This window comes from Macaca nemestrina, chromosome X, assembly GCF_043159975.1.
Source record: "Macaca nemestrina isolate mMacNem1 chromosome X, mMacNem.hap1, whole genome shotgun sequence".
Lineage (NCBI taxonomy): Eukaryota > Metazoa > Chordata > Mammalia > Primates > Cercopithecidae > Macaca > Macaca nemestrina.
The window spans coordinates 135,952,718-136,241,075 of NC_092145.1; the positions used below are offsets into that span (position 1 = coordinate 135,952,718).

The following is a 288,358-nucleotide window of genomic DNA, read 5'->3' on the forward strand; positions in this document are numbered from 1 at the left end:
GTTGTTGGCTTATTTCACTTAGCATAATATTCTCAAGGTTCATCTATGTTGTAGCATGTGTCAGAATTTCTTTTCAAGGCCGAATAATATTCTATCATATGTATATACCACATTTTGTTTGTCTATTCATCCATCAATGGGTACTTGGGTTGTTTCTACTTCTTGGTTTTTATGAATAATGCTGCTATAAATGGCGCACTTTTTTTTTTTTTTTTTTTTTTTTTTTTTTTTTTTTTTTGAGACGGAGTCTCGCTCTGCCGCCCAGGCTGGAGTGCAGTGGCCGGATCTCAGCTCACTGCAAGCTCCGCCTCCCGGGTTCACGCCATTCTCCTGCCTCAGCCTCCCAAGTAGCTGGGACTATAGGCGCCCACCACCTCGCCCGGCTAGTTTTTTGTATTTTTTAGTAGAGACGGGGTTTCACCGGGTTAGCCAGGATGGTCTCGATCTCCTGACCTCGTGATCCGCCGGTCTCTGGAGTCTTGCTCTGTTGCCCAGGCTGGAGTGCAGTGGCACGATCTTGGCTCACTGCAACCTCCGCCTCCCGGGTTCACGCAATTCTCCTGCTTCAGCCTACTTAGTAGCTGGAATTACAGGCACCTGCCACCACGCCCAGCTAATTTTTGTATTTTTAGTAGAGACGGGGTTTCATCATGTTGGTCAGGCTGGTCTCGAACCCCTGACCTCATGATCAACCCACCTCAGCCTCCCAAAGTGTTGGGATTACAGGCATGAGCCACCGCGCCCAGGCTAAATGGCGTACTTTTTTAAAAGGCAATTGTTTTTATCATGGAAGTACCTTGGCATTTTATTGCAAATCAATCCACCACACACGTGGATCTATTTTCTGGATTTTCTATTCTGTTCCATTTACCTGTCTATACTCATGGCAATATCACATTGTTTCAACTACTGTAGCCTTATAGAAGTCTTAAAAACAGGGAGTCTGAGTTCTCCAACACTGTTCTTCTTTTCAAAATTATTTTGGCCAATCTAAGTCTTTGCGTTTTCATATAATTTTTATGATCAGTTAGTCAATTTCTACCAAAACTCTTGCAGGAATTTTGATTGGGATTACACTGAATCTATAGATGAATTTGAGGGATGTCTCAGTCTGGGCTGCTACAACAAGCTATCTTAGACTGGGTAATTTATAAACAACAGAAATTTATTGCTCACAATTTGGGAGGCCAGGAAGTTCGAGATCAAGATGTTAGCAGATTTAGTGTCTGGTGGGGCCTGTTTCTTATAGATGGCACTGGATGTCTAAGTGTGTTTCTCTTTTAATCATGAATTGATGCAGTTGCATTGTCCACAGTCATGAACATTTGGAGGTAAGGTTCTTAGAAATTCTTGAACTTGTGGCCCCTCCAATACAATAATTTCTTCAGGATTCACATTTGAAGGTAAAGACTCTTTTTTGCCTTGGTAGATGGGGGAATGGAGAAGAGGAAAGGGAAAGGTGGGAAGATACAGTGGGTTAGGCTCTCAGGTCAAGCAGAAAAGTCTTGCATCATGCAAGGGTTGCTGGCAAATGGCAAAAAGTCATGAGAAAGATGTAAAAGCAACTACAAAATATATGATGCTCAGTTTTCTTCTAACTCCGTTTCACACCAAGCAGAAAGTGAGTTTTTCTATTAGTAAGAAAAATGTCTGCAAAGTGCCAGTGATCCATTAAAATAATTGTTGTGAGGTAGGGGAAGGAAAATAATTTCTGAGTCACTTGGCTTATCACTCCAACAGCTTAGAGAAGTTCTGTTAATGGCCTAATGGATCAACAAACTTTAAAGACATTTATTTGCTTGGAGCTGGGTCGTTTCACCAAGTTACTGCAAATAAAACTACTGTGTGTCTAAAAAGAAAACTAATAAATTACAAAGGTTATTGTTCCCTACAATTTTTCAACGCATATATTTTTCTTTGACACTAGTTGTTCTCCAGATCCTAACTCCATCTTCAGCATTATTTGTCTGCCAATAGTTCTTTCAGGAGTATCTCTCATTGTGAAATCAGATTGTTTTTCTTTGCTTTATTCTCCCATCCACTCAAAGCCATGTTGAACAAGAAGAAAATAGTGCAATTTCAATGCCAAAATCATTTGTTCATTCACAAAATGTTTATTGAGCACTTAATATGTGCCAGGCACTGTTCTAGGCACTGGGAATATCAGCAGCGAGGCAAAGTCCCTGCCCTTACATTCTGTTGGGAGAGACAGACAATAAACCAATAAACATAATATATTAATATTCCTTGGTAGTTGGTATTCTAAAACAAAGCAAAGCAGGGTAAGGGGGAATAGAGAGTGATGCTTTGGAGTTGGGGCATAAAATTGATCATTTAAGTCAGGGAGATATTCAATTTAACAGAACTTTATATGGTTTGGCTGTGTTCCCACCCAAATCTCATCCTGAATTTTAGCTCCTATAATTCCCAGGTGTTATGAGCGGGACCTGGTGGGAGGTAATTGAATCATGCGGGCTATTTCCCTCATACTATTCTCATGGTAGTGAATAAGTCTCATGGGATTTGATGGTTTTATAAGGCATTTCCTTTTTAGCTTGGTTCTCACCCTCTCTTGTCTGCTGCCATGTAAGACGTGCCTTTCACCTTCCACCATGATTGTGAGGCCTCCTCAGTCACATGGAACTGTGAGTCCATTAAACCTCTTTTTCTTTATAAATTACCCAGTCTCAGGTGTGTTTTTATCAGCAGTGTGAGAACAGACTAATACAGAACTCATATACTGATTTATAATTCCATGAAGGCTGATACTGTGGTAATTGTCTTCATTTTTCACCTGGTTTCAGGTTTGAGACACAGTAGATGTTCGATAAATCCAATAGAAACAGTAATATGTAAAAATACCTACATTCTGCTTTGAACTTGTGTATGTCTTGATATCCCGTGGATGGACTATGATTCTAGTCCATACTTTGGAAATACAAAATCCATACTTTGCATTCTTTCTTCAGAACTGTTGATAGTTAATTTTAGGAGATCCGAAGAAGCAAAAAGGTAGGGAGTCATCAGTAGTCACTTTCCTCCAGACCCATGGAGCCTGCCATCTTCTCATCTGTTCCTTTATTTCATCTCAGGGCTAATATCCCCAAAGCAGCCTTGGATAACGTCATCAGTCAAAGAGGAGTTTCTGCAGCCCAGTTAATCAGCAAGCACACCACAAATGATGAGAAGCAGTTACAAAATGCTTCCAGGATTCATTTATTCACTTAACAATAATTTCCATTTTTATTTATTTTGTTTTATTTTTTGAGACACAGTCTTGCTCTGTCGCCCAGGCTGGAATATAGTGCCATGATCTCGGCTCACTGTAAACTCCGCCTCCTGGGTTCAAGCGATTCTCCTGCCTCAGCCTCCTGAGTAGCTGAGATTATAGGTGCCTGCCACCACACCTGGCTAATTTTTGTATTTTTAGTAGAGACGGGGTTTCAACATGTAGGCCAGGCTGGTCTCGCCTGAGCTCAGGTGATATGCCCACCTTGACCTCCCAAAGTGCTGGGATTACAGGTGTGAGCCACCACGCCCGGCCGACAATAATTTTTAAAGCAACTACTCTATACCAAGAAGTATTCTAGGGGTAGAGCAGATTATTTCACCTTAGTCCAGAATCTAGCCCTCAGCTACTTCGATGCAGAAAATCTTATTGTTCATATATTCAGAGATCATCAGATTTTTAATGACAAACTACCTATAATTAACTGTATAATTAAAATCACTGGAAAATGCTAAGTCATTCATTTCCAGAGTGATTTCAAATACCCCTAGCTGGGTTTGCCTCTAAAAGTTGTGGGGTCAGAGCAAGAGTATAAATGGAGGCCCATGTATTATAGGTTTAAATATTTAAAAGTTTGAAATCTTGCTAACAGACTGTACATATATATGTGTGTGTGTGTATATATATCTATCTATATATATATATACACACACACACACAAACACATATCCTATCTTCCTAACTTGACAAATATATCTTGTTAATTACCTAGGAGGTCAAGTGGTTTGGAGTTCTTTGCAGGAAAGGTGGTGGTGAGCAGAGCCCCTTCTCTGTTCCCCACCGCAGGGTGGAACCAGCCTAGACATCCAGGTTCTGCTCACATCCTCCTGCTGCAATCCCTTGCTTTACCACTCTGCAGTGAGGTTACTCCTGAGAAAGTGGTCATGAGGAAGAGGCCAAACAGACCCTGGAAGCAGACTCAGGAATTTGGGCAGAGAACTTGAGTGTTCTAGAAGGAGGATGGGGGTCTCCATACATGCACCCTGTCTCCTTGGCCCATGGACTCCTCAGAGGAGGAGAGCCAAAGCAGGACCCTTAAAATGGGGCCCAAGGCCATGATTCAGGGCACCCCCTACCAACAGGTGAGGTACTAGAAAGGCAAACAAAATGCTGTTGGGGAATTAGTGGAAAAGGAGGACGGTTCACCAGCTCTAGAGCTGAGGCCTAGTTGACCATCCCTCCTGGCATAGAATACCCCCTGGCCAGAGAAGATACTTGTCCCCCAAATTCAGGTGTGTACCTCCTGTGATGGGGCTGACACAGTTTGCTTCCTCAACAACTCCCTTTTCTCTGAGGCTCAGGGGCTGCAAAGGTTCCCTGCAGACTGGGAGATTACACAGGGCTCACCACATAGCTGCTTTAGCTCAGAGCTCAGAGGAGTGCCCCCCCCTTTTTTTTTTTTAATTCACATAAAGTGCTATACAAGGTAGCTGAGACCTGCTGCCAACCCATTTCCAACTATATGGACCTGGGCGATTCTCAGAGCTCTGGAGCACCCCTTGTGGTAGGAGAGAGTAAAATACAATTTTTTTTCTTTTTTCCCTTTTAATATTATTATTATTTTTTTATTTGTAGAAATTTATGGGGTACATGTGAAATTTTGTCACATGTGTATAATGCATATTGATCAAGTCAGGGTATTTAGTGTGCCCATCACCTCAGGACAATACACTTTTGTTAACTATAGTCACCCCATTCTGTTATCAAACATTGAATTTACTCCTTCGATCTAACTGTATGTTTGTGCCCTTTAACCTACTTCTCTTCATCCTCCCTCTCCCACCACTCACCCTTTCCAGTCTCTGTTATCTGTCTTTCCACTCTCCACCTCTATGTGATCAAACTTTTTAGCTCCCACATATAAGTGAGAACGTACAACATTTGTCTTTTTTTGCCTGGCTTGTTTCACTTAAGATAATGACCTCCAGTTCCATCCATGTTGCTATAAATGATATTTTATTATTATTATTTATAGTTGACACATAATAAATGTACGTATTTGTGTGCTACAGTGGGATATTTTATTACGTGTGCCATGTGTTATGATTAAATCAGGGTAATTAGCAAATTCATCACTTAAACATTTATCATTTCTTTGTGTTGGTAACATGCAAAAGTTTTTCTTCTAGCTATTTGTAAAGATTCAGTAAAATTCTCTTAACTGTAGTCACTGTATGGTACTACAGAACTTTCAATATGAATCCCTGATACCATTTTAGTTCATGAGACTCTCAAAAGTAGAGAAGACCCCAGAAAGCCACCAATAAGTGTTTGGATAATAGACACCTCCATAATCCAAGGGTAAATGGCTTAATTTACTGACCCAACTAGGTCTGTGATGAGAATAGAGTATGTAGGGGTATTGGTGACTCTGTCCTCATTATCTTTGTTTTACAGTCATAATTAATCAAAACCTACCCTCTCACCTTTCTTGTGCTCATGACAAAGAATTACCTGCTCTAAGCAGGAATTAACTGAGGGAGTAGATTGGTAGCGATCCTTCTTTGGAATGTGAGACAAGAAGCTTGGAAATATAGTCAAATGCACTGTTATTCTAAGATATGACAGCAAGAAGCAATTTCAAAATATGCCTCTCTTGTAAACGATTGGGCCTTAATGACACAAGAGTAATTTTTCCATTACTGACAAGAGCAAACGAGTGTAAACAGAGGTGGATGATTTTTCCTGACAGCTGAACCAGGCTTCAGTTAGTATCAGGGAAACTTTCTATTTGAGTTGACCTGTCCGTGCTGCATCAAGTTGGGCCATCATTTCAACGGATCCAGTGAATAAATCTGGAGGAAATAATGTGCCCAGGACTTGGGTATGGTTTCGTTTTGTTTCTGTTTTAGTTCACTACCTGGTACTTACCTCTGCAGCGTGGCTTACCTTTGATGGCCAATCCCAGCCTCTTTTGGGGAATCATCTGTGCAAGACAAGAATAAGGATAAGGGCCCAGTGCAGTGGCTCATGCCTGTAATCCCAGCACTTTGGGAGGCTGAGGAGGGTGAATCACCTAAGGTTGGGGGTTTGAGACCATCCTGACCAACATGGTGAAACCCTGTCTCCACTAAAAGTACAAAATTAACCGGGAATGGTGGCGCATGCCTGTAATCCCAGCTACTCAGGAGGCTGAGGCAGGAGAATCACTTGAACCTGGGAGGTGGAGGTTGTAGTGAGCCGAGATCGCACCATTGCACTCCAGCCTGGGCAACAAGAGTGAAACTCTGTCTCAAACAAACAAACAAAAAAAGAATGAGGATGAGGATGAGGATGAGGACAGCCAGGCTTGGTGGCTCATGCCTGTAATCCCAGCACTTTGGGAGGCCAAGGCAGGTGGATCACCTGAGGTCAGTAGTTCTAAACCAGCCTGGCCAACATGGTGAAACTCCATCTCTACTAAAAATACAAAAATTAGCTGGGCATGGTGGTGCACGCCTGTAATCCCAGCTACTCGGGAGGCTGAGGCAGGAGAATCACTTGAATTTCGGAGGTGGAGGTTGCAATGAACCAGATCATGACACTGCACTCCAGCCTGGGTGACAGAGTGAAACTCCATCTCCAAACAAACAAACAAACAAACAAACAAACAAATAAACAGAATGAGGATGAGGGGAAGCCACAAGAGGGAAGAAGAGGGAAGAGCTAACTGTTTGGATCTAAAGAGAGGCTTTGCAGGGTGAGGGCTACCAGCAACTGTAGGGAGATATCTGATACAAATATAACGTCTATTTCCTTAGGCTCCCCAGATACTTTTCGACTCAAGTTCCACGCAGTTTTCTCCCTATGGCCCTCTAACCTCTCTCCATGCTGAGGATGCTCTCCTAACGGTACTTGTATTGTTTGGAAAAAATAAGTATTGTTAATCTGAGTTCAGTCAGGGAAGCAAAACCATGATGAGCTGTAGAGGAAGCGATTTATCATAGGAATTAGTCCCGGCCCCATTGTGAGAGGGATGGGTGATTGGAGGTCCAGGAGGAAATTGGAAGATGGGAGGAGCCACCCACCATCAGTCTGAGAAGCCCAGCACATCCAGCTGTGCAAGTGGAAGGGGAAGCCGGTTGGGGAGACCTATGGGAAGCTGTTCCCACCTCTATGGGTCTGCAGCCAAGTGTCTGGTGGTGGCCCTGGGGCTCCTGTTTGTCAACAGGGTCAGCACTCAGAAAAAAAAATCTGGACCCAGAGTGAGGGGGAGTGAGGACAAGCGGGATCCGCTTTCACCTCTACCTGTTTGTAACCATGCCTAACCACAACAACCTTTGGAAAGTAACGGCTCCTGCTTCACTCCCACCTCCTATATCTTGTGCAAATTCTTCTTTTGGTCATCTCTAACCCAACGCCTTCAGGGACGGGGATCCTGGGAAATGTGATTCCAGCTTAACAAGTCAGAACACTATGCACTACCACACTAGGAAACACAGTGTGGCCACCGGCAGAGCTCCCCCAGCCACTGGCAGGGTACCCAGATGGAGAAGATATAGGATGAATGAATGGTGGGGAGGGATTGGGGAGTCTGAAAAGCATCCTTCGACCAATCAGAGCACGTTTTACTGTCCTGGAGATTGAAACTGAGGAGAAAGCTACTAAGAGTTTTCCTGCTAGGATGGGACAAAGGATATCTTTACTTGGCAAAGGTGAGTTTAGGTGGAGCAGCTGCCTTCCCTCTGAACTGAGGTAATAGTCTGCAGCCAAAGTTTCCATAGCCCTTTGGTGCAGCTAGATTTAAAAAGAATCTTGTTCTCAGAAAGACTGAAGCACATGCATATTTAAAGAGTTCTTTTAACAGAGTTATCTGAGAGAAAATTACCTTAACACAAATTCCGAAGACTCCACATAGTTAAGATGCACAAATTCATTATCAATGGTGCTGAGAATAGCTCCTTGGAAGGGATAAAATGTTTATTAGAATCAATTAAAGTATGTTTGAGAGATTTATTTTCTCCATCTTTATTCTCCTATTTAAAGAAAGTGCTGAGTTGTATATTAACACTTCAAGGTCTCAGTCACTGTTTGTCTTGAAAAAAAGGGAGAGAAAATGTTTGTCATTCCAGGAGCATAATCAGTTGAGCCAGTGCACAATGACATAGTTAATTCACCAACGGAATTTGTTGCCATAGCTTCAGCGAGGGACGGGGTAGATTAAACAATAGCCTTTTTCACGACTGCAGCTTTCACCACAACCTGCCTGTCCCCACACAACAGGCCATCATAGCACTAGTTCAGAGCACAGCAATTGTCAGTGAACAACAGCCCAGAGGGGACAAGAGGAGGCTTGTGGTAAATAAAGCAAGAGTCCCCCGCAACTCAAATCTCTCCTTATTCAATAACTGGGACACTCTGAGCTCCTCCGAGCTTATCTTTGAGCACTGGGCACAGAGAGCCTGCTTGACCTTTGGTCAAGTAAGCAACAAAAATTTCATCCTGTGACTCAAAAGAACTCCAAAGGGAGGAGGCCTCCACAGAAGATAAAAAGATCAGGAGCAGGCATGGTAGGCCATCAGGAGTGCATCATGGAAGAGGACAATCGCGCTCCGCAATTGTGGCGCAAGGTAATGTGAATACTTTCTTACTGATTTTTGCCTTATTGAATATCAAAGTCAGTTCAAAAAGTAAAGTCCTATGTATCTGCGAGTGTAATGAATCTGTGCTAATTAGTAGTCGCACTAAAAATGGAAATATTATCTTCTCCATCTTAAGGTGATTAAAAAAAAAACAAAGAAAAACAAATTGTGACTAATATTTATTTATCCCCTTGCAGAGTATGTCAGCTCCCTGGATAGACTTAGATGACAAGAACAAATTTGCTTACTAAAAAAAAGGTCAGATCAATATGCTATGGGAGCCTGAGGGTATTGCAGAAATGTTTTAACAAAATGTTCTTTATCCTATCAAATGAGAAATTCTTCTAGTAGAAACGTCACAAAATCCTGATTAGAATATCCATTCCTTTTATTCTGAGATGGAGTTACGCTCTTGCTGCCCAGGCTGGAGTGCAATGGTGCGATCTCGGCTCACTCCAACCTCCGCCTCCCGGATTCAAGTGATTCTCCTGCCTCAGCCTCCCAAGTAGCTGGGACTACAGGCGTGCACCACCATGCCCAGCTAATTTTTGTACTTTTAGTAGAGACGGGATTTCACCATGTTGGCCAGGCTTGTCTCAAACTCCTGACCTCAAGTGAAGACTATCCATTTCTGAATTCAATGTTATGCAACTGTCATGTAAGTGAGACCTCTTTATATGGTCTTTTCTCTTGGGGAGGGGGTGCCCGGGGAACATGTTTCTAGGGGAGCCTTGTTAAACTGAATGAGTTCTAGATAGAGAAAGTTTAGGCAGTGGGACAAAGTGTTAAGAAGGACCCCAGATGATGTGAGGAAGAGATCGAGGGCCAGAGGCAACTTCCCAACAACGAGGCAGAGGGAATTTCTTTGCTTAACTGTGAAGCTGGTTTCACTCCACTACCCTGAGAATGAACACTGGCCCTGCTCTCTCCTGTCCTGGCATCCCGTCAAAAGCTTCTCATGCCCCTTGGAATGGATATGGGTGGCTGGTTTAAGCACCATATTCCTCAGAAAGTAGTCTAGGTTCATATCCAGCAGACACTTGAGCTACATGACTGATTGATCATTTTGCCCAATTGGTCCCTTCCCCAGTTGCCTCCATGTTATCTTAAATTTGGAGAAATTTGTATTGTATATTGAAGACTCATGAGTTTTACTAGCTGATTGTATTGAGTTAATGGGGGAATCAGGAGGCATTGATTGATTGATTGATTCATTCATTCATTCATTCATGCCTCATTTCAAAATTAGATTTGAAGTGGTGTCAAAACAACTAGAGTCGGGCCGGCCATGGTAGCTGACACCTGTAATCTCAGCACTTTGGGAGGCCGAGGCAGGCGAATCACTTGAGGTAAGGAGTTTGAAACCAGCCTGACCAACATGGTGAAACCCCCTCTCGACTAAAAATACAAAAAACATTAACCAGGCATGGTGGCAGGTGCCTGTAATCCCAGCTACTTGGGAGGCTGAGGCAGGAGAATTGCTTGAACCCAGGAGGTGAAGGTTACAGTGAGCCAAGATCACGCCACTGTACTCCAGCCTGGGTGACAGAGTGAGACTCTGTTTCAAAAAAAACAACTAGATTCAGTTCTGGACTGGTGCAGATATGGAAAGTTGAGATGATTCTTCTATGTTCCAGTCATGTAAATTAAATCTGTGCAAATATCATTCCGTATTCCAATACCTCTTGCAAATTGAAAATAGACAAAGGCCTCTAATTTCATGGTCTCCCAAATGTATCACTTATCATCATTATAATAGTTGACATTTTAGGGTGACATGCCCTGGACTAAGTACTTTCCATGCCTTATTTTATGTAATTATATTCAACAAAAGGACTCAAGCTCCTGACCACTTGCCTATGCTGCTAATTTATGCCTTGATTTCTCTATTAAATTGAATAGGCTTATTTAACCTCCTTGGGCAATTAAAATGGATTACATTATTAATGGTAACAATAATAAAGAAGTGATTTCATTAACATTTTTCTCATGCTTTTCGGTTCTCAGTGTACTTTTCTCACACAGGCAGGCTCAACTTCTGTAAATTAAACTTTCTGACTACCAGCCCTTTGTGTACTATACATTGATACCCCCAAGCTGTCACACAACCATTTCTGGTTACTGCTGGTGGTGCTACTTAACAGCCAATAGTTATAAGCATTGCTGTTGAATATTGAATCTGAAAGGTGAAAATAATCATGAACTTAATAATCTTTTATAGCTCTCTGGGGATGGAAACTACCTTTAAATAAGAGAGTTGAGTATTTATTTTCCACATATTTAATTTTGGTACTTGGTTGGTACTTATTTGGAAATAAAAGAATGCCCAAACATTACCTCAATTCCTCTTACCCCAAATACTGTGATGTAGATATTATTTATAATCCTCCCCCCTGCTTTTTTTTTTTTTTTTTTTTTTTTTTGAGACAAGGTCTTACTCTGTTGCCCAGGCTGGAGTGCAGTGGTGCAATCATAGCTCACTGTAACTTCAAACTACTGGGCTCAAGTGGTCCTCTTGCCTCAGCCCCCCAAGGAGCTAAGACTGCAGGCATGCACCACCACACCTGGATGATTTTTAAATATTTTGTAGAGATGGGGGTTTTGCTGTGTTTCTCAGGCTGGTCTTGAACTCTGGCCTCAAGCGATCCTTCCACCTGAACCTCCCAACACACTGGGATTATAGGTGTGCGCTACTGAGCCCTAGCCTATATTCCCATTTTAAGTGAGAAAATTAAAGCTCACAGAGCTTAATTGTCCAAGATAGCAAGGATAGAGCTGGAATTTGGGTTCCCAGCATCCAATTTCACTTTTTCTTTAAACCTACACTGTTGAATAAGGTAGCCGCTAACCATACACAGCTGTTTAAAATTAATTAATTGGCTGGGTGGGGTGGCTCACGCCTGTAATCCTGGCACTTTGGGAGGTCGAGGCACATGGATCACAAGATCAGGAGATCGAGACCATCCTGGCTAACACGGTGAAACCCCATCTCTACTAAAAATACAAAAAAATTAGCCAGGCATGGTGGCAGACGCCTGTAGTCCCAGCTACTCGGGAGGCTGAGGCAGGAGAATGGCATGAACCCAGGAGGTGGAGCTTGCAGTGAGCCGAGATTGCACCACTGCACTCCAGACTGGGCAACAGAGCCAGACTCTGTCTCAATTTAAAACAAAAAATTAATTAATTAATTAAAATTTAAAACTCAGTTCCTCAGTCACACTAGCCACTCTTTTTTTTGAGATGGAGTCTCACTGTGTCACCCAGGCTGGAGAGCAATGGCATGATCTCGGCTCCTGGGTTCAAGTGATTCTCCTGCCTCAGCCTCCCGAGTAGCTGGGATTACAGGTACCCACCACCATGTCCAGCTAATTTTTGTAGTTTTAGTAGAGATGGGGTTTCGCCATGTTGGCCAGGCTGGTCTCGAACTCCTGACCTCACGTGATCTGCCCACCTTGGCCTCCCAAAGTGCTGGGATTACAGGCATGAGCCACTGACACCAGCCACATTTTAAGTGCTCAGTAGTTATATGTGGCTCGTGACTATTGTATTTGGACAACGCAGATATGGAAAATTCCATCATTGCAGAAAATTATATTGAATAACACTGCTTTAAACCATAATGTCTCTTTTAGATATGTTGAGGCATGTCCTCAAAATATATTGCAGTTCTGTTACAAGTAATATGGATTTTAAATTTTACGGTAAAATCTCATTCATTTGAAGTCCCTTCATTTGCATAGCACCAAGTTAACTTTGATCTGCAAATTAATAATATAGATAAGAGTTAAGAAGATGGTTAAATGCACTTCAGAGACCAAAGATTTTTAAGCACCATCAAATAACTCCAGAAGCACTCACTTAGATGCAAGCAATTGATATGATAATTACACATCATTTTTATTTATTCATTAAAACAGGGATCCCCTAAGGTGCCCTTGTAGGAAATAATGTGGTTAGCCTTGTTATTTCTAGCAACCCTTCTGCTGTTTCGAAATTCTATGTGAAATCATTTTATACTACTGGTTTACCTTCCTCCTTGCCTTTGGATCACAAAGTAAAATGGTAGCATAAAACACTTTCACACTGAAATTTTGACTGGTTCAAGATCTAATTCCAAAGCCCTCACTTCTTCCACTATACTACGTGATTCCCTGGGAAAGGTACTCCTGTGGGCCCTGCATGGTGCCTGGTATGCATTAAGGGTTCAATAAATACCTGTTGATTGACTGACAGAGACAGTTCTTTCAAGAGACCAGTCATTGAAGTGGACTCCGATTTTCTACAGTGAATACATGTATCAAATGGAAAACTGCCTCCCAGTTTGTTCTTTCCTCTTTACCAGTCTTTGCTGCCAAGACTTCATGGTGACATAAGGGCTTCCTGTCTGTGAGAAAGAGATGATTCCCAGGCATTCAGCTTGGGGGAGGGGGAGTGTGATCTGGCCAGAGGCTTTGGAAATGAAATCTTCCAGCTCCTTCAGAAGTGAGAACAGGGTGGCAAACATGCTGCCTTCCCAGGCACCAGTCATCAGTTAGCTCCATCAGTCTTCAAATATGTGGGGCACATGTTCCAGGTCCCATGCTGGTTCTAGGTAATAAATAGGTGAGAAGAGAGAATGTTGAGTTGTTAGAGGAGAACGGTACTTGCATTTCCATAATATCCTTAGTGGAGGTGGTTTCTTACAGCTTGCTGGGACTGGTCATAGCAAACATTAATGCCATGTCTTTTTAGCAAAAATAAAACCCAATTCCTCAATTTAGCAGTGAGCATCAAAGGATATGGTTTGTCCCTTCCTTGTCTTCTTTAAGGAAAATTTTTAGCCATAGTAAGGAAAGAAAAATTAATAGAAACAATGTAAATGTTCATTAAATATTTAGTCCTTATTTGGAAGGAATTGAACAACTTAAAACTCTCCAAATTTATGAAGCTTAGATATCTGAACATTTTTAAAAAACCACTTAAAGGGAAAGGAGATATTATATTTTTACCTTTTTTTCTTTTGAAATAGAGTCTCACCATGTTGCTCAGGCTGGAGTGCAGTGGTGCGATCTCAGCTCACCGCAACCTCCATCTCCCAGATTCAAGCAATTCGCTGCCTCAGCCTCCTGAGTAGCTGGGATTACAGGCACCCACCACCATGCCTGGCTAATTTTTGTACTTTTAGTAGAGATGGAGTTTTACCATGTTGGCAAGGCTGGTCTTGAACTCCTGACCTCAAGTGATCTGCCCGCCTCGGCCTCCCAAAGTGTTGGGATTACAGGCGTAAGCCACTGCGTCTGGCCTTATTTTTACCTTTTGTTCCAAACATCAGTAGGCCTTCTTTCCTCTTATCTATCTCCCTGTAATTCCTCTACATGAGCCCTAATATTACAGGTATGTATGTGCACAGCCTTCAAGCTAACTCAACGCAGTTTCGTGTCCTTCAGAAACTATGGGGTAGGCTGATTTGAGTCCTCTTAACTCACTTAGTGGATGTATAATCACTGCCATAGGCTGCTCTGCTGACAGTTCTCACTCTGAACATTGACAGGTAGAGCAGAGGCTAATTCTGAATCTGGTTCTCCACTTGATCTTAGCCAAAAGGCTGAGAAGCGACGTGAATCTGGCTCTCTAGAGTGCACTAACCTCTTCCTGGCAGACCCTAGATCCCTACCCAATGTGGTCCTGTAATGCAAGTCTTGGTGACCATGCCTTCCCTAACTCCTCCTTGGCTCCCTGAAACAGCCCAATTACCATGCAAGCACATGTGGAATGAGAGGCTAGACTTGTGAGTGTCTCTTGTGAAACCTGGGGTTTCCCCAGTCTTCCCAGTGCTGGGAACTATGGGGGAGAAAATAAGTCTCGTTAGTCTCTCTTATTTTTGTCCTTTATTCTCAATGACTTGGAGCCAGCTCTCAAATACTATGGGGTAAAGAATAATGGTGCAATTGGCATAAAATTAATTTTGCCCCATTCTCACAACGAGGCCTCAAAAAGTGAAATATACTTTTTATTTCAGTCCTGCCCCAGGTATTAGAACATTTTAAAGTTTTATTTGTCTTTCCATGAACTACAAATTCTTTCTCTCTCTGTCTCTGTCTCTGTCTCTCTCTCTCTCTCTCTCTCTCTCTCTCTCTCTCTCTCTCTCTCACACACACACACACACACACACACACAGACGTGGAAAGAGAAAAGAAAATTTAAAAATTGGTAAATAAGGCCCAGGAGAAAGAGAAAAATAATACCTGTTTCAAATCTTTTTTCTTAGCTCCATTGATTTAAGTCATAAATAAAAGTACAGAATAACTTAATGATAATTTCTTTTGAAAGACTAACATGATAATTTTTAATAGTACCATTATATTTACCAAAAAATCAATCTTTAAGAGTTTGTCCTACGTATATCTTTACATATATCTTCTTGTTCTATATATCCTTTGAGAGTGGAGATGATCACATTTATCTTGGATGCATGACTTCCAACATGCTTAGTAAATGTTTGTTGAATGAGTGAAAGGAATTTAAATCACTGTTTATTCTGTATCCTCCTTGCCCAGAGGGACTCCTGAGTTTGTCCATTTAAGGTCATCTCTAGGCTGTTCAGGAGAATGAGTGGGTTTCAACCCAGATTTTGAGTGAGACATGGATCAATGTTGGATGGACCAACTCCAACTTGACTCCAGCCTCTAAACTGATCAACATTATCATTAACATCAACAACACAGATGTTGTGATCACTGTTTACAAGGCTCTCCACCTCAACCCTGCCAGACTTCTAGGGTTGTTAGAGGTTTCTGATGTCTGAAGGCCAGGTGATACCCACCTAGAGATACCACAGATGGCCGACTCAACCTTCTACAACTCCTCAGCTTTCTCAGAGGTGGGCAGGAGCTGGGCCAGCCTCGAAGAGAGATAGGTAAGACTTGTGCACCTACCTGCCTCATAAATTTTCTTCCATGTGGTTATTACATCTTTCTTTAGGGTGGCAAATGAAGGACTTTCTTAAGTCTCACACAAAGAATTCAAGACAAAAAATGGAGAATTAATAAAAAAGCTCTGTAGGGCTTTCTCCATTATACAAGGTAGGAGAGAGTTATAATCACCAGGAAGTACACTAGAAGTTTTCTTACCCTCTACAGTGGGGACCAGTTGGTCAGTTAATTGAAAAATAAAATGGGGCTGGTCGCAGTGACTCACGACTGTAATCCCAGCACTTTGGAAGGCCGAGGCGGGCGGATCACCTACAGTCAGGAGTTCGAGACCAGCCTGGCCAACATGATGAAACCCTGTCTCTACTAAAAATACAAAAATTAGCCGGGCGTGGTGGCCTGCGCCTGTAATCCCAGCTACTCTGGAGGCTGAGGCAAGAGAATCACTTAAACCCAGGAGGTGGAGGTTGCAGTGAGCCGAGATCACGCCACTGCACTCCAGCCTGGGTGACAGAGTAAGACCTGTCTCAAAAAAGAAAAGAAAAGAAAAATAAAATGGGTATAATGGGGACTCACTTAAAAATGATAAATGCATACATCAAACATTTTATTTAAATTTAAAATAAATATATTATTAATTTGCCAAACCTTTGATTGGGCCACTGATTAGAGCTCTGTGTTATATTTTTTCATTAGGCAGACACATATGCACTGCCTATTACTTCCATTTTTAGTTTATTCTAAATTGTGTGAAAACTTAAGATATCTTCAAAACACTTTGAACATGGAATCCTAGGTGTTTTGCAATTTTGTCCCCTAGCTTTTATAGTTGTCTTGCCCTCACCTAATTCAACAGTAATTTTTAATTTTAATTTTTTTTTTTTTTTTTTTTTTGGAGACAGAGTCTTGCTCTGTCGCCCAGGCTGGGGTGCAGTGGTGCGATCTCGGCTCTCTGAAACCTCTGCCTCCCAGGTTCAAGCGATTGTCCTGCTTCAGGTTCCCGAGTAGCTGGGACCACAGGCGTGCGCCAGCATGCCCAGGTAATTTTTGTATGTTTAGCGGAGATGGGGTTTCACCATATTGGCCAGGCTGGTCTCAAACTCCTGACCTCAAGTGATCTGTCCGCCTCGACCTCCCAACGTGCTGGAATTACAGGCGTGAGCCACTGCACCTGACCAGAGATGGGCTATTTTAACAAGAGAAATATAATCTGTTTGTGGAGCAGTGTCTGAATCCCCTTCATCTCAATCCTCCCCCATTGGTAATAGTTGGAAACAAAGACTAAAGAGCTGTCAGGAGATGGTACATCCTTTCCACGAGTTTATAAAGTGATGCCCCGCTTTCACAGTCTATTAATTAAGAAGGTAATCAGTGCATGCTTTGAGTTTGGTAAGTGAAACTTGAAGGCAATAAAATCAGAACACTACTTGGATTTTTTTTTCTCGTAAAGAAATGAATAACAAATTAGGGCCACAGAGCTAGAGTAATCACATTTTGAATTTCTCCTGAGCATGTCTTTAATAACCTGTATGTGTTGGGTAAGAAGAACAAAGAAAGGCAAAGTTAATTACCCAGGAAAAGCTTCACCAAGAAATTTTGGTTACATTAGCTCAGGGTTTCTCAACCTTGGTATGACTGATATTTTGGGCTAGATAATTCTTTGTTGTAGGGGCTGTCCTGTGCATAGGACATAGGATGTTTAATAGCATCCCTGGTCTCTAATCACTAGATACCGGTAGTACTCCCCTTCCCCAAGTCATGACAACCAAAAATGTCTCCAGACATTGTTAAATGTCTCCTGTGGGACAAAATCACCCCCATTCAGTAGCTGAGAACTACTGAATTCACCATATACATTCCTTCTCATTCCCCATCCCCTGGAGCCCTCCAGGGTTTGCTGTGTGTGGTTTGTTTGTTTGTTTGTTTGTTTGTTTGAGACAGAATCTTGCTCTGTCACCCAGGCTGGAGTGCAGTGAAGTGATCTTGGCTTAGTACAACCTCCGCCTCCTGGGTTCAAGTGATTCTTCTGTTTCAGCTTCCTGAGTAGCTGGGATCACAAGTGCCCATCACCACGTGGCGGCTAGTTTTTGCATTTTTAGTACAGATGGGGTGTCACCATGTTGGCCAGGCTGGTCTCAAACTCCTGACCTCAAGTCATCCCCCCAAGCCTCGGCCTCCCAAAGTGCTGGGATTACAGGCGTGAGCCACTGTGCCCAGTCAGTTTACTGTTTTAAACACTTAGAATAAAACTTTTCAGATCAAGGCCATCTATCTACATTTTCCAGGGAATTATTTGGAAAGAAATCGACTAGATCAAAATTACTTGTACAGATAACAAGAAGGGCTCTTTGCATTTCTGTATTGAAAAGTAGCAGGCAAAAAAACAAAGGAAGATGGTCTAATAAAGGTATTTATTTAAGGCATTCAGCCAAACACTTGACTTATATTTAATCCCCACAAACCCCCCAGGGGGCATTAATAGCTTTATTTTATTGTGGAAGAAACTGAGGCTTAAAGAGGTCATGTACTCGCTCAAGAACACACAGTTTGTAACTTACTGGTGGAGCTAGAAATCTGACAGCAAAGTTTGTGCATTTGTGCATATTGTCTCAGTGTATGTACTTAGAATGTCATACATCTAAAAAAGCAAGGTGACCAGTTTTTATCCTTCTTAAAATATAATTTTTTATTAGGGAGAGCTTCAAGCATACACAAAATTAGACAAGATATTAACAGTACATTACCATTTGTACTGTTCATGTACTTGCCACCTACTTCAACAGTAATCAACTCATGACCAATCTTGCTTCATTTAGAGCTTCTCAACCTCAGCATAATGACATTTTGGGCTAGAAAATTGTTTGTCACGGATGTCAAGCACACACAAGACAAGGCAAGGTCTGAATGACTTGACTGGTAAAAGTATAATCACTTTAAGATGAAGACAGTTTATTACTTACATAGCAAAGAAAAGAGTAGCCAATGGTGCCAGCTTCGTACTGTGCTTATCCCACATACCAAAAAGGACACTACAACAAAAGGGGCCAGATAACCTCGACTCCCATTGCTGAGGAGCCCACTGTAGATTGCAACTGTTTTTCTGTTCTGTAACTTTGTACTAGGAGGGGCAGGGCAGGAAGCCTCATATCCCAACCCAAACAAAGAGACTATTAGAAACTGCTTCATGACAGTTTCTCAGGGGAGATAAGGAGGTGAGTGGCAAATGGCCCTGGAGCAACTCCTCACAGGCCTCTCTGTTCCAGGAGAGCTTGCTCCAGGAGGCTCACAAGGCGTTCTCCAACACTCAGATGAGCTGCACGTCAAGCCTTTGCTTCTATGGACACATTCAAGGTCGTTAGGGTGCCATTATCTTACAGTGGACGATTGTCCTGTGCATTGTAAGATGTTTAGCAACATTTATGGCCTTCACCCACTAGATGTCTAAAGCACCCCAAGCCCCAAGATGTGACAAACAAAACTGTCTCCAGACATTGCTAAATGTACCTTGCAGCAAAATTGTACCCAGTTGAGAACCACTGATCTTGAGCTGTATTCACTCCTCACATCCAAACAACATACTTCATCTGCAAATATTTCAGTATGTATTTCTAAAATAAAGTTTTGAAAACATAAACACAATACCTGGTGGGGGTTTTTTTTTGTTTGTTTTTGTTCTTTTTTGTTTGTTTGTTTGTTTTTGTTCGTTTGTTTTTGAGACAGTCTCACTCTGTTGCCCAGGTTGGGGTGCAGTGGTGCAATCACAGCTTACTGCAGCCTCAACCTCTTGGGCTCAAACAATCCTCCCATTTCAGCCTACCAAGTAGCTGGGACTACAGGTGCATGCCACCACACCCAACTAGTTTTGCTTTTTTATTTTTAGTAGAGATGAAGTCTCACAATTTGCCCAGGCTGTTCTCAAACTCCTGGGCTCAAGAGATTCTCTGGTCCTGCCCTCCTTAAGTGCTAGTATTACAGGTGTGAGCGACCTCAGGCAGCTACAGTATCATTATTATACCTAAATAAATTAACAATAATTCCTTCATAGAATCCAGAAATTGTTGAAATTTCTAATTGTTTTATAAACATTGCCATTTTTACAGTGTTTTGAATTAGGATTCAAATAATACAGTGTACATATTGCAATTGATTGATATGTCTTTCAGATCTCATTTAATCCATAGGCTTCTTGCAATTTTTTGGTTGAAGAAACAAGGTTTGTTCTACAGAGTTTTCCACAATCTAGATTTCGCTGATTGCATCCCTGTGGTGTTAACATACTCCTTTATCCCTTCTGTATTTCCTGTAAATTGGCCTCAGATCAAGAGGTGTGATCAAAGCCAGGTTCTATTTACTTGGCAGACTATTTCATAGGTAGCACATGTACTTCTATCAGGAGTACATAATGTTTGGTATTGCCTGTCTTTCTGTCATGTTAGCAGTAGTTGATGCTGAGTGCCTAAACCCAATCTTTCCTTAGGGGTTATAAAGTGGAGATAATTCATTACCATCTTACCTTCTTCATTACTCATTCTAAGACAAGATACTTCTCTTGTTTGGTGACCTAGAGGGACAGTTTGTATAGGAAAGTTTAAATAAAGGCTTATTTCCCAGTTTTCAAAATGCTTTTCTCTAGCATCTTTCAATGCAGACAAATGAGGCTTGGGGGTTTCTTTCGATAGTATTATGAACTCATGCATTGAAAAACATTAGATAGGTTTCAATCAATTGCAATTCTTATCCTTATTGATACTTAAACTTTTCATCTTTGGCTGTCAGGAGTCTCCTAAGTCCTTTTGACGATTTTTATCTTTTTTAAAAAAGGATAATAGAACTTTTATATTCATATGAGTATTGTTATCTTCACACTTTCAAATGATGACCAAAGACTTATTCCAAAAATGTTTTGAGCAATGGTAATACCATATGTGCTAGAGACTGCCATGGTTCACTGCTAATGGTTTTGTTCCTGTTGAGTTCCTGCAATTGAATGGTGGAGTGAGGTTATCCAGACCATTTTGTAGAAATAAAGGATTATTTTTCTTTGAAGATATGCTTATACCATACTTGCTTACTCAAGAGAATATCTTCTCAAAGCAAGGGTGGACTTCTGTGAAAGACCATTGACCGCATATAGCTACTCTCAGACACCCTTAGTGTCCTTTTTTTTTTTTTTCGAGACGGAGTTTTGCTCCTGTTGACCAGGATGGAGTGCAATGGTGAGATCTCGGCTCACTGAAACCTCAACCTCCTGGGTTCAAGCGATTCTCCTGCCTCAGCCTCCCAAGTAGCTGGAATTACAGGCGCATGCCACCACATCCAGCTAATTTTTGTATTTTTAGTAGAGACAAGGTTTCACCATGTTTGCCAGGCTGGTTTCGAACTCCTGACCTCAGGTGATCTGCCCGCCTCAGTCTCCCAAAGTGCTGGGATTACAGGCCTGAGCCACCACACCTGGCCTCCTTAGTGTCATTTGACATGGCCTCTCATCGGGCATTTTAGTAGACTAGGTGTTTAAAATGATTGCTTTTGGAGATATTGAAAGTTTTTACATAGCCAGCTTCCTGGGACACATACACAAATAGGATTTCTTACTCTTGATGCAAACAAAATAGAGATTCTTTTTTTCTTTTTGAGAGCCAAATAGTTTCTTTTTGAGAGCCAAATCCATGTATGAATAAAGTCTCTCATCATCTCTCCTTCATCACAGTGGTTCTGAACTTTTTTTTGTTCTAAACTTTTAAAAGCCCTGATGCTAAACCCAAGGACAATTATTAGATCAGTATCTTTAGGGAGCAGGAATCAGCCCTCAGTATTTTTGAAAGCCCCTAAGGTGATTCTAATGCACAACCAAGGTTGAGAACATTCCGGAGTAGAGCAAAGAGGATAAGAGTCTTTGTTAAGAGATTAACTTAGACTTCCTGCTATGGTTTGAATGTGCCCCCCAAAGTTTATGTGTTAGAAACTTAATCCCCAGTGCAACAGTATCTAATAACAGGTGATTAGGTCATGAGGGCTCTGACCTCATGAGTGGATTAAAGTCATTAACACAAGAGAGGTTTGGTTACCACAAGGGTGGATTTGTTATAAAAGCAAGTTCAATTCCCTCTTGCTTGCTTACTCTTGCCTTCTCTTGCCCTTCTGCTTTCTGCCATGGGATGATGGAACACAAAGGCCCTCACCAGATGCTGGCACCATGCTCTTGGACTTCCCAGCTTCCAGAACTATAAGCCAAATACATTTCTATTCATTATAAATTACCCACTCTGTGGTAGTCTGTTATAGCAGCATAAAACAGACTAAGACACCCCTAAAGTGTTAGACACTCTTTTGTCAAGAATAGGATATTTGTATACTTGTGGGCTTTTGGAAAGATCATTTCTCACCAGCACCACCTGTTATTCACAGATTTACACATCGCCCACAGAGAAGAAAACCTGGTGAGGCCACTTCTGCTTGTATTGCAGAGGAAGAACCCATCTGATGCCACTTTTAGGAAGATTTATTAGAGGATGTGGAGACATTATCTTCAATGTGTGTTTTGTGATGACATCCTGCACTGGCACTTACTGAATGAGTCAAATATGATATTTATAGGGCCTTAATAAAAGCTTTTATCTAGCTAGGTTGTATTATTAAATGTCAAACGAACTAAATGAAAAGCTTTCAACATGAAGGCATCCAAAGAGAGCAGAATGAGAAAAGCATAAAAAATGTTGAGATACCGAGGCGGCATGCATTGAGTGGGGGCTTTGAGGTCCCACAGTCCTAAATGTGAAACTCAGTTCTGACACTGACCAGCTCTGTGACCTTGGGCAAATTATTTAATGTCTCTACGCCCCAGTTGTTATCTGCAAACTGGACATAATGCCTGTTTCTGATACAGAGAAGGATGTCATAAATTACTAAGTATTAAAATTGCAGACAATGTTAGCAATTTTCTGCAATTGAATGACATTTTGTTAGCCTAATTTCCAGAATATCTGGAGATGAGATACCAGGCCTAGCTCATGCTAAGGAGGATGTGATAGGAAGAATAAGGGCCTCCCAAAGATGTCTACATTGTAATTTCCAGAACCTGTGAATATGTTACCTTGTAAGGGAAAAGAGACTTTATAGACGTGATTAAGTTAAGGGTCTTGAGATGGGAGAGATTATCCTGGATTATCCAAAGGAACTCAATGGAATTACAAGAGTCTTTTGAAGTGAAAGAGGAAGGCAGGAGACTCAGAGAATATGTGACCAGTGAAGCAGAGGCTGGAGTGATGCAATTGCTGTCTTTGAAGATAGAAGAAAGCAGGCCAGGAGCCAAGGAATGCATGCAGCTTCTAGAAGCTAAAAAAAAAAAAAAAAAAAAGAAAGGCAAAGAAACAATTTCCCCTAGAGCCTCCAGAAGAAATGCAGTCCTGCAGGTATATTGATTTTAGCCCACTGAGACCCATTTCAGACTTCTGACCCTGGTCCAGAACTTTAAGATAATATATTTGTGTTGTTTTAAGCCACCAAATTTCTGGTACATTGTTACAGCAGCCATAGAAAACACACAGAAGCACAGAAGATTAAACTGAATCTCTCTTTGAGCATTCAAAGACTCTGAGTGCAGATTTTGCAAGAATCTGCACTTTGGAGTGCAGGTTCACTTTGGAGACCATGTCATTCAAAATCTAATAGTATAAAGTCCAAGGATTGTAATCATAGTTTACTTGCAAATGAATGTATCCCTCCTGGCATCAGACGGTCCTGATGACTCACTTGTCAATCAAGCTCATATGTATCATATGCAGAAGGCCCCCCGGCACAATGCTCAGGACCCTGCAGTACTCGCTGTAGTACTGGGAAACTGCCTGGTAGGACAGCAAGGAGGAAATCTGGTTATGGTACACCAATAATCAAGAAAGACCACTCTTTAGGGGTATACAAAGAAGTGTACGTATGGTCAACCATGCTGGAGAATAATTTGATAACTGTGTCAAAAAACCATGTATCAAAAACTTTAAAAACATAAATACTCTGATTCAGCAATTCTACTTTAAGAAAATTCATCCTAGAAGGAAAAAAATTGGATTAATACGCACATCATTCACCTGCTTAAAAAAATCCATTCCTGGTTCCTATAATTGCTTATAGAATAACACTTGGGGAGACTGAAGGGAGACAGCAGTACATCCACTTATGTTGGCTAATTAAGACTGGCAGATGTTCATACTGGGCGTAGCTTGGTGTAGACTTGAACCTGGCTAGATTATTAACCTTGAAGGTCTCTGAGCCACCTTTGCTACATTTGCTCTTTTTCACTAAAATGACTGAAACAGTGATTGTGACTAAGAGTTTCAATGTTAAGTCAGTGCCTGGCCTTATACATTTATCGTAAACTATCATCCAATTTTGTGGGTTAAATAAATTACAACTTTATATATGTGTGCAACTGAGCCCTTAAGTGTTGAAAATTACCTATGGTCTTACTCATCCACTGACATTCAGATAATATATTTGGCATGCAAAAGTTGTGAATCCAAATTATGCTCAAATACAAGTGGGGAATATTTATCCATCTTTTTTTCTGATGTATTATCTGTTTCAATTGCATGTCTGGACTCAAACCCCATAAAGAAGGGACCAAAATTTACATGGCACTCTTGAGTATGATGGCGGCTGTATTTGGAGTTTTGATTAAACTGCGCTACATGTGTGATTATTACTTGTAAACAGATGATTAGATATTAATTAGACAATAAGTGATTGTAAAGCACTTAGAAAATAAAAGTGTTTATAAATACCACCAAGTAATAGCAACAATCATTCTTTACTGACTACACAGCTGCTAATGTCAATAAGAATGATTTATTCCAGCTAAGGGCAACTTTAATTTATGCAAAAAACTCACCATCATATTTGTTTTGCTACAGCAAAACAAAATATATCATATATACAACTGATTTTATCATCATTTAAATAAATACATCTTGTTTTGATTTTAAAAATCTCTCTTTTAAGACCTTCTTACACACAGGTGCAATGACTGGTGTCCTTGAGTGCTAAGAATATTGGAGCTGGGTCTGGCGCAGTGGCTCACACCTGTAATACCAGAGTTTTGGAAGGCTGAGGTGGGGGGGGATCACTTGAGGTCAGGAGTTCGAGACCCGTCTCTACTAAAAATACAAAAATTAGCTGGGTGCGGTGCCACACGCCTGTAATCCCAGCTACGTGGGAGGCTGAGGCAGGAGAACTGCTTAAACCGGAAGGCAGAGGTTGCAGTGAGCCGAGATCATGCCACTGCACTCCAGCCTGGGAGACAGAGCAAGACTCCGTCTCAAAAAAAAAAAAAAAAAAAAAAAAAGGAAAAAGAAAAAAAAGAATATTGGAGCTCCTTACTGTTCATCTCTCCAACCAGTTACAAATATATATGCAAGACGTAAAATGACATTTTGTTAGCCGTATTTTCATGTATGCAATAGGTTTGTCATGTTGGGTCTGTGCAGTTTCTCCCTAGCTCCTTAAAACTGCGCTTACATTCAAATTTTGGTCACATTGATGAGTGAAGGTCAATTCTTTTTTGGTTATTATAGAAGTTAGAAAAAGAAGAAAATAAATTTTAATAATAAAACACAACACTTTCTTTCTATCTTCTTGATTACTTCGTACCCTCCCCAAAAATAGATTTTGAAGCCCTGACTATTTTCATGTCTCACCACTTTTTTTTTTTTCCCCAATGGGCTTTTTTGTTTTGGAGATGGAGTTTCACTCTTGTTGCCCAGGCTGGAGGGCAATGACGCGATCTTGGCTTACTGTAGCCTCCGCCTCCCGGGTTCAAGCAATTCTCCTGCCTCAGCGTCCCGAGTAGCTGGGATTACAGGCACCCGCCACCATGTCCGGCTACTTTTTTTTTTGTATTTTTAGTAGAGACAGGATTTCGCCATGTTGGGCAGGCTTGTCTGGAACTCCTGGCCTCAGGTGATCCACCTGCCTTGGCCTCCCCCTAATGGCCTTTATAGGTCATAAGCCTGTATCAGCTATGCTCTTGACCCACTGGTAAGCCTGGCAATGCAACTGTGTTTTGTTTTGTTTTGTTTTTGACACAGGGTCTCACTCCGTCACCCAGGCTGGAGTGCAATGGCACAATCTTGGCTCACTGCAACCTCTGCCTCCCAGGTTCAAGTGATTCTCCTGCCTCAGCCTCCTGAGTAGCCACCTGGGATTACAGGTATCCGCCACCACACCCGGCTAATTTTTGTATTTTTAGTGGAGACAGGATTTCACCATGTTGACGAGGCTGGTTTTGAACTCCTGACCTCAGGTGATCCGCCCACCTCGACCTCCCAAATTGTTGGGATTACAGGCGTGAGCCACTGCACTTGGCCGCAACTGTGTTTATTTTTCTTGTCGTTAGTAAATTCAAGCATCTAAAATGAGTCCAGATCCACAGTTGCACAAATATGAAATGAACTGAATGAATAAAAGTGAAGAATGCTTCATGTTCATGAATTCAATAGAAAAGGGGTTAAGGGGTTATATTAGATGATGAGAGCTGCATCAGTTAGCTCAGCAGGCTTGTTAATAAAGCAAATCTAACTACTGTGTATCACACAATGAGGCAGTGTAGTTTGGTGGAAAAGAGTGTTGAACTTTGATTCAAGAGACCTGGATTCAAGTGATACTTCTACCACTTCCGCTTACTATGTGACCGTGGTCAAATCACTTAACTGCTCTGAATTTGTTCATTCATTTGAAATTTTTCAGTATTAAAGCATGTCAGTCTCAGAGTGCTATTATAAGTCAATGTGTAAAAGCACCAAGGGAGGGGTGAAACACTTTCTTCTGAAAAATGTTTTCACTACTATAATTTTCCTGGAATGGGTGGAAAGGATTTATGTATGGATTTCATTACTTAGTATGGTACAGTCTTTTCCTAGACTATTAGGCCCAGACCTTAAGCCATATGTGGATTAAGGTGGGGAAGTGGCTCAAAACAGAGACATAAAGGTAGTAAAATTCCATAGGAGGTAATACCGCTTTCTGGGAAATCTGAAATTCTTCTGTCATCTCTACCCTGTGTTTTCCATCTCTCTTCCTCCCTTCCTTCTTCATGATACATTTCTTTCTTTCTCTCTCTCTCTCTTTTTTTTTTTTTTTTTTTGAGACAGGGTCTTACTCTGTTGCCCAGGTTAGAGTGCACTGGTGCAATCTCAGCTCACTGCAACCTCTGCCTACCAGATTCAAGCAAACCTGCCTCAGCCCCCAGAGCAGCTGGGACTACAGGTACATGCCGCCATGCCTGGCTCATGTTTCTGTATTTTTAATAGAGACCAGGTTTTGCCATGTTACCCAGTCTAGTCTCGAACTCCTGGATAGCTGAACAGCTGGATAGCTCCAGCTATCCACCTGCCTCGGCCTCCCGAAGCGCTAGGATTACAGGTGTGAGTCACGCCACCCGACCATAAATTTCTTGTTTGGTAAATCTGAGGCAGTGAGAAGAAAATGAATAAAAAAGGAAACGTGGGCTGCACGTGGTGGCTCATGCCTGTAATCTCAGCACTTTGGGAGGCCGAGGCAGGAGGATCACAAGTTCAGGAGTTTGAGACCAGCCTGGCCTATATGGTGAAACCCCCGTCTCTACTAATAATACAAAAAAATTAGCTGGGCGTGGTGGCGCATGCCTGTAATCCCAGCTACTTGGGAGGCTGCGGCAGGAGAATTGCTTGAACCCGGGAGGCAGAGGTTTTAGTGAGCCGAGATTGCACCACACTGCACTCCAGCCTGGGCGACAGAGTGAGACTTTGTCTAAAAAAAAAAAAAAAAAAAGAAAGAAAGAAAAAGACAGAAAGAAACATGGAAGAAATAGTAGAGTCAGGCCTGGCCATGGTGGCTCATTCCTATAATCCCAGCACTTTGGGAGGCTGAGGCGGGCAGATCATTTGAGGTCAAGAGTTTGAGACCAGCCTGGCCAATATGGTAACATGGTGAAACCCCGTTTCTACTAAAAATACAAAAAAACTGTCCGGGCGTGGTGGCATGTGCCTGCAATCCCAGCTACTCGGGAGGCTGAGGCAGGAGAATCGCTTGAACCCGGGAGACAGAAGTTGCAGTAAGCCAACATGATCACACTCTACACTCCAGCCTGGGTGACAGAGTGAGGCTCTGTCTCAAAAGCAAACAAACAAAACAAAACAAAAAACAACTTTATGGTGGGCACCCCTTAATGGTATCTTGAGACCTTTTGAGATGCCCCAGAAGCCGGCTCTGCAAGAAAGATTCAAGTTCAAGTAGTTTATTTGGGAGACAATCTATCCCAGGAAATACTCACAGGAGCATGGGTAAGTGAAACAAGGAAAGGAAGGCAGTTGATAAAGGGTGCCCTGTGGCAAGTGGAACTTAATCCCACTGGAGGACTCTGGGAGTTAGTATAGAACATGCAATTCAGAGTTATTTCACTTGAGGGCTGAGGGAACTATACTTTGACTTCTATCAGTCATTGGTTGAAAGCTCTTAGGGATATGGGCTGTTAATTTTCTGGCCCTTTAGTTCTGACTCAGTGGTGGTGTTGGGAGGGCAGGGCTTTCTAAAGGCCAGATAAAGCCCCCAGGCAGAGAGATGCAGGTGCTGGCAGTTGACAGTGGGTCAGGTGTTGACCATGGTAACATCATAGTCATTATGGTAAGGCCTGAGGGGATTTCGGCAGGGTTCAGACAGTCTGCTCGAAAGAGATTATTTTATTAGGTTGGTGCCAAAGTAATTGTGGTTTTGTCATTATTTTCAGTGGCAAGAAGTGCATTTACTTTTGCACCAACCTGATAGTTCTTCTTTGCATATCTTTGAAAATAATGTGTTTTTTTCTTTTTTCTTTTTTTTCTTTTTTTGAGATGGAGTCTCCTCTGTCGTTCAGGCTGGAGTGCAGTGGTGCAATGTCAGCTTACTGACACCTCTGCCTCCTGGGTTCAAGCGATTCTCCTGCCTCAGTCTCCCTAGTAGCTGGGATTACAGGCATGTGCCACCACGCCCGGCTAATTTTCTGTATTTTTAATAGAGATGGGGTTTCATCATGTTGGCCAGGCTGGTCTTGAACTCCTGACCTCAAGTGATCTGCCCGCCTCAGCCTCCCAAAGTGCTGGGATTACAGGCATGAGCCACTGTGCCCGGCCAAAAATAATGTTTTCAACAATTTGATGATGTTTATGTGAGGACTGCTTATAGGAAGGTAGATGTCATTTGTAGGTGTCTTCCAAGCTGAAGTTAAGGTCTCTATGGCTTGGCTTCCTCATCTGCAAAGTGGGGTAACTATACCTATCTGATTGGATGTTGTCGGGGCTACAGGTAGGCTATGATAAGCATTAGGTTGGTGCAAAAATAATTGCGGTTTTTGTCATTTTATTTATTTATTTATTTATTTTTTTGAGACGGAGTTTTGCTCTTGTCACCCAGGCTGGAGTGCAACGGTGTGGTCTCTGCTCACTGCAAACTCCGCCTCCTGGGTTCAAGTGATTCTCCCGCCTCAGCCTCCCTGGTAGCTGGGATTACAGGCGCCCACCAACACGCCTGGCTAATTTTTGTATTTTTACTAGAGAAGGGGTTTCGTTATGTTGGCCAAGCTGGTCTTGAACTCCTGACCTCAGGTGATCCGCCCGCCTCGGCCTCCCAAAATATTGAGATTATAGGCATGAGCCACCATGCGTGGCCTGTCATTACTTTTAATGGTAAAAACTGCAATTACTTTTGCACCAACCTAATACCTAGCATAGTGCTAAAGACATAAGAGGTACTCAATAAACAGTAGAAATAATCATGATAGTTCTTGTTAGGGACAGCACTGATCTGACAAGTTCTCACAGAAGGCATACCCTTCTTGTTGAGGTCACGGGACTCAGAAGCCCTGTCCCTAAACATTCTCTGGGACTTTTCTGAACAGCCAGCCTGCAACACATTTCCTCTACCTCTGCCATCTGGAGATAGGACTTTAGGACTTTGCTCCAGCTTTGTTCCTCAGTTTCAGCTTTCTTGTTTCCTCTCACTGAGGTCTGTGCATCTTTCTATTTGCTCATGACCTAACCACGACTGTCTCACCTCAACCCTAATACCCAGCTCTTGATGTCTTTGGGGAGGAGAGTAATGTTCATTGTTTTTTTCTAATTATAAGACTAATATAGGGTTGGTGCAGTGCCTCATGCCTGTAATCTCAGCACTTTGGGAGGCCAAGGCAGGCAGATCGCTTGAGCTCAGGAGTTCAAGACTAGCCTGGGCAACATGGCGAAACACCGTCTCTACAAAAAATTAGCCAGGCGTGGTTGCATATCCTGTAGTCCCAGCTACCAGGAAGACTGAGGTGGGAGGATCACCTGAGCCTGTGAGGTCGAGGCTGCTGTGATCATGCCACTGCACTTCAGCCTGAGCGACAGAGTGAGACCCTGTCTCAAAAAAATACATATATATATGTTCACTTTTGAACATATATATATGTTTTGAGATGGTGTCTCGCTCTGTCGCCCAGGCTGGAGTGCAATGGCGTGATCTCCGCTCACTGCAACCTCTGCCTTCCAGGTTCAAGCAATTCTCCTGCCTCAGCCTCCTGAGTAGCTGGGACTACAGGCGCCCGCCACCACGCCCAGCTAATTTTTATATTTTTAATAGAGACAGGGTTTCACCATGTTGGCCAGGATGGTCTTGATCTCTTGACCTCATGATCCACCCACCTCGCCCTCCCAAAGTGCTGGGATTACAGGCGTGAGCCACCACACCCGGCCTTGAATATTTGTTATAGGCAGAAATTTTTTTTAAAAGTAAAACAAAAATCTTCCATAACCCCACAGTTTAAAAATTTCACTTTTAGCATCTTGATATATTTCCTTGCAATGCTTTTTTCTGTGCATGTACATATCACATAATTGGGCTCATGTTTTTGGAATCACATTTTGCAGCCTGCTTTTCTAACATATAATGCTAACATGTGCCCATAACATTAGAATTTCTTCAAAAACATGACTCTTAGTGAGTGTACAATACTATATTATATGGACTTATTTTAACAATTCCAACTATTGCTGTAAGTTGTATCTTTTTTGCCTTTTATAAATAATTCTGCATTAAGCATCTTTGTACATAATTATTTGTGTGCTTCTCTATTTCTTTTGGGATAAATTACCAAGTGGAATCCCTAGGTCAAAGGGTATGAATATTCTAAATGCTGTTAGCATATACTGACAAATATCCTCTATGGAATTTCTAATGAAGTTAACACATGCATAGATTTTGTGCAATCATTACCATAATCAAGATACATAACGATTCTTGGCCGACCACGGTGGCTCACGTCTGTAATCCTAGCACTTTGGGAGGCCGAGGCAGGTGAATCACTTGAGGCCAGAAGTTCCAGATCAGCCTGGGTGACACAGTGAAACCCTGTCTCTACCAAAAATACAGAAAGATTAGACAGGAGTGGTGGCACACACCTGTGGTCCCAGATACTTGGGAGGCTCAGTGAGAGGATCGCTTGAGCCTGGGAGGCAGAGGTTGCAGTGAGCTGAGATTGCACCACTGCATTCCAGCCTGGGCAACAGAGTAAGATCCTGTCTCAAAAAAAAAAAAAAAAAAAAAAGCTACATAATAATTCCATTACCCCAATAAACTCTCTCCTGCTATCCCTTCATAGTCATCCCCTTCATAACCCTTATGGAATATTTAGCTCTGTAGTGTGGAATTAACTGATCATTCTTAGCTAATTGTCTTGATAGCATTACAATGCCCCCAAGTTAAAATAACCCATTCAAGTATTACGAAGAAGTATTTCTGAGTCAGGTTGCAGCAGCTACCAGGACTGGTCTCCGAAGTGGGTGGATCTGATAAGGACTCCTCTCAGAATGGTGCCTGACAGAGTCTATTTCTGCCGTTAAGACTGCAAGACATGCTGAGATTCAATCACAGGACTGTGGAGAGAGGAGCAGGAAGAAGCCAGGACTAGGCTGGAGTAGGACTAGTGGGAATGGAATTAGTTATAGAGCTTACCCTCAGGGCAGTTAGAAGTCTAAATTGCAAAGTTCAAGGACTTGGGATGAGTAAGTTGTCAGGTGTGACTTGGACTTAGCACAAAGTGGCACTGAAAGCTAAGGATTTGATGTGGGTAACACAATGAAGATATCCTAGGCAGAGGCAGTATCTTGGTTCAATGGGACAGAGGAAGATTAGGAGGAGAGGAAGGTGAGGAAGGGAGACAGAAAATATTGGGAGTCTAAAGGAATGGTCTAGGCTCTTGGACAAGAGTTCACAAGGACCCAGCTAGACATCAGAACTCTGTGAAATGGGCAGGTGAACAGGTGAACCTCTCATTCTGGAGAGAGAATTAGGTGACTAATTAGGAACCAAGGGGTAGCTCAGTGGCCCAGAATACAGTGGTGGTTAGGTGCTTTCCAATGTGAACAGTGACTCTAAGGTAGTGGTTTATAAACTTTAGCATAGGTCAGAATGCCTCCCAAACCAGGAGGTTTTGATTCAGTAGGTCTGGGGTGGGGATCCAGAATTTCTGACAAGTAACCAGGGCTGCTGCCACTACTTCTCAGAGAAGCACACTTTGAGAGCCACTGCTCAAAGGCAAAAATACATATATTGAGTTTAGAATAAACATGTCATTTGCACGTCACCCAGTACATGTAGGAAAAGGTCTCCTAAATGTAATACAGGGCTTGAATCTTCCAGGTGATGAGCTGGTAGAGCTAAACCTGCTGCTGGAAGTGTTTTGTGCTTCCAGGAGGACAAATAGGGTAGGAAGCAACTGGCCCCTTTTAGATAACCCAAGCGTCAGTGGAATTCTCACATCACTGGAGTTCTGTCCTGTATAGGTCATAATACTCTTAAGTGATGTTATTCTGACTTAAAGGGCCAGCATCTAAAACTGTCAAATTGTAATTCTCTGCTACAGAATCCATTTTCTTCTTCTTTTAGGGCTAGCCCTCTTTGCTTATTGAGGAGTAATAAAAATAATGTCCCCTTATATTAGCATAGCACGTTCCAATTCAAAAAGTGCAATGACATAATATCTCTTTTGATCTCCTTTCTGTGATGGAGGCAAGCCGGGTATTTGTATCCCAACCTTTGGGCTACTGATTCTCAAAGTATAGTTCCCAGACCTGCAGCATTAAGAACACCCAGAAACTCTCTAGAAAAGCAAATACTGACCCCACCCCAGACTTACTGAATCAGGTCTGGGGTCTGACAGGGGGCCAATAATTCGCATTTCTAACAAGTTCCCTGGTGATGCTGATGTTTGTGCTGCTGGTCCCAGACCACACTTGGATGAAAACCACTGCTATAGATAAAAATGAAAGATGTAGAAGCCCAGGGACTTGTCCTAAGAGGACTCCTGCCTAGATCCTTTTCTTACTACACCTGCTGCATCCCTGGTCCCTACGCACCCGCCCCCACCTCCAGCCCCTGCCCTTCGAAAAAAAAAATCCTTCAAATCCCAGCTGCATTATTTTAGAATTTTGTGAATGTGAATACCTGTAAAATGAGGAAAACAATAGGATCTACCTCTTTGGGTTCTTACAAAGATTAAACAAGAAGTAGGTAAAGTACTTAGCACCGTGCTTGTGCTTAATAAATGCCAGCGATCATCATGATTTTTTATTAATATTGAAAGTGACAATTCACAATGAATACCTTGGTAAGTTCTTTGGGTGTGTGTCTTCAGAATGCTCCTCTTAAAATGTGAATGTCCCTAGATAATGTAGACATTAAAGCATCTGATCGTTAACATTCCATCTCTGATTGCCATGAGCATTTGGCTGAGGGCAGGATACTTAGGAAATGGGATCCACGACAAGTACGTAGGGGCCAAGAGATAATAGAGCAGTGCATGGAACAGTGTATTGAAAGGCATACAACAGCAAGACTTCTTGAGGAAACTTTGAATAGCTGGGGACGGGGAAGAGTGGCTGACAGAGGAAGCAACTGGGAAGGGCAGCCAGGAGTAGGAGGCAGACTGTTAAAGACAATCTACCTCCTTCAAAGTTCCCCTTAGGGCAGCCCCAGGGGAGGGCTCCAGGGCTACACCAGGCCACAAGGGGATCTGCCAGGGTTCGCGTTGCATGAAGTCCAGGGGGTGAACACTCAGGTGCCCATAGTGAATGCCCGGAGGGGCCCCCCACTGGCAATTGGCACAATGAATTTGGGCCCAAAAGTGGCTTTGTCTTCAGAGTGACTCCTGTTTGGCAAATATCCTGACTATGGCACATCATGCACTAGCTCATCCCAGGGACACGGTCCTTTATTAGTGGAGGTCTGCTATGTTGTTTCTCAAGGCGCCCTAGGCCCCTCAGGAAGCGGTTTTATGTTATCTGGGTGGCGCAGCCCGGGTCCTGTGCCCAGAGAGGACGGAGACCTTTGCAACTGAATTAAACAGAAGAAACAAAAGCAGTAAGTTCGGGCCCGTGGGTACGGCGGGCCAGCCAATGGGGCCCGGCCGCTCCCCGGCGGAGTGGTACTATGATGACAGTAGCCAACCAGCGCGCTCTATGCAAATGAGCTACTGTATCCCGCACCAGCCGCTTCAGTGTCGTCTGGTTGTTATAGTGATAAACTGAGGCCTTGCCTCTTGGCTTCTGACAGAGAGAGAGAGAAAGGGGCGGGGTGGGGGGGTAACCTCTTTACTTCCCCCAGGGAAGACAGAAAGAAGGGGAGAAGAAGCGGGGGATGGGTGGAGGGTGGCGGGGAGAAAAATACGTGACAAAGAAAACATTCTCTGCCTGGGAGGAGACTCTCTGAGGGTGTAGAGCTAGAGGGAGCATTCACTGGCCATGCCAGTAGTTACCACTGATGCTGAGTCAGAAACAGGTATCCCAAAATCCCTTTCCAATGAGCCTCCCTCAGAAACCATGGAGGAAATAGAGCACACATGCCCACAGCCTCGACTGGTAAGTAAAGACAAAGGATGGAAATGTATGCGTGGCTATGGCATAAAAGAGTTCCTTATGCGCCCGCAGCCAGCGAGGAAAACGATGCCTAGAGGATTTTCATGTAAATGAGAAGAGCGCTACCGCCTAATCCTTCTCAGCTGTTTATACTTAGCTTCTATACCGGGCGCTGCTCTCAGTTTACAAAGCGTTATTGTATTGGCTGGGTAGGAAACGGGCTGCTTGGGATATGCTGTGTTTTTGTGCTTCGGGAGGAGGGGAGGGCCTTTTTCCTTTTAGGTGTGTTCTTGTCTGAAGGTAAAAAAATCCTACAGTGCAATTTTAAAATGGTATTCTCTTCACCAAGCTCGGGACGAGTCCCTTGTTAAGTTTTAAATTCTAGCTAAGGAATGATTCGTTCCTCAACTGATTTTGGTGCCTAATGCCAATTTGGGGGAAAAAAATGGAAACGACATGGAAGCAAAACTTCCCCATCCGTTTGAAAATGTTCAAAATAAATAAATAAATACATAGGAGTCCCTCAATGATTTACTTAGAAATAATACGCATTTAAAATGAATTGTAAAACATTTCCAGAGTGTGCTGTGAGGGTTTCTCTTCAGGTAGTGGAAACCTGGGGACACTACATTTATTTAGAAAGGGGCTGCATGCCTTTAAGAATGAAAGTGTGGAAACGGGGTACTGAGAGCGTCCTTCCGCCTCCGTAACTGCACCGTAACTGCTCTCCCAAATTTGGTCGTTTCTCTACCACTGGTCATGATCTTTTAGGTAGATGTGAAACTTCGTTCCCAACCACCGCAGCATGTGTCCTCAAGGAATCAAACACACGCATGGGTGGTGGGTTTTCTGTGGTCCGAAGTCTTGTGGAACTTGGGGAGACCTCTCTTTGAGCCCCCCAATCCAAAAGACACACTAAAGCTATCCTTACCTTTAGCGATTTCCCTCAAGTTAAAAGGTGGAATATTTTGATTGGCTGTGGAGTTTGACCCTGGGAAGAGTTTTTTAAAAAAGGATTTTGTGATGTAGAATTTTCTCTGAACCTGCAAAATTAGGGCTCACAGTTGAGAAGGCCAACCCATCATAAAACTGTTATTTCTTAATACGAGTTAATAAGGGTTCAAAGGAGGCTTAGAACAACTTCCTAAAAAGCACAAATACAGAGGAAGTTATATTAGAGCCCTGTGGGCTTTTTTTCCCCTATGCTTCTATTTTAAAAAATATTTTCTCTTAGGACAGTTTAATAGTAACTGTGCCCTAACACTTTAGCCACTTACTGAATGACATACACAATGTAGTGTCTATGTTCTCATGAGACACAAACCATCCCAATAAGTTTGTTACTAAGGGATTCCTTTGAGTCACTAAACAACTCATGGGTTTAGCATAAAGAAAAATGACCACTGAAAGCATATTACAAGATCATCATATGCACATATACATATATACACATAAATACAGAGAGAGAGAGAGAGAGAGACTCACTCTGTTGTCCAGGCTGGCCTCAAACTTGAACTCCTGGACTCAAGTGATCCTCCTGCCTCAGCCTCCCAAGTACCTGGGATTACAGGCTTGTGCCACAGCACTATATATATATATGTGTGTGTGTGTGTGTGTGTGTGTGTGTGTGTGCCCATGCTCACCCAAAAATGTATTTTTTAAAGTAACCGCAATCTTCAAATTTGCATCACATACTTTCCTGACAGAGGTAAAGGATAGAGGAGAGAAAGGCAGCATCCAGCTCCAGTTTGTGCATCATTTCAGTCTCTTTTGTCTACTATTTTTCCTTCCATTTTTACCTCTTAGCTATGCTGCTTCTTGGTTGCTTCTGCCTGAGGGAGATGGGCAGAGAAAATTAAGGGAAAGAAGAAAGTTCAAGTTACTTTTTTTTTTTTTAAGATGGAGTCTCACTCTGTCCTCCAGGCTAGAGTACAGTGGCCCGATCTTGGCTCACCACAACCTCCACCTCCCAGGTTCAAGCGATTCTCCTGCCTCAGCCTCCTGAGTAGCTGGGATTACAGGTGGGCACCATCATGCCTGGCTAATTTTTTTGTATTTTTGGTATAGACGAGGTTTTGCCATGTTGGCCAGGCTGGTCTCGAACTCCTGCCCTCAGGTGATCCACCCACCTTGGCCTCCCAAAGTATTAGGATTACAGGTGTGAGCCACTGCGCCTGGCCAAGTTACTTTCCACTTTCACTTGTGACAGCTTATTCCAGGTGGTAACTCACAAGAACCACGCTAAGCTGGCAATGTGCTCTACAGCCTCACCTCCCACCCATTGTAGAAATAAGGAAACTGAGGTTCAGAGAGAGTAAGTTACTTGCCCAAGGGTCACAGTGCTTTGAAGGGGGGAGAGCTAGGATTTGAACCCAGAGCTCTACACCTGAAAAGTGGAAGATCTTTCTTCTATAACATACTCGTGAGATACATTCCCTTCCCATCTTTTTGGCAGTTCTGGTTGTGTGTGTGTGCGCGTGTGTGCGTGTGTGTGTATCACACACATGCATAGGTATGATAGGGATGTACAGAAGTTGAACTGTTGAAGCACCTGCTTTGATTTACTTATGATACAAAATTTTCCATGTTGTTCATCATTATCACGGGCTACTGAAATTTGACTGTTTAAATAGGGGCTTGCAACCAATTTATAAAACACTACTAAAATTTTTAAAGTCCCTTCTCTTATAAGCTAACTTTGATCACTGTAGGGTTATATTCTAAATTTAGATTTATACTTCATAGCCTAACTTTACTTTGCTAATGATCTTACTTTAATAATGAAGACACACGCTAACTACTTAATAAAGAAGTTTGTTGATGAAGAGAGTGAGCAGCAAGTGAAAACGAAATTAACATTTCTTTCTGGTTTTTAGTAGTTTCTGTTTATCTTGTAGCTTTGCTAGTGTCTTCATATTTCAAATTGTATAAATTCTGCATTTCTCCCAGCACCCAGGCATATAGCTCCAAATTGCATGTGGGTCACTGACACCACAGCCATCATCAGAGTGTGGCTACTGAGTTGCTTAACTATGGAAAGTGTATGAAATGTTTGCAGGGGGCCTGTTTAGGATTGAAGCTCCACACTTGGATTCTCCTTCAGAGGTCAGGCTCCTTCTCCCAGTTGCTGAAATGAAGTGGGGAGCTGGCATACGTGAGTGAATAAACAGGACTTTAAAGCAGTCTATATTTTAGATCCCTGTAAGTAACAAATTGATAATAATATTGTGGATATGATTGAATTATATTTCAGGGGGAAGTTTTTCTGACAGGAATACTTGTAGTTTCTCTACCTGCCTTATTCTTCATTAGAGGAACATATAAGAAAGGAGACGATTAAATAGAATGCAATAACTCTGATAAAGAAATTAGAAAAGAAATAATAAAAACATTACCTAGGTTTTATGATAGAGCCTGTATTTTAGGAATATAATCTTACTACCCTTACCATTTTACCATGGTGCTCTGATTTGAGATGCTTCTGAGAACTCTTTACATCGTTACAATGTTTACTCTTGATTCCTGACTTGTTTTCAGTTCTTTACTATTTTCCTGATTAAACACGATGCAAGGTGACTCATAAGCTTGACTGTCAAGATGAGAAACTGAGTGACCTTGGGTGATATGATGTAATAGCCCTTCTTGGAAACTAACTCCTGAGATACAAGGACTCCTCTGAGCAAGGACTGTGTCCTCATATCTTCCCAGCCCTCAGATTATGCCTAGAAAGATCCTCTGGGCTCAGCAGGTGTCCCAGAAGCCCTTTCTAACAAGGCCCAGGCACCCTGAAAGTTGTCTGCTTGAGGATTTGGTTAATGACCTTGGTCAAGTTCTTCTAGAGGTGCATTCTGTTGTCAGAAGGAATTGTAATTCTAGCCTGCAATAGTCACTTCCATGAAGATGGATATACTATGGATCAACTGAGAAGGCCTTGGAAATAAAAAAGGGCTGGTTCAATATGCCACGTTAGCAGGAGGAGTTCATTTCGGGTTTTACTTCAAAGTGGAGCAGTGCCAAGAGACTGCTGTCTTGCAGAAGGTTCATTATGTCAGTTTGGAGGTAGCATGCTCATCTGCTAGTGTTCAGAAAGATGATCAGATTTCCAGAGACATCAATGGCTTCCTTTGCTAATATTGCCATCTATTTAGCCACCCAGAACAGCATACATTTTAAAGTGAAACACTCTTAATGCGCAATATTGGCGAAAATAAATAAACATGAGCTTCCTTGGGCATTTACTGTGGTCAACTGGAATTCTGCCTAAGGTTATTATTAGATATTTTCCTGCTGGTCTCTATCCAAATGCAACATCCATGTCTTGCAAATTGATACTAGTCAGGTGTATTTAGCATGGAATCAATCAATTAGTTTCTTTGATTGTTTTAGGTTTGTTCTCTCACTACCCCTCCAACCCCCATTTGCCTAATGCTAAACCCTTATGGAAGAAATAAATCTAAATCAAATATGATAGGTAGTTTCTGTGTTTTATTTTGGTGATTTAGCATATAGAAATCAAAAGAGTGCATGTATATCTCCTCAATCAGGCAGTGAGGAAGATTTAAAGTATTTAGCAATGCAGAGCTTTGGAAGACAACTGAGAGAAAACTGAGTCTCCTACCAATCCTTACCAACCCCTACCATCTCCCTTACCCATGGGATCCACAGTCAGCCAGGTAGTTAACCACTTCCAGACACAGCAATGTACCAGGTGCTGTGGAGAGAAATAAAAGAAGTGAATCCAAAGCCCTTGCCCCTAAAGGGGCATTTCCATCTAATAGAAGGTAGTAGTTTGGTTTGTGGATGCATGCCAGGATGCTGAAATCCCTTAAGAGAGCTTTTTTGTAAGTTTGACTTTAACATATTAGACTTTCTTAAAAGCTGTATTTTATCCATTGAGCAAAAGTACTTTCCGGCAGGGAGGACTCTGTTAACCCAATCCCAAAGTTAAGACAAGTCCCTGCATTTGAATAAAAGGTTTCGCTTGCTGACCCCAAAACATATTTTGGGACATGGAAAGGATCAATCTATTTTTAAGTGGATCTTAAGCCCCCATTGTGGGTGGCACATACTGGCCTAGAACACTAAAACAGCTCTGCCCAGTAGAAATACAGCACGAGCCACATGTGTAATTGAAAATTTTCAAGTGGCCACAGTTTTAAAAGTTAAAAAAAGGTGAAATTAATTTTGTATCCAAAATATTATTACGTCAGCATGCAATATAAAAATTATTAGTGAGATCTTACATTATTTTCTTCATACTAAGTCTGAAATCCAATGTGTATATTGTATTTGCAACACATCTCAATTTGGACTAGCTAATTTCAAGTGCTCAATGGCTACATGTGGCTTTACAGGGAGCTTAGACACTTACCCAGCCCTGTTAGGATCAGTTCTGAGGACCTACAGTGATAAATAGTTTTCACATTGCACAGTTCACATATACATATATGTAGTCATAACTAAAACCGAATATCACTTTTCCTTACTTCATGTTTTACACTCTTATACTTTCTATGCTATCCTTTCTTATTCTATTTCAGTTAAGAGACCATTGCAGTAATCTAGATGAGAGTTAATAAGTTTGAAGTTATAGGACAGTGGGAAAGGAGAGAACTAGATACATATGGGAAACACTAAGGAGGCAAATGCCCCAGGATTTGATAACTAAGTCTGAGCATGGGGCAGGTTCAATGAAAGATCAAGGGACCAGGCGCAGTGGCTCATGCCTGTAATCCCAACACTTTGGGAGGTGAGGCAGGCGGATCACTTGAGGTCAGGAGTTCGAGACCAGCTTGGCCAACATGGCAAAAACCTGTCTCTACTAAAAATACAAAAATTAGCTGGGCGTGGTAGTGTGCTCCTGTAATCCCAGCTACTCGGGAGGCTGAGGCAGGAGAATCGCTTGAACCCGGGAGGCGGAGGTTGCAGTGAGCTGAGATCGTGCCACCGCACTTCAGCCTGGGCGACAGAGCGAGACTCCATCTCAAAAAAAAAAAAAAAAAAAAAAAAAAAAAAAAAAAAAAAAAAAAAAGATCAAGGAAGGCACAGTTGGTTTTCTGGCTCCAGCTAGTGAGTGTCATCACTGAGATGGGTGTGCCAGGGAAGTAGAGTTTGTGAGAATTATGTCTGAGGTTCCATGGGGACTTCCACTTGGAGATGTCTAGTTCATGTTTGGTTGGGGAATTCAGGAGAGAGTTCTGAGCTGGAGATATAGATCTGGGAAATAGCATGGAGGAGATGTGAAATTGAGGCAGTGAAATGGATGAGAGTGAAATTGAGTTAGTTTCTGGACTGAGAAGGAAGTGAATGGAAATGGTTACCTAGGAAGAGTGCCTCAGGATAATCCCACTACAGGGCTAATTCTAGAAAGTAACTGACCCTGAGCCATCGTATCAGGCTCTTAGAGGGGGAAAATAGAGGAGCTGTAATTAAAGCTATTAGACTCTTCCTTCCATTCATCTGTCTCTACATGAAATCTGGTTAAGCTAATCTACTTCATCCCAGAATCTTCCCAGGTTGGAACCCTGAGGAAGACTACTTAAAGGGCCAATAGAAGAAGGATCATGAAAAGAAGACAGAGAGAGTATTTCTCAAATAGCTGGGAGATCAAGGGACCAAGGGCAGTGTAAGTTTCATGGAAGGAATGTCCAATAGAACCAAATGCAGTAGAGAGATCAAATGAGATAAGAAGGAAAAATTTCCTTTGGATTTAGAAAGAAGAGGTCAATGATGATGTTTCAGTGAAGTGGTGGGAGCGGAGGCTGGATGGCATTAGATTGAGGAGCCTCTAGGTGGTAGGGAAGTGGAAGCTTGACTGAGCGAGGAAGCAGATAGAATGTGTAGTACCCAGAGGTGGACAAATCAGGGCTTAGGGTTACTAGAGACTAGGTTTTCCCCTTCCTTCTTTTGTAACTTTCATCTTCCCTCCCTTCATCTTTTTTTCCTTTTATTTTTCATTCCTTTCATCCACCCAAGATGTCGAATCTTTTGGTTGGCTCATTCTTTTAAGATGATAGCAACTTGTGCCTAAATATAAATGGGAAAGAGCCAGTGGGAGAGGGAAAGGGTGACAGTGATGGGGACAACTGATGAAGGGAATGTCTCTTAGGCTGGACAGGTTGGACTCCAGTGCACAAGTGGAAGGATTGGCTTCAGGGAGAAAAAAAGACACCTCTCCCACTGTGGTGGTGAGGAAGCTGGCAAGGATGGTTTGGGTAAGAATAAGTTATAAGAGGAAGGGTACTGAAAGTTGAAGGCCTCTCCATCTGATAGCCTTTGTTTTTCATCTGTGAAGATGGAAGCAAAATCATTGTGGCTTATTTCTGGCTAGTGCAGAAGTATAATTCTGGGATATCCTGGGTAGTTGAGTCCAGCCCCAGGATATGTCCTCTCCTGAGGCCTCCAGGCTGTGGGTAGGGAGAAGTGGAAAGGCTGGGATGGTTCCTGATGAGGGCAAATGGATCTGCTTCCTTGTGGCCTCTGGGGCTCCACACCAATGCCCATCAAGCCAAATCTAGATCTGGCCAGGGAGAGCTAAACTAGCCCACAGTGAAAGGACAGAGGACTGGCAAGACAAATATGCTGAAGCTTGGTCTCGACTTGCTGGAGCCCATAGTCTTGTTCCAGTGTCAGTTTTGCCATTGAATAATTGTGTGCACTTAAGCAAATCACTTTCCTCTCTGGATTCCATTCTGTCCCCCACAATGGATTGGATAGATCCTTAGACTGTGATTCTAGCTTTCATTGCCTTGGGACTTGGTCTACTGCAGTATGTTCTGTTTGAGCTCATGCTCCTATCAAAAGTCTGGGCTACCCCATTCCTTACCCCCTGTTGCTTTCATCCATTTGGGGTAAAAACAGGTTGCATGATCTTATGGTAAGACACACTGGCTAAATATGAATAACAAATGTTCATAAGCACTTTGAAATTTTACATTGATATTGTACAAACCACTTCAGCTGTCTTCTGTTTTATTCTTCAGATGCTTCCTCAGAAAGGTTGAATGTATTCCAAATAATATATGGAATGTTCTATTCATTGTTTAGAGAAACCTGTGTTGAATATCTTCTTAATGTGAACAGTAGCCTCCTAATTTATCTATTTCATACTACAGAAGTTTGAAACATTGGACCTTCTTTGAGGCATGGCAGTATGGGCTTGAACTATAGGGGCTTTTTTTTTTTTTTTCTTTTGAGATGGAGTCTCGCTCTGTCGCCCAGGCTGGAGTGCAGTGGCCAGATCTCGGCTCACTGCAAGCGCCACCTCCCAGGTTTACGCCATTCTCCTGCCTCAGCATCCCGAGTAGCTAGGACTACAGGCACCCGCCACCTTGCCCAGCTAGTTTTTTTGTATTTTTTTAGTAGAGGCGGGGTTTCACCGTGTTAGCCAGGATGGTCTCGATCTCCAGACCTCGTGATCCGCCCATCTCGGCCTCCCAAACTGCTGGGATTACAGGCTTGATATAGGGGGCTTTCTTAACCAATGCTATCCATCTAAGCTTGCTACTTAGGGTTCAAGTCCAGCAATGGGTTAGGCCGTAGTACCAAAACTCTTGCATCTTTAGCTGGTGCCCCACACAAAGCATCTTAGTGACCCTAAGGGAAATAAATGCAGGAAAAGAGTTACTCCATCAGATCACTAGGGGTAAGAATGAAAAGGAAAAAAGCAAGGAAGGTAGAAACAAACTAAGTCATTGCAAGCTAGGCCTATTTTCTTCCAATAATCTCCCAGGTAACAGCCTCTACCTTGCTAGGATCTGATTACCCGTTGCTGGCCTCAGACCATAGCATTATTGTTTTAACATTATCCCAGCATGAACCAGGTTGTATGGGAGGCTGGGAAGCTGACCTTGCTTGGGGATAAAGAGACAGTTTAGCACTCAACGATCTTGAAGTCAAACTTGAAAACACAGTGATTAGAAAATAAAGCAGTGAGCCCTGGTAGTGTGCGCCTGTGTAATAATGTGCAGGGCCACACAGGGCTAGCCTTTTGAGCAGAATTCATTTTCATATAATCTCCTCCCTCCCGCCAAAGTCTTTGACTTGGTGTTTTTGTTTTCTACTCGATAATTCATGCATGCTGAACCTGACATCAGTGTAAAAGGACGCTGAGGGTTATTTAAACTGTCATTTAAGAAAAATAACAACAATGATAATAGGTTAATAGAAACATCATGAATGATGTGTACAGCCTATTGCCAACCAAATGATGTTGAAAGCCTATTCCTGGTACATGCAGGCTTCTGTGTTTCATCTCTAGTGTGCCTAATATTGACTGTAGGCACAGTCACATAATAATAAATTCTATTGTACCTCCAAATTGTTTAGTTATAAGGTAATTGTTCTATATGGGATTTGAGGCTAGTGGTCTCACTCCTTTTTCTCCATGGGCAAGTCAGGGAATTGAACAACCATTCACAGTGCACACTGTATTATTGGGCACTGTGTTGAATGCTCTATATGTATTATCTCATTTAATCAGGCTGCAGAACCATGAAATGAGCATTACTATTCCTCATGTTATAAGTAAGGAAATAAAGAATCAAGTAATTTCCCAAAGATCCAAATACATATGTGTGTGTGTGTGTGTGTGTGTGTGTATAATATTTTTTTTATTTTTTAAATTTTTAGATGGAGTCTTGCTCTGTCACCCAGGCTGGGTGCAGTGGCATGATCTCAGCTCACTGCAACCTCTGCCTCCCAGGTTCAAGCGATTCTTCTGCCTCAGCCTCCCCAGTAGCTGGGATTATAGGTGCACACCACCACGCCTGGCTGATTTTTGTATTTTTTTTTTTTTAGTAGAGACGAGGTTTTACCATGTTGGCCAGGATGGTCTAGAACTCCTGACCTCAAGTGACCCTCCCGCTTCGGCCTCCCAAAGTGCTGTGATTACGGTTGTGAGCCACTGTGCCCAGCCCCAAAGATCAAATATTAACTGATTAAGCTGGGAGTTAAAATTAGGTTTGTCTGACTTCTAAAGCCTCTATTTCCATGACACATAGTTCTCAAACTTCAGTGAGCAGAGAATTGCCTGCTCAAGCTTCCAGGTGATTCGGAAGCAAGATGTGCCTAGATGCACTTTGAGAGATGCTTTATTTAGCCCTCCCAGTCATATCTTCTGTATTTGGGAACAGGAGTAGAAATAAATCAGATATCTATGTTCTTTGTAGTAAAACTAGAAATTCCATGTGAATATTTTGACCCAGCAGTTCCATTCCTAAGAAATTTGTACATATGGCCACCAAAAAAGCTAGTATTAGGATGTTCTTAGCAGTGTTATTAGTAATAACCCCAAACTGGAAATGACCCAAATGCCCAGCAGAAGCAGAATGAATAAAAAAATTGTGGTACACTCACATAATTTAATGCTGGATAGCAGTGAGATTGAAGAATCTACAACCACCTGCAGGAATATGGATGAATCTCACAAATGTCACATTGAATGAAAGAAGCCAGATACAAAATAATATGTACCACATGATTTCATTTCTGTAAAATATAAAATAAAAAAGGCAAAGCAAATCTTTGATGTTAGAAATCGGTGTAGTGGCAGGAGCATGGATGGACACTGGAAGTGTTAGCTTACTTGATGTGTGACTGTGTATACTTAGCTTGTGAAAGTCCATTGAGCTGCACTTAGGATATGTGTACTTTTCTTTTCTTTTTCTTTTTCTTTTTTTTTTTTTTTTGAGACAGAGTCTCGCTCTGTCACCCAGGCTGGAGTGCAGTGGTGCGATCTCGGCTGACTGCAACCTCCGCCTCCCAGTTTCAAGCGATTCTCCTGCCTCAGCCTCCTGAGTAGCTGAGATTACAGGCGTGTGCCACCACACCCAGCTAATTTTCATATTTTTAGTAGAGACTAGGTTTCACCATGTTGGCCAGGCTGGTCTTGAACTCCTGACCTCAGGTGATCCACCTGCCTCGGCCTCCCAAAGTGCTGGAATTACAGGCATGAGCCACCATACCCAGCCGATATGTGTACTTTTCCGTATGTCTATTATTCTTTAGTACAAAGTTTAAAAATATTATTATTCACAATAATGAAGAAAGGGAAACTCTACAATGTATTTCCCATTTCCAAATAATTCTGGTGATCTAATAAACTCTAAGGAATGGCACTAGATCCTTCTTACAATTATAGCTCTTGGCTACTTTAACAGAGCTTCAAAGTGCTCAGGCCTTCCAGGGGCCAGTATATCCAGCCCCACAGAGAGCCTAGGTGAGCCCTTGAACAAAACACCTTATGCCTAGGACCACTCCAGCCCTAGTCAGGTAATCCGTGAATTAAAATCCATGGCCCCCAATTGTATACTATGCCTGGCCTCACAGTCAGACAGGCTGTGGGCTGAGGAAATGGATGGCATTGGTTAGGTAGCAAGAGTACCTCAGAATAATTCTGCTACAGGGTGAATTCTAGAAAATAGCTGACCCAGAGCCTTTGCATCAGGGTTTGGGAGGGTGAAAAATAGAAGAGGTGTAATTAAAGCTTTTAGAATCCTCCCTTTATCTGCCTATTGCTATAGGAAATCTGGATAAATTAATCTACTTTACCCCACAATCTTCCAGGATGGAACCCTGAGGGTCAACATTTAGAGATCCAATAGACAAAGAGTCAGGAAAAGAAGACAGAGAGTACTTCTCAAATAGGTGGGAGATCAGAGGTCCAAGGGTAAAGCAATCACCTTACTGGTAGTTACACAGTTTTCTTGTAAAATATTGTTTTTGTTAAAGAAATCATCCACTTTGCAGAAAATATCATCTTTGGAACATCTTTCCTTTAGTGACTCAGAAAAAAAGAGGTTTTATTATTGAAATAGAATCTAGCAAATACCTCAAGCTGAGACATGTTAGAAATATCTGTACTTCTATCCAAGTGTATTACAAACCTCCCACACTGCATAATTTGTTCTAATGCTTGTTTCTTTCAATCTTCAACAATGTTTTCTATATGTCTTCTAAATATATTTGCTGACAAAGGAATGCATTTTAGTTTGACATCAGTTTTTTTTCCTACACATTAGAGCAGCTAGTTTTACTGTAGCATGAAGAACAGATGATTTTGCAATGGTATGAGACTTTTGTTTTTTTCTCTGTCGAATTATGGAAACTCAAAAAGGCTTCTAAACATTTATCATTACATGTAACAGTATTTTGTGACATACTGGATTGAGTATCACATGACTCGCAACATTGAAACATTAAACATGAAAAAATCATAGAGGTTTGTCTTCATGTTCTGGCTGCTTCATTTTAAAATATGTTAATTACAATAACTTCATACCATCATTAGCTAATATCTCAAGGTGATATTTAATGTTATGGTAGCAGATATTTCTAATGGTCTTCTGTGAGATAATTTTCAATTCAACTATCTTCTTGTCAGATCAGATTGGGTTGTCGTTGTTCGTATCTGATAATATGGTGGCTGCTGAACTTATGCAGGGAGTAGAAGGGTCAGCTCTGCCATTTTCTTGTTGTTCACTTGTGCTTGCATTATCTTTGCTTTCCTATTTCATTGCAGGAAATGTTTTTCTTGTTGTTGTTGTTTGTTTGTTTTTGAGATGGAGTCTCACTCTGTCGCCAGCCTGGAGTGCAGTGGCGTGATCCTGGCTCAGTGCAACCTCTGCCTCCCGGGTTCAAGTGATTCTCTTGCCTCAGCCTCCCAAGTAGCTGGGACTACAGGCGTGCACCACCATGCCCGGCTAATTTTTGTATTTTTAGTAGAGATGGGGTTTCACCATGTTGGTCAGGCTGGTCTCGAACTCCTGACCTCGTGATCCACCTGCCTCAGCCTCTCAAAGTGCTGGGATTACAGGCGTGAGCCACCGCGCACGGCCTGCAGGAAATATTTTAAGCCACCTGCTGATTTATGTGCATTGGTTTAGTTAAAACTAGATAATATAATCCACAAATACCTTTATCTAGGCTCAGGTGAACTGCGGTATATTGCAATAAGCTGAAAGCAAATGAAAAAATGTCAGGTGACGCAGGCTACCCAACTTTCACGTTCCCTTTAGGATACCTCATGTATTTGATGTTGACAGAGATGGGGCACCAGTGTAAGCCCATATATTAGAATTAGAAGGCCAGGCATCATGGCTCATGCCTGTAATTCCAACACTCTGGGACGCTGAGGTGGAAGGATCACTTGAGCCTAGGAGTTCCAGACCATCCTGGGCAACATAGTAAGACATTATCTCTACAAATGGTTTTTTAAATTAGATGAGCATGGTGATATGTGCCTGTAGTCATAGGAGGCTGACGCAAGAGGATCCCTTGTGCTTAGGAGTTGGAGGGCATGGTGAGTGGTGATTGTGCCACCACGCTCCAACTTGGGTGACAGAGTGAGATCCTGTCTCAAAACAAGCAAACAAAAATAGATATTTTTCTTGGTTTTTGTAAAACTTTTTTTCTAATTTTTTGACATGAAAAATAAATACAGTAAGTCCTCACATAACATTATCAAGTGGTTCTTGGGAACTGTGACTTTAAGCAGAATGATATAGAATGAAACCAGTTTTATCACAGGCTAATTTATGTAAACAAGAGTTAAGTTCCTATGGCATATCTCTGGCCACAAAAACATCACCAAACTTCTTTTTAAAATTTTTAATTGATATATATATTGAGACGGAGCCTCGCTCCGTTGTCCAGGCTGGAGTGCAATGGTGTGATCTCGGCTCACTGCAACTTTCATCTCCTGGGTTCACGCGATTCTCTCACCTCAGTCTCCGGAGTAGCTGGGACTACAGGTGCATGCAACCATGCCCAGCTAATTTTTGCATTCTTTAGTAGACACGGGGTTCACCATATTGGCCGGGCTGGTCTCGAACTCCTGACCTCAGGTGGCCTGCCCACCTTGGCCTCCCAAAGTGCTGGGATTACAGGCGTGAGCCACTGCACCCGGCCTGATTACATTATATTTCTACATACTTATGGGGTACATGTGAAATTTTGTTACATGCATAGAATGTGTAATGATCAAGCCACGGTATTTAGGGTGTCCATCACCTTGAGTATTTATCATTTCTATGTATTGAGAACACTTCAAATCTTCTAGCTTTTTTTTTTTTTTTTGAGACAATCTTGCCCTGTTGCCCAGACTGGAGTGCAGTGGTGCGATCTTGGCTCAGTGCAACCTCTGCCTCCCAGGTTCAAGCGATTCTCTTGCCTCAGCCTCCTGAGTAGCTGGGATTATAGGCATGCACCACCATGCCCAGTTAATTTTTGTATTTTTAGTAGAGACAGGGTTTCACCATGTTGATCAGGCTCGTCTCGAACTCCTGACCTCAGGTGATCCACCCACCTTGGCCTCCCAAAGTGCTGGGATTACAGGCGTGAGCCACCATGCCCGGTCACTTTTCAAGCTATTTTGAAATATGTAATACATTGTTGTTAACTATAATCATCCTACTCAGCTATCAAATGTTAGAACTTATTCCTTCTATCTAACTGTATGTTTGTACCCAGTAACCAACCTCTCTTCATCCCAACCCCGGTCACCCACACACCCTTCCCAGCCACTATCTCAATGATAGTGGTATCTATCATTCCACTCTCTACCTCCATATGATCAACGTGTTTAGCTCCCACTTATGAGTGAGAACATGCAATATTTGTCTTTCTGTACCTGGCTTAAGTGGCTCTGAAAAGAGCCTTTGGTTTTTGAAAGTAGAAGTTGTTCATTTGGAGCTGGTGTACTTGGTGAGGGCCTTGGTGTTGTCAGACACCGTGTGCTTGGCCATCTCCCTAGGCAGCAGGCACAAGCTGTATGGATCTCCCTGGAGGTGATTGTCGAGTACTTGTAATGCATCAAGAATGATGCACTTGAAGATATTGACAAATGAGTTAATGATGCCCATGGCATTCGATGAGATACCAGAATTGAGATGGACCTGCTTCAGTACCTTGTAAATGTAAATAGAGTAGCTTTCCTTGTGGCTATGCTTGTGATTCTTGCCATCCTTCTTCTGGCTCTTGGTCACACCGCCTTCTTGGCACCCTTCTTTGGAGCAGGAACAGACTTGGCTGATTCAGGCATGTCACCACAAATCAATAACTGTACTGAGAAAGAAGCCACTTCAACACCACCACACTTCTAAATAAAGACCAAAACACTCCTAGTATCATTCAACATTGAAATACATGTGAGCTGTGTATACATTTAAGAAAGACTAATAAAAACAAGATAATTATTTACCAACTTATTCCAGTTCAGGGTAGTGGGTGACTGGGACCTATCCTGGCACCTCAGGGCACCTGGTGGGAACCAGACCTGGACAGGACACCATCCCATCGCAGGGCACACTCACACACACACCACACTCATAACACTGTGACAATTTTTTTTTTTTTTTTGAGACAGAGTATTGCTCTGTCACCGAGGCTGGAGTGCAGTGGTGCAATCCTGGCTCACTGCAACCTCCTCCTCCCGGGTTCAGGCAATTCTCCTGCCTCAGCCTCCTGAGTAGCTGGGATTACAGGCATGTGCCACTGTGCCCAGCTAATTTTTGTATTTTTAGTAGAGACGGGGTTTCACCATGTTGGCCAAGCTGGCCTCAAACTCCTGACCTCAGGTGATCCGCCCGCCTCGGCCTCCCGTAGTGCTGGAGTTACAGGCGTGAGCCACTGCGCCCAGCCCACACTGGGACAATTTAAAGACATTAATTAACCTGATGTGTACATCTTTGGGATGTGGGAGGAAACCAGAGTACCCCGAGAAAACCTACACACATATGGGGAGAATGTGAAAATGCTTCACAGACAGTGGCCCTGACCCGGAACCAAATTTTTTTTTTTTCTCATCCACGTTATAACGAGAGGACATTGAACAAGATAGTGTTATTCAAGGATCTGAAGTATAAACACAAGTGTTGCTGTCTAATGGATTGTCTTGCCCATCCCACATTAGAAAACATTGGTCTAGGCATTCTAAATCTTACCCTCGGATCCAACCATCAGGGAGAAAAAAATGTATTTTCAGGGTGCACGTTCGTTTGGCCCCTTGAAGAAAATGCTTTTCTGAACTACTTTTTGGTGCTGGGGTTCTGCCTTGCTTGGAAAGTACTATGGAGACAAATATAAAAAAAACCAGGACTTTCTGGCCAGGCGCGGTGGCTCACGCCTGTAATCCCAGCACTTTGGGAGGCCGAGGCGGGTGGATCACGAGGTCAGGAGATCAAGACCATCCTGACTAACATGGTGAAACCCCATCTCTACTAAAAGTACAAAAAATTAGCCGGGTGTGGTGGTGGGCGCTGTAGTCCCAGCTACTCGGGAGGCTGAGGCAGGAGAATAGCGTGAACCCAGGATGCGGAGCTTGCAGTGAGCCGAGATCGTGCCACTGCACTCCAGCCTGGGCAACAGTGCAAGACTCCATCTCAAATACAAACAAAAAAACCAGGACTTTCTCTACTAGGGGGCTGTTGTTGAATGTGTCAGTATCGATGTCACTACAGCACCACGTAGCATGCCCTTTAAGGTGGCACCACGGGAGGAATTTCTCTCAGAACTCAGCATCAGGAGAATGCTATGCTTTTTCCTCAATAGCTATTTTGCTTTGTGCTTAAGGACAATATTAACGTTGTTTTCCTCTTTGCTGTGACTGCTGGGAGCTTAAAGCCATTTTTGTAGTCTTACCTTTTTGAAATATAGAGGACTATGATATGCATTTCTTTGGGCTCATTTCACCCCTGACCTTTAAAAAACAAACATATTTTGACTGGGCACTGTGGTTCACGCCTGTAATCCCAGCACTTTGGGAGGCCGAGGCAGGCAGATCACGAGGTCAGGAGATCGAGACCATCCCGGCTGACACAGTGAAACCCCATCTCTAGCAAAAATACAAAAAATTAGCCGGGCGTGGTGGTGGGCGCCTGGGGTCCCAGCTACTCGGGAGGCTGAGGCAGGAGAATGGCGTGAACCCAGGAGGTGGAGGTTGCAGTGAGCTGAGATCCGGCCACTGCACTCCAGCCTGGGTGACAGAGTGAGACTCTGTCTCAAAAAAAAAAAAAAAAAGAAAGAAAGAAAAACAAAAATAAACAAACAAAAAAACGTATTTCTCCTCCTCACCCCAGATCTTACAACTATTATTTTAAACTTTCAAATTTTATTTTTTAAGTCACCTCAAGTCCTTCGGGGAAGGAGTTGGGATATGAATATGATATAACATTGTTACTGATGTTCACTATAAATTCCTTAAGTTCAATTGCCTAAGAAAAAAATTATTTAGAATGTGGAATTTTTATCTCTCCGTAAAGATTGTTTTCTATTGTTAATAGCATCTATGTATTTCATGAGTCTAAGAGGTTATTCATGGTAAGTTGCACTTCCATTTCAAAGGTGTTACAATGTGGAAAAAATGGCCGACACTGATTTTAAGATAATATCTATTGTAAGATCCCTCCTACTCTCAGAGATGTTAAAATGTGAGGAGAAATGTGCATTTTAGAATCAATGAAATGTGGTTTTACTTATAGTACTATGAGTCTTCTAGCTATTTGATGTTCACTCACTGCTGTGAGGTTGGAAAGTGGCCGCATGAGATGGAGTTATGGTTTATGAGTGGTCAGTGTTTTAAGGAAGCCTGTATCTCCAGGGCATAATAAAAATTCTGATCTCTGATCACCAGAAAGGCAGTATGTACTAGGCTGACCAAGATGTGAGCATTCAGGCACTGGTTTACTGGTTTACAAAATGAAGTTATTATGTGGGAACTCCAAATAAAGTTGGAAAATGCGTGTTGTTGTTTTTTTTTTTGAGACAAGATCTCACTCTGTCACCTAGGCTGGAGTGCAGTGGCATGCAATCACAGCTTATTGCAGCCTTGACCTCCTGGGACCAAGCAGTCCTCCCACATCAGTCTCCAGAGTAGCTGGGACTACAGGCGTGCACCACCATGCCCGGCTAATTTTTTGTAGAGAGAGTGTTTCGCCATGGTCCCCAGGCTGCTCTCGAACTCCTGAACTCAGGCGATCTGCCTGCCTCTGCCTCCCAACGAGCTAGGATTACAAGCGTGAGCTACTGAGCCCAGCCTGGAAAATGTGTCTTTAAAAGATATTTAAGATAATTTTTAAACTGTGCTATTGTTTTGCTTTTAACCAACTTCAAAGTACGTATTCTCAACAATAGAAAAATGGGCAAAGGACGGATTATTCTCTGAAGAAAATACAAATGGCTAATAAACATTTGAAAAATGTTCAATCTTTTTGTAATCAAAATAATGCAAATTGAAACAGCATGCTACCATTTTTTGGTCTATAAAACTGACAAAGGTAATACTCAATGCCAGTGAGATGGCAGCAAGATAGGTGCTTTCATACATTGTAATGTGAGTATAAATGATACAGCTTTTGTAGGAGGTAATTTACCAATACATGTTGAAATGTTCTTCAAATATTTATCTTTAAAATGTTCATACCCGTGATCTAAGTAATTCAGTTTCTAGGCATCTATCATAAGGAAATAATCAGAGGTTCAGAATTATGTTTAGAATGTTATTTATATTAGTGAAATATAAATAATTTAATATTCAATGATAGAGAAGTATTTAAATTAGGGTTCTTTTTCAGTGAAATGTTTTACAGCTATCAAAATTAGTGAGGTTAAAAACTATTTAAATGACATGATAAGATAATCATGATATATTGAGTGAAAAAAACTGTCTATCCAGCAAGATTCCAAACTTGTTAATATGTATATATGCCATACCAGAAAGCCTGAAATGAAATATAGAAAGCTAACTATGGTTGTCTCTGGGAAGTTGAAAGAATTATTGGTAACTTTTATTTTCCTCTCTTAACTTTCCCAAATTTTCTATGATATATATTATGATGATGATAAGAAAAAACTATGAAAGATTGACAATATATTTATTTTATTATTGAGTTCAAAGTCTGTATTTGTCTTTATCAATTATCATTCTCTCTCCTGTGACTTTAAATTCCCCCATTCAACAAATATTCTTAAGGACCTTCTATATGCCAGGTACTGCCTAGTGAATAGGGATACAGCAATGAGTAGACAGACCAAGTCCTTGCTTTCTTAGAGCTTCCCTAATAGCAGGGAGAGACTGAGCTTAAATATACAATGTTTCCTCATCTGATGACCTGGACCACTCTTCTACCTGCCTCCATGCTCTTAGCTGAATGAGTGAATCTAGTCTAATGGCTTTATATATCACATACTCTGTCAGTTTCTAAACCTGCATCTCTAGTTAGTCCTTTCTCCCAAACACCAGACTTATACATCCAACTGTCTACCTGACATCTGCACTTGGAGATCTAATAGGTATGTCAAACCAAATCTGTGAGAATGAAATTGTTAATTCCTTGTTGTCCCTCCCACCCCTAGATCTACTCTTCCAGTGTTTTACCCCTCCTAGGGAATGGCAATGCCATCTTTCCAGTTCTTCAGGCCAGCAGCTTTGGAATTATCCTGACTCGTCTCATTCTTTCACACCCTACATCCAATCTATTTCAAGTTTTATATATCCAAAATCTACCCAGAATCTGGCCACTTCTTACCACCTCCACTGCGATCACCCTGACCCCTGCCTCTGTTTTCTTTTGCCTGATTATTACACCAGACACCTCAGTGGTTTTCTTGTTTCTACCTTTGACCTCTTACAGTTTATTCTCAACACATTAGCCAGATGGTCTTATTAAAGCTAAGCCAGATCATTATCATGCCTTGTTCAAAACGCTCTGATGCCCAGCAATTTGGGAGGCTGAAGCAGGTGGATCACCTGAGGTTAGGAGTTCAAGACCAGCATGGTGAAACCCTGTCTCTACTAAAAATACAAAAATTAGCCGGGTGGGGTGGCGCATGCCTGTAGTCCCAGCTAGTTGGGAGACTGAGGCAGGAGAACCGCTTGAACCCAGGAGGCAGAGGTCGTAGTGAGCTGAGATCGCACCACTGCACTCCACCCTGGGCGACAGAGTGAGACTCCATCTCAAAAACGAAACAAAACAAAACGCTCTGATGGCTCCCATCTCCCTAGAGTGAAAGCCAGTCTTTACAGTGTCCTAAAAGGCTCACACGACTGGGTGCCTCTCATCTCCTTTCTTCCTGCCTCACCTCCGGCTACATCTTTTCTTTTTTGCTCGCTTCCTCCAAGCATACTGGCCTTCTAGTTATTCCTGGAAGAAGCCAGGCATGTTCCTGCCTCATGGCCTTTGCCCTTGCTGTTTTCTCTGCCAGGAATGCTCTTTCTCCGCATGGCTCACTTGATCCTTTATATATTTACACATACATCAACTTCTCTGACTATCCTATTTACAGTGATACCCCCAACACTCCCTATTCCCTTTCCTTGCCTTATTTTTTTCTATAACACGTAATCACCCTTTAACTAAAATACTACATGTTTTATGTTCTTTTTTGTTGCTTGTTTATTATCTTTAAGTATTATGGGGGCAAAATTTTTTGTTTTGTTTTGTTCCCTGATATATCCTCAGAAGCTAGAACAGTGCCTGACACACCGCAAGGACTCAAAAAGTGTTTGTCTGATGTTAGAAAAATGAATGATGGGTAGATACCACGAAAGTAATTTAAACATTTTTAAAAGCTCAGATGAGTTTTAAATATTCCATATACCTGCAAATCATATCATTTAACAGTTAATTTTTGGGTAATAGTTTTTATTTTTCAAAATACTCCTCTTTTCTTAATATAGGCCTCTCTCCCCTACCTCTGCCCCATTTGGGACACCTGAACCTTGATTAAATTTTCTGCCTCTCTGAATTTAAAGAAGAGGAGATATTTCTTTAAATTCATTTTTGCATTATGAACATTGCATGAATGCATTCTCATTTTAAAAATAAAACAGAATGACAGACATATATGGAATAAACAATGAAATCCCTTCATCTCTTCTCCCAAAATATTATCTTCTTCCGAAGAGGTAACCCCAATTAACAATTCAATGTGTATCATTCAAGTCCAGTGCTGTCCAGTAGAACTTTCTGTGATGATAGAAATGTTCTATATCTGCACTGCCCAATATTGTACCCAGTACCCAGTAGTCATATGGGTTGTTGAGCACCTGAAATGTGGCTAATGTGAATGACAAACTGCTTTTAATTTTATTTAATTTTAATTAATTATAATTTGAATTTAAATAGCCACATGTGACTAATGGCTACCATATTAGCACAGTTCTAAACTATTTCTTTTTCTTTTTTCTTTTTTTTTTTTTTTGAGACAGTTTCACTCTTGTCGCCCAGGCTGGAGTGCAGTGGCATGATCTCAGCTCACTGCAACCTCCGCCTCCCAGGTTCAAGCAATTATCCTGCCTCAGCCTTCCGAGTAGCTGGGATTACAGGCATGTACCATCAGACTCAGCTAATTTTTGTATTTTTAGTAGAAATGGGGTTTCACCATGTTGGCCAGGCTGGTCTTGAACTCCTGACCTCAGGAGATCCACCCACCTCAGCCTCCCAAAGTGCTGGGATTACAGACGTGAGCCACTGCGCCCAGCCCTAAGCTATTTCTACACAATTACCTCTCTCTTCTTTTTCTCTCTCTTCCCCCTTCTCTCTCTTTTTACTATAAATGACATCATACTAGATAGCATGTATACATACATATTATACATATTGCTTTGTGACTTGCTTTTTGCGTTCAACAAAATGTCTTAGATATCATTCTCTGTCAGTACATACGTATCTGTCTTGCTGTTTTCAATAGTGCCTGTTACTTATAACATGTGCATACCATACATAACTAAATGAAAAAAATGGATATTTCTTGGTGCTGAACCACATACTGGGCCTCTTTTTTCTTCTCTCCAGTGACATTTATTGGTGACGACTTTGCACCAGCTGCCTGATTTAAGAGTCTATATAATCAATGACACAGTCTAAGAATCCAGTGATTCGTGTGTGTTGGGCCCATGGTCAACTATATTATCTATTTTTTTCTGTCCTCTCCATCTTCAAAAGACAAAATATTCTGATTCCATAATAAATAAGGCTTTAAAAATATGTTCAGAAACAAGTAAATATAAACCTAACAGTATGAGGCTGCTGGATGAGATTTTGTGACGTCTTTTTGTAATTCTGAATTTGTGGTTCTAAAGCTGATGAGTTTCATAGCAAAAGGCCTACCTGGAAGAAGTAGATTCTTTCTGAAGTCCTGTTCTTATCTTTTGTAAAATTCTTTTCTACTAGAGACATTCTTGAGATGGTTATAACTTTAGTTACTCTGGGTAATTCACTTTTCAATTGATTTCTGTGCTTCTAACATACCTCATCAGCATTTTCTAGCTAATGTTGGAGCCTGACAAACTGTTATAGACACTGTATTAACCAAGGCTCTGTCAAGACACAGATGGCTCACTCTAAAGGTGAAATTTAAAGAGAGTTTAATAAAGGTAGTAGTTATAAAGGTATGGGCAGGGTTTAAGGAAACCTCAAGGAATAGTATAGTATCCTTGGCCTAGAAACAATGGGGAGTTGCCATCCCCCAGACTGGTAGGGGTAAGGGGTGAGTGTGGTTACCAGAACCTCACACAGACAGCTCTATAAAGAGGGCCCCCTCACAGAAGCTACGAATTTTGGTAAAAGGACAGAACCAACACACTGCTTCCTAGCAGAGAGGAAGCCAGGGAGACAAATACCCTGAACTCACTCTTGTCCTGCCCTCCACTGTTTCGCACACTTCCCAATCCAACTGGAAGCAGGAGGCAGAGATCCCATTGGTGCAGTCATTGGGGAAGCCATACAGAAAAGAGTAGAGGAAAAGCATAGAGAAGGGTAGAAAGAGAGTGGATTCTGGAGAGGCAAAAGGGAAGATATTTATTATCCACATATTCTTTTAGTTAATCCTCACAACAGCTTATCCTCCTTTCATAGACAAGGATACTAAGGCTTGAGAGGTTAAGAACCAGCAATTTGCTAAAAATCAAATGTAAAAATAGGGAAAGGGATATTAAATAATGGAGGTAGGATATGAACTCAGGCCGTCTGACAGGATTGCCCCACTGGAGTTAAGAATAGCTTCACTTAAACAAGCAACTCTGCGGTTGGCCTATCACCATCAGTAGTACTGTGCTAAGTTCTGATTGGTTGATTAGCTTGTTGTCTGATTGGTCCAGTTGTCAGTCAGTGATGTACATTGCATAAATGCAGATTCTAGCAACCATTTTTTTTCACTTAAGTAATATTTGCATTGTCCATTGTCCAGTACCTTATAGCTTTTGTTTTAAGTAAATATTTGACAATATCCAACTGAAGGGATTCTATACATGAAATGCCCAACATATAATGTCTTCTTTAAAAGCCTGATGAAATGTGGCTTTGGTATGATTCTGTGGCATAGTTTATATAACCAGAACTTGTGTGACAAATAGGTAACATATTCACCTTGTAATGACTGAGTATTCTGAAATCTTCAATTAGGTAGAAAGAAGTTTTATTGCAATCTAGCTCCAAGTCTGTGGTCTGGCAAGGCCCTTGCATATGTGAGGTTCAGGGCACTGGGCCAGGACTTCTTAACCCTTTATGATCCTTGCTGTCTTCTGCTAAACATAAAAATCTCATGTGCCAACCGAACCCCAAATTTGGAATATGGCTCTCTAGAGGGGCATAGTCTTGTCTTCTGATGATCTTCACCAGTTCAGAAGCTTAGTTTCTATTATTTTCATGCTCAAAAGAGTAGTGGTTTCCCCAAATATGAAATTATTGAAAACTGAACATGCCTTTTCAAACTAATACCTTCTCCCATTCTAAAAGGGTCATTCTTCATTTTAGAAGATTGCTGCTGCAAAGCCAATTCTGTTCCTTTCTTATCTCTCTCCTCCATTTCTCTACCCTCCAAACAGCTAGCATCATATTAAACATATATCATGTGCTAATACACACTACAAAATGTGATCTGGCTGATTTATAATCTAACCTGAGGCTTGCAAATAACTACAAGTAAGTCATTTGACCCGCTTCACTAAGTCTGGGCAAAAATATGGTTACATGTTTTTATTTCTTCAGTTAATTATTTGAGTACCCCCTTCTCTATCAGGAAATCATGTATCTCCTTTTTGAGGTTTCTCCATCCTTATAGTCTAAAAATCCTGAGGGTTTCCTCAGCTCACAGGGAGCCAAAAAGGTAACTGAGTTTGAGGGATCTACCACTGCTGTTGCTTCTTGCTGTCACTTGGCGTCACCTTGAAAACTGGTTCGGTGACGATAATATCTACCTCACAGAGGTGTTGTACAAATTAAATGAGCAAATACATTTAAAGTGCTTAGTATATCGATGGATACATGGCACTAAGTAGGTACGCAAAGATTTAGCTATTACTTTATGTTATCAGGCCTCAGTTTTATGTAGGGTCTACACCAGAGGATCCCTGGAAGCATTTCAGCTTTGGTAAATGGTGAAGTTAGCTCAGTCCCTGCCCCTCCCAGAAGCCTCTATCTTACTCACATTGTCCTGAAGTTGATGTGGCTCTAGTATATGGAAGAGGCAGAACCTAAGGAGCATAGAATTTTTTATAAAGCAAATGATTTGTTCTGGCTCAGAGAAAGAGTTTTTTTTTTTTTTTTTTTTTTTTTAATTGTAATCTGGGGTGTTTGGACTGACAAAATTTTGTCTCAGGTCACAGGGCTGCTTGGTAGTAGCTGGGCCTTAACCAAAGTCTTCCTGAATGCAGAGCTTGATCAACTCTAGAAGTATCCTGCTGTGCTTTAGAAAGCAATGTTCTGGAGAGCAAGGCTGTGGCTCATTTTTTTTTTTTTGCATTCTCCCCATTCTGAGCACATTGCTTTATACATAACAAGAAATAGCTCTTCTTCATATCAACTGCTGTTAAAGATAGTCACCTCTGCACACATGCAAACACAAACACATTCACACGCTTAGGCATTCTCTCTGCCTTCCATCTCTTTGTTTCTCCTTCTTTCCTACTTCTAGGCCATAATAATTAAGAACGAAATGCACAGTGCATATAAACCTTTTCTTCCCCTTTGAGTAACTATTGTTGCTTTACAACTTTCCCTATCCCTGTTTTTATTAACAGATTTCATACCCTCAAGAACACACCGTTCTTGGAAAATGGCAACACTATCTCCTCTTTAATAAACTTTGTGACTAGCGCATACAAGATCTCCAAATAGTAATTTATTTTAGGTCATGTGAAAAAGGTTCATTGTGCACATATATTAACAGGTAATGAATCATTAATATGAGCTAATCCCACTTGCCAGTCCATTTACCCAGTTGGGTTGTGTGCTAAAAGTCCATTCATAAGTCAGTTTGCGGCCGGGTGTGGTAGTGCATACCTGTAGTCCCAGCTACTTGGGAGGCTGAGGCAGGAGAATCACTTGAACCCAGGAGAGGGATGTGGCAGTGAGGTGACATCACACCACTGCACTCCAACCTGGGAGACAGAGTGAGACTCCGTCTCAAAAAAATAAATAAAGTAAATAAAAACAAGTCAATTTGCTTGTTTCTATGGGTAACTATATTATCTATTATTATATCATATTATATTTAATAGTGAATAATAATAGCAGTTAAAATAGCTACAGTTTATTAAGTACCAGGTATGTTACACATATTATCTCTGCTTTTCACAACAGCCTTGCAAGATGAATAGCCCATTTTACAGGTGAAACTGAGGTTCAAATAAGTTAAGGAACTTGCTTTTAAGCACACAAAGTCAAAAATATTTCCTGCCTCAAGTATAGCTCCTTCTGAAGTGGTAGCGGTGGGCCACCCATGACTTTCCTCACCACATCTGTTGGGCCCCAGGGTGGGCACCTGACCCAATGCCAGCTAATCCTGGTTAAGACCTGATTTGAAAAGATGAATTTGGCCAATCAGATTCTCCCTTAGGAATTTGAATTAGGAAACATGGAAAGAGGCAATAAGTTGGTAGGAGGCTAGGGCTGAAAGGCACAATGGAAAGTTGTTAAATGAGTGTTGTGAAGAGAGGCTGAGGAGGCCATGATGGGCCGGCCTATTAGAGCTGAAGCTGTGAGGCAGTGGAAAGCAAGCAGTGGCTTTAATGTAGTGGAAGGAAATGGAGTCAATGGGGGTGGGACAGAAAGGATCATGTGCAGAGAGCAGCCAGGCTGGTGCAGAGCACTCTCTCCGGGGCCACATTCTGCCCTTTCCTCCTTTTCTAGTTTTAGTTCCAGGGTAGTCTTAAAAGAAATCCTCCATCCTTTGAGCTAATGTTAGTGAGTGTCAGTTCCCTTCAACCAGAAGAGCCAAATTAAAATACATGGCCAGTAAGTGCTGGAGAGGGGATCTGAACCCTGGGTTTGTGGCTACAGAGTTTTTGTTCTTTTCACTGCACCCCTTTGCCACATTACAAATGCCACTGTGGTCTACCATAGCCTATGAGGTCACCATAATGTATCTGAAAAAGAACCAATAGTGAACCCAAGTTTCCTGAATCCTTGTCCCAAGTCTTGGTTTGCTTCCAGAGCCCTGAAGGAGAAAGTGAGAGCCAAGAAAATCTCAGATAACTGGCAGGCCTCCAGACAACATTGAGCTTCTAGGGTGGAAGGGACTGCAATGGGGAGAGGGGATGGGGATGGGGAGGGATCAGTTCTCGTCAGTGCAGAGAATGGGGGCTCCCCAAGGGCAGGGATTATTGGTCTTATCCCTACTTCTATCCCCAGATTCCAAGATAGTGCCTGTCACATATTTGAATGAGTGAGCAAATGCATAAATAAATGGCAGAAGTGAGTCACAGCCCCTGTCCAAATGTATAGATCATTCTTCAGTCTAGTGTCCCCAGGTTAAGGAACACATCTTAACCTGTCTCCATCTCTAAGAAACAATTCATACAGCGCTGTGAATAATGTTTACTGTGACTAATCCACTTTAGCTTTAAAAATTACAAAGATGATGTAGTGGTGACTGCGATCACAGCACAGTTCAGACTACGAATGGACAACTCTGGATTGCATTTGCCTTGTTTACAAAAACACCGCTTGCTTTGTCTGGAGAGAGTGAGGTTTTCATTTTAAGAGGCTGGCTAAAAAATGCAGGGCCACTTTCTGGGCAGGCTTCCAAGTGACTACATCTTTCTCACAGCGTTCCCCAGAGCCCCAGTCCGAGCTGCCTGGGGCGGGGCCTCTAGCCGCTGGTCGCTGTTGAAGCTACCACAGTAGCAGTCATCTGCAGCCTGCCCGAATTACTGAGCTTTTAAGCCTTCCCAAGGCTCAGATAACAGCTTTGGCCTTTGCATTGAAAGAGACATCAGAGTTTGTCATTGGCCAAGCTGGTGTGTGTGAAATATAGGAGATATCGCACCACGCTTCTGAGTATGGCATTCTTTCCAGCCGAGTCTCTTGGGTGTGGGTGAGTCTAAATGTTTGAAGACTACCCTCGTTGGTTGTGAAATGTTCGAAGCTGGGCATTGTGACTTTCCAAGGGCATGACTTGGCATATTTCTTAACCCTAATGAGCCTCAGTTTCCTTTTTGTGAAATAGGGATAGTATTATCCTATGCTCTAGAAGGATAGAAGTATCTATTCATCACAGGGGGCTGTGAAACCTAAAAGAGATAACAGCAGAGTATCTCATCTAGTACCTGGCATACTATAGACACTGAAGAGCTTTTGTTATTTCTGAAGCGTCCGTAAAAAACATACAAAAAGGTTTCAGTGATGATGCCCTATTTTTATGTCTAACAGTACAGTATTGCTCTGAAAGACTCAGCGGATATATTTGACTTCTTAATCACACCTGTGTAGCCAACAGGAATAAAACTTCAGAGCAAGTTAGTGCCAAAGGAAAGTTCGTCAGACTGTATTCCCTTTCTTTTTCTCCCTTCTAGACCCTGACCGCACCTGCCCCATTTGCTGATGAAACCAACTGCCAGTGTCGAGCACCCCATGAAAAACTGACCATTGCTCAGGCCCGCTTAGGAACACCAGGTGAGGCTGTACCTTTTTTTTCTCAAATGGGTCCTGTCTTGACATTTAAAGTATCAGAAAGGGGCCGAGAGCGTCATGCCTGTGATCCCAGCACTTTGGGTGACTGAGGTGGGTGGATCACCTTGAGGTCAGGAGTTCGAGACCAGCCTGGCCAACATGGTGAAACCCCATCTCTACTAAAAATACAAAAATTAGCCAGGTGTGGTGGCACACGCCTGTAGTACCAGCTACTCACTTTGGGAGGCTGAGGTGGGAGGACCGCTTGAAGCCGGGAGGTGGCGATTGCAGTGAGCCAAGATTGTGCCACTGCACTCCAGCCTGGGCGACAGAGCAAGACTCCATCTCAAAAAAAAAAAAAAAAAAAAAGTATCAGAAAGGCCCATCATTAAGGAGCAGCACTTGCTTTCAAGCAGAGAGTTGAACTTAGAGATTATAACACAGTGCAAGGGTAAAGAAGGGTAAACACTAGCAGTGATAAACCAGACCAACCAAAGGAGCCAAGAAAAAGATGCATCAGAATACGGGGAGTTTGAGCCCCGGCTTTGTCACTTGTTAGTTCTACAGCCTTGGGCAAATCACTAGAAAGATCTCAATCTGTTTCCTCAAAACAGGGACAACAATACCTATCTCACAAGGTTTCTGTGATAACTAGATTCATTGAAAGTTCCAAAGCATTTTTAAAACCATGAAGGCATATACAAACCTAAGCTACTATAATTATTACCATTCTTTAAAGTATGCATTTTTTAAAAAAAATTTCAAGTGTGCCTTAAAAAGAGTGGGGTGTGCTATAGAAGTTTGTTCATTCATTCATCCCTTTAGCATTGTGCCAGAGGATGGATAGGGAAGAGATTTGGAAAGAATTATAAGGTACCATCTGTTTTTCAGGAGACAAGACAACTAGATGTGAAATAAAAAACATTAATAGCATGTATGCAGGTGCTTAGGCGTTAAAACCTGCAACACAGATGATAATTGATTCTTAGAGAATGGCAGATTCATTTGGCCTAAGTGATCAGGCAAGACTTCCAGGAGGAAGCAGAACAGACCTTTTAAGAGAAGTAAGATTTGGACTCTGTAGGCAGAAGATGCAAAGGTATTGCAGGCAGGTAGAAGGGGAATAGTGAAGACCCAGAAATAGAGAGCTGTGTAGGAGTAAGTGAGTGTTGTTTTAGTTGATTGGGATGGGGTGACAAACAAGACTAGTTGAACAGGTAAACTTTAAGCCATTTAACATGGCATAACTTGGCCGGGTGCGGTGGCTCACGCCTGTAATCCCAGCACTTTGGGAGGCTGAGGCAGGCAGATCACTTGAGGTCAGGAGTTCGAGACCAGCCTGGCCAACATGGTGAAACCCCATCTCTACTAAAAATACAAAAATTAGCCAGGCATGATGGCAGGCACCTGTAATCCCAGCTGCTTGGGAGGCAGAGGTGAGAGAATCACTTGAACCAAGAAGGTGGAGGTTGCAGTGAGCTGAGATCGCACCATTGCGCTCCAGCCTGGGTGACAGAGTGAGGCTCTGTCTCAAAAAATAATAATAAAATAAAATAAAAAGAACATGGCATAACTCAATGGTTTATAGTTGCCACTGCAAACAAACAAACAAACAAACAAACAAACAAACAAAAAAACCAAAAAAACCCCCCAAACTTGAAAGAATCCATGGAATGAAGAACAGTTTGCCTAATAATAATAATGGATATTTATTAAGTACTTACTATGTACTAAGGTCTTTATATGTATCATGTCATTTCACTATCACAACTCTGTGTGATTAGTAGTTTTAGTATTTCACAGAGGAGGAAATGAAAGCTTAGAGAAGTTGTGAATCTGCACAAGGTCATTCACTAGTAAATGGCAGTGGTTCACACTGGAGCCTGCATTAGAATCTGCTGGAGGGCTTCTTAAAACCCAAATGGGTGGGCTCCACTCCTAGAGTTTCTGATTCGGTCCAACTAGGGTGGGGCCCAAGAAGTTACATCTCTAACAAGTTTCCAGGTGATGCTACTGCTCCAGGGATCACACTGGGAGAACCATTGGTAAGTGGTAAAGTTGGGATTTGGTCTCAAACCTATTTGTCTTAGAGCTTGACCTCTCAACCATGACACTGTGCTTCCTATAAGAATAGCCTTCAATAGAGTGAAGTGAGAAGCAGAGTAGGCAGAGTTAGGAAGCTTTTGTGTGAGTTGCTTTTGAAAAAGGCAAAACAAGGTTGGGGAGGTAGTACAGAGCAGCCAAAGCTGTTGTTCCCAGGCTTCAGTGTACAAAGAATCACCTGGTAAGCTTGTTAAACAAGTAGATTTCCTGTTTCATTCCCTTCTTCCCAAATCTGGGATGGGCCCAGGCAAGGCATCTGCATTTTAAACAGACAGTCAGGGTGATTCTAAAGTTAGTGGTCTGGAGACCACACACAGAAATACCAACCAAGCAATATATCCAAGGGATGCCAAAGAAAAGTCCAGGTGGCCAGCCGGGCATGGTGGCTCATGCCTGTAACTCTAGTACTTTGGGAGGCCGAGGTGGGCAGATCGCCTGAGGTCAGGAGTTAGAGACCAGCCTGGCCAACATGGTGAAACCTCGTCTCTACTAAAAATACAAAAAATTAGCCAGGCATGGTGGCACATGCCTGTAATCCCAGCTACTCAGGAGTCTGAGGCAGGAGAAGCGCTTGAACCCGGGAGGCAGAGGTTGCAGTGAGCCGAGATCGTACCACTGCACTCCAGCCTAGGCAACAGTGCAAGACTCCGTTTCAAAAAAAAAAAAAAAAAAAAAAAGTCCAGGTGGTCATGAAGAAAACAGACTTGACCTAAAGTTAAAGGATGAGCATCAGGCCCAAACTGAAAGGGCCTCTACCTTTCTAGGGAAAGGAAAGGGAAGTAGAACTTACTATATATCTGTATATATCTGCTCAATGTGATGCTGTGTATTCTTTGCAAAGACCATATGAGATAACTATTATTGTATCCTTTCTGAAGAGGAGGCAAAGGAGACTTACAGAACTGAAAAGTAACTTGTCAGATGTCCTAGCTGACTGGGTAGAGCTGGGATTTGACCCCCAAGTCCATTTCGCCTCAAACCCCTGCTTTGCCTACCGCAACAAACTCTCTTATGAATCATGGTCCACAGCAGGCCATGGAGCTAAGTGAAAACATGCTCAGACAGACAGTAGCTGTGATCTTCTGTAGTGGCAGGACTATGCCATGCTCACTACTGTTTTATCAGTATCTAGAGAAACACTTGTTGCATACTGTGTGCTCAATAAATATTTTGTGAGTGAATGAATGAAAATTTGGAGGCAAGCGAATCACCTGAAGTCAGGAGTTTGAGACCACCTTGGCCAACATGATGAATCCCTGTTTCTACTAAAAATATAAAATTAGCCAGGTGTGGTGGTGCATGTCTGTAGTCCCAGCTACTTGGGAGGCTGAGGCAGGAGAATTGCTTGTATCTGGGAGGCAGAGGTTGCAGTGAGCTGAGATCGAGCTGCTGTACTCTAGCCTGGGCAACAAGAATGAAACTCCATATCAAAAAAAAAAAAAAAAAAAAAAAAGAAAGACAGTTTGGGACAAGAGAAGTAGTTCTTCCTCTGGAAATAGAAGCAGAAAGAGTTTGTTCTGGTATTTTGAGCTGGTATCAAGCTAACTGGGTGAAATTGGGCACATGTGCGTTGCCTACTGCCAAGCAGTTTAAGCAGTAATAAGATGGTGGTGTATTTTGAAATAACCGTGTGGTGGATTCTGTGGAATACAGGTCATTAGAGGGGGAGTGAGATGGAACAAAGATGAACTCCTGATCTTTAGAAGAGAAATTCTGCCCCCTAACCTTAGGTGATAACTCTGGGAAATTATATAAGAAAATCCGTGATGTTGATGAGTACCTAGCCAGGGTACTTCTGTTGGAAATTTCTTTATTTAGAACTTCAAATATCAGGCCGGGTGCGGTGGCTCATGCCTGTAATCCCAGCACTTTGGGAGGCCGACGCGAGTAGATCACTTGAGGTCAGGAGTTCAAGACCAGCCTGGCCAACATGGTGAAACCCTATGTCTACTAAAAATACAAAAATTAGCCTGGCGTGGTGGTGTGTTCCCAGGTGATGCTGCTGCTGCTACTAGTCCTGGGACCACACTTTGAGTACCACTGCATAAGAGCAACTGTTGGCAGTGGTTAGAAGGAGTGGCAGGGAGATTATCCAATATCGTAATTGTTGGAGCATTGTACTGTTAGCAGAAAAGTTCAGAGAATTTTTAAGAATCTTGCTGTTTGATTACCATTTAAGAAAAGAAGAAAAACGTTACTTTTTTGAAGGGTTTGGTCAAGAATTTCAAGAAGGGTTTGGTCAAGAAGGGTTTGCTTTCAAGAGTTTCAAGAAGGGTTTGGTTTCAAGAGTCGTAAGCAATTTACCTGTTTGTGGCACTGTCTTGAGCGTGCCCTCAAAAAAGACAAAACATAGCAGAATTTGGTATTTGATAATGCTCTTCAAGATTATAGTTTTTTTTTTTTTTTCTTTTGTATTTTCAGTGGAGCTGCTTTCGCCACGTTGACCAGGCTGGTCTTGAACTCCTGGCCTCAAGTGATCTGCCCATCTCAGCCTCCCAAAGTACTGGGATTACAGGCAGGAGCCACTGTGCCTGGCCTAGATTATAGCTATAACTGGACTCTCTTACCATCTCCTACACTAGCCATATTTTTTGACATAATATAATCGCCTAAAATGTGTTTTACAAATTTAGAACTGCCCAAACAGGGGCTGGGGTAATGACAAACTCTGCCCATACCTCTTAGCTTTTTGACCTTGTTTGTGAGGTCACAAGGGTGATGAAACTTCAAGAGAAAGAGCAGAATAAAGTGAAAAAGCAATCAGAATTGGCACCTTTGGTCTTAGCTAGTCCAGCTGTGGAGCTATGCGCATACACGGTGCTGTATGTATTCTGATGCATGGAGAATCAATCCTCTGTCTTGACATAAAGGAAAAGTCTGGGAGATTGTTTCATAGGCTCCTTTTCATTAAAACTGCCTTTTCCTTTCTTTTCTTTTTCTTTTTCTTTCTTTTCTTTTCTTTGCTTTGCTTTTTTTTTTTTTTTTTTTTTTTGAGACAGGGTCTCGCTCTGTCACCCAGGCTGGAATGCAGTGGTGTGATCACAGCTCACTGCAGTCTTAACCTTCCAGGCTCAAGTGATTGATCCTCCCACTTCAACCTCCCAAGTAGCTTGGACCACAGGCATGTGCCACCATGCCTGGCTATTTTTTGTATGTTTTGTAGAGATGGGGTTTCGCTATGTTGCCCAGGCTGGTCTCAAACTCCTGGGCTTGAGCCATCTACCCACCTTAGCTTCCCAAAGTGCTGGGATTACAGGCATGAGCCACTGTACCCGGTCTTAAACTGACTTTTTTAAAAGGGAATCTTGGTTCTGATTTTCTATTTTCCTTTTCAAAAAGGAAGTTTGTATTATCTGTTTCCACAGTGTGTAGAATTTCCCTGACTACATTTTTCAAGAGCCGCCTTAATGAATCTGCCTTATTCATGTACCATCTGTGATGTAATTTACTGAATACGTTTTCTTTATATATACTCTCTGTTCTAAAACTTTAACGTATTTTAAAAAGCAAACATCAATCACAATCATTTACAGAAAATGGCATCATTAGCTAGTATCACTGGCTAGTGATAAGCAGAAGGTAATTGCAAAGTTTATATAAAACTAAATAGTATATACAATAAGTATGTAACTGTAAGATTTTAAAAGCTTAACTTGTGCCACCTTTTTCGCACATCAGTTGTACAAAAAACAGTACTAGTTGCAATAATTACTGGGTGTTTAATAATAGTTTCTGTTTTGTTTTAAAGACAATAATTCATATCAGCATGTAGTTTTCTAGCAGGTGTCAACAAGGTAGAAGAAAGAGTGGTGAGTTTGATTTGCACTCAAATATCATGGTAAATTGGTTGTATGACATTCGGTAAGCTGCTTAACTTCGCTGAGCCTCCATTTGCCCCTCCATGAAATGATAAGTCTACTTTCACCTGACTACCTCATAGGGTTGATGCAAAGATTAAATGAAATACATATGTTTTGTGAATTGTATGTATTTCTAAGGTACAGTTTAAATGCCTTAAAATAGCCACAATCCAAGCCTTGTTAATAGCCATAATCAAAGATGATCAATCACCCTTTTATTGTTGCTTGAATCTGAAGCAAATACCAAGAAACGCCTAACATACCCCACAATAGTGTGAATTTAAACGTAACGTGGTTGGTGATTGCCTCCTGTTTGGCTGTACGGCAGATGTGTGTTTAACTTTTTAACCAACTGCCAAACTGCTTTCCAAAGCGATTGTACCACTTTAAATTCCTATCTGCAGTTTATTAGCGTTCCAGTTGCTCTGCATTCTCACCATCACTTGGTATGGTCAATTAAAAAACATTTTTTAGCCATTCTAGTGTGTATGAAATGTTATCTCATTGTGGTTTTCATTTGTATTTCCCTAATGACTAATGTTATTGAGGATCTTCTCTTGTGTTTATTTGCCATCCTTGTATTTATTTTCTTTGGTGAAATGTCTGTTCAATATTTTTGCTTTATTTAACTGAGTGGTGGGTTGTTCATCTTACTGAGTTTTGAGAGTTCTTCATATATTCTAGATACAAGTCCTATATTTCACAAATATTTTCTCCCAGTCCATGACTCACCTTTTCATTTTTGTAAAAATGTCTTTTGAAGAGCAAACGTCATGAGTCTCACAGACTGCATTTAAGGTGTCACCCCAGGCTCAGTTCTCATCTGGAGGTTGACTGGTGTTAGATCTGCTTCCAGGCTCACTCAGGTTGTTACCAGAATTTATTTCCTTGTGACTGTAAGATCAAGGGCTCAGCTTCTTACCAGTTGTCGACCAGAGGCCACCCTCAGCTCCTAGAGGCCACCTGCAGGTCCTTGCCATGTGGCCCTCTCCATAGGCCCTTTCACAACATGGCAGCTTGCTTCTTCAAAGCCACCAGTGCAGAAAGAGAGTGAGTCTGTTAGCAAGATGGACTCTTTTTCTTTTCTTTTCTTTTCTCTCTCTCTCTTTTTTTTTTTTTTTTTTTTTTTGAGATAAAGTTTCATTCTTGTTGCCCAGGCTGGAATGCAGTGGTGTGATCTCGGCTCACTGCAACCTCCGCCTCCCAGGTTCGAGAGATTCTCCTGCCTCAGCTTCCCAAGTAGCTAGAATTACAAGTGTCTGTCACCACGCCAGGCTAATTTTTTTTGTATTTTTAGTAGATACGGGGTTTCACCATGTTCGCCAGGCTGGTCTCAAACTTCTGACCTCAGGTGATCCACCCGCCTCTGCCTCCCAAAGTGCTGGGATTACAAGTGTGAGCCACCACGCCCAGCCAAGATGGAGTCTTATAATGTAACATAATCATGGAATAACGTCTACCACCTTTCCCATATTCTACTGGTTAGAAGCAAGGCACAGGTCCCACATACACTTCAAGGGGAGGGAATTACACAAAGGCATGAGCACCAGGAGGCAGAGATCATTCGGAGCCACCTTAATGTCTCTCCACCATGCCACGGAATAGTTGTACTCTGACATCTTTTTTTGTTTTCAATTGACTTCTGGTCATTGCCAAACCTCCAGCTTCACAGGTCAGTGGTATCTCACATAGATGCTCTGGAGAGTCACCAGATGCCTAAAAGCATATCCAGAATCTCAAACAAAAGATTAAAACAGATCAATATACAAACTAAAAAGCCATACTCTGTTTTTTTTAAAGCTTTATTATAGAGTATTTCAAACACACACAGTAGAAAAACAGTATAATGAACCTTCCTGTGCCTGTCACTCATACCTAACAACTACTAACCCATGTCCAGTCTTGCACCATGCACACCTCCGTCTACTCTGTCCTCTTGGACGATTTGAAACAAAATCCCAGACTTCCTAGCATTCTGTATATATGTCTGAAAAAAAAGAACTCTGGTTTTATTAAACATAATCACTGTATCATCATCTTACCTGAAAAAATTAACAATAATTCTTTGATATCACCAAATATCCAGTGTTCCAATTTCTAATTATCTTATGTCATCATTTATATATAGCTTGTTTGAACCCAATCCAAATAATGTCCATACTTTACAGTAGGATGATGTGTTTTTTAAATCTCTTTCAATCTGCAGATCCCCCTTTCGTTTCTCTTTTTCTTTCTCTCTCTCTCTTTTTTGCCTTGAGGTTTATTTGTTGAAGAGATGAAAGATCAGGGTCCTTTTTTGGCAGGGGAGGGGAGTCCTGGAGAGTTTCCCACAGTCTGGAAATTGCTGACACACCACAATTTTTCAAAGTGAGCTTATTGCAAAATCAACTTTGTAAATACTCTTCAGATTTACTAAATGGCCTTTTTTCTCAGTAATTGCATCTTCTTTCTTTACTTTTCTTTCCTCCCTGCTTCCTGAATTCATTTCTCTTGATCACCTCTGAATCAATAACAAAAAGTTTTACAAAACTGCCATCTGCTTTTCCCTGGGGTTTATATCTTAAAACAAATTTTCCTCAATTGAATTCAAATTGAATAAGAACATTCAAAGCAAGGCTCCCTCATTAGACAGTTTGTTATTTCAAAGCATTTTCTATTTACTGTGCCTTATTTAGAATACAGTATAATCCTATGAAGGCAATTCTGTTTGTTCAAAATTGTGTATAATTGGAAATAATTGCAATTCCCTATCTGACATAAAGTCTCTCAACTTTTTTTATTAGAGAAATTTAATTTATTAGAAACATTGTACCATCTGAATCTATTAATGTAACATTTCTTTATGTTCCAAATTAATGAGGTTGCATTGCCTCAAGAGATAATCACAATTTTAAATCTAAGTCTTAAAGATCATTCAACAGAAGTTGGCATTGATTTCTGTCTTTTTAGAAAATTTATTTTTATAACATCAATGTAATGCATGCATATATATATATATTATATATATATATTATTTGAGACAAGGTCTATCTCTGCCACCCAGGCTGGAGTACAGTGGCGCAATCTCAGCTCATTGCAACCTCTGCCTCCCAAGTTCAAGTGATTCTACTGCCTCAGCCTCCCAAGTAGCAAGGATTGCAGGCGCCTACCACCACATCTGGCTAATTTTTGTATTTTTAGTAGAAACAGGGTTTCACCATGTTGGTCAGGCTGGTCTGGAACTCCTGACCTCAGGTGATCCGCTCGCCTCAGCCTCCCAAAGTGCGAGGATTACAGGCTTGAGCCACCACGCCCGACTATTTTCAAAAATCAGTAGTACTCTTAGCTTATAAAGAAAACTAGTGGTCCCTTTCTCTACCTTCTTCACCCCTGATTCTTATTCCCTGTAGGCACTCAACACTTGACAATCAACTTTCCATAATGTTGTTGAAGTCTCTCATCCATTGACATTGCCTTTCTTGTTTTCTCTGTCCTCGGGGGGATTCTATCTTTTTAACTTAACTTTTAACTTTAACTTTTAACTCTTTAACTTTTAACTCTTAGTAATTGTTGTGGTGTTTCTGGGAGAAAGTAGAGATAATCTATGTGTTCAGTTCACCATATTTAACTGATAGTCCTTGTATTTCTTTTTAAAGAACATTATTAGCTCACACCTGTAATCCCAGCACTTTGGGAGGCTAAGGTGGGTGGATCACAAGGTCAGGAGTTTAAGACCAGCCTGGCCACCATGGTGAAACCCCGTCTCTACTAAAAATACAAAAATTAGCCAGGTGTGGTGCTGAGTGCCTGTAATCCCAGCTACTCAGGAGGCTGAGGCAAGAGAATTGCTTGAACCCGGGAGGTGGAGGTTGCAGTGAGCCAAGATCGCGCCATTGCACTCCAGCCTGGGTGACAGAGCAAGACTCTGTCTCAAAAAAAAAAAAAAAAAAAAAGAAAAGAAAAGAAAGAAAAACAACAACAACAACAACAACAACAAAAAACACTATTGTGGCCACATATGTCTCTTTCCTTCTCACTGCAAGAATAAAATATCTCTATGTTGTTTGTAGCCATAGAGAAGAGGTGACAAGGGTGCTTAAAATGCACTTTGATATGAGAAACTACTTCTTTCTCCTGTCATCCATTTTTGAATCCCCTTCTTGGATTTTCACATTCTAGTTCCTTTGTTGAGAGTCTAGAAAGGTGTCAAGGTTGGCAAAAGATACAGAATTTTCTATATAAATGTAGCAGGCATCTTCCAGACTATCAGGATGGGGATATAATAGAGCTGCAACGTCCTTCCTCCAACCAGCTAAAAAGAATAATTTTGTGACTTGCTTTGTCTACCAAATTGATGGAAGTATATACTCAATTTCTCTCTCTGACTTGAAGGGGATGGGTCTTTGGCCTGGCTGAGCAATAGTGTTATCCCAGTCTCCTGGTTCGCAGGGGTGCTGTACTGAAGTGTGTCCCTCTTCCTCTTGGAACAGCACTTTTTAAAGCACTGTATGCCACTGTCTGTGAGACCTCTTCACTTTTGGCCTTTCTCCCTAGGAGGGACTATAGTGTTTGTTGCTCATCTTCAGCCCTAAGCACCACTTCTACATGCAACACTACATGCTGACTTTCCTCCCTTTGAGGCGTATGTCCCTCATCTCTTATTATACCAAAGAGGTTAGGGAGTGGCCTTGCAGTGGTATGCTGGTAAAGGTTTAACAGCTGGTCCTCCAGCAGGAAATAAGCCCTGATTTGTAGCATTTGCCAATTTCTGTGGTGGAAGCATTCTACCGTGGCTGATTTCAGGCTACCAACGTGACTTGGAGTTGGGAAGAAAGGTGTAAGGTGAGCCATGTGAGCAGATTGCAGTACATCATTGCCTTTGGGAACAGGGACTTGGGGTCTTCATTCAGGATTGCCAGACTCAAGGATGAAGCCATTTGCTGTTTCCATTGAGCTCCTCAGTTACTCCTGCCTATGTGTCTCAGCTGGGCTGACTCTGCTGGCTCAGTCACCTAGACTCCAGTCCGGGTCAAGACAACTCCCCAGTGCTCTGTGCTTGTCTCTTCTGTTGGCTAAAAATGTGTGTTCCCTGGTTTGATCTTAATTTTGTTATGTTTTTGCTCTGCTTTGATGTCTTCAGAAGAACCTCTTTAAAATTAGTTTCATGCACTGATGTGAAACTGATGGTATGTAGAGATTGTGTCTTATCCAGAAAGTTTCTTATGACTGATGGAAGGTAGCTGAGATTCCTCATTCTGCAGTTCTGTTAACAGTGTTTTCTTTCTCCCACAGCTGACAGGCCTGTCAGAGTATACGCCGATGGAATATTTGACCTCTTCCACTCGGGTCACGCAAGGGCCCTTATGCAAGCAAAAACACTGTTTCCCAACAGCTACTTGTTGGTAGGAGGTAAGAAGTGCATTTTCTTTTTGTCTAGAAAACTCTTTTATAATATGCTTTCTGAAAAGAGCCCCTTTCAGTTCCATCAGTAAAATCTCACATTGTTAATGCTTCCAATTCAGCCCATACTGGCTCTCTTGTTCAATGCCTGAAATTTAAAATGATGTTTGAAAAACCATAGGGGAAGTTACATCATGGGATTGTATAACCCTGATCCTCAGAGAGAGATGGGCTGATAGTACTACTAAGGGTAAATGCTTCATGTTTTCCATTAGTGCCTTTCTCCTAGTGTTTAAGGCTTGATCCAAATTATGTTTCTAAAATTTTCTAGAGGGATAAGAGAAGCAATATTATTCTGATTTCAAATCTCAAAGAACTGAAGGGAGTTAGGATGATGAAGAACAAACAAGGTCATTATCTATTTCTTTCGTGTGACCCACAGCACTTAGGACAATGTTGTGCTAACACTAGTGGCTTGTAACAGCCCCACTTAGTTGAATTTGTGGCAGTGTGTTAAAGACATGGAGATTTATATACTGAGGTAATCTTGGTTCACAACGAAGGGACCAATTTACTCACTGAGTCCATGGAAAGAGAAGGATCGTTAGATGTGGATTGAAATTTTCCTCCTCCAGGAGGCCTAACTATTTCAATTTGGCTAAAACGGACAGTACCTGACTCGGAAGACCTGTATCTCACTTGTGTAGCTTCTGGAAGGAGCATATTCATTCAGAGTAATCAGTTTTTGTGGCATATAAACTAGGCACCATCACATCTTACACCTCTACTGGGAGAAAAAAAAAGTACTGGTAAGAGACTACATAACTGTTTTTTAAAGCATTTTGTTACCTTCTGCAATTAAAAACCACTTGTTGTTTGTTTGTTTGTTTGTTTGAGGCAGAATCTCACTCTGTCACCCAGACTGGAGTGCAGTGGTGCAATCTTGACTCACCACAACCTCCACCTCCTGGGTTCAAGCAATTCTCCCACCTCAGCTTCCTGAGTAGCTGGGATTACAGGCACGTGCCACCAAACCCAGCTAATTTTTTTTTTTTAATATTTTTAGTAGAGATGGGGTTTCACCATGTTGTCCAGGCTGGTCTTGAACTCCTGACCTCAGGTGATCCACCTGCCTCAGCCTCCCAAAGTGCTGGCATTACAGGCGTGAGCCACCATGCCCTGCCAAAAACCACTTGTTGGACATTTAAGAGGAACTCTTCTGCAGATTTTGCCAAGGATGGTGACCACAGGACCATTGAATGGAGTTCTTTCCAGAAGGAAGAAATTGTGAAAGGCAACGGTTACTGGGCAAGTCATGCAGAGGGAACCCAAAACAGGCAGAGAACCCAACCCTTGCTTACCTCCCTTTAGCCTGAAAACCATTTCTTGAGAGAGCACTACCACCTGGAGTCTGGTCCTAGGCTACTGGGGCCCTGGAGAGACCTCTGCAGTGTTTGGGCTTTGGTCATTTGGGTGGCCTAAGTTTGGAGGTGGTTAGGTATGGGTCACAGTTAACAGGAACACTAGCTGTGGCCCTGTGTTATCACAACCAAGGTAAGATCAAAGGAAATGTATAGCTTTCAGTATGTTCTTGTAAATTGGAGAAGGCAGTCAGTCAATATCAGTAGCTCTCTAGGTCGTTAGGCAACAGTGATTTAACTGATTCACTGAATGATTTCTTCATTCAACAACTTTTTTTTTTTTTTTTTTTTTTTTTTTTTGAGATGGAGTCTTGCTCTGTCACCCAGGCTGGAGTGCAATGGCACGATCTCGGCTCACTGCAACCTCTGCCTTCCAGGTTCGAGTGATTCTCCTGCCTCAGCTTCCCAAGTAGCTGGGATTATAGGCACGTGCCACCGTGACTGGCTAATTTTTGTATTTTTAGTAGAGACGGGGTTTCACCATGTTGGTCAGGCTGGTCTTGAAATCCTGACCTCATGATCCACCTGCCTCGGCCTCCCAAAGTGCTGGATTACAGGCACACGCCACCATGCCTGGCTAATTTTTTGTATTTTTAGTAGAGATGGTGTTTCATCATGTTGGCCAGGCTGGTCTCAAACTCCTGGCCTTAGGTAATCCACCTGCCTTAGCCTCCCAAAATGCTAGGATTACAGGCATGAGCCACCACTCCCGGCCCCTTCATCTAACAACTCTTTATTGAACTCTTACTATGTGCCAGGCATTTTTCTATATACTGGGGTTGTGGCCATGAACAAAATAGACTGTCTATGTCCTCAGAGAACTTGGAGTCTGAGGGAAAGGCAGTCATTGCCCACTAAACAGGTAAATATGTAGTAGTGGTACTATGAAGAAATATAGGATAAGAGAAAAGAGTGACTGGGTGGAGGAAGGAGGGATGTTTTAGGTATAAAGGTCAGGGAAGACCTCTCTGAGGAGGTGACATTTGTGCAGAGACCTGAATGAAATAAAAGCACTCAAAAGCCAGAACATCCGGTCTTCCTTGTGCAGCGTTCTCACCAGGCAAGACGACAGTGTGGGGCAAGCAGAGAAGACATGGTGACGTGTTAGTTTTTTGATTTGTGTATCTTAAGGAGGCTTTCCCTAAAAGCACAGATGATTCAATACTCAGAGAAATTAATATGGGCAGAAGCCAGGAAATAAAGCAGAATAAAAGGAGAAAAATTTCAGTAAGAAATCCTGGACTTTTTAGCAGCTATAGCAAAGGGAGCTACACAGTCATTCTATCACTCTCAAAATCTAGAAGCTGAATTGTGCCATCAGGAAGAACTAGTTTTTCCTGCCTGAGTTCTGAGATAACTGTTTCAGAGGGTCACTGTGTAAGGGGCATTGAGTAATCCAAAGAACAATGTCCTCTATAGCAGGTATACAAAGAAATTCAGATATTCCCTCAATGGCTATTACATGGGTTGTAGAAGCCAAGGGCATATTGAACTACTAGGATGACCACAAGACTGTATCCTTTGGTAAGTGACAGGGACTGGAGTACAGAAAGAAAATAAAACAATACAACATGAAGCTATAAAGAAATAGTACGTAGACTTCTGGGAACAGTGACAGAGTAAGAGTGAAAGCTGGGCATGGTGGTGCATGTCTGTAGAGCCGGCTACCCGGGAGACTGAGGCAAGAGGATCACCTGGGCCCAGGAGTTCAAGGGTATAGTGAGCTATGATCGTACCTGTACATAGCTATTGCACTCCAGCCTGCACAACACAGTGAGACTTCATCTCTAAAACAAACAAACAAGAAAAACACCAACCATGGGCAACACAAACAATAATAAATAATTTCAGTGTGTTCTTTTCTTTGTAGATTTCTTACTCTTATTATCTCACATAAAATAATCGAATGGTAATACTATGAAATATCTTCTAACCACTCTGTTAATAAAATTCAGTGACATCCTGGCTGGGCGCAGTGGCTCGCACCTGTAATCCCAGCACTTTGGGAGGCTGGGGTGGGTGAATTATCTGAGGTCAGGAGTTTGAGACCAGCCTGGCCAATGTGGTGAAACCCCGTCTCTACTAAAAATCCAACAAAAAATTAGCCTGGCATGGTGGTGCACGCCTGTAGCCCCAGCTACTCAGGAGGCTGAGGCAGGAGGATCGCTTGAAACCGGGAGGTGGAGGTTGCAGTGAACCGAGATCGTGCCACTGCACTCCAGCCTGGACCACAGAGTGAGATTCTGTCTCAAAAAAAAAAAAAAATTCAGTGACATCCTGTATTTCATATGTCTCCATTAATTTAATATTTGATCCCAAGTCTGTTAAATGGAATCTCTAACCTCCTGTGTATAGGCAGACTGCTATGGGGGCATGGTATAAGAGCTCAAATCCTAAGAGTGGCATTGCTGTCAGGGTGTGATTTCCCAAATGGTGAATGCCTTTTGGTAAAATTGTAAACAAAACAAAGTGCAATCTTCCTTGATGTACATAGTAATTGCCTTCCTCTAAAATTCTGTGTCTATCATAACTGTTGCAGAAATACTTTGTGATTGTATGCAAAACAAAGGCAGATTCTAGACTCAAATAATTCTATTTTTCTAAGTTTTTTATTTAATCATTTTTTTTTTTTTTAGAGATAGCGTCTTGCTCTGTCTCCCAGGCTGAAGTGCAGTGGAGCGATGACAGCTCACTGCAGCCTCAAACTCTTGGGCTCAAGTGATCCTCTGGCCTAGGCCTCCCAAAATGCTGGGACTACAGGCATGAGCTAGCACACTCAAGCTCAAATAATTTTAAATATTATGCAGGGACTTTCAGAAATCTTGCAGGATGTGGGAAAATTCTCATATGGAGCTGCCACATGCATTGCAAGATGTCTAGCTTCATTGGCCCCTGCCCACTAAATGCTGGTAGCTGCCTCCAACCATTATGACAACTGAAGATGGCCCACAGATTTCCAAAATGCTTCCTAGAGGATGATGAAATCCTTGTTGAGGACCACTGTCTTAGACTAGGAGTCGTGAAATTTTGTTCCCCACAATCTCTAAAGGAATTTTGAAAAAACTGTACACCTTCTTATACAGCTTAAAGTAGACGTCTAAAATTTAGATATCAGGCTGGGTGTGGTGGCTCCCGCCTGTAATCCCGGCACTTTTTGAGGCCGAGGCAGGCAGATCACAAGAGGTCAGGAGTTCTAAACCAGCCTGGTCAACATGACGAAACCCCGTCTCTACTAAAAATACAAAAACTAGCTGGGTATGGTGGCAGGCACCTGTAATCCCAGCTACTCAGGAGGCTGAGGCAGGAGAATCGCTGAACCTGGGAGGTGGAGGTTTCAGGGAGCCGAGATCGCACCACTGCACTCCAGCCTGAGTGACAGAGCGCGACGCCATCTCAAATAAATAAATACATAAAATAAGTAAATAAAATTTAGGTATCTGCTTCTTAATTTAAGTAGTTATAAAAGATGTAGTTTCTGGAATATTGTAAGTATTAACCTTTTTACAAATTCATAAACTTTATTTTTTAGAGAAATTTTAGGTTCACGGCAAAATTGAATGGAAAGTACATAGAATTCCTGTATACTCCTTTCCTGCACAGGCACAACCTCCCCTGCTATGAATATCCTGCCCCAGCCTGATGCATTTGTTACAATCCATTAACCTACATTGACACATTGTTATCACCTAAAGTCCATAGTTTACATTAGGGTTCACTCTTAACGTTATACCTTCTATGGGTTTGGATAAAATTTTACATTGTCCAAACTCATAGCTATACATTGTATAATGACAGGTATCCACAATGATAGTACCATACAGATAATATTTTTACTGCCCTAAAATTCCTCTATGCTCTACCTATTCATCTCTTCCTCCCTGTAACCCCTGGCAACCACTGTTCTTTTTAGTACAGTTTACTTTTTGTAGAACATCATATAATTCGCATTATACAGCATGTAGCTTTTTCAGATAGGCTTATTTTACTTCATAATATTCAATTAATGTTCCTCAATGTCTTTTCATGGCTTGCTAGCTCATTTCTTTTTGGTGCTGAATAATGTTCCATTGTCTGGAGGTACCACAGTGTATCCATTCATCTGCCAAAGGACATCTTAGTGGCTTCCACATTTTGGAAAATATAAATAAAGTTGCTATAAGCATCCGTGTGCAGGTTTTTGTATGGACATACATTTTCAGTTCATTCGGATAAATACCAAGGAGTGTGATTGCTAGATTGCAATCTAGCAATCTAGGTAGGAATATGTTTAGTTTTGTAAGAAACTGCCAAACTGTTTTCCAAAATGGCTGTACCAGGAGCGGGTATAGCCCAGAGGTAGAGCATTCGACTGCAGATTGAAGTGGCTGTACCATTTTACATTCCTACTAGCAATAAATGAGAGCTCCTATTGCTTCATGTCCTTGCCAGCATTTGGTGATATCAATGTTTTCAATTTTTGCCATTCCAATAGGTGTGTAGTAGGTTGTTTTAATTTTCAATTTCCTAGTGACATATGATATTGAACATTTTTCATGTGCTTCCTGGCCATCTGTAGATCTTCTTTGGAGAGGTACCTGTTAAGGTCTTTAGCACATTTTTTAAAATCCAGTTGTTTGTTTTCTTATTGTTGAGTTTTAGAGTTCTTTGTATATTTTGGGTAACAGTCCTTTATCAGTTGTATCATTTTAAAATAATTTCTCCCAGTCTATGTCTTTTTTTTTTTTTCAAGACAGAGTTTCACTCTGTTGCCTGGGCTGAAGTGCAGTGGCACGACCTTGGCTTACTGCAACCTCTGCCTCCCCTGGTTCAAGCGATTCTTGTGCCTCAGCCTCCCAAGTAGCTGGGATTACAGACATGTGCCACCACACCTGGCTAATTTTTGTATTTTTAATAGAGACGGAGTTTCACCATGTTGGCCAGGCCAGTCTTGAACTCCTGATCTCAGGTGATCCGCCCACCTCGGCCTCCCAAAGTGCTGGGACTACAGGCGTGAGCCACCGCGCCCAGCCCCCAGTCTATGCCTTGTTTCCTCATTCTCCTAACATAGTCTCTTGCAGAACAGGAGTTTTTAATTTTAATGAAGTCCACCTTATCAATTGTTTCTGTCATGGTTCATGCCTTTGGTGTTGTATCTAAAAAGTCATTACCATACCCAGAAGAAACCAATCTGGGTTTTCTTCTGTAGAGTTTTATAGTTTGATATTTTACATTTACATATAGTTTGGCATTTACATTTGATTTTTGTGAAGGATGTAAACTTATGTCTAGGTTAATTTTTTCTTTCTTTTTTTTTTTTTTTTTTTTTTTGCATGTGAATGTCCATTTGTTCCAGCACCATTTGTTGAAAGGTCTATGTTTGCTTGCCTTTGCTCCTTTGTCAAAGATTGGTTCTCTATATATTTGTCTGGGTCTATTTCTGTTCCATTGACGTATTTGTCTGTTCTTTTTGCCAGTACCACACTGTCTTGATTATTGTAGCTTTATAGTAAGTTTTGAAGTCAGATAGTGTCAGTTTTCTGACATTTTCTTCTCCTTCAATATCAAGTTGGTTTTTCTAGATCTTTTTCCTTTCCGTATACACTTTTATTTTTATTTTTATGTATTTTTTAAGAGAGAGGGTCTTGCTCTGTCACTCTGAGGCCCTGCTTGAGCTCCTGGAGGTAAAAGTCACAAAAGTATTTGTCCCCATGGCTTCTTGAACTCTTAGACTTTGTCCACACTGAGGTGCCAGCGATTTGTCAGTTTAAATTTTCCTATCCCAGCACTGGTTCCTGGGGAGGTAGCTCTGCTTGTGGGTTTCTGCTTTAGTAAGCTAATATTCTCTCTATCTGCCTGTTACTCTCTCCAATTTTGGGAGTAGTGGTTTGCCCTGTGACCTCAGTTCTCTGACGGATCTAAGAAGAGTTGTAGATTTGTCAGTTCGTTTGGTTTTTACTTGTTGTCAGGACCGAGTGGCCACTTTTAAGCTCCTTACATACCAGACTGGAAACCAGAAATTCAATATCGACATTTTAAAACAAAATTGTGGGCCGGGCACAATGGCTCATGCCTGTCATCCCAGCACTTTGGGAGGCCGAGATGGGTGGATCACTTGAGGTCAAGAGTTCGAGACCAGACCAGCCTGGCCAACATGATGAAACCCCATCTCTACTAAAAATACAAAAATACTAGCCGGGCGTGGTGGCGTGCACCTGTAGTTCCAGCTACTCGGGAGGCTGAGGCAGGAGAATTGCTTGAACCCAGGAAGCAGAGGTTGCCATGAGCTGAGATTGCACCACTGGACTCCAGCCTGGGTGACACAGCAAGACTCTGTCTCCAATAAATAAATAAATACATAAATAAAAAACAAAATTGTTACCCAATCACTTTAATGCATCTATTGGCATCTAAATACTGTAATGCTTTGAAACATCATCATAAATTTACAAAACATATAACAAGTTATTTTTTAACTTTTAAATATTTATACATTTCATTTTTTCTCCTCAAACTTATATTTTTATTCTGCTTCTTTCCCATAATTTTTCCTAATGGGATATGTTTTAATGTTTGCAAATCTTTTAGAGATCACTGTATCATACTTCTCTGAAACAAAAATATGTATATAAATTAGAGCATAACTAACCAAAGCACCACATTATATATACTTTGATAAATAATTAATAACCTAAACATAAATTTGGACAGCAATGTATCTCTTAATGAGATGAATAGTATGTACCTGTAGATGTACTTATGGATGAATATAACTTACTGCTAAAATTAACATCAATTTTTTCCCAATTTTACTTGTTATAGTTATAAGTGCTGAAATATGTTGTCCATGCAAATGTGTAGATAGAATGGAAGGAGTTTGTTACAGTGATGCCACTCAATTATTTGAACTTCTGAGTTATTTACCAAAAATAACAACATAATTTATTACTATTATTGCCATCAAAAGTAATTTTAATGGTCTATCGAGTGACAATTTGTTAAGATCCTCCTTCAAATTTGTTGCAAGCAATGGATTAGAAATGACCTGACCTGCAAAAGGATTTGTTGCCAAGCTATTAGAATCATTTGCTTTTTCTCTGTCTGGGAATTCTAACAAAAGGCTATATCAAGACTTATTAAATGACTCTTAATTATATCCCTTATTGTTTTACTTGAAAGCAACTTATTCAACTAGATATAGCCAGAAAGGGTTGGGGAAATGGTAATATTAGTAATTTAATTATGCCATTGCCAATCAAGTAATTTTTGATAAAATGTTTTTATCGTTTGCTTACAACCTTTTTTAAAAAACAAAATCTCAGGGCTACAGTTTTAGATTACTAACTTTGCAGAAAACACCATCCAACAGAATGGGCAAAACCAGTCCTCATTGTCAAACCTACTAAAAACCTACAAACCAAGAAAATGTCTTTTCAATTCAAATGCATTAATGTATTTTCAGTTCAAATATATTAATGTATTTTCAGTTCAAATGTATTAATGTATTTCAAGAAGCTTTATAAAAACACTGGGAAATAAATGATAGAATGGATTGTGTAAAATAAAATCAGTCAAGATTAAAATAATGTAGATCTAATATAGTAAGTTATAAACAAGACAAGACAGTAAATCAATTCACTTAATTTGTAGTAATGCAATGTAATTTACAGATAAAATTATGTGATATTTATAGGAAGAAGCATATGATTTTTAAAAGGCATGTTATTCCTTCTCTAAATATTGGCACGTGTGTGTGTGTGTGTGTGTGTGTGTGTGTGTGTGTGTGTGTGTGTGTGTATCAAATTGTAGTGTTTGCCTTTTGGAAATCATCAAATAAATACGAAAAACAGAAATAGTTATCTTTAGTAGATACTATGACTAAACTTTTCCTATATATTTAAAGATAGAAAGGGAGCATATATTATTTAAAAGTAATTGATCTGGAGGCAGATAATAATTTGATTTTTTGTTATAAAGAGGTAGAAAATAAACATAGAGAATGAGATGAATTAGGATGACTTGTAAATAGAATAAATATTTTATGATGTAAGTTGATAACGCAGGTTTTTAACTTCCTTTTTAAATAATGCATATGAAGTCTATAAAAAATTATGTGAATGTTTTACCCATGTATCTATTCCAATGTATCTCAAAAAATTTGATAATTCTAGAAAATATTCTAGTCACATTTCTAAGAAGCAGCAGTACCAGCCTATATAGCTTTGGTTTATTGAAGTGTTTTTAAAGTAAATAGCTGGAAAAAAAATGCTTACTCTTAACTACAAGAGAAAAGCCATTTTTAGGATTCAATACAAGTGTTAAGAATAGCTGAAAAAATGCTTACCCTTAACTACATGAAAAAGCCATTTTTTTAAGCATTCAATATTTCTTTCCAATGCTCCTTTTGCTTTGAGTTCTTGGGCCTTATCCCTAAAGATCCATGTGTTCTTTGACAATAGCTGGGAGAAGAAGAGGCAAAGTTGTTAGGCAAAAATTTGCATTATTCTCCACTCTACCATATTGAGTTTCTAACACTAGGCTTCACCTGTGACAGAAATGTGTGTAAGACAGGGAAAGACAGGAAGCTTTCATAGGTTCATGGTGCTTTGAATGGTCACTAACTGAGATTTCCATTTGGTTTGCCCTGAAGGCTAAATCGCCCTCCACCCCTTCCAATGCAACACATTAAGGTTTGGGTGGTGCCTTTCTTTTGTAAAGTGGAGTAAGCATGGCTTTGGACCCAGAGACTTTCTTGACCTAGTTAATATTAGGAAAGTGAACCATTGGAAGTTGAATCTGGACATTGATTGATTTAAAACTACCTGTTCATGGGTACCTTTTGAAAAGTCTTTGTGGCTGGGTGAGGTGGCTCACACCTGTAATCCAGCATTTTGGGAGGCCGAATGGGTGGATCATGAGGTCAGGAGTTCGAGACCAGCCTGACCAACGTGGTGAAACCCCATCTCTACTAGAAATACAAAAATTAGCCAGGTGTGGTGGCACACGCCTGTAATCCCAGTTACTTGGGAGGCTGAGGCAGGAGAATTGCTTGAACCTGGGAGGTGGAGGTTGCAGTGAGCTGAAATCGCACCACTGCACTCCAGCCTGGGCAACAGAGTGAGACTCCATCTCAAAAAAAGAAAAGAAAAGAAAAGTCTTTGTGTGTCCATGAGGGTATATGTATCCTAGTTTAAGGAGACTTTTATCTTAGACTATCTTTCTGGAGTATGACAAACCAACCAACTTAATGGCAGACAATTCTATACTGAGGAAAGTTAGGGAGCTCTTCAAGAATAGATGTCCTGTGTTGTTGGTTGAAAGGCTGGTTCTTGATAACTGTATGTGTGGTCAACATGTAAAATGCTTACAGTGAGTTAAATGGATCTGCCATATTAACTAGGGTCCCCTTTACATATGCAGGTAGGTTAGGTATAGGAGTTCCCCTGGGTGGAGTGAAGACTTCACTCATGAAACCACTTTGGTCAGGGCAAGTATAGGGACAGGTATTTGGTAGAAATACTAGGTATTTGTCAGAAATCATTTATTAAAGGACCAGAAACTGTGATAACTGGAGGTACTATAGTCTATTTCTCAACCTTAGGCAGTAGAAGACACCACAATTGTCATGGTTTTGCACTATGATTATAACACCTGCACTTTTTTTTTTTTTTTTTTTTTTTTGAGATGGAGTCTCACTCTGTTGCCCAGGCTGGAGTGCAGTAACATGATCTTGGTTCACTGCAACCTCTACCTCCTGGGTTCAAGCAATCCTCCCACCTCAGCCACCCCAGTAACTAGGATTACAAGCATGCACCACCACACCTGGTTAATTTTTCTGTTTTTAGTAGAGACAGGGTTTCACCATGTTGGCCAGGATGGTCTCGAACTACTTACTTCAAGTGATCTGCCCACCTCAGCCTCCCAAAGTGCTGGGATTACAGGCATGAGCCACCGCACCCAGCCCAATACCTGCACTTCTAATTTTTTAAGCATGTAGCCAGTAACAATTTGAAAATTCTTCTATGCAAGCTTATCTTGTTGGCATTATTTTAGTGAATTGAGACTCTCCACTTGTAAAGCTCTTTTTTCCTCCACTTTAATTTGCAAGTTTGTGTCATTTAAAAACAGGCCAAAGAATTAAAATTTATACTAGAGTGTTTTTTTCTCTAAAAAAATTTTTATAGAGTCACCAAATAGCCACCTCTGCTTCGCAGGAGGGCAATAAAAATAACAACAGTAAACATACTACTACTACTATAGAAGACATAAAGATTACTCCACAAACTTGGATTTATTTTATTATATTTTAATTGAAACTAAATATTCTTTATGAGTCCATTTTGCCTGACTGGTAGGAAATTCAGTCTCGGTCTTTTTTTTTTTTGAGACAGAGTCTCACTCTCTCGCCCAGACTGAAGTGCAGTGATGTGATCTCGGTTCACTGCAACCTCCGCCTCCCAGGCTCAAGCAATTCTCCTGCCTCAGCCTCCTGAGTAGCTGGAATTAAAGGCATGCACCACTACCACCCGGCTAATTTTTGTGTTTTTAGTAGAGATGGGGTTTCACCATGTTGGCCTGGCTGGTCTCGAATTCCTGACCTCAAATGATCCACCCACCTCGGTCTCCCAAAGTGCTGGGATTACAGACGTGAGCCACTGTGCCTGGCCTAGTCTCATACTTTGCTGGGCTCTCTTCACCTCCGCAGAGTCAAACAAGTGTCCACCATGTTTACAGAAACAGGAGAGGGGCCTCCAGTCTTCAACCCAGGGCCATTTTTGCACTGCCCTCACTGTCTGAGCCCACATAATTACTAGAAGGGAGCAGATTCATTGCACCTATCACGGGTCAGATTCCTGCAGTCTGTTCCCAGGTGGAACTCCCATGCCTAGGGCCTCACATTCTCATATCTCCTGAGGTCCTGCCACTGGCACCTGCTGCTTGTGGGATCCATAGACATTTGGCCCTTTCCCTGCAATTTGGAGAGATCTTGTCTCTCATTGTCTTCTTCTTTCCAGAATACCCCCCAAATTGCTCTGGCTTCAGGAAAACAGCAGCCAGGAAGTCAGGCTATCTACCAGCAACTTGAGTTCACAGCACCTACAAAGGAGTCTGTGCCACGGGGCCCTCATACCTTCTTGGAGTAGGGGGCAGGGAAAAGACAGAACACAAAATCTGAAGTAATAGATCCATGAATGATCCTATTTTCCTACTGCTATTCATAAATGGCTAACATTATTCAGCATTACTCTCTGCTCATAAAGATGATCAAATTTAATTCTCAAAACTTCACCATGTTTTAAAGATCAGACAACCGAGGCTGAGAGAGTTTGAGTAACTTTCTCGGTAATAGCAGAGCTGGGATTAGAACCTGAGTCTGTTGGGCTCCCAAGTTCAACCCCTATGTTGTATTTTCTCTCCTGTGGGAGCACAGTGAGGTGCCAGCATAGGTTAGCTGCAGCATGAGTTCCCAGATAGCTCAATGAATTCATCCATGGAATACCGCTGCCCAGAGCTCTCCATCTGGTTGTCAGAGTGCATTTGCCAAGACTCAAGAACAACAGTGCTGCTTTGGGCGTAATTAATGTTTAGACAATAACTGGTCAGCATGTTCAGCTGCTTCTTGAGGTCACTCCTGGGATAGGAAAATAGGACCCCGTATTGGCATAAACAGGATGTTTGTTTTCTTTGTGCTCTATCAGTAGGCCATTATCTCGGTCATGTAGAAGTTATACCAAATTGCTCAGGTGCAGAGATTCAGAAAGGGGGAGGATGTGGCGTGGCCTAGTTTTGTGCTGTTTAAAATAGAAAATGGAGTCTGAAATCCATTTCTGCTCAATATGATTCTTGGGGTAGTATTTTAATAAAGTCCTAAAAGAACATTCAAAAAGTCTTAGATTAGTTTTAAAATCATATTGCATGGCCCATAAAGAATTCCTGTTTATGGGGTCAAGAGCTAATATAGTCAGTAAATCAATACGTAGCTATTATGGCCCTACTACCTGCCACCTCCTGCCCATCTTTCCCCCCACCCCCACCTCTGGGCATGATGGGTGATTCGAAGACAGGTAGAGCTCTTGACTTAAGTTATTTATAATATGCTTCAGGGTTTTCAAATGTTGTATTCATCAGAATCATCTCTGAAGCTTGTCAAAGACAGAGCTATCTGGGCCCCACTACAGACGCACTGAATCAAAATCTCAGGGAGTGGGCTGGGTTTCTTTATATGTATTTAACAAGTTCCTAGGGTGATTCTGATACTCAGCAGTTTTCAAGCCAGACTTGTGGTTGATGTTGTTTTGGTAATATAAACTGCTACAATAGAAAACATCTCGGGAAGTATGTATAGGAGATATAGAGGCATATGTGTGTGTGTGTGTATATATATATATATATATATCTAGAAACTCATTAGTCTCTCATTTGCATGTATGTTGTTGAAATGTTCCTGTAGGCCAGACGTGGTGGCTCACGCCTGTAATCCAAGCATTTTGGGAGGTTGAGGCAGGTGGATCACTGGAAGTCAGGACTTCGAGACCAACCTGGCGAAACCCTGTCTCTACTAAAAATACAAAAATTAGCCAAGTGTGGTGGCAGGCACCTGTAATCCCAGCTACTCGGGAGGCTGAGGCAGGAGAATTGCTTGAACCCAGAAGGTAAAGGTTGTAGTGAGCTGAGATCGCACCATTGCACTCCAGCCTGGGCAACAGAGGGAGACTCTGTGTCAAAAAAAAAAAAAAAAAAAAAAAAAAAGAAGGAGAGAGAGAGAGAGAAACCTGTAGATAAATATACATCTATTATTATAAATAATAATAAATATTTGTTGATTTGTTGAGTATCTATATGTATCAGGCTTTGTTAATTCATTCAAGAAATATCGTTAAAAGCCTACTAGGGGCCAGGTATGGTACATCAGAAAACGAAACAAAAGTCCCTGCCCTCGGGGAATTTAGAGGGGAACACCAACAATAAAACTAAATAACAGAGCTACATGAGACAAGTGTCATGGGGAGAAGTAACGCAGCAGAGGATCACAATTCAGAAGAGGGTGGGGCTACTTGGGAGACTGAGGCAGGAGAATTGCTTGAACCCGGGAGGCGGAGGTTGCAGTGAGCCGAGATCGTGCCGTTGCACTCCAGCCTGGGCAGCAAAAGCAAAGCTCTGTCAAAAAAAAAAAAAAAAGAAGATGGGGGAAAGACTTGAGGGAGAGGAGGAGGTGAGCTCTATGAGTATTTGGAGCACAATTATTCCAGTTTTGGGGAATAGTGTAAGGCCCTGACCTGAGGAGAAGTATTCAAGAAACTGCAAGGCCAGGGAGCTGGGAGACACTAGGAGGCTGGTCAGGGAGGCAAGGAGTGGGCAGAGGCATGGGTCTTGTCGGCCACTGGAGGACTTCGGTTTTACTCTGAGTGAGATGGGAAGGGTTCTGAGTTTGGGAATGACACAGACTGACAAGCTTCAACAGGCTCATTCTGGCCAATGAGAATAAGTTGTTGGGAGTGGGCAATGCCAGAATCAGGAGATCAGTTAAGAGGCTACTGCAGTCATCCCTGGGAGAGATGATGAAGGGGCGGGGATGGGAGCAGTGGAGGTGCTGAGAAAAACATGGCTTCCGGGAGTGCTTTGAAGGCAGAGCCTGCAGTTTTCTTGATGGCTTGGGTGTGGATTATGTGAAGGGACTACAACAGAAGGCTTTCCAAGGATGCTGAGTGTGGCTGTTGGCTATGCTTACTCTGTGGCCAGATTTTATTCTGGCTGTGGGCCATCATTCTGTTCCAAGAAAATGATCATATTTTTGTTTTTAAAACACATCTTGTGAGATTAGGCAGTATCTGTCTTCCTGTGTCTGGCTTATTTCACTTAATGAAATATCCTCCAGATCCATCCATGTTGCCATAAATGACAGGATTTCATTCTTTTTCATAGCTAAATAGTATTCCATTGTGTTTATATACCAATACCACTTATATATGGAATCTAAAGAAGTTGATCTCATGGAAATAGAGAGTAGAACAGTGGTTACCAGAGGCTGGGGAAGGTAGGTGACAGGGGACAGGGAGAAGTTCATCAATGAGTACCAAGTTACAGTTAGGCGGAATAAGTTCCGGTGTTCTATTGCACATTAGGGTGACTATGGTTAACAATATTGTATATTTCAAAACACCTATAAGACAGAATTTCGAATGTTCTTACCACAAAGAAATGATAAAGGTATGAGGTGATGGATATGCTAAATATCCTGATTAGATTATTATACAATGTATACATGCATGGAAACATCACAGTCTACCCCATAAATATGTTAATTATTATGCATCAATTAATTTTTTTTAATTAAACACATATTGTGCACTTAATGTTAGTGAATTTATTGGCTGGGGACAGTGCCTCATGCCTGTAATCCCAACACTTTGGGAGGCTGAGGCCGGTGGATCACTTGCAGTCAGGAGTTCGAGACCAGCCTGGCCAACATGGTGAAAACCCATCTCTACTAAAATACAAAAATTAGCTGGGTGTTGTGGCACACACCTGTAATCACAGCTGCTCAGGGGGCTGAAGCAGGAGAATCACTTGAACCTGGTAGGTGGAGGTTGCAGTGAGCCAAGATCATGCCACTGCACTCCAGCCTGGGTGATAGAACAAGACTCTGTCTCAAAAAAAAAAAAAAAAAAAAAAAAAAAAAAAAAATTAGTGAATTTATTGCAAGTACATAATACTTTAAAGAAAAAAAAATTCATTGCAAAGATCAGTCAAGGTAGTTTTGACTGGCCACTGCAAGGCTCTCACTGGGATCTTGGTAAACAGGGACTGTACCCACAGTGGTATTTCTTCCTGACACATAGGAGATCTTAGGAAAGCTGCCTTGGCCAGCCAAAAGATAGGACAGTGAATAGTATTTATTGTTCAGTTTGTTTAAAAGCACTTTTTTTGTAAGTTCTCAAAAAATGTTTTCTAAGGCTGATAGTGGAAGATATCCCCATTTGAGGGTTCAGGAACCTGAGATCTAGAAAGGATAAGAGATGTGGAAAGGATGAACTCTACTAGATCAAACCTTTGATTTTATGACTTTCTCCTCTTGATTGAGTGGCCTGATGTGTAGTGACTGGCCCTCAATCCAGAAACAGAAGTACATGTATTTGTGTGTGTGTGTGTGTGTGTGTGTGTGTGTGTGTGTGTGTGTGTGTCTGTCTGTCTGTCTGTCTGTCTGTCTCATACTTGGGTTGCAAAATACAATAATCTAGTAAAATAATTGGAACCGATTGTTCAAACCATTCAAACCTCCTATAAATCAGGCCTCTTGGTTCCTCTCCTTCTCTCACTTCTGTCTGTTCATTTGGTCATTTTATTTCTGAATGGTAATTTTCACTGAGGAGTGGGATAGGAAAATAAAAAGACATGAAAGTCACATTAGGTAGTGTAGAGAATAATTTTAATAGAAGCCTCCATGGAGAATGCAGATGTAATTAGCACTAAAATGAAATTCTGAATTGTCAGTGGATTTCAGCTTACTTTGCTCTCCAAATCCTTTGTTCCCTTAAAAAACTGAGTTCAATTATGACAAGCACCTAGCAAAGCTGTGCTTCTTTTGTCCTGCTGAAGAAGCCTTGTCTGAACCAGGGTGGCTGTGAGCAGGTCCTGGGCTGAGTAATGGCATTTAATGCATTTGCCTGTTTCAGTTTGCAGTGATGATCTCACCCACAAATTCAAAGGTTTCACTGTGATGAATGAAGCCGAGAGATACGAAGCTCTCAGACACTGTCGCTACGTAGACGAAGTAATCAGAGATGCTCCCTGGACACTCACGCCAGAGTTTCTGGAAAAACACAAGGTACTTGTCATTCTCCCACATTCTCTAAGTAGCAAGATTAGGGAGTCTGGTTCTGCAGCTAAGACTCCAGAAAGCCCAAAGTCTCTCTCAATTTCTAAAAGAGGTAATTTCAGGAACTGTCATGTGGAACTGCTTGATGTGGCACCTTTCTTTTCTGCCCAAGCCCTAGGGCTGGTATCCTTTCACTTCTTTGAGTATGGGCCCTGGAGCTAAACCACCCAGGTCCAAATCCTGCCTCTATCTCTTCCTAGTTGTGAGACCTTAAACAAGATATCTAACCACACTGTACTCGCTTACCTCAACTGTAAAATGGGATGATGTTGGTATCTTCCTTGTGGGCGTGTTTTGAAGATCTAAGAGACAATCTTAGTTAAGCAGTTAGAACACTGGCTGGCCCATAACAAGAGCTCCAAAAATGTCATTGTCACCACCATCACCACCGTCATTATTGATGCTTATTGATTCATAGGCATTCTTTTTCATGGAACAAATGAACACACATCTTATCCAGAAGGTCACAGGTCAGCCTTTAAAGAAAGAACTTTATATCTATGATTTTGTGACCCTGAGAATCCTACTGACATAAGATTTTTATTAGTTGGAAACATGAGAGATTCTTTTGATCTGCATCAAATTATGTGCTTTGTATCTCCCTACCAGCCCCACATTAGGAGCTATTCTTTCCTTTTATAAGCAGTACAAAAAAAAAAATAAGATTAAGCTGTTCTAAGAATTTTCTTTTCTATTTTTAAAGCCACGATGCAGAAGAGAATAGAGAACACTGATAAATGTGCATGAGTAATAGCTGAAGAGACAATTTCCCAGTGAGAATAAAAAGAAAAAGGAAAAACTACAATATGATTTACTTCCAGTAATCACTACCACATTTTTACTAAGCATCTATTGTATATTCAACATGTGCTAGGCATTATGGGGGATACTTATAATGATAATGATGGCTGTAATTTATTGAGTATTTACCATGTGCCCGGCACTGTGCTAAGGGCTTTGTCATTATATGAATTGAATTCAATCTCACAGCTACCCTGAGAAGTTGTTATTATACACTGGAGAGGAAAAGGAACTAAGTTTGAGTGCTAAGAATAGAATTAATAATAATAATAAACATTTATTGAGGATATACTCCGTACTAATTATTTTTCAGCATTTTAACATAATTATATCATTTAATCCAGTGATTCTCAACTGGGGCGAGTTTGCCCTGAGGAACATTTGGCAATGTCTTGAGACATTTGGGGTTGTCACAGCTAGAGGGGTGCTACCGGCATCTAGTGGGTAAAAGTTAGGGATGCTGCTAAGCATGTGCCAATGCACAGGACAACTCCTGACACCAAAGAATTCTCCAGTCCCGAATGTCACTAGTAGTGAGCTTGAGAAATCCTGATTGAATCCTTTCCCCCAACTTATGAGTTATATAGCTAACAAGTAGTGGGGCAGGGAATCATACTACTCTAAACTACCTCTCAAGTATTTAACTACTACTACTCTAAATTACCTCTCAAGGTAGAGTGAAACCCCATTTTAAAGGACTTGTTATAAAGGGTTTTAAAATCTAGGCAAGGAGTGTTTACTTGATGTTGCAGGAAACAGGAATAAAGATAAGCAGGCATGAGGATGACCAGAAAATAAATAAATAAATAAATAAAAACAAAAAACCTGTTTAAGGAGGATACCCCATGTGACAGCAGGATGGCTTGGAGAGGAGGAGGCCTACAGTGAGGAAGGCCAGATACAAGTTGGTGTCAGTAATCTGGGTGACCAGGTCCTGGATTTGGTGTAGTCTCAATGGAGAGAAAATGATGGGTACACACTTACATATGCATGTGCGCGCACACACACACACACACACACAGACACACACATCCCAGTGGAACCTAGGGTGAGTGAAATAAGTAGAGAAAAGAGGCTTATTCCAAGGCTTGGGTCTCCCAAAGACCCAAAATGAATAAAATAAAAGTGCCTTTGGAAGGGGTCACTCATTTTCAGAAAGGTGAAGTAAATTCAGGACAGGATGATTTAAAGTGACAACAAGAGGTGGTAAAAGAGAGGGCTGCAGTGGGAGTTAAGACCACCCGGCCTGGTGTGCCGGCAGCCCACTAAACCTGGCCTGGTGCGCCGGCAGCCCACTCTAGTCTTTAAGCCTCGGATAAATCTAACAAATTTTCTAGTTTCAGCACCTTATGTCCCAACTGAAGTAGTAACATGTGGCCTGCCCACCTCACAAGGTGGTTATGAGGATCGAATGAGGAAAGAGACAAATTCCTTTTCACAGTATAAAATGTGACCTAAGTGTGAGTGCCCATTGCCATCAATGGGACAGGAAATGAAGATTTGGGTTCCTCATCATAGGAGGGATGATAAAAATTCAAAGAATGAATGGGTTCTCTCAAGGATAAACTTTAGATGCAGAAGGACAGAAGGCCAAGAAAACCTACTCTCTGGGGTAGGACAAGAAAGAGGGACCAGCAAAGGAGAGAAACCAAAACATTTATTCTTCTAGTTCCCATTATCTCATAGAAATGAAAATAGTTGGAAATACATTTCAGCCAAGGATTCAGGTCTCCACTATAAATATAACATACAACTGCCTTATTTTGAAAAGGCATTCTGAAGTCACCATTCCCCCCTTCAAATCTGCAGACATGCACATCCATCCCAGTGGTGACATCACTCTTCTCTCTCTTCAACAGATTGATTTTGTGGCTCATGATGACATTCCGTATTCCTCTGCTGGCTCTGATGATGTTTACAAGCACATAAAGGAAGCAGGTGAGGCATTCCCCTCTGCTCACCTGTCAAACACATCACAATAATCAGGTGTAATAAGAGACATCTGCCCTGGGACATCTGCAGTGTATACAAACAGGGAGTTACAACTTTAGATGTCCCCCAAACAGCTTCTACAAGCCACTGTTAACATGTGCTAAGGCTCAGTTATGGCACAGATACCATTTAGGTATTTATATAGGAATGAACCTGAGCACCAAAGTGCTCAACTTTAGGTCTGAGGCTTAATTTCCAGGCTCATCAGACGAAAAATGCAGGACCCCATTACTTAAAGGGCAGCCATTTTCCCCATTCATAATTAAGTCTTCACAATGAAATTACTGGATACTCCCAAGAAATTTCCTTCCAGAAGAAGATAGATAACTGGCTAGTTAATAACCTGGACTCCTTGTGTCCAAAGTTAGTCCTGCCATATTTCTAGTGTCATCCTGTCACATGTTAGTAATATTATCAGGTACCACATGTAGAGGCAAAGAAAATGGGTAAATGTTTTAATGGCTTGGCTTATTTTCTGCTGTTTTACTATCTACCATGCATCTCATCTATAGGCACTGTAGGTACACCCATGCATACCTTCCTACATACATTAAACCATTATCTGGCAGGTGCAGATACTATAGTGAGTTACCATATGCATAGGGATTTCAAGAAGTCTAATGCTCCCTGCATTATACTAGAGCCATTGTTGACATGTGCCATCAGAGCCATCTTCCCCACTCCTGGGGACCAATGGGACTCCACTCAGCTTGCTCCCACCATTTCCCACTCAGCCCGCTGCCACTATAGCTTTCTCCTGGTACTCATGGACCTTCAGATTCTTGAGGTAGGGTGGGCTCCTAAGGGTCACTGACCCAGGCTCCTATCTCCTTCTTGGCATCATTGCCAGCTCCCGGCAGAACTGATGCTTTTACATTTCCCATGATGGGGAGCTCCCTGCCTTCTGAGACAGCCTGTTCCATCTTTGGGTGGTTTTGGCTGTCATTGTTTAATATATGAATCCCCTGAGTGCATCTGTAAGCCAGGAATTGTATGAGAGAAAATGAATAAGACATAGACCTCACCCTTGAGAGAGAGCAGAGAAAGACATAAATAATTACCCAAAATATAACCAGCCTGTGGCAGAGTATGTGCAGCAGGCCAGGGCAGCGTGTTCGAAGGTGGAACTGTATGAAGCACAGCGTATCTGGAGAAAATAAACATGTTAATGTAGTGTAGGGTGTGTGGAGGTGAGAGGCAGAGATGGAGACTGGCAGGACAAGCTGGTTGAGGCTTGCTTCCATATGATGTTACATGGAACCAAATACTGTTCTGAGGCAGGGGAATCTGTGATCAGGTCTTTTGTGTGGGAAGGAGCAACTGGGGGGCCATAAGTGGTTTCCATAACTAAACTTAACTAGGAAACCCCATTTCCACAGCTGACAGGGAAAAAAAACACTTGACATGTGAAATCATTCAGACTCTTCTAGGTTTGTACTTAGACTGTGTAGAGTAAACTTTTTGCCTTTTTCTCCTGAGGTGATCTAAGTTTCTGGAACACTCTGGCCTGGCATGGGTTGGGGATCTTTAGTTGTGAGGTCTCAAGACCTGCTCAGCCATCAGCCCCACCTACCAGACCCCTGTGGCAACCTCTGAGACTCTGTCACCTCCCCGCTTTGGCCTGTCCTGACCACAGCCTCTGTCGCAGGATTCCCTTCCCTGGGCTATAGGTGTGCTGCCCAGCAGTCATGCTGATCTTAAATCTTGGACTTCCTTCCATGTTCCTCTGGAGAGTCCCCAGGAAACTTAAAAAACGTCCTCCATAATCTACTAGAGGGCAAGGGAAACCAGGCAATGTGAGTAAGCCATGTCACGCCCTGTCTGACCTGCCCGCCATGCTGGCCTCTGTAAAAGTATTTCCTTCCAAAATTCCTGACAAGGTGCCAGTGGCCCTGCACTGAGCCTTCTAAAGGGGTCTCTTCCCTGCCCCTGCCCCTGCCCCTGGGATTTGAACCTGAGTCAGAGCAAGGGACAGACCGCACTTCTGTTCCCTCACTTCTGCTGTCTGCCTCCCCATCCCTCTCTGCACTCCTCCCCTCAACTCCCAGAGGTCCTTTTCTTCTTCCTGGAGAGCAGAAAACTGCCCCTTAATTAATTTAATGCCTTCCCAGGGTTAACATACACTCCAGGGCTTATAGTCAAACATTCTGTACCCTGAGTCTACTCAGCCTCTGGTTCTTAATAGCTCAAAAGACACTTCTGGGATTTAGAATACCCTTTTTATACTCCTCAAAGCCTGGCTCTTCCTAGTGAAATTCTTGCCTTTCTTAACTCTTCTTTTTAAATGAGCCTTAAAAAGAGACTGTTTTAGAAGTTGAAGGCTGAACATGGTCTCCTGTACTCTCAGCTTCATCTGCCTCCCCCTGAAGTCATCAAGGTCTCAGTGTCCATGAGAACAGGGCCTTAGGACAGACATGATCCCTAGAAATGAAAACAACATTGGATACTAGTTTGAAAAATGATTGTTATATAGAATGTATGTATTCTCCCTGCTGGCATTTTTGTTGGTTCACACTCCTTGGGGGCCAGCCTGGAAAGCTCCATGCCATCCCCTGCAGGGCTGGTGGTGGGGACTGTACCATCCTCTTAGGAAGGACTTCTTCAGAAGTCAAGAACATTGGATAATGGGAGGTCTGACATTCTCAAGTCTCAATCTTGTTTGTGAGGAGTTCCAAGGAAGGAAACCTCATACACTTCGGACTTGGAAGTCTGCTCTGGAACTGGAGAAGAAACTGGCAGATGCCTCAGTTACATCAAGATGGGTTATAGCATGGCGTGATTAATATTTATTTATTTACTTACTTTACTTAATTTATGAGACAAGGTCTCACTCTGTCACCCAGGCTGGAGTACAGTGGTGTGATCATAGCTTACTGCAACCTCAACCTCCTGGACTCAGGCGATCCTCCCACCTCAGCCTCTCAAGTAGCTGGGACTACAGTCACACACCACCATGCCCAGATAATTTTAAATTTTTTTGTAGAGTCTCCCTATGTTGCCCAGACTGGTCTCAAACTCCTGGGCTCAAGTGATCCTCCCACCTCGGCCTCCCAAAGTGCTGGGATTATAGGTGTGAGCCACCATGCCTGGCCTGATTAATACTCTTTAAAGTTGTATGATCTGAGCTGTGAGCCAGCTGCTTCTTTCCTAAAATTGCCATAAGGATTTGTTTTAGACCAGTGCTTATGAAACTTAGATATGCCTCAGATCATCTGTGGAATTTTGTGAAAATTCAGATTCAGATTCAGTAGGTCTGGTGGGGCCAGAGATTCCCATTTCTAGTGAGCTCTCAGGTTGTTAGATGCTGTAGGTCCATAGGCCTCACTTAGAGTAGCAAAGATCTGGACCAGGCATTCTCATCCAGCTGAGTTATCCCCAGTGTTTCTTGAATCAGTGTTTCCTGGGGGCAGTAGTTCCTTGGCTACCTTATAGAGTATAAGAATAAGCATTTGGTGGCGGTTTTCTTTCTGGGTGAGTGGCCGTCAGTGAGCCAAGAATATGTTGCTTTCCTGATTTGGGGAATAAAATGTCAAGTTCCAGTTGTTTAGGTGTAGGAACAGGTCCAACATTTTTCTAACTCTAGCAATCCAGCATCCTTATTGTTGCATAAGAAAGTGACTCCCAAAGTTAGTGACTTAAAAGAGCCTCTTGATTTCACTCATGATTTTGTGGGGCAGGATTTTAGCAGAGGCTTAACTGGGTAGTTCTTGCTCGGGGTCTCTCAAACAGTTGTCAGATGTTGGTGGGGGCTGTGGTCATCCGAAGGCTTGACTGGGCTGGGGCTCCCAGGTGGTACATTTATGTCGCTGGCCTTAGATGCTGGCTATGATCACAGAACTCAGTTGCAGTTGTCACTGGGGCGTACAGGTGGCCTCTTAATGTTGCTTGGGCTTCTCACAGCATGGCAGCTGAGAGGCAATATCCAGAGAGAAAGCAATCTTGACAGAAGCCACAAGGCTTCTTCTGACTTAGTCTTGGAAGTCACACAGAGTTACTTTTGCCACATTCATTTGGTATAAGCAAGTCACTGAGGCCAGCCCAGATTCCAGGGGAAGGGAATTGGGCCACCTTTAATCCACCACAATGCCCTTTCCAAATTGAATAGTCAGGTAGTATTTTACTTGCCCTAGTAGCACAGGCTAAGACTCAGTGTGACTTTTCCTATGTGCAAGGACCCTTCCTTGTGCTCCATCAAATCTGCCTGCTGATTCCTTAGCAGGAGGGAGAATCACAGTAACGATCTATTTGGGACCCAGGTAGAGAAGGCCAGAATTCATCATGGGAGAAAGATGCTCAGAAAGGGCCTCAGCATCCATATTTGGCTTTCATACTCAAAATCATGGCTTATTTTGAAAGTCAAAAGTCTCTTTAAATGAAACCAGAGATACCAAGGACATGACTTAAGCTTTACAACACTCTGCTCTGCTTATCAGAACTATGTGTCAAAATCCTCTAGCAAAGCTGGATAAAAAGATGGAGCTTAAATTAAATAGACTGTAAGGTCCACATTACTCATCACCATTCTAATATTGCCTACTACTGTTGAAAGTTTCCTTCATTAACATGTGCTTTGCTGCTTCTTAAAATAGCTCCATAACCAAATGCTGCAATTCTGAAAAGCATGATAAAAAAGGTTCTCTGATCGTGCTCATTACTGAATATTTTTAGCAGAGCAATAATTAGGATTTGAAGGAAGCCGGGTATCTCATTATGTCAACAGAGGGCTTGGCTTCTTTCAGAGACCTACCTCCCAACCAGCCAAAGCAAGTCTCTCCCTAAGCCAAATCTACTTTCGGTTACTCAAACACAGAGACTTCACCTTCTGGCTTCAAAGAAAGGGTAAGCTCATGGCATCAATGTCTTACATGACTTGCTAAAATCCATTGGTCACTAGAGAATTGTCTTATTATTTCAGCAGGAGGGGTGTGGGTAAAATATCTGCCTGCTGAAAGATGGGGACATCCCACAAAGGTGGGGACATCCCACAAAGGTGGGGATGTCGTCTCAGGGTTCCCCCACCCACCAGAGCCTCCTGCACAGCTGGGTCAATTTGGGTGCTATTTATGTTCATGTGTGTAGATGTTTACATCTTCTGCCTTCCATTTGGTTTTCCGTGTTAGATTCTTCCCTCCTAGAAGGTGATAAAAGAAGTGTTTAGCCTAGTGGCAAACCCCAACTGTCCTCTGACCATGGAACATAAGAAACTGGCTGTTTTGTGTCTAACATCAGCAGAGCCACTCTGCTAGTGATACTATAAACGTGCAAATGACATCAAAAGAAAGCTCCAAAGAGACACCGTCACTGGGGCTGCAAGATGGAAACATTCAGAGAGAACTGGATTTGGAAGGGCACTTAGAGATCAATATTCATCTGGTCATTCATTCAACAAATATTCCTATGGTGCCTGTTTGTCACCCAGTGCTGAGAATGTAGAAGAGGATGAGAAAGGCGTGATCCCTTCCCTAGTGTAGTTTATAGTCAACAAGACAGTTGTTGAACAAGTTATTTTATAAAGATCTTGCTGTATTTGGAGGGAAGGGGAGTGGTCCATGGGAAGGAACAACACACCAGAAGACCTAGTCTGAGGGTTGAGATATTTGCTTGAGGAAGTGACACTAAAGCTGAAGCCCAGTGGATGCCCAAGAGTTAACCAGGTAGAGATTGTGTCTGTGGCAGAGTGAGGGGAGGGGAGCCAACCCTTTCAGGACACTGAAGAAATCCAGCATGGCTGGGCTGAGGCAGGGTCAGCCTACTGCCCAACTCCACAGAATACAACAGCAGTGCCCCTGCTGCAGTTGTATAGCACTGGGGCCTTGGTTTAGGGAGTGAAGGGGAGAGGGTCTGAGATAAAATTGGAGAGAAGCACAGGGAATAGACCATGCAAGCTGCTGCACAGCCAAGTTAAGGATTTGACTCTGAATCCAGAGAACAGCACAAAGCCAGTGGAGGGTTTCGAGCAGACCTCTGACTTGCATTTAGTAAGAACGCTCTGTAGAACTTGCTTTATGGGTTGAGACAGACAAAAATGGCATCGCTGGAGACTGGTTTTGAGGTTCTTGCTGTGATCTTTGGCCAAGATGGTGTTGAATTGGTTTAGGATGGAGGAAAGTGGGTGAATTCGGGAAACATTTAAGAAGTAGATTGGGAACTCGGTTGGATATGGGGAGTGAGAGAGAAAGAAATGGCACAGATGCGTTCCAGGTCATCATGTCCAATCACCTTTTTCTCAGCTGAGGAGGCTACAGTTAAGTAACTTGCCTTCAGAGGGTTTGAGTGACTCGCCCACGTCTACAAACCAAGAACCCAGTACCGTTGTCCCCAGGCTTTGTCCATCATACTGTCCCATGCCTGATGCCTCTGACTGAGTGGCTGTAATGATATGGGGTAGAAAGATCTCAGTTGCCAACAACATGTCATTTCAGTTCACAACAGAAGTGTGAGCATAAACCTGATTCTTGTCTTTGTTAATATTTGTGACCTCTTTATAGCCCTATATTTGTTGATGTACCCACATTTATCTTTGAAGACTTTAAGGAAGTTCTATTAGAACTTGGCATCCTCTGTGCTTGTTTATTTTCACTGAGCCCCACATATTCTAGATGAAAGGGCCTTTGAGTGGTGAAACTACCATGTATAGTAGACTGTTCTTAGGAAGATAAATCATCTAACCATCCCTACAGGCATGCCTTCAGATCAGAGACGACACAAATAGTACAATTTTTCTTCTTTTCCTTCAGTATAACATGAGCAGACTTCCTTGGGGATGAAGCAGAGTTGCTGTGATCTAATTCATTGACTCAGTTTTTAGTCTTCATTTACTTTCTCACTCAATTTGCATTTATTGAACACCTTCCATGTGCTAGACACAGGGGCTGAGCTGGGTGCTGGGGGTGCAAAGACAATTAAGGCACTATCAGTGCTTTCAAAATGTGCATTTTCTACGTGGAGACAAATATTTAAATTATGTTTTGAGATGGAGTCAGGCTAGAGTGCAGTGGCGCAGTCACTGCTCACAGCAGCCATGACCTTGGACTCAAGTGATCCTCTCACTTCAGTCTCCCAAGTAGCTGGGACCACAGGCATGCACCACCACACCCAGCTAACTTTTGTATTTTTTGTAAAGACAGGGTTTTGCCATGTTGCCCAGGCTAGTCTTGAACTCCTGGACTCAAATGGTCTGCCTGCCTTGGCCTTCCAAGGTACTGGGATTATAGGCATGAGCCACTATGCCTGGCCCAATATTTTTTGTTAATGAAAGATAAGTTAGGTTCTGAATGTTGTGGATTCTGCCTGGTGATGTCAGAAAAGACTTCCCAGAGGCATAATCTTGAAGCTGGACTTTGCAGGATGAGGAAGAGTTTTGCAGTTAATATGAGCAGGGAAGGGGTGTCCAGGGCAGAAATGAAAGGCTCAGCATGGCTAAACAGCAGGGGCCAGACAAGTAGATGGTACATCCTGGAAACAGGTCTGGGATGATGAACATGTAGCATTTAAGGTAGGGAGGAATTCCACGGAACTGAGGCTGGAAGAGTCACTTGGGGCCAGAGATAAAGTCTTCATTGGCATACCCAGGAGCTCCAACTTTGTCCTGTAAAGGCGGACCATTAAAGGAGATGGGTCAACTGAGGTGATCTTAATTTTTCCTCTATCCGCTCTTTTATGCTTGAACAGGGATGTTCGTTCCAACACAGAGAACAGAAGGCATCTCAACATCGGACATCATTACCAGAATTGTTCGTGACTATGATGTTTATGCCCGACGTAACCTCCAGAGAGGGTATACAGCCAAGGAACTGAATGTCAGCTTTATAAATGTAAGCATGCCACCTCAAACCGTCTGAAGAAAACCATGCCACACCACCACCACCACTGCTGCTGTTTGTTGAGCACTTACTAAGTGCTTTGCAGTGTTCTGTGTTCTCTCTCTCTCTCTCTCTGTTTTTTTTTTTTTTTGGTAGAGATGCGGTCTCACTATGTATAATATTTTAAGTTTGATTTAACTTGGTTTTTTTTTTTGAGACAGGGTCTCACTACATTGTCCAGACTGGTCTTGAACTCCTGGGCTCAAGTGATCCTTCTGCCTCAGCCTCCTGAGTAGCTAGGATTACAGGCATTTATTTGCCACCATGCCTGTGCAGTGTCCTTAATGCTTTGTATTTATTTTCTCATTTAACCCACACAATAACCCATGATGTATTATTATTCCCATTTTACAGGTGACAAAACCAGTGTCCACAGGGGTAACATAAATTAACCAAAGGACACGGGTAGTGAGCTTCACATTTTATAAAGGTGCTTCCTTGCTTCCCTCTCCTTACCCCAAACTCTCTCTTTAGAGCTTTTAGACTTGATTGAAGGATTTCTGGGAGATCTGCCCCTTGTAAAAGTAAGAGTTATCTTCTGCTGAAAGGAAAGGGAGGAGGGCAGAGGCAATGAAAAGCTAAACCCAGAGAAACTTTTTTATTCTAACGTTTTAAAATTTTCATTTGATTAAGGCCTTACAGATGCTCATTAGAAACCTTAATGGCCATTTTTCATTGTCCAAAGAAATTACAGCTGCTTAAATAAAGCTTAAAGTCTTTGGCTTCCTTTTGTAGTTCTACCATATTGTTCCCACAGGGCTGCTGTGAGTTTAATAATAGAGCAACTGTTAAAACAATATTTAAGTTCTGGCGTATATGTGCAGAACATGCAGGTTTGTTACATAGGTATACATGTGCCATGGTAGTTTGCTGCACCCATCAACCCGTCATCTGCATTAGGTATTTCTCCTAATGCTATCCCTCCCCTAGCCCCCCACCCCCTGACAGGCCCCGCTGTGTGATGTTCCCCTCCCTGTGTCCATGTGTTCTCATTGTTCAGCTCCCACTTGTGAGTGAGAACATGTGGTGTTTGGTTTTCTGTTCCTGTGTTAGTTTGCTGAGAATGATGGTTTCCAGCTTCATCCATGTCCCTGCAAAGGACATGAACTCATCCTTTTTTATGGATGCATAGTATTCCATGGTGTATATGTGCCACATTTTCTTTATGCAGTCTATCATTGATGATGGGCATTTGGGTTGGTTCCAAGTCTTTGCTATTGTGAATAGTGCCGCAACAAGCATACATGTGCATGTGTCTTTATAGTAGACAAAGAACATTAACAGTGACTTAGATTACCTCAGGATGTCATTTTTTATATAATGATAATAATAATAATAAATAATCTTTAAAACAAGCAAAACAAGCTGTTAAAAAGCAAAGAGCGCAGCCCAGTTGCTGGAGATGATGTTAGTGATTCTGAACAACTGTATTCGCCTGGGCTCTGAGGTGCCGATATCTTTGATTAAAATAAGAACCCTCCATACATACAGAATTCTAACCCCCCAAAATAGACGCTGCATTTTCAAAGGATGATTCATCTTCAAAGCAAGATACTTAAAATTACATGCAGCTATAATTATCCCATGGCTCACACGATTGATCATTGGTACCTTCAAAATAGGAGGGGCTCATTAATTGTGAATTGGTGATCATGAATTGTCCTCACAAGGCAGGGAGCGTTGAGAGTCTAGGCTCTGTGACTTCATATAAGCTGGGCAACAAAACGTCAGGAAATGTTGGAAAATGTCGGGTTTGAGTGGCACCAGAACAAGTGGCTGAACATAATTCAGTCAAAGTGATTATTTAGTATCTGATAGAGAATAAAGCCCTGGTTATTTCAATAAATTAAACTGTCTGTTCTTTCAAATTGAATTCAGTCAACCATCCAAGCATGTCAAGCCGTTTCCAAAAGTTATTGCTCACTCTCTTTAAACGGCGTTTAGATAAGCCACTTAGCTCAAGGAACCGTGCAGGCAGTTCGGATGCACTCGCTGTCTTCCTGTGACGACAAACCTGGCTGCAGTTCAGAAATGAAATCTAATGTGTTGCATGGGCGTGTAGACAAATCACGGAACCTCAGAGGTGACAGGGACCTGATGCCAGTCAGTCACCCAGTCCAAGTCCCTCAATTTAGAGATGAGGAATGCTGAGCCCAAAAAGGGAGCCTGTCCAAGGTCCTTCAGGTCAGGGAGAGGTAGAGGCAGCAGCAACTTCCCAGTCTCATGACTCCCAGCCCAGTGCTCATTCAGCTATTCTGTGCTGCCCTGAGAGCCATATATAGTAACTATTTCCAGTGCAGAATGAACTGTGGAGAAGAGTGATATAAAGCCAACAGCTAACACTTGCCAAGAGCTCATCATATGCTCATCTAAGTGTTTTACTTGGGTTATATCATTTAATCCTCATGATGAGACTACAAGGGTGGGTAGGATGACTATGCCCAATGCAGAGATGAGGAAACAGAGGCTCAGAGAGATCGAACAACTCACCTAAGGTCACATGGTAAGTAATGGAAGACAGAGTCACCTCCCATAGCATGTATATGTGTACATATATCTCTCAGTGGCAACACACATAGCTCACATCCTACCCTGAGGCTGCAGGAAGGTTTGGAAGGTCGAAATCAAGGACTCTTGATCCAGTTTTGCAATATTCCAGGTGTTTCAAAAAATTCTGAAACACAGGCCAGGCACAGTGGCTCATGCCTGTAATCCCAGCACTTTGGGAGGCTGAGGCGAGTGGATCACTTCAGGTCAGGAGTTCAAGACCAACCTGGCCAACATGGTGAAACCCCGTCCCTACTAAAAATACAAAAAATTAGCCGGGTGTGGTGGTGCGTACCTGTTATTCCAGCTACTCAGGAGGCTGAGGCACGAGAATTGCTTGAACCCGGGAGGCAGTGGTTGCAGTGAGCTGAGATTATGACATTGCACTCCAGCCTGGGCAACAGAGTGAGACTCCATCTCAAAAAAATAAATAAATAAATAAAAAATTCTGAAACACAAAATGAACTTCAGTCCCACAAAGTAAAGAAAAACGATAAGCCTTACCCCTTTAGGAGAAACATCATGATTTCATGGGGGAAGAGCCTCATGTGATTTTCATGGTTTTAATACTGCTCTCATCAGGTGACACAGACAAATGCCTCTGCCACTTAGTACTAATGAAACAGCCAACACACACTGAGCATTTACTAAATGCTGGCCTTTGTACCAAGTACTTTGCATGCATTGTCACAGCAACCCTAAGGTAGGGATGATTATTATCCCCAATTTACAGATGAGGAAACTGAGGTTTAGAGGTGACATGTGACTTGCCCAGCATACGATGGTTTCCAAGCACATAAGTAGACACTGCTGCAGAAAGACTATAAGAAGAACAAAATCTGAGTCTAGAGAAACTATCAGTACAAAAGCTTTCATCACCACCAAGGAAATCAATACAGTTAAATTAGCGTAGTGGAAAATATCATTACAGTGGAAATTTTAGTATAACACATAGGTTCTAAGGCCCAGTCAATGGCCCACTTATTTCAAGCAATATTGTTTTAACCATATCCCAGTAAAACAGAGAACTCAGGCAGCTTCTGAATAGTCATTGTGTACACAATTCATACTTCTGTCTAAGTCCCAGCAAATTGAATGGGGTTATTTGCCCAATATCTACCCACAACAAAAGACAGCTGTGTGTTTTTTATTCTCTTATATAAGTGAATCCAACTCAGAGACGTTTAAAAGAAAGACGATATTAAAACCAGTTGTACTTCCCTTTACATATCCAAATGGATTAATGGCAGATGACTTTTCTTACAAGAGATGTGCCTTTCCATCAACATAGCCCTTGGGAAATGGCAACATCGTGACTCTTCAGGTTAGGAAAAAATACAAATTGAAATAAAATGTGACCTTTAATGTGAATGATTGATCTCTCTCATGTCCTCTTGGATAAATCTGTTTTTTTTTTTTTCCTGTAAACTTTCACCAGGAGAAGAGGTACCGTTTCCAGAACCAGGTGGACAAAATGAAGGAAAAAGTCAAGAATGTGGAGGAAAGATCAAAGGAATTTGTGAACAGAGTGGAAGAAAAGAGCCATGATCTAATTCAAAAGTGGGAAGAGAAGTCAAGAGAATTCATTGGCAACTTCCTAGAACTGTTTGGACCTGATGGAGCATGGGTATGTAATTATTTCACTTTACCCCACAATGATGAGTGTTTTGAGTTTATCCTCCTTTTTATGGAGCCACTCAAGGGTGCCCCTTATCTCAGATCCACTGCGTGCCCTCTACTTTAGGCATCAGCCTGAACGACTTCAAGTCCATGTCACTTCCTTCCTGAGTTTCTGCTTTACTCGTCAATATGGCACCCAGTAGCACACAAAGCCAGGTCTGGTCTCAGTTTCTAGTTCTTATCCAGAGCTTGGAAGCCATTTGGTGATCTCTGAGTGTCTATTACTTCAGGGGTTGATGCTGTCACTCATCTCAGTCTCCCCATTGGAGATGATGAAAGTTTGGGAGTACAGATGAAGTGGGCTAGTGGCAGCATGGAGCTTGTGTTACAAGACATGAATGATGGGCTCTTGGATCAACTACTGGCAATTACATTTTGGGGAGGAGAATCCAAAGAAATGTACTATGTCAGTCAGTTTTTGTTGTCAGGAGCCCTCCTCTTTTACTGGTTGGAAGAGAGAGAGAAGAAGTAGGAGTTAGCCCTGCATCTGTGTCCATCGTGCCCTGATTTTCCCCTGGTTTATCATGACATGCAAGTGTTGGGATAAGGCACAGCAGTCTTTCGTGACTGGGGCCATGATCTGAATCTTAAAACTGAGAGGAAATGTAGAGGGTCTCCTTGCCTAAAATCTGAACGACTCTGAATGACAACTATGGAAAGGGAAAAGAAAATTCTGGAAACCTCCACTGGTACTTTATTGGTATTTCTATTGTGCATGCCCTTCCCAAGTAAATACCAGTATCATCAGGAGGGTTGATGAGGGGTCTGTAAAAGAGATACCAAAAGTTTACCTTAGAGACACTAAAGGGTTGATGAGGGTTGTATGAAAGAGATACTAAAAATGAAATTTCCTCCTACAACAAAAAGACATAATTCCATTTGATTTCTCTGATTTTAAGTAGCCTGGGTTTCCTATTATAACATGAGAAGTCTCTACCAAAATCCACTTTGACTTAATTATTTTATTGGCAGGTTGTCAGTGCTACTTCTGCTTGTTTGAGCTCATTCATTATAGGATTATCTAAAAGTAAAACACTCAATTAGTAATAGAAAAAGAACAATGTTTGGGAAGTTGGGAGAGATGCTTTGCTTAATACCTGGCGGCCTCTAAGTGATTATAGAGGTGGGTGTTATAGGCCAACCGTGTCCTATCGGCTGAGTCTGAGAGGGGTGAAAGGTTTACAAGGATTGCATGAGCCTTCGAAGACTCCTAGAAAGAGCTGGCAAAGGTGGAAGAGCCAAGGGCTGGGCTCCTTTTCATTTTCCGGAGGCCTGTTAAAAATTTCAGCTCAGATAATTTAATTCCTGGTACATTTCTTAATGTTCTTGTCTGTACACGGCACTATGCATAAAGAAGAACATAAAAACAGACAAAGTACAGACCCTGTTCTCTGGTGTCTATGACATATGGTCTGAAATTTCCTATTTAATCTAGTGCGTATTTTAATAGTTCACATTTTCACAACTAATTTCCAGGCTCTGAAGCAGCAGCTAGAAGTTTTTAATGAAACCATGTAGGTGTTCATTCGTCTACAGGGATTCAGAAACCTGTCTCTGCTGATAAGAGCTGGTATAATAACTCAAGGGGGTGGATGTTTTCTCCACTTAGAGTGAGTAAAGTCAAGGAAAAAATATAATTTCCCACTTTGGGAGGCCGAGGCGGACGGATCACCTGAGGCCAGGAGTTTGAGGCCAGCCTGGCCAACATGGTGAAACCTGGTCTCTACTAAAAATACCAAAAAATTAGCCAGGTGTGGTGGCGCATACTTGTAGTCCCAGCTACTCAGGAGGCTGAGGCAGGAGAGTTGCTTGAGCCCAGGAGGCAGAGGTTGCCGTGAGCCCAGATCATGCCACTGCACTCCAGCCTGGGTGACAGAGCGAGATTCTGTCTCAAAAAATATATATATGTGTGTGTGTGTGTGTATGTGTGTGTATATATGTGTGGTACATGTATGTAAATGTATGTGTATATATGTATGTGTGTGTATGTATATGTGTATGTGTGTATATATGTGTGTATATCTGTGTGTGTATATCTATGTGTGTATATCTGTGTATGAATATATGTGTACATGTATGTGTGTATATATGTGTTTGTATATATGTGTGTATATGTGTATATGTATGTATATATGTGTGTATATCTGTGTGTATATCTGTGTGTGTATATCTATGTGTGTGTATATCTGTGTGTGAATATATGTGTACATGTATGTGTGTATATATGTGTTTGTATATATGTGTATATATGTGTATATGTGTGTATATATGTGTGTTTTTGTATATATGTGTATATGTGTGTGTATGTGTGTGTATATATATGTGTGTGTGTGTATATATATATATAAAATTTCATAATAACTATAGACCTTAGTCATTTCAGGCTCCCAGTGAAGGTGAAATAGTAGCTGGAATTGTTCTTGGGAGTCTGATGACAGCAAGCCAAGGTGATTTTTAAGAAATGAAACCCAGTTTAGAGACTGGAGGTTTTTCTTTTTAAAACTTGCTATTAGTGTCAAAACTGTTATTACCATTAATTTACCATATCAGCCAGACTAAGACATTGCTTTTTTTCTGTTGACATTAAAAATACAGGAATAGTTACAAGGATGTTAAATGCCAAGATAAGTAATTTGCTTTTCATGAATATGCTATTATTATAATTCTTTATTTGTGAATTTGGGACTGGAACTCATTTCTTAAAATAGAGGATCTGTATTACCGGCAAATACAGTACTGTTACAAACAACCCAAACTTGGAAAGGCACAAAATAGAAGGATTTAAGATACAAATTCTGGTGCAATGAGACTGGTATGCAGCATAGTATGTAACTTATAGTGGATATTCCATAAATGTTTCTGGGTTAAATGAATGTATGAATGAATGGATGTATGAGGAAGACCTATTCACGGAACCTTCCAGCATCTGCAAAGGATTTGTATGGTAAGACCTAAATCCCCAACCCCATATACGTGTGTGTGTGTGTGTGTGCGTGTGTGTGTGTGTGTGTGTGTAGACAGATAGATAGATGATAAATAGATAGATAGCCTTAGCCTTTTCTTGCTCATGGTGCTAGGTACAGGACTTTATTACAACTTGGTGTTTGGTGGATCAAATTCAGTACGCAGACGTAGTGTGCTTTGCCCTTAACAATGTTTTAAAATTTATTTTAGGGAAGGCATGAGCTCTTGTTTGCCATAGTCACACCTTGCACCACTGCTCCTTCCCCCTTCCCTAACCTGACTCACACATTTATGCAGCCCATCTGGCCCCAGGGAATATTTTAATTTGCTCCTTGTAGTATAGTCTTTTTTTAAGCTGGGTCTCACTCTGTTGCCCAGGCTGGAGTGCAGTGGCATGATCATGGCTCACTGTAACCTCAAACTCCTGGGCTCAAGCAATCCTCCCACCTTAGCCTCCCAGATAGCTGGGACTATAGGTGTGTGCCACCATGCCCAGCTAATTTTTAAATTTTTTGTAGAGATGCAGTCTTACTCTGTTGCCCAGACTGGAGTGCAGTGGTGTGATCATGACTCACTGTAACCTCGAACTCCTGGGCTCAAGAGACCCTCTTGCCTTGGCCTACCAAGGCGCTGGGGTTACAGGCATGAGCTACCATGCCTGGCCATAGTCTTTAAGTCTCCCCAAGTGACCTCATATTTGACATTAAGGATGGCAATCTAAAATTGAAACCCTTACATGCTATCTCTGAGTAGGAAGTGGTGATGATGATGATGATCATAGTAAACAAGAAGAAGATGATGATGATGCTATTGTCTGAAAGTTGTATAGCAGGTTGAATTCTTTTTTCAATGTCCTTGCACATTTATTCTACCCATTTTATTTATTCATTTGTTTTTATTTATTTATTTTTGGGATGGAGTCTCACTCAACTCTGTCACCCCAGGTGGAGTGCAATGGCGTGATCTCGGTTCACTGCAACCTCTGTCTCCTAGGCTCAAGCGATTCTCCTGCCTCAGCCTCCCAAGTAGCTGGGACTACAGGCATGTGCTACCATGCCCGGCTAATTTTTGTATTTTTAGTAGAAACGGGGTTTCACCATGTTGGCCAGGCTGGTCTCAAACTCCTGACCTCAAGTGATTCACCCACCTTGGCCTCCCCTCACCCATTTTAACCACACAAGAAGGTAGTATTATAGCCATTTTATAGATAAATATATAGATATAGACAAAGGCCTGAAAAATTATACTATGAAACATTCCCATGGTCTCACAGGAGTTGGAGGGCACTAGGGTGGAGCCTGGGGCTAGCCTCTTTCTCCTGGTCATGTCTGTATCCTTCACCACAGGAATGTCCACATGATGCAGTCCTTTTGCTTCACTTTCCTGTAGAGAAACTGTAGAGAAACTGAGGTCTACCAACATCCCCCTAAGGCCCGTGACAATGCCGGGTGCCAGAATTGTACTTGAGACCAGGCCATATAGATTTATGATAGGCACTCTCAGCCCTCTGCTGCTACCTCTAGGCTTTCTCAGCAAGCAGAAAGTGTGCTGTCTATGGCTACATTAGTTCCCTTTTGGTGGCAACAAATTACCTCAAAACTTGGTGGCTTAAAACGACAAACATTTATTATCTCACAGTCTCTGAGGGTCAGGAATCAGGAAGCAGCCCAGATGGATGGTTCTGACTCAGTCTTTCATGAAGTTTCAGTCAAGGTGTCAGCTGGCGGCCGGGCACAGTAGTTCACGCCTGTAATCCCAGTACTTTGGGAGGCTGAAGCAGGTGGATCACCTGAGGTCAGGAGTTCAAGACCAGTCTGGCCAACATGGTGAAACCCCATCTTTACTAAAAATACAAAAATTAGCCAGGCATTGTGCTACACGGTTGTAGTCCCAGCTACTTGGGAGGCTGAGGCAGGAGAATCGCTTGAACCCGGGAGGCGGAGGTTGCAATGAGTCGAGATTGCACCATTGCACTCCAGCCTGGGGGACAAGAGTGAAACTCTGTCTCAAAGAACAAATTTGTGACAAATATATTCATAAACATAAAATGTACCATTTTAACCTTTTTTTTTTTCCTTTTTCTTTTTTTTTTTTTTTTTTCTGAGACTGAGCCTCGCTCTTGTCTACCAGGCTAGAGCGCAATGGCGTGATCTCGGCTCACTGCAATGTCCACCTCCTAGGTTCAACTGATTCTCCTGTCTCAGCCTCCCAAGTAGCTGGAATTACAGGCATGTGCCACCACCATGCCTGGCTACTATTTTTATTTTTAGTAGAGACGGGGTTTTGCCATGTTGGCCAGGCTAGTTTTGAACTCCTGACCTTAGGTGATCCGCCTGCCTCAACCTCCCAAAGAGCTGGGATTACAAGGGTGAGCCACTGTGCCTGGCCCATTTTAACCATTTTAAGTGCACAGTTTAGTGGGATTAAATGGTTGCGTTCACATTGTCCTGCAACCATCACCACCATCCATCTCCAGAACTTCTTCATCATCCCAAACAAAAATTGTAACCATTAAACAAGAACTCCCTATCCCCTTCTGCCCCCAGCCCCTGGCAGCCAGCCTTCTACTTTCTGCCTCTATAAATTTGACCACTCTATGTACCTCATATGAGTGGAATCATACAGTATTTGTCCTTCTGTGGCTGGCGTAATTCACTTAACATGATGTCTTCAGGGTTCATCCATGTTGTAGCATGTATCAGAATTTTCTTTCTTTTGAAGGCTGAATGATATTCCATTTTATGTGTACATCACATCTTTGTTATCCATTATTCCATTGATGGACGTTTGGGTTGTTGTGAACACTGGTGTTCAAGTTCTGCTTTCAATTCTTTTGGGTATATACTGAGAAATAGAATTGCTGGACCGCATGGTAATTCTATGTTTAATTTTTTTGAGGAGCCGCCTTACTGTTTTCCATAGTGGCCGCACAGTTTTACATTTCCACTAGCAACGCACAGGGTTCTAATTTCTCCACATCCTCACCAACATTTATTTTCTGTTTGTTTGTTTTTTTAAATAATCATCCTAATTTTAGGCATTGCTAATTTTTAAGATGTTTGATTTTGAGAAAAGAGCTACAAAATACAGTTTGTGGATCTGAATTAGATTTCCCACCTGAGACTTTGACAGTTTTAAAATTTGTGTCTTTTTTTTTTTTTTTAAAAAAGATTATTGTTGTTGTTTTTAAGACAGAGTCTTGCTCTGTCGCCCAGGCTGGACTGCAATGGTGCAATCTTGGCTCACTGCAACTTTCGCCTCCTGGGTTCAAGTGATTCTTCTGCCTCAGCCTCCCGAGTAGCTGGGACTACAGGCATACGCCACATGCCTGATTAATTTTTGTATTTTTAGTAGAGATAGGGTTTCACCATGTTGGCCAGGCTGGTCTCAAACTCCTGACCTGACCTCAAGTGATCCACCCACCTCGGCCTCCCGAAGGGCTGGGATTACAGGCATGAGCCACTGAGCCCGGCCTAAAATTTTTATCCTTAAACAAAGGTACAAGTAAAATTTAAATAAACATGAAAAGTTTCTTACTACGCAACTGGCTAATTACAAGAGAGGTGGTCATGAGCAAGGGGTCACTTTCTGAGTAGGTGGCTTAAGGCAAGTTCATTTGCCTCTCTGGGACTTAATCATAGCATCATCGAATGGGGAAAGTAAACACAGCTGCCACATAGGGCTGTTGCGAGGATTACATAGGTTCATACTTCATTTTTAAAAATGCTATTTTTTGAGACAGGGTCTTGCTTTGTTGCCCAGGCTAGAGTGTAGTGGTACAATCATGGGTCACTGCAACCTTGAACTCCCAGGCTCAAGCGATCTTCCCACCTAAACCCTCTCCCCGCTCAACCTGAGTACCTGGGACTACAGGTGCATACCACCATGCCCAGCTAAGTTTTTCAAAATTGTTTGTAGAGATGGGGGTCTCACTATGTTGCCCAGGCTGATCTCAAACTTCTGGACTCAAGCGGTCCTCCCACCTCAGCCTCCCAAAGTGTTGGGATTATAGGCATGAGCCACCACAGCCAGCCTGGCTCACACTTCAACGCCCTTAGAGCAGTGCCTGCCACCCATGTCGGGCACCGTGTAAGGGTTAGTTGTTGTTATTGATTTGGCCAGAACTGAAGCATGGACCCTTTTCTCTCCTTGAGTTTCATCTTGCTTACCCAAGGCCCAAACCAAACCAGATCGTACTAGGAACTTTTTCATTTCTTTATGGCAGATATACCAGAATATATCTGAAATACTGAAACCTTTAAAGGCATTTGTCAAGACATTTATTGCCCCACTAGATGTTAAGTACTTCTGGTTTTTTGTTTGTTTGTTTTTGTTTTTTGAGACGGAGTCTCGCTCTGTCGCCCAGGCTGGAATGCAATGGCATGATCTCGCCTCACTGAAACCTCCATCTCCTGGGTTTAAGCGATCCTCCTGCCTCAGCCTCCCAAGTAGCTAGGATTACAGACACCCGCCACCACGCCCAAGTAATTTTTGTATTTTTAGTAGAGACGGGGTTTCACCATGTTGGCCAGGTTGCTCTCGAACTCTTGAACTCATGATCCGCCGGCCTCGGCCTCCTAAAGTGCTGGGATTACAGGCATGAGGCACCACACCTGACTGATGTTAAGTACTTCTTAAAAGGGAAAACTTTGTAGGAGAGAAATAGCAAATTACTTTCATATGGACAGGACTATAAATGGGATTATTTTCTTGGGGGAAAACTTTATAAATGGAAACCTCTTAATACAGCGAGAGACTGAATTTAAATACCTTTACTCTTGGAAAATGTCACGCATGCTCTTCCTTATTTGTTATATTTGTAAAGTGCTTTTCTTCCCAGGAAGCTCATTACAAACTGTCTCCTGACTGTATTGAATTCAGCTCCTTTGCAGGGGAACCACCCTTCAAAATGCACCAGAAACAGATCAGAGAGCTGGCAAATTGAGGCTGGGAGTTATTTTGCATGGATATTGCATTTTATGAAGTGCGCCACCGTTGTTTATCATTGAAGATTCAAGTTCTTTCATCCCCTCAGGCAGAATATTCTCAGCTATGAGCTTGATTCAAACTATAGTAGACAAGTCGTAGATTTCTTAGAAAGTGAACTTCTAATGGAAATGCTGACAATCCATTAACAGCAGGAGGCCTAATGGCTGCCACAGAAAATATACTTAAAGATTACAGTAATAAAAACACATATTTTAAAGTGCCTGCTACAAGTTCAAAAATGTTTTTAAATGTTGCTGTTAATAATAGGCCACCCAATCCTTATGGCATTTGATTTTGTCTCATAAATGGGTTTAATCTAAGGGAGTGCTGTTGTACTGCACCTTTTTTTTCTGTTTGACTTTGAGGGGGGTTTGATGTCTTTTGGCAGAATTATCAATGCCTTAATGGAAGGTAAATAATTGGTATATTAGCAGACGTGTGGAATTTTAAATCTGGAAAAGACCTGAGCAATCAGCCGTCATATGTTATTATATCTGCTAGAGGAAACTTGGGACTCTAAAAAGTAAGGGGCTAGTGTTTAGAAAGGAAAAATGAGTGTTGGGGGCAGGCAGTGCTATTGGTGATGTGCCTGTGGCGTTAATAGTTCCTTACCAATGTCATTAGTGTAACACCTGCCCTTCTGCCTAATCTCCTTGCTTGGGTTACCTGAGTTCTTTCTTCCTACTGTGATGCTTTTTTATGATGATAAAAGTAATATATATTCATTATATAACTATTAGAAAGTAAAGAAGGGGCTGAAAATCACTCGCAGTCTCATCATCCAGAGCAGTCTCTGTTAACATTTCGGGTTATCACTCCCATCTGTTTCCCATCTCCATATACGTACATTCCTTCTACAAACTTGAGATCATGCAGAACATAGTGTTCTAAAATCATTTTGGCTTTGCAGTTGCTCATGAGCATTTTCTCACATGATGAAATATTATTTAAGAATCTGATTCTCCTCATCTGCTTATTATATCATCTTGGAGTTGTACAGGTTTCTCTAACCTAGTTAGAGAATTTGCAGTGCTGTGTGTTATACGTTGCATTGAATATCCATTATACACAATAAAGATTTACTTACATCTCTGATTATCTCCTCAGAAAATAGAAATTTTTGCATCTATTGCCAAATTACCCCTCAGAAAGGCATTGCTATTTTATCCTCTTACCAGCAGTAACATGAGGGTAGCCCTTTTCCTGAGCCCTCACTAGCTGTAACAAATTTTTAAAACTTTAGCAATCTGATATATAAAATGTATCTCATTTCAGCCATTTGCATTTGTTCGACTACTAGTGATGATGAACAGTTTTTCTAGCTCATTTACAAATTTCTCTTGTGACTTGCCTATACAGGCCATATGCTCATTTTTCTACTAAGCTTTTCACCTTCTTTTTGATTTATAAGCTCTGTTTATATACCGAGACCTATCATTTGTAGGTAAACGTTGCAAAAAATTCCACGATTTTTTCATTTGCCTTTTATCTTATTTCATGGTGGGTTTTTTTTTTTTTTGGGAGAGTACAGAAATTAAAAAATTTTGTGTAGTTAAATGTCAATGTTTTTCCTTTATGGTTTCCTTCTTTGCTTTTATGCTGACACCTAAAGGTATTTCCAAAACACAGATCTAATCAGACTCCGCCCTTGATTAAAATCTTTCTGGGGGTTCTTGAGTAGGAAATCCAGTCTCCTTGTGGTGCTCTAGGTCCAGACCATTACCACCACATGGGCATTTGGGATTCTGACCACACCAAGCAACTTAGACTTAGTACTCCTTAGTTAGTGTGCTCTGCTTGGAAAGGCCATCCTCTACCAGCTCCCATGGACCCACTCTCCATCTCCACCCACCTCTTCCTGGTCATTATCAAAGACCCAGCTGAGACATGACTACGTCTTCCACCCTCTTCTTCCTCCCCTTCCTCCTGTGTAGCACCTGGTCCCCAGAAGATCTCTGTAATGGTACGTAAAATGAATAATCCAAGGGACAAGTCTAAGATGGTAAATAGGAGAATTGGCTTTCAGGGCCAGTTTCGTATCAAAAGATTGAACTGAGTGGCTGGGGGCTAAGGCTCAAATGTGAGCAATTGAAAGACCCCAGGCAGCACAGGCAGGATGCTCAGGAGTTGGTGGGATGCAACGTCTGGGGGGCTGAGCAGCAGGCAGCAGGCACGGTAGGCTGGCAGCACTGGGGGCCCGGTGGGAGCATCAGGGAAGGGCTCAATTCTGAAAGCACCCAGCAACCATTACATGAGGTCCCAAACTGGTAAACTGATCTTAACCACCAAAATCTCCTCCCACCCCACAGTCTTCCCCAAACTGGGAAATGGCATCACTGCTTTCCAATTTCTCGGGCCCGAGACTGGAGTCACTTGATTCCCGTTCCTCCCACACCCCATGTCCCATCTGTCAGTGAGTCCCGTTGGCTCTACCGTGAAAACATAGCCAGACCACATACTGTAGGATTCCATTTTGATGACATTCTAGAAAAGGCACAACTGTAGGGACAAAAAACAGATCTGTTGCCAGTGGCTGGGGGAGGGGAGACTCCAAAGGCTCACAAGGGAATTTGGGAACTGATGGGACCCTCCTATGCCTTGATTGCAGTGGTGGTCACTCAACTGTATGCATTTGTCAAAACTCACAGAACTGGCCGGGCACGGTGGCTCATGCCTGTAATCCCAGCACTTTGGGAGGCTGAAGCGGGGGGATCACGAGGTCAGGAGATTGAGACCATCCTGGCTAATACGGTGAAACCCCGTCTCTACTAAAAATACAAAAAATTAGCCGGGCGAGGTGGCGGGCGCCTGTAGTCCCAGCTACTCGGGAGGCTGAGGCAGGAGAAGGGCGTGAACCCGGGAGGCAGAGGTTGCAGTGAGCTGAGATCCGGCCACTGCACTCCAGCCTGGGCGACAGAGTGAGACTCCGTCTCAAAAAACAAACAAACAAACAAAACCTCACAGAACTGTACACTAAAAAGGGTGAGTTTATTATACCCCAGTAAAAATATGGGGGAAAATATACTAGGAATCCTGCCATTTTTCACCACACTGCCGTCATCCTGGGCCAGGCCAGGCTCCATCACCATCTTGGAATTTTTTTTTTTTTTCCTCTTGAGACAGAGTCTCACTCTGTTGCCCAGGCTGGAATGCAGTGCTGCCATCTCGGCTCACTGCAACCTCCGCCTTCTGTGTTCAAGTGATTCTCCTGCCTCAGCCTCCCGAGTAGCTGAGATTACAGGTGCCCACCACCATACCCAGCTAATTTTTTTGTATTTCTAGTAGAGACAGGGTTTCACCATGTTGGCCAGGCTAGTCTCAAACTCCTGACCTCAAATCATCTGCCCGACTTGACCTTCAAAACTGCTGGGATTACAGGCATAAGCCACCATGCCTAGCCTTGGATTCTTATTGCAATGGGCTCATAACTGGGCTCCCTGCTCCTGCCCCCGCCTCATTGCCATCTGTTCCTAACACAGCAGTCGGAATGGTCCTTTGAAAACAAGCAGCAGATTGTTAATCCTTTGCTCAGAACTCTCCAGAGGTTTCTCTTCTCAGAGACTGTACGTGAAACTGCCGCCTGATATGTCTCTGGCCTGATCTCCCGCAGTGCCTCCCACTCTCCCTTCCCCACCAGCTGGCTCCACACTGCCACGATGGCCTCCTCCTTTCCTGGGACCTGTTGCGTGGGTCCCTTCAGACTGAAAGGCAGAGTTCTCACAATGGCTGCCAAGGCCCTCCGTGGCATAGCCCTCTGTGCCTTCTCTGGCAACCTCTTCCTAACCCCCTCCCTCAGCTCCTCCCCTCCCTCAGCTCCTCCCCACCCATCAGTCCTCGAGGCAACTGCAGTGCCCTGCCTGCGCTCCTGGGTGTGCGTTCCATGCTCCTTTCTTGGGGTGCTCTGTCTGGAGTGCGCTGCCCTCTGATTTCCATTCACCTGGTCCCTCCCCTCATCTCTTCCAGGTTCTTCGCTCAAGAAGCGTTTTCTCAGTGGGGCCTTTCCTGAGCACCCTTTTTGCAATCGCAGCCGCCCTGCCCCCAGCCCCACTTGCTATCCTCTCACCCTCTTTTTCTCACAGACCACAGATCCGTCTGACATACCGTATTTTGTTTATTGTGTGATTCCTCCTCATATCTGTGAAGGTATGAGGTCAGGGGTTTTGTTTTCTGTCACCCTCCAGTCCGCAGATCATGGCTGCTTGCCTGGCTAATCAGAGACACTCAGTTAAATTTTGTGGATGGAAGAAAAGAAGGGAAGAAGGAAAGAGTGTTAAGAACCAGCAGTAGCCGGGCACGGTGGCTCATGCCTGTAATCCCAGCACTTTAGGAGGCCGAGGTGGGTGGATTACCTGAGGTCAGGAGTTCAAGACCAGCCTGACCAACATGGTGAAACCCCATTTCTACTAAAAATACAAAATTAGCCGGGTATGGTGGCAAGCGCCTGTAATCCCAGCTACTTGGGAGGCTGAGGCAGGAGAATTGCTTGAACCTGGAAGGCTGAGGTTGCAGTGAGTCAAGATCAGGCCACTGCACTCCGGCCTGGGTGACAGAGCGAGACTCTGTCTCAATTAAAAAAGAACCAGCGATCACTGTACTCTTCTGTCACTGCCCCTGAATATCACTCAGTTCCTTACTATACATAGTCTTGGACAACATGGGATGTGGTACGAGTGTAGGTTTGTGGGCTCAGGAGTTTTAGGGTAGTGGCTCTCCTGCCTGCCTTACCTTTCTGTTTTGCTGCTGTCTCAGATGGCGAAGTTAACAGATGCCTTCTCTCCAATTTCTCTTTAGAAGCAGATGTTCCAAGAGAGGAGCAGCCGGATGCTGCAGGCCTTGTCCCCGAAGCAGAGCCCTGTGAGCAGCCCAACCCGGAGCCGGTCCCCTTCCCGCTCCCCATCGCCCACCTTCTCATGGCTTCCACTCAAAACCTCACCCCCTTCCTCACCCAAAGCAGCCTCGGCCTCCATCAGCAGCATGAGTGAGGGGGATGAGGATGAGAAGTAGAGGCTGCTGGCAGGCAAGAGCCGCACCACGCAGGATGGGGAGGAGGGCGAGGGTCACAGGGTTGCCTGGGTGATGTCTGAAGGGTAATAGTCACAGGAGCTGCAGCTCAGCAGAGAGACCCTGAACTCTGCTAAGGGAAGGTCTTGGGACCAGTTCTCTCTCACTCTCCATACAGCTCAAGAGTTGGGCGAGGTGCAGAGATTTCCAGCCGGACAACCTACACAAACCTTAGCGTCATCTAGAATCACTCTAACCTTGCTAAGGAAGGATGCAGAGTTCCCTAGAGAGACTTGCACTGATGGGGTGACTTCTGCTTTTGTCCTTCCACCACCCCCACCAAGTAAACCACCTGTGGAAGCGGCTGTTCCCTCAACCTGCTACTTCTGCGTCCATAAGGGTCCTGCACGTTGCCTCCCACCACCCCAGCTCTGCCAGAATAAAATTGTTTCCAATAGAGGTGGCAAAGTGCTTCTGAAATAGTCGAGTTAAAGACAAATTCCAACCTTCTCAGTCCAGCCACTGAGACCTGATGTTGGAACGCATCAACTCCTTCCAGTTCCATGAACGTGGCTCATAGACAAAGCCTTGCTTTAGGCCGGTTATAAAAGGTCATCTAGTGTGAACCTTAACTTTTTATTCAAAGGACAGTTTTGTCAAGAACTCCACGTAAGGCCTGATGTGCTCCTGGTTGTACTTTCTCATCACTGGTTTGACTTCATTGTTTTGCAGAAATTACCTTAATCTGTGGGAACTGCAACAAAGAAAAACTTCCTAATATATAAACAAGAGGAGCTGCTTTGCTTTGGCTCCAGGTTTAGCAGACAAGAAATGTCTCCTGAAGCTTCTCCTTAAAGGATGCTATTATGGAACGGCTTTTCCCATTTCTGACCAGTTAACGGTTTCATAGACCTCAAGTAACAGTTTGAGGTATCAAACATAGTATACCGATAGGGGGTGCTACCTGCACGTATCTGTTCTATATATGCTCCAATATGCCATCCCCGGGTGTATCCCATGTGCAATATGAGTATATAGTGGTGGCATTTTATAATAGACCCCACTCCTGCGCTCCACCGTAATACTCCTCTGAAATCCTTGGTCTCAAGAACCATCTGTTCTCTTGTGACTTGGGCACTTTGTCAAGCTCATTCCAGATTCCTGTGGAAACGTTTTATCCCAACCAGGAAATTAGTATGTTGTTCTTGTGACCTCCTATAACATTTTTGGGTGAAGAAGAACTCGGAAGACTTTTTACAGAGAACTGTGGGCTCAGTTATGATCTCAGCATCTGAGTGGTCTAGGTAGTATCACCATTATCTCTGGCCCTAGGTTTGCCAAGTGGGATGAGGACTCTAAGTGTTCCTGCTGAGTTGTCTGAAATTCCTGCTCCTTAGTCACCTGTGTGAAATGAGCAGGGAGAGTTAAGGTCTAGAACCAAACTCTTTGGGTTGTTGTATGGGTATGCCAGTAAAGTCAGAGACACAGCTGGGGTCTGACTGAATAGAGGCCCAAACCAGCAACTTGTAGGCAGAGCCCGGAATCTCTTGTGGTAGAAATACCCCTTTTCAGAGGCCTTGGGAACCAGCCTTCTAGGTGACAAGGGGGCAACCAATGAAGGAAGGCGGCATGTGTTTCCCCTTTGTGTTGGGGTTGAACTACCTCCCTATTCACCTGGAGATGAGTGCTGTCCACTGGGAAGCAAAACTATGAGGCTGAGCTGGCTTGGAACCTCTTTGTTCTTGGCACTTTCCTTCTCCAGGACCCTGGGAATCACTCATGTGAGACAGAGAGCTGGCAGGAACACGGCATGTGAAGAAGAAAACTTCTTTTTGCAGTCAAGGGCCACCCAGAATATTGCTCTTCTGAGAGGGACAAGGGCCCCGTTCTTCCATTGTGTCCATTTGGTCTCCATCTTCCATCACGCACTCAGGTCAAACCATGCAAGTCTGACTACCATTTGAGTTAGTTGGCACTTGTACCAGTCAAGGATGAGGCCAACCAGGCAAGGGAAGGTGGTGGGAACAAGAGAAAAGGAGGAAAGAAGTTCCTGGAGGGAGGAAAGGAGGATAAAGAAAATCTGCTCTCATAAAACCATTTCAGGACCTCACTTTATAAGTGAGCCTCTCTTGGGAAGGCCTTTTGTGCCCCTACTCCATGGCCCAGGGCAGATAGATCCACTTTTACCTGAATCCTACACTCTGGAGCAAATAGTGTATCAGGCTGACTATACATTTGCAGGCCTTACACGCCATACTGACAGGTGCCACTTACGTGACTCATCAGATAATGTCACCATTGCTGCCAATTATGGGAAACAACCATTGCTCGTTCCAGGGATGAGCCTAAACCACACATAAATGGGTTCTAAATCTCACCCTCCTAACCTGCGGTGAGCCCCCCCCCCCACCCTCTTGAGGCTGCAAATCTACTGAGAAGGAATGGGGAGGATTCTGCAACCCAACTTTTGATACTTTTTGGCCATCTCTCAGTCTCTCCCAGCCCCTACCCCCACACCACCTCCCTGCTCCCAGGCGGAGACCGGATTGCACTTTGTTAAGGCCAGCTGGTCAACTGTAAGGGCCAAGAGTGAGTTAAGGCTGGAATGAGAAATATGCCCCAAGCTTGGAGGGGTAAACAGGAATGACACAAAGCAAGGAAAGAGATTCTTTTTGCCCTAGTGAGGAAGCTTCAGACTGAGGAGGGCTAGAGGATAGCAACTTAGGACTGCAGAAGAGGGCAGCTTATGAAGAGGGGAGAAAGTGGGACTGAAGCTGTGGGGGAGCAGGAGGGTAGTGATTTTCTGCTGGCTTTCTTCTCTTTCTTTCTTTCTTTTTCTTTCTTTCTTTCTTTTTTTCTTTCTCTTCTTTCTTTCTTCTTCTTTCTTTTCTTTCTTTTTTTTTTTTTTTGAGACAGAGTTTTGCTCTTGTTGCTCAGGCTGGAGTGCAATGGCGCAATCTCGGCTCACTACAACCTCCACCTCCCAGGTTCAAGGGGTTCTGCCTCAGCCTCCCAAGTAGCTGGAATTACAGGCACCTGCCATGTTACAGGTGCCTGCCATGACGCCCAGCTAATTTTGTATGTTTAGTAGAGACTGGTTTTCACCCTGTTGGCCAGGCTGGTCTCAAACTCCTGACCTCAGGTGATTCGCCCGCCTCGGCCTCCCAAAGTGCTGGGATTACGGGCGTGAGCCACCGCGTCCGGCCGATTTTCCACTCCCTTTCAAGTGTTAACTCACCCCCTGACAGGTGAAGAGGGAAGGGTTCCTTTTACGCACAACCAAGGTTAGCAAATGCCCACGCAGGATGTGGGGTCCCTGCCTCTCTGGTTGCTTCATTTCAGCACTTCTACATTAGCTGCTTATGGGGACCCTAAAATGAACTGGTCACCCCTCCACCAGGTAAGAAACAAGGGTGGAATTGCTGTGCCGTAAGTCACACTGAATGACTTGCTTCTGGCAAGCATGCTCCTGTGTATCGGGACCTTACCAAGGCAAAGGAACGCCAGGCTCAAGAGGAGCAGGACACGAGACATTGGCCTGGCTTCTAACCTGGTCTGAGTGGAAGAGACACAGCTTAGGGATTTGAGTTTTGCTCTTAGGCTACTAGACACTGTGATTTCACCCCCTGGGGGAAGGACAGGAAGAGCACGGATTTATTTTCTCTCCGTCTTCAGTACTTATTTTAGCATCTAGTCATACCCCAGGGAGAGATGCGAGACGGTGTCACTGGCTCAGCTGAAGCAGATGAGCCCGTCTCTAGCAGAGATGTGCCTGTTTCTTAGGCATCCATTCAGCACTAGTCTTGGCCATCAGATTTTTAAAAAAGAAATAGCTCATGAGGCATTTGCAACTTCTCCTCTCTAGACTTCTTTCTAGTTTTCTTCTGTTGTGTCACTGCGATGAGTCCAGGGACAAAGCCATAAGTAGAGCATACATACTTAAGACTATGCTGTACATATAAGATAAGACCCGTCTGGGTTAAAGCATGACTTTATGCCCAAGCATTTGCTCTGGTGCTGAACAACGCGAACTACTGGAATCAGCCTCCCCCAACTCCGCGCGCCCCCTGCCCTCCCTGCTCCTATCCCATTCTGGCTCTCAAATGGACCACACCATTCTCAACTCGTTTATAAATAAAGGGATGCAGAATTGCACTTTGGTGTGTCACTGTCATGTTTCTTAAAAGTGTACTGCTGTGTGTTCCTATTTATGAACTCTAGCTCAATGGGGAAAAATACAGGCATCGTAGCAACTGTCCTGGCCCACTGGCTGGCTCTGCCCAGCTGTGGCCCCAGCACTTCAGAAGGATGTGACTCTGTACCATACAGAGCAGGGCAAAGCCTTGGAGTTGCCAAAGGCCCCACGTTTGACTTGAAAGCTAGTTAGGAACAGCACCACGTGGAGGGAAGCTCACATGGTGAACCCAGTCAGAACCCTGAATTGTAGGCTCCACTACCAACTGACTTTGTGACCTTGGCCTAACCTTTTCACTTCTTTGGCCTCAAGGAAATTATTTCTAAGGTCTCCTTTGCCTGTAAAGGTCTCTGAATGTATGAGGCAGCCTGCATCGCCCCAAGCTTCTCCCAGCTGTGATGCTGTCACTGAACGACCATGAGAAAGTACTGAACTCTCACTGGAGAGGTGGTCTTCCAGTCCCCTGGGGCCTCCACAGCTGATGGCATTAGTGGCTGCTTTCATGCCTTCAGCCTCCGCACTTCTAGCATCAAGATAAAAGGCTCTTGAGTTCCATCTGCTTTTCTTATCTTGTAACTTGACAGAATGCTTCCCAAGTGTACCTAAACTTTGGGAAGTGGCCATTTCAACCACTTTTCCATCTTTGGGGAAAAAAAAGCTTCTTTGATCAGCTAGACGCAGATAGATGGGGGTGGAAGCACTAAATCTGGATCCCAAATGTCAACAGCGAAGGCAGATGTCAATATTCTGAGAACCGTGCTGGTGCCCTCCACTTGCCAAATTAAGGAGATTCCATTAACTCCATCTGGAGAGGTTGAGCTTTTTGAGATGACCACAGTTCTGACATTAGTCTCGGGTCCAGAATAAATAAAGCCAGTCTGGTGGTTAGCAAGGGAATGAATTTAAAAACGGAATACCTATTATTCATACACCATATTATTTGGTTTCACCACATAGATCAAACGCATTCTTGACAGGTTGTATTTCAAGCAACAGTTACAAGTTTCTTCTTGACTTTCATGATGCCTCAGATGTGTTCTCAAGGGGAAAACAATCAGTTACAAGGTGTAATAAAACCCATATTTAAGAACCTTGATATTTGCCCCCAAGAGAATTAGCCTTTGTTAATGAACATAATTTCTGGGGGAAAAGGTACACTATCAAAAATGTTCCCACACACATCACACACACAGTCCTCTTGGAGTCTTCATTGGTTACTGGAGTTGAATGACGACTTCTCCAGGTATTCAGCAGGAACAATTAGATTAAAAGGACTCCCGCAGAGATGCTTTTGAGACAGAGTGTGACAGTACATAAGCATCAAAGTATACTTGGTGGTCAACTTCTTTAAGAAACCATCAAGTAAAAACCAATCAACAGTAAAATCTGAAGATTTCATTAACAGCCCAAATATCTATAGTTAATAGAACCCTTATGTTAGTTTTCGACACTACTATTACGTGTATTCTAGAAAAGGCATCATATTGGCTACATTTCAGCTGCAGTTGACCAAAATGTGAGAAACTTGGAGAAATGTACAGAGCAGGGATGACATGTACTGTTCCTAGAAACAATTTTTATTTTTATTTTTATTTTTTGACACAGAGTCTCGCTCTGTCACCCAGGCTGGAGTGCAGTGGCAGGATCTCAGCTCACTGCAACCTCCACCTTCCAGGTTCAAGTGATTCTCCTGCCTCAGCCTCCCGAGTAGCTAGGATTACGAGCACTCGCCACCACTCCTGGCTAATTATTATTATTATTATTATTTGTATTTGTATTTGTATTTGTATTTTTAGTAGAGATGGGGTTTTATCACGTTGGCCAAGCCGGTCTCGAACTTTTGACCTCAAGTGATCTGCCTGTCTCGGCCTCCCAAAGTGCTAGGATTTACAGGCATGAGTCACCACCCCTGGCTTCACCTATAAACAGTTTCTATTCTCCTTAACTTTATAATCTTTCTTGAGTGGAGGAGAAATAATTAAGCTGCAAGGTTCCTGTACTCTATTCATAAAGAGTTCTGATGGAGGGATTAGATACAAGTAAAATATTTGATCTGTAACCTTCCATTTAAAAAGAATTGATTTTCTACTTGAAAGAGTTGCAGTACTTTACCCTTTCCACAAGGACCTTTTCAACGGACTATACTTGCAAATAACCCTGTCACTCTAAAATGTTCAAGTCCAAAGAAAACTTGTCATCGTCTGCCTTGTGCATAGCAGGACATGATCCATTACATAGTTTGAGAAGATAACCAGTCTTTTTAATCTGTTTGGTGGCCATGTTCCACTGGGAATATGTTGACAAAATGCCATTTACCAGCCTGATCACAGATTCACCTTAATACCCCTGAGTCACTCATTCTTTTTCTATTTGTTTCTATATCTGGTACCCAGGGATTAAATGATAGATGAGAGAAGTGGAAGAGGTGTGTATTCGTTTCCTACTGCTGTAACAAATTACAACAAACACAGCAGCTTAAGACAACACAAATGTATTAAATTACAGTTCTGAAGGTCAGAAGTCCAAAATGAGTCTTATTGGGCTAAAATTAAGGTGTTGGCAAGTGGCAGCTGTTCCCGTCTGGAGGCTCTAGGGGAGAATCTATTTTCTTGCCCTTTCCAGCTTCTAGAGGTTACCTGCATTTCTTGGCTTATGGCCCCCTAACATCTTCAAAGCCAGCAGTAGCCAGTCCAGTCTTTCTCATGTCACATCACTCTGACACTGACTCTTCTTCTGCCTCCTCCACTTATAAGAGCCCTTGTCATCACATTGGGCCTATCCAGATAACCCCAGGAGCATTTCCCTATTTTCAGATCATCAGCAATTTCATCAGCAACTTTAATTCCTTCTTCGTATGTAATACAACATATTCCTAGGTTCTGAGGATTAGGATATGGACATTTTTGGGGAACCATTATTTTGTCTAACTCAAGGTGACTGAGGACAGTGGTCACAAACCCTTGAATCTTTTCCCAAGTCCTGACAGAGTTGAGGAGCAGTAACTCTCATGCAGATAGAGATAATTTCTTCTTTTTACCATTCTTATTTAACAAAGTTCCTATTTAACAGCTACCAGTGATGACCTTGCTAAAATGTTTGAGTTTTGATGTCCACAAGAGAAGCATGGGCCAGGTGTGGTGGCTCATGCCTGTAATCCCAGCACTTTGAGAGGCCGAGGTGGGCGAATCATTTGAGGTCAAGAGCTCGAGACCAACCTGGCCAACATGGGGAAACCCCATCTCTACTAAAAACACAAAAATTAGGCATGGTGGCATGCGCCTGTAGTCCCAGCTACTCAGGAGGCTGAGGCAGGAGAATCGCTTGAACCTGGAAGGTGGAGGTTTCAGTGAGCCGAGATCGTGCCACTGCACTGCAGCCTGAGAGACAGAACAAGACTCTGTCTAAAACACACACACACACACACACACACACACACACACACACACACACATGAGAAGCATAGAATAGATATAATGAGGATATCTGACCCAAAGGAACATGCTCCCTGGTCCATGAGGAGAGGAACTGTTGAAACCTCAACTCATGAACATGGAGCCATGGCCAGTAAGGAAGGAAGTTAAAGGACCCCACCCCCCATTTCCTTGTACATATCCTCCAATCCATACTTGGCCATAACAAGAAGTGAAAATGGTAACTAATCAGTCTTTGACCATTGGATATGTTCCCACTAAAACAAACCAGGGATACAGATTCTGGCTGTCAGGCACAATCTGTTTCCTGCCTATTCGCCCTCTATTTTTTTTTTTCTGGTTCTTTGGATGCTGATCACAGCCAGTTTAAGCTAGAATCACTTTCAGCCACAACAGTGTCAAGCTACTCCATGCTCCTTTCTAGAGTAACTTATTTTCCTTTGAAAGTTGTGACCCTTGATCCACATTTTAACTTAAGGTCTGGCACACATTCCCATCCGAAGTACTCAACAAACATTTGAGTGGGCCACTAGGTGCTGCGGATACAAAGACTAGAGGGGACACAACCCCTGTCCCTTGCCCCCAATTTCAGTCTACTAGTCTGGCTCTCAGTCTCCTGACTGGCCCTATCTTTGACTTTACTGAGCTCTTAAGGAAAACTCCATGTTTCTGGCCACTGAAACTTCTGATTCTACCAACAGAATCTTACAATTATTTTACTTACTAATTTACATGATTTTACTCATCTCTTTGGGGGTGATGTGCTCTGTCACTGAGTACAAAGATTACCAACTCTGAGAGTGAGGGAAAATAGGAAAAGCAGATTTTTGAAAGATGTTCTATTCATTTGAAACTATTCTCTGAGTATGCTGAAAAGAGGAGACTGACAATGATATCCCTTAGCTAGGCCCATGAATGGCAGTAAGGTTCTGTTTCGTGAGGGCCTTGCATGGAATAGTTTAAATGCTCCTAATTGGACAGGGCTGCTTGACGGATGAGATGGTCATTCTCAGTCTCGCCTACATTCTTTGATTGCAGAGTGCCTGATGGGCCTCCCTCACCTGAATAATGGGGCATTTATTTGCCCTTATACATTGTTATTTCATGACCAGTTGAAGCCCTAGGAGAAGAGTGATTTTCATATAGGAAGCTCCATTCCAATTATTGTGCTAAGGTGACAATAATTATCTCTAACTTTAGAAATAATTACACTATTATATTAAGCTGTCACTAAGGAACTGTTGAAAGCTTCTGCATCCATCACTGTTGCTGAAATCATTAACATGTTTATTTTGTTTGAGGACTTGCAAATACTGTTTAGACAAGAATGCCAGAGAACGTAAGAGTAGCATTAGCCTAACTTAGAGTTTCTTGCAGAGAAGGAAACGGCAAGGCTGCTTAGTTGGCCCAAATCCAAACTGACAAAGCCTTTTCTCCTTTTTAAGTATTTCCCGATTGCCATTAGGCAGATTATCAAGAAAGTCACAAAGCTCGTAGGCCTGCTCTGTGCCAAGGAGACATGACTTGGTGCAGCCAGCATTCTAGCTATTCCCGATGACTGGTCTATAGTTTGAACTTTGTCAGTGGTTTTCAACCCTGTTGCATGTTAGAATCTCCCAGGGAGCTCATAAAAAAGACTCCCCAGCACCCCTCTAATGGATCTGAAGTGCAGCCAGATTGAGACCCTCTGGGCTATGGTAATAAGTCAGCTCAGGGAACAAAATAACCCCGAATGCAAATGGATTCAAAGAGGTAGATGATCAATGGCTTATGTAGCAAAGACGAGAACTGATCTGCCATGTGGCCACAGTAGGAAATGGTCTAAATATCATTTTTTTAACCAAGGAGAGAGAGAGATGATTATGTTGATGAAAGTGTCATCAGTGGGCAGAGGGAAAACGATTTATTGACAAAGGATTCATTTTAACACCAACGTTTAAAAATGACACAACTGCTGCAAAGGACCCAGCCTGGTGACTGGTGAAAACGGGTGCTCAACATTAATTTTAAATAATTCAACAGATGAAATGGCTGTCCAATATGGTTGCCACTAGCCATATGTGGCTATTTAAATTCAGAAAATTAAATAAAATGTAAAATTCAGTTCCTCAGCTGCACTAGCCACATTTTCACTGTTGAGGTGGCTAGTGGTGGCCATATTGGACAGCACAGATATAGCATATTTCCATCACTGCAGAGAGTCCTAGTGGTGGATGGTGGTCTACAGAAACCCTTCTCAGAGGCAACCCCTTTGCCTTATGATTTATTCATGTGATCAAAGTATAAGTATGTTATTATGAAGCGAATATCTGAAAATATCAGCAGGTAATCACTTGTAAGCATGCATTATCAAGTCATTTGGAAAGGATTTTGAAATGAAGGACAAAGAAGTAAAACTATACACTAAAGTGTGATGCTCTGCGGCAGCTACATGGAACTGTGCAAACTTGAGTTAAAGAGTCTCTTTGTGAGCCTAAACTGCACATACTTTATGGATTTCAAACGAGGGCAGGAGTGGCTGCTACGAAAATAAGATTCCCAAGTCATCGATGCAGCAGCTGACCTTTGGTAAAATACAGATGGATAATACTAAAATTCTGAGTAAAACCACTGTCAATTTCAAGAGTCACTGCTTTTGTATTCCATATACATAGATACATAAAAACAACATGAAAGTAGATTAGTAATTGCTTCTCATTTTAGGTTTTTAAAGAATGCCACAAAACATCAAACCTGGAGTCTGGAATCCACGTAGTCCAATTCCCTAATTTTATTCATTCATGCATTCATTCATTTTTGAGACAGGGTCTCTGTCGCCCAGGCTGGAGTGCAGTGATGCGATCATGGCTCACTGTAGCCTCGACCTTCCAGGCTCAAGCGATCCTCCTGTTTCAACTTCCTGAGTAGCTGGGCCTACAGGTGTGCACCACCACACCTGGCTAAATTTGTATTTTTTTCTAGAAAGGGGTTTCACTATGTTGCCCAGGCTGGTCTCAAACTCCTGGGCTCAAGTGATCTTCTCGCCTTGACCTCCCAAAATGTTGGGAAACAGGCATGTGCTGCTCTACCCAGAAACTCCCTAATTTTGTAGATGAGGAAACTAAGGTGCAGTTAACAGAGATAATTGGTAGCTGAACAAAGACAAACATGATTTCCTGATATGAACACTCCCCAAGGACCACTCAAACCCAAGGCATTTGCCTCAAATTTTTGAGAACTTTTGTTTTTTAGCGTTAAACATGGAAGATAGCAGTTACATGGCTCTCCGATTAAAAAATGAAAAGGAACCTCTTCACCATGAAATGTTTAGTAAAAGAATTACACACCGCTAAAGAGCATGAGGACTACATCTGTTAATTATTGGGGAAGCACTTAACTGCAGCCAAATGTCTTTGGAGGCACCGGGTTCTGGTGTTGGTGCTGCCCAATTCATTATAAAAGACTATGGAACCAATAGCACTTTCATTGAAAAACTCAAGTTGTCTTCTGAAGATGCAGTGTGGCAGCAGTTTGCAAAGTTAGGTTTTAAAACAATTCCCCCGGAGCATTTGTCAATACAGATTCCTGGGCCTACCCCCTACCCCCTAGAGAATCAATCAGTAGAAGAGCTGAGGTAGGGCCCAGGAATCTGCGTAAGCCAGCATTTCAGGTCGTTCTGGTGTGGGTGGGCCATGGCCAGGCCATCTCAGTTTGCCCAGGACAGTGCCAGGATACACCTGCTTACACGGTTTACAGAAATAATTGTTAATAGTGCTCTTTTTCATTCTCAAAAGTGTCCTGACTTAGACAGTACAGTGTATGGCCCTCTTTCTTCTATCCATGGACCATATTTTGAAAAGTACCAATTCTAACAGTTTACTATTAACAGCTACTATATTTCACCCATAGGATGCTCCCCCAAAAAGGTGAGTTCCATGTTCCCTGCTAGAGACTCCAAATAACCTATATTCCTTCGCTCAATCATAAGACTTTAAGTAAGCATCTTTGTCTATTCCCAGCAATTTGCAAAGGTGCTTGGTGCCATTAATGTACTGAATTTCAGAAACCAAGAGAGAGAATTTTATAGGTGGGAGTGATGAAAAATAGACCAGGGTTCACAAAACACCACAGTGACACACAGTGAATCACAACTACCATTTTATTGTTCTGATTATTGGGGTACAGAATTGTGCATACGCTCCAGGACTAGTTTGGCTATGACAGACACCACAGACTGCTCTGCAACTTTCGGGGAACGTTATCTGAGTCACACACTTCTCTGGTCATGTTTTTCCAACCATCAAAATGAAACAGTTTTCTCTGTGGAATGTGGAGTGACCAATTATCTCAAACCAAAGTCATCTTTCATTCATGATGGCATGTACCAATCAGGCCACAGAACAGCATAGAACTCAGGGGACCAAGCTTCTTCCTATAAACAAAGCTGCTTGGGAACACTGGACTCGTGTGTACATTTATCACTGTAAGTAGACTGACAGAGGCACAAAGCGAGCCAGGTCAGATTTTGACTTATGAGTACAAATATTGTAATGAACTTTTATTTCACATATAATACTTTTACCCTATTAGCAGCTGTTCCCAGTTTAGACACCGCTTTTATGAGTCAAGGAGTTATGATGAAAAATCAGCAAAGTAAGGAACTTTACATTTCACTGCAGCATCAGGTATGTTCACAATGGCATATTTTATTCCACAGTGCTGTTTCTTATTTGGTTCAAGCATGTCTTAGGTAGTCACAAGTTGTTCTAGATCTGGGAAATATTTAAATTTCAAGCACTTGCGTACTTTTGAGAGGATGTGAACTTAGAGCAGCAGATGGTGTGTATACTAAACCATAAGCAGCAATTATGACCGCAAATGATTTAACTCCAAGGAACCGCAGAGATTAGGGTCAGCCAGAATGCCAGAGTGGTATGTTCTGCTCTTCTTAAAAATGGGTCCTGTTTTCCAGGACTGACTCAAGCACAACTCCAGTTTCTAATCAGAGTGTAGCACTCAGTTCTACATGAGAACTGAGCATCACAATGAGAAGAGAACATCACAATTGTAACAATGAACATAAAGGAAATGAAGGAGGCAATAGAATTCAATTCCTCCAACAGTGAATAAAGCCAATTTGAATTTTTTAAAACACTCCATACTTTATATTTCCTAAGTAAACTTCGCCTTGACTGTCCATTCAAGAGTCAAGATACACTTGGTACTTTTTAAATAGATGCACAATTCATTGGTCAAAATCACACATCAGCTCAACTCATTGGTCAAAATCACACAGCTTGCTTGAAAAGCAAGATACCAAAGGACTTAAAGTGATGCTTTCCCCAGGAGTTACCCAAGGCACCTAGGAGAAAAGGAGCAGATCTAGGATCTCATCAAGCCCCTTATATTTTTTTAATGCTGGTTACAAGGCTGAGAAGATTCTGCCTGGTCCCTCTTCAGCAGCAGGCAGTCTCAAGTTTTGTCAAATCCCTAAAGTGACAGACTTTAGCTGTAAATATTCTAAAACATGCTCACTAAACATTTGGGATATTAACTTCAACTTTTTTTCAATGAAGGCATAAGTCGGTTCTTCCTGTAAGTATATAGTGCTTTTAAAAATATGGACTGAGGTTTCCCATGGTTGTAACAGTTCAGAGGACAAAAAGCAAATGGAATATAAGAAAGCGGTGCCACGATAGAAACAACAGTAACATTTTCTACTCATCCTGTTTTCACAAACTCCTTTTGTGACATGACATTTAGCACGGCTCAACGGCGGACACCACTGACTGCAATCGGATTTCACTTTTGTAACTGCCTTTTTCATGTCTAGCATATGTGAAAAGCCAAAACAACTAGAATTGGATGTGAAGATTCTTTTCTTTCTCTCAAAAGGAATCTCAAGGTAAGAATATTTTAAAACATTAAGTGGTTCTGTTATTAATATGCATTCCATTCTAAGCTTGCCATTTTCAACCAATTTGGAAAGCAAAGATGAACTAAAGAGTAGTTAAAACCAGTGCTATGTGCCAGAGTTAGACATTTCTTGAGTTTGCTAACTGGAGGGCAAATATTACTCAGTACATACGTGATTGTTGATACTTGCGCTATTTTGACCCATTTGCAAAAGTTATCCAGAGAATTCAAATTAAGAAGCCACTTTTAGGTTCACTGATGTTAGAATTATCTAATGGAATGTTCTTTTAAGTGAAAGCTTATTATCCCCAAAGGAGTCAGTTCCAATGGGAAATAGAATCCTCACTGAAAAGCCAAAAAGCAAAATTATCAAACAAAATCAAATTGCAGGGTTTTTCTGTGAAAATCCCAGAGAAGTGTGATAAAAGGGATCTGTGCTTATCTCCCAGACAAAGGAAATTTGGATGTCATTTATCATGAAAAGAGCAAGGTTCAGGCTTCTTGGATAATCTTATGTTCCTGAGATTACAATACTCTAGTTTTGAAGCTCTAGCTCTGAAATTTACGTATGAACTAACAAATCTGAACACACTGTAATAGAGTTCCAGATATTTCCATGGGATTCTTATCAAAGGCTATTCCCTGAGACAGGCGGGGGTAGTGAAAATGTAATTCTCTGAATACAAAAAAAATACATATAAAATCATTTTGATCTCTTTACTTTTCCCTTTAAAGAAATTACTAAAATAAAAAATATTTATCGCTATAGTCTAAACTCTTATGTTTTATCTTTGTAAATGTTTTTCTTTTAAATGAACACTTATTGCAAGGCCAGGCGTGGGCGGGATGCTTTCATATACATTCTCTTTCCTGATACTTCTCTTAAAATCATTATTTGTGTAGAAATAAAAATATGGTCTGACAATATACACAAAGTTAGTGAAATATTAAAATAATTAGCTAGAAAACAATTGTAATTCTTTGTTTTTGGAAATTATAACATGAAAAAAGTTAAGCAAACTTAATGGAATCGTAAAACGAGTAGAACTTTTCAAGAATGCAATTGCAATCCTGTACTAGAAAATATAATGTGAAAAACAAATCCAAAATACCTCTCTATGTAAATTAAAGCTCAAGCCATGGTATTCAAAATTAAAATGATTTACATAATCTAATATACTTTGTGGTTTTTTTAGTAATTAACCTTCCTGAGGTTTTGTTCTCCTTAGTGTTTGCTTAACTAAAGTGCTTAATAAAATTTCTACAGAATATATTACCCTCTCCATAGATGAATATTATTTTGAACTACAATCTGACAAAAATCTAACTACATTTAATTATGCTTGATTAATCCAAATGTCACTGAGAGATTTATAGAACAGAGAAATACTTTTCAGTTTAAGTTCCTACTCTTCACTGTAGCTTCCTGGATCCGGTATTACCACAAATTTACTATCTCATGTTTCTAATATTGTTTTTAACATCCCACAAAAAATATTCCCAATAGTCCAGACTGGACCATGGGACTCCAGAGATCTCTGCTGCTTCTCATTTTCAAGAGACAGGCAAACCTCTATCAAAGAGGAAGTCGCCACTTCCAATAGGAGGCACGCTGCCCCTGCAGCGCCGCCAACACTTAAGGGGAAAGGATGGAGAGAAGTGAAGTCAATTCTCCACCTTTTGGTGTTTTATGCCAAAAAATGCACATACAGGATGCATTATGAACTTATTAAAACACCGTAAGGATATTAAGACAAGGTAAGGGGCTGCTTTTCTTTTAATGCAGGCTCGTAACTGTATCAGACATTTGCTTAGACGCTTTGAGTAACGATGCCCTCAGGTGCTTTAGTTTATACGCAAATAAGTTTAAAGGGTGACAAATTGGCTCTACCTATAGGGATAAAAACACAGCCCATCTTCTTCTCCAGTCGTTAAATCTCCTACTGCTGGGTCACTCAGCTCTACCCCCAGGGACGACCAGACAGACAACGCGTTCTAAGGCATGGAGGAACTGTCATGAGGGGCCACCTGTGTCACACACGAAGTAACAGTGTCCTGGCCGCCCTAACCCTATCATCCAGATCATGGGGAATTCATGTCCCTATCTTAGAAACAGAAAGGTAGAAACAGAGGTTTCTCGGGAATTCTGTGACCAAAATATTGTTGTCATTTTATTTTCCTTTTGGGGGATGAACACAGCTGATACCTGTGGACTTGAGAGGGAGGCTTTCCCGAATCATCCTTTCCTCCACCTCTAAAACAAGTTTACAAGTGTTAAATAGGGTCTCTTCTGACAAGCAGCTGTTTTAGCTACAGCATCATCATCCAGATGCTTTCAACTTCTATTCAAATAACGAGTTCTAAAGTCCTAAAAAGACACATCTGGAAACTGCCATCATTACGGGGTTTTGTTACAAGGAAACAGCAGCCCACACTATTCAATGAAGTCTGATTGTAAAAGCTGCCTCCTCTCACCTGACCACAGTTCCCCGTTGGTCAGCAAGACAATGAACTGAAATGGGCTCCCATCTGCTCTGTCTACCCAAAGCTACAGTGTGGGGACTTTGACAGGGTCCCCTGCAGAGCTGAGTGCAGAGCCAGGCACAGAAAACAGACCCTCCAAATTCAGATCAATCGATGTGAAGGTGAGAAAAACTCAGGAATCACTAACACTTCATCTTCTAAGGAACGCACCTGTCCATGGTGAAAACAACATTGAGAAGATCCGGTGCCACCTCCTGCATCTCCCTTTCTGGCTGGATTTTTCTCCATAGCACTCATCTCTCAATTGTACTATTCAACGTCCTTATTGTGTTTCTAGTCTGTCTCCCCTAATAGAAAGTGGGTTCATGAGGCAGGGATTTCTGCCTGCTTTGACCCCTGCCACGTGCCCAGCATTCAGCACAGTTTCTGGCACACTGAAGACACTGGACAGTATTGCAATGGAGGACTAAAGGTAGCTTTCCTTCATGACTCCTCTCTCTGCCACCCTCCCTTCGTTAGCCTCTTTTACATGCGGGTACTGGTCTTCAAGTCTCCATTTCACACCAGGACAGACACTAGGGAAAGGTGCTGCCCAGGGTGGAGCTTGGTGCATACAGCAAGGTTGTCACTAGTGCTCCTTGACCGTTATGCCAGAGCTCTGAAGGTGATGCAAGTTTGCTGCTGGATGTCTGGTGCAATGTGCTGACCACCGACGCAAGGAGGCTTCAATTCTACAAACACGCCAAATAAAACCCCAGCCCCAGGATCTACCTACAAATGCACTTTCAAAACATTAACTCGGTGTGCTTTGGTGGTGGGCTCCAGGTCTCCAAGCCATGGGAATATATATTCATGAAAAACCAAAAGGAATCCTGATGAAGACTTAACACCTTTCTCTTTCTTGATGAACCAAATTTTAAAATGGGTTGATTGAAAAGACAGGTAAGAAAACCTGTGGCACAGTTAAGGGCTCAGAGGTGTTAACCCCCCTCAGTGGCACAGCTCCACCAACAACCTGTTCGTAAAGAAGAGGTTAGGCGTCTCTTGGTAACTCTGGTGATGTGCTAGTTTGGAGTATTTTGACATATTTAATCAGCTAACTAATAATTGTCAATGGCTGATAACTTAAGTTCATTAAAATGTCAAATGTCCTCTATTTTCAAACCAGAACGTACTGATATCTCTAATCAATGAGACAGGAACCTGACTTAAAAGTTATCTTTCCACACAGAACAGTAAACGAAAATCTCGTATTAAGTTGTTAATCGTCCTTTCTTGCTGGCAATATTGCTTCCTTCTGTTTGCTCAAATGTAGATTATGAAGGACATTAGCTTCAAAGTCAATGTTTAAGCATCTGGACTACTGAAAAGATGGCAGAATAAACGCATGTTTATATAAGTGCTCTTGCCCTCTGACCCACACATCCAAAAGTTGAACAACAAGCTATCTATAATGAAACTAGTAAAAGTCACAACTCCATACCACGGACTCCAGGGCAATGTCTGACAGATACAACCAAGTTGGGGATGAATCGAAGAAGGGGTCTTGCACTTGCCAGGCATTTCTCCCAGTCCCCAGTGGCCACAATTGCTGGGCAGTTAATGAGAGGATTCCCAAGACTCTACTGATCATTTGTTAACTTGGCAAAACAGGACTGGCAACAGTCGGGAGCAGCTGAGAACACTCTGTGCGTGCATGTTTCCAGAAAAATGAGGAGGGGAGGTTGAGATCTCAGATGAACCATGTGTGTTCATCCCCTCTGGTATCCAAAAGAGGAAGAGCGGCGAGAAGCAGGACCAGAGGAGAGAAACCAACTCTGGAACTGATCTCACAAATATGTGCTACATGCAATCCAGGAGAGCAGAAGTACAAACCCATCAAGTTCCTGCTAGGATGACCACTAGTGGGAAAGGGGAAATGCAAAGAGGATCTGTCTCCCAATGGGACCTGGCCACCCCCAGGGCAGAGGATTCAACAGTGTCTATGGAAGGCACTCACAGACAACACGTTCCAAGGAGGCTTCGTGTCACTCCTTATTCCCCCAAATCCAAACAGAATGAAAACCAAAAACACCCTCCACCACTACAAGCCATCAAGAGCTAGCCTTAGGGTTCAGGTGCTAAGGTTATCCTTCAAACACGTCTGGCTCAAAGGAGGAGTCAAGGAGGATTTACCCACATTCTTCTCGGACAGGTAAAACTGGTACCATGCAAAGACAAGAAGCAGAAGGGGTCATCATGATACTTGTGCAACAAGATAAAAGCAAACAATACAAGAAAAGGAATGAAAGATGCAAAGGATAGATAAATACACTCTAGAAAAAGAATGAGCTCATAAACCATGAAAACTGTAGACAGAATTGTTCAGCCCTGGAAGAAATAAGAAATCAAAGAGGACAACATAATGAGCTAAGGAAAGAAGGAGATAAAAAATGAAACTAGGCTGGGCAAGGTGGCTCACACCTATAATCCAAGAACTTTGGGAGGCTGAGACCAGCGGATCACTTGAGGTCCGGAGTTTGAGACCAGCCTGGGCAACATGGTGAAACCCTGTCTCTACTAAAATACAAAAATTAACCAGGCATGGTGGCATAAGCCTGTAGTCCCAGTTACTTAGGAGGCTGAGGCAGGAGAAACGCTTGAACTCGGGAGGCGGAGGTTGCAGTGAGCAGAGATCACACCACTGCATTCCAGCCTGGGCACAGAGTGAGATGCTGTCTCGAATAAAATAAAATAAAATAAAACAAAACTGTAACAGAAGCGGAAGCCACATTACAAGGAACAGTACAGTCAACAGTACAGATCAACATTACAATCAACAGTACAGAAAACTGAGTCAGTCAGTGAAATGGAGGATAAGACTTGAAAAAAAATCATACAGCATGAAGAAAGATGAGATGAGTGGCATCTAAGGAAAGATAACTGTGAAGGACAGATAACAGAGAGCCAATATAAAAATGAAGTTTTCAAGAAGAGAACAGACTAAACTGATACAAAAAGCAGTGAGGCCTGAAATGACCATATCTAATGCTCACTGCATTCCAGAAAAAGGCAACAGACAACAGTCAATCCTGAGATATACTCCAATGAAGTTACTAAATTTCAAGGATAAACAAAGAATTCAAGTATCCAGGGCAAACAATCAGGTCATCTACAAAAGGGGAAGAAAAACCCATCAGGACTCAGACCTCTCAGCACCACCAGATATGGACAACAATAAAGTAGCAATAACACCATGTCTCCAGAGAATTCAAGGAAAAAGGATGTGATCCAGAATCTGATAGCTGGCCAAGTTATTGTTCGTAAGTAACAGCAACAGGAATACATTTGTAAATATGCAAGAAAACCCAACCGAAGCTGTAATCCAGTCTGCAAAAAAGATAAAAACATCAGCTCTCAAATGTGGAGTCTTTGTATGAAAGGGCTGGCAGTGAGCACTGAATTCATTCAGACACAGAATTAAGTCTAAATAACTCTAGTAATTACCTACAGCAATCCACTTTAAGTTGCCTATCTTTTTTGGTAAAAGCTGCCAAATCCATCTGATTATCTCCTCTAACTATGCCAAAATGGAAACACACAAAAGAAACCCTCTCCTGAACGGAATTAACTTGCTCTACAGATAATTTGGGGTTTAGAGCTTACCCTTTGAGGAATAGTATACTGAAGAAATTCCTCAAAGGAGGTAATACAAATCACCTGGTGTATTGTTTCGAGCACCCAACTGCTCGCTTTGGCCCTTCCATTGACTTACCATGCCACCTTGGCAAACTTAACTGCTTTGGGATTCATACGAAAAACCGAGATATAGCTGCGTGGTTCACCTCATGGCATCGTAAGGATCAAATGGCATGCTGTATGCAAAAGGTCTTTGGAATCCATTCGCAAGGCTGTAAAACTATGTCACACTGTTTGGATGGAAAGAATTCTGTACTCAGGAGCCAAAATCAGATACTGAGAGACTAAAAAAGGACGAGATGGCTCCTGTGGATCTATCCCTCCACTTCCTTTCATTTCCCCACATTTTAAAGTCATCTCTTAGCACTATAAAAAGGAAATTCAGCACTTTCACAGCTCCTGACCTGAACTTCCATACTTTCTTTTTTTTTTTTTTTTTTTGAGACGGAGTCTTGCTCTGTCACCCAGGCTGGTGTGCAGTGGCGGGATCTCGGCTCACTGCAAGCTCCGCCTCCCGGGTTTACGCCATTCTCCTGCCTCAGCCTCCCGAGTAGCTGGGACTACAGGCGCCCACCACCTCGCCCGGCTAGTTTTTTGTATTTTTTTAGTAGAGACGGGGTTTCACCGTGTTAGCCAGGATGGTCTTGATCTCCTGACCTTGTGATCTGCCCGTCTCGGCCTCCCAAAGTGCTGGGATTACAGGCGTGAGCCACCGCGCCCGGCCAACCTCCATATTTTTAATTTAGAGACAAGGATGGTTTAAGAACTTAGAAAGATGTTGCCCTACCACCCAAGGAAGATGTCTGACAGTTTTCTATCTTTGATTCACCTACTATTTATGAATATTATTCACTATTTTAATATTATTTATTAATATTGTTTATTAAGCACCTACTATGTGTCAGGCACTATTTTAAAGAGACACAGTCCCCACTTAAAATCAAATAAATGAGAGAGCAATACAGAGGAATGGGAAAGAATTTAGCTGAAAAAGGGTCCATGTCTATTTGTGTTACAACCTATGTGGGGAAATCTGACCATTTGCTTATAGGCAAACCCAGTAAACAGCCAGATTCTCTGCCTAAATTAAGAGAATCATGGACAGTTGACAAAAAGGATAAATGAATACTTGGGTAAAGAGGCTAGTAAGCTAGAAGAACACAGATGTTCCTGAAACTCTTCTTGCAGTTGCTTTAGGATTAAAGATAAATTCTTAATGAAGAAAACAAAGACAGGAGAAGCAAGGTTGTACTAGGGTCAGATGGATGTGAGGAAGCCAAAAAGTGTGCTAGTAAAGAACTACCGATTAAGTCATGAAGACACTGAAATCAATCTTTACTTTTGAAAAACACTTGTAAAGGGAAGAACGTGATGAGATTTTTCTACACCATATTTTCCATATGCGGCCCCTTACATGGTACTGCTTATGAGGATGTGGTAATCGATGGGGCTTCCTCAAACAAGAGAAACGCTGTCAGAGCCAGGCAGTAGGCAGCACACCCTAAACTGCTGCTTCCTCTCTCCTACAGTGTATCACACTTGAAAGCATAAAGGAGTATCATTGGAAATTGAGGCCAAGGAAGATATTACCTCATGTTTATAAGGAAGCTAGGGTCGGCTGGGCGCGGTGGCTCGCACCTGTAATCCTAGCACTATGGGAGGCTGAGGGGGGGGGGGCGGGTCACTTGAGGTCAGGAGTTCGAGACCAGCCTGGTCAACATGGTGAAACCCCGTCTCTACAAAAAAACACAAAAACTAGCTGGGCGTGGTGGTGCACACCTATAATCCCAGCTATTTGGGAGGCTGAGGCACAAGAATTGCTTGAACCTGGGAGGCAGAGGTTGTAGTATGCCGAGATGGTGCCACTGCACTCCAGCCTAGGGGACAGAGTGAAACTGTGTCTCAAAAAAAAAGGAAGCTAGGGTCTTTGCATGTAAACGACCATTTTTTGGTTGTTTTTTTTTTTTTTTACATCTTTTACGCCACACAAAAATAATCATATGGAACAGTCCCATTCCCAAGACACTGACTCGGTCCTCAGACCTATGGGCTTCCTACGGCCCACCTCTCACCAGTCTCTCGGAAGTACATCAGTATTTCTTTTACCTGATTGATTATATATGAGTTCTCTGATGAGATCCTTCTAAGGATGGAAGAGATGAGCTCTTTCTAAAGATGAATGGAACTACCCTGAGCTCAGGTAATATAACGAAATAAAAGAAAAGCAGATCCAGTGGAATGAAGAGAAATAGGAATGCAATCCAGCCACATGCAGCTGGGCAAAGCACACCTCATTTCAGGGAGAAATCCCCCACGGTGGTGGGAGTGGGGCTAATTGCATTGGTACTATCATATGACTAAAGCAGGATGAATGGTTTACAAGTCAGAACTTCTACATCAGTGGACTCAACACTTACAAATTGGACTGAAACATTTATACGGACATTAAAACAGGGCGGAAGTCAAAACAGATGATATATATGGAAAATTATCATGAAGAGAAGCACATCCTGTGGAGCTGTATATAGGATGCTGGTATCAATCCGGATTCTTCGATCACTTCTATTCCTAAGGGTAAATATAACATCATTCCTCTTTCCTTATCCCAAATCGTCTGCTAATTCCCACTTCCAACTTTTAGCAAAAAGGATTGTGAAAATCAGACTGAGCTGACAATTCTAAAACTAAGATGAATGAAAATGAAAATTATCAAGACCTGGAGCATTTTTCAAAAATAAACTAGAGAGGCCTTTTCCCTCCGATAGTCTATTTTACAGCTAGTAAAGTGCATCACACAGAAACTTCCAATTCCTTAGAAGACTACAAAGGAATAAAATATGACACAGGTACTGTATTAGAAGGATAGAAGTTTGACAGAAGCATAAAAACTCCACTTCACACTCTGTGCAAATGTGGTATTGACCAGGAGGCAGTTTTTCACTTAAGATCTTTGAAACCAAGCAGTTGGGTGAAAAATTCGAAGATAACATTTGGAATGCTTTAATCAACAGAAATATACAAATGAATGTTAAAATAAAACGAAGGCATCAGTGAAGAAGATCTAACATGAAAGTCGCCACAACCTCACAATGAGAATCCGATCAGATGGAAGAAGGCAAAAGCCTAAATCATAGAGTGGCGGAGGGAGGCATGGGAGAGACGGAGGGCTCTGGGACTAAATCACCAGGGCGTGGCCAGCTGATGTCTTCCGCTTCCAGGGTCCCAGGGCCCTAGCTGGAGGTTTGGGACAAATATGATATTTGGTCACAAGGAGCAACAGTACGATCTGCTGTATCTGGAATGGGAAAGGCGCACAGAATCCTGGAAGGACTGAAGACATCAGATGCTATGAAAACAAGATGGAGTGTACGAGGGCACAAGAGCTGTAAGGAGGCTCGGTGCTCTTCGGTGACAGGCATCAATCACACCACAATAAGATGTCATAAAAAAGTTACTACTTTAGTGGAAGATCTGGAGTAGCTACAGGAAAAGCTCCTTGGGAAAGTCCAGGTGGTACAGAGAAAATACACATTCAAGCACTAGGAATAACTATGATGCCACGCTCAGAGCAGGTGGGAGAAAGCAGTTCTCTCTGGTTGACTTGCAGAAGGCAATCTTTCTTCACAGAGAGGACCAGAGCATTCAGTCCTCTAGAAAGTTCTATTAGTCTTGATCTTGTCCCTACAAAGAAAACAATGAGAATATCCATAGTGAGTTTGTGAGTACAACCTCCTCTGTTTTGACCAGGACTTAGAGCATTTCATTATAGTGATAATTCAAAAACCCTTGCCGTATCTCAGAATTATTTTCTACAATTACTACAGAAACAGAATGACCATTTAATTACTTACATATACTTTAAAACGGTTCTTTACTGTCAGTGAAAACTCTGGTTAGATATAGAGTGACTGCTAAAAAGTATGAGGTTTCTTTTGGGGGTGATGAAAATATGCTAAAGTTAGATAGTGGGAAGGGCTGCACAACTCTGTGAATATACTAAAAAATATGGAATTGTATACTTTTATTTATTTATTTATTATTGAGACGGAGTCTCGCTCTGCCGCCCAGGCTGGAGTGCAGTGACAAGATCTTGGCTCATGGCCACCTCTGCCTCCTGGGTTCAAGCAATTCTCGTGCCTCAGCCTCCCAAGCAGCTGGGATTACAGGCGCCCGCCACCACCACCCGGCTAATTTTTGTATTTTTAATAGAGATGGGGTTTTGCCATGTTGTCCAGGCTGGTCTTGAACTTCTGACCTCAAGTGATCCACCCGCCATGGCCTCCCAAAGTGCTAGGATTACAGGCGTGAGCCACTGTGCCTGGCCAGAATTATATATTTGTAAAGGGTGAAATTTATGTTGTGTGAATTAATCTCAATAAAACTCTTACTTAGAAACTGTTTTGAAAACACATTTTCTTAGAATCTCCCATGTATAAATACCTAGTGAATTTACCATACTTACTAAATTCTTTCCCCAAATCTCTGCTGATTATTTGTACAGTTTAACAATTTTAATTGTCAGGCTAAGCATTTTAAAATTTTAAGAATTGCTTTCTGCTTAAATTTGTTCATCTAATAACATATGAGAAGTTAAGACTAATACTTAATTAGCATACAACCTGAACTACTTAGTTTTAAAATTGCCTTTAAAATAATATTCAATTAAAGCCACCTTTTTACAACCAAACATTTTTCTAAAGATGGCTTCTGCACTACTCAAATTACTCCACATATCAGAGCAATAGTTTGAACCGTTTGAATCAACCGGTCACAGTGATGCTCAACATTCTATTTGACTTACATACAGACTGAAAATGGAATCAACAGAAATTGGTATGATCCAGGTATTTCAAGCTGATTTAGCTTAAACTTGGCTGGGAATAGTGAGAGTATGTATGTTTGTGTCCACAAACCAAACTTCTCTAAACTTCATCATTTGAGATGAGTGGCCAGTCCAGCAATATTGTATAGCAGTCCACCATGACACTTCCATAGAAAAAAATAAACATCCATATGGATATCATTTATAACACTTGTCAGAGAAGACCAATGCTACTAAATGGTACAATATTGCAAAGCTATATAAACTGTATTTGTATACAAATATCTTTCTGTTGCATTATGCTAAAGTTGTTTAAAAAAATCAAGGTTTTCAGAGTGATAAGAAATATATACAATTAAAATATATTGGGGGGAAACATTACAGTGTTAAAATAGAATAAAATATCAATATGAACTTATGATTTAAAATATATTTTAAAAATAGCTATATTTTATAGCTCTGTCCAGGAAAAGGGCCTAGAAAAGGTATAACAAGCATTCTCAATTCTAAGATTAGCATCTCTAATACTGATTAAAAAGAAATAGGGCTGGTCGCCGTGGCTTATGCCTGTAATCCCAACACTTTGGGAGGCTGAGGCAGGCAGATCACCTGAGGTCAGGAGTTCGAGACCAGCCTGGCCAACATGGTGAAACCCCATCTCTACTAAAAATACAACAACAACAAAAAAGTAGCCAGGCGTGGTGGCTCATGCCTGTAGTCCCAGCTACTTGGGAGGCTGAGACACAAGAATCGCTTGAACCCAGGAGGCGGAGGCTGCAGTGAGCTGAGATTGAGCCACTGCACTCCAACCTGGGTGACAGAGTGTGACTCCGTCTCAAAAAAAAAAAAAAAAAAAAAGAAACAAGACTCCTTGGGGGAGAATAGTTGATTCCAGGACACGGGCACAGAAGGTATAAGATGAACCTAGGATATCATCTTGGGCAAGAAACGCTTTCAAGGCAATAGAACACAAAGGATCCAGCTGGAAATAGCTCTCATTGGCCAAAGGTATGTCAATTCAAGCATCAAAAAGGAAAATGACTGTTACATACAATAACATGGATGAATCTCACATAAAGCCAGACACAAAAGGGTATAGCCTATGTGTTCCTTTTAAGTTCGAGAAGAGAACCTACGGTGACAGAGTTAGAAAAGTAATTATATGGTGGAGGAGGGAGGGAGAAGTGTTAGACTAGAAAGGAGTCTTTGAGGGTAGAGGAAATATAGATGTAAAAAAAAAAGCTGTAAACTTAAGATGTGTGCACTTTACTATTACTACATGTTATGCTTCAATAAAATAAGTGCCAATTAAAACTTATCAAAGTAACAAAATCTATAATACTACTAAAAAAGACAAAGCCATAAACTCATTTGTTACCATTTAAGGTGGCTTTTAACATATTTCTTACCTGGAAAATTGGTAACTTGAAGGGAATTTAATTGTCCCTTTAAATGTAAAAGGAAGGAGTTAAACACTTATCAGAGGAACTGTACTTCAAAATACCTAAATGGCCTTATTTGATGAGGAAGAGCTTTACTTTATAGGAGAATAATTGACAAAGGAATCATTTTTTTAAACATCCTTTTATAAACCCAAATAAAATTACTGTATTAATTTTAACACAGGCTGAAATGATCAATTGGGGTAAAAGCCATTAGGTGAACAGCTGATGGGTAAGTATACATTTGCATAGTGCCAAAATAACACCACACAGATTATTTTCTAGTGAAAAGGGGAAAAATAACTATAACTCAGAGGGATCAGACAGCCATCACCTAAACTATGCTCAATCATAACATCACTAATGGTGGGTCATGAGATGTCATGGGTCTCATAGTGTAATTCTGCAACAGTGCTTATGGATATTCTAGCAAAAAATGTTCCATTAGCTCTTTCTTTCTTTCCTTCCCTTTCTTTCTTTCTTTCTTTCTTTCTTTCTTTCTTTCTTTCTTTCTTTCTTTCTTTCTTTCTTTCTTTCTTTCTTTCTTTTTCTTTCTTATTCTTTTCTTTCTCTTTCTTTCTTTCTCTTTCTTTCTTTTTCTTTCTTTCTTTTTTTTTTTTTTTTTTTTTTTGACAGAGTCTCACTCTGTTGCCCAGGCTGGGGTGCAGTGGCACATTCTCAGCTCACTGCAACCTTTGCCTCCTGGCTTCAAGTGATTCTCATTCCTCAGCCACCTGAGTAGCTGGGATTACAGGCGTGCACCACCACGCCTGGCTAATTTTTGTATTTTTAGTAGAGACAGGGTTTTGCCATGTTGTCCAGGCTGGTCTCGAACTCCTGACCTCAAGTGATCTGCCCACCTCGGTCCCCCAAAGTGCTGGGATTACAGGCATGAGCCACCGCACCCAGCCGCCATTAGCTTGTAATGAACTCCCAATTTATAGAAAATACAGGGAATGGGGAATAAGCTAAATGACATTTCAAAGAAGAAATTAAACAAATCAAGGTAGGATACTTTTTCAGGACAACTGGCATGGTCTCTCAATAACGAAATGCAACCTAAGTATCCATCAACAGATGAATGGATAAAGAAAATGTGATGTGTATGTGTGTGTATATATATATATGTGTGTGTGTGTGTGTGTGTGTATACACATATATACACAGACACACATACAATGGAGTACTATTCAGCCATAAAAAAGAATGAAATCCAGTCATTCGCAACAACATGGATAGAACTAGAAGTCATTATGCTAAGTAAAATGAGCCAGGCGCAAAAACATAAACTTCACATGTTCTCACTTATTTGTGGAATCTAAAATCCAAAGTAATTGAAGTCATGGACACAGTGAGTAGAAGAATGGTTACCAGAGGCTGGGAAGGGTAGTGGGAGGGTTGAGGAGAAGTGGGGATGGTCAATGGGTACAAAAAAATAGAAAGAATGAAAAAGACCTACTATTTGATAGCACAATAGGGTGACTACAGTCAACAATAACTTAATTGTATATTTTGAAATAACTTAGAGAATGTAATTGGATTGTTTGTAACTCAAAGGATAAATGCTTGAGGGGATGGACGCCCCATTCTCCGTGACGTGCTTATTTCACGTTGCATGCCTGTATCACAACATCTCACATACCCCAGAAATATATACACCTACTATGTACCCACAAAACTTTTTTAAATTAAAAGACAATAACAACAACTTGAGACTACCCAGATGTGTTATGTGGTCCTGGAATAGAGATCTCGGTTTAGACAAATCAGGTGAATGATTATTGACATGGAAAGATGGGATGGTTAAATGAAACAAAAGCAGGTTGTAAAACAGTATGAATAGTGTAATCTCATTTGCAAAAAAATACATATATACACAAATGGCAAAATGTCTGGAAGAACATACAGAAGCTATAGCAGTGGCAATGTCTGGGTTTTGGGAACACAGAGGTCTCTCCTTTCTTTTTTGGCTTACTTATGTCTTCTATTTTTTCTTTTCTTTCTTTTTTTTTGAGATGGAGTCTAGCTCTATTACCCAGGCTGGAGTGCAGTGGTACTATCTTGGCTCACTGCAACCTCCGTCTCCTGGGTTCAAGCAATTCTCCTGCTTCAGCCTCCCAAGTCGTTGGAATTACAGGCACGTGCCACCACACCCAGCTAATTTTTGTATTTTTAGTAGAGACCAAGTTTCCCCATATTGGCCAGGCTGGTCTTGAACTCCTGACTTCAAGTGATCCATCCACCTCAGCCTCTCAAAGTGCTGGGATTACTGGCATGAGCCACTGCGCCCAGACAACGTTTTCTTATTTTTTTATAATGCACATATACTGCTTTTTTGTTAATACAGGATTATTTTAAGTTAAATGAAGCAGAACCCTACTGTTGCTAGTAGAGTTGAAGCTTAAGGGTAGGTAGTCAGAAGAAAACTACAGATTATTTTCCTTATTACCATAAAACAGTGAAACTTCTTCTGTGATTGATAACTTTTCCTTTATAATGTTTAAATTTTTTATTGTGATAAGCTACACATAACATAGAACTTACCATCTTTTTCTTGTTTGAGACACGGTCTTGTTCTGTCCCCCAGGCAGGTGTGCAGTGGTGCAAATCATAGCTCACTACAGCCTGGAAGTCCTGGGCTCAAGTGATCCTCCCGCCTCAGCCTCCTGAGTAGCTAGGACTACAGACACACACCACCACACCTGGCTAATTTTACCTTTTTAAATTTTTTGCTGAGACGGGGTCTCACTATGTTGCCTAGACTGGTCTCGAACTCCTGGCTTCAAGAGATCATCCAGCCTCAGCCTCCCAAAGTGTTGGGATTACAGGCGTGAGCCACCACACCCAGCCCAAAACTTACCATCTTAACCATTGCTACATGTACAGTTCAGTGGCATTGAGTACATTCACGCTGTTGTGCAAGCATCACCACCATCCATCTCCAGAAGTTTTTCATCTTTCCACCTGAAACTCTGTACCCATGAAACAATGACTCCCCATTCCCTCTTCCTCGCTAGCACCTGGCAACCTCCCTTCAACTTTGTGTCTCTGCATTTGACTACTCTAGGTACCCCACATAAGTGGAATCATAGTATTTGTCCTTTTATGTCTGGCTTATTTCACTTAGCATAACGACTTCAAGATTCACCCATGTTGTAGCACATATCAGAATGTCCTTCCTTTTTAAGGCCAAATATTATTCCATTGCATGAACTGATCACCTTTTATGTTGACTGATCATTTTAACTTATTTTTCATTTTCAACCTCTAACGTTTATGATGACAAACTGCAAATTTAATTGCTTTTTAAATAAAATTCATGGCAGGTCAAATCCCTGCTCACTGTTGTGAATACCTCTACAGTGTAAGAATTCCTAGAACAGTGAGTGGGACACCTTTACTCAGACAAATCAGATACTTTGTAATGGAAATCAAAGTGGTATATTACTGTTTCGCTTTGTATTTTGAAGCATCCCTGGGTTCACTGCTGGGATTGCTCCAATCGTCGGCTTCAGGCGTGGTCTTGTAATGGCGCCATGCGGACTTATTAAAAACTGGAAGTCTCTCAAATGACTCACTTGAAAGAGCCTATTGGAGAAACAAAAATATACATCAAAGGTCCACAGTGTCATTTTCTCAAGTGAAATAGTAACCCAAATTTTATTATGTAAAACATCAGAAACCTTAATACATATTTTCAAAATGATATTAAAAATACACCTTAGTAGTTTACTTAGACTGGCCAGGAAAATATCAAAGCTTTTTTAAGGGAATGAAAACATTTGCTCATTCAAAATCAGAACTGAAATACACATGACCAGAACAAAACATATTTTAATTCAGCTCATACTGCTTTGAGATGCTCAACTGTTTTTACTATACGTGGTGATTGGTCTCACAAAGGGCCCAGGAAGAAATAGTCTCATGCATCCCAGGTTTATAAACACACACCATCAAGTGATATTAAATATCACATTACTTAGAGGCATGGGCATCTAAGATAAATACTCCCAATAACTGGTTAAATTCTGGTGTCACATACACAGGTTGAGTATCCCTTTGAAATGCCTGGGAACAGGCCGGACACAGTGGCTCACACCTGTAATCCCAGCACTTTGGGAGGCTGAGGCAGGTGGATCACCTGAGGTCAGGAGTTAGAAACCAGCCTGGTCAACATGGTGAAACCCTGTCTCTACTAAAAATACAAAAAAATTAGCCGGGTGTGGTGGCACGCACCTGCAATCCCAGCTACTCAGGAGGCTGAGGCAGGAGCATAGCTTGAACCCAGGAGGCGGAGGTTGCAGTGAGCCGAGATGGCGGTACTGCACTCCAGCCTGGGTGACAGAGTGAGGGTCCGTCGAAGAGAAGAGAAGAGAAGAGAAGAGAAGAGAAGAGAAGAGAAGAGAGAGAAAAGAAAAGAGAGAAGAGAGAAAAGAGAAGAAAAGAAAAGAAAAGAAAAGAAGGAAGGAAAGAAGGAAGGAAAGAAAGAAAGAAATGCTTGGGACCAGAAGTAGTTCTGATTTTTTCCGATTTTGGAATATTTGCATTGTGTTTACCTGTTAAGCATCCCTAATCTGAAAATCTGAAATCTGGAGTGCTCCAATAAGCATTTCCTTTAAGCTTGACCTTTGAGCAAGCATCACATTGGCGCTCAAAAAGTTCCAGATTTTCAAGCATTTTAGATGGCAGATTCTTGGGTTAGGGATGCTTGATCCGCAGTAGCATGTTATGCCACTGTTTAAAAGAATGAGCCAGTTCTACATAAACTGTTCTGGAAAGATCTCCAAGACAGATTGGAAAGTAAAAAAAATAAGAAGGTGCTGAAATTTCATTTGTGTGGGAAAAATTCTATTTTTCCCATATTTATAAATGTAGAATCAACTCTAGGAGGAACCGTAAGACGCTAAGACCTATGGTGATCTCCGCTGAAGAGAACTGGTGGTTTAGGGCCAGTGGGAGGAGAGACTAATTTTTCCTTTTGCGGCTTTTAAATTTTTATTATGTGTCTATATTACCTATTCAAAAAAACGTTACAAATATTCTAGAGTTTAGAAATAAAAGTCCAATTACCACCAATGAATAAGAAAGAGTGTTACAGAGAAGTTTGTTATGAAATGAACCTTTTATCTAACTATATTATGATTACTGAATTCTTGTAACTTTGGGAAAGCCAGTGAGTTTTTAAAACCAAAGACCAAAATACTTCAGTTTATGAAAATCGACCTCCTTTTAGATCAGATCTTTCAACAGGCATGAAGTTTTTTAAGTCACAATTTAAAATTACGGTTTTAAAAATCAGCATTTTAATTTTTTTTTTCTCTTTTGAGACGGAGTCTCATTCTATCGCCCAGGCTAGAGTACAGCGGCACCATCTTAGCTCACTGCAACCTCTGCCTCGCGGGTTCAAGTGACTCTCCTGCCTCAGCCTCCTGAGAAGCTGGGACTAGAGGCGTGCACCACCACACCAGCTAATTTTTTGTATTTTTAGTAGACATGGGGTTTCACCATGTTGGCCAGGCTGGTCTCGAACTACTGACCTCAGGTGATCCGCCCACCTCAGCCTCCCGAAGTGCTGGGATTACAGGCCTGTGCCACCGTGCCTGGCCAAAATCAGTATTTTAATTTCTATACCTCCACGTTTCATATTTTGCTATACCTGAGCATAGAATCAAGGGTGAGGCATAACATGGTTTTCATGGGTAAGTGAAGTAAATCTGAGATGAATCTAAGAGACGATCGCTATTCTCAATCAGCGATTAGAACTTAAAGCTTTAAAAAGCAAAGATGCCTCATACTAACAAATAAAATGCAGTACCTTCAAATAAATGACAGCATCAGTACCCACTCCTTCCATGGAATACAGTTTCAGATCCCCTTGAAAATATCTAGCATACAGACGGGAAATTGGCAAACCATAACCAAATCCAGCCTATTGAGAAAAGAAAATTAATCCAGTGAGACAGGCACAAATGCTAACACATTTTATATGATGACCATTCAGAGAAGGTTAAAATAAATTCTTGATTCAGATGTAAATCAAAGAAATTACTGACTCAACCTTTACAATGATGTATATCCTCTTCTATGGCAAACAACCTCTTTATTTTCACCCTGCAAAAACATGTCTTACATGTTTGGATAATAATAAAAATATTCTATTTTTTGACTAATACTTTTTTAGCATTTAAAAGCAAAGTTTTATCATTTTTAAAAAGCACATTCCAAGGCTGGGCACGGTGGCTCACACCTGTAATCCCAGCACTTTGGGAGGCTGAGGCAGGTAGATCACTTGAGGTCAGGAATTCGTGACCAGCCTGGCCAACATGGCGAAACCCCGTCTCTACTACAAAAATTAGCTGGGCGAGGTGGTGGGAGACTGTAGTCCCAGCTACTCAGGAGGCTGAGGCAGGAGAATCGCTTGAACCTGGGAGGTGGAGGTTGCAGTGAGCTGAGATGGTGCCACTGCACTCCAGCCTGGGTGACAGAGCGAGACTCCATCTCCACAAAAGAAAAAAAAAAAAAAAGCACATTCCAAATCAAGAGGAATGTGACCTGATGACAGAACTAAACCACATCATTTCAACGTCCCATGATCAGATTTCCCTGCTCTTAGAAGTGAAAATCAATAGCGCAGTGCTGAGTGCAAATCTACCAGTAACAAGATGAGAACACGGAAAGGAAAACAATTTTCTGAGAGGCAACTTCTAAGGTTCCGGGAATGTGAGAATATTTTGGTATATTATAGTTCAGATATTTTTAGAGATTAAAAAAAATTTTCAGTACCTTCCTATATCTCTATGTCATGGAACTCTGACTGTCAATAACAGGTGTTCAGGGAGAAAAAAAAAAGGTCTCAGGTATGGACAAGAACAATACGAATCGAAACTAAATGTAATACCGTTTGCAGTGGCAGTGGGGCAGGGTGTGGAAGGAGATATTTTAACACCAAGCTTCCTCACTTCTGGTTAAATCTATGAACAAGGTTAAGGAAGGAGGGCAGGGGACCATGTGCATAGAGTCACATGGGCCTTAGACTCAGATAGACCCAAGGTGAAATCCACTTTCTGTGTGACTCTGAGCAGTTTGCTCAACCTCTTTGAGACCGATTTTTCATCTGAATATATGATTTTAAAAAAAACTGACCTCAGAGCTGCTATAAGGATTAAATAATATAACAAGTATCAAATCTTGGCACAGTGCTTACCACAGTAAAACTAAATAAATCAAAGCTGGTACTCTAGCTACTGGGAGCAGCAATTTTATGAAGTTACATGGATTTCTGCCCTTTTCTAACATCTCTCCTTGATACCTCCTCTCAGGGTAGCGTCTAACTGAAAGGGCAGAGGGTAAAAGAACATACTCTATTATTTGAGGGCTTTAGGACTTGCTGAATATGGCCAGTAGTGAAGATGAGATATCTATAGTAGTGACTCAGGTAACCAGAGCAAAGAAACTAGCTCACTCTAGGAAGAGATGTGAGGAAATCTGCCTTCTATGCTCAAGCAAGGCCCAGAGCCTGCCCTCAGGTCCAACACAGAACAGGCGAGAGCTCCGAAGCCAATGCAGATGTGAGTGTAAGCCCAGACTCCCAGAGTGCAGAGGAGGGGTCTAGACCTCGGATTGGCTGAGGTTCAGGAAAGGTTTCCCAGACGGTCAAAGCATCAGCAGGAGTTCGCTGGGTGGATATTCTCACAACAGAAATGCACGTGTAAAGGCACAGAGGTGTAAAAGTGCAAGTTGCTCAATGAGGAAATTATGTTTTCTAGTAGTACATATCCATGTGCCCACTTTAAAGCTGAGGAGAGTTTCTTTTTCTTTTTCTTTTTTTTTTTTTTTTTGAGGCAGAGTCTCGCTCTGTCGCCCAGGCTGGAGTGTAGTGGCATAATCTTGGCTCACTGCAACCTCCACCTCCCAGGTTCAAGCAATTCTTGTGCCTCAGCCTCCTGAGTAGCTGGGATTACAAGCGTGCGCCACTGCTCCTGACTATTTTCATGTATTTTTAGTAGAGACCGGGTTTCACCATGTTGGCTAGGCTGGTCTCGAACTCCTGACCTCAAGTGATCCACCCGCCTTGGCCTCCCAAAGTGCTAGGATTACAGGCCAGTTTCTTAACTGGGAGAGCCACTAGTGGAAGCATTTCTTCAAAAGGAAAGGCCCCATAGTACACTGGAAAGAACACAGACATGGCCAGCACCAGCTCTGCAGTTAATTAGTTCAATGACTTTGGGCAAGGTCATTTCCTCATTTCCTCATCTCTACAATGGGAGTGTGCATGCGTAATTTTTAAAGGTCTCTTACAAGTCCCCAGTTCCTCAAGATGCTATTTTAAGACCTGGAAGAGACAATCTATATTTCTTTTAAACAACTGGGGAAGGTGCTACATTTGTTTGTGCTGCCTTTTTTCCTTTTGATGTGTATTTAAGTGCATGCCAGAGCCTAGTCAAGGCAATGCCTCTCAAACGTGATCTTTCATGAATTTTCTCGAATCCTATATAAATGATTTCCTGTTTCCAACATGCTGAGTTAACAAACTCTGTCTCAAATAAAGGATGCAAAGTGTTTGATTTTATTAATACAAATAAAATATAATCTTATGTGCTTATCAGTCAGGTAGGACTTTAAAATGAAACTTAATTTATACCCTGAACCATTTTGCAGACTGATAGATATGTTGCTGTGTTTAATGACAAAGGGTTCAATTGTTGTTTGTCAATTAGAAACACTCAGCAGGGGAAGCAAGTGTGGCCCTACCAGGATCTAAATGCTACCATGGTAACCAGAGGCTTTTCTCACTGCCTTAATAGGGCTGAAGGTTATTTCCAGAGTGAGACAGAAAGGGCTCTGAAAACGCATACACCACCTATATGTTTCATGCTAATGTTATTTAATATAAAAATTTAATGTTTCCATAATTTAACATTTTAATTATATAAACAAATTTGACAGTGGAGATTCCAAGGCACTAGGTGATTCGCGCCTCTGTGGTATGCACGCCAGAGTGTGCAGGACCAAGCGGCAGCTATGCATTCAGTACTGTCCCTTTGCTCACCCACTGGTAACTTCTACCCCTGCCAAGGGTAGCACAAAGTGGAAAATGGTGCTCCAGTAGCAGTCTTACCACGATGAGGTACTTTTTCTCTGTATTTGGGAGTGAGGCACTCAGCTCGGAGTGTTTCTTAGAGATAAATCAGAGAGGAAATAGAAGTACAAAGAAAGTAGCCAAGGCAAAAAATTCCCCCTCCTCCAAACCGCAACATTTTAAATCAACTACACTAACGTGACAACCTGGGGAGAGAGGCAGCTCCCTCTGAGCCCCTTCCCGTGTTTATGATCTTTCCTTCAGCAGCAGTTTGAGATGCTTACCAAAGGGGCAGCTCTGGTAGGCTCCAGGCTGGGTCTAGGAGCAGTCGAATACATGTAGTTAAAAAGACGATCTATTTTTCGAAGTGGGACACCACCGCCTAGGTCACTGATCTGCAATGTACAAAATGTTAACAATCAAAACAAAGAAGTTGATCTATACTTAGTAGGAGGCAATGGGTTCATTAAATAAAGTACATAGCAGATTACTCTAAAATGTACAAGGACTTTGAATCCCCAGTGACACATGGTTCCTTTGTGAACAGTGTAAAGCAAAGGTGGCCGAATGGTACAGTAGGATCCAACAGGCTTGGTGTTGAGGTCTTGTTCAACTCCATGAATAACAAAGTTCTAATGAAGTTTAAATAAGGTAACTTAAGCCAAGGATCTAGCATAGAACTTACAAATAGGACACTCAATAAATGTCAATTTTCTTCCCTCTGATTTTTCAATGTCTAGATACTATTAAATCACAACTGATAATTAAAGTATACATGCGCATAAAACAGTTACCTTAATGGATAAGTCTTCTTTACCCAAAGTAACGAGGGTTTTAACAGCGGGGTAGCCCTCTTTTCTGTCTTCATAGAGTTCGACTGTCGCTCTCATTGAGTTCTAAAATAATAAGATCTTTTTGTTAATCATACTGCCGAATCACAAACCACAATTTTTAAAGAGAAAGAAGTGCATGACTTATACCCAACAACCCTTTTTTGGGGCAAATATTAGTTGGATTTTTATGGCACTTTTCCCTCTAAAGAGCTTAGCTAAATGTGCTCAAATCAAGGAAAAATTTCCTGACACTTTGTTTTTCACCTAGTTTTAGCCTCATCCAACATGCTAAATATTTATTTTTCTCTCCTTCTTCTTCTTCTTCTTTTTTTTTTTTTTTTTCTTTACGGCATTTAAATTATTCAACTCAATCCAGAGGAATGTTTTTATCGCATGTAATGAGGCTATGCAGAGGCTCATTTGTGTACTTTAAATCCTATTTATCAGTCTGCATTTATAGAGCACCTTTTCTCTAAAGGAGGCAGAAAAACTGAAAGGATGCATGCTTCCCACAAAAATTAATCATTTGGCTGAAAAAAGTAGAAGAAATATTGGTTAAAAAGAAATTCTGAAAAAGCCACAGCTGCTGAAGAGAAAGTTCACAATTGAATGCCCATTTCAACCTTAAAGCATTACATCAGTAACACTCTAATTTTTGGAAGCAAATCAGCATAACTGATTTTTCAGGTGTTCAATTTAGTGTTTCACGCATTGGAAGAAATGAAATTTTAGCTCAAATGCCTTGTGCCTGTAATACTGCTACTGTAAATGTCATTAGCTACTGATTAACAAAAGCAACAGCTTAAGTTGCAGAGTCTAAAGAATTTGGTGGGGTGGTGGGGGCTGGTTCTTTTGGTCCAGCTCATCTACATCTTTCTCTGCCTCTCTTGGATCTTCTGAATTGATTCAAATATTTTATAAAAGGGTTTCAGGATCTCTCAGGATTGGAACAACCACTAATGTACCAGTGTGGTTAATTTTCAGAAGCATAAATATGTATAAACATGTTTTTATTTTGATCTGGCTACCACCAATAAAGCCTTTGCCAGGTTTGGAAACTAAAAAGCATCTCTAATCTCATAACTAAAGAAAAAAACAGTATGGATTTTACATAAAATCACTAAAGTGCAATTAAGCTTCAAAATCGATATGTACTAATATTCACGAAAACTATACTGTACACAGCAATTTTTCATCTCACAGTGTACAAATTATAAAACCCACAGGATATCAGAAATAGAATTTTTAAAATGGTTATGCAAAACCTTTTTCTTATGCTAATCTAATGAATCCATTATGCTCTGAATCAAAGTAATTTAAAATGAAGACTTCTTTCCATGTTTTTAAAATTCCACTTACCTTGAACAACTCAAATAGCATATGAAACAGATGTGAGGGCACATAAACCACCTGAATAGGTTTGTCTGGCGCTTTGGCTGAAAACAGAGACAAAACCATCAATCAATAAGCACCCAAACTAGGAGAAACTCAAGAATGATGTTTGCACTCTATTTTCCAAGTGTGTAAAACACAGCTCAATAAAAGGCTAACTTGGGTTTCCACCTCTAAAGGCAGGGCTGAGCAAAAGCATATGCTTTGGAATCAAACAAACCTGGGGTGAAACCCCGTTCCTTCACTTACCAGCTATGTGACCTTGGATAAATCACTCAATCTCATTGAAACTTTGTTGAGCAGAATTGGAATATTATCACCTAGGCCATAATATCCTGAGTATTACAGAAGGCCAGACAGATATCACTGGGTGTTTTTCAAATTGGGGGCTACCTTCTGCCACTGACCCCAGGGGGAATTCCATGGGGAATGTGGAGCAACAGGGAAAATAAACAAAGGGCTGGTGAACTGGACTAAATGGCAGTGTTCAATTTTGTTAAATTATGACAAACAAGACATCTTATAGCATAGAATGTAAGGTTCACGTAACTTTTTCTCAAGCAGCTAGCAGATAAACCCCTAGAGACCTACAATTTTTTCCCCTTGCACCATGGATCGTCTGAAGAAAATCTGAGAAACACCAAAACCCGGGTCAAGCACTAAGAAGAGTGTGGGATACAGAGTAGATGCTCAAAAATATAGTCCTTCCTCCTCCTCATGACCCAAAATCACTTAAGAGATTGAAACTACATGAACTCCCTCAGGTAGAATGCTGTCATTTCAACCAGCTACTTCCTCTAATAAAGTAATTAACAATAATATAAATTAGAGTTCACATTTGCTTGATTCTTAGCAGTCTACAAAGAGCTTTCACATACATTATTCAATTGACTCCTCCTGACAACATTTCCTGGCTCCTAGCAGGGTGGTGGTGTTTAGCGGCGTGGAAACAGGCTTTGGGAAGCCTGTGTGACTTGCCCATGGTCCCAGAAGTGGTACCGAAACTGGACACCTGAACCGAGAGCTTTTGATTCTAATCCTGAACTCTTCAAAGAGCAATTATTTTTATTTTTATTTATTTATTTTTTGAGACACAGTCTTGCTCTGTTGCCCAGGCTGGAGTGCAGTGGCGCCATCTCGGCTCACTGCAACCTCCACCTCCCGGGTTCAAGCGATTATCCTGTCTCAGCCTCCTGAGTGGCTGGGATTACAGGTGTGCGCTGCCACTCCTGGCTAATTTTTGTATTTTTAGTAGAGACGGGGTTTCCCCATGTTGGACAGGCTGGTCTCGAACTCCTGACCTCAGGTGTTCGCCCACCTCGGCCTCCCAAAGTGCTGGAATTGCAGGTGTGAGCCATTGCGCCTGGCTCCTTTATTGTCATTCTAATGGGGCTCGAGGAACAAGCTGGGTACTCAGTTTATCTTGTACCAAATGGCATCATTAGTTACATAAACAGCCTTATGAATTCAACATTTTCACCCCAAATCTCAAGAAAAGGCAAATGCCTTTTATATAGTGGGGTTTTGTTTTGTTTTGTTTTGTTTTGTTTTTTCAGTTTAAACAACATTCTCTAGGAGCCATCTAAAGGCTTGCTCAATTACTTGCACTTTTCTTTGGGAACATTATAGTTTAGATTTCTTTCCTTCCTTTTAAAACCATGTCAGATGTTTTTGTCCATGACTCTTTCCTAGTTCTGGGTCTCGAGGCTGGCTGTTAAGTAGTAGATGCTTAATAGATGTTTGCTGACTTATAAATAAGTAGAATATGAATTTTCCATCTAAGGGCACATTTTAAAAAGTCAATTAAAAAAATGGCCTAGGTTTGTCATGTTCAAGACTCCAGAAATAATAAAGTCTCTATTTTGTACAATCATTGCTCCAAATGCCATTAGTTGAAACAGCATTTAAGAAATACCATTAGATATAAGGAATTTTATTTCCAGACAGTTCTCCTTCCAAAATAAAAAAGCATCCACTTAAGGTGTTCAGGATCAACCTCCAACCTGCATCTCCAACATAGAACTTGTTAAGGCAAAAGCACATTCCTTAATCATGTTCACAGAGAGCTCTAGCATTAAGAAATTATACATAAAAATAATCACTACACTACCCAAAGCAACATAAAGCTAGAGGCTACCTAGAAACACCAGCATTCATTTATCGTAGTGATAGGACAAGGGGCTTCAGAACATGATTGAAAGGGGGCTTCTGTAATTCGTGAGACAATGCCAAAAAGAGTCGGAAAGCTCCTCTCCTGGTGGGTGAGCTGCCCAGCATGACAGCCTCAGTGGGGACGGAATGTGCTGACATGGCTGGCACTTGGGAATCAGCAAGAACAGGCCTGCTGCTTTGGCCTTTAGAATGAGGGAGGCTGCCACTCACGCAAAAGAGCAATTTGTTACTACCTGTGGATGTGAGGTCAGCTCCTGCCTAGTCCGTATGAAGAGAGAGAGAGAATATTAAGATGGTTCTCATCAGGAACACTCCAGACGAGCCCACTTGGTCCTGGTAGTGTATTTATTCAATGGGGATATGACTCTTCTCAGAGAACTCAAGAGACCTTGAAAGCAGCTTTGACTTCATGCCTTCTAGTCAAATGGAGGGGCCATGTCCTTCAACAGCAGCCTGAACTCCTTTCATAGTTTAATCTCTTTATAAGAGAAATACATTTTTAATGTACTTCTGAGGGGGAATTTGGTTTATCTTTCTTTTTTTTCTTTTTTTTTTTTTTTTTTTGAGACAGGGTCTTGCTCTGTCACCCAGCTGGAATGCAGTCATGTGATCTCGGCTCACTGCAGCCTCTTACCTCCTGGGCTCAAGCGATCCTCCCACTTTAGCCTCCTGAGTAGCTGGGATTACAAACACATGCCACTATGCCCAGCTAATTTTTCTATTTTGTGTAGAGACAGGGTTTTGCTATATTGCCCAGGCTGGTCTCGAACTCCTGGGCTCAAGAGATTCTCCTGCCTCAGCCGCCCAAAGTGCTGGGATTACAGGTGTGAGCCACCATGCCTGGCCTGGTTTATCTTTAATTGTAAATGCTCACACCCTGTCATTCCACATCTAGGAATCCAACCTGAAGAAATACTTTCATATGTTCACAAATTTTTCCACCCTCCCCACCTCTCACACTCTTTCATAGCTCATTATATGGAATATAGGAAAACCGGAAATCCTAAATGTATACCCATAGGAAAATAGTTAAATAAATTATGGTAAGCTACACTATGGATAATCTCTAAATGAGATTAATACTTGCAAAGGTGTTCAAGGTGAAGTGAACACTTGAACAATAGGGTTAAAGTTATAAATAGGGTTATAAATAGGGTTAAAGCTATACATGCTTTATGCAAAAACCAAAACTCTGTATGGGACTGAGAAAGTAGTGGGAGATTTCCCTTTTCACTCACATTTCTGTATTTGTATTTTTGTGATGAGCATGTCTCTTCCATAATTTACAAATAAAAAATAAAAGGAATATGTAAATAAATATGCAATCATATGATGAACATAAAAATCATCTGTAACCCCATTACCCAGAGAGCTGCTATTTGTATTTTGGTAGTATAAATCCTTCAAAATATTTTCCAATGAACTTCCACTATTATAAACTTTTATAGCCTGTATTTTTAAAAAACATCTCAATTTTTCCCATACATTATTCGTTTAAAGCATCATTTTAAAGGGCTGCATAGTATTCTAAATTACAGGTGTACCACAATTCAGTTAAACAATGCTCTATTGTGGAAAACTTGGGTTGTTTTCTAACTTTATAAGAAAACTACTGTGATCATCAATCTTGTACATAAATCTGTGCATCTCTATTTTCATGTATTTTTGTTTGTTTTTTGAGATGGGGTTTCACTCTATTGCCGAGGGTGGAGTGCTATGGCACTATCTCAGCTCACTGCAACCTCCGCCTCCCGGGTTCAAGTGATTCTCCTGCCTCAGCCTCCCAAGCAGCTGAGAATACAAGCATGTGCTACCACGCCTGGCTAATTTTTGTATTTTTTGTAGAGATGGGGTTTCGCCATGTCACTCGGGCTGGTCTTAAACTCCTGGACTCAAGAGATCCACCCAGGCCGGGCGCGGTGGCTCAACCCTGTAATCCCAGCACTTTGGGAGGCCGAGGCGGGTGGATCACGAGGTCAGGAGATCGAGACCATCCTGGCTAACATGGTGAAACCCCGTCTCTACTAAAATACAAAAAACTAGCCGGGCGTGGTGGCGGGCGCCTGTAGTCCCAGCTACTCGGAGGCTGAGGCAGGAGAATGGCGTAAACCCGGGAGGCGGAGCTTGCAGTGAGCCGAGATCGCGCCACTGCACTCCAGCCTGGGTGACACAGCGAGACTCCGTCTCAAAAAAAAAAAAAAAAAAAAAAAAAAAAAGAGATCCACCCACTTTGGCCTCCCAAAGTACTGGGATCACAGGCATGAACCACCGTGTCCAGCCTCTATTTTCTTATAATAAATGTTCTGAAGTTTAATTTACTGGACCAAAGAATATGACCATTATTAACTTATTTACTGGGCCAAACAGAAAGAACATTGTTGGCATTTTTTAGAAAGGGTATACCACTTTAAGCTTATACAAGAAATATATGTGCTGGTGAGAAAGTATTTTTGTGGGCACAAATTCAAAGCATTAAAATGTTTTAATCACTGTCATTTTGAAAGAAAAAAATGGCATTTCTGGCCGGGCGCGGTGGCTCACGACTGTAATCCCAGCACTTTGGGAGGCCGAGGCGGGTGGATCACCTGAGGTCAGGAGCTCAAGACCAGCCTGGCCAACATGGTGAAACCTCGTCTCTACTAAAAATACAAAAATTAGCCAGGCATGGTGGCAGGCACCTGTAATCCCAGCTACTCAGGGGCCTGAGGCAGGAGAATCACTTGAACCTGGAAGGCAGAGGCTGCAGTGAGCTGAGATCACACCACTGTACTCCAGCCTGGGCAGCAGAGTGAGACTCCTTCTCAAAAAAAAAAAAAAAAAAAAAAAAAAGGCATTTGTCTGTGTTTTTGTTTGTACTTCCTTGATTAGTGAAGTTAAACACTTTTCCATATGTTTATTGACTGTTTGCATTTGTTACTTTGAGAAGAGCCTATTTATACCTTTGTACATACTCTACCTTGATTACTTCTGTTCCAAGAATTCTGGGGTCTAACACATTACACATTCCTGTATAAAAACTCCTTACAATAATATATCTGGTTGACCAAAGGCACAGAAAGTTTACAAAATATATAAGAAAATGAAAAAATTTTGGATCTCACTGAAATATGGCTTAGGTATAAAGAGCTTCTTAGTCAGCTTTTTTGAATGTAAGGTTAAAATTAGTTTTCTTTTACCATTGAATTCTTCAACTTCCAGCTCTGGAGCTACCAGGTAATACTGTTCACACAGCATCTTGGCTGTTTCATATGCATCTACAAGAAAAGGAAAAAGTTTAGCTGCTGCACTAATAACATATAGGCACAAGCATGTATGTGTGTGTGTGTGTGCATGCATGTGCATGTATATATCTATAGGTATATAAGATAAAGAAACTGTCTAAACAGATGGATGTAGAATTAATCAACTACAACCTTTTACAAAATATCCTTTTGTGGCTTTAATAGAATTACCATGACTAAAACAAAAGTTCTCTTTTCTATTTTTTCCAAGACAGCGTCTCACTCTGTCGCCTAGGCTAGAGTACAGTGGTGTGATCATAGCTCACTGCAGGCTCGAACTACTGGGCTCAAGCAGTCCTCCCACCTCAGCCTCCCAAGTAGCTGGCCTTACAGGCACATGCCACCATGCCCAGCTAATCTCTCTTTTCTTAAAGGATTTTTTTGTTTGTTTGTTTTTTGAGACAGAGTCTCACTCTGTTGCCCAGGCTGGAGTGCAGTGGTGCCATATCGGCTCACTGCAACCTCCGTCTCCCAGGCTCAAGCGATTCTCCTGCCTCAGCCTCCCGAGTAGCTGGGATTACAGGTGGATGGCACCACGTCCGGCTAATTTTTGTATTTTTAGTAGAGATGAGGTTTCACTATGTTGGCCAGGCTGGTCTCGAACTCCTGACCTCAGGTGATCCACCCACTTTGGCCTCCCAAAAGTGCTGGGATTACAGGCATGAGCCACCGTGCCTGGCTTTCTTTTCTTAAAGTTTTAATGACCATAACAATGGCAACATACTAGAATACTGGCAATTCAACTAGCTCTATACCAAACACGTATTTGTTTAACTTATAACTATTACCAGAAGATATTTTTCATGAAAATTTAGGAACTCAAGACTATACTTTCCAAGCACCATGCAACCTGACTAAATTGTAGCAAAATAATATTTGTCATGATCTTAAAAATGATAATGCCAACAGTCTTGTGGTTTGCCAGAGTTATTTGTAAGTGAAACCTCAGTAAGTATTTGCTGAATGAATGGATTTCCATGAGCCACACAATTTAAATTACTGGAGATGCCACTATCACTTTAAAAGGTCCTTTCAATTAGTTAAAGGTAACAGGCTGGGGCTGATATTTATCAAAGTCTGAGGAGCAACAGTTCACTTTTTAAAGGATAAAATAAAAGACATATGGTAAGAAGATCAGAGCCATTACAGAAATAGCTGGAAGACAGAATTCAGGAGATTCAAAGATGGGGAGCAAATTCAGAAAGCAAAGGTGCATTACAAGACATTGGATACTGCATGTATGCCTTTTCTCTCGAACTGTAAACAATCTGAGGTCAGTGTTTGTGTCTTAACACTTGTTTTATAACTTGCATAGAACTTCGTATAGTGCCTATGTAGATGGTCAACAAACAGTCCTTGAGCCAGGTGCAGTGGCTCACGCCTGTAAACCCAGGACTTTGGGAGGCCGAGGTGGGCTGATCACTTGAGGCCGGGAGTTCAAGACCAGCCAGGCCAACATGGTGAAACCCCGTCTCTACTAAAAATACAAAAATTAGCCATGCATGGTGGTGAGTGTCTGTAATCCCAGCTAGTTGGGAGGCTAGTTGGGAGGCTGAGGCAGGAGAATTGCTTGAACCCAGGAGGTAGAAGTTGCAGTGAGCCGAGATCGTGCCACCGCACTCCAGCCTGGGGGACAGAGTGAGACTCCATCTCAAAATTAAAAAAAAACACAAATTAAAATAAATTAAAAATTTTTTAAAAATCTTGGTTTGATAAATTTTAAACCTTTTGGTAATTTACTTTTAAAAAATCTTTATTGGAGATGATTATTATACCATACAATTCACTCATTGAAAGTAAAGTTTACTTTTAAAAAATCTTTATTGGAGATAATTCTTATACCATACAATTCACTCACTGAAAGTAAAGTGTACACACGGCCGGGCGCAGTGGCTCACACCTGTAATCCCAGCACTTTGGGAGGCCGAGGCAGGGGGATCACTTGAGGTCAGGAGTTCGAGACCAGCCTGGCCAACATGGTGACACCCCTTCTCTACTAAAAATACAAAAATTAGCCAGGCATGGTGGCGGGTGCCTGTAGTCCTAGCTACTCAGGAGGTTGAGGCAGGAGAACTACTTGGACCTGGGAGGCAGAGGTTGCAGTGAGCTGAGATCACGCCACTGCATTCCAGCCTGGGTAACAGAGTGAGACTCCATCTCAAAAAAAAAAAAGTACATACAACTCAGTGGTTTTTAGTATATAGTCAGAGCTGTGCATTAATCACTATAATCAAGTTTACATTTTCATCACTACCAAAAGAAGTTCCAAACCCGTTAGCAGTTACTCCCCTCTACCCAGCCCTAGGTAACCATGGATCTACTTTGTCTCTATAGATTTGCTATTCTGGACTTTTTACATAAACGGAATAATATGCGGTCTTCTGTGACTGGCTTCTTCCACCAGCATGTTTTCAAGCATCATCTACATCATAGCATGTATCAGAACCTCATTTCTTTTTATTGCTATATTATATTCCATTGTGCAAGTATACCATATTTTCTTTATCCATTCATCAGCTGGTAGACATCTGGGTTGTTTCCACTTTTTGGCTATTATGAATAGTGCTGCTATGAACCTTCATGTCCAAACATTTGTGTGAACATATGCCTTCATTTCTCTTGGGTATATACCTAGGAGTAGAAAATTGCTGCTTCGTGGGCGCATTTGGAATGTTCTCAACAGGATTATCAGCTCTTTGGAGACAGGCTCTTATTTCCTTTATATTCCCCACATCATTACTGTGCAAAAGTAGATATTGTGCTTGTTTAATATTCAAGAGGTGAGAAAAAGAAGGAAGGAAGGAAAGGGGGAAAAGTAAGCCCTACAGAATGTTAATGTTAAAAATTGACATTATTAACCTACAATAATACAAAGATAAGATTAGGGTATGTTCAGACTATAAATTTACCAAATTAAAATTTTATCTATTATTTGACCTCAGAGTAAGAATTCTGATTCTTTTACTAAACTTTTAGAATTAAATCCCTATAAAGAACCAAAGATAGAGATATTAAAATAACTCAGACAAGGTGAAATAATGAGGGACAGCAAAAAGGAAACAGCAGTAAGAGGAGAAAAAAAATGTTTCAAAGAGTTGGTCAGTATGAAAATAGACACTTAAGTAGGATTGAATTTCAACCCTGAAAAAGAAAGAAAGTTAAAAATTTTGAATTATACTAAATTTACAAGTGTTTTCCTAGGCTATAATAAACCTTATCAAATATCTCTAAAGTACTTTTGTCAAAAGAAGAGAAATCAAGACTCACTCCTCTTGCTTAGCCTATGCCACCAAACAATGCTACATCTCCACCTAGTGACGTGAAAGCACAAAGTTGAACAGGAATTTCCAAGATCACAAACACTGAAACCTAAAAACGATCATTCATTATCCATACACAAAGCCAACAAACACATCTCCACAAAACAACTCCTCCAGGTATGTAATAAAGATGTTTAAACAGTGCTCTTCCATTCACTACCAAACAAAAATAATCTACACCCACTAAATGTCCTAATTTCTCATGGAATTCGCTTGCCCAGTAGCATGATTATGACAGCGTTGTTAAGAAAACGTGCTACACAAATTTAACATGTGAAAGACCAAGCCCGGACAGAAGCAGCCAACTCAAAACACAAAGACCCAGTACAGCTCCTAAAACCACGTGTGATTAAGAATTTTTAAAGCATCACTACAAAATATAGTGTATCAATGCTATAATTAAGAATTGCATGATGATCCTTGAAGAACTCAAGTCATCACAATGTAGACTCACATACACCAGCTAGCCAAAAGGGCATTAATGATATTATCTATATACTACGCATCTTTGTAAATTCCTTGGACACAATGCATGTTGCAATGCCTGGGACACAATACACACTTAATGAGCATTTGTTAAATGGAACGATCCTCTGGCCCATGATTAAGTTCTCAACATGCAGTAAATTACATTGACAGGAGGTGTTCCTTTTGGTGAGACTGGGAATTAGAGGCCTAGAGTCATTCCCCAATCTAGCTGTGTGTGGGATTCGTTACCAGATTTGAAAGAAAGAGTACAGATTATGAAAGGAACCCCTGGAAATTCTGAGGCAGTAGCTCTATGTTGAAGCCTGAGAGTCCACATTCTTAAAACTTAGCAGGTAATTTGGAAGAGAAGCTAGACCACTTCCCTGGAAAGTCAAGTCTGAGTCACACTAATTCTGCCACTCATCTCTCCTAGGACATGAATGCTTATGAGGTACTGGGGTGACAGCACTTATATACTCAAACAGGATATTTCTGTTTAAGTAAAATAATTTAACATAAAAATGAAAAAGCTTTAAGAAATCACCATCAAAACCAAAATTCAACTAATGGCTTGTAATTTACACTTAGAGTAAAATGCAAATTCTACTTATAATAAGCTTTCTAATCAAACTTTTCTATTTTTTAAATTTAGAAATCAAAATTTCAAAAAAGATAACTGCCAAATTATTTTATGTGCAATATATTGGAGCCAATATTTACCATCAATCTTTAGAAGAAAATATTAGAAAATTATTATTGCCGCTGAATATAAATGATATGCCTTATTTTAGGAATCTGTTTTCAAGGGTTTTAAGGTACTGATTATAAAATAATTAACAAAACTGTAGGTGTGGCTCATACATACTTCCCCAGGTTAAAATAACTAAACTGTAAATACATGAGACAACAATTTTTTTTTTTTTGAGACAGAGTCTGGCTCTGTTGCCCAGGCTGGAGTACAGTGGCGTGATCTCAGCTCACTGCAAGCTCCGCCTCCCAAGTTCACATCATTCTCCTGCCTCAGCCTCCCAAGTAGCTGGGACTACAGGTGCCCGCCACCATGCCTGGCTAATTTTCTGTATTTTTAGTAGAGACGGGGTTTCACCTTGTTAGCCAGGATGGTCTTGGTCTCCTGACCTCGTGATCCGCCTGCCTCGGCCTCCCAAAGTGCTGGGATTACAGGCGTGAGCCACCACGCCCGGCCAAGACTAAAATTTTAAAAGGCTGAGAACAGGGTGAAGGTTCACACAGAAATCAGCCCAACAGAACCAAACTAGCCATGAATCCGTTTTAATAAATAGCACACAGGAAAATTAAACAGATAATGGAGGTTGCTTTATCAGATTTTCCTATTCAAAATTCACCACAGAACTCTGTTATCAAATATTAATTAGCCTCTATCTTGAATACCTGCAATCACTTGAGACAACAAATATGAGAGGCTGGACTAGGATGAATTTGAGTGACTGTTGAAAAAATTAAAATGAAGGTGCCAAGATCCCTACCTTTGAGTCTAATAGAATACAGAAAATCATAAAGCTGAAGTTTTAAGAAGCAAGCCACTGTCAGAAAAAGGTAAATGTAAATGACCAGAAAACATTAGAAAAGTGCTGATAGGCTGTTTTTAATTGTTTTATTTATATTTTTTAATAAAAACAATCCCACAGCATTTATTGTCATCTGGTAATAATATATATGGATAAGGGAAACAATCTGAACAGACATTTTAGAACTATACTCCCAACAAAGGACACCTAAAAAAAACAATTTCTCAACAGTTTCTCACTTCCTTGATCATCTCTGGTTAGAGACATTTTGTGGCAGAATATGATCTCCTTTAGCACGATCTGACCCAGGGGTTTTCTTGGCTTTGTTTCACAATGAATCTCTTCTGCATCATCTGATATGAGGTTCACAGACTCATCAAAACCAATGATACGGCCCTCTATCAGCATATTCACTTGCTCATAGAGTCATACCTGAATCCGAGATCTATTTTGCAAGTATCTGAAGATGAAGGTAAGGCTGATGGGCTACATTCACCTTCTGCACTTTTTGGCCCTGGCCACAGTGCACCATGGTGGAAGCCCACAAAGACAACACTGACCCGCACCGCACCTTCTGGAAGTGATATGCTGCCTTTTAGGAACACTTTCAAGTCTCAGAGAAATTCTAATAAGGCATGTCTATCATCATCCTTCCTATCCCAAACCCAACCTGAGTGGGATCCAATGGGGATTTTATAAAGGAGTAGGCCCCCACATCTCATGCTCCAAACCACAGCAGACTGGGCAAATGGGAGTAGAACATCCAATGCAAGGGCAACCAATCTCCAGACTGATCAGAATCCTAAAACTTGTGATCATAGGGAGAAAAAAAAAAAAAAAGATAAGCTGAGTTAATTAAATTCATCTTTTGGGAATTTAGAATCAAGATCATGGGCAAAAAAAGATAAGCTGAGTTAATTAAATGCATCTTTTGGGAATTTAGAATCAAGACAGTTGGGGTGATCAGGCAGGGCAGAAGCCAAAAGGGTACACTGAGAATTATCATGAGATCTGTGAAGGACTAGAGTGCCCAAGAAGATGCCACTGAGTCATCCAGTATACAGACAAAAACAGGTAAATGGAGCAGGCATGGAGAAAGGCGGAGAGGCCATGACTTGGCAGCTCCAGTTGCAAAGATACACAGAAAACCACCTTGTTTTCTGTTTCCTAATTCCAATTTCTTTTTTTTTTTTTTCTGATGGAGTCTCACTCTGTCACCCAGGCTGGAGTGCAGTGGTGCAATCTCAGCTCACTGCAGCCTCCGCCTCCCGTGTTGAAGCAATTATCCTGCCTCAGCCTCCAGAGTTGCTGGGATTACAGGCACATGCCACCATACCTGGCTAATTTTGGTATTTTTAGCAGAGACGGGATTTCACCACGTTGGCCGGGCTGATAATTCCAATTTCTATAGCTCCAACTGTAAAGTGCTTCCTGTCCTTGGATTATCATGGGACCTACCAGGTTTTTTTGATAAATCTTTCTTGAGCTAGCATGAGTGGGTCTCTGTTACTTGTAACCTGAAGAGCCCAAAGTGAGAGCACAAGACATTATTTCTGAACCAGAATAATGTCACGCGCTCTGAGGATACCATTTGTGTGCTATTATATTAAGCAATGATAGCATGTAGGAACAACACAGGCAACTTAGCATCACTGCGAGAATTGATTTTTATACCAAGTATTTAAGTATATACCTTTAAAATGATCTTACAGCAGGATTTTCCATTTTATTTCCTAGTTTCTTACAAAGAAAGGAGGGAAAAGGGTCACAATGGAAGGCACCTCCCAAAGGATAATAGGACCTGCTTTACAACACTAATTCTAGCATTCACTACCTGGAGTCTATAATTTGCAGATGTGTAAAGGTAGATATTAATGTGCTAAATAAGCAGCAAGGAGGCATGCTTCAATGTTCTGCACATTCAATTAATGCTATGCAAGATGCACCCCATTTTTATACGTTGATACAACTGTCTAGTCAAAAATAAAAATATTGTCTCTACTCTTCTACATAGTTTTTTGTAATCTGTCTCAAGAGATCTAAGGATGGGAGTGGGCTTAACACTTACTTTGTTGTTGTTGTTTGTTTGTCTGTTTGTTTGAGACGGAGTTTCACTCTTGTTGCCCAGGCTGGAGTGTAATGGTGTGATCTCGGCTCACTGCAACCTCCATCTCCCGGGTTCAAGCAATTCTCCTGCCTCAGCCTCCTGAGTAGCTGGGATTACAGGTGTGTGCCACCATGCCCATCTAACTTTTGTATTTTTAGTAGAGATGGGGTTTCACCATGTTGGCCAGGCTGGTCTCGAACTCCTGACCTCAGGTGATCCACCCCCCTCGGCCTCCCAAAGTGCTGGGATTACAGGTGTGAGCCACTGCACCCGACCAACATGTATTAAACCTATAAAACACACATGTGTGCACACAAAGAGGCTCACACACACATGCCCACACAGGGTCATTTGGGCTGGACACCCGACTATGCTTAAACCATGTAGGATCTTCACAGCTAAGAAAATCATTAGTAGGGCTGTCATTAAAACCCAGAGCCCTTACTCTTGCAACATCCAACTGCTTAAAACAAAAGGAAGGAAATAAAAGATTAGCTATAGAGATTCTGAGTTAGAAGATTAACTAAGAAACCTCAGAGGATAGTGGAAGAAGGTAAAAAGCCAGGGTGAAAATACCAACTACTCTAAAAAGAGGAAGGCAATAGTAAGACTTCACTAAGAGTCAAAAGAGGCTGACATCCATTTCTTCCTTTCCTTGGCAACAACTTGGCAGGGATTGGTAAGAAGAGCTGGTGAGGCCTGGGCCTCTTGAGACTTTCTGATGGTTGCTCCTGGGGCATTTGGGGAGGAGACTCCAGTGCCTTTTAGGTAGAAGACACAGAAGAAATTTCAGGCCTTTCGACCTTTGGTGCTCTGTGCCTTCTTTATTCTCTCTCAGTCTTACTTGGAGCTAGAAATAGCTTCTGCATAAGTATTTGATGCTCAAAAAATTAAGAGGAGGGTCCACAGGAAATGAAGCAGACAGTTCACTAGAGACATGTGCTTTGGTCTACAAGGAAAAAAGAGGCCTGCAGGTTTCCTTCTAGGTTGCCTAGCCCATTTGCCAAGGCAGAAAAAGTAACTGATATAAGGCCAATCCCCCACTGCGGAATAAAGGTTATGCACACTTGGCTGGAAAGACCATTTGAATATACAGATAATGAGTATCACAGATTAAACACAGGAAGAACTCCAACAATATTGACGCAGACAGCAGGATAGAGGCTTCTACCATGGGGTATTGAATTCAGCCAGGAAGGGTGTGTGTGATGGGCATTAGTGCTGGAGATAGAGAAATACACAAATACTATGGATTTCACGGAGACAAAGATTAGACACAATATTTGCAGCTGCACACCTATGTATAAATCTGATGAGTTCAAATGTATAAAACAATGTTCTCACTAAATTATGAAAATGGGTAATTTTTATTCTCTTCTCTCTTTTCCCACATTTTCTGAACTTTCTTTGATGAGCACATTTGATTTTGGTAATATGGCAATAGTCTTCTTAACTGTCCCAACTGGGAAAAGGAGTTGGATGATTAACAGAAATGTTGGGTAAAGTGGGAAACCATAAAATTTGATTACTATCATAAACATTAACTTAAAATGCACATTTGAACATACAATTTCTTTCTCTGTCAATATATTCACATAAGGCCCTTCCTTTGAATGTGGATCAGTTTGGGGTTCCAGTTCGTCTTTCTTGGATGAAGAACATCACTTACATCTATGAATTCTAATTCCTATTTCTTTAAAGTATAATAAACTTAAAGATACTTGCGAGGCAACCTGGGTATGAATTCCAGGTAAGATTTTTACTCTGTGTTGTCATGTAATCTAATCGTTTTCTTACTCACGGTAATTTCATAACATTTTTAAGAGTCCTTCCAAAGCATTCAACTTGGTTTTAACAGAAATAAGTCTCTTTTATGTATGTAGATTTCTTCAGTTTACATAACATTTAAATAAATTATATAGTCACAACAGTGAGTATAACTTACACCAATGGCTTGGGTACAAATAAGTTACCCTTAGTAAGCATGCACCTCACCAGGTGGAAGCAGAAGTACAAAAGCATTCCAGAAAATGCATATAAGCCAAGAGTATTTAGTGTGCTGTAGGTATGGTATCCATCATTTATGAAGGGAATGAAGGATGTCAGAAAGTTGATTGTGTGACTGCTGCTTTAGAGGGTTATACACTTTCAGAATCTGAAACCAACTCCACTGGTTTTTTTCCTTAAGGGAAGATGCTGTTGAGAGATGAAAAAACATGGTTTGAGAGAGGTGTGGGGAATGGGGAGCATGCCAGCCCTTCCTGCTTACCCCATGAGTGTGGGGGTGGGATATGTATGTGTGTACATGTCCATGCGTGTGTGTGTGTGTGTGTGTGTGTGTTGGGGGAAGGGGGATTTTGAGTCACAGAAGGGCACAAGAAGTGACTGTTATTGTATAGGCTTCACTAGGAACTCCAAGCTTTAATTATGCCAGTGAGCGGCAGAAATGATTAAATAAGAAGAAGCAGTAAACTCTGTTCACAGTATAATAATGGGTATAATACAGTTAATAAGGGCAGGAGAAAGACTGAAGATAAAGCTGTGGGTACAGGAAGAAGGAAGAAAAAGGAGGGGACTGTGGCTCAGGGTCAAAATTGTGACTAAAAGGGACAAAGCAAACAGGAGGCTATGAGGTAGACGTTGGCATAAACTTCCAGTGTTTTCTTTCAAATACGTATTAAACTATTCTTCATATAATCTTCAGCTACTTTTTGGTACAAAACTTCTGACCCTAAGAGGAATGATGCAAAAGCATATAAGAATAATTCCAGACCTTTAGAAATTGACACCCTAGTTAGAGAGAGACAAATAGGCCAGGCACAGTGGCTCATGCCTGTAATCCCAGCACTTTGGGAGGCTGAGGTGGGAGGATCACCTGAGGTCAGGAGTTCAAGACCATGGTGAAACCTCATCTCTACAAAAATACAAAAATTAGCTGGGCATGATGGCAGGTGCCTGTAATTCCAGCTACTTGGGAGGCTAAGGCAGGAGAATTGCTTGAACTCAGCAGGCAGAGATTGCAGTGAGCCAAGATCGCGCCATTGCACTCCAGCCTGGGCAACACAGCGAGATTCCGTCTCAAAAAAAAAAAGGTACAAATAATGACAAGGCCGGGTAATATGTACTAAATATGAGAGAAGAGAAACACAGAGAGTAAGTGCCATAAAACGATAGATTCTTTCTTTCCATGTTAAAAGTCAAGTCACAGTCGATTCCTCCTCACATTCTCTTATGATACCTCTGACTCACTTTAGCACCACTTAATCTCTCTGTTTTATAGAAGTGATAACAGTTTCATAAAACTCCCTGTTACTTATCTGGTTGCATTTGTTCTTGGTTAAAAGCTCCCTAAAAATTAGTGAAAGACTTTATTTGTGGAGAGACAATAAGATGATGAAAACAAGTGTTTTTAAAACTTCATTGATATGGTTTGGCTCTGCACCCTCACCCAAATCTCATGTTGAATAGCGATCCTGAGTGTTGGTGGTGGGGCCTGGTGGGAGGTGATTGGATCATGGGGGGCAGAGTTCCCTCTTGCTGTTCTCATGATAGTGAGTTCCCACGAGATCTGGTTGTTTAAAAGTGTGTAGCACTTTCCCCTTCGCTTGCTCTTTCCTGCCACCAAGTGAAGACGTGCTTACTTCCCCTCCACCCTTCTGCCATGATTGTAAGTTTCCTGAGGCCTCCCCAGCCATGCAGAACTGTAAGTCAATCAAACCTCTTTTGTTTATAAATTACCCAGTCTCAGGTAGTTCTTTATAGCAACATGAGAACAGACTAATACGTTTACCGTGAAGAATTCCAAACACATACCCAAGTACAGAGCATAGTATAATGAACCCCATGTGCCCATCAACAACCTCAAGAATTTTCAACAAATGCCCAGTCCTTTTCACTGCCTTCCCTGTGCATAACTTTTAAGCAAATCTCACATCATTTCATATCATGTGTAAATATTTTAAAATACCTCTCTCAAAGCTAGTACTCCTTTATAAAAACACCACCAAATACCAATATCACACTTAAAAAGTTAACATATTTTTAATGTCAAATATCCAGTGTTCAAATTTCCAACTGTCTTATAAAAGCCTGAAATGACTTTTAAAAATATTTTATAATTTATGCCAGAAACAAAATAAAGGCACCAACCTATTATAGAATCAATGGTGTAAATGGGAAGCCAAATGACGTGTCTGACACCCAAGGACTATTTGCTGCTAGTAAACCTGTCTACAGCCTTTACTGTGTACTAGCATCGCTTTAGGAGTTCTACAAAAATGAACTTATTTAACGCTACAATATAGGTGAATTATCAAGAGCATCATTTTACAGATGAAGAATGTAAGCCCCAAAGAGGTTACTTAACCGAGTCTAAGATCACCCAGCTAACATGAAGAGAAAAATAAAATGTGTTATATTCATACAATGGAATATTTTTCAGCCATAAAAAGGAATAAAGTACTGAAAGATACTACAATGTCAATGACCCTTGAAAATGTTATGCTGAGTGAAAGAAGCCAGTTACCAAAGACCATATATTATATTGCTTTGTTTATATGAAATGCCTATAATAGGAAAATCTATACAGAGTCAGAAAGTAGATTAGTGGTTGTCTAGGGCTAGACAGAAGGGTAGAAGGCAGTGACTGCTAACGGGACCAGGGTTTCTTTCTGGGGTGATGAAAATGTTCTACAGGCCTGGCGTGGTAGCTCATGCCTGTAATCCCAGCACTTTGGGAGGCCAAGGCGGGTGGATCACGAGGTCAGGAGATCGAGACCATCCTGGCCAACATGGTGAAACCCCGTCTCTACTAAAAATACAAAAATTAGCCAGGCATGGTGGCGTGCGCCTGTAATCCCAGCTACTCGGGAGGCTGAGGCAGGAGAATCGCTTGAACCCGAAGGGCGGAGCTTGCAGTGAGCCGAGATCGCGCCACTGCACTCCAGCCTGGGCCTCAGAGACTCCATCTCAAAAAAAAACAAGAAAGAAAAAAAAAAGAAAATGTTCTACAATTGGATTGTAGTGATGGTTGCACAACTCTGTGAATACACTAAAAACCACTGAATTGAGCATTTTAAATGGGTGAAGTTTATCATATGAGATTATATTTCAATAAAGCTGTTTTTAAAAGTATATTTTCAAAAGATTTAAAATGTATCAAACCAAGGAATATTTATTAATCACCCACACAAGCACTACACTTGGTTCTATGCAAGTTATAAAACAAATGTAAGACACAAACCCTGACCTCAAATTGGTTACAGTTCAAGAGAAAAGGCACACATACCATATATCACAATGCACTTTTGCTTTCTAAATTATGCCTTTTTCTCAAAGGGGTAATCAACTGTCTGAACCAAGTTTTCTGTTTCATAAAAGGCACTGAGCTAGGGCCTAATGAACATACAAGCTATGATAAGACTGACCCTTTCCTCCTTGCCCCTGGAGGCCTTTGGCGGTTCTGATGAACCACAAAGTTATCTTGTGAGAGAGCAACCAATAGGATTCCTAGAGAGCTGAGGCTGGGCTGATTCACCTTATAACTGAAATAACGTGAGTAAATGTGTTGTGACTCAACAAAGGCCAGCGCAGCTTGACAATCCTAGGCTAAGCTAAAACCAACAGGTCTGGTCCTCCTCCCTGGGTTTAGGAATGCCCACGGTAAACAAATTGCAGAGGTTTTCCTTTGCCATGGCTGCTGAGGAGCAACAAAGATCCTTGATGGAGATCAGAGAGAACTGCACCCATGAAACTTGTGAGGTGAGTGTTTAGAGAAGTGAGATAAAGGCTAACACAGGAGATATAATCTGCAGAAAGGGCCAATTTGGGGATATGAGGTTGCACAAAGTAACCATAACACTGAAGAAAACTGAAGAGGTACCTGGTGGATCGCTCACAACCAGGAAGGTTTCTTGGAGACAGCATTGATCTTAAATGAATAAATAATGAAGAAACTGCTGTTCAAATTCAAAGTGCCTGGGTACCAGGGACTTACGGATATAGGGCTTGGTTCTTCCCAGAGGATACTGGAACAATGTCTAGCTTAATGTCCAATGAACCCATGAAACTTACATGCCACATAAATTCTAAAGCCAGATGTGAACAACAGAAAGATGTTTAAATTTTATAGACATGTGAATTCAACCTAATTTTATGACAAGAATTTGGATTCTCTGAAATTTTCAGATAACAGTGGCACTCAGAGTCTTACTTAAAGGTTTACTGTTTGAGACAGAACTACAAATGAAACTCTAATCAATAAAGTAGAAACTCACATTTTGAGCATTACCAATTATGCATCTTTCCTGAACTGCCTAGAAAGAACATTTCATCTGGATCAGGTGGCTTGGGCCCAGAGTGACCTGATGAATCAGCAGACTGCACTGCAAAATAACCCTATGGACAAGTTGCCTCAAATAAACCACGATCCGATTTGTAATGTAATCGATACCATTACAACGGTCTCCTTACCTTTCACCACATCCGCCACATTACAGGTGGGATCGATACTTCCTATGTGTTTAGGATGAACAGGATTAGTGTCACCCCCAAACAGAAGTGCTAGACGAACACAAAAGGAAAGGGAGGGGATTAAAACACAGCAGGCTGGGATGGTCACGCAGGGAAATACAGGGGCTTATGTTTAGAAAGGATCTCTTACTTGTAAAAATCATTTTAGCATCCACAGCAACTTAGAGCAATGGAATACACACAATTGATGGGTGAGCAACTCTTATTGGTCAGTGAAGGAGGAGGATGTGCTTTAAGGTCTGTCAGCTGCAGTTAGCAGGTTCTAAAGTAGTGACATGTGCCAGGTGCTCAACCCATTCTTCCGCTCCCAATGTGACATGGATGAAGAAACTTCCTTTCATCCTTAGTCAAGTATACCCACCTTCTTAGTACTACTCCAGACACTTATTCCTACTTTTATTAAATATTTAGAACACGTAGTCTATACCATTTGGAGAAGCCTGTAAAATATCTTTGCTGGCAGCATTTCAGATGCCTCCCCCAAGAAGATTATGTTTCGATGTTGTGTACACAAACAATACTTGTTCAAGTATTTTTAAAAATACACTCGGATAATTTCACAATATACAAGATTTGCAAAATTTTGTTTCTGAATAAAAGCCAAAATGAGCCCCAAAGAAAAAAGCAATCTGCATCCAAATATTTATAGGTGTTATTTTTAAACAAAGCAAAACTTGTGATTAACAAAAGAAGGACGCCTAAATAAAATAGGGGAGATTTTAAACTATGAAAAATGATAAATACAGGCATTAGGCCAATTAATAAAGTTCCAACTGATTAAGGTGAAGAAAAACAGAGGTGTGTAGGCTTAACTAATGACCTAAAAACATGCATGTATATATGTGTACACATGTATTTAGATCAGAAAGCAATTGGAGTTATCTAAGCATTTAGTTGAATAGTATTTAGGCTCTTTTATTCCTGTAAATTGTCACACACTTCCATTTTGAGGATATACATTTAATATAAAGCCACATTTAATAGTTGTGTAACATTCACTTATCCAAATAAATCAAATTAGTAAAATAAAGACACTTTGTCCACTTTATAATGCAGCAAACAGGGTGAATTATGCTCTAGACATGTGGATGCTTTTCCTCAAGGATTATAAAATCAGCCAAAGAGACAGTGCTGAAGATAAGCCAAAAAGTTTTTTATGTGTAGGGAATTTTAGTTGTTTTTTTCATATCTGCTTAGTACCCTAAAGAACAGACTAAAACTCTCAGTACGAGATTATGGGCTGACAGTCTGGCTTAATCTGACTTCACTGATCACTGTGAAATAAAGAACTGATGGCTCCTATCACCAACATCCAATTCAATATTCCCAGTGTTAATGTTTTTCAAACTAAAAAGGAAAACACATAACATCCGGGATCAAGAAAAGAATACAATCTGAGATACATAAAAGTATTCAGAGATGAAGGCCCGGCTGCCATTAAAGGCAGTCCCCCATCCCCATCAGGACTGTATCGGCAGAGACTTAAAAGGTACGCAGTGGTCCTGTCTCTAATGTGAGCCTCATAAAAGCCTTTCAAAAATTTATTTTAACCAAGAATACAAATTAATAGCTTTTTAATGGCTAGGATTCACTTACGAAAAACTAAACTAGAAATGAAATTTCTACAACCAAAAATGCAGGTCAGTAAATTAACAACAGGAAAACATTTGGTAGAAATCACTATGGTTACCTTTTCAAAACTGGACCAACAAACCCCAACTTACTGTGCTGATTAATAAGCATGCGGAACGAGATGCGGTTGGTATAAAACCGATCCAGAAAATATTGGATGTTAGTGCTAATGAAAGGATCAAACCCAAACTTCTCCTTGTATTCAATCACTCCTTGCGCCATTGTAGGAACCACATCATTGTGTCTATTTCTGACTTTAATCAGAACTTGTAGAAAGCTGTGTGAGAGGGAAACAAAACGTGGTCAGTCTTAGTATCTCATGGGCTGATGCAGACTTCCCAGTTCTGTCCCCAGACTAGTTGTCTGCTGGTATTTTTATAAGTAAAGACATTATTCTTACTACATACAACAAGGAACCACTCACAAGAAACTAAAAGTATGAGCCAAGTTTTTGCTTGCAACCGTATTTCTACAGAAACTCTTCTTTCAGAGGTGCAAAAAGTAAAAGGTTCTAGTACAGAAAAAAAATGCTCAAATACCCTTTTAGGAATCCACTGACTTTTTGGATAAGTGATTACATATAAATACAGGTTCTATAAAAGTTGAATAAAGAATTGCAGAACATATCAGTATTTCTTCTGAGAACATGAGGACAATCCCCCAAAATCTCCAAGGATTGATTAATGGAATCTCAAAGCAATAGCTTCCATGAATAAAGAAATAACGTCACACTGTTTTTTGGGTTTTGTTTGTTTGTTTGACGGAGTCTCACTCTGTCGCCCAGGCTGGAGTCCAGTGGTGCGATCTCGGTTCACTGCAACCTCCGCCTCCCGGGTTCAAGCAATTCTTCAACCTCAGCCTCCCGAGTAGCTGAGACTACAGGTGGACGCCACCATGCCTGGCTAATTTTCATATTTTTAGTAGAGACGGGATTTCACCATATTGGCCAGACTGGTCTTGAACTCCTGACCTCGTGATCCGCCCGCCTTGGCCTCCCGAAGTGTCTCATACACACAATTTAAGAGTAAAATTTGGAAATAAATATCTTGCAGCAGTAAAATATAGTGATGAAATGCAGATAGAACACAGGCAATTCAACTGTTCAAATATCTGGCTTATTATTGTAAATATGCATAGGGGAAAATACATTAAGAATGGTAGAAGACAAGTCAGTCGATAGAACTAAACAAAAAGTTTAGAACTAGGCTCATGAGTGAGTGTGTATATATAAAAATTGAGCATATTGAGAAAGTGACATTGCAAATCAGTAGGTAAACAATCAAACTAATAATCAAGTTAACTGGAACAGTGGGCTAACAATTTAAGTCACATCCTAATTTCAAGACTTAAACCAAATACTGGATTAAAAATGTAAAAGGGTGAAATCACAGAAATGATAACAGAAAAATCAGGTGAATAAGTATATAATCTTGGGATAAGGAGGGCTGTTCTAAGCTTAATACCAAAGGTAGAAACAAATGATATGACTATGTACAATTTTAGCAATCCTATAGGGACACACATTAATAAATTAAGTGGAAAAAAAAAAAACCTTAAGAAAAGGAAAAAACTAGCACCCCATCAGAAAACTAGGCAAAGGATCTGCTATCAATGCAAAATTTACCAAAGAAGAAGCACAAATGCCAATAACTTCACCCTTACAAATAAGAAAAGCAAATTAAAACAAACGTGATACTTATTATTCTCCATGTATCAGCATCAGTTAGAGTTTGGGGCTTAACTGAGGCACTTCTCAGGACAATTAACAACATATAGCAAAAGCCCAAAGAAAATAATTCCACTTCCAGGAATTGATCCTAGGAAAATAACTGGACAAGGTGAACAGCTGTTTGTGTGTTTATTTATTTATTTATGAGACAGAGTCTTGCTCTGTTGCCCAGGCTAGAGTGCAGTGGCACAATCTTGGCTCACTGCATCCTCTGCCTCCCGGGTTCCGGCAATTCTCCTGCAGCCTCCCAAGTACCTGGGATTATAGGTGCCCGCCATCATGCCTGGCTAATTTTCATATTTTTAGTAGAGACAGGGTTTCACCATGTTGCCCAGGCTGGTCTCAAACTCCTGGCCTCAGGTGATCTGACCACCTTGGCCTCCCAAAGTGCTGGGATTACAGGCGTGAGCCACCGTGCCCGGCCAACAGATGTATTTAAAAGTTGTTCTTTAAAGCATTGTTTATAGTAGCACGAAAACTACAAACCAGTCTAAAATCCAGTGATAGACGATCAAATTGCATGAACTATCTGAAGATGGACTATTAACATGAATATTATGACACTATTAATAATGGCGTAGATCTACAATGTTGACACTTGTTATGTTTGTAAAAATATTTTACACATATAAATATATGCATGCCTAGGGAAAAGCATGGAAGAAAGGAAAATAGTAATAGTTGTTGTCCCCTGGTAGTAGAAATTGGGGTGGCTTTTTTTTTTTTTACTTATCTGAATAATCTTATTTTTCTGAATGATGAAATATTTCTGTAACAAATACATACATACAATGACAATAAAGATGTAAAACTCTGAAATTAGGCCATGATTATTCACAAAAAATTTTATAATGGACAATTTGTCCTTTAATACTCATTGCAATGTATTTGTAAGTTAAATATTACTAAAGTGAAACGATTCATTATAGTAGAGAAGTGCCTCAACTTATCTGAAGTGGGGAGACTTACCTCAATGGCTCAATGCTCAGAATTCTCCTCTAATCTTCCGGGCTCTTCTAAACTCTATCATAAATGATCAACATGCTTGTCTTCTAAGCTACTTTTGCTTTACTAAAATGATTTCCCTGCTGGTGATCCCATACAACCTCTTGGTAAACAGAAAAGGCTGCTACCATGGTACTCGCTCACCTTTCACTCCTTCCTTCACCAAGAACATCATACTTCTCGAATGCCAACTATCGTAACTAGCTACATGAACCTAGGCAAGTTACAAAACTCACGGAGTGAGAGCTCAGCTATTATTGCGATGGTCAAGCACACACTGGATTAAGCACTGACAGTTTGCAAAGCAGGCTCATGACCATAAATCGCATCTGATAACCTGTTCCAGAAACTGAGACGGGACTCCAGGAAAAACACAGCAGAAATTTAATATCATGTATAGTCGTCTCTCAGTATCTGTAGGGGACTGGTTCCAGGATCCCCGAAGATACCCAGATCCTCAGATGCTCAAGTCCCTTGTCTAAAACAGTGTATACAGCCTACTCACATTCTCTCTGATACTTTAAATCATTTCTAGACTAGTTATAATACCTGATACAATCTAAATATGATTTAAACAGTTGTTAAACTGTATTTTAAAAATCTGTATTATTTCTTATTGTTGCATTGTTATTTTTTAATTGCTTTTTTTTTTTTTTTCCCTGAATATCTTTTCGCTCTGCGGCTGGTTGAATCCAAGGATGTGGAACCTGCCAATACAAAAGACCAACTATACTTCTACAAATCTGTTCTAAAATCTGGAGCTAGAGTGGTCAGCCCTAGGTTTTCCGATTTCCACCAAATGATTACCAGCTAACGACTTTTGAGAAAACAAAGCTCCTGGATTGAATTCATTTAATACTGATCGCTTAAATGACAGCAGTGGCTTATATCAAGGAAAACGCTACATCTGGGGCTCTAACCCAATGCTTCCCCGCCTTCCACATTTCACAGATCTATTAGACAAAACACCCAACAAAGTATAAAATAGGTGAGGGCTTTTGTTTTTCCTTTGAATTTTAGTTTACAACTAGACTAGAACTAGCTACTCATGGCTCAAACGAAAACATAACTTATAGGTCCAGCTTTGCTATGAATGGTCACAATCTTGGGCAAGTCACTTCACATCTCTGACCTCAGTTTCCTTATCTGTGGATTGAGAGGACTGGGTTAAATACCTCCTAAGGTTGCTTGTATAACATGGTATTTTCCTAGTTCTTCTTATGGAACATCTATTAAGTCAGGTGTTCAGTCTCACAACTATGTGGACTAGTTTATACTTAGAAATTCCTCAGTACAACAGGCCTACCATATGCATCCACTCACATATACATGAAACAGGAAGAGATTAATGTGAAAGGGATATTTAATTTCTCTTGGAGGGGAAAACATAGTCACAGCTAGAGTTAGTGTTCCTGGGATAAATAAAAATGAGAAACAGAAATATCTCATCGGCATAATTTGCCAGTCTGTGCATAATGGGAGCAATACAATAGAATTCAGGTTGCTATATAAAAAACGTACTCTTTTATGCCTCTCCAAAACAAAACCACTACAGTTTTTGAGCTCAAATGTAATATCCTGTTGAAATTTTTTTTTTAATTGTAAAGGATTGAGTAGATAAATTCATGTATATACAAAGGCCACTGCATTCTTAAAACTACCACTAGATGGAACATTTACTGCAGTATTCATAGTGAGTGCCCAGTTCACCTTGGGTAAAGGTATTAAGAATTAGATCAGAAAAGCAAAACTGAAAGTGTCATTATTACTTTTGTATTGTGTTACATTCTTAACTCGAATTAAAAAAAAAACTCAATGTTGAGTCATTACTCATTAAGAAAATGAATGCTTTTGTCCACATCATACTCCTTGAGTCTTAATGACTTGAATTACATTTACCAAAATCTTTCTTATCTAGATATTTTTACTTTCAGGTAAGTGGTACCATACTTACTTATCCAAGACCTGTGGATCCTCAGGGCTCTTATTTTCATATTCTAAAAGTTCAAGAAAACTCTGCATATACCTAAAATGAAAAAAAAAAAGAAAAAGAAGAGTTACTGTGTTAGTTGCCTGCCCAGCATCCACCCCTCCTCTCCCTCTTCCTAAGAACACTCCAAATTTTCACTCAGGTCTCCATCCCATCCCCATCCCCCATGTGGCTCAAGTGTATCAGGGAAGCCGGTGCCTCCAAAGATCCTGCGTGGTCCCATTCTTCTCTGGGCAATCCTATTTCTCTTGCCACTAATTATTCATTAGCCCAATAGTTTAGGTCTAAGTCTATCACTGTGTGCATTCTCCTGAACACAGGGAATGGCTCAGGAAGGGACATACTGTCTCAATTCAGGCTAGTAAAATGACAGAAAAGACTCGCTGGAGGACTCTGGCAGAGAAACCAACCTGCTCTGCTTTTGTACAGTGTGCTGTGTGGATTGGAAGCCTGGAACTGCTGCCGCTATTCTGCCACCAGGAGGGAATCCAGTCTGAAAACGAAGCCAACGCCATCGAAAGCAGGGCCTCGACAGCTTCGTGAATCTCTGAATCAAACCAACACCAAAAGCTTACCCTACGGCTGGACCTTCTAGTGACATGAGCCAGGTTCAGTTTCATTTTCTCTACTTACAGACAGACACATCCTAACTTATATATCAAGTCTATAGTTTGATTACCAAAAATGTACATACATATTTTAAGAAGCACATGTGTGACGCTGAAGTGCCTGCCAAGAACTTAGAAACTAGACATGAAGAAGTTAAATTAATTTCATCAATACTTAATGGGGGAGGAAGAATGCCAATTAAACCCTCAGAAACAGCTTCTGGATTAAGAATATCTCCATATCTCAATCAGGGCCAGTATAAGAAACAGTCTGTCCAACATTAAGATCTGGAGAACATAGAAAAATGACATCCAGAGAGGCCCATTAGTGCAGTAGCTATATCAAGCCAGGATCTGTTGGATCTGGTGGAGATTCAGATATTCCAATTAGAGATATGTGATCTCTATTTGGGGTTTTAACATGTTCTGAAAGAATTATCCCTTTATTCTAATTATTTCTAACCATTAACTGCCACTAATCCTATTATCTACACCTTTGGATAGAGGATGAGGACACTCCAATAACTAAAAATGACTGTTACACATATAAATACACCAATGAGAATGCCACTTGATTCATCAGCCTCATGTGAACTTTGGACAATGCATTTGATACTAATGAATGTTCATCACTGGACATATTTTTTAAAAGTCTCTGGAAACCAGGCGTGTTAGCTCACGCCTGTAATCCCAGCACTTTGGGAGGCTGAGGCGGATGGATCACTTGAGGCCAGCAGTTCAAGACCAGCCTGGCCAACATGGCGAAACCCCATCTCTACTAAAAATACAAAAAATTAGCTGGGCATGGTGGCACATGCCTGTCTGTAGTCCCAACTACTCGGGAGGCTGAGGTAGGAGAATCGCTTGAACCCAAGAGGCAGAGGTTGCGGTGAGCCGAGGTTGTGCCACTGCGCTCCAGTCTGGGAAACTGAGCAAGACTCCATCTCAAAAAAAGAAAAATAAATAAATAAATAAAAGTCTCTGGGCACATAAGGCTATGGATTAGATATTGCTAAAATCACTGGGTCAAAACACCAAGAGGTCAAAGCCAGCCAGCCCCAGTGATGCCCTCTGCCCTGCCACACGCAAGCAAGCTAGGTAGGCATCCTGTCCTTTCCAGAGGGGACAGTTGAAGAAAGTCTTAAATAGAAGGGAGCCAAAGATTATTCTGAGGTTCCCAGCCTGACAGTCAAGAGAGCAAGGAGGACATACTGTGACCAAGGGGACAGTGGTGGGGTTCACAGCCCATTATGCATAATATTCATTTTTAAAAGGAAAAAAATGGCAGGGAAACACAATGCATGATCCTGAAGTGGATTCCTAAATCAGGAGGAGAAATTGCAAAAAAAAAAAAAAAAAAAAAAGATGTGGGTAGTATCACAACAATTAGTAAAGCGAGAACAAGTTCTACATATTAGAAGACATTACTGTATCAATGTTAAATTTCCCGAATTTGATGACCACATTGTGGTTTTCTAAGACCTGTTCCAATGAAATACATGCTAAAGTATTCATGGCAGAGGGGCATGATGTAGACATCGTGTATGTGTACCATATATGGGTCTGTGTGCCATATATAGACATAGATATATATATGTGTGTGCGCACACGTGTGTGTGTGTGTGTGTGTGTATGCAGAGAGTGAGACAGAAAGAAAGAATATGAATGACAATGGTAGAACGTGGTCAAATGTTAACAATGTTCACAATTAGTGAATCTACGTGACAGTATACGGGAATTCTTTCTACCAGTTTTGCAACCCTTCTGTTAAGTAGGAAAGTATTTCAAAATAGAATGTTTAAGAAACAAGAAAGAAGAAATGGCATGCATTTGTTTGGAATGGATGTGGAAAAGGAAGAGTTAAAAGACAAAAACCAAACAACGGAGTTGACATAGCAATTTGTTCGAGCCTATACTTTGCCGGTATCATATAATACATTTAAGTACATTTGGTCTTTGTCCCTGCTTCCTGGCACAGAGCTCCCAAAACCCTTGGAACTTTCTGAGTGACAGGAGTGTCTTCTGCTATCCATAAAGAGCCCCCTTTGACCACACCTGAGTTCATGCTAATGTGGTGACTTAGGATGGGATCTCTAGATAGCCTCAGGATGGGGCTGGTCACCAGAAAGGCCAAGCGATTCGAGGACTAACTTTCAGCTCTATTCTCAACTTCTGGGGAGGGGAGAGGGCTGGAGATTGAGCTCTATCAAAACCCTTGAACGACCATCAGAGTTTCCAGGTTGGTGAACATATGGGGGTACTGGGAGGGTGGTGTGCCCAGAGCGGGCATGGAAGCTCCATGCGGCCTCCCATACCTTGCCCTATGCATCTCTCCCATGTGGCTGTTCCCGAATTGTACCCTTTCTAATAAACCTATAAACATAGGTAAAGTATTTTCCTGAGTTCTGTGAGCCGTTCCAGCAAATTATCAAATCTGAGAGAAGGGGTGTGGAAACTCAGTGTCCAGCCACTCAGTCAGAGGCACAGGTGGCCCAGGACTTGTGACTGGTGTCTGCAGTAGGGGAGATTCTTGTGGGGCTGAGCTGTAAAGCTGTGGAGTGTGCCCTGACTCCAAGTAGGTAGTGTCAGGATTGAACTGAATTGCTGAACCCAGTTGCTGTCCAGAGACTCGGAATTGGTTGTTGATGTTGGAAAACAACACGAAAGAGCCCAGCAATTCACTTTGAACACCCTGACCCAGCCTGTACATAAGCAATAGTAAATGTTTAACTGTCACCACCACCAGGATCAGGGGACTTGATCCTGCCTACCTAGAATCCCCACCACAGTGGCCTCTAATTGGGATTTTATACCTTCTACTGGAAAATCTCTAATGATGGCCTTGAAGCAATAAAGAAGTCTCGTGCAAACAAGAACTTGCTGCTCTTTCTGAAACAAGCTATGGAACCAGAGCAGGATGCAAGGAACTATATGACATCAAAGCCACAGTCACAGTCTCTTTCATTTCTCCTGCATTCCAAAGACTGCATGTCACACAGTGAGAAGCTGCTGCTTGTCTGGAAAAGAGACTTGACACTGTACCTCTGAGACCACCTAATATAGTGTGTCTCAGACAATTCATTTTAACCCTATGAATTTATTATAATTAATACTATGGAGGAATGACTATTGAATGTCCATTCTCTTTCAGTAGCCTGGCCTCCACTAACCCTCTAGATGTGAGCTAATTAGTAGTTCCACTCTCCTTACATCTGTCCACGCCATTCCCTTCTAAAATGCTCTCCCTGTCACCTGCAATCTGTCAGTTCCACCCACCCACCAAGGGGCAGTGCGGAACCACAGCTTGCATTTCTGTCCGCTTCTCTCTGCTCCCACAGCACTGTGCTTGCTTGAGAGGACTGATGGCATCTGACCTCCCCAACTCCTCCAACTTTCTTCACAGTGACTTCTACTTGCATTTATTTATTTATTTATTTATTTATTTATTTATTTATTATTTTTGAGATGGAGTTTTACTCTGTTGCCCAGGCTGGAGAGTACAGTGGCGTGATCTTATCTCACTGCAATCTCCACCTCCCAGGTTCAAGTGATTCTCTTGCCTCAGCCTCCTGAGTAGCTGGGATTACAGGCGCATGCCACCATGCCTGGCTAATTTTTGTATTTTTAGTAGAGATGAGGTTTCACCATGTTGGCCAGGCTGGTCTCAAACTCCTGACCTCAAGTGATCCACCTGCCTCAGCCTCCCAAAGTGCTGGGATTACAGGTGTGAGCCACCACACCCGGCCTCTACCTTGCTTTTAAAACACAGAGTAGACCTGCAAATGTTTCTCAAACACTGTATATGCAAATCCCTTTCTAAAAACACACCACTTGCTCTTACATCCTACCATTCATTGATCTCACCCTGCTTACCTAGCGGGTAACTTTGCGTCACAAATTCAACGTCTTTAGTTAAATGACATATGCTTCAAGCATCAGAGCTATAACTGATTTAAGTTTACGTTATACTCTGTCAAAATTTTCCCTACTTTTCATGGAGCAAATGAAGCACAGCAGGGAACTGATATTTTTCCAATCTGAGGTTCACCCTTTAAATGACTTAATTTGTTCTACAAGAAGCACTGACTTCAAGGAATGTCTTTACAAGGAAAACAAAAGGAGTAAGGTTAAGACTTGATAAAAACAGCAGATGCCCTGTCAGAAAAAGTGCAATCCCACCACACACAAGAAAAACTCAAGAAAGTGTCTAGTATAATTTACAAGCATTTTCATTAAAACAACTTTAAAACAAACAGCACATAAAGAAAAAAAAAAAAAAAACTTTTAATTGCATGGAAAATCCAGCTATCCCAAATGACTCATTCCCCAGATGGGCAGTATGTGCACTTTTACAGAGAATGGTCCCGCTGCCAAATGTTCACAGCATTGTGGGAAGATCCATTTTAAGCCACATTGTTTACTTACCAACTCTGAACCAATCCCACTGAAGGGCGGTTAAGTAAATTATCCGGCAGAAGATTAACTTCTCTCATTGTGTTAGCCAGCCGCACAGGAAGTTCCTTTCGTAGAAACATATATGAAGTTTTCTCACATGCATTATCTCTCCCTATTAAGACATGAAAAATGTTCCATGATTTTATAGTCTAACAGATGGAGAAATAAAGTGCTCCCATGGTAGCACGGTTACTACTGGTTGGAAAGAGAAAATTAAATAATCCTGCAGTCTCTAGTTGAATTTTTATCCTTTGAAATAGCAAGTTGAAGAAAATAATTTAATTAGCAGAGAAAAAGAACATTCATTACAAGAGGCAACCTTGAAAGCAGTTTTGTTTGTTTTTTTTTTTCTTAACACAAAAACGTTCCTAGCGTTGCCAGCGGCAATATAAAAGTGACCTGGGATATAATCTGAACTTGTTTTCAAATAAATACCGTGGGAAAACTGCCAAGTACAAAAGTAACAGAACATGTAAATCCACTCCCGTTCATAGGGCTTTCCAGGAGGCAACGGATCCATTCATTTCACAAATATTCACCTACTGTGGGTGCCAACTGTTTCCTAAGATTTTCCTACAGTGTGTTTCTTCAGGGACCGTAGCTCTGCCCCTCTGGGAAGCAGCCACAGACCCCAGAGACCCTGTGATTCCAGAGGAGAGGCTCTGACTGAGACACAGGGCTGGCATGTGCCAGAGAAACTATCTCCTGGGTGTACTCAGAGGCAGAGGGATCTACTGTGCCACATCTCGACTCACTGTAACCATAAGGAAGGAGGTCAGTGCCTTCTGGAGGCTTCCCTGAACTGGCTGTGCATAAAATTTACATAAACAAGATGCCATGAGAGGAAACATACCTGGCCACTTAAAAGAGGAAACCTGAGCTCCTTCCTCTGCTGTCATGTGGCAAGAAGAGTTCTAGCATCAGCCTGGCCTGCAACCCCCAGCCCTGCTGGAAACTCCATGGTGGCTGGTGGTGGAGGGCCTGATAGAAAAGGCATGAGCTTTGGAGACACAAATGTCCTCCAGCCCCAATTCCTCCATTTGCAGGTTGTGAAAACTTTGGTAAGCTTCTTCACTTCTGAGTCTCAGCTGCCTTAATCTGTAAAACGGGGATAAAGCTAGTTTGTGTAAGGACTAAATGTGATACCGTGCATGCAGGCTGACACGGAGCAAGTGTTGGACAAACACTGGTCCTCCTGGTCTCCGTGGTATTGAGGAGTCCATCCCATCTCCCTCGCCCTGCCTAGGCCTCTTTGCTGTTCCATATTCCCTGGAAGCTGCACAGAAATGGGCAACATCGTGGCCAGGCCCAGAGAGAGATGAGCAGAGCTCATTTAACAATTTTCTCTACCAAACTCTCCTTATTCTTCTGTAGGTCATGAAGGCAGCAAGTCAGAGATTCAGAAGTAAATCCAATTTTCTAACACTTCCAGTCACATTCTGGTTTATTCATTTGCTCTCCCTACCAAATAAAACTTGAAAAAAAGAACCTAGTCTAGAAAGTCATCTGCAGAACCTTTCTTCCCCACTCATCCCCGACCCACTTCTCCATTCTCAAAAAAGTTACAATAAAAGATGAAAGTCTGAAATAATCCATTCCTCATTTCCCTCATCCTAAGTGAGTATATGGAAGGCCTTTGGTAAATCTTTTAACTAATTGATGATTCACTTTTCTCCTTTGTACTTTCACTGTGATAAAGACCTTAATCCCCAAATACCCACTTCAAGTAAGAGGGGAAGGGGTGAAATGCCCCCGCAATGACCTTCCAACATCTATTCTATACACATTCTTTTGGCCTTAGGCAATTAACATTTAAAATGACTCTGGTCTTTTTTTTTTTTTAGACGGAGTGTTGTTCTGTCACCCAGGCTGGAGTGCAATGGCACGATCTCGACTCACTGTAACCTCTGCCTCCTGGGTTCAAGCGATTCTCCTGCCTCAGCCTCCCAAATAGCTGGGACTACAGGCGCCCACCACCACGCCTGGGCTAATTTTTTGTATTTTTAGTAGAGACGGGGTTTCACCATATTAGCCAGGATGGTCTCGATCTCCTGGCCTTGTGATCCACCCGCCTCGGCCTCCCAAAGCGCTGGGATTACAGGCGTGAGCCACCACGTCCAACTAGCTCTGGTCATTTTGCTTCAAATAATATAGAGACAGTCCCCAACTTAAAACAGTTCAATTTATGATTTCTTGATTGTTTAATCTTCTGACTTTATGATGGGTTTATCTAATTATTAAGTGCTTTTTTGTTTTGAGACAGAGTCTCACTCTGTCACCCAGGTTGGAGTGCAGTGGCACAATCTCCACTCACTGCAACCTCCACCCACTGGGTTCAAGCGATTCTCGTGCCTCAGCCTCCCAAGTAGCTGGGATGACAGGCGCCCATCACAATGCTCGGCTAGTTTTTGTGTTTTCAGTAGAGATAGGGTTTCATCATGTTGGCCAGGCTGTTCTCGAACTCCTGACCTCAAGTGATCCACCCATCTTGGCCTCCCAAAGTGCTGGCATTACAGGCATGAGCCACCATGCCTGGCCAAGTGCATTTTTCAGTTACAATATTTTTGACTTATGATGTATTCATCAGGATGTAACCCCACTGTAAGTCAAGGAGCATCCGTATATTATTCCTAAAAGGTTCTGTATGAATATAACTTTAACTTTAAATGCACTAAAAATGCTGCTATTTATCACAGTGAATCTCATTATAAAATGAATTCCCTATTATCTAAGTTAAAATATAAGTCTAGCTTTTCACATGCCGGGAGAAATACTTTGCATCCTGGTTAAACAGAAAGGAAATTCTATTTAAATCACAAAAGAAACATTGATGTTCTCACTGTGGGATGACAAAGACTCTCTCCTTTGACCAAACTTGAACCAGGTTCTCCTGGGTTTGCTTATTTGTTTGTTTGTTTTTGGAGACAGGGTCTCACTCTGTCACCCAGGTTGCAGTGCAGTGGCACAATCACGGTTTACTACAGCCTCAACCTCCTGGGCTCAAGTGATTCCCCCACCTCAGCCTCCCAGGTAGCTGGGACACCTGGCTAATTTTTGTATTTTTAGTAAAGAGGGGGTTTTGCCATGTTGCCCAGGCCGGTCTCGAACTCCTGGGCTCAAGCGATCCTCCCATCTCAGCCTCCCAAAGTGCTGGGATTATAGGCGTGAGCCAGCGCATCTGGCTCTGAGTCTTCTTTTTGACTAGGCCTCGACTTTGGGTTCTATCTTGACCTGCTTAGTCCAGTCTTAGCAAAAATCCTGCTGAGTCATTTCAGTGAAAATCCCCTACCCTTGGTGTCTGATCCCCCTACCCTCGATATCTTATCACCCTGGCCTGCCTTCAACAAGAATCCCCTCCAACCTGGACTTTTCCTCTTAGTAACTTTCCACCCATTGACCCACACCCTGCTCCTTGGCTATAAATTTCCACTTGTCCTTGTTGCACTAGGAGATCAGCCTGATCTCTCCCCACTACTGCAAAACTCCCACTATAGGGGTCCCTCTTGAATAAAGCCTTCCCTACCATCTTTAACAAGTATCAGATATTTTTTTTTCTTTTCTTTTTCTTTCCCTTTTTTTTTTTTTTGGAGACAGGGTCTCACTCTGTCACCCAGGCTGGAGTGTGATGGTGCGATCTTGGCTCACTGCAAGCTCCGCCTCCCGGGTTCAAGCAATTCTCCCTGCCTCAGCCTCTGGAATAGCTGGGATTAGAGGCATCCACCACCACGCCCAGCTAATTTTTGTATTTTTAGTAGAGACAGGGTTTCACCATGTTGGCCAGGCTGGTCTTGAACTCCTGACCTCAGGTGATCTGCCCGCCTTGGCCTCTCAAACTGTTGGGATTACAGGCATGAGCCACCACGCCTAGCCAATTTTTTTTTTTTCTTTAACAGGAAAAAGGAAGTTCTGGAACAGGGAAGAAGTAGAAGAATTCTGGTGTTAAACTGAAACTGGGAGTATCAGTATGAACTAATAATTTTTTCACAATTATGAGTTTTTGGGGGTAATGAAAGTATACATGTTTAAATTTCCAAGTTGGCAGCCTGTTAGGAGCCACAGGATACAAGCATGTCGTGAGCAGTGAGAGCCGGCTGGCAGGCGTGAGGTGGCCGCAGTCAGGTTCTCATCTCTTCTCTGAAAGTTGCAGATCTAGATGGTTTCAGAATTTAAAGGTTTTCCAATTTTAGGAAGGTAAAAAGGAGTCTATACCATACATTGTACAATACAGAGTATTAGAGAGCCACAACATAGCTGCAGTGAAATACATGAACATCTCCAGTAAGTACGATAAAGACTATGTAATCAAGTCAGTTCAGGTCTGGTTTTGCTAGAAAATGAGTTCTGGCAGCAAATATATGAAAAAGAAATTCAATTTTCAGTTTTTTGGAGTTCAGGATTCAGAGAAAAGCCTATGGTCCTGTGGGCTGGTGATGACAAAGGTCAGGTGCTGAAGTTTGATTGGGGTTTGAATCTTGACTAGAGCATTCACAAGCTTCATGAGCAGGGGTAAGTTTCTTTACACTTCTAAACTTCATTATAACCACCTATAAAATAAGAACAGTATCTACTTCACAGAGATTTGGTGAGGGTTAAAATGTGCTTAACATTTAAGCCAGAGGCAGTGGCTCACGCATGTAATCCTAGCTACTTGGGAGGCTGAGATGGGCAGATCACTTGAGGCCGGGAGTTTGAGACCAGCCTGGGCAATGTAGCAAGACCCCCATCTCCATAAATAAAAATTTAATAAACCACAATATTTAACAGCCACATATTCTTAAAACTTAGAAAAGAGGCTAATTAAATAGAAATCACTAATGATGCTGATGATACTCAAACAGAATAGTCTGAGGCCATGGGATACACAATCGAATTGTCAGTTACTGCTTGGTCAGCCCTGAGAACCCACTCCCTGGGTTCATCTGATGATTCTGCAATAATTAAAACTCAACTACTAGGCATGGTCTTAGAGAACCAAATTTCAGGAAGCATTTTCTTCAAGCTTCCTTGGATTATCAGTCTGTTATAAAACTCATGTGGAAAGAAACTTTTATCTGTCTCTGTATCCCTCATAGCACATATTATAGTGCCTCGCCTATGGTAGCTTCTCAATGATTTATTCAAAGAATAGATCATGCTTTCAGAAGTTTGTTTTTTTCTTTGTTTGTTGTTGATTTTTTTTTTTTTTTTGAGACAGAGTCTCGCTCTGTTGCCCAGGCTGAAGTGCAGTGGTGCGATCTTGGCTCACTGCAACCTCAGCCTCCCAGGTTCAAACGATTCTCTCCTGCCTCAGCCTCCCGAGTAGCTGGGATTATAGACGCCCATCACCACGCCCGGCTAATTTTTGTATTTTTAGTAGAGATGAGGTTTCACCATGTTGCACAGGCTGGTCTCCAACTCCTGACCTCAAGTGACCTGCCCACCTCGGCCTCCCAAAGTGTTGGGATTACAGGCGTGAGCCACCACACCTGGTCCAGAAGTTTGTGTTTTTTAAAAAGAGTAGTTGAAAAATCTCAGGTTTTGTCTCTTACATTCTACATGAAGTTTAGGGACAAATTATTTGTACTCAAATATCTTAATTATATACCAGCTTAAATAGGAGGATAAGTCTTTTTTAGTTAATTTGTTAGCCTAAAAATAAGTATGAAATGCCTCATTTTTATAATCTTTCTGTGCTTTCTTCATATACATTGAAAGTATCTTTCCTATGTATTAATGCCAGATACTCAGTTTAAATCAAAAGGTTCTAACAACCATTTTTTTTTTTTTTTAATAATGAACTTAGCAAGAAAAACATTTTGGTTTTAAATGAATGTCCTTGTCAGAGGGTTCTGTTTTGATGAGTCTTCTGGTATATTGTGTATTTTCCAGTTCTGCTTTCCAATTATTTGACTTCATTTTTCCCCTACTTACTTGGCTTCTCCACATTACTTAATTTTGACTTTCTAGTTTTATTCTGCATTTCTCAATATACTTCATCTCATTCAAATTTGCCAATTAAGTTTTTCCCTGGTATCAGTTCAAAGATGACAAAGGGAGCAGGTGAGGGGGCTTGGAAAATTCTGACTTAGTGGATGCAAACAGGTCATTAGACTCAAATACACTCATGTGCATTTCTTCTGTTTTTCTCTTAAGTTTGACGATCCTTTCATTCTCTTCTGTTTCTGGTTGCTTTGTTTGTTTGTTTGTTTGTGAGACAGAGTCTCACTCTGTTGCCCAGGCTGGACTGCAGTGGCGCAATCTCAGCTCACTGCAACCTCCACCTCCTGGGTTCAAGCGATTCTCCTGCCTCAGCCTCCCGAGTAGCTGGGATTACAGGCATGCACCACTACACCCGGCTAATTTTTGTATTTTTAGTAGAGACGGGGTTTCACCATGTTGGCCAGGTTGGTCTCGAACTCCTGACCTCAGGTGATCCACCCGCCTCGGCTTCCCAAAGTTCTAGGATTACAGGCGTGAGCCACTGTGCCTGGCCTCTGTTTATTTTTTATACTTTGTCCTTTTATTGGGAAGCTGGAGACAATTACTGTATTTGCAAAAGGTATGATTTGCTTTGTCTAGAAAGGTCCCATACAGCTTCACATTCACCAAGACCTAGGATGAGTAGACACAGAAATACAAATGACTTTCAATTTAATGCAGGGAGCCTTCCCGATGGTTGGACCAGGAGGTAGCCAGGAGCGTTTAGCTAGCCGCCTGCGAGCAGGAGCTCACAGACATATTTCTTTACACCTGGTTTCCGTAGTGGCTGATAACCCTGGCTTGGCTTTAATCCTCTTTTCGAGTAATTTACAGGCGGCAGAAAAAATAATTATTTCTTCAGTTAATCAAGTCACCTGATGATAAGAAACTTTTTCTTTTTTATTTTATTTACTTATTTATTTATTTTTTGAGATGGAGTTTCGCTCTTATTGCCCAGGCTGGAGTGCAATGGCGGGATCTCACCTCACTACCACCTCTGCCTCCTAGGTTCAAGCGATTGACACTAAGTACCTTTTAATTAAAGCAGAGGCTAAGGACATATTTTACACTGTCTTCAATCAACAGAGACCATGCCTCCTAAAATGTAGAGTCTCCTCTGTCTGGATTACTTGAAGGCTTTCTTTGTCCATTGTTCAGCTTTAGCAGATGGTGGGGGCTGGGGGGTGGTTTGGGAGTGGCAATAATGAGATAAAGAGTAATACATGGAAAAATTACTCGCAAGGCACCAAAAAAACCCAACAGAATGATCCAGCTCATTCTGAAAATTTTTATTAATATCATCAAATAAATGCTTTTCATTAATATCACCAACTAAATGTCTGAGTTGGCAATGTATTTTTCCCATTAACCATGTTAAAATTTGTAAAATATAACTGAGAACATATTATTTTAAGGTGAGCTCTTTTTAACAAAATTTTCAACTTTTATTTTAGATACAGGGGGTGCACGCACAGGCTTGTTCCATGGGGATGTTGCACCCAGGTAGCGTGCACAGTACCCAACAGGTGGTTTTTCAACCCGCGCACACTTCCCTCCCCTGTCTAGTAGTTTGCAGTGTCTGTTCTTCCCATGTTTATGTCCATGTGTGGAGGTGAGCTCTTCAACTTCTTTTCTCCAGTTGTAGTTATAAGATTTCAATCTGTTGAAAACACTGAATTTAAGAATAAGTCATTAAGTTTTGGATTTACTAGGGTTAAACAATGATTAATTGAATAGTCCTTCAGAAGAAACAACCTGACATGTGAATGGAGACCTACCAAATGATTGTGAATGTCCTTCAAAGAATCCCTTTTTTAAAAACTTAGTTTCTACTTTTAAAATGTTTGTTTTGCTTCATGAGCAGTTTCTCACTGTCTTAAGAGCTTAAGAGTTTTCCTTTGTTCAAGAAAATTTATTCCTGAATCTAAGAAGAGATCAAAATAGGTTACAGATTTGAAATCTGCCAAACTTGGGGCTGCCTCCACTCTAGGCCAGACCATGGTTTGGTTATTATTATTAATCACAGTGAGTCAGTTATGCCTGTAATCCCAGCACTTTGGGAGGCTGAGGCAAGAGGACTGCTTGAGTACAAGAGCTCAAGACCAGCCCAGGCAACATAGGGAGACCCAGTCTCTACAAAAAATAAAAAATTAGCTGGGCATGGTGGTGCGTGACTATAGTTCCAGCTACTTGGGAGACTGAGGCAGGGGGATCACTTGAGCTGGGAGGTCGAGGCTGCAGTGAGCTGTGATTGTGCCACTGCACTCCAGCCTAGGTGACACAGTGAAACCCCATTTCAAAAAACCAAAAAAAGAATAAGTCAGAACTTCAGAGACAAAGAGCCAAAGACTGGGGACTTCACACACACTTTATTCCCTATCAAATTCAGTGCCTCCAAGCATCCAGATATTACATGCCTTCTTTCAGCCCAATGTCCCTATTATGACACTCACAGATGTTGTGAGTCAGGAATTTAGACAGAACGCAGAAGGGATGGCTTATCTGGGTCTCAGCTGGAAAAACTCGAAGGCTGCAGGTTGACTAGATCTTGGGTCTGGAAGCATCCGAAGGCCCCTTCACTCCTAAGTCTGATGCTTGGGCCAGATGACTTCGCAACTAGGATTGCACATCTGAGCAGCTTGGGGTGGCCTCTTCCTGGGCTCCCTCACATCACGGCAGCCTCGGGCTAGTTGGATCCTTCCATCACTTCAGTGAAAGACAGCAGCCGCATGGCCTTTTATGACCCAGGCTCAGAAGTCACACGGCTGGCCTATGTCTAACACAATCAATTAGGCTAAGTAGCCAGGGCCTGCCCAGACTCCAGAAGGAAATTTCGACTCCCGCTCCTGACAGAGAGGTGTCAAGGTCACACTGTAGAAAAGTATCCTCATGGCCATCTTTGGAAAATGTGATCTTCTCTAGGATGTTAATGGGGGGTTGTAGATGACTTATTGCTAAATTATATTTTAAAGCACTCTTCTATGGACAGTCAGGTTTTGTCTCAAGGTCAGAACAAAGGGTGGCCCTTCTGTCTACAGACTTTTAGTTCATTCTCCTGTTTGCACCCAGCCAGCCTTCCTGTCACTCCTGCCCGCTACTGGTCTACTGCGTTGCTGAGGTGGGAGTCTCCTGCCCCCCACCCTGGGCTCTGCAGCACCATGCTCAGCAGCCGCCTCTTCTGCAGTGCCTTCTGAGAGTGTTCTAGACCCGAGAGTTGTCCAATACAGGAACCGGCAGCCGTTACGAGAAATTTATTTTTTTTTTTAGTTTTACTTTTTTGAGACAGAGTCTTGCTCTGTCGCCCAAGCTGGAGTGCAGTGGCATGATCCCAGCTCACTGCAACCTGCCCCTCCCAAGTTCCAGAGATTCTCCTACTTCAGCCTCCTGAATAGCTGGGATTACACATGTGCGTCACCACGCCCGGCTAATTTTTGTATTTTTAGTAGACACAGGTTTTCACCATGTTGGCCAGGCTGGTCTCGAACTCCTGACCTCAGGTGATCCACCAGCCTAAGCCTCTCAAAGTGCTGGGATTACAGGTGTGAGCCACAGCGCCTGGCCCCATTAAGGGAAATTTAGATGGTCCATTTTATTTTTATATCAATGATGAATTCCCCAAGGGTAATAACTGTATCATGGTTATTAGGAGAATGCCCTTAAGCTGAGGACATACATACTTAAGTATCTAGGGGTAAAGAGGCATGATGTCTGCAATTTATTCTCAAATGCTTCAGCAAAAAAGCATAAAGCATGTGTATGTGGGGTGGGGGGAATAGGGAAAAATAAAGCAAATACGGCAAACTAACTAATAAAAATCTTCCTATAACTAGAATCGTTCTATTCTTTAAAAAAAAAAATACAAAAATCTCATACAAAACATGCTACTATATGCAGAGCTTCCTAATGGGGTCTGATACCTGTGGTACCCTTCATGTAATGATTTTTGTTCTTCTGATAGGAAAAGGGGGTACCAAGGTGATTGGGACAGAGTTCTTAATCAAGGTAGTAGTCCCTTGATCCTCTCTCTTTAGAAATCCTGTTTGTCTGCTCTTTTGAAATATATATCTACACAGACTAGTGAGAAAACTGCTGCTCTGTATAACAAAGCCAAAGCAAGCTGTGAATGGATTTCTCTGTGGGCCCAGAAGTTGTGCCCTCCGCTAGGGCAATGCCCTCTGCCACTGCCTCGGTCACTGAGTTCTATGAGTTCTACGTCCTGTATCATGATTGCTCAAAAGATTGAAGAGTCCATTAGTACAATACCCGGTACATTGTAGGTATTCAATAAATATTTCCTGGCTGGGCACGGTGGCTCACACCTGCAATCCCAGTGGGAAGCCAAGGTGGGAGGATCACTTGAGCTCAGGTGTTCGAGACCAGCCTGGGCAACATGGTGAAACCCCATCTCTACTAAAAATACAAAAAAATTAGCCAGGTGTGGTGGCACGTGCCTGTATTCCCAGCTACTTGGGAGGCTGAGGCATGAGAATCGCTTGAACCTGGGAGGTGGGGGTTACAGTGAGCCAAGATCATGCCACTGCACTCCAGCCTGGGCGACAGAGTGAGACTTTGTCTCAACAACAACAACAAAAATTTCCTGGTTGGGTGTGGTGGCTCACACCTGTAATCCCAAAGGGAGGCCGGGGTGGGAGGATCACTTGAACTCAAGAGTTCGAGACCAGCCTGGGGCATATGGTGAAACCCCATCTCTACAAAAAATACACAAATTAGCCAGATGTGGTGGTGTGCACCTATAGTCCTGGGTACTCAGAGGCTGAGATGCAAGGATCACTTGAGCCCGGGAGGTCAAAGCTGCAGGGAGCCAAGACTGCACCACTGCACTCCAGCCTAGGTGACAGAGTGAGAGCCTGTGTCACATACAAACACACACACAAAAAATCTCTGATCACAACTGAAAATTAAAACACCCAATAAGTTTAGTTACAAAGTTAACATAGCAAATAAAATTCAGGGGTTCAAGATAACATTTGTAGGTAATGGTAAATCCCTCTTACAGGTCAATTCATTCTATATATTTGGTTAAGGGTATTCAATCCTTAAGATCATGAGAAGAGCCAAAAGGGAGGTAGGAAGACAATAATACAGTGGCAGTAACAGTCAATATGGTGTGTCAGGCCAGAGAGTGGAAAAGAAGAGACATGATGTGTTCAGAACAGATGTCACAAATAAAGCTGTGACCAGCTGGAGCATGTGAGTAACAAGCACTATGCAGCCAAAGCCGCCATGCATCCATATCAACCTAATTCCAGAAGGGAGTTTAGAATCTAGTCCTAATGGTAAATTGGTGAGTTACAGGATGCCTTGTTGTCATGGAAGCAGGAACAGCTAATGGTCACACTGTACTCATATTTGAGGTTAACTGAGGCAAATTGTTTAGTTAGCCATCACAGTGATCAAAGAGAATCCAAAGCAAGTCATACTCAAAGTACAAAAGAGCTGAAAGTGCTATGTTTCTTGGAAAATGATCAGTTTTATACAACTGAGACCTTCAGCCAACAAACTTGAAGATAATTAACATTCAAGGTTAAGAGCTCCCTACCCAGTTTTTATTCTTAGCAGAAAGCTGACTTCATCCAGGAAATGCTGTCACTAACTTCTCACAGTAAATTCATAACCAACATCTACCAAGCACCTATCATGTGCTATGCACTATGCCATACGTTCTCAGTGTCATCAATGCAACCACCCTATGATTAGCCACTAGCATTTCTATTTTGTAGATAAGGACACTGAAGTATAGTGGGATTAAGTGATTTGCCCAGGTTCACGCTGCTGGTAGGCACTAGAAATTAAGACTGGAGTACAAGTCTGCATATACTGCTTCTCATATTCCCAGAGATGATAATGCAGACTAACAAGTAGCGGTTTTCAGAAGTAGAATTATTTCATTGTAAGTAAGTGGAGTATGTATCAATCTGATAGTTCTGAAATAATAAAATTAGATAAGCATTAGATTATACCATTTCCTGATTGTGTAACAGAATAAATTTAGACAAAACCTCAGCATTGCTAATAGAGACTATATTTGCTATAAATAATTGCATTGGGGACAATGGTATACTGTTAAACTGAAAAGAGCATAGGTTTAAAAGCTCAATCTTGCTTGTAATCCCAGCACTTTGACAGGCCAAGGTGGGCGGATTACTTGAGGTCAGGAGTTCGAGACCAGCCTGGACAACATGGTGAAACCCCATCTCTACTAAAAATACAAAAAAAATTAGCCAGGCGTGGTGACAGGTGCCTGTTATCCCAGATACTTAGGAGACTAAGGCAGGAGAATCACTCGAACCTGGAGGAGGAGGTTGCAGTGAGCCAAAGATCACACCACATACTCCAGCCTGGGCGACAGAGGAACACTCTGTCTCCAAAAAACAAACCAACCTACCTCATTCTACCTGAATTTTAACCACGGCTTTGCCCCTAACTTTGCTTAGGTAAGAGACTTAAACTATCTAAGCTTTACACTCTTCATCCAAAAAATGGAAACACTTACTTTATGTGGATGCGGTGAGAATTACAGCTAACTACTATTGTGTTTAGCAGAGAGTGGCACACAAATGTAAGTTCCCTTGGCCTCATAAAAAGAATAATTTCTCGTTCCCTTTGGAAGAGGTGGCCAAGATGTTATACCAACAACTAGCTGATGATTGGGACAGTCTCTTCCTTACGTGGGGCTTCTACTTTCTCATGTGTAAAATTGGGAAAATTACGGATAATCTCCATATTAGTTTGTTCTCATGTGGCTAGAAAGAACTACCTGAGACTGGGTAATTTATGAAGGAAAGAGGTTTAATTGACTCACAGTTCCACATGGCTGGGGAGGCCTGAGGAAACTTACAAGCATGGCAGAGGCGAAGGGGAAGCAAGCACATCTTCACATGGTGGCAGGATAGAGACAGCGAAGGGTGAAGTGCTACACACTTTTAAACAACCAGATCTCATGAGAACTCTCTCGTTATCATGAGAACAGCAAGGGGGTAAATCTGCCCCCATGATCCAATCACCTCCTACCAGGCCCCACCACCAACACTGAAGATCATAATTCAACATGAGATTTGGGTAGCGACACAGAGCCAAACCACATCAATCTCTAAGCTCAAGTTCCCAAAGAATTAGTCTAAGAGGCTAAGATTTTTATTTGTCTCTCTATACAGTTATTTATCATACACTAACCTTGCCTACTAATGTAAATTCTAAGACAACTCTGGAAAGCAGTGCTAGGAGTAAACAGCCAAGGAAAAAAGGTGGAAGTCAAGAAAAAGGCGCTGGGCGCGGTGGCTCACGCCTGTAATCTCACCACTTTGGGAGGCTGAGGTGGGCAGATCACAAGGTCAGGAGATCGGGACCATGGTGAAACCCCATCTCTACCAAAAATACAAAAAATTAGCCAGGTGAGGTGGCAGGCACCTGTAGTCCCAGCTACTCAGGAGGCTGAGACAGGAGAATGGCATGAACCCGGGAGGCGGAGCTTACAGTGAGCCAAGATCACGCCACTGCACTCCAGCCTGGTCAACACAGGGAGACTCCGTCAAAAAAAAAAAGAAAAAGAAAAAGAAAAAAGAAAAAAGGTATGCACATTTACATTTTGTTCTTCTCTTCGTGATCTCCATCCAGAAAGCCTCCAACAACATTTCGGATAAAGGACAATTGGGTTAACAAACCTTACCTGTTCCCAGAAACCACCCTTATTTCAAAAACATTTAAGGGAGAGGTAGGGACAGCAGAAAAGATACCACAAAATCATATGATTCATCCTTCTGGCTAGCATATATAAATTTATGTATTTGTCCCAGCTTCTCATTTATCTATGAGCTCCTCAAAGGCAATGACTATGCCTTGGCAATTTCCCAGTGCTTCTTAGTTTCCATTTCATTCCAAATCCAGAACTTTCAACTAATGCTGATGGATTCCAGAATGACTTCAGTGTTAACCTTTGGCATCTCACTTACAGACTCTATCCCCTAAAGTGGTTCATAGCTCTTGGGCAAAAATTTCACCAGATCTAACACTGTGGTTTTAACTCTGGAAGACTATTGTTACACAATCGCCTGGGTAACCCAAAAGCACCAGCACCTAGACTCCTACCCGCAGCGATTGATTTAATTGGTTTATGTGGGGAGCAGGTGTCACTCATTTTAGGAGCTCCCCAGATGATTCTCATGAACAGCCAGACCTAAGAACCATGGACTAGCATCTAATCATAGAAAATTCAGTGAGGGTAAACAAATCAAAGAACTCAAGCCCAGACAATGGCTATTAAGCATCCCCAATTTTTTATTTACCCATGTACTGTTGTCTTCATTTTCAGCTTTGAGTTTTATTTCAGCCTCATAGGAAACTGACCACAAACATCTTTGTACTCTGTAAGAGACTTTTCAGTGTCAGCTCTCTTTTTTCCTTTTCACTTTTAGATGATCTTAAATGGGGAAGATAAAAACTAAACAAACTCGAGAAAGAAACGGCTGTGCTTCAGGATGTGGTAATGCTTGGGAGGCGGTGACAATGAACTCGATGGTCCTTTCCTCCAGTTTGTTTTGCTCACACACTGCGCCCAATCCCTCACTTACTTTCTCTGCTATAAAGAGGTGGTAAGACGATCAGGCAGGCAGACACGTGGCTCTACTATCTATTATATGTGTGAGTCATTTTCTTACCTGCTCAGAACTTCAGTTTCCTAATTGGTAAAATGGGCATGGCTGTTGGGAGAATGAGATGCTATCCTATTTTAGTTGGTAAGTACTCAGTAAGTGCTAGTAGAATCTACTAAATCTTTTTCAGGTGCCATATAAAGTCTTTTTTTTTTTTTTTTTTTTTTTTTTGAGATGGAGTCTCACTCCATCGCCCAGGCTGGACTGCAGTGGCACGATCTTGGTTCACTACAACCTCTGCCTCCCGGGTTCAAGCAATTCTCCTGCCTCAGCCTCCTGAGTAGCTAGAATTACAGGCAAGTGCCACCATGCCTGGCTAATTTTTTTTTGTATTTTATTAGAGATGGGGTTTCACCATGTTTGCCAGGCTGGTCTCAAACTCCTGATCTCATGTGATCTGCCTGCCTCGGCATCCCAAAGCATTGGGATTATTATAGGCGTGAGTCACTGCACCCGGCCAAGAGTCCATTTTAATTTCCTTCTCCAATAGCTTCCCTGAAGTCAAGCTCAGGTCAAAGAAACAGGAATAGGAGTATGTAGGCCAGAGATAACAGGGTAGAGAATATGTAAGGAGCTCTAACAAAAGAAGCAGTACCCTGGCCATGAAGGGCAATTTCTAGAGAACAGGAGACTCCCTGAGACAAGCAGCTTCCTCCCAGAAGAGTCTATTACAAATAAAGTGCTCACACGAGCACATTACATGACCAATGCAGGAATAGTAATATAGCAATAACCACTTTGCTTTCTATTTAACTGCAGAATCAGGAGGAGAAATTAACCAAAGTTATACAAAATCCACAGGCAGGTATTAAGAAATATCTGCTAGCAAGTTTAAGGAAACATTATACCCTACTAGAACAGATCCAAGAAAAGGTTCAGATAGAAGCCTGAGTGTCCTCTGGTCTATGAAAATGTAACAATTGTGGGAAAATATATGTAAGTTACAAATTTCAAAAGGCCCTACTGTTTTCTGGCCAGCAACACATGGCGAAATATTTAACTTCATGGTGTGGGAAAATGTTAGAGAGATGATAATTTCTTCCCAACAGTGAGACTATTATATACTGACCTCCATGCCCTGGTAAGAGAGAAAGCAACACTGGTACAACTCAAATGGTTAAGTAGAATCATAGATCAAGTCCAAGAATGAAAATAAAATCACAACTGTTTAGGTGACCCTTAGGGAAATAACATACCACTGAGTTAGAACCCTAAGTATTCAATTAGCGGGAATATAAATGCTGACCTGTGCAAATGTAATCGTTTACTATAATTTTTGTGCCATTCATTATGACAAAAGGTATAATCTCAGAGTTAAGATGAGACAATGACCAAGAACGGGGTTCTCCTTGAGGGATATGAAGGACATCCACCATGGGTCACAATCAAACCCAGCTCTCCCATGAAGGCAAGTATAGTGGTAAACTAGCCTCCCTGCCATAAAAGCGAAATAGGCTAACTGAAGATACTTCAACGCTAGTTTTTCCTTTGTTTGTCTGTTTGTTTGTTTGAGACAGAGTCTCGTTCTGTCACAGAGGCTGGAGTACAGTGGCAAGATCTTGGCTCACTGCAACCTCCACCTCCCAGGTTCAAACAATTCTCCTGACTCAGCCTCCTGAGTAGCTGGGATTACAGATGTGAGCCACCACTCCCAGCTGATTTTTTGTTTTGTATTGTATTTTTTTAGTAGAGATGGGGTTTCACCATGTTGGCCAGACTGGTCTCGAACTCCTGACCTCAAGTGATTCGCCCACCTCGGCCTCCCAAAGTGCTGGGATTACAGGTGTGAGCCACCAAGTCCGGCCTCAATGCCAGTTTCAATGCCAAGTACATGACAAAGATGGAAACCCTAGAACACCATGTAACCCACCCACAGTTCCCTTAGCACACTTTTGATGATATGCTATTCAAGGTGTACAATGACTAATTTATCAAGAAGAATTAGTACACAAGAAAAGCAAAAATTATTTAAAGTGTAAAGTAATAAATAAGGAACTGCCCTCACCAAATTTCAACATAAATTACAAAGTTAAAATGTGATATTTAGTTAAAATCAGAAAAGTTGCCATGTTGACTAGAACCCACAAATACAAACTACTCTGAGAGCTTAGCATATGATCAAAGAGAAACAGCCAAGATAAAAGAGAAACAGCCAAGTTTCAAGAGAAAAACTTGAGGTCTTAATAATTGTTGGGCAACTTCACAGTAGAACAGGGTAAAAACAAGTTAGCTGCAAAGGCTCATCAGAAAATGGCAATGGATTCCAGAGAGATTTAATAACTACTTACAAACTCTGCTATAGGTGACAAATCTGACCATGATAAAAGCACTGTAAATGATATAGGTGATACTGACCATATGAAAACACAGACTGTGCACTAGATAAAAAGGAAACCAACATACAATGTTAACACATGTAAATATATGGGCAAAGGCGGGAAGGGCTATCACAAAAAACAGATGAATTACCTATATTACAGGTAATATAGCAATTCTTTCCAAATGTCTTCAATTTTATACTTTGATAATTACTTTGCCAAAGGAAACAATACTTACACAGCACAATAGCTTACTATGCCAAATATACACAGGAATTTATGCAAATGATAAAATCTCCAGATTCTGGTTACAAAATGGCCAATAGCACTTTACACAGAACAAAAAGCAGACAAAAAAAAAAAAAAAACCCAAGCAAAGGAAAAAACACTTTTCATTCCTGTGTTACCTATGATGCAATTAAAATCATAAAACCTCATTTTGGCAGGGTTACGGAGAAACTGATACAGTTAAACTTTGCTGACAGCCCTGGATAAATTAAAGCTATAAAATGTCAAAGGTTTTCATATGGTAATTCCACTCTGAGACAGATATCCTATAGGTAAACCACCCGATTACCTGGAAAAGTCTTCACTACCCCAAAAGTCACACTCCAGATAGCCAAAGTTTATTGTTAATAGCATACAGGAGAAACAGAGCTTTACCATTTAAATGGACATTAAAACCAATCACTGCTCAGTTCTTTAAAGAGGGAACTGATTTGTCTTAGAACAGGGATCAACAAACTTTCTGTACAGGACCAGATAGTAAACATTTTTGGCTTTGTGGGCCATATAGTCTCTGTCAATACTCAATTCTGCTGTTGTGGATGGACAAAAGCCACAAACAATATGTGATGAATGAGCATGGCTGTGTTCCAGTAAAACTTTATTTACAAAAACAGGAGTTGTCAAAACCCACAGCGTGCAACACAAAGAATGAGCCCTAATGTAAACTATGGACTTTAGGTGATAATGATGGGTCAATGTTGGTTCATCAATTATAACAAATGTCCCACACTGGTGCAGGATACTGATGGTGGCAGAGACTGTGTTTGGGGGTGGGGAGGGGTTCTGTGAGCACTCTGTACTTCTGCTCAATTTTGCTGTAAATCTAAAACTGCCTTTCAGTATTTCTGGGGGATTGGTTCCAGGATACCCTTGGATATCAAAATCCATGGATACTCAAGTCCCTTACATAAAATGGCCTAGAGTATTTGCATATGACCTATGCACATCCTTCCATATACTTTAAATTATCTCTAGACTAGTTACAAGGCCTACACATCATTTCATTTACATGGATTCAACATAGTATTCAATAGGAGGCAAATTCAAATTTTGCTTTTTGGAATTTTGTGGAAGTTTTTTTCTGAATATTTTCTATCTGAGGTTGATTGAATCCATGGATATGGAACCCACAGATACGGAGAACAGACTGTACTTTTTAAAAAACAGTCTATTAATTAGGAAAAAAAAACAGGTGGCCAGCCCTCAGGCTATAGGTTGACATTCTTAGACCAGGGTATTCCTAAAATAAAAGGATTTGCCCAACTCTAAAATCAGATCACCATGGAAGTAAAATAATGGAATGCCTATATATATAAAGGAAAAGAAAAAGCAGTGATATTTTCAGATTCCATCCAGTAACAAAACCAAGGTTTCCCAAATCTTGCCAACAGTCTGATCAATTTTCCAAAAGCTTAATGGGAGGAAACCACCCAACTATCAATAGGTCAGTAACTGCAGCTGTCTCCACTTTCAAACGCACACAAAACGTAAGTGCTACAAAGACAGTGAGGCCAGAGCTGTGACTTTGGTGCCTGAGAGCTGCCCCAGAGCCAGGTAAACCACGTCATGTTAAAATGCAGCCTTATCAGATCTTAAAGGCCCAAAAAGCTCTCACTTCCTCCTTCTTTCCTTCCTTTCCTCCCTTCTTTCCTTCCGTTTCTACTTCCCTCCCTCCTTCTTTTTTTGAGACATGGTCTTGCTCTATCATCCAGGCTGGAGTGCAGTGACACGATCACAGCTCACTGCAGCCTCAACCTCCCAGGCTCAAGGGATCCTCCCACCTCAGCTTCCCATGTAGCTGGGACCACAGGGCTGCACCACTATGCCTGGCTAATTTTTTTTGTAGAGACAGGGGTCTCACTGTGTTGCCCAGGCTAGTCTCAAACTCCTGGACTCAAGTGATCCTCCTGCCTCAGCCTCCCAAAATGCTGGGATTACAGGCATTAGCCGCAGTGCCTGGACCAATTCTTTATTTAAATTTAAAAGCTGGTCAAGATGCAATAAGCCAAGTTAGATATCTTTACCCTCAACTAAATTTTTCTCTTCCCCTTTACTTTGGAATAGTTGGTTCCTTTCTCCAAACAGGTTGGTCTAATTCCTGGTGACACCTTGTAGTAGAAAAACTACTGCTTACAGGAAAAAAAAAAAAAATCTGTCATTTACATATGTAAAGGTACAAAATAAACACACTCAGAAGCAGAACAAGATTGTTTTTCCCTTTTCCTAACATAATTTTTTAAAAAACCTTTTCATTTTCTCCAAGAACGCAATCACTGTTGTCCCCAGTGGTGATCAGACTTCGAGGAACAAAATGACTTAAAAAAACAAGACTTTGCAAAGGGAGTCATTTGGAACCAAAGTATCTCCAAAGTATCTTAAAATACTTTCTAAAGGAAAAGAAGATGGCTGGGCCCTTAAACTTTAAGAATAGTAAGAATGGGGAAACTGGCCGCTACCTTCTAAGAGCTAAAGGCTCTGAGGTTCACAGAGCCAGTGTGATTATGACAGAAATCAAAATATGAAGTTTTGTAAAAAGATGGCAGGGCTGTCAGACAATCTGCTTTCTGATGGTTTTATTTGAGAGGTGCTATATTTACATGTGGGGACACTATGGAAGTTTAAACTTGGCTGGGCACAGTGGCTCACGTCTGTAATCCCAACACTTTGGAAGGCAGAGGCAGGTGGATCACCTGAAGTCAGGAGTTCGAGACCAGCCTGGCCAAGACAGTGAAACCCCGTCTCTACTAAAAATACAAAAATTAGCCAGGTGTGGTGGCCCATGCCCGTAGTCCCAGGTACTCAGGAGGCTGAGGCACGAGAACTGCTTGAACCCAGTAGGCGGAGGTTGCAGTGAGCCAAGATGGCACCACTGCACTCCAGCCTGGGCGACACAGTGAGACTCCGTCTCAAAATAAATAAATAAAATAAATAAATAACCTTATATAACTGACTAAATAAAAGTGACATAATGTTTAATAACCTCAATATGGAGTCAGGCATGCCATCAGTAGTTGCCATTCATGTAGCACCCACTCTGCAAAGCAAGCTGAGCTGAGGAAGCTGTGAGAGGTTACAAAGAAGAGGTAAGTGCCTGTCCTTTGGAAAGAGACAATGAGGATAAAATCTAAGAAAAGGAGGCAAGAGCAAAATCTCTTTAATGCAAGTGTGGCTGTGCAAAAGTAACTGGAAAATCAAACAAATGGGAGGTCAGTCCGCAGGGAGGGGACAAAAGTGGTTAACACGGGAACCAGAAGCCGACAGGGCGAGACTGGAAGATGAAAAGCAAGTCCAAAAGAAAATGTGAATCATTTCCTACCAACTCATTCAACATTCAGAAGGTTCTATCTTTATGCCATAATAGTCCAACTTCTCCTTTTCTTATATAATTAAGAGAATTTTTAATTTATCACAACTGCTTAAGGGAAAGAGAACTCAAATTTGGGCAAATATAACAAGGAGCCACCATAATATTAACTGCCAGTGAAAAACAATAAATTGATCCAAAATTCCAAAGAGGTTTACAGAAAAAAAATATGGAACAAGACATGTGAAAGTTATATTTAAGGAAATAAATTCAGGCCAGGGACAGTGACTCATGTCTGTAATCCCAGCACTTTGGGAGGCAGAGGCGGGTGGATCACCTGAGGTCAGGAGTTCGAGACCAGCCTGAGCAACATGGAAAAATACCATCTCTACTAAAAATACAAAAATTAGCCAGGTATGATGGCAGACGCCTGTAATCCCAGCTACTCGGGAGGCTGAGGCAGGAGAATTACCTGAACCTGAGAGGCAGAGGTTGCAGTGAGCCAAGACCACGCCACTACTCCAACCTGGGCGACACAGCAAGACCCTGTCTCAAATAAGTAAGTAAATAAATAAATAAATAAATAAATAAATAAAATAAATTCAATAAATGTTTATTCTGAACATTAAAATGTGATGTTTTCACTGCTCCCAATAAGGAATTAACATATATTTATCTGAAGCCACACTGTCCAATAGAAATATGTGAGCCAGGCCGGGCACGGTGGCTCACGCCTGTAATCCTAGCACTTTGGGAGGCTGAGGAGGGCGGATCACCTGAGGTCGAGAGTTCAAGACCAGCCTGACCAACATGGAGAAACCCTGTCTCTACTAAAAATACAAAATTAGCTGGGCATGGAGGCGCATGCCTGTAATCCCAGCTACTTAGAGGCAGGAGAATTGCTTGAACCTGGGAGGCGGAGGTTGTGGTGAGCCAAGATCGCGCCATTGCACTCCAGCCTGGGCAACAAGAGTGAAACTCCGTCTCAAACAAACAAACAAAAGAAACATGTGAGCCATATATATAATTTAAAATGTCCTAGTAGCCACAACATAAAAAAGAAATAAAGTTTTTGATAATATTCCATTTAACCCAACATATCTAAAATATTACCATTTCAACATGCAATCAATATAAGATGTACTGATATTTTACGATTTTTACATTAAGTCTTTGAAATCCAGTGTGTATTTTATACTGAAAGCACATCTCAATTCAGAGGCTAAATTTCTATCAAAAATAATTGACCTATAAAGAGATTTCATAAAATTTACAGGTGATAAAGTGGGTTTACATATCCAAAATATTCCACACAGATGTAAAGATTAACTGAATCAAGTATCCGTTTTAAATTTAAATTGAGTCAATTCAGTTTTTCGACCACATTTCAAGTGCTCAAAGGTCTCATAGCTGACAGGTAGTGACCCATATGGGACAAAGGTCTATAGAAATAAAGTAATAACTATAAAGATAACCACTAGAACCAAAAATTCAAGCCTAGCTATTTATTAAAATAAATATGGCAAAACAAAGCAAATATATAACATAGGAAAACTGAGGTATTAAAAACAGAAAGCAACAGAACATTACAAATGTGGACCATTACAGATGACAGATCTATCATATCAGTAAGTATAAATAGGTTAAACTTACTGCATGAAAAAGATTCATTCACAAAGCAAAACCCAACTTTACACTACATTTAGAGACATATTTAGAGCAAAGTAATTCAGAAAAACTGAAAATAAAAGGATGGCAATGCCATCCCAGGAAATATAAACAAGAAAATAGGGAACTAGATCTCAATGTCAAATAAGGATGAATCCAGGCCAAAAAGCCTTCAACTAGTAAAAGGGCAGCACTCTAATGCTAATGGGCATATCTCACAACGAGGACATGAGTTAATAAGCATCAAACATAACACTGATAGTCATAAAGCAAAATCTATAGGAGCTATATGGAGAAAGAGAATCATTATTAGGAGGCTTTAACTTCTCTTGTGTTTGATCCATGACAAATCAGGTGGATAAAAAAAGTAAAGTTACACAAAACCTAAATTACATCATATTACAGAGCTGATATATCACACTCTGCAACCTGAGAAGAGAGTATAACCTTTTTTTTGCTGCCCAAAGAACACTCACAGAAAACAACCATATAATGAGCTTCAAAGTTAACATCAATAAATTAGAGAATAATTCAGACAACATTCTGTAATCACAATGCAACAAAACTAGACATAAATAAAATTAAAATACAGAATGCATCTTCACTGGAAATTTTTAAACTCCCTCAAACAACTCTTCATTCATAGGAAAATAAAAACCTGAAGATGCAGAAGAGCTAAGAGAAAAAGGACCAAATACACACACATCAGCTGCTAAAGCAGTGCTCAGAGGAATAACTAACCTTAAACACTGAAATAAACAAAACAAAGAAGAAAGCATTTAATTTTATTTTCTTATACTTTAAGTTCTGGGGTACATGTGCAGAACATACAGGTTTGTTACATAGGTATACACATGCCATGGTGGTTTGCTGCACCCATCAACTTGTCATCTACATTAGGTATTTCTCCTAATGCTATCCCTCCTCTACCCGCCAACCTCCTGACAGGCCCTGGTGTGTGATGTTCCCCTCCCTGTGTCAATGTGTTCTCATTGTTCAACTCCCACTTGTGAGTGAGAACAGAAAGCACCTAATTTTTAAAAGAGCAAAATAAACCTGAGATCAGAGGGAATTATTAAAGTTAAATCAGACAATAAACTAGATAACAAAAGTCATAAAACTAATAAATCCAACCAAATAAAAAACAACTAACTTAAGAAGAAGGGGGGACAAATGTCACAGGGAAAATTAAGACTGTTCAATGACAACTATCTCAGCTATCCAAACTGACTTAAAAACCTCAATGAGTAGGATTATTTTATTTTATTTTATTTTTATTTTTATTTTTTTTTTGAGATGCAGTTTCACTCTTGTCACCCAGGCTGGAGGGCAAGGGCATGATCTTGGCTCACTACAACCCCCGCCTCCTGGGTTCAAGCAATTCTCCTGCCTCAGCCTCCCCAGTAGCCGGGATTACAGGTGTCCACCACTATGCCCGGCTAATTTTTGTATTTTTAGTAGCGATGGGGTTTCACCATGTTGGCCAGGCTGGTCTCAAACTCCCGACCTCATGTGATCCACCTGCCTTGGCCTCCCAAAGTGCTGGGATTACAGGCGTGAGCCACTGAGCCTGACCAAGTAGGATAATTTTCAAGAAAAATATATCAAAATAGACTCTAGAAGAGACAGAAAATCTACAGAGATCAATAACACAGAATAGAGAAAGCTGTCAGAGAGCAAAATTCCCCAAAACATACAGGTTTAAACACTTTCATATGAAGTTCTACCAAATCTTTAAAAAACAGATAATTCAAAAGATAAATTAGTCTTAGCATAGAAAAAGAAAAAAATTTATCTTCTTGAAAACACAAATTTATCTTTTTGAAACAACCATGACATTGATAAGAAAATCTAACAGACCACACATACAACATCTACAGACAAACAGCACATGGATATCAATAAAACAAACCCAGGAGTTCATCATTCTATTCTCTCTACTTCTGTAAATGTTTAAGGTCTAGAGATCTATTGCACAACATGAAGAATATATAATAGATAATAAAATTGTACTGTATATGGGATTCATGCTAAATGAGTAAATTTTAGCTGACCTTGCCAAAAAAATAAAAAAGGGTGACTAAGTGAGATGATAGATATGTTCATTTGTTTCACTGTAGTAACCTTTTAACTATATGTATCTCATAACATCATGTTGTATACCTTAATTATACACAATAAAATTTATGTATGTATTTACCTATAAATGTGCATCCCCCCAGGCTGGAGTGCAGTGGCACAAACACAGTTCACTGCAGCTTCAATCTGGGCTCAAGCCATCCTCCTGTCTCAGCCTCCTGAGTAGCTAAGACCCCAGGTGTGTGACACCACCACTCCTGGCTAATTTTGTTTTTTTAAGAGACAGGATCTCGCTATGTTGCCCAGGGCTGACCTCAAACTCCCGATCTCAAGCCATCGTCTGTCTTGGCCTCTCAAAGCACTGGAATTACAGGCACCCGCCTAAGTTTTTTTTTTTTTTTTTAATTCCATAATAAAAAACTAAAATAAAGACATCTTTAATCAGGGAGAAAAAAATTCTATCTAGATATACCATTTTTTTTACCAATCAAAAGTTTGACAATAATGTGGTGAAGGCATAGGAAGATAGGTACTCTCAGAAACTTCTAGCGAGGGGGAAAACAGACAACCTTTATGGAAAGCAATTGACAATGTTCGTCAAAATTACAAATGCACATACCTGCTGATGTAGCAATCTCACGTTTAGGAATCTGTCCTATATATACACCCGGACATGCATGAAATGACAATGCGTATAATAATTCACTGGAGGGCAGGTTGCCATAGCAAAGACTAGAAACAACCTATTAATTGTAGCCATCAATAGGGAAAGTTGGCTAATAAATTCTAGTACATTCAGAAGACAAATTCAAATTCTCAGAAGACATAAAAAGGAAAAACAAAGTTCTGCAGGTACAGATATACAAAGGTCTGTTTCTAAGGTATTAAGATCAAAAAACAAGGTACAGACAAAGGTATAAACTGTCATTTATGCAAAAAAAGGGGAGGCCAGTGGGCACAAGTGGGAAGTAGGCTTTTCTGTGTCCTTTTGCACCTTCTGAATTTGGAACCATGTGGCTGTAATCTTAGGCCCAAAATAAAAATCTCATTTTTAAAAATGCCACCATTTGGAATGTACTATTGCCATTATAAATTAAAAATCCATTTAGAACACTTGTTATTCTTGCTATATTTGCTAACTGTGTGGCAGGCTATATTTCAAGTCAAGATGGAGTTCAAGAAACTTTCATTATTTTAAAAAGCATAGAGAAAAATACTGCACATAGATGAAAGGGGGCCAGTAGATCAGACAGATCATCTGATTAATGATGCTTAACCCTGGATATGCTTTAGAATGACAGGGGGATCTCCTAAAAATACCAATGTTCTGCTCTCCACCCCTAGCACCCCCAGATCATTTACAACAAAAATTCAGAGTATGAGGCCCTGGCCTGAAAACCACTCAAGTAAACGCTTCCAAACAGTGATTCAACAGAAGTCCAGGGGACATTTTGCTCCCCCAGGGGACATTTGGCAATGACTGGAGACATGTTTGGTTGTCACGACTTGGAGTGGGAGGTGCTCATGGCATCTAGTGGGTAGAGGCCTGGGATGTAGCTCAACTTCCCACAGTGCACAAGACAGTTCCTACCAAAATTACCTGGCCTGAAATGGCAAGAGCGCTGAGGCTCAGGAACCCCTGCTTTAAAATAAAATCACTGCTTCTGAAGTAACAACCAGTTTTAGCCTCCACTTTTGAACACGGGAAATAATCTCACTTACTGATGTGTGGTACATTCCCATAAGAAAGCCTATTTACCAAGGTTGTAACAAATTGTGTATATCCTATGTATCTCCTTTCTCTGGTCCCTGTCTAGTTACTCTAGTCAAAATGTATGTCCCATTTGTAAAGTACTCATGGAGAAAGGCATAAAGTTCATAAACTAGTAGCCTGTGGGCCAACTTGATCCATCCATCTATTTTGTTTATGCCAAAGTTATCTTGAAATATACTGAATTGGTGCCAATCAGCTGCCCCTTTGGAGCTAGCCATATACCAGGGATTTGTCACAGTCCTCCACTCGTTGGCTTCATTCACTTATCCACTGCCCGCTACCTGGCGCTTTCAGCGTCTGAGTTGGCCCTCTCCTGCAGTTTTCTCTAATCATACAGGGGCATGTAGCCTCTTCACTCCTCCTCTCTCCTCACCTTAAAAATATCCCACACCCATTCTGAATTCTCCAACTCCCACATTACTTGCCAAAATAGAACTGCTATGAAGAGACAGAACTAAGAGAAAAGTAGAAGTAGAGATGGACTTTTTGCAACAACTCCCTTCTTTTAGTTGTCCTGTCATTAAAGATAGGCTGATTAGAACCTGATTCATCTCTGGGTGTTACAAACTAGTCTTGTCACTTCTAGCAAATTCCACTACAACTATATCTAGCACTTGAAGGAAACCCTTAAGTTATTATGCTTCTCTCATGACCTTAGTGAATCCCTCCACCCCTCCCAAAATAGATCAGAAGACTTTTATAGGAAATATCTATCAAAAGATTTGGTAGTTTTCTTTTAGAAAGTTCATGCCTTCTCCTTTGAAATCACAATCATAGAGTGGTGAGCTGTGCTTTTAAAGATCACCTGATACAATCTACTCATTTTATCAATGAGGAAAATGAACCCCAAGTGAGGTTTGGTCACTTAGTCAAGGGCACATTCTGAGCTAGTGGCAGAGCCAGAATTAGAACATTTGTTTCCAGATACTGGCCCCACAGGTTTTCCATGATAACAATATCCTCCACTGTGGTTTTCCTACTCACATAACATCCTTGCCAAAATACCTATTAACACGGGTAGACACTAGCTGCTATGGAAATCAACTAACCAAAATTTTGGCTGGCTATTGGAGCTATCACTTAAACTTTGAGGGGGGAAGAACTGGGCATTTCTGGATTCCTTTTGTTCCTTTTATTGTGAATTATCCTGTCTCAGTTTACACTAATGAAAGGCTGATACCTTCAGAATCTTCCCTAAACCTAAAAGATGGAAAATGTGCCTATATTTATAGCAACAGCAACACTTTCTAAACTCCAAAGTCAGAAACTGCCTCAAACCTCTACAGTTCTCAAGACGGTAAGTAAAACTACCAACAGCTTTTGGGAGTGAAGTTTTAAGACACAAAGATCAATGTCTCATTGAACTTTGACTTTCATCATCATTCTCTGGCAAATTGGTTTCTAAAATTTTAATTTGGTCTCAACTTTAACCTATTCCTCTCTTCCTATCCTAGCTTTTCAAAAAAAAAAAAAAAAAAAGTATGGACATCACTTTTTGCATATCAGGTCTTCCTCAAATGTTCTACCTCCTTGGCACTTTAGTTTTTATGCCCAACTGACACTATCACTGACACCCTTGACATTTACACAAAATTCATTAAATTAACAGACACCCCACAATTTCCCCTCGAGAGCTTAGAACATCTTTGCTGCTGGATTTATTTTCCTTCAGGGATGCTGAGTTCCATTCTGATACCTCAATGCATGCGTTTTACTTTTAGGTGTTTCACAACCAGCTCCTTCGTTTTCTGGGGAAACATGATCCAGTTAACAGAAGGTGGTGGAATCTATTCCCATCTCAGCTAGGCCTGAGGCAGGCTGGGAACCCGGATCTTCTTTGGTCCCACCTCAATCCGTGAAAGCCGCCCACCAGCCCACCGGACGGGGAAATGTGGGTGGGACACCAATGGAGAAGAGAAACGAAAGGTGCTGGCACTAAAGCCAGAGTTGTATTAGACCCTGCTCTGATGCTACGAACCCAGGCGTCCGCTCTTCCCAAGCATCTAAGGCGTCTGCAGTGCAGGCCTCTAACTGCTTTAACATAACCTGATGAAGACAACAGTTCGAGTCCTGCCACTCCAGCCACACAGCAACACCTTAGAGCAGAAAAGGGAAAAAATGCCGTTGCATAATTTATTCAACCTCAAGGTATTTCTAAACAGTTCTTACCCAACCAAAAAAAAAAAAAAAATCTAAAAATAAAAACATTAAAAAGCCACCCACGTCTCGTTCTGAAGTTTTAAGGGCTGTGAGGTTTGTGTCAAGTAGATGTGAAGCTAACGATGGCAGGTTTGGGGAGTCTCGCCTGCGATGAGGGTCCTGCAATGAGACGCCGTTTCTGTGTCTCTGGGTAAGTCCCAGGCTGGGTGCGAGGGGGCCAGGCCCTGCCCCTCCACGCCCCGAAATCCGAGCCTCAGGAGAGCCCCCCGGATATCCCCTAGCCCCGCCTGCGGTTCCCACGGACTTTACCCCGAAGCTGCGGAGATCTGGGGTGGCAGCCTGAATGGCGGCGGCCCCGGGCCCATGGGAACCCTTGGCCCCGTACTCACCGAAGTCCAGGAACTGTTTGATGGAGAGCGGCGACGGCGAGAAGCGCGAGTAGCGCTCGATCTGCTTGGGCACCGGCTGCTTCAGCAGCCACCGGAACAGCCGCATCCTCGCCGAGGCGGCGCACAGACCAGCCTAGACGCCCGGGTGGCCGCAAGGGTTGGCGCAGCCAAGCCGCAGGGATAAGGCACGTTTGCTAAGCGCGCACCCCGACCTCGATCTCGGCCTCGGTGCCGCCGGTGCAGCCGCCGCAGCAGCAGTAACAGCTCCCGGACCGCGGCCGGCTGCCCGCGGCTTCCCTAGGCTCCGCCTCGCTGGGCGGAGTCGGTTGCTGCACGTACGCGGCGCGCGAGGGGCGGCGAAGAGCGCGAGGGGCACGCGGCCGCGCGCGCCCTCCACTGATTGGCCGCCGCCGCCTCTGTGACGTTTCTTTTTTTGTCCCGGCGCGGCGCCAGAGCCCCAGCTCTCTGGCTCGTGGAACTCAGCCCAGCCCGGCAAGTGCAGCCGCTCTCGGCTCCGCCCCTGGCTGAGTTCTCCACTGCCGAAAGGTAGCCGAGGTGCCCGCGGACTGGGAAGAGGCCGGGAGACCGGAATCCGATCCTCCGAGCTGCTCAAGACCCTTCTCAACCGCAGGCGCCTTTTCAGGGAGGAGGACTTGCAGTTCACTGCGTCTTGACACTTAGATTTTACGGCCTAACTAGACTCTGTTTCATGGCCCAGCCCCACCCCCACCTCCCTGCCTCACTCCGGAGAGAACACCTTTGGAACACCTTTGGACTGGATTGTTAGGTCGCTGATTCTCTTTTTTGTGGCTCCTTGCCCCTCCTTCCCTCACAAGATTAAGTCACTAATTGCATTTCATGTCCCCCCCCCACCACCGTTGGACGGGATCCATTGTGAGGTCAAGGGTCACTAACATCCCCTACCTCCCCAGTGCCAGTGGACAGGATAATTGCAAGGTCACTGACTCTGTTTCATACCTCCCCCCACTACTACCATTGGAAAGGATCAAATGTAAGGTCACTGACACTTTCTTTCATACGCTTTCTCTACACCACCACCATAGGACAGCTCCCTTCACGCTTCACCACCACTTTTGGACAGGAGTCTATGCTTACACAGTGTTGGGTATTGTTTATCTCAAGTGAACTTGAGAGCCTGGCATGGTGGCATGCACCTATAGTCCCAACGACCCTGCAGGTAGAGGTGGGAGGATCACGTGAGCCCAGAAGTTCAAGATCTGCCTAGGCAACATACCCAAACCCCCCTCTCAAAAAAAAAAAAAAAGTGAACTTGAACTCAGGGCTCAGTATATGAAATTGTTATTTCCTATTATGAATGAATAAACTACCGCTTACTTTAGCCATTTCCACCAAACCTTGTTTTTTTTTTTTTTTTTTTTTTTTGCAATGTGTAAATATAAACATATGTAACTAAAAGGACAGGAAGAATGTTCTTTAAGGAAAGGTACAAATGTGACTGGAAACCACTCCTCGGGTCTCTGATTGGATTAGTTTTCTCACTGTATGAGATTATTGCTGGGTAGCTATTTAGCTTTTGTGCCCTCAGTGGATGTTTATGCAACCAATTCTTTGCTTAATAAAATAGTTGCATCTCTACTCTGAATGCAAAGAAAAGTAACATACACAGTAAAAGACATCAGCCGGGCGCAGAGGCTCACGCCCTGTAATCCCAACACTTTGGGAGGCGAAGGCGGGCGGATCATGAGGTCAGGAAATTGAGACCATCCTGGCTAACATGGTGAAACCCCAGCTCTACTAAAAGTATGAAAAATTAGCCGGGCGTGGTGGCGGGCCCCTGTAGCCCCAGCTACTCGGGAGGCTGAGGCAGGAGAATGGCGTGAACCAGGGAGGCGGAGCTTGCAGTGAGCCGAGATTGTGCCACTGCACTCCAGCCTGGGTGACAGAGCAAGATTCTGTCTCAAAAAAAAAAAAAAGACATCCAGTGGTCTTCTAGACTTCTGGATTTTCAAGAACATCTTGGTCATCTTGGTAGTCGTATGTAGACTACCATGTCTTTTCCGTTCAAATTAAATCAAAGCATTAAAAAAGACATACTAACAACTTCTTTAACCAGGAGCTTTACCAGAAGAGCTAAGTAATCCAGTTGGTGTGCATGGGCAGACAAAGAGAAGACCAGTGGCCTGTGGTTCCTAAAGTGCTTCTCAGGGGCTACCTGGAAGCGGAGCGGTAATTGGTGGCAGTCGTCAGTGAGCAGGAAGAAGCTGGATACTTGTTGAGAGGGAGATTTTCTCAGCCTAAGCAACACAGCGCTGATCCTTCTGAGCTTGCAAATCGCTTGTTTCACTTCTTCCTTTTCCACTGCACAAAATGCTACTTAAAATCCATTCTGTTGATTTGATTATTTAAACTTTCATGTGCCTAATTTTATTTCTGCTTCTCCAAAAGGTGACAAAGTCCTAGAAGTTGGGAACAATATGAAAGAGCCCGATATAATGTAAAATGTGCTCAGACGAGGCTAAGGTCACCTAGCCTGTCTGCGTTGTGGATATTTTTATGTCAGATTAAGATACCTGATTAATCTCCCTGGCATTTGTGACAGTCAAATGAAATAAACCATATGTAATATAAATACAAGGTACTGTACCTCTTGTGTACAGCAATGCATGTATTTTTACCTAATACTTTCATGATAACTTGCAGAGGCCAGAAGTGACACCAGTGTCTTGATAAATAGATCTTGATGAACTTTTTTCAACTCCTTGTACACACCAAGGTCTTGTGCAGACCCCACTCCCAGTGGCTCTCAAAAGTGAAATCCCTGGACCTGCGGCAGCAGCATCACCTGAGAACTTGTTAGAAATGCAAACTCTTGGGGCGGGCGCAGTGGTTCATCCCCGTCTAATCCTAGCACTTTGGGAGGCAGAGGTGGGCAGGTGGCTTGAGCTCAGGAGTTGGAGACCAGCCTGGGCAACATGGCAAAACGCCGTCTCTACTAAAAATACAAAAATATTAGCAGGGCATGGTGGTGTGCTCCTATAGTCCTAGCTGCTTGGAGGGCTGAGATGGGAGGATAGCTTGAGCTCAGGAAGTGGAGGCTGCAGTGAGCCAAGATTGCACCACTGCAAACCAGCCTGGGTGACAAAGTGAGATCCAGTCTCCAAAAAAAAAAAAAAAAAAGAGGCTGGGCATGGTGGCCCCCACCTGTAATCCCAGCACTTTGGGAGTCCAAGGCGGGCGGATCACGAGGTCAGAAGATCGAGACCAGCCTGGCTAACACGGTGAAAACACGTCTCTACCAAAAATACAAAAGTTAGCCGGGCGTGGTGGCGCACACCTGTAATCCCAGCTACTTGGGAGGCTGAGGCAGGAGAATTGCTTAAACCCTGGAGGCAGTGGTTGCAGTGAGCCGAGATTGCACCATTGCACTCCATCCTGGGCCACAAAGCAAGACTCCGTCTCAAAAATAAAAAATAAAAAATAAAAAATAAAAGAAAAGATCAGATCAGGCCAGGCGCAGTAGCTCTTGCCTGTAATCCCAGCACTTTGGGAGACCGAGGCAGGTGGATCGCCTGAGGTCGGGAGTTCGAGACCAGCCTGACCAAGATGGAGAAACCCCATCTCTACTAAAAATACAAAATTAGCAGGGTGTGGTGACACATGCCTGTAATGCCAGCTACTAGGGAGGCTGAGGCAGGAGAATCGCTTGAACCCAGGAGGTAGAGGTTGCAGTGAGCCAAGATTGCACCACTGCACTCCAGACTGAGCAGCAAGAGCGAAACTCCGTCTCAAAAAAAAGAAAAAAAAAAAAAAACAAGAAAAAAAAAAAAAGAAATGCAAACTCTTGGACGGCACTGCAGCCCTACTGAAGCAGATCTGCATTTTAGCAAGCAATGAGGGTCTTAAAGATATGGCCACAAATTATTTGATACTCCTCAAGAGATGGAGCTTAATTCCTCTCCACTTGAATGTGGGTTAGACTTAGCTCATGCTTCTAACAAAGAAGAGTGTGGCCAGAAGTGATGAGATCTCATTTCAGAGACTGGGGTCCTACAAAATACCTGATCAGTACTCCTCAAAACTATCAAGGGCATTCAAAACAAGGAAAGCCTGAGAAACTGTCACAGCCAAGAAGAGCCTAAGGAGATATGACAACTAAATATAATGTACTATCCTGGTTGGGATTCTGGAACAGAAAAAAAGGATATTAGTAATGATGAATGTTTGCGGTGACGGATATGCTAATCATCCTGATTTGACCACTCTACATTGTATGTATCAAAATGTCACTATATATCCCATAAATATGTACAATTATTATGTGTCATTTAAAATATTTTTAAAGGATATTAGAATAGGGAGAGATTTGTTAAAGGATACAAAATTATAGCTATACAGGAGGAATAAGTTCTAGTGTTCTATAGCACTGTAGGGTGACTATAGTTAAAACAATGTATTATATAGTTTCAAATAGTTAGAAGGAGAATATTGAAGTTCCCAACACAAGGAAATGGTAAATGTCTGAGATGATGAATATGCTAATTACCCTGATCTGATCACTGTGTAACCTCATGAATATGTACAATTATTGTCATTTAAAAATATAACTAGAAATTTTAAAAATAGGTCAGACGCGGTGGCTCATGCCTGTAATCCCAACACTTTGGGATGCTGAGGCAGGTGGATCACCTGAGGTCAGGAGTTCGAGACCAGCCTGGCCAACATGGTGAAACCCCGTCTCTACTAAAGATAAAAAAAATTAGCCGGTCATGATGGTGGGTGCCTGTAATCCCAGGTACTTGGGAGGCTGAGGCAGTAGAATCGCTTGAACCCTGGAGGCAGAGGTTGCAGTAAGCCGAGATCGCGCTATTGCACTCTAGCCTGGGCAACAGAGTGACACTCCATCTCAAAAAAAAAAAAAAAAAAAGAAATTTAAAAAATAAGGTAAATATAGGCAATCATTCTAGCTAAAATGAATAAAATATTCTAAAATAAATGGACAAAGGGATATTAGGTAAAACTAAGGCATTCTGAATAAAGTATAGACTATCGGTTCATGAATTATAGCAAATGTACTGTACTAATGCTCCCTGCCTCCCTACCTCTCTCCCTCCCCCCATCTCTCTCTCTGTCTCTGTCTCTCTCTCTTTCCTATGATCCTCCCCCTGTGGAGCCTTGAGATGACAAAGCTCTAGCCAACACCTTGATTGACACCTCATTGTAATCTTGAGAGAGACCCTGAGTCAGAACCACTCAACTAAGCAGCTCCTGGGCTCCTGACCCCCAGAAATCCTCAGTTTGTTGTAATAAGTGTTTGTGGTTTCCAACTGCTAAGTTTCTGGATAATTCGTTATGCAGCAACAGTTAACTAATATGCAAGCCCTCCAGGTAATTTTTTTTTTCTTTGAGACAGACTCTCACTCTGTCACCCAGGCTGGAGTGCAGTGGCATGATCTTGGCTCATTGAAACCTCTGTCTCCTGGGTTCAAGCAATTCTCGTGCCTCAGCCTCCTGAGTAGCTGGGATTACAGGTGCGCACCACGATGCCTAGCTAATTTTTTGTATTTTTAGTAGAGACGGGGTTTCGCCATGTTGCCCAGGCTGGTCTCGAACTCCTGAACTCAGGCAATCTGCCCACCTCCGCCTCCCAAAATGCTAGGATTACAGGCATGAGGCACCGCGCCCGGCCACCTGCGGGTAATTCTGATGCACCTCAGATGTGAAAATCACTGTCCTCCCCTAACCCTCTCTAACCTAACTCCCTATTCTCTCCAGCTAATGCCTCAGATCTCAGTGTAATCATCACTTAAACATAAAGGGAGGCCTTCCCTGACCATAAAGTCAATTCCTTCTCCTTGCCATATGTTTTCTCGATTCTCTCTACTTCCCACTGTAACTCTCCACTTTGTTATAGTTTGATCAATGCCTGTCTTCTACACTAGACTTAAACCTTGGCAGGGCTGGGACCAAGTCTTGTGTACTCACTGCTTCATCCCCAGTGCCCAGCATAACTAACAGTCACTGTTCAGGTTCACAACAAACATGTATTAAATACATAAAAATCAACAAAAATAACAACCAAACCTATCCCAAATCGCATTCCTTCTCAACAGCTGCTATAGAACACTAGAACTAGACAAGGGTAGTTTTCTGAGTAATTTAATAATGGACACTTTATTAAATCATAATATGATACAGCCAAAATCCAAAGTAGAGTGGAATAGATGAGAAAAAAAGATATGTCTCCCTAACTAGTGGATCTTGTTACAAAATACCTCTGTCACCATTTGACAGGGGTATAGTATCCCGCTCTCCTTGTATTTTCTTCCTCCTTCTCTCTTGATTCTCAGTTAACCTTTTTTTTTGAGCACCTATTGTGTGCTCTGTGAAAGCACTTATGTTGTCTCTTCACAGTGAACATGATGGATGAATATTATCCTCATTTTACAGGTGAGTGACCTAAGACAGAGAAAGGTTAAAATAATTTAAGTTTATACAACTTGTAAATGGCAGCCTGGATTCGAATCCAGGTCTCCTGACTCTCAATTCGATGTTCTTTCATAATACCAGCCTGCCTTTTTAAAACAAAATAGACTTTATTTTTAAAGAATTTTTAGGTTCACACCAAATTCAATGGAAAACACAGGGAATTCCCACATATCCCCCTGAGACACACATCCTCTTCCACCGTCAACATCCCCTACCAGACTGGTACATTTATTACAATCAAGGGACCCATATTAACACATCATTATCATCCAAAGTCCATAGTTTACATTAGGATTCACTCTTACTGTTGTACCTTTTGTGGGTTTAGACAAATGTATAATGACAAGTATCCACCACTATAGTATCACACAGAATAGTTTCGCTGTCCTAAAACTCCTCTGTGCTCTGCCTATTCAACCCTCCCTTTCTTCTGACCCCTGGAAACCACATCTTTTCACTGTCTCTAATTTTGACTTTTCCAGATGTCATATAGTTGGAATCCTACAGGATGTGGCTTTTTCAGACTGGCTTCTTTCACATGGCCATATGCATTTAAAGTTTCTCAGTGTCTTTTCATGGCTTGATAGTTCATTTGATTTAGGGTTAAATAATATTTCACCATGTTGGATTTGTCACAGTTTATTATTCATTCACCTACTGAAGGACGTTTTGGTTGATTCCGAGATTTGCCAGGCACCTTTCGATTTTAAGAGTGGGAAGTGAGATGGTGAAAATAAGTGAACTAGTGGATCAAGGGTTACTTAATAAAGCTTTCCTAAATGTACATCTTTAATCAAATGTGTGTATGATTTGAGGGAGTAGCTCTTTTCTCCCGTGTCTAGCTTCTAGAGTTTTTAATTTTTTAATTCTTATTTTTAATTCTTATGGATACATAATAGCTGTATGTACTTATGGGGTAGGCTTTTTTCAGCAAACTCTTTTGGATGGCCCAAACCCTCTTGAAGCCTGTTTATCCTGGTCCTTTTGTTTCTAATTAAGGGGTTTCAGCCTTTATATTCCTCCAAAAGAGGTCAGAAAAGAATTGTTTGTTTCTTTGTTTGTTTGAGACGGAGTATCGCTCTGTCGCCCAGGCTGGAGTGCAGTGGTGTGATCATAGTTCACCGCAACCTCCACCTCCCAGGTTCAAGCGATGCTCCTGCCTCAGCCTCCCAAATAGCTGGGATTAAAGGCGCATGCCACTGTGCCTGGCTAATTTTTTTTGTGTGTGTGTGTGTGTGTGTATGTGTGTGTGTGTGTGTGTGTGTGTATTTTTAGTAGAGATGGGGTTTCACCATGTTGGTCAGGCTGGTCTTGAACTCCTGATCTCAGGTGATCCATCTGCCTCGGCCTCCTAAAGTACTGGGATTACAGGCATGAGCCACTGCACCTGGCCAGAAAAGATTTTAAGTACAGGGATGATGTGACAGGATAATTTATTGAGAAATTAAATTTATGTTTTGATTTTGCTCTTCTTGGAGGTGCAGAAGAAAGGAGTCGCTTATCTTCCCCAGCCTAAAAGAGAGTGGAGTCTTTGGCTCTGGGCTTTGGGCTGCTATGCCTTGATGATATCATTAGCTGCTTATGTGCAATGGGTGCTTTGGTTTCTAGAACTGAAAACAGAAGTTCGAAGATATAGGAGACATTTTGGTTACCTCTATAAACCCATTCCTTCTTCTATTGGTAACTACTCCCACTTCTGTTCACTTCCCCACGCAGTTCATTTGTGCCTTGGGAAGAAAATAGCCCACCTCGGTTGTAGTCATGATATATGTGGGTCAATCTACAAACTAATGAGCTTAATTGTGATTGCTGTCCTTGGCTCCTGGTTCAAGGATAGATACTTGACCCAATTTAGGCCAATGATATAGAAGGAGACATTTCCTGGGAACTTCTGTGAAAGAAACTTGCTGCTATTCTGAGGAAGCTTCTAGAAGCACCTCTCTCAACCTCTCACTTTTCTCCTTCTCTCTTCCTACCTCATTCCCATCTCTGGGTGCACTCAAGGAAGCATGTAGTACCTGGAGTGCAGTAGACAACCATTTTGTGGCCAGAGTGAAGCTGACTTTGCAGAAAGCAGAGCAGAAATGGGAAGAAACTGGGTCCTCAATGACGTTGTCAGGGCACTAAATCAATCCAACCTGAAGCCTTCTCTGAATTTCCAGTTACATGGGCCAGTACATTTTTATGGTTTAGGCCACCTTAAGCAGATTGATATTACTAGAGTCAAAACTATCATACAGCTGGGAGCAGTGGCTCATGTCTATAATCCCAGCACTTTGGGAGGCCAAGGCAAGTGGATCACTTAAGCCCAGGAGCTCGAGACCAGCCTAGGCAACATGGCAAAACTCCATCTCTACGAAAAATACAAAAATTAGCTGAGCATGGTGGCGCCTGCCTACTACTGAGGATGCCAAGTGGGGAGGATCATCTGAGCCTGAGAGGTTGAGGCTGCAGTGAGCTGTGATCTCGCCACTGTACTCCAGCCTAGGAGACAGAGCAAGACCCCATCTCAAAATAAAAAATAAAAAAGTATCCTAACTTTCATGCCAAGCATTCTTCAGGTATGCTGTACATACACATGGGGACAAGCCCCCCAATAAAGGCTGCTGTTGGGCATCTTGACAGCTCTGAATGTGGGAATGCAAATTCAGATTTAATTTGACTTTTTAAAATAGAGAAAGATAATGTTTATTGTGCCCAAGGGTTATGAACAAAATCAAATCCTATAATACCCAGAAGGGAAACAATAACAGAGGATGGTTAAACAAATCATGGCACACACACAATGAACCATTATAGTGTCTTTAAAGGTTCTTTGCATGAAGTCTATATGAGAACATGGAAAATACAAACATTATAATAAGAGGGAAAAAGCAAGATACCAAATTATGTATTAAATCTAAGCTTCAGGCAGGGCTTAGTGGCTCATGCCTGTAATCCCAGCACTTCGGAAGGCGGAGGCAGGCAGATGACTTTAGCCCAGGAGTTCGTGACCAGCCTAGGCAACATGACAAAACCCCATCCCTACAAAAAACAAAAACAAAAAAATCAGCCAGCCCTGGTGACTTACGCCTGTAGTCCCAGCTACTTGGGAAGCTGAGGTAGGAGGATGGATTGAGCTCAGGAGATCCAGGCTGCAGTGAGACAAGATCACACCACTGCACCCCAGTCTGGGTGACAGAGTGAGACCCTGTCTCTAAATAAATAAATAAATAAATAAATAAATAAATAAATAAACTGAGCTTAGCTATGAAGAGATCACCTAAACCTTTTTTATTGAAAGGTATAGAAGGAAATACAGCAAAATGCCAACAACACAACCACCACTAATGAATGCCTTGAGTGATATCATGGTTTGATTTGACATTGAGAAAATCCTTAGAATCCCTGGGTGGGAATGTGTTCTAAAAATATGAACCAAGGATAGGCATGAATGACTTTATTCAGTTCTCCTTCACCCCACAAAGATGAAGGTTCGTTATACAGATACTTGTCAGAATCCACTGCTCTTCTGTTTTTAATCCAAAACATGATCTTATCTGTTTCTATTAATATTTACTTAGTCCCATAATTAACAGAGCATGAACCATTATTTGCAGCGGACTCTGACATCTAAGGTGCCACCTGTTGTCTAGAAAACTTGGCATTTCTTACATCAGCATTTAGTAAAGCCTTCTTTCATCCAAGTCATTTGCCCAGGTACAGCCCTTACCTCCACCCCCAACCATCACAACTACCACCAGCTTCCAAGTTGCTATGATTTCCATCAGGGAGAGTTGTGTAGCTACCAGGAGGGCCTCTTCCCTAGGCCACCAGGGTCTTATTGTCAGCCCCAGCTGTTTTCGCCTTGGCCACCCCTCCACTCGATCTCATTTTTCTGGAGGTTTTAAAGTTTTGAGAAAAAGAAAAACAGGCCAGGCGCGGTGGCTCACGTCTATAATCCCAGCACTTTGGGAGGTCAAGGCGAGAGGATCACTTGAGGCCAGGCCAGCCTGGCCAACATGGTGAAAACCCGTTTCTACTAAAAATACAAAAACTAGCCAGGCGCAGTGTCACCTGCCTGTAATCCCAGCTACTCAGGAGACTGAGGCAGGAGAATCGCTTGAACCCAGGAGGCGGAGGTTGTAGTGAGCCGAGATCGCACCACTGCACTCCTGCCTAAGCAGCAGAGCAAGACTCCGTCTCAAAAAAAAAAAAAAAAAAAAAGAAAGAAAGAAAAAGAAAAACAGCCATTCCTCCCAAGGAATTTAGGGATCCCTATTCAGAATTATTTGTACCTTGTATCATCTGATGCATAAAATGACTATAGTACTAGTGATATTAAAGGAACAGAACTGGGGTCGAATGCTTCCCACAATTTGAAGTGTGCCATAGAATAGAATAGGGCAGATTTCTAAATCTATAGAGATTCATCCTCATGAGAAGTGCTAGGACTGCACTGCCCAGTGGAGTACCACTAGCTACATGGGGTTGAAATGTGGCTAGTCCAAATTGAGACATGTCATATGTATAAAATTCACACCAGATTTCAAAGACTTGGTATGAAAAAGGATGTAAACTATCTCATCAATAATTTTTTAGAGATGAGGGTCTTGCTATGTTACCCAGGCCTGCCTCAGACTCCTGGACTCAAGCTATTCTCCAGCGTCAGCCTCCCTAGTAGCTGGGATTACAAGCATGAGCCATTGTGTCTGGCTACATTACTAATTTGTATAACGATTACATGTTGAAATGATAACTGATATGGTTTGACTGTGTCCCTACCCAAATCTTATCTTAAATTGTAGCTCCCGGCCGGACGCGGTGGCTCACGCCTGTAATCTCAGCACTTTGGGAGGCCAAAGCGGGTGGATCACAAGGTCAGGAGTTTGAGACCAGCCTGACCAACATGAAACCCTGTCTCTACTAAAAATACAAAAAAAAAAAAAAAAAAAGGCCAGGCATAGTGGTGCGTGCCTGTAATCCCAGCTACTCAGGAGGCTGAGGCAGGAGAATCACTTGAACCTAAGAGGTGGAGATTGTAGTGAGCCGAGATCACGACACTATACTCCAGCCTGGGTGACAGAGTGAGACTTCGTCTCAAAACAAACAAAAAAAATGTAGCTCCCTTAATTCCCACATGTTGTGGGAGGGACCCCATGGCAGACAATTGAATCATGGAGTCGGTTTCTCCCATACTATTCTTGTGGTAATAAATAAGTCTCATGAGACCTGATGATTTTATAAGTGGTTTCCCCTTTCACTTGACTCTCATTTTTCTCTTTGCTGCCATGTAAGATGTGCCTTTCACCTTCTGCCATGATTGTGAGACTGCCCCAGCCTTGTGGCACTGTGAGTCCATTAAACTGCTTTTCTTTATAAATTACCCAGTCTCAGGTCTTTATCAGCAGTGTGAGAATGAACTAATACAATAACCTTTTGGATATATTGATTAAATATAATATATTGTTAAAATTGATTTTATCTATTACTTTTTACCCCTTTAAAAGTGTGCCTTTTAGAAAATGTAAAATTACATCAGTGGCTCACATTTGTGGCTCATATTAGATTTCTACTGGACAGTGCTGTGCTAGGTATATTGCAGAGTGTCCTTTATACTTCTATTTATTTGGGACGGTAACTAGCATAAAGCTTCTGGATTTCTTTGTGCCAGGGCCATGTTAGGTGCAGTTACCTCTTTTAATCCTCATATCATTTACAGATGAAGAAAACTGAGGCTCTAAAAAGTTAAGTAACCTGCCTAAGGTCAGCCATTGAAGTATGGTAGAGTCAATAAATTCAATACTGGATTCTTGTTCAGGGCATTATTCAGTTGCCAAGTGCTATAGTTTGAATGCTTGTCCCCTCCAAATCTCATGTTGAAATTTGATCCACGATGTTGGAGATGGGATCTGGTGGGACATGTTTGGGTTGTAGGGGTGTGTATTAGTCCATTTTCATGCTGCTAATAAAGACATACCTGAGACTGGGAAATTTACAAAAGAAAGGGGTTTAAAGGACTTACAGTTCCACATGGCTGGGGAGGCCTCGCAATCATGGCAGAAGGTAAGGAGGAGCAAGTCATGTCTTACGTGGTTGGTGGCAGGCAAAGAGAGAGAGCTATGCAGGGAAACTCCCGTTTTTAAAACCATCAGATCTCTTGAGACTTATTCACTATCACGAGAACAGCACAGGAAAGCCCCAACTTCATGATTCAGTTATCTCCCACCGGGTCCCTCCCACAACACATGGGAATTATGGGAGCTACAAGATAAGATTTGGGTGGGGACATAGAGCCAAACCATATCAGGGTGGATCCTTCATGAATAGATTAATGTCCTCTCTGGGTCGGGGGTGTGGGAGGGTGAGTGAGTTCTCACTTTATTAATTCCCGCCAGAGCTGGTTGTGAAAAAGACTCTGGCACCTCCCTCCCCTCTCTATTGCTTCCTCTCTCACCATGTGATTTCTGCATACCCTGGCTCCCCTTCCCCTTCTGCCATAAGTGGAAGCAGCCTGAGGCTCTCACCAGGAGCAGATGCTGGCACCATGCTTCTTGTACAGCCTGCAGAGCCAAATAAACCTGTTTTCTTCATAAATCACCCAACCTCAGGTATTCCTTAATAGCAACACTAAACAGACTAAAACACCAAGGCTTTTTTCTCAGCCAGGATTTGAAGATCTATACAAGCAGAGAAAGTGATGACAAAAAAGAATGGGAGGAGATGTGTTCTCGAACAATGAAATTGCTTCACACAGATAAGCTTCACTGAAAAAATAAAACTACACCTCCTTAGTCCTTGAGGCCAAGTTAACAAACACATGACTGGTGATGAGTGATGTAGCCTTGCTCTCCTTTTTATATAACCATAACTTAGAGTTTTTCAGTGGGTGCTGTTGAAGATCTAGACTTTTCCCGTTCAAGAAAGAAAGATTCCTGTATTTGTCTATAGTTTTAGATGTAGCAGCAAGAAAATTTTGCTAGCTAGTCCTGTAATTTTTTTCTTTTTTTGAGACAGGGTCTCACTGTGTCGCCCAGGCTGGAGTGCAGTGGTGCAACCATGGCTCACTGCAGCCTCAAACTCCCGAGCTCAAGCCATCTACCCACCTCAGCCTCCCAAGTAGCTGAGACTACAGATGTGTGCCACCATGCCCAGTTAATTTTGGTATTTTTTGTAGAGATAGGGTTTCACCATGTTGCCCAGGCTGGTCTCAAACTCCTGAACTCAAGCAACCCACCTGCCTCGGCCTCCCAAAATGCTGGGATTACAGGCATGAGCTACCATGCCCAGCCTAGTCCTATAATTTCTTTTTCTCAAAGAGTATCTTGATGGATTTGGATATATAAGTTTGGGATTGGAGTTGTGGAGAGAAGAATTTGGAGCCTAGCGTGATCCTGGAAGAGAGAGGGGAGAAGTAAAGACTGGAGAAAAAAGAGTGGGGAGGGTGCTCTAAGAAGAGCCCAGCAGCTATGTGAAACAAAGAGCCAGGTAGCAGAGGTGTCTAAGAGAACACACTGTTGATTTGAGGGTTGGGTGGGGGAAGGCAGATGAGTGAATGAGGGCAGGATGGGACACTTTCACCTTGGTCCCTCAGAGCATGAGGGACCCCAGCTAACATTTGGATGACATATAATACTGAATTATTGGTGAAAGCACCTAGGTGAGCATCTATGTTAAAGGCTTTAAACTGGCTCTTCCATTAATATTTATAAAGTTCCATGTGTCAAGCTGACAGTGTCCCCATTATGATCTGAGATTTAAGACTAGTTTTTTTTCCCCCCAAAGCAGATCATGTGCAAATTGTTTATTTGAGAGATGATGCCAGAAAGTACCTCCAGGGGAGTAGAGGAGCCAGCCAATCAAGGCTTGCATGTAATCATGCAAGTTATGATTGGTAGCTGGAGCTTCATTCCACTGGGGATGTCATAGAGACAACATAGACACATATCTCAGACTTATCGCACCCGAGAGGCAAGGGACCTGGGATAGTCATACACCAATTCCCATCGGTCAGTGGCTAAGGGTTGCTCCTGGGGAGGGAAAGCAATTCCCTAGCACCTCTGGGCTGCTGAGTATACTGCCCTGAATTTGGTCATTCTCTGGCTTTTATGAAAAATAATTTTATCATACACATATGTATGCTTATATGATTTCATTTCAGTGGTTTAAAATTTCCTAAGAAGAGTACTGTGCTATAAGAAGACTTCTGGAACCAGCTTTTGCACTAAGTATTAGATTGCAAAGATTCATTTTCTGTTACATGTGTAGCCATCGAGGCATTTAGGTTGTTTCTAGTTTCTTTTTCCGTTTGGTTGCTTCCTCCCCTCCCCTCCCCTCTCCTCCCCCCCCTCCCCCTTTCCCTTCCTGCCTCCCTCCCTCCCTTCCTTCCTCCCTCCCTCCCTTCCTTCCTTTCTTCCTTCCTTCTTCTTTCCTTTCCTCCTTCCTTCCTTTCTTGTCTGTCTATCTATCTATCTATCTATCTATTTTTTGCTACTATAAACAGTAAACAGTGCTGCTGTGAACATTATTTTGGGACAAGTTTGTAGACCTAGAAGTGGAATGGTCAGATCAAAAGGTATGAGAGTGTCTAACTCTATTAAGATAATGCAAACTGATTAAACCTACTCCTACTTCCGTGGGTAAATAAGAGCTTTTGTTAATCCATATCCTCTTCTTCCAAACTTGTTATTGTCAGACAGCTTCATCAAATGTGCTAACTCTTGGACTGGGTGTTGGGATCATGGCTGCACATATTTATGTATGTATGTATTCATTTAAAAACAGGGCCAAGCATGTACCTATGTATCCTGAGCCCAGGATTATTATTAATTCAATTTTATGGAACTGTGGACCCCTTTCCCAAATAGTACAGTTAGAGCGTACTGATCATGTTCTATAAATGCATGCTATCAACTTCCATAAACACCAAAGCCCAATTAGGGGCTCAAAGATCCAGGCTCATTCTAGAGACAATTCTGAGCTGGGCAATGTCTGCTTCTGTTTTAGCACTTCTTTCTCCAGAGACCACTTCCCTTCACGCTGCCTCCACCTGACCAGTACCATCCTACTGCACCTGAAGAGTTCTCTTTTCTTCTGTTTCCCTTCCCATAACTCTTCAGTGTCCCATTCCCTCAATACTCTGGTCTTTTCTACCAGTGACTTGAAGAGCAATCTTTCACCACCATAGCAAAGAAGTTGGGCCGATCATTTTGGTTGGGTGGGCCTTTGGGCATTCCTCCTGCTACTAGGCAGGGCATCACCTGTCTTCTGTCAGTTCTAGATACTGGTAAGCCCTACTTGGTCATCTCGCAAGATTAGGCAGTTCTGCTATTTACTGACTGTGTGATCTTAGGAGAGTTATCTAACCTCTCTGAGCTTTGGTTTTCTCATCCGAAAAATGGGATATTAGAATAATGAAGCCTCCTTTATAGGTCTGTTGCAAGGACTGAAAACGTTACCCTCCTGGCATCCACCAGTTTTCAATTATGGGGGCTGCTGCTGTTTCCATACATCTGAGCATGACAGCATAGTGTAGGCAGACACCTGAAGTTCCAGTCCTAGATCTGCCACTATCTAGCTCTATGGGTTTGGGAATATTGCTTTATCTTTCAACACCCTGTTCCTCAGATGTAAAGTGAGAGGACTTGACTTCAGCTGATCTCTAAAAAGGAGATCATGAGTCTATGAGAAGAGTTCTGACTAAAATACTAAATTATTTATTGATGCCAACCCGCAGCTATTGTTCCTCAAGTACTAATTTATTCAATAGATCCTGAGGGAAGGGTTAGGACAAGTACTTTCACAGGAAAATAAGAGGAAATCATTTATTTTACTGTAGTGAGTAATTTCCAAAGCTGGAGGACAAAGGAAGTAATGAAGAGAGGGGGAAAAGAACTACTTCCAAATTTATACATAAAAGCTATGTTTGTGTTCAAAGCATTATTCAAAACCAAGTTCAGAACTCTGATATTCCTCTCTACCTCAATTATTTTTTCACCAGCTTACAAAGCAAGTTTACTGCATGAGTCAGAGCTGTATTCTATTTTTCCTTGTAAAAATCCTTGTATAACCCTTTTCTTCTTGTATTCCTTTCCCTCAAAATGGCTTCGTTCTTTCACTGCATTTTTTTTTTTTCTTCTTCTCAGCATTCCTGTTGTTGCCCTGGTTTCAGTGAGAAAGTCACTTTGGTCTTGGATACGTTTTATTTGGCATCATAACCCAAGAAATATCTCATTCTTATGCGATGTTGTCTCATAGGGTGGAGAAGTTTGGATTCATTTTTTTTTAATTTATTTATTATTATTATACTTTAAGTTGTAGGGTACATGTGCATAACGTGCAGGTTTGTTACATATGTATACTTGTGCCATGTTGGTGTGCTGCACCCATCAACTTGTCATTTACATCAGGTATAACTCCCAATGCAATCCCTCCCTCCTCCCCCCTCCCCATGACAGGCCCCTGTGTGTGATGTTCCCCTTCCTGAGTCCAAGTGATCTCATTGTTCAGTTCCCACCTATGAGTGACAATATGCGGTGTTTGGTTTTCTGTTCTTGTGATAGATTGCTAAGAATGATGGTTTCCAGCTGCATCCATGTCCCTACAAAGGACACAAACTCATCCTTTTTGATGGCTGCATAGTATTCCATGGTGTATATGTGCCACATTTTCTTAATCCAATCTGTCACTGATGGACATTTGGGTTGATTCCAAGTCTTTGCTATTGTGAATAGTGCTGCAATAAACATACGAGTGCATGTGTCTTTATAGCAGCATAATTTATAATCCTTTGGGTATATACCCAGTAATGGGATGGCTGGGTCATATGGTACATCTAGTTCTAGATCCTTGAGGAATCGCCATACTGTTTTCCATAATGGTTGAACTAGTTTACAATCCCACCAACAGTGTAAAAGTGTTCCTATTTCTCCACATCCTCTCCAGCACCTGTTGTTTCCTGACTTTTTAATGATCGCCATTCTAACTGGTGTGAGATGGTATCTCATTGTGGTTTTGATTTGCATTTCTCTGATGGCCAGTGATGATGAGCATTTTTTCATGTGTCTGTTGGCTGTATGAATGTCTTCTTTTGAGAAATGTCTGTTCATATCCTTTGCCCACTTTTTGATGGGGTTGTTTGTTTTTTTCTTGTAAATTTGTTTGAGTTCTTTGTAGGTTCTGGATATTAGCCCTTTGTCAGATGAGTAGATTGCAAAAATTTTCTCCCATTCTGTAGGTTGCCTGTTCACTCTGATGGTAGTTTCTTTTGCTGTGCAGAAGCTCTTTAGTTTAATGAGATCCCATTTGTCAATTTTGGCTTTTGCTGCCGTTGCTTTTGGTGTTTTAGACATGAAGTCTTTGCCCATGCCTATGTCCTGAATGGTACTACCTAGGTTTTCCTCTAGGATTTTTATGGTATTAGGTCTAACATTTAAGTCTCTAATCCATCTTGAATTAATTTTCGTATAAGGAGTAAGGAAAGGATCCAGTTTCAGCTTTCTACTTATGGCTAGCCAATTTTCCCAGCATCATTTATTAAATAGGGAATCCTTTCCCCATTTCTTGTTTCTCTCAGGTTTGTCAAAGATCAGATGGCTGTAGATGTGTGGTATTATTTCTGAGGACTCTGTTCTGTTCCATTGGTCTATATCTCTGTTTTGGTACCAGTACCATGCTGTTTTGGTTACTGTAGCCTTGTAGTATAGTTTGAAGTCAGGTAGCGTGATGCCTCCAGCTTTGTTCTTTTGACTTAGGATTGTCTTGGAGATACGGGCTCTTTTTTGGTTCCATATGAACTTTAAAGCAGTTTTTTCCAATTCTGTGAAGAAACTCATTGGTAGCTTGATGGGGATGGCATTGAATCTATAAATTACCTTGGGCAGTATGGCCATTTTCACGATATTGATTCTTCCTATCCATGAGCATGGTATGTTCTTCCATTTGTTTGTGTCCTCTTTTATTTCACTGAGCAGTGGTTTGTAGTTCTCCTTGAAGAGGTCCTTTACATCCCTTGTAAGTTGGATTCCTAGGTATTTTATTCTCTTTGAAGCAATTGTGAATGGAAGTTCATTCCTGATTTGGCTCTCTGTTTGTCTGTTACTGGTGTATAAGAATGCTTGTGATTTTTGCACATTAATTTTGTATCCTGAGACTTTGCTGAAGTTGCTTATCAGCTTAAGGAGATTTTGGGCTGAGACAATGGGGTTTTCTAAATATACAATCATGTCATCTGCAAACAGGGACAGTTTGACTTCTTCTTTTCCTAACTGAATACCCTTGATTTCCTTCTCTTGCCTAATTGCCCTAGCCAGAACTTCCAACACTATGTTGAATAGGAGTGGTGAGAGAGGGCATCCCTGTCTTGTGCCAGTTTTCAAAGGGAATTTTTCCAGTTTTTGCCCATTCAGTATGATATTGGCTGTGGGTTTGTCATAAATAGCTCTTATTATTTTGAGGTACATTCCATCAATACCGAATTTATTGAGCGTTTTTAGCATGAAGGGCTGTTGAATTTTGTCAAAAGCCTTTTCTGCATCTATTGAGATAATCATGTGGTTCTTGTCTTTGGTTCTGTTTATATGCTGGATTATGTTTATTGATTTGCGAATGTTGAACCAGCCTTGCATCCCAGGGATGAAGCCCACTTGATCATGGTGGATAAGCTTTTTGATGTGTTGCTGAATCCGGTTTGCCAGTATTTTATTGAGGATTTTTGCATCGAGGTTCATCAGGGATATTGGTCTAAAATTCTCTTTTTTTGTTGTGTCTCTGCCAGGCTTTAGTATCAGGATGATGTTGGCCTCATAAAATGAGTTAGGGAGGATTCCCTCTTTTTCTATTGATTGGAATAGTTTCAGAAGGAATGGTACCAACTCCTCCTTGTACCTCTGGTAGAATTCAGCTGTGAATCCATCTGGTCCTGGACTTTTTTTGGTTGGTAGGCTATTAATTGTTGCCTCAATTTCAGAGCCTGCTATTGGTCTATTCAGGGATTCAACTTCTTCCTGGTTTAGTCTTGGAAGAGTGTAAGTGTCCAGGAAATTATCCATTTCTTCTAGATTTTCCAGTTTATTTGCGTAGAGGTGTTTATAGTATTCTCTGATGGTAGTTTGTATTTCTGTGGGGTCGGTGGTGATATCCCCTTTATCATTTTTTATTGCGTCGATTTGATTCTTCTCTCTTTTCTTCTTTATTAGTCTGGCTAGTGGTCTGTCAATTTTGTTGATCTTTTCAAAAAACCAACTCCTGGATTCATTGATTTTTTGGAGAGTTTTTTGTGTCTCTATCTCCTTCAGTTCTGCTCTGATCTTAGTTATTTCTAGCCTTCTGCTAGCTTTCGAATGTGTTTGCTCTTGCTTCTCTAGTTCTTTTAATTGCGATGTTAGAGTGTCAATTTTAGATCTTTCCTGCTTTCTCTTGTGGGCATTTAGTGCTATAAATTTCCCTCTACACACTGCTTTAAATGTGTCCCAGAGATTCTGGTATGTTGTATCTTTGTTCTCATTGGTTTCAAAGAACATCTTTATTTCTGCCTTCATTTCGTTATGTACCCAGTAGTCATTCAGGAGCAGGTTGTTCAGTTTCCATGTAGTTGAGCGGTTTTGATTGAGTTTCTTAGTCCTGAGTTCTAGTTTGATTGCACTGTGGTCTGAGAGACAGTTTGTTATAATTTCTGTTCTTGTACATTTGCTGAGGAGTGCTTTACTTCCAATTACGTGGTCGATTTTGGAGTAAGTATGATGTGGTGCTGAGAAGAATGTATATTCTGTTGATTTGGGGTGGAGAGTTCTATAGATGTCTATTAGGTCTGCTTGCTGCAGAGATGAGTTCAATTCCTGGATATCCTTGTTAACTTTCTGTCTCGTTGATCTGTCTAATGTTGACAGTGGAGTGTTGAAGTCTCCCATTATTATTGTATGGGAGTCTAAGTCTCTTTGTAAGTCTCTAAGGACTTGCTTGATGAATCTGGGTGCTCCTGTATTGGGTGCATATATATTTAGGATAGTTAGCTCTTCCTGTTGAATTGATCCCTTTACCATTATGTAATGGCCTTCTTTGTCTCTTTTGATCTTTGATGGTTTAAAGTCTGTTTTATCAGAGACTAGTATTGCAACCCCCGCTTTTTTTTGTTCTCCATTTGCTTGGTAAATCTTCCTCCATCCCTTTATTTTGAGCCTATGTATGTCTCTGCGTGTGAGATGGGTCTCCTGAATACAGCAGACTGATGGGTCTTGACTCTTTATCCAGTTTGCCAGTCTGTGTCTTTCAATTGGAGCATTTAGTCCACTTACATTTAAGGTTAAGATTGTTATGTGTGAACTTGATCCTGCCATTATGATATTAACTGGTTATTTTGCTCGTTAGTTGATGCAGTTTCTTCCTAGCCTCGATGGTCTTTACATTTTGGCATGTTTTTGCAATGGCTGGTACCGGTTGTTCCTTTCCATGTTTAGTGCTTCCTTCAGGGTCTCTTGTAAGGCAGGCCTAGTGGTGACAAAATCTCTAAGCATTTGCTTATCTGTAAAGGATTTTATTTCTCCTTCACTTATGAAACTTAGTTTGGCTGGATATGAAATTCTGGGTTGAAAATTCTTTTCTTTAAGAATGTTGAATATTGGCCCCCACTCTCTTCTGGCTTGGAGAGTTTCTGCCGAGAGATCTGCTGTTAGTCTGATGGGCTTCCCTTTGTGGGTAACCCGACCTTTCTCTCTGGCTGCCCTTAAGATTTTTTCCTTCATTTCAACTTTGGTGAATCTGGCAATTATGTGTCTTGGAGTTGCTCTTCTCGAGGAGTATCTTTGTGGCGTGCTCTGTATTTCCTGGATTTGAATGTTGGCCTGCCCTACTAGGTTGGGGAAGTTCTCCTGGATGATATCCTGAAGAGTGTTTTCCAACTTGGTTCCATTTTCCCCCTCACTTTCAGGCACCCCAATCAGACGTAGATTTGGTCTTTTTACATAATCCCATACTTCTTGCAGGCTTTGTTCATTTCTTTTTCTTCTTTTTTCTTTTGGTTTCTCTTCTCGCTTCATTTCATTCATTTGATCCTCAATCGCAGATACTCTTTCTTCCAGTTGATCGAGTCGGTTACTGAAGCTTGTGCATTTGTCACGTATTTCTCGTGTCATGGTTTTCATCTCTTTCATTTCGTTTATGACCTTCTCTGCATTAATTACTCTAGCCATCAATTCTTCCACTTTTTTTTCAAGATTTTTAGTTTCTTTGCGCTGGGTACGTAATTCCTCCTTTAGCTCTGGGAAATTAGATGGACTGAAGCCTTCTTCTCTCATCTCGTCAAAGTCATTCTCCGTCCAGCTTTGATCCGTTGCTGGCGATGAGCTGCGCTCCTTTGCCGGGGGAGATGCGCTCTTATTTTTTGAATTTCCAGCTTTTCTGCCCTGCTTTTTCCCCATCTTTGTGGTTTTATCTGCCTCTGGTCTTTGATGGTGGTGATGTACTGATGGGGTTTTGGTGTAGGTGTCCTTCCTGTTTGATACTTTTCCTTCTAACAGTCAGGACCCTCAGCTGTAGGTCTGTTGGAGATTGCTTGAGGTCCACTCCAGACCCTGTTTGCCTGGGTATCAGCAGCAGAGGCTGCAGAAGATAGAATATTTCTGAACAGCGAGTGTACCTGTCTGATTCTTGCTTTGGAAGCTTCCTCTCAGGGGTGTACTCCACCCTGTGAGGTGTGGGGTGTCAGACTGCCCCTAGTGGGGGATGTCTCCCAGTTAGGCTACTCAGGGGTCAGGGACCCACTTGAGCAGGGAGTGTGTCCCTTCTCAGATCTCAACCTCCGTGTTGGGAGATCCACTGCTCTCTTCAAAGCTGTCAGACAGAGTCGTTTGCGTCTGCAGAGGTTTCCGCTGTGTTTGTTATTGCCCTGTCCCCAGAGGTGGAGTCTACAGAGACAGTCAGGTTTCCTTGAGCTGCTGTGAGCTCCACCCAGTTCGAGCTTCCCAGCAGCTTTGTTTACCTACTTAAGCCTCAGCAATGGCGGGCGCCCCTCCCCCAGCCTCGCTGCTGCCTTGCCGGTAGATCACAGACTGCTGTGCTAGCAATGAGGGAGGCTCCGTGGGTGTGGGACCCTCCCGGCCAGGTGTGGGATATGATCTCCTGGTGTGCCTGTTTGCTTAAAGCGCAGTATTGGGGTGGGAGTTACCCGATTTTCCAGGTGTTGTGTGTCTCAGTTCCCCTGGCTAGGAAAAGGGATTCCCTTCCCCCTTGCGCTTCCCAGGTGAGGCAATGCCTCGCCCTGCTTCAGCTCTCGCTGGTCGGGCTGCAGCAGCTGACCAGCACCGATCGTCCAGCACTCCCCAGTGAGATGAACCCAGTACCTCAGTTGAAAATGCAGAAATCACCGGTCTTCTGTGTCGCTCGCGCTGGGAGTTGGAGACTGGAGCTGTTCCTATTCGGCCATCTTGCTCCGCCCCCCCGGATTCTTATATATACCTCATAGTTATGGTCAAGGAACTCCATCTGAATTGGGTTTGGGTATAAGCTGAATTTCAATAGTCAATAAAAAAGTAAAGATACATTTTATCTTCCCCTTACTTAAACCTTCAATCTGGGGCAACTGTTGCCTTTTCCAATAGGCTTTCCAGCTTCTCCTAGATAGAAGACTCACCTGTAACCTTCCCTTATACTTATTCATGGCTCACCTGCCTAACTAAGATCCTATTGTCCTTTGTCTGCTCACAGGACTGGCCATGTTGCCAGTGAAGAACCGCTGCATACTCATTGGATGAGAAGCAGTTGCAATGAGATTTTGATTAGCTTAGACTCCCTGGAGACATAAAAGCTCTCCAACATTAGGAGAGTGAAAGGAAGAAAGTGAAGGAGAGAGTGAGTTCACGGTTCAAGTTGCAGAATAACCAAGACCTGAGACAGAGGTGGCAGCAAGCAAGGACTCAAGAGCTAAGAAGAACAACTGATAGGATGATTCTGGCCAAGCATCCACGGAGGTGTGGTGCTATGATCTGAATGTTTATGCCCCTCAAAATTCATATGCAAAAACCCTAAACCCAAAGGTGAAGGTGTTAGGAGGAGGGGCCTTTGGGAGGTGATTAGGTCATCATAAATGGGGTCGGTGCCCTTATAAAAGAGGCCCCAGAGAGCTAGCTTGCCCCTTCCACCATGTGAGGATTCAGTGAGAAGGCACCATTTCTGAGAAAGCAGGCCCTCACCAGATACTGAATCTGTCAATGCCTTGACCTTGGAATTCCCAGCCTCTAGAACGACAAGACATGAACTTCTGTTGTTTATAAGTTACCCAGTAGGTGAGTGGCAGCCTGAACATACTAATGCATGTGGTTAAAACCCAGGGGGCCTGGAGTCCTTTCTACCACCTACATTTGTCTTTCTGGGAGGGCAAAGTATATGTGAGTGCTATTCGTGGGGGAAGGGGAACTTTTCTAGCTGTGACCTGAAGTGCAATCATATTTCAGCCCCACCCCTAACAGCACTGGATTTCTCACCACCATACAGCTTTTCCTGCCAGAAACACTCCAAGGAGGTGACAATTCCTGGTTCTGCTCCCTACTTCCCCACCATACCAAATTCATGCTAAGGTCACTAATGATCTTCATGACCAAGGGATACTTTTTAGTCCTGTTTTTCTTGATCTTGTGGTCACTTCCTCCTTGCTGGAAAACTCTCTTTCTTTGAATTCAGTGACTCCGTGCCCTCCTTGTTTTCCTCCTGCTCTCTGGACACTGCTGGGTCTCTCTTTGTGACTTCTGCTTCTCTGTTTCATCTTAGAGTTTCTTAGAGCTCTGTCCTCACCCTTTTCTTACTTGCCTCTCTCTTCTAGGCAATTTCCATCATCCCTGTGGCTTCACTTACCATGTCAATCCTGACTCCCAAATTTAAATCTCCTGCTCCTACATATTCAAATGCCTACTAGCATTTCCTCTTGAGTGTCTTAGTGATCTCCTCAAGCTATACACGTCCAAAATTGTACTCTTCTGTTCTTGTCAAAATCCTTATCTTCCAGCATTGCTCCCTTCCTTAGAAAATGGTGGCTTCATTGAACAGGTTGCTTAAGATAAGAACCTGGGAATCACTCTTAACACCTCCCTCTCTATCACCTCTTACATCCCCTCAGGCAACAAGTCTTGGAATTCTGTGTCCTCGGTATCTCTTGAATCCTCTGCTTTCTTCCATCCCAACTACCACTATCCTGGCCAGGGCTACCGTTACTTTTCATCAGGTTATGGCAATGTTCTTATAACTGGCCTCCCTACATTTTCTCTTGCCTCCCACCCTATTCTTTCATCCGCTGCAGCCTATGTGCTCTTTAAAAATGTACATATAGTCATGCCACTCTCCTTCAATGGCCTATAAGGCCCTGCCTGGTACAGACCCTAGCATCTCTCCATCTCCTCTTGTACAACTCTAGTTCTTATTTTGTCTGCTTCGGCAATACTGGATATATTTAATTCCTTAAAATTCAGTGTTTTGCCTGCCTGCAGCTTTTGGCTATGCTCTTTCTTCTGTCTAAAATGCTCTTTCCACTCCCATTGACCTGAAATAGCTAACCCCTACTCATCCTTAGAGTCTGCCTTAAACACCATATCCTCAGGAAAACCTTTCCTGACCCTCCCAATGGACTCAGTCTCCTTTCAATCACTCCCATGACACTAGGCAGGCGGCACTCCTCCATAACACACTGCACACTTGAAGTTGATTAATAGCAAGTTTTGGTTTGCTGCCAGTGTTCCTCTTACAGCTGTAAGTTCCATATTGGCAGGGCCCATGCCAGTTTGTCCACCACTGAGGTCTCAGTTCCTAGCATAGTGTCCAGCTGATCGCTGACTCTCTGAACAATACCCCCAGTCATTACTCCCAATGCTGTCACCAAGCTAGGCTTCTTGAATTGCAAACATCCTGTGGAGTCCTCCTATATTAGTTTTCAATTGCTGCTGTGTCAAATTACCACAAACTTAGTGGCTTAAAGCAACACAAATTTATTATCTTACAGTTCTAAAGGTCAGAAGTCCTAAAATCAAGGAGTAGGCAAGGCTGAATTCCTTCTGGAAGCTCTAGGTGAGAACTGACTTATTTGCCTTTCTGGCTTTTTGAGGTTGCCTGTGTTCCTTGGCTCCTGGCCCTGTATCACTCCAACCTCTGCTTCCATTGTCTCATCTCCTTCTCTGACTCTCCTTATCTCACTCTTATAAGAACCTTTGTGATTACATTGGACCCATCCAGATAATCCAGGGTAATCTCTGTATCTCAAGATCTTTAATTTAATCATATTTGCAATGTCCCTTTTGTCATGTTAAGGTAACACGTTCACAGCTTCCAGGGATAGGAGGTAGACATCTTTGGGGGGTAGGGTGCTATGGTCTGAATGTGTCCCCCAAAACTCATATGCTGGAAACTTAATCCACAATGCTACAGCATTGGGAAGTATGGCCTTTTGGGAGGTATTTAGATTATGAGGGCTCCGTCCTCATTAATGGATTAATGTCATTATATAAAGGGCTTTCCAGAGTGGGTTTGCTCTCTTCTGCTCTTCTGCCATGTGAGGACATAGCCTTAGTCCTTTTTTTTTTTTTTGGCGGGGGGGCCTTGTACCTTTCACTATGTATGGACACAGCAAGAAGGTCCTCACAAGACACCAGATTCTGGCACCTTGATCTTCAACTTCTTAGCTCCAGAACTGTGAAAAATCAATTTCTGTCCTTTGTAAATTACCCAGTCTCAGATATTTTGCCATAGCAGCAGAAAACAGACAAAGACAGAGGAGAAGGAGACATTATTCAGCCTCCTGGGCTCCAGCCTCCCATGCCCCAGAGGATATTTTGCAAAGTTTGTGGGAACAAGTTCTGAACTTACCTACAAAATATCACACACCAGACACACTCATATACATAACAGTACTGACCACTATTATAACTCGCTCCTAGATTCTCTTGTAAATTTATTTTCATTAGTCTTCCCTCAAGTGTGTACATATACTCCACAGTGTTCACATATACATAGTCCTCAATATGCTTGGAATATTCTTCCAGATTTCTGTCCCATTGATGAGGAAGGCAGAGCCACAGGAAGGGAGTGAGGTTCAGCCAAGCAGCTGAAGTGACCTCCTGGTCTACTCTCCCAACTCCAAGTCTGCTATCCAAACTGTCACTTTCTCAAGAAACTGACTGAGAGGATAGTCACAAGTTGTCTCAGGTGGAAGAATTTTAGCAAGAAGCTGTGGTTGAACATTTTTAGATGCATTTATAATTTATAGGACAATGTTCAGAACACGCACAACAACTTCTTTGGCAAAAAGGGTTTCATAATACAAATAATTTGCATTTTAAATACCTGATTTCGTTGGCATGAATACTCTTAAGACTGTGGTACCCTGATCCTCAAAATGCTACCTATGGACCACTGTGCATCCACCTCAGAGTTGGGGTCGGTAGAAACACCAAGCCCTAGGAATGCCCTCATCTTGCATTACAGCTGTGATCTCATGTTTTTCTAATAGTTACAGAAATCAAACAGAAAATGCTACTTCTGGCAGCACTGAATGTACTAACTAGGAACGAATCTTGTTCCTAACAGGCATGATCTAGATATTTGTGGAAGCAAAGACAAACGTGTTTTTCTCTCATGGTATGTACTTTCCCTGCAGTAACCAACTCTCAATTATTTAACCCTTGCTCTCGTCTAGGGATTATTGCTTTGTGAGCATTTTATTTTTTCCTAAGTCCTGATTATTTGACCCATAAAAGATTTCCAAGGGGGCAAGAAGGAATTGAAAACATTTTTCTTTTTCTTTTTTTTTTTGGAGACGGAGTCTCACCCTGTAGCCCAGGTTGGAGTGCAGTGGTACAATCTCAGCTCGCTGCAACCTCCGCCTCCTGGGTTCAAGTGATTCTCCTTCCTTAGCCTCCTGAGTATCTGGGACTACAGGTGTGCACTACCAGGCCTGGCTAATTTTTGTATTTTTAATAGAGACAGGGTTTCACCATGTTGGCCAGGCTGGTCTTGAACTCCTAACCTCAGACGATCCACCACCTCAGCCTCCCAAAGTGTTGGGATTACAGGCGTGAGCCACGATGCCCGGCCCATTTTTCTACATTCTTCGTACTTTTATTTATTAAAAGAAAAATATCACTTCTAAGGAAAGCTTTGGATAGGTTGCTCTGAGTCCTCTGACCCTAAGAGATGGACATTCCTATAGTGTAATCTAGTCATGACGTTTCAGAGCATGGAGGGAACTCAGTAATCAGCTGGTCTACCTTTTTGTTTTGTAGATGAGAAAGCAGCAGCCTAGACAGTTGAGTGAATCGCCCAGGGACATACAGGTCAGGGTTGTTGACAGTTTCATAAGGCCATAAAAAAATATCAACCACGAGTCTACATATCTGGCTGACAACAGTTACAGATACAGCTTCTATATAATAAATTTAGTCTTCCACTGTTTCAAGATTTCATCATAGTTCAACCTGAGCTAGGCCAAAGTTTACTTGAAACCCTCTTTGAAAGAAAAGCTTGCTAAGCAATTAAAGGTGTAAAAAGATCATAGGATATCTAGTTTACCTGTTTCTAGGAGCAAACTGTTCAAAGGACATTTGCCTTTAACTATATGCAACTATGCTTCTGATTTTAAAATAAACCATTAAAATAGGCTTTGCAAAACATCAATTTGGAATCATCTTATTATTTACTCCTCATTATATACTTGCAATTAAAATTGTTTTAGGCAACGAGCATCAGACTTTTCATTGATCTGGTCTACGTATGCCTTCTACTGACTCAGAATTAACTGCAGGGCATCAAAAGGGAATAAGAAATTATGTGGCAAGCCTGATTCTGCCAGGGCAATTGCCCTCATTCACCTTGAGTGAATCTTGGACACTTTTGCTTTGATGAATGGGAAGGGTGGAGTATTTAGTAATTTGTTTTCCCCACCAGTACTGATGTGGTTCTTTTCATGGCAACCCCTATTTATACACATCAAGGATTTCTTCAGATGAAAACTGACAACAAGGTAAGTCATTCCAAGGCCTTTCGGAAGTCCTTTGTCCTTCCTTCCTACACTACACACAGCATTATCCTAGGCAGCTTCTGCCACCCAGCTCTCTAGGGAACAGTTAATCTGACAGGATTTGGTTTAAACTCTGGGCCCCTACCAAGACATTCAAGGAAAAGTCTCCTAACTTTTTTGTCAATTGCAAAATACAACTGATTCCTCATGGGAAGCTCTTTCCCTCCTTTAAGGCAGGGACTGTTATTCAAGGCTATGTACTTTTCAAAGAATCTTGCTTTGGGGTGGTTCTCTGTATTGAAAAGACACTTTTGATATTGCCTATGATTTCATCCTCCTCTTCCTTCCCTTGTATCTAGGATTAACAGATGAAATGCAGGACATCCAGTGAAATTTGAATTTCAGACAAACAACAGAATTTTTTAGTACAAGTATGCCTCAGGTACTATATGGAACATACTTATACTAAAAAAAGTATTTGCTGATTGTGTAAAATTCAAATTTCACTAGGTATCCTGGATTGATTGATGGTTTTGCTTTTTGTTTTTTGCTAGATCTGGCAACCCCACATGATTCCCTTCTTTTAACTTTGTTTTGTTCTTGATATGGTTTGACTGTGTCCCCACCCAAATCTCATCTTCAATTGTAGCTCCCATAATTCCCACGTGTTGTGATGGTTTTATAAGGGGGAGTTTGATGGTTTTATAAGGGGGATTTTCACTGCACAAGTTATCTCTCTTGCCTGCCACCATATGAGACATGCCTTTCATTTAGTGCCATGATTGTGAGGCCTCCCCAGCCATGTGGAACTGTGAGTCCATTAAACATCTTTTTCTTTATAAATTTCCCAGTCTCTGGCATGTCTTTATTAGCAGTGTGAAAACGTACTAATACAGTTCTTTCTCCTAAAATTTTATTTCAGTAGGCTCTCTTCTCAATTTCGTTCTCCTCTTTAAGGACAGTTTTTTCTTCACCTTCTGCTTTTATTTGAGGGCATTTTTTGTGTGTGTGATTTGGGATTGTGATGAGCAGCACGACTTCTGTATAGAGGGGCTCAGAGCCACAGCTCGGGTGAGATTTGAGGAGGGCCTGTCTGAGACCGAGTCTTTTGAAGTTCTTCCCTCAGCAAATGCTGCATGTTAAGCACTGCCTTCTCTAGCTGGTACTTCCAAAATGCCACTGGAAAACATTAACACAGTAAGTTACTAATACTGTGTTAGGCCGTTCTGGTGTTGCTATAAAGAAATACCTGAGACTGGGTATTTTATAAAGAAAAGAGGGCTTACGGTTCTGCAGGCTATACAAGCATGGTGCCAGCATCTGCTTGGCTTCTGGGGAGGCCTCAGGGAGCTTTTACTCATGGAGGAAGGCAAAGGGGAGCAGACAAGTCCCACAGTGAGAGCCAGAGCAAGAGGGAGAGTTGGAGGAGGTGTCATACACTATTAAATGACCAGATCTCTCAAGAACTTACTAATGTGATTACCACACCAAGCCATGAGGAAACTGCCCCCGTGATCCAATCACCTCCCACCAGGTCCCACCTCCAACACTAGGGATTATATTTCAACATGAGATTTGGAGGGGACAACATCCAAACTGTATCAAATACCTTACTAGAAGTGATTTAAAAAATTTATCTCCATCTACTTTAAGTAAATGCTTTTAAAAGTATAACATGCATACAGAAATGTGTCCAAATAAAATATGCACAGCTGGATGAATTTTCCCAAAGTAGACATCCTGGGTAGCCAGCACCCAGATCGAGAAATACAACATTAGAGGCCAGGTGTGGTAGCTCACGCCTGTAATCCCACCACTTTGGGAGACCGAGGTGGACAGATCATTTGAGGTCAGGAGTTCAAGATCAGCCTGCGAAACATGGCGAAACTCCGTCTCTACTAAAAATACAAAAATTAGCCTGGCGTGGTGGTGCACACCTATAACCTCAGCTACTCAGGAGGCTGAGGCAGGAGAATCGCTTGAACCTCGGAAGGTGGAGGTTGCAGTAAGCCAAGATCACGCCACTGCACTCCAGCCTGGGCAACAGAGCGAGACTCCATCTCAAGAAGAAAGGAAGGAAGGAAGGAAGGAAGGAAGGAAGGAAGGAAGGAAGGAAGGAAGGAAGGAAGGAAGGAAGGAAGGAAGGAAGGAAGGAAAGGGGGAAAGAAAGACAACATTAGAAAGGAAATCTTGTCACATGCTAATACATGGAGGAACTTTGTTTAGGCTAAGTGAAAGAGGCCAGACACAAACGGATGAATAGTATGTGATTCCACTTATGTGAGGTACCTAGAGTAGTCAAATTCATAGAGACAGAAATTAGAAGGGTGATTGCCAGGAGTTGGAGGAGGGGGCAAAGGGGAGTTGTTGTCTAATGGGTATAAAGTTTCCATTTTTGAAGATAAAAAATTCTGGAGATCTGCTTCACAACATTGTGAATATGCTTAACACTACTGAATTGTCCACTTAAAAATGGTTAGGATGGTAAATTTTATATCATGTGTTTTTATGCCACAGAAAAAAAAAAGAAACACAACGTTACCAGCACCCCAGAAGCCCTCATGCCCCTTTCCAGCAACTCCCTCTTGTCTAAGATAACCGCTATCCTGGTCTCTAAAATACCCCATATATTAGGTTGGTGCAAAAGTATTTGAAAGTAATTTGAAAGTACTTTTGTAATTGCGCCAACCAAATACTTTCAAAAGATTCGAGAGTTACAAAGGGAGAAAAAAGTTTATCAGACCCCTTTCCTTCTGACAGGAAGATGCGTTTAGATCAGAAAATAATTTGATAATGCCTATCACGATGCCTGGCGTACAGAAGTAGCTTTAAAATGTTTGCTAATTCTGTGTTGAGTGAAGGCCCTAGGCTTGTGATTATGGCGAATCCTGGGGGTAGAACAGGGCATCCAAGAAGGAAGATGGAAGTGCTGAACACAAATACCAGCTCCTTTGCAATCCAGCCAAAGGTCAGCCCTGCATATTTATTACAGGTTTATTCACTGGCAATGCATTTTTTTCTCTTTCACTGCGTTGACAACATGATCTCTAGGTTCATATTTTAATCCAGCTCAAAGTATGTATTTATTTTTTGCTATTGTGCACATAACACTAACTGCTTATTTTCTTACCAGGGTGTTTATTGCCAATGTGTATGGCATAAGACTAAATCGATGTGTTTGTTAATGCTTACTTCCAAATTCCTCAGGGAAAAATTCTAAACTCAAGGAAATTTAGGTTCACTTAATTTAAAAACTGCCTTGAAGATTCAATGCACTGGACTTTTTGATTATGTGCTTTTCCAAGAGGGCACCAAATGTTCTGAACAACAAATGATGAAGCTGTACACATCATAACCATGAAAATAGACAAAATTGTTACTTTAGACCACAAATGGTAGGGACTAGGGCAGAGCTGAACAATCTTTCTACAGTCTTGAAGCCAAGGGAATATGATACACCGCTCTGATGTCAGATGGTAGGCAGAGATGTTGGGTGCCTTGGAAACAGAAAAGGTAATGTCATACTATACTAAGAATTAGTTATTTGAAACAGTGGTCTCACACCTAATGATTCTTTTTTTTTTTTTTTTTTTAGACTGAGTCCCGCTCTGTCGCCCAGGCTGCAGTCTAGTAGCGTGATCTCGGCTCACTGCAACTTCCACCTCCCGAGTTCAAGCAATTCTGCCTCAGCCTCCTGAGTAGCTGGGATTACAGGCACGCACCACCATGCCCGGCTAATTTTTTTGTACTTTTAGTAGAGACAGGGTTTCGTCACCTTGGCCAGGCTGGCCTCAAACTCCTGACCTCAGATGATCCACCTGCCTGGGCCTCCCAAAGGTGTTGGGATTACAGGCGTGAACCACCGCGCCCGGCCCTAATGATCCATTTTAAAGCCCCCCTGTACTAACCTGAGATGAAATTCATAGGTGATACCACGTACTCTTACACGTAGTTATAAAAGACCAATATAACGTACTAGTAGAAAGGAGAAGTAAAAGCAAAGTAATGTATAATAAAATAACATGCACCTTAAAATGTAAACCCTCAGGCATAGTAACACTAGAAGACATTAAAAAGTAGTCAGATGCTCATACTAATCTGTGAGTGACAGCTCGTGATGCGGACTGACACAAGTGTGCTTTAGTGGCAACTCAAATCACAAAAGTGCTTCTGCCTACGTTGCTGTGACTTCCCAACATGGTGAAACCATGGAACATTGGAAAGTTCTAGTCAAAACTAAATGCAAGCATCCTTCAGTTGGTATAGTACTCGAGTTGTTGGAAAATTAGGTGCTTATGTTCACTTACATGAAGGTTCAGCAGGAAATGTGAAGGTCATTTGGAACATGGGACTATTTCCAATTCTAGAATCACTCTCCCCCACCCTTTAAATGTCAATCGGCTGCCCCAATCATTGTGACAACCAAAAAAAAAAAAAAATGCCACCATCAATTTCTAAAATGTCCTCCACCCTAGACAATACTGCATCCCATTTAGAATCTCTGATTTAGAGTTAAAAAAAAAAAAAAAAAAGCATTTGCAGATTTTTTTTTTTTTTTTTTTTTTTTTTCTGAGACAGGATCTCACTGTGTCACCCAGGTTGGAGTACAGTGGTGAGATCACGGCTCACTGCAGCCTCAACCTCCAGGGTTCAGGTGATCCTCCCACATCAGCCTCCCAGGTAACTGGGACTGCAAGCATGCCACGCCCGGTTGATTTTTTGTATGTTTTGTAGAGACGGGCTTTCACCATGTTGCCCAGGCTGGTCTCAAACTCCTGGGCTCAAGAGATAACTCCCACCTCAGCCTCCCAAAGTGCTGGGATTATAGGCGTGAACCACCGCACCCGGCCTTGAATCATTTTTTAAAATCTCAAAACACATAAGTGATAAAATGATCCATATCCTCAGAAATTCTCCTATTTGTGATTCATATTCCTTTGGATTAAAAAAAAATCCATCTTTGATTCTACAGTCCCACCAAAAAGAAGTTTCTCAATATCTGAGTCAGTAAGCACATGGGGTCAATAACTAAAATTACATAGTACTTTTTTTTCTTGGAAATACTTACTTAGTATTTAAGTTATTAAAATAATAGGCCGCCAAAGGAAAAAAAAGAAGAGCAAAGCCCTGCAGGTTGTCTCATCAAGAAAAGCAATTTAATGAGAAGAAGATGTCGTACAGAACTCAGATAGCGATAAACATTGTAATTACTGTTTTTGTTCAATTTTCCAGGTATTGTTTAGCTGTGTTTTTCAAAACTATTCCATAATTGTTCTTAAAAATTCTTGATTAGCAACATAAATACAAATCAACTACCCTACCTACGCTCTCAGTTCCATTTTATAGTGCACTGTTCTCAGATGGGGGTTTCATATATCTTGGGGCCAGAGGTGTCCTGGAGCTGGCTGGTACTGGCCCAAAAAAGCTGATTGCACACATACCTTCCCGACTTTGCATTTGGCAAAGACAAGTTGGTAATCTGAAATCAGCAGTAATGAGAGGTATTCATACCACAAAAACTGGCCAATGGTACAAATCAACTCCACCCCCTACTCAGCCCCCTTCCAGACAGCCTAGTGTTAAATATTTACCAGGTACCACTGCATAGGCTGGCTTGTAGGAAAGAATAATTTGTTTTAGAAGCATAAAAGAAGACATTGTTACAAACTCTTTTGGAAAAGATGAGTCCAAATTGGACTCTCCAGTGTTTGATCACATTCTAGTAAGATTAGCAAATTATGGCTCATAAATAAACAAGGAGCCAAAACTAAATAGAAGCATTAACTCACCAGTATTCAGATATTTATTTAGCACCAATTGTGCACAAAAGAGTCCCCTTAGATCCTTTCTGGAACAAGACAAGATATAAAGGAAGTAATGTGCAATGGACCAATGTATATGCTGCCAGTTTAAAAGAGAAAATTAAACATTGACACGAATATTTTTCAACTTTATCAAAGGGGACACTAAGATTTAATAAGCATTATGCCAGATGTTAAACAAATACTATCTTGTTTGATCCTCACAACCATCATGTAAAGTAATTATTAGGTTCAACCATATGAAATCGCTGATATTTGACCACTTTTGACTCTACACATGGCAATTTCATAAGGTTCCACCTGATATTATTTTCTCCACTTTCTAGACAAGTAAGCCGAGACCCCAATACACAGATTTACCAACTGTCAGACAGGCTAGGCTATAGAGTCAGGATTCCTTGTAGAGCTTACTGGCTCCAGAGCCCCTGTGTTTCCCACCACACATACTTGCCAAATAAAAGAATTGTTAAAAACATATGCTGTGCTGCACACACTGGAAGAAATCTCAGAATTAAACTGTTTTGAAGTAACTCACAGTAAAATAAATTAAAGGCATGTATTTTGCCACACAAACATTGGCTTCCCGGGTTTCTTAATCATAAATGATTAGAAGTAATCATAATTGTTGATACATTTTAAAAGCTGAAAAGTATTTTAATAGAGACTGTAAGCATTTTTTAATTTGTTCTTAAGAAATGAAATTAACCTTTATTTGTACTTAAGAAGTTCAATTAATGTTTAATTTACGCCCAAGAAGTTAAATTAATGTTTCATTTGTACTTAAATGACTTCTTAGAAATGCTATGCTGGCCAGGTGTGGTGGCTCATGCCTGTAATCTCAGCATTTTGGGAGGCCAAGGTGGGCGGATCACCTGAGCTCAAATGTTCGAGACCAGCCTGGACAACATGGCAAAACCCTGTCTCCACTAAAAATACAAAAATTAGCTAGGCGTGGTGGCACATGCCTGTAATCCCAGCTACTCTGGAGGCTGAGGCAGGAGAATCGCTTGCACCTGGGAGGTGGAGGTTGCAGCGAGCCAAGATCACACCACTGCACTCCAGCCCGGGTGACAGCCTTTTTTTTTTTTTTCCGAAAAAAGAAAAGAAAAAAAGAAAAAGAAATGCTATGCTAGTACAAACTATCAAAAGTCTTATATTCACAGTCTGTCATTCTCAATCCAATAGAATGATCAATGCTTCAGAAAAGAATTACAGTACAGTCATAAATGTTCGATATGGTACAGGAGTGTCTCAATTTTTTTACTGAAACCCACAGTAAAATCAAGACATAATACACATATACATATATGTATATAATTTAAACAAAAATCATGAAAATTTTTCTCTTGCTATGTGCAATACACTGATATTTTCTACTCGATTCCATTCTATTTATTTTAAAAATGCAAGCCAATGCTGGGCATGGTGGCTCACGCCTGGAATCCCAGGGCTTTGGGAAGCAGAGGTGGGAGGATTGCTTGAGGCCAAGAGTTCAGAACTAGGCTGGGCAACATAGGGAGACTCCGTCTCTACAAAAAAAAAAAAAAAAAAAAAAAAATTAGCCAGGTGTGGCGGCACATGCCTATGGTCTTGGCTACTCAGGAGGATAAGGTAGGATAAGGATGAGGTAGGAGGATTCCTTGAGCCCAGGAGGAGTTCAAGGCTGCAGTGAGCTATGATCACACCACTGCATTCCAGCCTAGGCAACAGAGAGACCCTTGCTTTTTTTTGCAGGGGGTAGGGGGGCGCCATGGCTCATGCCTGTAATCCCAGCACTTTGGGAGGCTGAGCTGGGCGGATCACTTGAGGTCAGGAGTTCGAGACTAGCCTGGCCAACATAGTAAAACCCCATCTCTACCAAAAATATAAAAATTAGCCAGGCCATGCGTCTGTAATCCCAGCTACTCAGGAGGCTAAGGCAGGAGAATGGTTTGAACCCAGGAGGCAGAGATTGCCACTGCACTTCAGCCTGGGCAACAGAGAAAGACTCTGTCAAAAAAATAAAAAATAAATAAGTAAATAAAAAGAAGAAGCAGAACACACACAATTTAGTAAATCACTTTCACAACTCACTAATGTTTTGTGGCCCCCAGTCTGAAAAACACTGTCTTAGAGACCTTTATTTTTAGACACCTCACCTACATGCTTACATTTTATTCCTTTCCCTCTAGGTTACTTTGTTCTTTTCATCTAGAACTTTGGCACCTGACTTACCAGCTTCCTTCAACAGATATTTACAAATCACTTGCTATGTGTCCAGCAGTATGCTAGGTGCTGGAGGTGCAATGGATTTATATTCACATTCTGGGATCCTAACATTCATTCAACCATCATGCAAATAAATTCAAAATTTCAACCATGCTTAGTGCTACAAAGGAGAGGTGCCAACAGGGGAATTTGACCTAGTCAGGGAAGACTTCCTGAGGAAATGGCACCTAAGTTGAGATGTCAAGATATTTTTTTCCTACTCCATTCTATTCTATTGTATTCTATTTCATTAAGAAAATGCTGGCCACTCCCCATTTCCCCCAATCCCTCATCTACTTTCAACAACCACTAATCTAACTTCTGACTCTATAGATTTGCATATTCTGGACATTTCATAGAAATAGAATCATATATAATATGTAGTCTTTCGTGACTCTCAATTCACTTAGCATGATGTTTTCAAGAGACATTCATGTTCTAGCAGTGTATGGATATACCGTATTTTGTTTATTCATTCATCAGTTGATGGACATTTAGGTTGTTTTTCTTCTGACAATTAAGCAATGTTTCTATGAACATCTGTGTCCAACTTTTTGTGTTAACATATGCTCTCATTTTTCTTGAGTATATTGCTAGGAGTAAATTCCTGGGTCATATAGTGCCTCTGTTTAACATCTTGAGGAACTGCCAAACTATTTTCCAAAGCAGCTGTGCCATTTTACATTCCCCTCACCAGGGAAGGAGGGTTCCAATTCCCCGACATCCTCACCAACAATTGTTTATCTGTCTTTTGATTATAACCATTCTAGTGGGTGTGAAGTGGTATCTCACTGTGGCTTTTATTTGCGTTTTCTTGATGGCTAGCATGCTGAGCATCTTTTCATGTGTGTATTGGCCCTCTGTTCATCTCCTGTTAAGAAATGTCAATGCAGATTCCTTGCCCATTTTTAATTGGGTTGTTTATCTTTTTATTATTGAGTTGTAAGAGTTGTTTATATATTCTGGATACACATCCCTTATCAGATAAATAACTTGCAAATATTTTCTCTCATTCTGTGAGTTGTCTTTCTGCTTTGTTGATGTTGTCCTTTGAAGCACAAAAGGTTTTAATTTGATGAAGTCCTAACACCCTATCTATCTTCCACTACCCATCCCTGATTTCCTCTTTTTTTTTTTTTTTTTTTTTTTTTTTTTTTTTTTTTTAAGATAGAATCTCACTCTATCGCCCAGGCTGGAGTGCAGTGGTGCTATATGGGCTCACTGCAACCTCCGTCTCCCAGGTTCAAGCAATTCTACTGCCTCAGCCTCCCAAGTACCTGGGATTACAGGTGCCCACCATGCCTGGCTAATTTTTGTATTTTTAGTAGAGACAGGGTTTCACCATGTTGGCCAGGCTGGTCCTAAACTCCTGACCTCAGGTGATCTACCCTCCTCGGCCTCCCAAAATGTTGGGATTACAGGCGTGAGCCACCGTGCCCGGCCTCTGATTTCCTCTTTAACCATCACCTCGATTTCACCTTAGCCATGGACCTTGACATCACCCAAAGCTGTTGGCACTCTGCTTTTTTAAACCCCAGTATTCTACTTTCAGGGTCCGACCCTTTGTCCTTATAGCTTTCCCTCTACCTTGTTTCTATGACATCTGCTCTAAGGCCTCCAATCCCACAGTCCTCAGTTTTCTGCCTGTTTGTCACACCCAACTCTTCCCAATCTTCTCACCTTCTACTCTTTTTTTCTTTCTTTCTTTCTTCTTTTACTATAAGTTCTGGGATACATGTGCAGAACGTGCAGGTTTGTTACATAGGTATACATGTGGCATGGTGGTTTGCTGCACCCATCAACCCGTCATCTAGGTTTTAAGCCCCACATGCATTAGGTCTTTCTCCTAATGCTCTCCCTCCCTTTGCCCCCAACCCCCTGACAGGCCCTGGTGTGTGAAGTTCCCCTCCCTGTGTCCATGTTGGAACAGGAATTAAAATAAATTAAAGAATGTGTGAGCAGAAACTCAGTTGTATGTAAGAAAACCCAATTCCCCCTGAGAAAGAGAAAGAGCTGGAGTCCTTTAAAAATTAACTGCCTGTTTTTCTGTGCCTATTGAGCCTTATCTCTCCTCCTTTCCCAGGCATTGTGAAGACGCTGTTTCTCTAGCTGTGCAGCTGCAAGGTCACTAGACAGATAAACTCAAGTCGCAAAACCTGTTTTTCCTTGAAAAGTAAGAAATGATGTAATGCATGTCTCAATTAATTGAATAACTGTCTTTGTTTCTCACTTCTGTAATATGCTTCTCCCTGCACAGATCTCCCCCTGCCCCACAAAATGCTTAAAAGGTAACTTAACTCTTTGTTCAGGGCTCAGTCCTTTGGATGTTAATCTGACTGGGCCAGTGCACCTAAATAATAAATATCCTCCTGAACCCCATCAGTCTCTCTGATTCCTTAACAATCCCGCAACAACGTGTTCTCATTGTTTAACTCCCACTTACGAGTGAGAACATGCAGTGTTTGGTTTTCTGCTCCTGTGTTAGTTTGCTGAGAATGATTCCAGCTTCATCCATGTCCCTGCAAAGAACATGAACTCATTCTTTTTTATGACTGCATAGTATTCCATGGTGTATATGTGCCACATTTTCTTTGTCCAGTCCATCACTGATGGGCATTTGGGTTTGGTCCAAGTCTTTGCTATTGTGTATAGTGCTGCAATACCTTCTACTCTTTTCTTATTCAGCCTAGAACTTAGAGTACAACACTACACTCTCCACCCCAATATATTCCACTTATTTGCCCCATTGTCTTTTTGTTACACTTGTTCTGCTTTGGTACACTTGATATATCCAGCCATATATCAATCCAACTATTTGGCTTCTCTATTCCTATGTCTAATAAGCAGTTGAAAAAGTCAGGGAAGCTTATACATTATAAACTGGTGCCACTCCTGATTGATGTGCTTTAACGTCAGCTGAGCTCTCAAACCTGCCCTGCAATCGTTTCCTTCCACCCACTTTACCTTCTTCTCCCATTCCCTGAGGTCAGCTCTACTACTGGCCCTTTCACTCATATCATTCTCACCATGGTCTTTCTTGAACGAGCCAAGATTACTCAAGTCTCCTTGGTGCTTGCTGTTTCTCTGCCATAAACATTCTTGCACTAGGTCCTTAAATGGCTGGAAACTTCTTGTCATTCAGGTCTTAGTTCAAATGTCACCTCTCCAGAGAGGCCTTCCCTAGCCACCCTGTCTACTGTGGTCACCTTCTTCCCATTGCTGTCACATTATCCTGATTTATTTTCTTATTTCTTTTATCTGTGCCATCTGTCTGGAAAATTCTTACTCCTATGCTTCTAAGACCCTTCCTTAGCTAGAGTCAGAGACTTGTTCCTCTGTGCTTTCATAATACCCTGTGCAGAGCTCTCTTACTGGGTTGCTGTTGTTTGTGGATTACAGATCTGTGTTCCCTTTCCAGATTGCAAGCTCCTTACAGATAGGTGCTGCGTCTTATTCATCTTTAACCCTCGCAAGGTGTCTGGCACAGAGCAAGCACACAATACTCCCATATGTGTGGAAGACAGTAATAGAAACCCATTATCTATGGAGTGTGGGATCTACCCATCATGCCATCATGAATGAGGATTAACAATTGTTGGGAAATAACAATGGGGAAACATTCTATAACGCAAACTAAATTCTGTTGGGTATGACTTATAATAGCAACCAATAGGGGAAAGTGTCTGAACATAGGAAACTCAATATGTAAACTATGGCACATCTATTTATTGGCATTTCATACTTCTATTAAGATGATGACATCCAACAAGAGATAATAACATAGAACGTTTTTATGTCATGATGATAATGAAAACGCAAAACCTGTACACATCATGAAGATTGGAAGAAAATTAACTAAAATGTAATGCTAAGTTTTTCATGCAGTAGAAATATAGGTGCTTTTCTGCTCTTTCTTTTGCTTTTCTTAATTCTTCTACTTTTCTCTATGTATGCATTGCTTTTATACTGAAATAAGTTCCAACATTTTGCTTCTAAGAAATGGATATAGTCCTATTCCTTCTTTGCTTTATACAACTTCAAATATTCATTCATTGTTCAATACCCTGGAAAAACTGAAGACTGCAGAGTCAGAGTGATCTATCCAGCATTCCTCAACAAATTAATGACAGAAAAAGAAATATTGTGGTAGTCCTGATGTTTGGAAACAAAAATGATTTCCTGTAGGCTGTATGCCATCAATACTGTGTTTCAGATGGTTTTGTATTAGGTCCTTGGCAATAGGCTAAATGGCAAATGAGAAATAGCATTTTAAGGGTATTCAAAGGAACTGAAATCAGTATATCAAAGAGCTATCTGCACTCACGGGTTCACTGCAGCACTATTCACAATAGTCAAGATGTGGAAACAACCTAAATGCTCAGCAGTGAATGAATGCATAAAGAAAATGTGGCATATACACATAACAGTATATTACTCAGCCGTAAAAAAGAATGAAATCCTGTCATTGCAGCAATGGATGAGCCTGGAAGAAATTAGGTTAAACGAAATGTCAGAAACAGAAAGACAAATACCGCATGTTCTCACTCATATATTGAAGCTTAAAAAGTTGAGCCTACTGTGGTGGTACCTGCCTGTAATCCCAGCTACTCAGGAGACTGAGGCAGGAAGACCATCTGAGCCCAGGAGTTTAAGGCTGCAGTACACTATGATCACACTTGTGAATAGACACTGCACTCCCTCCCAGGCAACATAGTGAGACCGCATCTCTAACATGAAAAACAATTTTAAAATGTTTAAGTTGAGTTCATAGAAATAGAGAGCAGAACTATGGTTATTAGAGGCTAGGAAGAGAGGGCAGTAGGGCTATGAAGAGGTTGGTTCACAGATACAAAATTACACTTAGATTTTATTATTATTACTTTATTTTTAGAGATGTGGTCTCACTATGTTCCTCAGGCTGGTCTTGAACTCCTGGCCTCAAGCAATCCTCCGGCCCCAGCCTCCTGAAAAGCTGGGGTTACAGACACAAGCCACAGTGCTCAACTCAAATTTAAGACTTAACAATGAAATATCAAGGTGGATATAGTTCATTTGAAGGAAAAAAAAAGAATTCATAAATGTGGGCTTGCTTTATAAAAGGGGTCACAAGAGAAATAGTTTGAGTTCTAAATTCCCCTAAAATATTTAAAATATGGCCCTACTCATGTAACAGATAATACAATGCTGAGACCCAGTTATCATTCAGATAACAGGACAAATATCTAATACAATAAATTCCAATCTACCAAAGAATTGGAAAAGTTCCTTAGAATCACTAGGATTTTTTAAAACTTAGATATGCCTTATATCAAACTCATTGTTTGGATGGAGGAGCTATGCCAACTTTGTGTCAACTTTTAGAGTGAACAATTTAGAGGAAAATGATACCTGTCATATAAGGGAAAAGGCAAATTTTAATAAAATGGATGAACGGTGGAGGATGTTTCAGTTTGAGTTCTGGGTTAAGCTGTTCTTGCATTGCTATAAAGAAATACCTGCTATAAAGAAAAGAGGTTTAATTGGCTCACAGTTCTGCAGGCCATATAGGAAGCATGGTGCTGGTGTATGCTTGGCTTCTGGCGCAGCCTCAGGAAGTTCACAATCATGGCAGAAGGCAAAGGGGTAGCAGGCATGTCACATGGTGAAAAAGGGGGCAAGGTGGGGGGGAAGGTGGAGGGAAGTGTCACCCACTTTTAAATGACCAGATCTGGTGAGAACTCATTCACTCTGGTGAAGACAGCACCAACCCATGAGGGATCTACAACCATGACCCAAACACCTCCCACCAGGCCCCACCTCCAACATTGGGGATTACATTTCAACACGAGATTTGGGCGGGGACACACATCCAAACTCTATCACGTTCTCCCAAAGATAGGTGCTGACATAAGGATTCCAGTGCAAAATCATCTATATAAGTCCTTGACTTAAGATGGTTCAACTTTGGATTTCTCAGCTTTACACTGCTGCAAAACCATTCTGTTTTTCACTTTTGGTACAGTATTCAATAAATTACATGAATTATTCAACACTGTTATAAAATAGGCTTCATGATGATTCTGCCCAACTGTGGGCTAATGTAAGTGTTCTGAGCATGTTTAAGGTATACTATGCAAAGCCATGATGTTTGGGAGGTTAGGTGTATTCAATGTGCTTTTGACTTACAGTATTTTCAACTTGCAATAGGTTTATCAGGATGTAACCCCTCCATAAGTCAAGGAGCATCCGTAGTTTACTTGGAAGGAGATTTCAGGAAATACCAGCAGGGCAGTGGGGAAGTGAAACAAAGAAGGAAAGGAAGAAGCCATTAATGGTGTGTCATCAAGTGAATTACCATTGTGGGCAACTGGAACTTAATCCTGCTGATACTCTGGGTGACAAGGTAGAACCCCACCTGAAAAGCAAGAGCACTGTTTGAGAGTTGCTCTGGTGTTCAGAGAGAGTCTCAGGGCAAAGAGTAGTTGTTGCTGACTGTTAGAAGTTGGACCCATGGCCGGGCACAGTGGCTCACGCCTGTAATCCAAACACTTTGAGAGGCCAAGGCGGGTGGATCACCTGAGGTCAGGAGTTCGAGACCAACCTGGCTAACATGGTGAAACCCCAGCTCTACTGAAAATACAAAAATTAGCCAGGTGTGGTGGCAGGCACCTGTAATCCCAGCTACTTGGGAGGCTGAGGCAGCAGAATCGCTTGAACCCGGGAGGCGGAGGTTGTGGTGAGCCGAGATTGCACCACTGTACTCCAGACTGGGTGACAGAGTGAGACTCCATCTCAAAAAAAAAAAAAAGAAAAAAGAAAAAGAAAAAGAAAAAAAAAGTTGGGCCCATATGCATAAAAATGGTAGATACTGAGGATTATGAGTGGGGTACCAAAGCATCTGCTACAGACGGAAGAAACAAACTCCAGCATGGTGTTTTACTTTGCTTTGACACTTCTTTAAGTGGTTTTGGTGATTTACATTTATGGTCAAAATTCCTTAAAGCTAACTTTCTACCTGCCATATTCTCTTGTGTGCATGCTTGTTTTTCTTGCCCCAAAATGCACAGGCCTGTGCCCAGGCTGTTGCCAACACAGGCTTCTTCTGTATGCCCCTCTTCCTGGAGGTTGTGCCTGGTTAACAGCAGAACAAAGGCCTCGGTGCCCAAGCAGCTTCTTCTGGTTTGACCTGTTATCTGTTCTTAGTATATGTGGTTGAGGACAGTAGAAAACATGGCCTAGGCTGCTATTACAGCAGAAGGGCCTGGAGCCTTCAAAGCATTTCTATAAACAACTTGATCCAGTTTTATACTTGTTGAACATGTTCCCTGGGCAAGGAACAAAGATCAAATGCAGTTAGTCACTCTTGAAGGGAAACTGGTGGTTTGTGTTCCAAAAGGACTTTGTCTCCTCCTCTTTTCCTCCTCCTCTCCTCTCCCCACATCCTCTCTTGAGATGAACTATTTTTTCCTAAGCAATTTGCCAAGTCCAAAGAATGATTGTAGAGTTTATAACATGCAGTTTATGGCATTAAAACACTTGGCAGAGGAAGCAATAACAAATCCAATGCCACCTTGCCCCTTCTGTGCGGTTTTGTAATAAAAGATCAAACTGCAGAGCGGTGAGAGGGCTGGGCCAACAGCTCTGCACACATCTGCATCCTTCGGTGGCTAGAGGGTGGGGAAGGGCACACCCTTCTGGGTGTCAGAAGGCATTGACATGGGCAGCACTGGGGCCTCTCCCCTCTGTCTGATCACCTGGAACTAGGGCTGCACCTACGACTCCTTAATGTGGATTTTTAAAGGCAACCCCTCCTCCAGGAGCATGCAGCCCCATGCTGGGGCCCACAGCTTCACAAGGGGAATGTGGGCTGGATTTCAGCTCCCACTCATTCCGTCTGCCAGGTGCCTGTGTACACAGCCCACACATTGCACATGGGGACTCTGTCTAGGACTAGAGGAAACTCCTTCCACCCCTGGCCTGTCATAGGCCACCCACCTCAAGTCCAAGGCTACAGTTCACTTTTTTTTTTTTCTGAGATGGAGTCTGTCTCTGTCACCCAGGCTGGAGTGTAGTGGCACGGTCTCAGCTCACTGAAACCTCCGACTCCCGGGTTTTAGTGCCTCAGCCTTCCGAGTAGCTGGGATTACAGGACTCTAATGGAGGGCGGCAGGCAGGGGAAAAGGAGGTGGACAGTGAGGCTGCCCCCTGAACTGGATAGCGCTGTTAACAGGATCTGGGTCCAGAACACTGCAGACACCAGACATGTGATAACTGGGTTTGCTGCTGGCAAGCCACCACTCTTGGGAAGGAGTTGTGTGGGCAAATCAGGAAGTTGCCCTCTCAGCAGCTGTCTCCAGGATGGCTGCCCTCAGGTGTAATCTGGGGATCAGGAAACCACTGCTGGAATCCTTGGTTTCAGAATCACCCCGGACCTGTTGCAACCCATATCTGCAAAACAGAAACCACCTACCATGCCTCTTTCCCCCACTTAAATGAGTTCTAACATTTGTCTAACATGACCACATCTGATTGGTGGAACTTAAATTACACAGCTGCAAGGGAGTCTGGGAAATGTAGTTTTTCTATTTCTCTACTATACATAAAGACACACTGGAAAGAGATCGAAATAGAGCTGGAAGAGTCATTTCCATCATGGTTCCTCTGTTTGAAAACCTTCAGTGACTCTCCTTCTAAATGGTGCTGTTAAAGGGACGCAGGGCCTGGGTCTAAGATACAGCACACACTAACAGTGATTTCCAAACTGTGGTCTATAGATCCCTGGGGATCCCTGGGGAGACAAAATGTTCTTGAATCTCCTTGTATTTCATTTTCTGTGGACTGAAAAAAACATCGTGACTTCCATATGTGTTTATTTTTGAAACATGGAAATAATTGGGATTCAAAAAATTATCTCTCTCTCTCTCTTTCTCTCCCCCAAATAACTTGAAAGCCTTCTTTACTTCTTTACAAGCACTCTGTTTCTCACCCACAAACCCCTCTCCCCTGCCTAGAATGTAAATGTCATCTCCCTCCTCGCTTGCTAATTCCCGTTCATCAGGTAAGACTCATTTCAGGCCACCACCTCTCCCGGCCTGAGGGGTGATTCTTTCAGGCTGGGATAGAGAATTCTCATCTGTTTTCTTGTAATATCCTGGGAAGTTATACTAATAAGAATAAAATAAAAGCTAACTTTTTTCAGCTTACTCTTTGCCAGGCCCCACAAAGTACATAATCTTACTAACCCATTTTATAGATGGGAACACTGGGACATAGACAGGTTGCATAATCCGCCCAAGGTCACCTACTAGTCAGTGCGGGCTACAACTCAATCCTAGGCAGCCGTCTGGCTTCAGAGTCTATGCTTTTGATGGATAGTCTTGTTTCCTCTCATCCTATTATTGTGCTGCTCACCCTGCCACAATCTCTCTCTCTCAATCTCTCTCTCTCTTTCTCTTTCTCTCTCTCTCTCTCCTCTCCACTTCACTCTCTCTCTCTCTATCCATCCATCTAATCTATATCTTAATCTGTGTGCCTGTCATCTCCATGAATAACCATTGGTTTTCTATGATATTAAAATGGGAGGGGGGAAGTCAACATTTTCCCTCCGTTCCCACCACATTGGAAATTCTAGGACCAGGGCCCAAATTATTTGATCCTTCCTTCTCTCATCCTCCACTGTCTGTTAACACAGGAACTATTTTCTCTTTCGGCAAAGAGTACCAGACTAAATTACAGAGCAGGCTACAAAATTACTACCCTCAGCTCACTTCTTTGCCTGTTTTCTCTAAAATAGGTTATTCCTGTTGGTTGTATAAATATGAGACAGAAGCCACCACTGCTTTGCAATCACGTGGGAAAGTGTATCATCTGCTCCAAGCTCTGTGGAGCAGACCTCCTGGCCAGGATCCACTGAGCATGCCTCAGGAAAAGATGACGTTCCTGGGAACTCCAGCCCACACATCAGCATTCTCATGTGAACACTTAGGAGAGTGAAATTGGGAATAGTTTGACAACTTCGCGAGACTCAGAAGGTGTTTCCATATCTGTGCCTTTGCCTTCATTGTTTATTACCCTGTCTGTCTAACACAGATGACATTTGCCCGTGTTTCCTGTGCCTCAGCACACTGAAACTCACCAACAGCCTTACCAGGTAAGCTAGCTGATCATTCCCTCTACTGGGTGTCAGCCACACTCCTTGTACACCCCAGAAGTGCCAATTTACCCCAGACTCATCTCTTCTTGCCTTGCTTAATCTCCTTTCTTTTCCTTTTGTGCTTCAAGTGTCTGATTTCTGGTTAGCCCATTTATTTGGGCTCATAAGCCAGGCATTTCCTTTTCCTTCTTGAAGGTAACTTACAAAAGAAACCTTCTTTAATCACCTTTCAAGTATGCTGTCTGGGTCCCTGTTTAGGAAAGTCCTCCCTGCCCATGAAGTGTCCTTCCAAAGGCTTGTGTCCTCTGCAGGAAACAATTCAGATGGGTCAGGCATGATGGCCTTGTAAACCTCTCTTGTGTAATTTACACATCTGAAACCATCATTTCTTTCAGCAAGCACACTATTTCATCAAAGCACATCATCTGCAGGAGAGGTGGAAAGCTCATTAAATATGCTTAAGGAGTGACTTTTGTAACTCACTATTGTTTTAAAACATCTTAATTCCCGTTCTGGTTAAATGACCCAGTATATCTACAACCATCTTAGAGACTGTCAGTTCAATCTATGAAGAGAGTGGGATGTTGTCAAAACAGTGTTGCACAAACCCTTTAAAGAAAGCGAAACAAAAAAAAAAAGTTGGTGCAAGTTACAAACATATTATGGAGTCAATGAGACGTGGCAGTTAATCCTCAGCTAATGTTGACACAGAGCAGCACACCCAGAAATGCCAAAAAGTTGACAGCAGTGGTTCTCAGCCTTGACTGCAGATCGGAATCAATTGGGTGTTCGTTTGTTTGTTTGTTTGTTTGTTTGTTTGTTTGTTTGTTTTAAATCTCCATGCCCAAGCCATACTCCAGGCCAATTAAATCAGAATCTCTGGGGGTGGGCCCCAGGCATCATTACATTTCAAGGTTCCCAGCAATTCCAACATATAGCCAAGTTTGAGATCTATTAGTTTAGAATACCTGGCCCTTGCTCACAGCTGCTTAGGCAAGTAGGTGTGTGGGGCTGGGGAAAGGGCAACACATGCCTGGTCAGGCCAATCAGACTGACCAGGGAAGTTATATTAAGTAGGAGGGTCAAGGCACAGAGAGCAGATAGACACCAGTGCACGTGCAGTGGCACTCTGTGACGTCCTTACTGGCCCTACTCCAAAGTGGTATATTGGATTTGCCAATTTGATGTATTAAATTGATAACCAGTTGAAATGATATTCTATTGATAGCAATTGATACAATGATATTCAGTTGAAAAAGAAAAAAGACCCAGTGGACAGGGTGTGCAAAGGGGGCTTCTTCTGAAGTTCTGGTCATGTTGTTTCTTCAGCTGGGTGCTGGTTACTCAGGTGGGTTCAGTTTGTGAAAATGTATCTACTTGTACACTTATGATATGTGCACTTTTGTCTATACATGTTCTGCATTAGTAAAAAGTTAAAAAGGAAGAGAAACCCTACATTGACCATTGAAAAAAGGTCATAGATTCTGTCAAAAATTTACTCACAAGCTTGTTTATAGAAGTGAGATTGATAGCCCCATGTTAGAAACCATCCAAATAAAAAGTACTTGGCTAAATAAATTAAGGTTCTGCCATACAATGGAATACTGTGTAGCTATTAGAATTCTACACTGTATAAATGTGATTCACCATGTAAACAGCACCAAAAACAAAAACTACATGATCATCTCATAGATGCAGAAAAGGCTTTAGATAAAATTCAACACCCCTTCATGTTAAAAATTCTCAATAAACATACCTCAAAATAGAGCCACCTATGACAAACCCCCAGTCAACATCATAGTAAATGGGCAAAAGCTGGAACCATTCCCCTTGAAAACTGGCCTAAGACAAGGATGCTCTCTCTCACCATTCTTATTCAACATAGTATTAGAAGTCCTGGCCAGAGCAATCAGGCAAGAGAAAGAAATAAAAGGCATCTAAATAGGAAGAGAGGAAGTCAAATTATCCCTGTTTGCAGATGACATGATTCTATACCTAGAAAACCCATAGTCTCTCCCCACAAGCTCCTTTATCTGATAAACAACTTCAGCAAAGTTTCAGGATACAAAATCAATGTACAAAAATCAGTAGCATTTCTATGTACCAGCAACATCCAAGCCGAGAGCCAAATCAAGAATGCAATCTCATTCACAATAGCCACAAAAAGAATAAAATACCTAGGAGTACAGCTAACCAGGGAGGTGAAAGATCTCTACAAGGAGAACTACAAAACACTGCTGAATAAGATCAGAGATGACTCAAATAAGAAAACATTCCATGCTCATGGATAAAAATAATCAATATTGTTAAAACGACCATACCAGCCAAAGTAATTTACAGATTCAATGCTATTACTGTCAAACTACCAATGACATTCTTCACAGAATTTAAAAAAAAAAAGTTTTTAAATTCATATGAAACCAAAAAAGAGCCCTAACAGTCAAGGCAATCCTAAGCAAAAAGAACAAAGCTATAGGCATCCCATTACCTGACTTCAAGCTATACTGCAAGGCTGCAGTAACCAAAGCATGGTACTTTTCAGACACATAGACCAATGGAACAAAATAGAGAGTGCAGAAATAATGCTGTGCAGCTACAAACATCTGATCTTCCACAAAATCAACAAAAACAAGCAATGGGGAAAGAATTCCCTATTCAATAAATTGTGCTAGAATAACTGGCTAGCCATATGCAGGAGATTGAAACTGGGTCCTACTGAAATGGTTTGGCTGTGTCCCCACCCAAATCTCATCTTGAATTCCCACGTGTTGTAGGAGGGACCCAGTGGGAGGTAATTGAATCATGGGGGCAGGTCTTTCCCATGCTGTTCTCGTGATGGTGAATAAGTCTCACAAGGTCTGACGGTTTTGAAAAACAGGAGTCTCCCTGCACAAGCTCTATCTTTTTGCCTGCTGCCATCCATGTAAGACGTGACTTGCTCCTCCTTGTAAGTCCAATTAAACCTCTTTCTTTTGTAAATTGCCCAGTCTCGAGTATGTCTTTATCAGCAGTTTGAAAATGGACTGATACACTTACCTTTCAACATATACAAAAATCAACTCAAGATGGATTAAACACTTAAATGTAAAACCTAAAACTATAGAAACACTTAGAGAAAACCTAAGAAATACCATTCTGGACACAGGCCCTGGCAAAAGTTTCATGACAAAGATGCCAAAAGCAATTGCACCAAAAACAAAAATTGACAAATGGGACCTAATTAAACTAAAGAGCTTCTGCACAGCAAAAGAAACTATCAACAGAGTAAACAGACAACCTACAGAATGGGAGAAAATATTGTAAACTACGCATCTGACAAAGGTCTAATATCCAGCATCTACAAGGAACTTAAACAAATTTATAAGATAAAAACGAACAACCTCATTAAAAAGTAGGCAAGGGACATGAACAGGCACTTTTCAAAGGAAGACATGCATGCAGCCAATAAGCATAGGAAAAAATGCTCAACATCACTAATCATTAGAGAAATGCAAATCAAGACCACAATGAGATACCATCTCATACCAGTCAGAATGGCTATTATTAAAAAGTCAAAAAATAACAGATGTTGGCAAGGTTGCAGAGAAAAGGGAATGTGTATACACTTCTGATGGGAATGTAAATTAGTTCAGCCAGGGTGGAAAGCAGTTTGGTAATTTCTCAAAGAACTTAATGTAGAATTACCATTTGACCCAGCAATCTCAATACTCGGTACATATCCAAAGGAATATAAAGAATTCTACCATAAAGACACATGCACATGTGTGTTCATTGCAGCACTATTCACAACAGCAAAGACATGGAATCAACCTGAATGCCAATGGTAGACTGGATAAAGAAAATGTGGTACATGTACACTATGGAATATGACGTAGCCATAAAAAAGAACAAGATCATGTCCTTTGCAGCAACATGGATGAAACTGGAGGCCACCATCCTAAGCAAACTAACACAAGAACAGAAAACCAAAAAACCCATGTTCTCACATAAGTGGGAGTTAAACATTGAGTCCATATAGACACAAAGAAGGGAACAAAAGACACTGAGGCCTACTTGAGGGTGGAGAGTGAGAGGAGGGCAAGGATTAAAAAACTACCTATCAGGTACTATGCTTATTACCTGGGTGATGAGTAATCTGTACACCAAGCCCCCAGGACACACAATTTACCTATATAACAAACCTGCACACGTTTCCCTGAACCTAAAATTAAAGTTAAAAAAATTACATTTAAAAGATTATGTCATGACATGGAAAATGGCTCACAATCTATTTTAAAGTTAAAAAACCAGACCAGGCATGGTGGCTCACAGCTGTAATCCCAGTACTTTGGAAGGCCAAGATGGGAGGACTGCTTGAAGCTCCAGGAGTGGGCAACATAATGAGACCCATCTTTACAAAAAAAATGTAAAATTAGTCGGGCATGGTGGTCCACACCTGTAGCCCCAACTACTCTGAATGCTGAGGCAGGAGGATTGCTTGAGCCCATGAGTTCAAGGCTGCATTGAGCTATGATCATACCATTGCACTCCAGTCTGGGTGACAGAGCAAGACTCTGTTGGTTAAAAAGAAAAAAAGGTGGAATATTGTTATATGTGTATTACATATTACTATGCATTTTTCTACGTACACTGTTTTTTGAAATAAAGAAACATATTAGGCATATTTGAGATAGAAAGTCCAACAGACAGAAAGTATGCAGATGGGACCTGGATTCAAGTCCTACCCCAGCTATTTACTAATAATCATTTGCCCTTGGCTAAGTTGCTGAACTTCATAAAAACCAGTTTTATTGAGATATAATTCACATACCATACAGTTCACCCATTTAAATTCAATTTTTAGTATATTCACAGAGTTGTGCGACTATCACCACAATCCCGTTTTAGAACAGTTTCATCATTCCAAGGAGAAACCCCGTGCCCATTAGCAGTTGCTCCCCATACCCACAAAGCCTCCCAGCCCCTGGTGACCAGTAATCTACTTTTTGTCTATTTACAGCTGCCTATTCTGAACATTTCACATAAAGGGAATCATACAACGTACGGTTTTTATACGTGTGTTTGGTGTCTTTCACTTAGCATGTTTCCGAGGTTGTCCATGTTGTAGCATGTCTCAGTACTTCATTCCTTTTTATTGTCAAATAATATACCATTGTATGGATATACCACATTTTGCTTATCCATTCGTCAGTTGATAAACATTTGGATTGTTTTCACTTTTGGGTTATTAAAAATAATGCCAGTATGAGCATTCGTGTGCAAAGTTTTGTGTGGATATATGTTTTCATTTCTCTTGGATTCATACCTAGGAGTGGAATTGCTAGGTCACACAGTAATTATGTTTAACCCTTTGAAGAACTGCCAGACTTTTCCAAATCAGCCACACCATTTTACAGTTCTCTCAGCAGTGTGTAAGGATTTCAATTTCTCTACATCCTCACCAATACTTGTTATTGTCTGTCTTTTTTATTATAGTCATCCTAGTAGGTATAAAGTGTTATCTCATTATGGGTATTTTTAAGAATAATTTTTCTTTTTTCTCTTTTTTATTCATGTGTTCTTTTTACTGTCCACATTTAAGGTGTACAACATGATGTTTTGATACATATATACATAGTGAAGTGATTTCTACAGTCAGGTAAATTAACTTATCCATCATCTCTCATAGTTATAGTTAGTGTGTGTTAAAAGTACCTAAAATCTACTCTCAGCATATTTCTAGTATACAATATTATAACTCAAGCAATATTATAGCCCTCTTGCTGTTTTGATTTGTACTTCCCTGATAACTAAGGATGTTGAGCAGCTTTTCACGTGCTTATTGGTCATTTGTATATCTTCTTTGGAGAAATGTCTATTCAGACCTTTTGCCCATTTTTTAATTGGGTTATTTATATCTTATTATTGAGTTATAAGAGTTCTTTATATATTCTGGATACAAGTTCCTTATATGATTTGTAAATATTTTCTCCCACTCTGTGAGTTGTCATTTACTTTCTTGATGGTGTCCTTTGAAGCACAAAAGTTTTTAATTTTGATGAAATCCAATTTATATTTTTTTCTTTGTTGCTTACGCTTTTTGTATCATGTCTAAGGAGGTTTGTGGAACCAGATCTTTTAATTGTCATATTTTTGGTGCCAAGCACAGAGCCTAGCATATAGCAGACACACAACAATTGAGAACTGAAATGACATATTTTTCTTTATCTGAACTTAGGAATTCATTGAGCACTGTATCAGTTAGCTATCATTTTACAACAGATGACCTCAACTGAGTGGCTTGAAACCAGAAACATTTTCTTTTGCTAATGATTCAGTGGGTTGTTTAGGCAGTTCTTCTGGTCTGTGCTGGCTGATGTGTCTCTATTCAGCTTGCAAGTTGGCAGGTGGTTGGATGATCTAGAATGACCTCACGCATATGTCTGATGTTTGGCAGATGGTTGGATAGGATGCCTTGGTTCTTCCCCATGTAGCTTTTAACCCTCCAGTTTAGGCTACCTCAGGCTTGTTCACCTGGTGGTCTTCAAGTTCCAAGTCCAAGCTCCAATATCCAAGCACTTTTTAAGCTTCTTCTGGTATCACATTTGCTCATGTCCTATTGACCAAAGCAATTCACATAGCCAAGCTCAAATTTAAGCGATGGAGAAGTAGACCCCAGCTCCTGTGACAAGGGAAGAATTTGTGGCCATTTTCTATGATCTACCACAAGCACCTTCTGTGCTCCTAGCACTGTTAGGCTTTTATGGGGGAAGTAAAAGGAGACTCTCTCCTCCTTTTAGTTTACAACGCTACTGCAGGTATTCATTCATTCAACAAATATTTAATATTGTCTTAGTCCATTTTTTGCTGCTATAGTAAAATACCATAGACTGGATAATTTATAATAAACAGAATTTTGTTTCTCACAGTTCTTGAGTCTGGGAAGGCCAAGGTTGAGGATCTGGCATCTGGTGAGGGACTTTTTGCTGCATCATCCCATAGCAAAAGACAAGAGGGCAAAAGAGAAGAAAGGGAGCCAAACTTGTCCTTTTATAAGGAACCCACTCCTCAAATAACAAACCTACTCCCCAGATAATAGCATTAATCCATTCATGAGGATGGAGCTGTCATGGCCTAATCACCTCTTAGTCTCACTTCTTAATACTGTTACAATAGCAAGTAAATTTCAACATGAATTTGAGAGGAGACAAACATTCAAACTGATTCAAGGCACAATGCATCCTGAGGCAAATTTCCCTCCAGCTCTGAGCCTATGAAATCAAAATAAGTTATCTACTTCCAAAGTACTATGGTGATACAGGCATAGGATAGACATTCTCATTCCAAAAGAGAGAAAAGAAATAGACAAAAAGAAAAGGGTAACAGGACAAAAGTTCAAAAGCCAACAGGATGAACAACATTAAATCATTTTTTAAAGAGTCAGTCTTCGGTGGCTCACTCCTGTAATCCCAGCACTTTGGGAGGCCGAGGCAGGCGGATCACTTGAGGTCAGGAGTTTGAGACCAGCTTGGCCAACATGGTGAAACCCCGTCTCTACTAAAAATACAAAAATTAGCCAGGCGTGGTGGTGGGCACCTGTAATCCCAGCTACTCGGGAGGCTAAGGCAGGAGAATCACTTGAACCCAGGAGGTGGAGGTTGCAGTGAGCCGAGATCATCGTGCCATTGCACACTCGCCTGGGCGACAAGAGCGAAACTCCATCTCAAAAAAAAAAAAAAAAAATCAGTCTTGCTCTGTCACCCAAGCTGAAGGGCAGCGGTGCAATCATAGCTCACTGCAGCTTGACCTCCTAGGCTCAAGCAATCCTCCCACCTCAGCCTCTCAAGCAGCTAGGACTACCAGGCATGGACCACCTCACCTGGCTAATCTTTTTATATTGTAGAGGTGGAGTCTTGCTATGTTGCCCAGGCTGGTCTGGAACTCCTGGCCTCAAGCAATCCTCCCGCCTCAGTCTCTCCCAAAATGTTGGGATTATAGGCATGAGCCACTGCACCTGGCCCGTTAAATCTTAACACTCCAGAATAATCTTTGACTCCATCTGCTGCCTTCTAGACACACTGGGATTGGGGTTGGGCCCCCAAGGCCTCAGGCAGCTTTGCCCATATGGCTTTGCTGAGCTCCTCCCAAGCAGCAGCTCTCATGGGTTGGAGTCTCATGCCTGCCGTTCTTCCAGGATGGTTGCTGTTGCATGTTGGTGGCTCTACAGTTGTGGGATCTCAGGGGTTTCACTAGGTCTAGTGAGAACTCTGCGGTGGCTCTGACCCTGCAGCTCCACTAGACATTGTCCTAGAGGGGGTTCCCTGCCATGGCTCTGCCCCTATTATAAGTCTCTGGCTGGGCCCCCAGGCTGTCTGATACATCCTTTGAAATCTAGATGGAGGTAGACATGCCTCAGTGGCTCTGAAACTCTGCGCACCTCAGAATTAGCACCATGTGAATGCCACTAAAGCTTATTGCTTTCTCCTTCTGGAGTGGCAGCATGAGCTAAACCTGAGGCCACTTGAGCCACAGCTGGGATGGCTAAGTAGCACTACACTGGAATGCAGGGGCCACTCTGCCCTCCTAGAACCCTGGGCCTGTGATGGGAGGGGCAGCCCCAAAAATCTCCAAAATGGATTCAGGTTTTCACCTATGTCTTGATGAATAGCACCTAGCTTCCTTGGATCCATACTAATCCCTAATCAGAGGGTTGCTTGGCTGTACTCTTGCACACTCTTTGTTCTTTATATGTCCAGGCTGCAAATCTTCCAAATGTTCTGCTTTCCTTTTAATTATAAATTCCATCTTTAAATTATTTCCCTCTTCTCTCATTGTACTAAACGCAGTTTAAAAAAGACGTGCAGTTCCTTCAATATTTTGCTTAGAAATTTCTTCTGCCAGATACCTTAGCTCATTCTTCTTAAATTCTGCCTTCCACAAAGCCCTTAGGTGTTGACACAATTTTTCCACGTTATTTGGCATTTTATAACACTGTCTAGTTTCCAGTATCTTGTTCCTCCTTACCATCTGAGACCTCATCAGAATGGCCTTACATCCATATTTCCACTAACATTCTAATCACAACCATTTAAGTAATCTCTTAAGAAATTTCATATTTGGAGCATAATTCTGAAGCTTAAAAAAAAAAAAAAAACAAGAAAAGAAATTTCAGACTTTCCCTACAGCTCTTATCTTCTTCTAAGCCCTCATTAGAATTGCCCTTAACATTCCATTCACAGCAATACAGGCATTTTCTAGCCTGCTCCTCCAAATTCTTTTTATTTATCTATTTATTTAAATTTGTTAGTGGGGTCTTACTATGCTGCCTAGGCTGGAGTGCAGTGGCTATTCACAGGTGTGATTATTGTGCATCGTAGCCTTGAACTCCTGTGCTCAAGCGATCCTCCCCACTCAGTCTCCCAAGTAGCAGGGGCCACAGACGGCGTGCCACCACACCAGGCTCCTCTAGATTCTTTCAGCCTCTACCCATTACCTAGTTCCAAAGCTGCTTTCACAATTTCAGGTACTTGTTATAGCAACACCTCACTTCTCTGTTACCAATATTCTGTCTTCGTCTGTTTTGTGCTGCTATAACAGAATACCATAGACTGGGTAATTTATAATGAAAAGAAATGTATTTCTCACAGTTCTGGAGGTTGGAAAGTCCAAGATCAAGGAACTAGCATGTTGCAATGGCCTTCTTGCTGTGTCATCCCATGGCAGAAAGTGAGAGGGAGAGAAAAGGGGGTTGAACTTATCCTTTTATAAGGAACTCACTCCCACAATAACAAACCCACTTTCGAGATAACGGCATTAATCCACTAATGAGGGCAGAGCCCTCATGGCCTAATCACCTCTTGAAGGCCCCACTTCTTAACACTGTCATAATGGTAATTAAATTTTAACATGGGTTTGGGAGGGGACAAACATTCAAACTGTAGCAAATATCTACTATATGTCAAGCATAGCTCTGGGCCCTGGGTATATCTCAGTAAGCAGAAAAAAAACTAAGATCCTAACCCTTGTGTTATTTACATTCTAGTGAAAATTATAATAGGAAAAATTACAAATAAACTCCCAACAAATTGTTCTGGTGGTAGTGAAATTTTTTTATTGCACCTATCTATAATCAAGATGGAATCCAGGACTTAAGTCTCTGGAAGAAGAAGGGAAGTAGAAATTCCTCTAAGAACACATAGCGAAAAGGGAGAGAAGATTGCAAGAGATCCTAAGAAAGAAAAACAGACTTCTATAGAAAATGGAGCTTTGTTTTTACAATATTTTTAAAGTGAGTTTGTATCAGTCAGGGTTCAAGCACAGAAATATAACCAATAGGAAATATAAAGGGATTTGTTGCAAGGAGTGGTCTTATACAGTTGTGGAGGCTGGTGAGGCAAGTTTGAAATTCATGGGGCAGCCTGTCAGAAAGGGCAGGGAGGAATTCTCTAGCAAGAGCTGAAGCTGCAGTCTGCAGGCAGAAGTTCTTCTTCTAGGAAACCTCAGCTCTGCTTTTAAGACCTTTCACCTGATTGAGTCAGGCCTGCCCAGATTACTCAAATAATCTCCATTAACTACAAGTCAACTGATTATGGACTTTAATCACATCTACAAAATACCATTACAGAAGCACTGGAATTCGTGTTTAGTTGAATAACTGGGGACTGTAGCCCACGTTGACACCTCAAACTGACCATCACAGGATTAGGTTGATAGCTCTGTGAATATACTAAAAATCACTGTACACTTTAAATAGGTAAGTTACGTGGTATGTGAAATATATCTTAATAAAGCTGTTAAAAAGTGGGTTAATTTCATACTTTGGGAGGCCTAATTTTTAAAAATTAATTGGGATTCTTTTTTTTAAAAAGTGTGTTATTATGAATGTGTTTACTCAGCCTGGGAAGTCAGAACAGAAACTGTAATACATGCAAAATGTGAGTTAACTCACCCTAAGCGTGGCACAGTTTTGTCCTCTCAGCTAGAAGTTAGAGCGATTCCCCATGGCTTCCTTCTTTACTGCCTCTGTGCAATAGACTAATTAAGGTTTTCACTCCCCAGCCAGTCAACAGGAGAAGACAGATGCTGAGAGAGTCAAAGAGCACTGTCTGTGCTAAGAATCCAGGAGGCTCCTCAGGCCCGTGGGCTGGTCTTGGGATGTAGAACCTGGTGCCACCTAATAAAAACCATGTCATCTCCAATTAGCTCTCTGTCTTCTGTGCACTCAAGTAGCTTTGGCCTGTGGGCAGCTTTTACAGCTCAGCTGTAGAGACAAATAAGTAGGTGTTGAGGTTTCTTTGTTTTTGATTTTTAAGCTTGGTGAGGGCTAGATGTGTTCCAGGCATTTGGAGCAGAGTGAGATCATTCTAGGCTGAAAAGGTTTGGAGAAGGCCCTTGGGGAAGGAAGGACGAACAAAACGTGGATGACAGGAGGCAGGAGGACACACATTAGGACCAGGAACAAGGGGCTAGGGGAGGTAAGAGGCTGGGCTGACTGCAGCAGAGTGCCTTGGAGAGATTGGGCAGGTACAAGGAGGTGGGTGCAGGGCAGAGAGGCTCTTGAAGGATAGGTGGAGATATGGGGACTGAATGCAAGCAAACTAGTGGCCTTCAAAGTAGTGGGTGCATAACTCAAGGAGGGGGTCAAGATGTCTCACTGGAGCAGGGTAGGAAAAGATAACTTCTGTTGTATTTCTTTTTGATCCGAAGAATAACAAAATAATCTCAACTAGCAGGTAGTATATGGAATGATGATGCCACTCTCCTCCATCTGTATTTAGGTCACATAATCACAAGACAAGGTAGGTTATAGTCTCTCTGTATAACAGATTAGGAAACTGAGTCATAGAAAGGTTAGGTGAGTAGCTGTGTTAATTCATCAGGTCCTCTGGGAAGCAGAGGCCAAGACGGGATTAGGTGTGTGAGAGATGTCGGTGGGGGAAACGTCTGTGAAGCTCAAGGAGAAAGAGCAGGGGAATGAAGAAGGAGGATTTTCAGATGGTGATATCATCTGATGTCAGATGCCAGTCTGATCCCTGTGGAGGAGAGAAGGAAGGAAGCAGAAATGAAGGAAGTGTCTGGGGTCGCAGTCAGCCCTAGGAAAGTCTCAGCCAGGTCTTGAGCCAAAGTGGCCTGTTGGAAGAATCCCACATCTCCCAGAAATAGCCTGTGCAAGTGACTGTGCTTAGTCATTGGCCAGGGAGCACGGCCTGGGTTCAAATGCAATGATCTGGATGGTCAGGGTCTGGAGAGGCAAGAGCTAGACCATCAGTCAATTGTGCTTCCAAAGCAGGAAGTCTGAGTGATCCACTTTCATGGCCACTGCAATAGCCTAAAACCACATGACCAGTAAATAAATAATAAATAATGGGACTAGGATTTGAGCTGAGACCTGTCTGACTGAAAATCCCACTTTTTTTGCCATGACATCCTATACCTATGGTCTTGGGAAGACAGACTTTACAAACTTCCCGGTCACGCTAAAGGCTTTCCTGATGCCATAAAGTGCAGAGTTGATAAGAAGTGCCACTGGGAACGTGTTTGGAACTTTCTCAGATCATTTCAAAAAGCCATGCAGACTCCTGCAGCACAGATTTCTAACACCAAAATCTATCTGGGTAATGTGCACTTTATTTATGTTCTGTGGGAAAGTTCAAGGTGCCCTGAGAGAGAAAGCAGGAGAGACCCGGTGGAGACGGGGGAATGGGGAGTGTCAAAACGTCTAAGCAATGGATGCTCCAGGGAGGAACGGGGTTGGTGTCAATAGACCAGGGTCTAGCCCAAGGAGTGTGTTGTTGGCTCCTCCGAGCATGAGAACTGCTGGAGGCCAAACCTCTGCACTTGACTTCTTTTCCACAGGCCCTGTTTGTATCTTCCAGTGGGCTTAGCACATCATTTTTAGAAGAGGGTGTTACTTGACTGCGATGTTTACAGTGTTTGAATTCTTAATCCCTTGCAGTTGATTTGGAAACATATAAATAAAATAAACACATCACATGGTTCTAAGCTTATTTTTTTTCCTGGGAATAAACTGGATTGATCAGCTGGCTGTTTGAACTATCATGCATATAATGATTAAAACCCACATATTTTATGCTGGCGGTTGGTAAAATAGCAGGGAGTGCTCTTCGATTATATTGCTTAAAGGTTGTAAAGCTCCCCTCTCTCCTGGTTACAAAAATGTTTGCCTTTTGGTTGACTGATTTTGAGGCTCACTTGTTATACTACTTATTCAGGTTGGAAATCATTAAACAAAATGATAGCTCTTGGTTTAGGAGACTGACATCTAAAAACAAAATGCTTCTTGCTACTGAGTGCTCATCAGTTTCTCACTCCTACTAAAAATCATTCTTTTCCCATATGGAAGCCCACAAGACCAAGCTTTTGTTAAACAGATTTAAAACACTTACCAATCATCACCTCGTTAATCTTCACACTCTTCCTTGTTAAATGGGGACAAGTGCCATTACACCACACTGGGCCAAGACCAGAAAGAGTGCAGTTCAGTGGGCAATTATAGGTCTTACAGGAACAAACAGGGCACTCAATTTCCACTAAAGTATCAAGGTTGAATCGCAGAATGATAAAGTATTAAAGCTGGAATTTTCTGTAAAGATGGAGAGGCAGGGTTTAAGAGCAAGTGCCCTGGAATTACCTAGAGCTCCTCTCAAATGGAAGCTCTGATTTTTACCTGCTTTGGCAAGTTTCTGAACCCCATTAGGCTCAGTTTCCTCATCAATAAAATAAAACTAGTGAAAGTATCTGCTTCATACTGTGGTTGTGAGATCATGCACATGAAGCACTTAACACTCAGAAAAGTGTAGTTTAATATTATTATGGTCAAGCTCAAATCCTCAGAGATTTTAGAGGCGAGGCTACTGAAGCCAGAGAGGTTGTGCCCAAAGTCCCAGAGTTGTGCAAGTTCATTTAAATTTAACCCTGCTGGACAGACCGGAGCAGACTCACTGCCTCCCCGTCCCACCCCTTTACACAGGGAAGACCTCACACAAGTCATCTCTCTCTTCTTTTTTTTTTTTTTTTTTTTTTTTTTTTTTTTTTTTTGAGATGGAGTTTTGCTCTTGTTGCCCATGCTGGAGTACAATGGCACGATCTCGGCTCACCACAACCTCTGGCTGCCTCAGCCTCCTGAGTAGCTGGGATTACAGGCATGTACCACCACACTGGGCTAATTTCGTATTTTTAGTAGAGACAGGGTTTCTCCATGTGGGTCAAGCTGGTCTCGAACTCCTAACCTCAGGTGATCCGCCTGCCTTGACCTCCCAACGTGCTGGGATTACAGGTGTGAGCCACCATGCCCAGCGAGGTCATCTCATCTTTTTACGTCTCTGTTTCTCTTCTTCAAAATGCAGAGTGCTCACCTAGGGTCCATGGATGATGCTCTGAAGGTGACTGTACTGAAGCTTGACTGAAGAGGGTCAGTGGCTTTCATTATGGGCTCTGAGACCCATAGAAAGTATTACTTTCGATGGCAAAAACCGCAGTGACTTTTGCACCTACCTAATAAAAACTACTAAGAAAGATGCTCAGATCTCTCTGTAAAATTCTGTGACTCTAAGGGTGGACAATGGCCCAGCTGGGCCATCTTAACTGACTGAACACACCTGCTTCCTGAGCAACAACTCGTTTTTGTGTTGGACCTTGTCAAAGCAGTATCACATAATATTTCACAGCAAAACCCAAGGTGGGCATTTGGGCACCACTTTATAGAACTTGAGATACAGAGAAAAGAAGTAACATAAAGGAATAGTGAGGCTTTAAGGAATAAAAAAATTTAGTTTTCCAGCCGGGTGTGGTGGCTCATGCCTGTAACGCCAGCACTTTGGGAGGCCGAGGTGGGCAGATCACTTCAGGTCAGGATTTCGAGACCAGCCTGGACAATATGGTGAAACCCCATCTCTACTAAAAATACAAAAATCAGCCAGGCATGGTGGCGGGCGCCTGTAATCCCAGCTACTCGGGAAGCTGAGGCAGGAGAATCACTTGAACCTGGGAGGCGGAGGTTGCAGTGAGCCGAGATCACACCATTGCACTCCAGCCTGGGCATCACAGTGAGACTTCATCTAAAAAACAAAAAAAACCAAAAATCTAGTTTTCTATCATGATGTGAGGGGAAGGGAAAAAACAATTTCATCTTTTTTCTGGAAATGAGCAGAAAATGGATAATATTAATTATGTCAGTGAGGATCTTGAGAAAACAGAGGATGAGTCAGAGTTAGGAGTGTGAGCGATTGATTTGGGGAGCGGGGAGAGTGAAAAATAAAAGGGAAAGAAGCCAGACTGGGCAGGAAAAATCTTCAGACCCTGATGCAGCTCTGACATCTGCAAAATGAACGTGCATGCAAAGCATGGAAAGCATAAGTGGGCACAGAAAGCTTCGGAGCACCATGTAGCTCTGGCAAAGTCTTGGCCAACCCATGAGAGGAGTTTTGTGTTGGGCAGAAATATCCGTGCCCTAGTGCCCCCCACCAGCACCACGCACCATGCCCAGTTGTTGGCTGAAGGGGCTAACAGCTAACTGCGCTCTTTACAGCTGAATGAGAAGTTCATTCTTGGAGGGATATCTACACAGTGCATCTCAATGACCACCACTCAAATTTAATTCATTCCCTGTACTTTGGGGAAGCAAATGAAAGGCAATCATCTCTGATCCCAGTGGAAACAAGGGCTGTTTGGTCAAATGTCAGCAGAAAATGTCATCACTTATTGGAGTAGTTTGTTGCCAGGTACCAGGGACTCCCCTGCAAAGGTCTATTATTTGACTGGCCAGCAAGTCCTTGATAAGGGATGCATATCCATTTGTGAAACCTCCGCAAACATCACGGATGGATAACCAGACTACTCTTAACCCAAAGTCAATTTCCACGGACACACTATAGGGCACGGATATCTGATTTGGAAGTCTGAAGTTTGGAATATAATTCTTTTTCTCTTTCCAAAGTGGGAAGTGGTGTTAGATTTCCATGTTTCCATAGTAAGATGAACAGATGAACGTGGTACTTATGTTTTAAATTATGTAAGTGATTGTTTCTGTGACTACCTGAAGAAATAGAGAGAAAATGAATAGGTTGTGTAGCTGTGTCCTCTCTGGAAGGGATCCTCCTAATTTGTCTTTGGATTGGCTCAAGGTGATTTGTAATCCTTTGCTCTTTCCTTGGGCAGCTTGGGTTCCAGTCTTGAGTCTATTTTCCTCAGAGAGTAGCCCATCAGGGCAGCCTCTGTCTGGGAGTGATCAAAACCAGCTCCAAACTCAAACCAGTTAGGGATGTCTGGCACTAATCTATAAGATGAATCTCATCAGCTCTCAGGCACAGTCCCTCTGGAGAGCTCCTTGTTACCCCTCTTTGCCCGCAAAACTTCCATGAGGGAGTTTTTAGGGTGGGGTTCAACTCTGGCTCCTGCCAGGGAGACTGATAGGAGCCAGAATGCCCGCCAGTTAGGATAATTTTGGCTGTAAGTAGCAGAAAGCCCTGATTCAAACTGACTCAATTATAAGGACATTTCTTAGCTCATTATATATCAAAAACTATTGTAAAGTTTCAAATACAAATTTATTTTTTTAATATTGATAAATAGTAGGCTGGGTGCAGTGGCTCACGCCTGTAATCCCAGGACTTTGGGAGGCCCAGGTGAGTTGATCACTTGAGGTCAGGAGGTTAAGACCAGCCTGGCCAACATGGTGAAACCCCATCTCTACTAAAAATACAAAAATCAGCTGGGCACGATGGTATATGCCTGTAGTCCCATCTACTCGGGAGGCTGAGGCAGGAGAATCACTTGAACCCGGACAGAACGCGGAGATTGCAGTGAGCCCAGATCGCACCACTACACTCCAGCCTGGGCGACAGAGTGAGATTCTGTCTTAAATAAATAAATAAATAAATAAATAAATAAATAAAGTTGATAAATGGCGCTGAGTGCCAGGGACTCAGAGCTGGGTAGTGTATCTAGAGCCATAAGTACTGAAGCATGGAAGTTCCTCTGGACCTGAACATGAAGTAGTTAGGAGCTTTGCCTATTTCTCTAACTGTGCTGTGCCTGGCTGTGTAGCTTCTAAGCCTGGCTCTCTGGCCCTCCTGAGGCTCTGAAAGCTACCTAGTATTTTTAATAAACTCCTTAAACTAGTGGGAGTGGATTCTAATGTTGGCAACTAAGAACTCAGCTGGATTCAGAAGAGCATATGTTTAAGATTAACCCAAGCCGGGTGCGATGGCTCATGCCTGTAATCCCAACTACTTAGGAGGTGAGGCAGGAGGATCACTTGAAGTCAAGAGTTGCAGACCAGCCTGGCCAATATAGTGAGACCCCGTCTCTAAAAAAAAAATTCGAAAAATTAGGCAGTCATGGGGGTGTGCACCTGTAGTCCCAGCTACTGAGGAGGCTGAGGTGGGAGGATTGCTTGAGCTCAGGAGTTTGAGGCTGCAGTGAGCGGTGATTGTGCCACTGCACTCCAGCCTGAGCAACAGAGCAAGATCCTTTCTCAAAAAACAAAATTAAATTAACCCAGTAATGTTGCCACAATTCCCAAATGGTTGAGAATCAGTATCTCAGATTTTTTTCCAAAGTAAAAGTACCTCTTTCAAACTGTAGCAAAATAAGAATGCTTTTGATTCTTCTACATGGGCATTTACCTCCACTAATGTCAGCAATCACCAAGCAGAAGAATGTTCATAGGCAAGGAATCTGTTGAAACAGAAATTCCTACTTTGCAATGATATTTTGGATGTTTCTTCCATGGTCTAACAGCCTCATTAGCAAATGCTGACCTATAAGAGGATCCTCAAAGTTGTACCTTTTCCTTTACTAGTACCACCATCCCTTACTCTTGTAATTATGATACTGAAACACCATGTATGATCCACTTACTGTAATCAGAAATCTCCAGAAGCCCTGGGGAGGATATAAAACAGAGGCAGTGTTTTATATCCTTCACCGGCATGGTGAAAACTATTTATGGTTATCAGAAATCTCCCTAGAAGGGTAAGGGAATAGAAATGTCATTGAAAACAAAAATGCCGGCCGGGTGCGGTGGCTCAAGCCTGTAATCCCAGCACTTTGGGAGGCCGAGACGGGTGGATCACGAGGTCAGGAGATCGAGACCATCCTGGATAACACGGTGAAACCCCGTCTCTACTAAGAAATACAAAAAACTAGCCGGGCGAGGTGGCGGGCGCCTGTAGTCCCAGCTACTCGGGAAGCTGAGGCCGGAGAATGGCGTGAACCCGGGAGGCGGAGCTTGCAGTGAGCTGAGATCCGGCCACTGCACTCCAGCCTGGGCTACAGAGCGAGACTCCGTCTCAAAAAAAAAAAAAAAAAGAAAGAAAACAAAAATGTCACATGCATGAATATGATAACAGACTTAACTAACAAAGTCAGCCCACTTCCCTCCATTATATAATGGGCAATGGTAACTGTTATACAATTAATCCACTCTTTTTTTTTTTAATCTGAAAGGGGAAAATAGATGGTGCCATGAATTTCAGGGTTACTGGAATTTGCAAAAAGCTTTCTCTCTAGTGAAGTTTCAACTTCCCTTTACAAGAACTATCTAGAGACTCATAATTCCAGTCATACATTAATATTTTATTCTTACATTAAGATAGCCTTTAAAGGCTGGGTACGGTGGCTCACGCCTGTAATCCCAGCACTTTGGGAGGCCAAGGTGGGCGGATCATGAGGTCAGGAGATTGAGACCATCCTGGCCAACATGATGAAACGCTGTCTCTACTAAAACTACAAAAATTAGCTGGGCGTGGTGGCACATGCCTGTGGTCCCAGCTACCCGGGAGGGTGAGGCAGGAGAATCGCTTGAACCTGAGAGGCAGAGGTTGCAGTGAGCCAAGATCACACCACTGCACTCCAGCCTGGTGAGAGAGCGAGACTCCATCTCAAAAAAAAAAAAAAAAAAAAAAAAGATTACCTTTAAAAAAATTCTGTACTCCAAAACTCCAATGATTCTACACACAAAAAGCCTGTTAGAAATAATGAATTCAGCAAATTTGCAGGATACAAAATCAACTCACAAAAATTGGTTGTGTTTCTCATACTAACAATGAACAATCTGAAAGGGAAATTTAAAAAACAATTCTATTTACAATAACACCAAAACAATAAAATATTTGGGAATAAATGCAACCAAGGAAAGACATATACACTGAAAACTACAAAACATTGATGAAAGAAATTAAAGAAGACATGAATAAATGGAAAGACATCCCATGTTCACGTATTGGAAAACTTAATATTGTTAAGATGCCAATACTACACAAAGTGATCTACAGATTCAATGCAAACCCTATCAAAATCAAAATCCCAATAATTTTTTTGCAGAAATAGAAAAAAAAATCCTAAAATTCACATGGAAGCTCAAAGAACTCTGAATAGCCAAAACAATTTTGAAAAAGAACAAATATGGATGACTCATACTTCCTAATTTCAGAACATTACAAAGCTACACTAATCAAAACAGTGTGGTACTAACATAAAGACAGACCTATAGACCAATGGAATAGAATAAAGAGCCCAGTAATAAATGCAATCATATATGGTCAAATGATCTTTGGCAAGAGTGCCAAACCACTCAATTAAGAAATGGCAGTCTCTTAACAAATAGGGTTGGAAAAACTGAATATCCACATACAGAAGAACGAAGCTGAACATTTATGTTACACCATACAAAAATTAACTAAAAATAGATTAAAGACCCAAACTTAACACCAAAAACTATAAAATTCCTACAAGAAAACAGAGGAAAATCTCCGTGACATTGAATTTGGCAAAGATTTCTTGGATATGACACTAAAAGCACAGACAGCAAAAGAAAAATAGACAAATGGGACTACATCAAACATAACTTCTGCACATAAAGGGAAATGATCAACAGAATGAAAAAGCAATCCATGAAATGAGAGAAAGTACTTCAAATCATATATCTAATAAGGGTTAATATCCAGAACACATACAGAACTACAACTCGACAACAACAAAAAATCAAATAACCTGACTAAAAAGTGCACAAAAGACTCGAATAGACATTTCTCCAAAGATCATATACAAATGGCCAACAAGCTATATGAAAAGATGCTCAACATCATGAATCATCAGAGAAATGCAAATCAAAACCACAATGAGATATCACCTCTTACCCATTAGGATGGCCACTATTAAAAAACAAAAACAGAAAATAAGTGTTGGTGAGAATATGGAGAAATAGGAATCCTTGTGCACTGTTGATAGGATTGCAAAATGGTATGACCACTATGGCAAACAGTATGGCAGTTCCTCAAAAACTTAAAAATAGAACTACCATATGACCCACCAATCCCACTTCTAGGTATATACCCAAAAGAATAGAAAGCTGGGTCTCAAAGAGATGTTTGCACATCCTTGTTCAAAGAAACACTTTTCACAATAGCCAAGAGGTGGAAACAGCCTAACTGTCCATCGATGGATGAATGTGGTATCTACATACAATAGATATTATTCTGCCTTAAAAAGGAAGGACATCCTGTCAAATGGTACGACATAGATGAGCCTTGAAGATAGTGAAATAAGTCCGTCACAAAAAGACAAATAATGTATGATTTTATTTACACGGAGTATCTACAAGTAGTCAAATTCATAGAAACAAAGTAGAATGATGGTTGCCAGGCACTGGGAGGAAGTGGGAGAGGAGAATTGTCTAATTTGTATAGTCTTTCAGTTTTGCAAGATTAGAAAGTTCTAGAGATCTGTTTCACAACAATGTGAATATATTCAATACTGCTAAACTGTACACTTAAAAATTAAGATGGTATCTCATGCCAGTCAGAATGGCACTTATTAAAAAGTCAAGAAACAACAGATTCTGGCAAGGCTGTGGAGAAATAGGAACGTTTTTACACTGCTGGTGGGAATATAAATTAGTTCAACCATTGTGAAAGACAGTGTGGCAATTCCTCAAAGACCTAGAACCAGAAATACCATCTGATCCACCAATTTCATTACTGGGTATATAGCCAAAGGAATATAAATCATTCTATTATAAAGATACATGCACATGTATGTTCACTGCAGCACTATTCACAATAGCAAAGACATGGATTCAAACTAAATGCCCATCAATGATAGACTGGATGAAGAAAATGTGGCACATATACACCATGGAATACTATGCAGCCATAAAAAGGAACGAGATCATGTCCTTGGCAGGGATATGGATGGAGCTGGAAACCATTATCCTCAGCAAACAAATGCAGGAACAGAAAACCAAACATCGCATGTTCTCACTTATAAGTGGGAGCTGAACAATGAGAATACATGGACACAGGGAGGGGAACATCACACACTCGGGTCTATGGGGAGGGGACAGGGAGAGGGAGAGTATCAGGTAAAATAGCTAATGTATGCTGGGCTTAATACCTACGTGATGGGTTGATAGGTGCAGCAAATCACCATGGCACACATTTACCTATGTAACAAACCTGTACCTCCTGTACATGTATCCCAGAACTTAACATAAAATAAAATAAAAGAATTTAAAAAAATTAAGATGGTAAGTTTTGTGTTATGTATTTCTTACTACAATAAGAAAAAAAAAACAAAAATATCTGTACTTCAAAAAATATAACATGAAGGTGCATGTCAAATCCAGAGACCTCTGCCATAAGCATGTACTCCATTAGCATTTGAGAGCATATCAACGTTTTCCATATTGATTTTTTTTCTTGTCCCATATTACTATACAACTGGGATGTCAGACTTTGATTTCCAGTTCAAGTGAAGGCTGCTCCCCAGTGTTGTCCAGAATGCAATGCTTAGGCCCTTACCTGCCCAGACTAGTAGAAATCCATTTATTCCCTCTCTCGATGTCCTCTTACGTGCTGAGAGCCCCTTGGGATTTTTAGCATCCTAGCCTGAAAATTCCCACTTCTCTTTGTGAGAATCAGAACTCATAGCACCCTCTTGACATTGGATAACACCACAATCATCACCAGCTGGCTGCAGACCACCAGGCCAGGGGAACATTGCAGCTGATGGGACCACTTGTCCCCACCTATAGCTGCCAAAGAAAGGATGTAGCCAGGTGTGGTGACTTACGCCTGTAATCTCAGCACTTTGGGAGGCCGAGGTGGGTGGATCACCTGAGGTCAGGAGTTTGAGATCAACCTGGCCAACATGGTGAAACCCCGCCTCTATTAAAAATACAAGAAATTAGCCAGGCTTGGTGGCAGACGCCTATAATCCCAGCTACTTGGGAGGCTGAGGCACGAGAATCGTTTGAACCTGGGGGGCAGAGGTTGCAGTGAGCCGAGGTGGCGCCACTGCACTCCAGCCTAGATGACAGAACGAGACTCCATCTCAAAAAAAACAAAAAGGGAGAGAGAGAAAAGAAAAAGAAGAAGGGATGTAGACTAAGAAGCCATGTGATGTGCGAAACAACAAATCCAGTGGCTAGGACTCTTTGGACCCATCTACATGGCCAGGCTAAGCCTGTCCCCAGGAGGACTGCACTGGGACAAGTTCATTGGTGCCCTACACTCCAGACCTAGGAATACCAGTTCTGATTCAAACTGCAGCCAGACCACTGCTCCAATCTCCCCCAACCCAATAGCAACTGCATTGCAGGGTCCTTGGTGCCATTTTCTAACCCCTGTGTTTGCTTCTGTCGTCCAGGTCCACATCAACAGATTTCATACTGGATCTCAGTGAGAAGGCTTGGTGCTGACAGTGCCTTTCCTTCCAGAAGGCCCTTGGCCTTCTTATACAAATTTTCCCATCCCCCTGCCAGCAACCTTCAAACTCTGTATATCATAAATTTGCTGAAGGAGGAATAGAAGGAGAAAAACTTACCAGGTACAAAATTACAACCCTTCTATATTTTTTAAATGGATGAGTGGGATGGAGGTAGGGTCAGTTAGAAATGTCAAGGTGGAAGGACTTGGAGAATATTCTTCACTACAGCTTTTTACCACCAGCCAGTGGATTCAACTCTGAAAAGCCCAATGACCTTTTAATACTCCAATCTTTCTCACCCCTACGTTTCTCTTTGGATCTTTAATTCTGTCTTTGACGACTTCCTATAAGTGTTCATTGAGTTGAATTGTGTGTGAGGTAGAGAGACAAGGGTTATTTCAACAGGCACACTCCCTTGGCTTCAGATCAACTGTCAATATATTTTAATAAGGCACAATTACCCCTAAAGGCAGCGGAAGGTGGGTTCGTTCTGGGTTTGGCAATGAGGATTCACATTAAGCTTTAAAGGTCATCACCCCCAGAATTCCTTGCCTGGGCCTTGAGAGGTAGACATCTGCAGAAGAGGGGTGTGTGTGTGTGTGCGTGTGTGTGTGTGTGTGTGTGTGTGTTGTGGGCAGAATCACAAAACCAGCTATGGGCAGGAGAAATGATGCAAAGTCTGAGAACCAGGTTAGGAATAGAATGACCCTTGGATGGCCTCCAGGTGCAGAGGAACCAGTTCTGAGTTTTCCACAGGGCAGTTCAAAGTCATCTTTTGTTTGTTTGTTTTTTTTTTCCTAAGCGCTGAGCTTACTTCTCTATGAAGGTCATCTCGACACTGGTTGATACCTCATACCTTCCTGGAAGACAGTGGAAATTTTCCCAAGAAAATAGCTTACAGTCTAATGCATCTCCACAGGTTTTAAGGTTATGATCTAGATTCTAAATTCCATCCAAGATAGGCTTATATTTGGTGATATTGTCTTCCAACCAAAAATATGTATCAGGTCCCTTCTGTGTGGTAGGCATCATGCTAATTGTGAATAACCTCTATTATTTTAACCACACAACATCTTATGAAATATGTGCAATTATCCCCACTTTGTGAGTCGGGGAGCTGAATGTCAGAGAAGCCTCCCCAAATTCACATGGCTTGTTAGTGAAAAGTAGGAATTTCAAACCCACATCAGGCTGCCTGCTTAGCCTGTATGTGCCCACTATACCACGACACTGCAGTACCTAGAAGTTCCAGCTTTCTCCCTTCACCCTTTGGGATGGAGGTGGTGGCAGCCATAATGGATGGAGAAAGACGGATGGCAGGTGTGTGTCTAAGCATGGCAGAGAAAATGGGCAGAAAAAAAATGGCCAGACAAGTGAATAACTGAGTAATGATGGAGAAGTGAGGAACACATTCCCAGGTATTGTACAGCCTAAAAGACCTGGGAAAAGTTTACTCCAAATACTAGATCGGAGAAGCTGTGTCTTCCATGGTATTATATACTAGAGTAGCAATTCTGTCTGTTCTTTGCCTATATAGTCCAGAACTTGTTCGGAAGTTTAAACCATGAGTTCAGGGTCAAAAGCTGATTCCTGTGTGATTCAGTTTGGTAAACATGTGGCATAGCAGATTGCATTGTTGTCCTCAATTCTTTGCCCTTCCCCACATCATACCCTTTGTCTTGTGGCTTTATAATTCCTCTCACTAGAAGCAGAGTGTATTTCCCCATCTCACTGATGATATTGGGCTTGGCCATGTGACATCTTTTGGCCAGTGGGATGTTGGCAGAGGCTTGAAATGTACTTTGCAGTTGGGCTTGTTCGCTTACGTCTGTGCCATTTTTGTGAGCAGAGCATGGCCTACACATCCTACTAGTGCAAAGAGGATGAGAGGCACTTAGAGTATACCTAGGCCCAGCCTGGTCCTTAGAACCAAGCCCAGTCGGGGCTAGCCTAGATAAGCCAATCCACAGATGCATGAGCAAGAATAAATGATTGCTGTTTTAACATAATGAATGTGTTTTAGGGTGGTTTTTATACATCATAATTGTCACAGTAGCTGACTGATACATAAGGACATACAGGCATAAGCAGCACCTGACAATAAGTATCTAATGGGGTGTGTGTGTGTGTGTGTGTGCACCTTGAAGGGGGTTTCAGCATGCATCTTTCACCATGATGAGATGCAACACTTCTTCCACAGCATCATCCTCACACAGCCAAAAGGACCATGCCTCTACATGCATACCAATACCAAGGGAATTTCTTTCGCTTTTTTTTTTTTTTTTAACTAAACAGTAGGACAGCTGTTTCTACAAAGCCCATAATTCGAATGTTGTGACTGGGATGCTTCTAAAGTTTCCCTTTTCAGTGGGTAACACCTGATAAACCAATTCCCTCCTGGGTATTCATGTGTAACTAGAAGCCTCAATGATGTAGACACACAGCTGTGGTAGGCATAGAAAGGATTGGCTATGGGGTTCAGACCAGTGGTGTGCTATAACAGACTTGCACCAACTTGCAAGAGCTGATTGTTAAATCACCAGGAATTTTGCAAGCCAGTTGTTAAACACAGTCATTATTAAAAATTAAATTACATAAACATACACTAGACCTCACCCTGCAGCTCAACTCTGCCCTCAGTTCCCAGGGCCCATCCTGTAAGGTGGCTATAGTAGCAGGTCACGTGACTGTGGCTGTGTCTCAGTTATGATTCCTGAACTTTTCCCTTGCGCCCAGGCACTGCCTCGTCATAGCTCCTCCCCCAAGCCCAAGCCCAAGCCCAGCTCCTGTCATAAGGAGTCTTCTTTGGTCCTGTTGTCTTTCTCTTCGGGGGATCTGATTTGGGCTGTAACTCAGAGCTCCTTGTAGGTTTGACTCTTGCTTTACTCTTGAAAATCACTCTCCCAGATTCTAATATCTTCTGCCAAACCCTAGCCAAGTAACCAGCACTTTCAGCCACTCAAAAGAGCTGTATGTTGACTGCGTGCCCTGACCCAAACATTAATCATAACTCCTAACCCTAATCCCTATCCTCTAACCCTACACCAAACTTGAAATCCTAATGCTAACCACAAATCTAAACTCCTAAAACTCACCCTAAATCCTAGCCCTAATGGTTGCTCAAACCCTTAACCCTAACCCAAACACCAAACTCCACCCCAACACTAACCCCAAATTCTATCACATAACTCCAATCCTTACTCCCTAACCCTAACCCCCAAAACCCAACCCTAACAAGTAACTCCAATGCCTAACCTTAATCCCCAACCCTAACCCTAACTCCTATCCCTAACCTCACCCCTAACCCCTAATCTCTTTCTCCAGGATC

General features: G+C 41.8%; 2 protein-coding genes and 1 pseudogene across 5 annotated transcripts; 1 reads left to right on the forward strand and 2 right to left on the reverse strand.

Annotated features, from left to right (window-relative positions):
- Positions 1-8,547: 8,547 nt before the first annotated feature.
- Positions 8,548-123,139, forward strand: LOC105478244 (phosphate cytidylyltransferase 1B, choline). Of its 4 annotated transcripts, none has more exons than XM_011735378.3 (9): positions 34,397-34,648; positions 62,436-62,535; positions 73,767-73,883; positions 90,946-91,097; positions 93,809-93,887; positions 101,613-101,755; positions 105,789-105,977; positions 118,775-119,000; positions 119,163-123,139. In XM_011735378.3, the coding sequence occupies exons 1-8, from the start codon at positions 34,532-34,534 to the stop codon at positions 118,985-118,987; spliced, it is 1,110 nt and encodes a 369-aa protein (XP_011733680.1). In that variant the 5' UTR covers positions 34,397-34,531; the 3' UTR covers positions 118,988-119,000; positions 119,163-123,139. The 4 variants fall into 4 exon arrangements, with proteins under 4 accessions (XP_011733681.1, XP_011733680.1, XP_011733679.1 ...); XM_011735380.3 differs by having other exon boundaries at positions 34,399-34,648; positions 118,775-118,837; XM_011735379.2 differs by lacking the exon at positions 34,397-34,648 and adding an exon at positions 8,548-8,838 and having other exon boundaries at positions 118,775-123,139.
- Positions 123,140-130,730: 7,591 nt separating this feature from the next.
- LOC105478241 (pyruvate dehydrogenase kinase 3) lies at positions 130,731-216,012 on the reverse strand. The gene is made up of 12 exons (XM_011735376.2): positions 215,688-216,012; positions 187,051-187,192; positions 181,982-182,053; positions 177,386-177,570; positions 175,602-175,691; positions 161,584-161,661; positions 156,203-156,279; positions 154,805-154,906; positions 154,295-154,405; positions 150,747-150,860; positions 148,380-148,519; positions 130,731-142,348 (listed from the first exon to the last, which is right to left on the reverse strand). The coding sequence occupies exons 1-12, from the start codon at positions 215,791-215,793 to the stop codon at positions 142,318-142,320; spliced, it is 1,248 nt and encodes a 415-aa protein (XP_011733678.1). The 5' UTR covers positions 215,794-216,012; the 3' UTR covers positions 130,731-142,317.
- On the reverse strand, positions 161,634-171,457 carry LOC139360582 (small nuclear ribonucleoprotein E-like; annotated as a pseudogene).
- Positions 216,013-288,358: the final 72,346 nt, after the last annotated feature.

Coding starts and splice junctions, on each gene's coding strand:
- LOC105478244 (XM_011735377.3), top strand. CDS start 34,532: ATGCCAGTAGTTACCACTGATGCTGAGTCAGAAACAGGTATCCCAAAA. Junction 62,536..73,766: donor GGCCCGCTTAGGAACACCAG/GTGAGGCTGTAC, acceptor TTTCTCCCACAG/CTGACAGGCCTGTCAGAGTA. Junction 105,978..118,774: donor TTGGACCTGATGGAGCATGG/GTATGTAATTAT, acceptor ATTTCTCTTTAG/AAGCAGATGTTCCAAGAGAG.
- LOC105478241 (XM_011735376.2), bottom strand. CDS start 215,793: ATGCGGCTGTTCCGGTGGCTGCTGAAGCAGCCGGTGCCCAAGCAGATC. Junction 175,692..177,385: donor CATGCTTATTAATCAGCACA/GTAAGTTGGGGT, acceptor GTGTTCGTCTAG/CACTTCTGTTTGGGGGTGAC. Junction 156,280..161,583: donor GGAAGTTGAAGAATTCAATG/GTAAAAGAAAAC, acceptor CTCTGTTTTCAG/CCAAAGCGCCAGACAAACCT.